This window comes from Bos indicus, chromosome 2, assembly GCF_029378745.1.
Source record: "Bos indicus isolate NIAB-ARS_2022 breed Sahiwal x Tharparkar chromosome 2, NIAB-ARS_B.indTharparkar_mat_pri_1.0, whole genome shotgun sequence".
In the NCBI taxonomy this organism is placed as follows: domain Eukaryota; kingdom Metazoa; phylum Chordata; class Mammalia; order Artiodactyla; family Bovidae; genus Bos; species Bos indicus.
The window spans coordinates 18,448,903-18,701,002 of NC_091761.1; the positions used below are offsets into that span (position 1 = coordinate 18,448,903).

Below are 252,100 nucleotides of genomic sequence, written 5' to 3' on the forward strand. Positions count from 1 at the left end.
CCAATAGCAAGGTAAATGTTTAATCTGTGGCTATGTATCATACAGAAACACTTGATGAAAATATGATATGTGATTTTGCATAGAACTCATTTAAACAATGCAAATAAGCTTCTAGTGTTCTCGAATCCTTTCCCAGTGGAATTCCAACAGTGCCGATGGGTCAGACACAGGATACACGTGGGCTGCCCTGTGCTTCACTCAAAAAACAGTTAGACTTAACAGTACTCCGAAGCCCACAGAGAAATTCGATACGCTTTCTGCTATTTCCTTCCAAAGTTTTAACACCAGTGACAAGTGTTCAAATCAAATACGGATGTTGCCAAATAACAGGGCACACTGGGAGCTGAGGTGGAGGAGGGATGGTTTATTAACTGTATGCAGGACAGGAGATGGACGAGCAACGTGAATACAGAGATCTACTTAGCACACCTTTTCCTTCTTGCCCTACAGACATACGATATAGTGACCAATATAGCAAAGTAAAGCACGTGTTGTTTACCTTTTTCAAGCTATTTGAGTTAGTCTCATAATTCTTTTGATCCCATAAAGTGAATCATGCCATGATTCAAAAGATCTGTCCTTCACATAAACCTAGGAACGCACATTTAAAAAAAGGATTTATTGTACATCTTTGCATTTCTTAAGGCATGAACAATGGCGTACAGATGGAACAGGTTCTGAGAAGCATCACATCTCTTTTAAAAAGGCCAGCACAGGTACACCACATCAAATGGACAAGCTCCAAGTCTGAGCTGACCAACTGCCATGGCCCTGGAGCTCCTGCAAGGAGGGGATGGCGCTTATGGTTCGTGTGTCATGTTGCTTTAAACTCTCTGGATCAGCTTTTTAAGCACCAGTTACAGTTTGTTTCTCTTTACAGACTCTTCAGACTTTGGATTTTATATTCTGCTCCTTTTATTCTGCTTTTTGAGGAGGGTGTGGATGTTTTTTAAGGAATATGGTTGCAGCAAAACAGAAAGGATCCGAAAGTGGTTAGAGGCCTTGTCTAATGCACTTCTGAAAGTTCATTATAAAGATGAATAGAAAAGCAAATGGTCGGTTTTCAATAGACCCAGAAACCACGCGGAGCTCTAAGAAACATAATTGTGCATAGTTATTTATTCATTCAGAGCGTGATATGTCGGCTAGCTCTACGTTTCCCGTTTACCAGAGAACAGGGCTATCTACTTTGCTAAAACCAGGGTCCTTTCGCAGCTCCCAGTAGGTGTCGTTAGAAACCCAGGCTTCTCTTTGATTGGCATCAATCACTTTTCTGTGAAAATATACAAATCAACATTAGACGTAAGTCTCATTCACGTGATCTGATAATTGGACCCCCTCCTGTAGATAAGGTGTGTATTAGAATCAGTACTTTGTAAGCCAGTGAACATTCTATCTGCTGGCTGATGATTTGACTATTTTTGACCAGAAATAAACTCATTTTTGTTGTGAAATGGAAGTGGGCAGGGTTCTAGGGAGAGGGGCTAAGAGCGGGGATAAGTCACCTCAAGGCAGGACTAGAAAGTGAAGGGGCCCAAAGCACGTACAAACACCGTAACTAGACCCCAGACCCACAAGAATTTTCTCTGCTTCACTGACGGGGAAGGTACACAGCCTCAGTAGCTGTAATAGCCTCTGCAGGATCCAGGCCCAGTGAAGACACTTTCAACATCTAAAGAGCAGGACTGCAGTTCCGGTCCAGGACAGCCAGGAGAGGGCAGCTAAAAGGGGTAAGAGGTTATTCTGAGCTGATGTGTCCTGATTCTAAAGGGTGGCAGATGGATCTGAAAACCACAGCTTAGTCTGTGTGATGTATTCATAATCCCTCAAATAATCCTGTAATAATCACCATGATCATACCACAGAAGGGTCAAATCTGAATGGACACAAAGCTCTATATGATAGAGGGTGTTAGTGTCAGCCACTCAGCCATGTCCGACTCTTTGCGACCCCATGGACTGTAGCCCGCCAGGCTCCTCTGTCCATGGGATTCTCCAGGCAAGAATACTGGAGTGGGTTGCCATTTCCTTCTCCAGGGGATCTTCCCAAGCCAGGGATCAAACCGGGTCTCTGACATTGCAGGCAGATTGTTTACTGTCTGAGCCACCAGGGAAGCCCCTCCATATGAAAGAAGTAAAATTAAATACTAATGAAGCCAGAATGACCCTGTGGGCAACAGGGTCCCAGCTTATCTCTGGGTGAGGGAGTGGGAACAAGTTTCTACCATTCAAAAGGATATAGCTGGAGGATAAGGAGCCTTTTGGGCAGGACCCTCACTCTTTACTGCTGCCCATGAAAAGAAAAGAGCTGTCCAGCAGAATTTATTTCTGTGGCTACAAACTTCACGAGACCAAAAAATCTGATTCAGTATTTTCACTGCCAAGTACCAGTGACCAAAATCAGTTTAATTTTCTACCTCAAAGTGCCCTGGACATGAAACTATCCCTCATTTTCTTCTTACCCTAAGTTTTTCATTGCTTGTGGCAACCATTTGCAAAACATGAACTTGTTGCGGGAATAAACTGACTTACTTAAAAAATTTTGGTATATGTTCAAGGTTGTTTTCTTCCATGTATCGTCTTCGAGATCTCTGGAGTTCCTCTACTCTTTGCTTCTCTGCTGCTGCAGCTTCTAAGTTTCCTTCTTCCAAAAATCTAAGCAGAAAGCAGTTTATCTTTTAATATATTATCTTATTTACTGAGGAAAAAATCATCCTATTTGCATAAACTTAAATTCTGGCTACTATGAATATAACACAATGAACAGTAACACTCTGATAACGTCCCCTTGCTTGTGCCACAGTTTCTGTCTGCCATCAGCTAAGATAGTTTCTGTGTGTGTGAAAGACACTCAGTTGTGTCAGACTCTTTGTGACCCCATGGACTGAAGCCTACCAGGCTCCTCAGTCCATGGAATTCTCCAGGCAAGAATACTGGATGGGCTGCCATTCCCTTCTCCCAGGGATCTTCCCAACCCAGGTATATTGAACCTGGGTCTTCTGCATTGCAGGCAGAAGTGAAAGGGAAGTGGTCAGCTTCTCTGTGCTGTCTAGGGTTCCAAAACTTGAGATTTTTCGGGATGACTGGAGAGTCTGAGGTTAGAACATCATCAAGTCCCGGGCTCTGCTCCTTTTCCATGTTATAATGAAGTACTTGTGAAGGGCTCCTGCGTGGAGGATGTGACCTGGCTGCTCTCCAGCTACGTTTAGAACAGATTGAGAGGGAGGAGCTCTCATCTTTTATTGGAAAGAGTAAAACTGATAAAAAAAGAAAAGGTAACAGTTGGGGGAAATTACAAAAGGCCACAGAAAGGAAATAAGTAGTAAATGAAATTCAGAAATGCAATATTGAAATAGAATCGAGAAAGCAGACCCAATGGTGGTTTGCAAATATTTAAATTTCAAAATGAGAGCAAAGAACAGGGATACAATATGATACACAGTGTACAGGAAGCTTATTGATAAGTTTGAATGTCAAACAGTGATACTGCATGTTCTAGAGGAAGAGGGGGGAACATAAGAAAACTGAATACTAGAAAACCCAATACTGGGGACACTTTGGCAGAAGACAGACAAAGCCACAAAGACAGTGGGAACAGAGAATCTTGGATGGAATTTGTATGACATAGAATTTCTGTAAAGAGTAAAATTAATTCTGTAGGAATAGACAACATGAGTATAGGAATATGTAAGAATAATTTTTTAAAAATCAGAAGGTATTAAAGATACTGTATATTGAGTATATCTCACACTCTAGGGGATCGAAAACATGCTGGGAAAACTCCAATTCTTGACTCAAAATATTTCTAGGTATGGGCTTCCCTGGTGGCTCAGTGATAAAGAATCCACTTGCCAATGCAAGAGACATGGGTTTGATCCTTGGGTCAGGAAGATCCCCTGGAGAAGGAAATGGCCACACACTCCAGTATTCTTGCCTAGGAAATCCCATGGACAGAGGAGCCTGGAGGGCTACAGCTCCTGGGGTTGCAAAAGAGTCAGATACAACTTAGCTACTAAACGACAACAATAATGATTTCTAGGTATCCCTGTATCTTCTCCTCTTATTCTTCACTGAAATGGATAAAGGAGATCAACTGTATGATGATGGATAGAAACTAAATTTTTGGTATACGTAAATACACAGATGTAGAAATATAATTTGTACCCATGAAGATTACATATTACTACTATATATGCATGCGTGCTAAGAGGTTTCAGTCATGTCCAACTCTTAGAGACACTATGGCTGGTAGCCCACCAGGCTCCTCTGTCCATGGGACTCTCCAGGCAAGAATGCTGCAGTGGGTTGCTATGCCCTCCTCCAGGGGATCTTCCCAACCCAGAGACTGAGCCCACATCTCTTATGACTCCTACACTGGCAGGCAGGTTCTTTACCACTAGCGCCATCTGGGAAGCCCATTAGTACATACATAATGTTATAATTATATAATGTAACACCAATGTTACTTGAATAAAAAAAGATGCTCCGTGTTAAAAAGTAATAGAAGTACAGAAGTACAAACACTGAGGTGAGGAGTGATTGTGTATTTAGTGGAGAGTTCAATAATTTGCAGACTTTTGGTAAATTGGGGGGCTGCACTTTTTGTTAAAAAACATATATGTTATCTTCTGTGGGGCACTTTTGTTGAGTTAATCTTCTATTATGATCATACTCTGAATACTCTTTTTCTAGGGTTAGAAGGCTCAACTGTTGCTGAGTGAATAAGGGAATGAATGATTCAGTGAATAAGCAAAGGATGGTGATCAAAGTACTGATGACTTCTGCAAGCACAATGCCATGACCTGGTGTTCATTTTAAACACCACCGCTCTGCTCACCTCTGATCTGGCCGGAACCGGGCATCTGTTGGAGGAAGGAGGTCTTTTAGTACAGGATCTAACTCGTTGAGCTCAATAGCAAACCTTGTGAAGCCATAGTAGAGCTCATAGTTGGTGGGCATGGAACCTGGAATGAAGCCAAGAAACCACTGTGAGAGGCAAAGAAGTGTAGAGAGCATGCAGAGGCTGACTTAACCCGGACGTTTAATTAACACTCACATTAGCATTAAATCTGTAGTCATAAACATTAGATTACAAATTTTAAACAATTTTATTTATGCATTTGGCTGTGCTGGGTCTTAGTTCCAGCATGTGACATCTTCAGTCTTCATTGCGGCATTAGAACACTTAATTGCAGCATGTGGGACTGAGTTCCCTGACTACGATTGAGCCTGGGCCCCCTGTATTGGAAGCACAGTCTTAGCTACTGGATCACAGGGAAGTCCCTAGATTACAAATTTTTAAAGAAATTAAATTGGTTTTATTTTGTAAGATGAAAAACTTTTATGTTGACTATTAGAACTGATAGATTCATATATTTAGTAAAATCTAGCCTTTAAAATACAACTTTGCACATAGAGTAGTCTTCACTGGCTAAACTACACCGTAATTTTTCTCTCAAATATCCAACTGGGTAATTAAATGTTTGAGTGATTAACTATGAGCAGCATTAAGTTATCACCAGAAATAATTTATTTCCATTTAGAAAAGAAAAAGATTCATATTTAATGTTTACTGGCACTTTTAAACTAAATTAGAAGGTAGAGCTGTTGCAGGCTCCGCACATTAATGCACTTCCAAGCTTCCAGAACAGAGCCTGAAGCTTAGTCACTACTCAGTACCTAACTGACAAATAAATGAACTAACCACTCTACTAGCAGGGAATTTATATATTCAATTGAGGTCTCTAAGGAAACTAACAACTAATTTTAAAGTTAGGAATTAACTGACAAAATTCCAATGAAAATAAATATCATGTGGATACTTGCTCCATTTGTACTTGATAGTTATATGCTAGTGTATTACCAGAGCTCTCTTGATGTCTTTTATTAAATGTCAACATATTGTAGCTCTTTGCTGCTCAAGTAAAAAGATCACTTATTCTGGTTAAATAATTAAATTTCTGGATTATGGGTGTTTGCAGGCTTTCCTTTGTTTTACTAAAACAGAGAATAAATAAAAAACATGACTAAGTTTGCATATTTCAATTATTTAAATGCTTTAATAAGTAAACCTAGCTTTGGAAATGTGGGCATTACATTTAGAGAGATTTTACATGAAGCCCAATCTGACTACACATCAGATTTGGTCTCAATTTGACAACTCCTTATTATCAAATATTGTACTTATTAATGGAGAAGGCAATGACAACCCACTCCAGTACTCTTGTCTGGAAAATCCCATGGACGGAGGAGCCTGGTAGGCCGCAGTCCATGGGGTCGCTAAGAGTCAGACACGACTGAGCGACTTTACTTTCACTTTTCACTTTCATGCATTGGAGAAGGAAATGGCGAAATCCCAGGGATGGGGGAGCCTGGTGGGCTGCCGTCTATGGGGTTACACAGAGTCGGACACGACTGAAGTGACTTAGTAGCAGTACTTATTAAGCTTATAGGTTAAGTATAAATGTAACTGTAATTGCCTTAAGCATTTACGTTTATAATCTCACTATTAAAGAAAACATAAGGTGTATCTCAGATGATGGGACCTTCCCAACCTTCAGCCACTCACGGCGCCCCCTAGAGGCAGGACACTCAAGCCAGTCTCACCTGGTCTCCAGATGCACTTAGCAGAAGGGGCCACACCACAGTACAGCCCTTCATGCCATTTCCCAAACAGCCGGTGCACCACCTTCCCCTCCTGATCCATCACAACCCCCTGGACTTCATTCACATTAGAATTCCAGTAATTCACCTGGAAAAACCAAACTCCTGTTAAAACACCACATCTGTTTAATAACACCAATCCCTATAATTTTCATATGGAATATTTCCTTAACCTTGATGTTTCTCAGGCAAGCCATTTCCAGACATCTATCTCAAAATGTTTTGCAAGGAAGGGTGGCTTTCTAAGCATTAGTTGGCTTAACTTTTAAGAAAGGGATGATCCTACTCCCTGCTAGAGTATGACAGCACAGCCCAGAGAAGGCCGAGTTTCTATCTTAACTGAGTATTAATCTATAGATGAGTAATTCTTCCCATCGTCCTATCTTGAATTTTCCTTGGCTCCTGGATTTTAATGATTTTCAATTGGCAACGCTGGAGAAAACTGTAAAATAATTTTCATAGTAGCTGTAAATAGCTGAATTTAACCAGGAAGACCTTGTTCTAGCTCTCTTCCAGCCATACTCCTTCTCAAGGGGTCAGAAGCCTGTGAGAAGTGACCCATTTGGATCCCATGGCCTCATTCTAGATGAGGTCCCAATTCCTATCCAAATGCCCCTAAGCTTATTCCATGGCCTGCACAGGCCTTTCCTTGATTCATCTACTCATAGGCAGATGAAAATGTGAATCATTAGGCCTGAGGGCTGGCCAAGAGTGGCGGTTTGAAGGCGTGTGAACAGAGTCTGGAAGTGTGGGCTGGACTGTCTATATAAATATGTGCGGCTTCTCGCAGTGCGGGGCAGAGATGGGGGTGGGGAGTAAGTGGTGAAGGCTGCGGGCCAGACTGGCTCTCCTGAGCTGCCGGGTTTCCAGCTCAGTGTTCCCAAGGGTCCAACCTAGACTTGCAGATTTTATTTTTACAAAAGTACTTTTGTCAGTATAAACATATTTTAGTTGACAGCTTGTGGGCTTGGTTTACATATTTTAAATATTTACACATACAGAATGTGGACGACCATTTGTACTCTCACCCTGAGCCCTGCAAATATTAGAGGCAGTTTAAACTGAAGTTTAAACTGAAGTTTCTCCTAGACTAGAAACCTAAATACACACAGTTACTGTCATGACCCAGTCAGAGCAAATACTGATTCAGGCTCTTCTGTTCTGAGCCACATAATCAATCTATAAGAAAAAAAGGAAAAAAGAAAAATATCTGACATCTTCTCTTGTTAGGAAAGGTACTGCTTTTTGTTGAACTTATGTAAGATTATATATAATAGTGGCAGAGTTGGATAAGTTTATAGGGACTAGAAGCGGTCATCTCTAAGTATCCTCAGAAAACACAACTGTGATATATTTAGCTCCCTAAAATAAGATCACTTGAATATGTTGTAATCAAGCAGGAATATAAATAGAATATAAACCAGGAGACTTGTTACAGGCAAGAAGTACTCTCTGGAATTTTACTTAATGAACTGACTTGGTGCTTAAAAAGAACATTCTTTAAAAAGAATTCTTTTTTCTGTTTCAAGATGGTGTCCTTTTTGACTTCTACATGGTCAGATGTCCACATGCCTGGGGCAACTCCACCATCTTGTTCTGCTTTCTTAACTAAATGTCCATAAGGATTAATGCTACAGGACTGATTCACTTGCTGTTGTTTAAGGTAATTGCTCTATTTCTTTCCTAGGAAGCACTTTATATACCCTTCCTTTGCTATTGTATGGAATTATTTACCTTGACAAATGTGAGTTTGCAAATGCAAACGCTGCTTTTGGTGTTTCTAACGGTCACTTCTCCGTAATGCTCTATCCATCTCCTCCCACTCAGGATGTTGTGTATGCACGTGGTGACCTTGTTCCACACGTAGCAATCTCCATACCTAGTGAGGAATACAACACTGAGTAAAAACAGTGAAGGTCACGAATATATATTAGTGTTTCTACCAATGAGAATATTTTTCACCAAAGCCTCCTTTTCGAACTTCACCTTCCTCTCCTTTCTTTGTTGGAAGTTTCTATGTGGTCAAGGACATTTACCACATGATTCATTCATTTAAGGAATATGTCCGTGCTTTCTATGGGCCAGGTGCTAAAGCTACCAAGTTGAGTAGGGCCTGTCTCCTGCTCTCCTGGGTCCAACAGTAAGGCAGGGGTAGATGGACGCTTCTGAGAGAAGGAGGGTCCTTAGATCTGCCTGGCATGTGGGGTGAGCATCAAGGAAGATTTGCTAGAGGAGGTTGGTTTGGTCTAAGCTAGGAGCAAGGACAGGAAGGTACTACAGGCTGGGAAAGCAGAGACAAAGCCACAGAAGCCAAAAGAGCACAATGCATCTGGGAACCTGTGTGTAGCATGCTATAGGTGAGGGGGTGCGGAGGGGGTAAGGCTGGAAGGTGGGAGGGGGCAGAGCATGGAAGGCCCTGAAAGACACACCAATGAGTCTGGATTTACCCTGCAGGCAATGTGCCATCAAGGGAGGGGTTCAGGGTGGGGAGGGCGAGAGGCACAGCATGGCATGCACTTAAGAAAGGCTACTCTGAGGATAGGGCTTTATACTCTGAGTTAAGCCAAAATATGTGAATAATTCCTTGGGAAAAGACAGATGAGGATAGATAACAAAAATCTAATGTAATTTCTGGGGAGTAAGGTTATAGAAAGACTGAAGAAGATGAGTCAAAGCAGAAACGATGCCCAATTGTGGTTGTATTTGGTGGTGAAAGTAAAGTCCGATGCTTTAAAGAACAATATTGCATAGGAACATGGAATACTAGGTCCACGAATCAAGGTAAATTGGATGTGCTCAAACAGAAGACGGCAAGAGTGAATAATGATATTTTAGGAATCAGTGAACTAAATGGATGGGAATGGGTGAATTTAATTCAACTCAGTTCAGTTCAGTCGCTCAGTCATGTCCGACTCTTTGTGACCCCATGGACTGCAGCACGCCAGGCCTCCCTGTCCATCACTAACTCCTGGAATTTACTCAAACTCATGTCCATTGAGTTGGTGATCCCATCCAGCCATCTCATCCTCTGTTGTCCCCTTCTCCTCCTGCCTTCAATCTTTCCCAGCATCAGGGTCTTTTCCAATGAGTCAGTTTTTTGCATCAGGTGGCCAAAGTATTGGAACTTCAGTTTCAGCATCAGTTCTTCCAATGAATATTCAGGACTGATTTCCTTTAGGATTGACTGGTTGGATATCCTTGCAGTCCAAGGGACTCTCAAAAGTCTTCTCCAACACCACAGTTCAAAAGCATCAATTCTTTGGTGCTCAGCTTTCTTTATAGTCCAACTCTCATATCCATCCATCAGATGACCATTATATCTACTGTTGTGAGGAAGAATCTCTTAGAAGGAATGGAATAGCCCTCATAGTCAACAAAAGAGTCCAAAATGCAGTACTTGGGTGCAATCTCAAAAATGACAGGATGAGCTCAGTTCATTTCCAAGCCAAACCATTCAACATCACAGTAATCCAAGTCTATGCCCCAGCCACTAATGTCAAAGATGAAGTTGAACAAATGATTCTGTGAAGATCTACAAGACCTTCTAGAACTAACACCAAAAAAAGATGTCCTTTTCATCATAAGGGACTGGAATGGAAAAGTAGGAAATCAAGAGATACCTGGAGTAACAGACAAGTTTGGTCTTGGAGTTCAACATGAAGCAGGGCAAAGGCTAACAGAGTTTTGCCAAGAGAATGCACTGGTCATAGCAAACACCCTCTTCCAACAACACAAGAGACGACTCTACACATGGACATCACCAGATGGTCAATACTGAAATCAGATTGATTATGTTCTTTGCAGCCACAGACGGAGAAGCTCTATGCAGTTAGAAAAAAACAAAACCTGGAGCTGACTGTGGCTCAGATCATCAGCTCTTTATTGCAAAATTGAGGCTGAAATTGAAGAAAGTAGGGAAAACAACTAGGCCATCCAGGTATGACCTAAATCAAATCCCTTATGATTATACAGTGGAGGTGATGAATAGATTCAAGGTACTAGATCTTGTAGACAGAATGCTTAATGAACTATGTGCAGGGGTTCATAACACTGTACAGGAGGTGGTGACCAAAACCGTCCCCAAGTAAAAGAAATGCAAGAAGGCAAAATGGTTGTTTGAATAGGCCTTACAAATAGCTGAGAAAAGAGAAGAAGCGAAAGGCAAAGGAGAAAGGGAAAGATATACCCAACTGAATGCAGAGTTCCAGAGAACAGCAAGGAAAGCCTTCTTAAGTGAACAATGCAAAGAAATAGAGGAAAACAATAGAATTGGAAAGACTAAAGATCTCTTTAAGAAAACCGAAGATACCAAGGGAACATTTCACGCAAAGACAGACACAGTAAGGAACAAAACGGCAACGGCCTAACAGAAGCAGAAGAACTTACATGCAGAGTACGTCATATGACACGCTGGGCCAGTTGACTCACAAGCTGGAATCAAGATGGCCAGGAGAAACATCAACAACTTCAGATATGCAGATGATATCACTTTAATGGCAGAAAGTGAAGAGGAACTAAAGAATCTCTTGATGAAAGTGAAAGAAGAGAGTGAAAATGCTGGCTTAAAACTCAACATTCAAAAAGCAAAGATCATGGCATCTGGTTCTATCACTTCATGGAAAACAGATAGGAAAAAGTGAAAACAATGTCAGATTTCATATTCTTGGGCTCCAAAATCAATGCAGACTGTGAGTGCAGTCACAAAATTAAAAGATGCTTGCTCCTTGGATGGAAAGCTATGATAAACCTAGACAGCATATTAAAAAGCAAAGATATCACTTGGCTGACAAAGGTCCATATAGTCAGTCAAAGGTGTGGTTTTTCCAGTGGTCATGTAGGAATGTGAAAGTTGGACCATAAAAGAAGGCTGAGAGCTGAAGAATTGATACTTTTGAACTGTGTTCCTGGCAAAGACTCTTGAGAGTCCCTTGGAGAGCAAGGAGATCAAACTAGTCAGTCGTAAAGGAAATCAGTCCTAAATATTCACTGGAAGGACTGATGCTGAAGCTGAAGTTCCAATACTTTGGCCACCTGATGCAAAAAACTGACTCATTGGAAAAGACCAGATGCTGGGAAAGATTGAAGGCAAGAGGAGAAGGGGACAACAGAGGATGAGATGGTTGGATGGTATCACCGACTCGATGGACATGAGTTTGAGCAAGCTTCGGGAGTTGGTGATGGACAGGGAAGCCTGAAGTGCTGCAGTCCATGGGGTCACAAAGAGTCAGACACGACTGAACAATTGAACTGAACTTGAAAATGCACATTATTATATATTCAAATAAAATGCTATTTCAATCTAAAATGCTTCTGGATTTCTAGAAAATTTATGAATTGGTATGATGTAGGCACTATGTATACCTGGGAAAACTCTCTTCCTCGTGAGTTTGTAAATACTGAACATTTATTTTGTGGTCCTGAGAACTGCTCCCTTTCCCAACCATCCTCCATATTCAATACACGAGAAAACTCTGTCATTCATATAGACAAAAACAAAACAAAAACAAAATCAATTGAATGAAGAAAGAAAGAAAAACAATCAAACCTTTGGCCTCAATGTAAACTCAATTAAACTTTAAGATGCATAGGCTATATTCAGGCGTTCCCTGGTGGTTCAATGGTAAAGAATTCGCCTGCCAATGCAGGAGATGCAGGTTTGATCCCTGGGGAAGGAAATGGCAACTCACTCCAGTAGTCCTGCCTAGGAAATCCCTAAAGGGCTACAGTCCATGGGGTCGCAAAAGAGTCATGACTTAGTGACTAAACAACAATTAACAACAAGGCTATATTCTCCAGAAAACAACTGTATAAGGATCCCTTCCTTAATAAAGGATCCTTAATAAATATTAAGGATCACTTCCTTAATAAAATAACTTAAACATTAAAAATAGTGCCTGGGGCTAAGATGAACTCAGAAGTGAAAGTATAAATTATATAGAAAATAAATGGCTAAAAAGAGAAACTTTCATATATAATGCAAACAGAGACACAGAGAATAGACCGGTGGTTGCCAAGGGGAGGGGGTGGAAAGGATATGAATAGGAGTTTGGGATTATCAGATGCAAACTAGTATATATAGACTAAATAAACAACAGGGTCATACTGTATAGCCTAGAGAACTATATTCAATATCCTGTGATAAATCATAATGGAAAAGAATATGAAAAAGAATGTATATATATATACATATATATATATATAAAATGAAGTTACTTTACTGTATAGTAGTAATTAACAAAATATTATAATTCAACTATATGTCAATACAAATAAAATAAAAATAAAATGCAAGTTAACATGGTGATTGGGACAGGGAGGTGCTGACGGTTGAATGGACGGTATGTAGAGATAAAAAGGAAGCTTTGACACATATGCCAAAATTCTCATTTGCTTTTGAGGGGGTCCAGTCTCAAAACTGGAGAAGGCAATGGCACCCCACCAAGTACTCTTGCCTGGAAAATCCCATGGGCGGAGGAGCCTGGTAGGCTGCAGTCCATGGGGTCGCTAAGAGTCCTACACGACTGAGCGACTTCACTTTCACTTTTCACTTTCCTGCATTGGAGAAGGAAATGGCAACCCACTCCAGTGTTCTTGCCTGGAGAATCCCAAGGACAGTGGAGCTTGGAGGGCTGCTGTCTATGGGGTTGCACAGAGTTGGACACGACTGAAGCAACTTAGCAGCAGCAGCAGCAGTATCAAAACTTTGGTGAAAACCAATGCAACGTTGTAAAGCAATTACACTCCAATTAAAAAAAAAAAACAACCTTTGATGAAGTTGACAGAAGCCTTGGCCATAAAGGGCAACAGCTCCTTGGCACCATCTAGAGTTTCAAAGAGCTGACTCATTTGAAGAGACCCTGATGCTGGGAAAGATAGAAGGCAGGAGGAGAAGGGGGTGACAGAAGATGAGATGGTTGGATGGCATCACCGACTCAATGGACATGAGTTTGAGCAAGCTGCGGAAGATGGTGAAAGGACAGGGAAGCCTGGTGTGCTGCAATCCATGGGGTCGCAAAGAGGCACGACTGAGCGACTGAACAGTAATAAACAACAAGAGTTTCAAATGCCCATTTATGATTTAGAAACACAGATAAGAGACCAAAAGGAAGATGAGAGCAACCTACTTTGGAAGCATGACATTCAGGGTTCCCACGGGCAGGATTTCCATTGATTTGCCCCAGAACTTGTTTTTCCATCTGATATCTAAATGACATAAGGCAGAGGACAAAAAGAATTACACTCTATATCTAATCATTTACTCTAGAGAAGTGAACTTTTATAATATACTTTACATTTTACAAAGGACTTTTGTAATCACAATCAATTCTATACTGTTAGTTCTAACACAAGTGCCTGAGGATGGCCCACGGTGAGAAGATTAACTGGGAACCCCCCAAAATATCTGTTTTTCCATAATATATTCTCTATATGTGCTTTCAACAAATAAAACTGAGAAAGACTTGGAATAACCTGTGTGTGCATGTGTGCATATTCATATACACATATACACAGACTCTACTCTGCTTCAATGTCTCCACAAATACGGTTAGAAGATTTAGCTAAATGGTGGAAATATTTTATACATGTGTGTGTATATATATGGTATATAGTAAAAGTAATTGTAGATTGTAGTATGGCAGTAACATTGATTTATATACACATATGAAAAGTTACATGACTTGGGAGAACCTGTATAAAAAAAATAAAGCCTCTAACAACAGATGGGTAAGATTTATGAGAAAGTGAGATTAACTTAATGAACGTGTTCCTGTGCTGGTTGTTAAGATACTACTCAGGGCCCAGAATTTTATCTCACATGATGGATTTTTGTTTCGCTTGTGGACACTCGGGTATATCTGTGCTTGTGTATTATTGACTGGTCTCGTTTTTGATGAGTTAAGGAAGCTTAGTGTTCTCTCCACAAAATTTCTGACTCTTTGTTATGAACAAGAAATGCCTTACTTTCTTAATCTGCACTAAAGTACAGTCACGGTGCTGCTCTATCATTTCATATCATTTTTAGGTTGAGGAAGTGCATGTGAGAAGAGTCATACAGTGATCATTGAAGTGCCTTTTCCAATGTGAGGGAATTATTCACACTTAATGGTAAACGCACACATTACACATATATGATGGCTCAGATGGTAAAGAACTCGCCTGCAATGCAGGAGACCTTGGTTCCATCCTGAGTCAGGAAGATCGCCTGGAGAAGGGAATGGCTACCCACTCCAGTATTCCTGCCTGGGAAATCCCATGGACAGAGGAGTCTGGCAGGCTACAATCCACAGGGTCACGAAGAATCGGCCACAGCTGAATGACTAACACTTCCACTTACATATATATATACTTTTCTTTCTAGAAGGGTTTTGAAACTTTTTATCCTAGGTGAGTTTGCAACATTCTAACTTAACAATGGATATTAATTTAATAGAGACTTCAATTCAAACCCCCAAGCCTCAATGAGTTAAAAAACAGAAATTACTGTTATGTATGTATCTCTCAATAGACTGTGAGCACAGATAATGTATAGCAGAGCTTTCTTTCAGGATTAAGATCTATTTGTACATCTTTAAGAAGCAAGAAGACAGCAGATACACTCCTCATGCTACCGATGCAGACCATGAGGCACAATGAGGTAAAGAGATTGCCCTGACCTGGCACTGTCAGCATAGAGCCCTGCTGTCTCCTAGGGCTGTGCTTCCTGAATAAATAATCCCATCTCCCAGGTGACACGGTTTCATATCTAAATCAAGAAACCACATCTCTCAAACTGAACTCCATGCCAATTACCAACATTTTCTGAGTTCTAAAAGAAATCTAAACTGAGTACTTTGGAAACTAGAAACTTTCTTATAGGCTTATCAACTGGATTTTGAAGTTATAACTGAAATACAAACCTTGCCAAAACACAAAATTCTTGGATTCACAGTGACAGGCAGAAATGGGTGGATGATGGCTAACCTGAAAGTTAAAAACAAAAAAAGGGCAATGACATCAGTGTTAAAACTTCCACAAATGATCATTTTTCGCAACACGTATTTGGCTAAATAAAAGTTACTCAACTTATCCATCTCTGTTATTGCATTATTCTCAAGATGTGTAAGTAAATTACCAAATCTTACAACTTCATGCTTAAAAACATTTAGAGGATATAATTACATAGATAAGCTAAGTGAATTTTCTGTTAACTAGTATTATAACCCATCTCAACCAGATGTTTACAAAAACAAGCTATTTTCATCATCAAACAGCCCTCCTACAGTTTCTACACAGACCTGAGTCCAGTGGCACTTACTTGTTCTGAGAAAAATCGGAATCCTTTGTCCTCTCTAATGCATTCATAAGTCTCCCCAAGGACAGGGTTGAATGGCTTACTTCCTGCTCTGAAATAGGTGGAGCAATATCCTGAAACTGCAAATGCAGCAATAAGAACCTGTTAAAACATTTAAGAAAGGAAAATAATATAGGAGAGACTACTTCCAGGCCTGTTTGTCCCTTATTCCTCTAGATTTTATACACCCACATCAGTGGGTGCCGATTTGATGACATCTGCATTTTCTATTACTTGCACAGACTCTTCATATACTCATGGGGAAAAAAAAAAAATGAAAATGCAGTTAAACTCTTTGCATGGGAACCAGCAGGCAACTGAGCCCAAATATTCTTCATTCATCTGTCCATCCAATTTCTTGAGTATTACAGAGTTCAAAGGTTCTGAAAGCCAGGTTATGCCATTTACACAATCTTAGCAGGAAAGTTGTGACTGCTGGTGCTTTTCAGAGGGCAGGTTAAGTTTTCCAGAGTCACGTGGAGTAAAAGCCAGGGCAGGGAACAAACAGGAAGTTACCTTCTCAGACCCAAGTTCCTAAACAAATGGGCTTCCCTGGCATTCAGAAAAAGCTGATAAAAGCAAGGCCAGGCATGTCTTAAACCTATAAAGAAGTGTGATGCCTTTAGATTCTGACTTCAGAACTACTCGGACCCAACTGTAAGTCACAAAGAGTGTATCTTTCAATAGAGCTATCTAGAGCTTTTTTGGCCCTGCCTGGTTTATGCAAATGGATTTCTCTTACCTATGCAGTTAGAGTATTAGGCAACAAGCAAATACACTACCCTAATGAATCTTCCCTAGCCCAGGTCTAAGGCTGGCAAATCCAAAGGGATTTGCTCTGCCGTTTATTACCATGCGCTCGTAGGGACTGTCAGTTTCCGAAGCTTTGTCCAGGAGCTCACTGTATTCCATTTCCTCGCAGAGATGCTGCAGAGTATTGAGTGGCTCGTTTAGCTCCACAGGCATGGAGACTTTAGACAGGTCTTTACCAATGTTGTTCCTCAATATATTCCACAGGTTAATGTTACTGGTGTCGGGACAGGGAGCTGGCAGGCATGTTCGACGTCCGTTTCGGAAGGCTCCTCCCGTAAGCTCCCCGTTCAAGACTAGAAGAAGGAGAAATATGAGAATCACAGTGAAAGATATTTTGCTTTTCTGATTTCCCAAAACCTGGGAGGGAAAGAACCCTTTCAAATAATTCTGACTGTGATACATTTCTTAAGCCTTCCTTACACTCTCCCAAGACTGAACAGAATTATTTCAATACAAGGTTGCTGATAAATGCACAAAACATCAACGTATAGTTCTTTCTGGTGTTGCTTCATGACTCATGGGATCTTAGTTCCCCAACCAGGGGTTGAACTCACACCCCCTGCCTTGGGAGCTCAAAGTCTTAACCACCAGACTGCCAAGGAAATCCTAAACAAGTAAAAATTTTAAAAACTAAATATAAATACATTTAATTACAAAGGACTCAAAATTTTGGTTTGGGCAAGAACTAAACTTTTTATCTTAATCCTCTCCCTAACAAATTTTTCAACCATTTTCACCAGATTATACAAATATAAAATTTATTGAACAATAAGCTACAAAAGGAACAATTAGCCAGGGGGCCAAAATGATTGTTCATTGAATCATTAGCGTTGTATTTGGCATGTAGACAGGACAACCTCGAAACTCAAAGGATGCATACTTTGCCGAGAGATGTTGTCTGCAACACTGGTGTTGTCTTCAGATATATTATCACTCACATCACTAATGTAAGACTCATCATCTGAAGCCTAAGGAAGAGAAGAACAGAGAAAGGATCGAATTTTCATGTAGTCTTGACATTTCAGAAAAATTAAAGAATTAAAAACAACAGGATATTGCTCAAATGGAAAGCAGAGGCCATCGTGGGAAATATATGTGGTACATGGGCAATGAACACCTTAGAGTGTCCCATGAGCCAGAACATAGGACTGCCGGGAAGCAGCTCTTATCTTTAAGTAGCTTTCTATCTTAAGTTGGGCTGAGAAGTTGGGAGAGGCTAGTACATAACCAGAAATGTTTCAGTACAACACAGTAAGAATGTGCAAAAAAGGAGACTCTACAAATCCCCATAGAGGAGTCAGGAAAGGTTGCTGGAAGAAATAATATTTTAACTGGGTGTTGGAGGATGCAGAGTTGCCCAGTTGTTAGAAGCGGGGAAAAAGCACAAGAAGGGATGGTGTACAAAAGCAAGGACCGTGAGAAAAACATTTCTTCTAGGAATGTTAAGAAGTCAAGTGGCTGTAACAGAAGATGGGCAAAGATGAAGAGGTCTGACTGCGAAGGGCTTTTCATGTCAAAATAAAGGTTTTCATATAATTGTGCATGTGTGTGTGCTAAGTCACTTCAGTTGTGTCTGACTCTCTGTGACCCAATGACTGCAGCCCACTAGGCTCCTCTGTCCATGGGATTTCTCCAAGCAAGAATGCTGGAGTGGGTTGCCATTTTCTTCTTCAGGGGATCTTCCCAAGGGACTGAACCAGTGTTGTCTCCTGCATTGGCAGGCAGGTTCTTTACCACTAGCGTCATCTGGGAAGCCCTCACATATAATCGAATGAATTATTAAATGCAAGGAAATGAGTCATATTTGGTTCTCAGGAAGACATTCTGCAACTTGTCCTAGGGAGCGCAGATAACAGGATCCTATGTAGATCTGGATAAGAAACACTGGCTGATTTCACTAAGATGCCCACAGTAAGGTTCATTTTGGGCAGTACAGCTGCATTTGGGAACCACATTTAAAGTGTAACAGACAAAATCTGGCAGATAATTTGGGGGCAGGGAAGAAAGATTTAGGGGTACAGAGAAATTGAGAATTAAGCCATTCTCTACATGAGAAAAATACGGAACTAAAATGAAATCAAGATTCACATAAGAATAAAATTAAGGGCAACATATGTATTAAGGGGATTTAGAGACAGAGCAGATAAGAAAACAGAGAAGTACTGTAGAGCCATTCAGAGGAATGGGAAAACCGATGTTTTTACTATAGGCAAGGAAGCTGTTGATACCTATTCACTGTCTTCAAAATGGAAATATGTTATATTTTTTCTGAACACAAAAACAGAACACTCTTATTGTAAAAAATCAGAAATTACATGAAGGTAAACAGATGATATGGAAATCACCCATCCTGTGACCTAAAAGAAGTCACTTTCAACATTTTGTAGGTTTTACTCCCAATTTCAAAATGCCTATATAAACACACAGATACATCTATCTTTAGATACTGAAAAAGCAGATGGGTTTACATGCTATTTTATAGTGTTCTGAATATACTCCCATTCTCACGAAAACAGCTCTCCATCTTTACTTAATGGCAGATACTTACATAACACAAAAAATTTAACCAACATTCATGTGGCATCCAATTTTTTACTATTTATAGACAATACTTGGATGAACAACCTTGGAAACATATTTCTGTGAATGTGCCTGGCAATTTCATTAAGATTTATTCCCAGAAGTGAAATTGCTGGGGCAAATGAGTCACTCTTAGGCTTCAGCCCTACGTTGCCAAATTGCTCTCCTGGAAGACTGTACTATATTAGTTTATTCTCAACATCAGCATATGAGAGCACCCATCTCTCCCCCACTTAAACACCACACATTATCAATCTACATTAGTATCTATCTACCTAACATACATAAAAGATCTCTTTCTATGAAGTCTGAACTTCATCTTTAGTGAAACTCTCTTTCACACATTTTTCAGCTCTTCATATAAACTGCATTTTTTTTCTAGTTTGCAATTTCTTTTCAAATGTTGCTTATGCCATTTTATGGTCAGGTAAAGGTTCTAAAATTTGTATATAATAAAAACAATCAGCCTTTGCCTTTACAATTTCTGAATTTACTGCTGATATTTTTAATAGAATTGGGAAGAGTTGATACACTTAAGAAGATAGAATTATAGGCAGAATGATTTTATGCATAAATGAATAACTGTAATTTTGCTTTTGTACTCTGAGAAAGGCCATAAAGATGGCAAACTGAGAATAAAGTCTTTTTCTGACTTGTATTTTCCCACTGCAGCAGGCTTCCATTTTCCCATGACTGCAACAAAATGGAAGGTTAAACCTTCAGGCCCATGAAAGCCACTCTCTGAACCCTGATAGAAATAAAAAGTAAATCAAACTCTTCTATGTGATTACTCTGAAAAAAGCTCATCACATCCAGTGATGTTAGCAGAAATAAATGCCTGCCCCAACCTAATTCATATTGCATGTATGTTTACTACATGAACATTTAGAAGCTATTAACAGTCTATCCTCTTCAATGTCTAATTTCACCCAAACTAATACATGACAGAAATGGTCCAATATCCATGTCCACATAGAAAGATCTGTGTAGAATATAAAATAATTCTACAATTACAGTGGGTCTTTAATAAGATCTATATTATCGCATGTGTGAGCAGCAGCTAAGGCTGGGCAGGCTGGCTGTCGTCCACTCATGTTATCCCGTATATAAGGATACAGGATAATACTCTGCAGTATTATAATAAAATGATTAATATAGATTTACTTTCTCTCCCATGGTCAAGAAGTCTTGGAGCCAAATATTTCTCTTTAAGGGGTTTGGGATTCAAAAGAATTTAGGAAATATTTTTTTCTAAATGTGACTAGAAAAATGCAACCATTCAGCATTGCAGAAACACATTTAACAGCAGAGACAAAGAAGGAGATCATTCTGGAAATAAGAAGGAGCATTTTTTAAAAAAGAGGTTGTACATTCATTAAATGAAACACATAAAGAATTTTCTCTCAGTCCCAGAAAATGTTAATGTAAGACAGCTAAGGCCCAGGTTTCTCAGATTAATCATGTGTGAGGTGTTACGCATTCCTTCCTTCATTCAGTTAGCAAATATTTTCTGAGTTCTGGGCTCACAAGAATGTTCTAGTGCTGAGGACAGAGTGCTGAAATCTCTTCCCTCACTTCAGTGGGAGAGACACAAAATAAACATGAAATATATATTCTGTTAGATAGTGATAAACACTATGGAAAAAAATCAGAAGGGACCAGGCAAGCGAAAGGTCAGGGGCAAGGAGGAAATGGCAGCTCTGCGGTGTAGCCAGGGCACCCAGGGCAGGCTTCTCGGAAGGGGACTTTTGAGTAGACTGAAGCAAGTGAGCAATCTGACTGCGTGGCCCTGGAAGTGTTCCAACCAAGGTGGGTTGCAACACAGAGGCCCAACAGCCTTTGCCAGCTGTCATGTAGAATGTGCAGTTGAGCCCATCCTGCAGCTGCTACTAGATTCTCACGCAAAAAGTGAACCAACCAGGTGGGCTGGCCAAGTCTGTGGTATGGAGACTTGAGGAGCCTTCCGGGGGCATCTCATCACAAGGTAACTCAGAAACCTGGACAGACGGAGTTGCCTCAGGAACAAGTCTCAGCCAAAGGGGAAGAACAACCTTCAGAACACTGAGGTGCCTGTCACTTGGGCTTATCTCCTGGTCCAGCCTCTTCAAATACTTAAGACTGAGTGCTGTGATAAAGGGAAGAGATCTGAGTAAAAAAAACAGGCATTTTATGAAAACCTGTAAGATACAGTTGCAAGGAACACACATATAGTTCAGTTCTTTCCCACGTGGGTTGTAGGAGAGATTTACTCCTCTTGTATCAGCCAGGGACAGGGGGTGTCTGCGGTAAACTGACAACTCCAAGAAGTGCTCCGTTGGCCTCTGGATGGCTCTGAAAGAACAGAGGTTCCAAGCGGCTGCAGCTGAGAACAGATTATGAGTCTCTGTATGGTAGCTAAGGAGTTTAGCGTCATCCTAGGAACACTGGGGAATAGAGACACCATCAGATTTGCATTTTGGAAAGGTTAACCAGGCTGCCCAGTGGAAATGGATTCAAGGCGGAAAGAAAGCGGGCAGCAAAGCTAGTTATGGAGATAGACAGGGTAATATAGGTGGGAGCCAATGCAGGATTGAATGGGAGGAGTGGCAGTGAAACTCTTCTTAGGAAAACATATGTATCTGAGATTATTTAGGTGACAGAATACAGAACCTGATGAGTAAATCAGTGTGGGTGGTGGGTGGTAGGAAGGCAGAGGAGTGAAGGGAAATCCTGAGGAAATTCAGGTATTTGATGTGAACACTTGGGTAGAAAAGTACTTAGAAAGGCAATATGAGAAGCAGAGGTAGGCTTGTGTTTTTTCCCTTGGGGTGTGTGTGTGTGTGTGTGCATGTGCACGCACGTGTAAAGGGGTTGTTAATTACTTCATTTGGACATGCTGAATTAGAGATTCTGCGGAGCACCCAGAGGGCAGTGTCTCACAGGTAGGTGGTTAGGTGGATCCCAAGCCAAAGCCTGCTTTCTCTTCAGACCTGCTTTCTTCCTGAGCTGTAGACTTGAATATCCAAAAGGCTGCCGGGTACCTCCGCTGAGAGGTCTGCTAAGTTCACAGTGCCTTAACACGAATGGATCATCTCCATGCGCCTCTGTCCTCTGCTACCTTGCCCCTCTGTTGGCCAATGGGCTCACTCTTTCCCTGTGGTGGCACCTCCCCCTTGCTTGGACCCATACAATAACCCACCTCACATCTTCATTTCTGTCTTGCCAGTGGCTGGTGCAAGTGACAACTGGGCACCCAGGCAGATGTGCCCCCAAAAACTTAGACATAGGGCAATTAGGTTGCTCTCAGAAAGGTATGAGGTCATCAGATGGTGGGTCAACGCCTAGATAATGTACAGTCAAGTTTGCTTGAATAAGGACAAGCAATGGGATCCCAGAAAAGGGAGAATCAGAGAAGAAAGAAATACTGGGAACACGTCTCCAGCACTGTGGTCCCTAGGGTGGAGACTGACCCACAGACACTAATTCCCCACCACATGGGACAGCATCCCCGAAATGGAGATGAGAGTTTGGAGCAATTACATCCTGGCCCTCACAGCCTTCAGCTCACTTCTCCTGCTCCCATTCCTTCCTTGCTCACCAACCTCCTAACCATAATTACGCTTCCTGGGCAGATTTGCCTCCAGGGAAAGAGACATGATTAGCAAACAGGATTATTTTGTCTATTTGATAACATCAATTGTCTATGAATAATTAAACTAGTTTCTGCCTTGTGAATGGGAATATCTGTGAATCTGTTAATCTATGACTTGGAATTGGAGAGGCAGGTGCTTAGTCTGATGTGGTAACAAATTTAGTACCTGATATAACAATTCTATTTTAACTTTTCTCCATATCAAAGTGATATGTGTTCATTATTTCTATTTTCTAAAATCACTCGTAATACCAAATGTCCAAAAGGAACTACTACTGTCAGGATGCTTCCTTCCAATCTATTTTTGATGCATATGGAAATAACATCTATCAGTGATTTCATCTGCTTTTGGACTTTCCTGGTGGCTCAGATGGTAAAGAATCTGCCTGCAATGCAGGGGACCCAGGTTCTATTCCTGGGTCGGGAAGACCCCTTGGAGAAAGGAATAGCTACCCACTCCAGTATTCTTGCCGGGAAAATTCCATGAACAGAGGAGCCTGGTGGGCTATAGTCCATGAGGTCACAAAGACTCAGACATGACTGAGCAACTAACACTTACTTAATTACTTCATTCCCTTTTTGTAAAAATGCATTACAGATTTCAATCTCAAATGACAAAATTAAAACAATTGCGTAGGAAAGAGTTTTGGCTGCTTCTCTCACATCAAAAAAGAAAAAATTCAAAGTGTACTTGACTAAATTTCAGTAAAAGAATTTCTGCAACCTGACCAAGACCATGCCAAGATTCATAAGCATGACAAGCAATCCAATAAATCTTTAATGGTAGCCAGTGGCGGTGGTTTAGTCGCTGGGTTGTGTCTGATTCTTGTGACCCCATGGGCTGGAAGCCCACCAGGCTCCTCTATCCATGGGATTTCCCAGGCAACAATACTAGAATGAGTTGCCATTTCTTTCTCCAGGGTATCTTTCCAACCTAGGGATTGAACCCGGGTCTTCTGCTTTGCAGGCAGATTCTTTACCAACTAAGCCACCAGGGAAGCCTCATGGTAGCCGTTGGTAACCTCTAGGAGCCATAAGTATTCAACTAGATATATGCTAGATGTTATGCTAGCTAAATTCAAATTCAGTCTCTAGCAAAGACGTGTTTTTGTATGTACAAATAAGAATGGTATTTTTCTTATGCTCTCATTCTTTTTACATTTATTAGCTAGTCTCCTTCTATAAAGAGCTGTTATCACCTATCTGTTTACCCTGAAAAATGAACTGTACAGGTATATCAGAATAAGTCTTGATTCTTTCTTTTTATTCATCAAATTTAAGAGTATTGAGTTGGTGTCCAGAAGGCTAAGGGCTCAGTAAATGGAATCCATACAGTTTGCATGCTTTGGCTTTGCTACTATTTGGACATCTTATTATGATGTTAAAACGAAGTTCTAAAGTCTGACTTTCTTTAACCTAACTCATGGTCAGAAGCAGTCGGGGTTGACGCATCCAGGAACCTTACCTCATTCTCTGATGAGCTTGCAGAGAGGAGCACTTCTTGGGCATCGAAGAACTCAGAGACAGATTCTGACATGGAGAGGCGGCTCTCATTGGCTACTTGCTGTGACAGGGGGAGACTGACGTGGATTTGCTCACCAGCCTACAGGAGAGAAAAGTAGATAGTCTGATCACTTTCTTCCTGCGTATGAATGGCTATTTGTTCAAATTAGGCAATGAAGTACTAGCCAGATCTCTAGAAAAATTCACAGCATATGCTAAAGGACTGGTGAGCACAAGCAATTTTCACTTGCAACTCAGTAATGACCACTGCATAAGTTTCCTTCCAATATGCCTGAAGAATCCAAAAGTGCAGACAAAAGGTGAGCAGATTTTAAATCTATGCTTAATTGACATTTACTGGATTGAATAACAGGTTGAGCCCCCAAAATACCCTGAATTGACTGTGGCGACAAGTTCTTTGCCATATGCTTTGGCCTGTCATTACTAGCCATATTCTAACCAGTATGCTACAACTCAAAAAGTATTTGTAGAAACCACTAGCGATATGCTAAGAAAACATTCTATGACTAATTTTTGAGACAGAATATATTGATATAAAAAGTCACTTTCCAATTTGATCATGAATTTTAGCCAATGAAACATATGACTAGAGTAGTGAACCTTATTTCAAACTGTATTTTTATTCATACAATGATAGCAAATGATATTGCTTTCAAGAAAGCAATTTAAGTTGCAATCAGAAAAATAGGTAAGAGAACTATACATTTTAAACATCTAGTACATTTAGTACACATTTTAAATTGAAAAGAAGATTCAAACTGAGACTGTCAACTAATTTTTAATTGATAAAATTTTAGAAATATTCTAGATTCTGGGCAGTTGAGGGGGCATAAGTGTTATCAGAGATCACAGGACCCGTGGAGGTGGATGGACACAGGTTCAGTAACTTACATCCAAGAGAAGCTGTCTGGGGATGGTATTTCTTTAGCAGTTAGATAGCAGAACCCTTACACTTATAGATTTCTAGAAAAATTTATGTTTGGTGCAAATATGGCCTTACCATTAGTTAAAACTCTCACCTGTTACATGTATTACTGTTCAAAGTACAAATTCTCCTGGCTAAAAATAATAATTTTATGAACGTGTTAGTTGCTCAGTCGTGTCTGACTCTTTGAGACTCTTGGACTCTAGCCCACCAGGTTCCTCTGTCCCTGGAATTCTCCAAGCAAGAATACGAGTGGGTGCCATTCCCTTCCCAGGAGATCTTCCTGATTCAGGTATTAAACCTGGGTCTCCTGCATTGCAGACAGATTCTTTACTGTCTGAGCCACTGGAACTACACACTCACAGTAAGTCCAAATACTGAATGTTCTCCTATCCTCTTACTGTTTTTTCAAAAATTCTTCTGAAAAATGGAATAATAACAGCACCTACATCAGAGAGTTGTTGGGGGTATCAAAAGAGATAACACATGTAAAGTGGGTTAGCAATACCAAGCACATGGTAAGCATTCACTTGACACGTGTTAACCATTCATTATTAGCATCATCACCAGGAGCTGTAGCAGCACGAATAATATTTTCTTAGCAAGGTCAGGTGACTTCTCTCCTTAGACAGAACTTTTAAAACAAACCTTTAGAAAACTTTAATTTAGCACCTTCTCTGCTAAAAGTGTTTGTTTCAACATTTCATGGACCATTAATGATAATGAATATTTCAAATGAAGAGTGACAGAAAAGTCACAAGCTGGAGTATACATAAATTAAATAATCAGTAGCATGAGATGAACACAGGAATAAATAAAAATAGACAACCGATCACCAACAATAAATGATGTCAAGCTCATGTATATCCTTCACTCCAAAGAACATTGAACTGTCAGCAACACAAGATTTATGCCGGGAATTGTATTAGTAGTGAAAGAACCTTATGAAAATAAATAAAAATATGCAGTAGGTGTAGATGCTACAAAGTAAGTATTCTATATCTTTTAAAAATGAATCTTACCTCATCAGGGCTAGGAATAATATTTACACTAACAACCTGATCACAAATAATAGATTCTGAATGTATTCTGTTCAACCGGCTCCTTAGTTCAGCATTCTGGTTGAGTGCCTTAAAATAACAAAAACCGCACATGTAATTGCAAGTTATTGAGCAAACATAAAGCAGAACCAGCACACAGGCACACTTTAGACAACAAAGTCTAGGATGCTTTTAGCTGTAACTTTTGGAGCCACCACAGGCCAGATCCCACCAGTAAGAAGGAAAGAAATGGCTCAGAGTTAAGGCATTCATTTTTTGCAATATAAGACTACTACTTAGTAGATTAGTGGGTTGAAAAGAGTTTAAGGATTTCATAAAATTGATTCATGGAATTTTCTCTCCTTTATAGTCAGGCCCACTATATCCAAGCCCAGTCTACCACCACATACATATAACATTTTATACCCTAGGATAAAAACTATTGATTCTTTTTTTTTCCTTTTTGGTTCCAGTTTCTAAAGTTTGGGCGTTGTTTCAAAGCCAGATGTCTTATAAATTATTTGTAAATGGAATGAACAATGAACTGGCTTTATATTTCATAGAGCTGTATTTTGACCTGGTGAAAGAAAACAGTTGTTGTGTTTCCATTTTCTAGGAGCACATAATTAATACTTGTGACAGTACAGCAGAACTAATTCAAGTGTAGACCAAAGCTGCCTTCCCTGGACAGTGTAGACACTGACAAGCATAATAAAGAGCATACCACAGAAAGGAAACTAAGCTGTCTGCATATCATGATTCTTAACACACCCTAAATCAGCAGTGAAACACCATCTGCTGTACCCCAGTTTAGCGTGTGTGGTGGAAAGGGAACATATTTACATGAACATGGGCTCCCTATAGGGGCCCTGGGGACAGAGGCTCGTGGATCACATCAGTGCATGGAAATCTGTTCCATATACAGAAGACACATGTAGCTGAATAGATTACACCAAGTAAGAGACCTTTGTGAGGACAAAGCCCAGTGAAAAGCTGGACTGCTCCTTTCCTTCCCATTAAATCTAGCAATGAGAAGATGGAAGTGAATATTTCAGAAAGGAAGATAAATGTCAGGACTTACTGAAGAGTGAAGCTGCCCCAGGGAGTGAGGATTCTGCTTTTCTTCATAAGGAGTCAATGAATACACTAAACTGATACACACACAGATACAACAGCCTAACTCTAAATTTGTACCTATTCAATCACCTGGGATAAATGACAAACTGGCTAAACTTCACACTCGTATTGAGCGGTGCAGAGTTCTTGAGCATGGAGCATAGAACAGTCTCCCCTCTTTCCTTTCTGCTCAGCTGTTTTTTTTTGGCTACTCTGTCCAGCTTATGGGATTTTAGTTCCCTGCTTAAGGATCAAACCCAGGGCCTTGGGAGTCAGAGTGCTGAGTCCTAACCACTAGACCACCAGGGAATTCCCTTGATTTTCTCTTTTCAAGGAGAAAATTCTTCACTCACAGCTTTCGGCTTTCATTTAAAGTCTTTAGAACCAGTCTGTAAAATACGTGTAAAACAGAATACATTTGGTCTTGTGAGCTGTCAGGTATTGATGGATTAAAGGTGGACACAGATCCTACCGTCATTACATTGCAGACAGGCAATATGTGTCCAGTTCGCTGAGCAAACAGGGATGTGTCAGTGAGAAAAAAGGTGATTACATTTTTAGTAAATAAATCATGTACTTCCCAGTACCTTTACATTCTGCAAAAGTGCTCAGGATCTTTTTCCTGGAACAAAATCTCAAACAGTTGAAATTTGAAAAAAAAGTACTGCCTCACTCCTATTCTTTGCAACTATATATGCTTATTTGTTCTTTCATTGTTTTTCTGTCCACAAGTGTACTGAAAGTCATCTTAGTTACTGATATAATTGGACCCAGATATATTTTGCTGTCTTGGAAGTAGGAGGCCTTGTACATTGTTTGATGGTTTTAATGGCAGAATCACATTCATGACTTCAGAGTTTCACACAAACCTCACCTAAGGGTTCCTCCAAAGTGACAACACCTTCTGCTGCCCTGGAATAAAGTTAACAAAACAACCCCACAAAAACTCATGGGCAAGGACGAGTAATTTTTTTAATTTTTTCCCCCCAGCAGGTGGGAGTTTAAAACACAAGTTTTCCATTTATAAGGACACTTGCAGAATTGCTTGCTCTGGATATTTAAGAAAGTTAAACTCCCATGTAATCTCTCATCTCATCTAATATTTATGAAATGTGATCCTGCCTACAGGTGTGTGTGAAGGCACCACAAGGTAGCCTCTAGCTGCTAATATCAATAGGACATGAATGTGTTCATCATATATATGCAGTGGTAGAAAAATGCTGTTACACAGCACAAAAAAGCCTGGAAATAAGTATTATTCCAACTCTGGCAACCCCGAGGGTGGAAAGTGTAAGCAGACGCAGAGCATGCAGCAGCCCGTTTGTGTGTGCCTTGCCAGGGCGGCTCCGCCTTTTGCCTCGGTCACACAGACTGCAGTGGGAGGTGGCTACAACCGGGCACCATGAGGACTCAGGACCACTTTGTGACTTCCCCCATTGAAGCTCACTACTGGTGATCGTTAACACAGAGGAGTCCAGGTGATGGCAGGAAGAATACACAGAAAGCAGCCAAGGAGCCTGTACGGTGGGAAGGCGAGGGAAAAGGAGGCAGGTCGCCAGCCACTGGTGCCAGCCCGTGAGCAAGAAAGCCATGGAAACCTGCGAGGAGTGACGCTGCTCTAGGAGGGGCAGATGCGGCCGAGGCCCAGCGGCGGGAAGCAGCCTCGGCTCAGGAACCATGCCTGGATTCCTTAGTAAGTCTCACACCTGCTTTCATGAGCGAGCTCAGGCCGCAGCACAAACTCTCCACAAGGCACGCTCACTTTCCCTAACCTCATACACACTCAAGTGCCATATACCCACGAAACACAGCATTCCTGACCAAGCTATGAAGGAAGTACCATCCTGAAGCTCTGAGGCAGAATGAATTGCCCAAATCCTCACTTCCTTGGCTGTTAACTACCATTTTCCCACCCCGGCAGACAATGGGTGAGAATTTACCTTAGAGTCGGGAGAGTCTGGTGTAGCAAATGCATTCTACTGAACGGAACTGCGGGTTCTGGGAAGATTTACTCTTCAGATAAAAGCAAAACTGGTTCAAAAGGAGTGAGGATGTGAGTATGCCAACTGTCAAAGCTAGAGCTATCAAGAATCAAATCATGGCTAGCTCTCAAAAATCACCTTGTTTTCTATTTTAAAATAAACAAATACTAAGATAGTGTATTTGGAAAATGCAAAAAAGGAGAAAAATATTTCTAAAAATTCATATCTTACTACTCAATCAACCGACTTTTGGTAGCTTGGTATATTTCTTTCTAGTTTTTTTCTTATGCATTTTTCACATTAAAAAAATGGGAACCCCAAAAAATGGGAACATACTGTACATCCTTCGCTATTTATTCTTGGTATACAGATATTTATTTTATGTTGCAAACTCTTCACAAATGTGACTTTAGTTAGCTGTGGAATAAGTGGTTATTTTCCTACTATCGGGCACTTATGATGTTGTTACTGATTTTTATTAGAACAAATAAAGCTGCCATGAATGTTTATGTGCATAGGTTTTCTACAGTCAGCGTTACTCCCTTAGATTACGCATATCAGCCATGAACCAAAGGACCAACGCATAAAACACTCTGAAGGTTTTAAATAAACATCATCAAATTATGCCCAAAATGACACTGATTTAAAGTTACTGGATAGCTAAAAAAAAATGTAAAGGATTCTATGAAGAATATCTTCATAAACAAATTTGGCCAACTCTCAGGAACTGTGAAATTCAGGAACAAATATATTTAAAACATTTACTCTAACATAGAATATTTATTTTGGATGTATAAAATGTTGTAGACAGGAAGGATGGTAAATACTATGCCTTGGATTTTAATTATGCTGCCATGTGCCGTAAGCCAATTTTTTGCTTACATTCCCATACATACCGCATTTCACTGATTCTAAGATGCACAGTTCTCAAAACTAACACCTCTGAAGCACTGGCCACTTTCACTGAAAGTGGTGTTTTCTTTCTTAGTAGTGCACAGAATGATGGCATATTGAATAATGAATGCCATACTGATTTAATGAAATATAACACTTGTAGATGGAGTACAAGAATCATTGTACTGTTCACACTTGTATGAACCCAACACCCAAAGCATTTAGCACAAGTTGTGCACAAACTCTGGGGTCAGAAATCAAACTAGTAACAGTGACAAGTGTAATGCACTGAAGACAGACTCAAGTCACGCTGAGTCTTTTACTACAGTAATCTAGGGTGCTGAGTTTACATAGTCCTATTACGTATTATTTGATTTTGGTGTTTAGTACACAAAATTATAGCTGACGTGAAATCAAGTCATTTACAAAAGGAGAGATGCCACATAAAATACCGTGTCCTACAGATGTAAATCCAACATCTGTGCTGCCTTTCAGGTGTAAAAGTTTGCTTTTAAAGCTTCATGGGAGTAAAATATCAGAATTATGCATGTCTCTGTATACCTATAGATCAGGGATGAAATATTACTATAGAAGAGAAATTCATTACACTGTTCAGCCTTGCAAATCATTACACACTCAAGGCAGGTAACAATTTATGCTGAGCATGTAGTGAAAAATGCTAATTTTATATATTTTATTATGCTATGTGCCTTCTAAAAGGATGATGGAATTTGCCAAGTTGTTATATTTAAAAGCTTTATTGAAAAGCAGCATTTTAACCATTAGACATATATCAAATAGGACTTACGTCAAATAAAAAATAAGTTCCAAAATGTTAGACTAATCTAAGAAGTTATTTAAACAGTCTCTCTCCTTCCCTTTCTAGGAGGAGATTTGGCTTGGAAATCATTCATTTAAAAAAACCTGGGTTCTAACTGATGACATTTGAAAAAGGATCAACGATGTGTCTTTAGGCTACCTGAAATCACACTGTAATGTGAAATTATATTAATATAAAAACACTCAAAACAGCTGTCTCAATATACTCAAGCTGTTTCAAATCTTGTTCAATCCTAAATCCTATATTTGAAGAGGCACAATGAGAATAATAGAGCTAGCCAACCAGGATGGCTACATCAGTTAATTGTTTCCTATCTTTAATGTCTCCCTATCTGTTAGTTCTTCCCCTTTATGATACAAACAAACTGAGGTGACTGTGAAATTTCAAGGCTGACTTTCAGTCCATATATCATTTACTGCTAAATCAGATCCTGTTAACCTTTTCGTTCTCAAAATTATCAAAACTCTTTCTTCTTGATCTCAGTGGTCATTGCTATGTAAATTCGTCAGTGGTTTCCCCTGGCTTTCCATCAAAGGATTCTCTTTTCTTTTTTCAGCTTGTCCTTTAAATACTAATGTTTACTATGGCAGCACCCCCAACCTCTTTTCTTCTGACTGAAAACACAATTTATCAACAGCTATAAATTCACCAAGATACTGGGATATCCACATCTTTCTCTCCAGCTTGGGCTTCTCTCCTGAGCCCTAGAGCTCAGGAGAAAATGACCCCACCCAATGGGAAGGTATATACAGACACAAGGATGTAAACACAGCCAAAATGCTGTGGAACACAGAACTGGAAAAATGGAATTCTCTAGTGGATAGGGTATAACTCTCTTTATGCTGCTACTGCTGCTCAGTCGCTTCAGTCATGTCCGACTCTTCATGACCCCATGGACTGTAGCCCACCAGGCTCCTCCATCCATGGGATTCTCCAGGCCAGAACACTGGAGTGGGTAGCCATTCCTTTCTCCAGGGGATCTTCCTGACCCAGGGATAGAACCCAGGTCTCCCGCACTGCAAGTGGATTCTTAACCAGCTGAGCCACCAGGGAAGCCCATTCTCTGCCTTACCAAGAAGCAAATAAAAAGCAAGCAAGCAAGAAACAAGCACATTTTCTTATTTTTCTTCGTACAAGCTTATTTCATACCACTAAGCCTTCAATCGTTAGTACATCTGAATAAAACACTGCAACATGTAGGGGAACAAAAGTGTATTTGACATGTTTGCAAGATGACATACAAGATGCTTACTAGCCACTATTTTGATCTTTCTGACTTATGATCCTTTTTAGGGTCATGATTCAGTAGATCCATTAAGATGGACAAGGTGTTCAACAGATATATGACAGGAGATCAGGCCAGGGCAGACCATTAAAGTGTGCTTGTGAAGGAAGCCCTCTGCAAACTGGCACCCAGCTGCCGCTTTGAATGCGCAGGCTCTTGAGTTTCCAAGCAGCATATGTGCCTCAACTGACAGTGTTTAATGGCAAACAGCAGAAAGTGTGGCCCAGACAACAGCATTCAGTAACATGAAACTCAACACCGAAAAGAGGCTGACAGTTCAGGTACATAAAACACGGTGAGACGGTTTAGGTCTAATTTGCAGGAACGGAGAGGGAAACTGTTCAAGCAGGAGCTGACCCACATGGAAAACCACTTACCCAGGATTTGCTCGCTCCTTCGCTCTGATCCAAGGCACCAGGAAGTGAACAACATTTTATGTAATCACTGAGTTCTCACACAAAATCAGTGACAACATTGAAGTCTTAAAGGAAATTCTAAAGGTGCATTTATAGACACAGTGAAGAAAATATTTCAGAGGAAGTGGTCAGTTTTAAGAAAGCAGAAGTGTAGTTTTAAAGGATTTTTAACAGAAATCACAACCTTGAAATAGATAGGGATTTGATTAGTATTAATAAGATCAATATAATATATATTAAGTAATACATATTATAGTGTAAAATATATACTGAAATTTTAGAGTCTAGAACATATTATAGTGTAAAATATATACTGAAATCTTAGAGTCTGGATTCAGGGAACATAGGAAGAAAATCCTAAGAGTGCAAATCAAAAAAGAAAAAAAAAATAGTAATCAGTAGTTTTCAACAGGTTAAAATGCATCATAAGTAGGAAAAATACTAAGTGTGGACGATCTGGTAGATTTTATCTGACGCTGGATTGGACATAATCTGGAACACAGTTTACACGTGTAGGTAAATCATGTATAAACGCATTAGTTTTTTAAACCAGGGATGGCCTTATAAGACCACAGAGGGGCATTAAAATCAGCCAAAAAAGAATTTATGTTTGCAAGCAAGTTTGGTTGATTGTCACGCTTACCTTGATATCTTTTGGAAGAAAAGTGATATAGTTTAATACTGACACTGCGATGGCTGGGGGGATTTCAGACAGATGTGCCATTCCCATGATGGACTGTCTCCACCCCCATCGCTGGCTTGCAGGGTTAGAAATACGTCCTGAGAATAATACAAACACTCTCATTTACCTGCGACAGTGACTGTCGGAGTCGCGCCATCTGCGTGCTGTGGCCTTTATTGTGATCCTGCTCAGAAACCATCTGCTTCAGCTTCTCCTTCTCTATAGCTATGCTATTAAATGCAGACTTCAAAAGAGAATGCACTGTGTGGGGAGAAAAGTAAGAGACAAGGATCAAATGGATCCAGAAAAATAACAGAATTATAAACTTCTCAGCACTTGTAACTCATTCGTGGATATTTTCTGGAAAGGTTATGTTACAGTCTAATTGAAAGTCAGCCTTAAAATGGAATCTACCAGAATATCTAAATACAAAACAAATATGGGAATGGTAATTAATCAGGATGAAAGTTTTAGCATTTCGTACCAGATAAGTCAACGAAGACTTGGAAGCAGCATATAAAATACCAATTTTAAAATTTTAATACTTAGAAAGTAACCTATAATTCTTAGAAGGAAAAGGGAACAAGTTTTACTCTGCCACAGTTGATGATAATATTTGAGCAGTTATGTGTACAATGACGTCTCATGCAAATAATTTAGAACTATCAAATTATCATCCCAAAGTGTGCATCCAAAAAAGGGCATTTTATGAGTCTTGCAAATATAAATCAAACAGCTGTTTTAGAAGTTGGAGCTAGTTCTCTTTGTGGTAGGAAATGATTTGGTCTTTTTTTTTTTTTAATATTTATCAGAGTATCATTGATTTAAAATGTTGTGTTAGTTTCTGCTGTATAGCGAAGTAAATCAGTTATATAAATAGACATATATCTGCTATTTTTTAGATTCTTTTCCCATATAGGTCAATACTGAGTACCGAGTGGCACCCCTTGTGCTATACAATGTGTCCTGACTAGTTACCTATTTTATATACAATAATGTGGATATGTCAATCTCAATCTCCCAATTTATCCCTTCCCTCTTCCCCCGCTGGTAACCATATCTTTGTTTTCTACATCTGTGACTCTATTTCTGTTTTGTTGAAATGATTTGGTCTTAAGAATAACACTTGCATTACCTTCTCAGCCAAAACCATCATGATGTCAAAAGTGCTTTCAAAGAGTACAAACTACCAGTTATAACATGAATACGTTCTGGGAATCTAATCTGCAGGATGGTTATAGTTAACCGTACCGTATTATTTACCTGAATTTGTTAAGAGAGTAGATCTCAAATGTTCTCACCACAAAAACGAAATGGTAATTATGTGACATGTTGGAGATATTAGCTATCCTATGGTAGTAATTATTTTGTAATATATAAGTATGTCAAATCAACATACATACCTTGAACTTATACAATGTTACATGTTCATTTTATCTCAATAAAGCTGGAAATAAAGTAAAACAAAATAAACGCAACTGAAAACAACCTCCACGCTCGTTTCTGCATACCTAACAACAGACATTTGTATGTCTGGCAGTCTTTAATTTTGAAACACAAAAATGTTGAATTTCCAACTCTTATCTTTATAGTAACAGCTTCTGCAAAATGTAAAGTCTTCTGAAATAGGGATTTCCTTGTAAGAGAAAGGTTATTTTCAAAAGAAGTGGAAAAATGTAGCAGAAAATAGTGACCAGAATTACACGGGAAAAATAATGGCATCATACAGAATGTACAATTAATTCACTGATTTATGTGCTATGTTCTAGTTGTCATCAATTTTAAGGTAATAACTTGATAGCTGAAATACATTAACCCAACTAGCAGCTCTAAAAGTGGATTCATTCATTTCAAAATCCATAACTTCTCCTAAAGAATTCACTCATAGTCATCTAAAAGCCACCTTTTCCCCCAAGCACAGCTGAAAAGAAAATACGCTGTTTCAACAAAAGCTTTACAAGTCTGTTGAAACTTGGATTACCTAAAAGCCTCAGGAGTGCAACCAAATACATAAAGCTTTCCTGGGGCTACCTTCAAACTTATCCATCTTCCTTTAGAAGCTGTGCTATATTTAATTCACACATTTGTTGCCTCATTTTACCTGTTCCTACAATCTCGCATTAAAAGCAAAAGTTACTGGCTTCCTGATCATAAATCTACGCTGTTACATAAATAATTTAGCATTGTTCTAGTCTAATGACATGATTAGCATCCGGCTAAGACAAGATAAAAATGCTCAAGGAGTAAAACAGGTGAAAGAGAGCTGGCCTTACAGAATCTCAGCTGAAAAATCAGTTGAAAAAAAAGGTGGGTGGGGGGAGAAGATTTACTTTAGCTGCTTTAGGATGGTGGAATTAAAGAACTCTCTGGTAGCACATCCTTGCTGATGGTTTGAGAGTATGCATTTTTGTTGACTTCAGCTTTCTCAGAAACACCCTCAGGGTGCACCTCTACCTTTCCCGAGTCACTGGGCTTTTGAATATTAAGGGGGGTGGTACTTGAGACATTCCACTTAACACACATTTTCAAGAATATTTTATAACCTATTGCCAGCAGCCCCAGAGGAATAAATGTGAAAAATTCATAATAAGGTGTTAGTGACTGAAAACAACACAATGTCTTTCTCCTAAAGATTACAATTTCAAAAGACAATGACTGGGGAGGCACTATTATAAGGTAGAAAATGAATTTCAGTGGCTGAAATTTAGATACTTTAGCATTAAGGGGAGGGAATTAATTTAGGAGCTGTGGCTCTTCCTAGCGAACACGGTCAAGACTGTCCAGTCCACTTGCTCTCCACTCTCCTGCTCTCTGTGCCTGATGACAGCATTTGAGCTTCTGTAACAGACTTACTGAACATTTAACATCAAAAAAGAGACTCCAAGGTGGGCTGGATGTCCACTCCCCTCTAATCTGGACTAGCAGTGAAGGGATAATGTTCCAGACCCAGAGCTGGCCACTTCCATTGCAATCCACTCCACTTGGAGCCCTGAGCTGCCCTGGAAGGGGAGGGGAGAGGGACAGAGTTGTGTGCAGCCTTCCAGCTGTCCAACCAAAGTGCCAGTGAAGCCCCCTTGAACCATTCAGCCAGGCTTCCAGCTGAATACCACAGATGGAGTCCAGCTGATGCCACGGAGGACAGAGGAACTGCTTAGCTGAGCCCTCTTGATTCCTTACCAACAAACTGTAAAGTAAAATCAGTGAGTGCCATTTAATTAAAAAAAAAAAAAAAGGTTTCAAACAGAATCTGCTAACTCACAAGTATGTATGACATGATAAAAAAAGATGCTGAATAGTATTGTGGGCTTGTCTGCCTACCATATCTTATTTTTCTCCCTAAGTGTTTGACTCTGCAAATTCAGAGAATAAGTAGACAATCCCGTTACCCTAATATTCTCTGAGTGAAGAAAAAGCAAATTTTATTTTATGATGACCTAAAACCCTAATGTCAGGCCTGAAGGCAATAGGAGGAACATCATCAAAGATAACACCTTTTTAGTCTTTCTGCCTTTACTCACCCTCAATAATGCTTTCTTTCCTCAGTCAAAACTGAAACCCTATGATGTGCATTTTCCCAGGAAGCAGTCATCATATCCCACTGTGTTTTATCTATAGAACTGCAATAAGTATATGAACCATTTGACCTTGCCACCATGACCACCTAGACAAGGGTAAGAGAATGAATGGCAACTTCCCATCAAGGAAGAGAGCCACTATAAAGGGCACATTACACTTATTGTTACCTTTCTGTGCAATTAGACAAAATTCTTCTTGAAGCTTTGTATAATCCGTTGAACTTTCCAGAGGGTCTGTGAGGTGGCTAGGGGGGGTCTGAAATTCAATATCTGCACAAAGGTTGGGGTTGGAGGAATGCAAGCGAACTGGGGACATGGTGGCACTGAAAGGAACCTGGAAAGGGAGGACACAAATAATTAAAGAGCAGCAGCACACTGTCCCACAATCTCTTACACAGAAAAGATGTATCCTGTTCTCCAAAACAACAGATTCCTCTCTGATGACACACTTGGAGACAGTACTCATCTATTCTGCAGGTGGTTCGGGTGGGAGGGAATCCCAGTTTCCCGTAGTTGATTTAGTACTGCTACTGACTCACTGGCTGTTCACCGTCACAGGGAGAGACGATGACAAAATGACAGGAAGAAGAGGCGTAATCCCAGACAGGCTTCAGCTCTGAACCCACTGAAACAATACTGGCAGAAAGCAATCTGAACTGTGACCTTCTCTCACAAAGGCTGGGTATTCAAGTCAGAGGGCTCTTTATGCTGACTTCTTTCTGAGCCTGGAGCAAGAATTCACTGAACAGGTAAAAATTCAAGAGGTGCATATACAGAAAGATTCACTTGCTCCACTGTCATTAGATAAAACATAAGTTTAATACTACATATAATAATGGCTTAAAGAGACCTGCAATTAAACTTGAAATTGATTTATCAAAATACATCTGTAAATGAAATATTATATAAATTACTATAGTTACTTTTGTATATGACACACAACTCTGTTACATACATGAACGTGGCTTATCAACTGGCCAAAACGCATTAAGTAAAATAAAGTCATACTACTATAGATTTTCCCAAATGGCTAGAGGCTCTCTTGCCCTCGGATTTGGGCTAGGCTTCTGATGGGTGGGGGCAAAATACTCCTTCTCTCTCCTTCTAGAAGCTTCTACCTGACCATTATAAAATGCTGTCAGCCAACCGTTCTTGGAGAATGAGAACGCCAATTCCTTTTGTAAATCAGATCACTAGTAACCTCCCCTAATTCTTACTACACAGATATGCATTCAATAACCTTCAAGAACCAGACTTAGATGCCTCCATAAGCTGAATTTTGTATAAATTAAAAGCTAATTCACATCCTCTATCTAACAGAAAATACGCTGTAGGAGGAAGGAACCAATATTTCATCTGATGTATAGATATGCTAGAACCTCTTCCTTTCCTCATTTTTTGACTTAGCTGTAAATCTCATGATAGAAAAAGGGAGGCGAAGGGGCAAGAGGGAGCAAGCAAGCATGTGCACAGAAGACATAGAGGATGGAGGGGAGGGAGAGACCCCCAAAAATCTAGCCTGAGCTGCAGTTTGTGGGTCTGGGTGATGGCAGTTGAGACTTAAGAGGGTCCTTAGGATGCAGCTTGGTCCTGGCAAGGAGTTATTTATCTCAAAAGATATTCAGGCTTCCCAGGAAAGAAAGAGGGAATGAAGCTTTTTCTCAGATTCAGCTAAGCTAAGCCTGGTAATCTAGGATATCTGAAGCACTTATTATCTGGAGACATCAGAGTAACTCTTTCTCATCCTCCATGGGGGTCTTGGCTACACTGGACTGGGAGGTGTCAACAGCTTGTTTATCTCATTAGGAACTGAATTTCTGACTCTTCCAGAGAATAGATACTAAAGTGCAGATAACCCATTTGAGAAAATGGAGTCCTTGGGTTCAATAATTTGCTGGAATCCTATCCCGGCAACTTTGTGACAATAATGATTGAGGTTTTCTAGGACATCTATAAAGGAATGGGATGATTTATGTAGAAGAATGTTTGAAGATAGATAAAGAAAATTGCTGACCATGACTGTGGTGATGTTAAATCTATTAATAGAAAGAGCAGACAGCCCAAGGCCCTCTACGAGGGACAGAGAGAGTCCATGGAAATACTGGTGATGAGGAGGTCACGGGTGGAGACTGTGACTTGAGGAAACAGACAAACCAAGGAGTTTGCAGATTTAAGGATGTGGTTTCAGGATACAAGGAACCAGGAGAGCATTTGAGAAAAAGGAATGTAGGTGTTTGATGGTGGAAAATGAAATGTGTTGAGGATCATGTAAAAGGGTTTTATCTGCACTCAGGAACCCTAACACTCCAGGGACTAACACTGTGTAGGAGAGTGCTCTCCTCCCTTGAGTGCGTAGGGAGAGGCCCGGGTGCAGCGGAGGCCTAGGGAGTCCAGTGAGGACACAGACTTGCTCCTAAGATAAAGGCCTCTCTATTAAAAGTTCAATCAGACGCTGAGAAGAAAAACATGGCAAACAAGGGCGAGAAAGAGAACAGCAGGTATAAGGAAGACACTGAGCATACACAACTCACAGGGCCCACGCAAACAGTCTTCTGCTGCGGTTACTCCGCATCACGTGCACAGGGGTGCCTGTGGGGAGCACCGAGTGCATGGGGAGGCGCTAGTGTTTCTCTTTTCCATCCCCCTATTCTGATGGGTCTGGCTGATGGCATAAGTGGGCCATCATGGACATGCGTGCTAAGAATCAACAAGAACAAATCTCAGAAACATCTTGGGTGTACTTATCTTTGGGAGCAATCTCAGCTGCCCTAACACATCTGAGTTGGGCAAGGAGAACAAGTGACTGGAGCCTCCTGGGAGAATTCCAGATAAAAAGCACCAGCAGGATAGGATAGACTCAAAACATGTGGGCTGACTTCCAGATGTTCAAGCTGGTTTTAGAAAAGGCAGAGGACCAGAGATCAAATTGCCAACATCCACTGGATCATGGAAAAAGCAAGAGAGTTCCAGAAAAACATCTATTTCTGTTTTACTGACTATGCCAAAGCCTTTGACTGTGTGGATCACAATAAACTGTGGAAAATTCTGAAAGAGATGGGAATACCAGATCACCTGACCTGCCTCTTGAGAAACCTACATGCAGGTCAGGAAGCAACAGTTAGAACTGGACATGGAACAACAGACTGGTTCCAAATAGGAAAAGGAGGACGTCAAGGCTGTATATTGTCACCCTGCTTATTTAACTTATATGCAGAGTACATCATGAGAAACGCTGGGCTGGAAGAAGCACAAGCTGGAATCAAGATTGCCAGGAGAAATATCAATAACCTCAGATATGCAGATGACACCACCCTTATGGCAGAAAGTGAAGAAGAACTTAAAAGTCTCTTGATGAAAGTGAAAGAGGAGAGTGAAAAGGTTGGCCTAAAGCTCAACATTCAGAAAACAAAGATCATGGCATCTGGTCCCATCACTTCATGGGAAACAGATGGGGAAACAGTGGCAACAGTGTCAGACTTTATTTTTTTGGGCTCCAAAATTACTGCAGATGGTGACTGCAGCCATGAAATTAAAAGACGCTTACTCCTTGGAAATAAAGTTATGACCAACCTAGATACCATATTAAAAAGCAGAGACATTACTTTGCCAACAAAGGTCTGTCTAGTCAAGGCTATGGTTTTTCCAGTGGTCATGTATGGATGTGAGAGTGGACTGTGAAGAAAGCAGAGTGCTGAAGAATTGATGCTTTTGAACTGTGGTGCTGGAGAAGACTCTTGAGAGTCCCTTGGACTGCAAGGAGATCCAACCAGTCCATTCTGAAGGAGATCAGCCCTGGGATTTCTTTGGAAGGAATGATGCTGATGCTGAAACTCCAATCTTTGGCCACCTCACGTGAAGAGCTGACTCACTGGAAAAGACCCTGATGCTGGGAGGGATTGGGGGCAGGAGGAGAAGGGGATGACAGAGGATGAGATGGCTGGATGGCATCACCAACTCGATGGACATGAGTTTGAGTGAACTCCGGGAGTTGGTGATGGACAGGGAGGCCTGGCGTGCTGCAATTCAGGGGGTCTCAAAGGGTCGGACACGATTGAGTGACTGAACTGAACTGAACTGAATTTTAGTTTTGGGAGGAGGAATGACAGGGAGTTAAGGGGAACCACTGCAGTCAAAGGAACAGGAGGGCTGAGTCGCCAATGACAAGTCGCTGAGATGTGGGTGAGGAGGCCGAGGGAGGCAGAAATGATTTTGTTAGATCCTGCTAGATGTTGTTCTGCTCCGGTATGGAATTAAAAGTACAGATCCTAGAGGGTTTAAGAGTCCCCATTTTCTCTAATTATTCCTGCATACATGACTAAACGTGGCAGCATTGCTCATTAGTTGCTTTAAGTTACTCTTCACCTCTGTCGTCACCATTTCCCTGGGGGGAAGGTGAGCATTAATTCTTCCATCTTTCAAAATCTTTTTCTCTTGCACTTCCAAATAAAAAAATATAAACCTATTCTAGTCAAATAGGTTCCAATTTCAGTTTTATTATATTCATTATATATTTATCTGCAATTAAAAAATGAACATAGTAGACATACAATCACTTCCCTCATGCCATCTTAGAAATATATTATTTAAGGAAACATTTGTATTTTCATAAAATGACTGACCTTTCCTTTCCATACTGAGATACTGTTCTCTAATAATCATTTGGATTTCTGAATTTTTAAATAAAAGGTTACATTTAAGAATTTTTAAATTGATTTTACATGTATTTATTGTCAGAATCTGCTACCGTGTCAGTATTAGATACTTTATTCATCTTATTTGAATACATGTGTAAGATAGCCACTAACTGTGAAATCAATTTAAAATATTTCTTTGTTCAAATGTTCACAGAACTGTTTCAGTCACTTCACTAATAAATTCCAAGTCACTAGTTCATTTCATAATCAAAATCATTTCTGTCTCTCAAACAATCCAGCTAAGTACCCAGATATAAATCAAGAGTCAGTCACTAGTTACGAAGCATAAAACCAACAATCCATACACCAATATCCATTCTTCTTGAATGCAACCAAAATCTTTTCATATTTTTCAGCAATTTTAGTCTTAAAATACACCAGCAGCAAGAGCAAGACTATAAATCAAGAAATATTATATAATAGCCAAAAAACTAATGTTTGCTATGAACTCAGAACTCTGTATTTACACAGTTGATAGGATATTATGATTATGATTAAGCACATATTAAGATGTATTTTTATCCAGCATATGGTTCTTGTGTTTACATATTCTATTTCATATTCCATGTGGATAGTTCACTACTCTAAGCAAGCTTTGATTATCTGCCTTATATATCTCAATACTTCATCTATCCGCCTAATATCCATACTATTCTCTCTTAAAAAAAAAAAAAAACCAAACCAACATCTAGATGTGAATTAAACACCATTTAACTTTGTGGTTTTCTCCTTTCCACACTATGTTTTCTGATTTTCAGCTCAATATTCTTTCCAGGAAACAATTTTCCTTTGCTAAGTGTAAGTTTGCATAGCCACTGAGAGACAGCATCAAAATTCACCTTTTTGTACCCTCTCATTTCTTTATCCTCACATCCTTTTCAAACAGTCACATTGCGACCAAAAAAGCACAACTTATGTCTGTAGTAACTGACTTTTCTTAGAAAAATCGAAATCAGTTAGCAAAGGTTCTAAGATCAGGATGGCAAACAACCACACCAAACAAAAACCAACCCCTCCCAAAACCCACACCATGTAAGAAAATCCCACATACATCCTTGAATTTAAACTGTTTCTAACACTGAGAGTAGGAGTAGAGATCTGGATTACATGATAGTTTTCCATTGCAAACCCAAACGCCTGTGTGCGTGAGAGGCCTGCCACGCAGACGGTCAGAGAACATGTGCGAGCTCCGCCAACCCAGGAGGGCTGTGCTGGATGCATCCCCGCGAGCGGCACCGTTAGCGCAGGGGATGGCACCAGTACAGTTTCTCATTCTCTTTAAGCACCCACTGGAGGTTGAAATCCACTCACTGTTGTAGCCACTGCTGCTGCTAGCCTCTGCCGGCGCCGAGTTGTGCTGAACTGGCCCTTCGCAGATGGCCCTTCCTGACAGTGAATGAGAGGAGAGGAGGGAGGAGAAAACACGGGACGGGGGAGGGGGGGATATGGGAGGATGAAAGATAATCAGACAAGGGAGAGGGAGAATTTTTAACTGCAGTTGACTTTTGCTAAATCTTAGCATTGAAAAGAGCTTGAAGGAACAGTCACGCCATGAGAAAAGTTTATCATGGCAGACCACCCAAACACTTATATCTATTTGCTGAACATAACCCCTACCCCAAAAGGAGATGGAAAGTTATGAAGAGATGAAGAGCTTATGATTTCAAGGTAAAATCAATGTACCTTTTGTTTTATTCATGCAATGCCATGTTATATGAAGCCAAAAGGCATTCAGTAAATGGAAGCAAAGGAAAAAATAAGTTCAGGGGAAGGTGACTAAATAAATAATATACAAAGGCTAAAACAAACAGGTTGTCACGAGAGCCTTCTGTTGGCCAGGAAGAATTGTTTGTTTCTTGCTGGGAGGAAAAAGTAAGGGGAAGGATACTAGGAATATTCAACTCCCCACTTTCTCTCCTCCTATAAAGGTCTCTGGGATTCAGTATTAAGAATGGTATTGGGATTTTCTGACTGAAGAATTTTCCAAGGAGGAAGCCAGTCCCCGTAGAATAGGAAGGTAAACCTCAATGTCCTCAGAGTGTTGGGACAACACCTATAAAAATCAGCTATGAAAACCTGAAGGCATATGTTTCATTTAGTGATGCGCCAGTAGAAGACTCTTAGAGCTTTTCTTTCTTTCTTCTCTTTTTGGTGGACAGGATTAAGGGATAATAATATTTCCTTCTAATCAACTCAACTGTGCCTGCATTTGACAGACCCTGACTCTTCAAGGTTGTGAGAATTAATTTCAGTTCCAATTAGCTGAAATGTTTTCAGAGTCACATAACAGTCAGACTGAGGGAAAAAAAAAAAAAAAAAAAAACCCAGCATGGCTGTGTTAGTCTTTTTGGACAACAGAAAAATATTTTAAATTCTTATATCTCCAATTCTCTTCAAATTTTCCAAATTACATTCACATTTCTCTTCCATCTTCACAAATCCTTTATGTACATATATGTATATGATTATTGAACACAAACACACATACATAATCTGTGTCAGACAAAACATTTCTATACAAAATTTCTTTATGCCTACTGTGGTTAAAAAAAAAATGAGAAAGAATGTAGTTTTACTCTTCAGTGTAATTTGAGCATCTGTGATATCCAGGATGAATGAATGACAACAGATATTTATCTGCTACCCCATACCTCATTCTCTCCAATATCTAGGGACCTAGTATTTAATTCATGCTATTAGCAACACGGGAATCTAGTAGTAATCTCTTCTCCAGCAACCCTTATAAAATAATTCTCTTCTTGCCATCCTCCACTCATTTAAAACACAACCAAACTGTTTTATTGCATAATGATGATACCGAGATTTTTATTAGAACCAGAAATTTGAACTTTGGGACACAGGGAATATTTTTCCTAATAGGTAATTCCACAGAGACTTCTAGGACACCTATTGCCTCCAATGAATTACTCAATGGATTCTTGAGCTAGCTTGCCAGTAGCTTCATGTAGAAATGTGGTCCAAATTTTAACATTCACATTCAAATCAATAGTTTACTTATGTAAGAATAAGCAGTCAGACATCTCGTTTAACATGTTCTTCAGTTTTTACTTTTTTGAGGTCAATTTTTTAAATGATCTATTTTATAATTATCTCTGTGTATTAAAAATTACAACTACAGAATGCTAAAGACCAAGTTCCATAAAACAAGATCCATAACAACAACAGAAATAACAATGACCACCGCCACCACCACCACAAGATAGTTTAAATTTCCTCCATAAATGGCTGGTGGACTAAACGTTCCAAATGATGGAGAAGATGAAAAATCAGCCATTTACAACAAATAGCCTCGCATTCAGAGAAAGTGATGCAAGTAGTGAGACAATTATGAACTAAAAACAAATACTTGGAACCATGAGATGCAGTTCTAACGGTCAAAAAACATTTAAAACAGGAGGAGGAAATATGCATATTTAATCCATCACAGCAAAAATAAATGCTATGCTGTTCTGTAGGTAAAAAACTGATGAGTAATGACATTCATATCAGTCATAGTCATCGCTGGCTGATTTTTATGGTTCCCCAGTAAGGTATGATGGTGAAGAAACTTCTGGTAACTTCGCAGTGATAGAGAATGAGCATTCTAAGGGGTCTTGGAAGGTCGCTGGTTTGAGTGAGCAGAAAAAGTCTAGGAGTTGTACTAAATTCTGTAGCATTCACCCTACGATCCTTTGTTTTACCAATTCAAGTGGAAGTGAGGTTTTTCTGGGAACAATTAACAGCTTACCACCACCCCTTCGTCTATTTATTTCCACTGGAGTTGGAACTAAATTTCCTACTTTTGAAAGTTTAACACTTTCTTTGAGTATGGGGATGAAATGATTTCAATTCTCCCCCAAATGACTGAACTAGAATCACAAGGGCCATTTTGCCACTCTCTGGCAAAATAGAAACAAGGCAACAGAACATAAATGAAACTTTAAGAACAAACAATCAACCCCAAAATGTGATATAAATATGAAAGAAGAATATTGTCCTGCTTTTTGAACAACTGCTTTTGATGATTAAAAAAAAAGAAAAACCTTCATCAAACTCTCCACACAGTGAAAAGCACAGCCTGTGAATGGGAGGGTTATTCAGAGTGGCATTCTGTTTCCTTCAGGAAAAAAGACTCAGTGACGGTGGTGGTCCTCGAAACTGTAAGAAGACAGCCAGTGATACTGTGCTCACTCACTGAGAACCAACCTACTCCAGACCGTACTTGTGAATGGCAAATGTTCAATGGGCTATCTTATAAAACACAGATTGAAATGGTATCTACCCACAACTGTGCATGTTCCTATGATGCTGGCCTTCTCCAGTTTTTCTATTTACAATTAAGGTTCTCTTTCCCTGCCTATGATAACCATAGATACTATGTTTTAAAAATACACACACAAAACTAGACAATCACTTGCTCAAAAATATGGTACTCTGGAAAGCAATTTTAGGCAATTTCCTTGTGAAATCATTTGGCACATTTGTCTCTACAGTATTAATTTTCTGAATAGAAGGGAAAAAACAGAAAAACATACTGAACAAAAGACCACAAAAAATTGTGTTCACACAATGTGGACATTCTAACTAAAAAAAAAAAAAAAATCTTTATTGCTTGCAAAAATCTATTTTCAAATTAATCAGATTAGTAAGCAAAGTAACAAAGAATTGGTTATTTACACATTTAGAATTAAAAGAATGTTATCAGTAAAGTCAGAATTAAGGAAGAATTATTGTTCTTATTTAAAAGACACTGAAATATTCTAAAAAGCAGTCCTTCTTTGTGTTACAGATTGATTTACAGCATAATAAAAAGAAAAGCAAGATAAGAAGTCTAATTCTGATTGTGCAGGGCAAGAGTCCTTTATAATATTAATATATAGTTAGGACTGGAGTGGTAAAATTTCAAGCTTAAAGATTTCAAAGTAACATGAATTTTGACATGAGACGTTGTAGGCTTTTACCATATTTTATATCATTGCAATGCAATGACATAAGAGGATTTTACTTTAAAATTTTTCAACTATTCATATAACTTATTTTAAATGAATTTCAAGGAAATTTATTATGAACCATGAAGACGTTAGTTCAATTTTAAAAGTGACTGTTGATGGCCAATAATATCTGTTTTTGTAGAATCACAGAATTTTAGAGTTGAAAGGTAATTCAGAGACGATTAATGCAACTCTACCACTTTACCCAGAAATTCATGGAAGCCCAGACAATTTAACAGAAATAAATGAGATTATACTGCCAGGAAGTCACAGTGATTAGACTAGAACCCAAGTTTGTTCATTTCTAACCTATTGCAGTCTTCATCTCATGTATTGATAGATAAAACATTGGACAAAGGTCATGTATTGATAGATATAACATTGGACAACACTAACACATACAAGGCTCCTTTAAGATTTAGTATATATAAATGTTCATTACAACCCATTTGATTTGTAGTCTAGATTTTTAAGGTGACTTTTTGTTAAAATATGTTTTAATGGTTCAAAGGCCATAATTGAGAATGAAAATGCCACTTGAAAGCCGTATTACATAATTTTAAGCTTTCTTTTAAATTCTTTTTACTTATGTCAAAATAAGAATAGATTTCTCACTATTTTAGATAATATAACTCAGTTTGAGAAGCACTAGCTTTAAAGCAGTTAACAGTTGCTTAAACTTTTAAAGTTCTAAGAACTGATATGTAAATACTAATATTTTAAAAAATATCTATAAATATGAATGAAGGAAAAGTAAGGTCTGTACCTGCAGTTGTATTTTTGTATCTTTGCTGACACTTTTTGTTCTCCATCGTCTTGTGACCCGCTTGTCTTTCTTTGAAATATCTACACAGTTAGCCTACATTGCATAAATAGTTAAAAGCAACAAAGCATTATTAAGTTAACACAGATAATACAGGCATAGACAAAGAGAGCACAGCAAGTTAGTAAAGAATCATTGTTAGATACCTAAAGCAAACCAGCCAGGAGATGAAGGTGCATCTGATGCATAAAGGGTATTAAAAGCAGAGACAAAAACAAAACATCTTTTTCTGCTATACAAAATGAAAATAGGATTAGAGATCTTTGGTGTTTTTCTGCTATATTTGGGTACTTACAGTACCCAAATTATACCTTCATAATTATCATTTCTAATGCAACATAAATGTGGAAGAATGATTCAGATATTCACTTCTAGTTAGTCTGTATTCAAATGTACAACATTTTAAAAAAGACATCTTAACACAATGACACCAAGATTCAAAAAGTTATTAAGAATAGCTCCAGAATATAAGCTAATCTGTATTACAGTTACGTCCCTTTAAATATTGCCTTATATATTCATATAACAATTCAGTAAAAATTCTGAGTGAATATTTTAAGTTCCTTTGACCAGCAGCTATAATATGTTTACCTGCATGTCAGTAAAGTTAGGTGCTGACTGAGTTCTCTGAAGTATTTCCAAATTTTGCAGGAGTTTGCTAAGTTCCACAAGGTTCGACTGGCAGTGTGCAAGGTCTAAAACAGATCAGAAATAAAAATATGTTACAACTGGGCAGGAAGTGGTGGTGATGATAATAACAGGCAGTCTATCCAAATTATGGCAAATATGATCAGGTAGATTTATGTTTAAGGACGACGATACTGGCAAATGAAAGAAAACAGACCCTTCTCTGGTTTAGAACCATAAAACCACTGATAATTTATTGGATGAGTTCAAAACCCACTCTTACAGATGAACAATTAGTGTAGAAAGCTATTAAAAATCTCAGTGAAATTGGGAGATTCTGCTGAGATGGCCTTTGTCACATTAGAAGCACACTCCAGGGAACTTAGTGGTGGTTCAGTTTTGCTGTTAGGAACGTGTCTACCTGCTGTGAAGGTCTTCGTGTGTAGGACTCAGAACCCCTGCACACCCTACAGAGAGCAGGGCAGCAGCAATACACTAGGGGCCAGGCCCCACCCAGGCGCCACCTCTCAGCAGCATCTGCCCTAGGCTGGAGTCTGGGTGAGCTGTTCAAGTGCTGCTGTGGCTCTTCCAGGGAACTCTTGGCCATCAGTGGCCTTTAAATTCCTCAAGAGAGGAAATGACCTAACAGAGGCGGCAGAAGAGAGTACCGAGGAGGCCAGGACCCTTCCATCACTCCCTCCTCATTTCAGGGGAGGCAGCACCATTATACTCCTCCCATTTCCCCCACGAAGAAAATAAAACAAGTGGCTTGGATGGGTAGGAAATACAAAAGATAAAAGGGAAGGGATGAGAGAGAAAAGCAGTACAAAGAAAGAAGGAAGGGGTTGGAGGGAAGAGGAGAAAGAAGATGGTGAAAAGAGACCTCATTTTAACTTGCCTTAAAACTGCATCCATGAGCATGCTGACAGGGACATAGCCTAACACTACCTGTACATTAAGCATTCTATTTGCTAAATTTTACATTCATTCTTCTTTAATAACTGTGATTATTCTATACAAATGGTGTATGTAGGTAGTATAGAGATCTAAAAATGGGGCTTAAAATCCTTTCTAACAGAATGGAAAGAGAATGGATTTGATTGAAGGCAAAAGGATTCAAAACTAAGGGTTGGGAAACATTGATTTATTTTAATTTCTCAGCTGTAGTTTTCTTACCTGTTGAGTGGTAACAGTTAATATTTACTCTCTTACCTTCTTAATGAAAGTAGCAACTGAGAAAATTCTATGAAAACCAGAAACTGTCTTTATGGAATATTAATTGCACTATGTCTAATCATTCTTCTAGAGCCTTAACTTGGAACAAGCCTCACCATTTCTTGACACTTCTATCAGGATGGGGAACACATGTATACCTGTGGTGGATTCATTTGATATTTGGCAAAACTAATACAATTTGTAAAGTTTAAAAATAAAATAAAATTTAAAAAAAATATGGAAGAAATGAAATCCCTGGCAGAATTTTACTCCTTGCCTAGGTGTCTGATTGTACATAAGGATTATAAAAATTTACCCAAGACAATAAAAATACCTTTTTAAAAAATCTCTGGAATTTCATTAAATCAAGATTAAATCTATTTTTAGAATCTGGGAAAAAGGCAAAATTATGCCAATAAAGGACTGTTGAGATAGTTTATAATAGTAAAAAATTGAAAATTTAAGTATATACCGGTTTACTTATTTTCTCATCATCCCTACTTTGTCCTAAAAAGAACTCTATCCAATATTCTGTAATAACCTATATGGGAAAAAAATCTGAAAGAGTGAATATATGTATATGTATAACTGAATTGCCTTGCTGAAATGAACATAACATTGTAAGTCAACTATACTCCAACATAAAATAAAAAGTTAAATTAAAAAAATAAAAGAAATATGTTATCCAATTGTGCAATAACTAAATTAAGGTTCCCCGATGGCTCAGTAGGTAAAGAATCTGCCTGCAATGCAGGAGAAACGGATTTGATTCCCGGGTCAGGAAGATCCCCTAAGAAGGAAATGGCAGCTCACTCCAATATTCTTGCTGGAAAATCCCACACAAAGAGGAGCCTTGTGGACCGCAATCCAAAGGGTGGCAAACTGTCGGACACAACTGATGACTACACACTCAGAGCACATCCAAAGTTATCCATTTACTATTTCATTTGGGTACCGCTGGTTAGGAAGACACTAGGCAACCAGCACAGGGCTAAGCATAGGGAATATAGCGATAAAGTAAGATTTATGGAATTTACATTCTGGTTTAAAGAAAATATATACAATAAATAATCTGTACCTTAAACTATTATGTACCCATTTTAGTGATGGATATACTGGTACACAGGGAAGGCATATAAAATACTAATTCAACATTTTACATCTGTGAGAAAAAATGCTCTCCAAGAGCTAAGAAACTCCCTTACATACTTGAGATATGGATTGACAGACATCCAGACCCATGAATAGCTAACCTCTTTAAGTACTGGAACTATAAATGTTATGGGTTCAAGAAGATGTTACATGATGAACTTCTGAACTGCAACCAACCTCAATGATGGGACTCTCTAAAATGATCAGAATAGACCAAAAACAAAGTGCTGTGGTAGTTCAAGAAAGGGATAGTTACTGTGGTTTGAGGTTGTCAGAGTAGATAAGACAGTAGAAACTTTTGTGGGTCTGGAGGACTGAGAGAGGATTCAGAAAAACAGGAAGATGGAGAAGGGCAGAGCAGTCACAGCAGGTTGAGAAGAACAGCCTGTGCAAAGGCATGGAGGCAGGAACGTGCAAGGACACTCTGGAGATAGCAAGTTCAATTCGGCCTCTGGAAGGCAAGCTTGAAAGGGTAGGCAGGGCAAGAAAGCTTAAAATTGGATGTGAAATGCTGGGCTAAGTAGTTTGGACTACAGCCCAAGTCCACAGAAAACCACTTGAAGACATTTTTGCAAAAAGTTATTTTAAGAAATAGAGGTCTTGAGGGACTATATATTTTATGTAGTGAACAAAGATTTGTCTTTGGGACCAGTAAATGTGGGTTGGCTGGAGTCTGTGGGTTGGCTGGAGCCCCAGCCTCTCCATCAGGGCAGTGCATAACTGGGAAGATTCCTTAACCTCCATGCATTTCACTTTCCTCATCTGCAAAGTGGGGGCAGCAGTAATACATATATCTCATAGCCAAGGGCAATGGAATGATGCCCGCTAAGTGCTGGCACCATCTGTGAACACATCCAAGAGCAGCAGCTCCCCAGGAGCCTCTGAGAGCCACAGAGTCACAGAGCAAGAGAGTGAGGTGCGGTACCAGTCAGAGGCCAGTGAGCAAAGACAGAGCATGAGTTAGCTTGGCAGAAATGGAATTCCAGAGGAAGGCAGATGAGGAGGAGAGGTGGGGGCGGGGTGGGATTCAAAGGAATAACGACCTCAGCCTCCGCGGGATGAACAGGCTGGGAGGGGCAGAGATGACAGAGGTTTCAGGAGTGGTTATGACGGCAGCACCGACAAACACAGGGGAATCCAGGAACTGGGGCGGTTTCCACAGAGGAGACAGAGTTGGTTTTTGACAGGCTGAGAAGAGAGTGTGACCAAGTGCATTAATAAAAGTGTCAACAGTGCAGGAAGTGGCTGGGAATGCAGCACATGCTGCGTACAGAGGTCTGAGATACAGACAGTGTTCGACCTTTTTGAGGGACATACGGTACAGTGATGAAGAGCATACGTTCCGGAGTCAGACCATGAGTCTGAATCCCAGCTCCACCGTCACTAGCTGTGTCAACTTGGTTAAAGTGACCTGACTTCTCTGAGCCTATGTTTTCTCACCTGTAAAGCAGCACTGAGAGGATTAAATGAGTCAATGCATATAAAACCCCTAGAACAGCATCTGCTGCACAAGACGTGACCCATCCTATCAACTGCCACCACGAACACTACCATCTTATCATCACTATCGTCATAATAATAGAGACTGCGGCTGGAAGCGTGCCTGTTGTTTCGGAAGCGCTGAGCATAGTCACTGGAATCAAGCTGATCTGGGTTAGCCCTGCACTCTGCCAAGTACTTGCTGTGTAACATGGACAAGTTACTCGACCTCTCTGAGCTGTGGTTTTCCTATTTAGAAAAATGTGGCTCGTAATTCCTGCTTGGTACTATTGTGAAAACGTATAAAAGACCACATATGTAAAGTACTTAACTCCGTGCCCAACCCACATGAGCACTCAATAAACTGTGCTTATTATTACTGAAGCTAAAAGCAGAATACTCAATCTTGACCATCCCTACAACCAAGGCTGACCAGAGTAGAATCCCAGTGAAACAGAGGAGGAACAACTGGAAAAAAAGGGAAAACTTCACAGGACCTAAAAGCGGAGGCCCATTAGACAAGGTCTTGCAGGGCAGGTCAGAGGACGAGGCTTGAAAACACAGCAGAAATCAGACGGCCTCTTGTTGCCAAGAACACTTTTGCCATAGAGTCATAAGGGCCAAGTCAACTTAGGGGAGAGAAGCTGGAGTCTACAAGCAGGAACAAGGGAAGTGGGAAAGACTTAGGTTGTTCCCAAGAGAAGAGATCATTCCTCCGCTAAATCCTGAAGAAGACAATGGCAGGACGAGGACACAGGTGGAGAGGTCAGGATGGGGAGAAAGGAGGGTCACCCCCAAGGCTGGCGAAAGGGCACAGGGATGGACCACAGAGTATTTAGAAGCACGCAGAGAGACAGAGACATCCCCCACCAGTCACGGGCTTCTTGGCATCAAGGCCAATATCTATTTTGGCCACATGAATGCACTTTTGTCCTGGTGGACAGTCTCCATCTTTTCAACAACGCTGGTGGCCAGGTTGAATGCCACAAGCATGTACAAGGAGGCAAAAAGTAGAGGAGAGGCTGACTGTCTGGCACAGCCGAAGAGGCGAGCGAGTCTTCAGTATGTAGGACAGTGAGTTCAGCTTCTTCCCCAACCTGAAGTTCATAAAGGCAAAGTCAAAGTCATATTTTTCACATAAATATTGAGCTTGGGATGTGGAGAGAACTAATAAAAATGCCGCAGACTTTGACTTCACGCATGTGTAGAGCAAAAAAAAAAATTTGTTTTGGTCAGGGCATGAACACAGATCACCAAATTTCAATTTTTCTAAGTGAGGTCATAAAATAATGTAACATTTCACCATAACTTTATAAAGGAAAAAATTTAATATTAAAAAAAGAGTTAGGCTGAATATCGCCTAAAAATAATTTAAATTAAATCAATTTAGATTTATTAAATACCTGTTATTCTTTTTTCTTTTCGTTTTTGAATGTCAAATGAAAGCCGTCTCACAGACTGGAAATGGTCTGTGGATCCAGTTTGAACCAACATGCTCAAGTTCATGACATGGAAGGAAAAAGCTTCTGCAGGTCAAGAGGCTGAGAGATGGTATAACGAAGGACTTGTGTACTAGTTCAGAGCATTCAGTAACTGATCCAGAGTGGGACACCACCACCAGGTAATGGTGGCTATAAGATGCGGTATAACATGGCTATTTATTGCCGGTAGTTGGGGAACACACACTGTTCTGCAGGCCAGATAGAGCAGCAGAGAAGCAGCCGTGTAAGTGACCTAGGGGACTGTCAGGAGAGAGGGCGGGGGGTGCTCCCAAGGCAGCACTCAGCTGGGTGATTGCCCCCAGGTGCAGGGTGTGGGAGGCTAAGGAAGCCAGAGGAAACTGCTAAGGAAAGGAGCTGAGAGGGCTGCAGTGGGTGGGAGTCAGCGTAAGGGCGAAACCAGATTCAGTAGTTCTGAGGGTGCAGGAGAATGGACAGGAGAGAAACCTGAAAGGTGAGGGACCCACGCAATTTGCCCCTTTTGTGTCCGTCTTGTTGGCTCACCCTGAGAGCCCACACCGGGCATGAACTGACCTTCTGCACACCTGTCCATCTCTTCCGAGTCCTGTAGCCAGGCTGCCACCTTGCTCTGGCCGGTTGTGCAGGTTGCAGGGAGGCTGCTGCTACAGGGCAGAGGGGACTGCCATGGAAAGCTGTTTGGCTGCACCTACAGCGAACAGCAAAATGTGTAGGGTTAGGCAGGAATAGTACATGTAAGTGACTAAAAAGAACACTAGCGTCCTCAAAGCGACATTAAACAAGGGGGGAAAAGGGCAAGCTCAAAATATGTAAGAAGCCTCTTGGCTAAATGTGGTACAAGCTCAGGGGAGTCAAAATTCATAGGTGATAACAACACTCGTTAAGCTGCCGTCTCAACCGTACAATGAAGCGGACAGTGCTTAAGAATGTTATACTTGCAAGGACCTGCCAACTCAAATTTTCAATGGTTTTTAATTACCCACTAAGTTATGGTTGATAGTGTCCTTCTTGTAGTCTTCAACTCACGACTGAAGGCCTTTACTTTTTGAAAGCTCTCTGTACCCTTATGACTAACTCATGGTGTTATCAGCCACTTGTGATTCTTAAATACATTATGCACCAGCAAGCATCCTTTCCATCAAAATATTGAAAACTGCATATTCAGCATGACATTGCATACTGAAAACTGTAACATATAAAATGGCAGTCTTGGGAATTCCCTGGCACTCCAGTGGCGAGGACTTGGCGCTTTCACTGACGGGAGCCTGGGTTCTATCCCTGGCCAGCAAAGTAAGATTCTATAAGCCACACAGCATGGTAAAAAAAAGAGGCAGCCTTGGCAAGTTATAGCTGACAGACTTTCTATTAAAGAGATTCTATGTGAAATAAAGTTGTATGAAGTATGTAGATATTAAAGTGAGTGTGAGAAATACTCCAAGAAAAAAGCAGAAACTTATTCCCCTAAACCTCAAAAAATTTTAAAACTCCATACTTGACTTTAATATTCAATTACAACTGATTGTGTCTCTTGTAAATCATTATGAAGTGAAGGATGCGCATGCTTAGCAAACCCAGATTTATTTATCACCCGCACAGGGCCACAAAGCAATTAACATTCTGGAATCTCATTATTTGATGCCTAGAAAGCAAGCAAAGTGATAAAAAGCTCTTTTCACTCTTTATTGCATTTTGATAAATGCAATGGAAATCTTTCACTGAGTTAGATCTTAGAGGTATGTCGTTTGTAATGAGAGCAATACATCTATGAAAACCAGAGCTGAAGCCCTTTCTTATTCCAAGGCAAACAATGGGGAGGATTTGGTTTCAGTTCTCCAGTCTCAGATGTCACCCAAGTTATTTAATACATAACACAAGAGATGAAAATAATGCATCTTTTGTCAACACTCTGTGCCAAAGACACAGGCAGAATCTGGAAGAACCAAATGATTAAATATGTATATATATTTAATATCCATCTAGAATACATTTCTTGTTTAACTTGGACTAACTCTGGGATTCATTCCACTTTGTGATGAGAACACAGGAAGCCCAGAGAATCTTGGGGACTATCTTGAACATCTTGTGTGTGTTACTCAGTAAGTGCCCTGTTCCCTAATAACCCCGATTTACTGATTCATTAGTCCTCTGGAGAAGGAAATGGCAACCCACTCCAGTATTCTTGCCTGAAAAATCCCACAGAGGAGCCTGGCAGGCTACATAGTCCATGGGGTCACAAAAGAGTTGGACATGACTTAGTGACTAACAACAATTGATTCATTTCCTTATATTTCAGAAGTAGTTAGTATTAGGGTTAATCCAACACCCTGTTTCTAGGAGAGAGATTTTCCAGAATGAAATATGTCTGAGAGCCTTGTGAAATACTGGGTTAGTCAAAAAGTTCTTTTGGGTGTTTCTGTAGGATGTTATGGAAAAACCTGAATGAATTGTTGGGTCAACCAAATATGATTAACAGGATTTAACAAAAATTACTTAAGTAATTTCCATCAAAACAGCAATAGCTAAATACAACTGTATTTAATTTAATCTGATTTGATGAGTCTTCCAGTTACCCCATGAGGTTTTTCAATGCTTTGTAAGGAAACTTGGATATATGTTAGTCCATACATCCCTATGTAGGAAAACAGAGAAAAGCAGAACCTTCACTGAAACGCACTTAAACTCAGTTCCCTGTGGCAGCCAGTTGTTCACAGATGTCTCTATTCTCAATATCAGGTGCCAAGTAAGAAACTGGAAGAATCCTGGGTAGTGCAATGTGGCTATGGTTCAGAAAACCTAATTATTGCAGCAAAGGCAAAAACAGCTCTCTCCCTGTTCCACTGACTTAACCTTGGTTTTTAACAGGCAACACCTCTAGTGTTTCAACACAGAAAAAAACAGCCCAAAGAATAGCTTCAGCCTCCCTTAATCTGGTACAATGGAAAAGACACTGATTTTGGAAACAAAGATGAAGAGTCAGATGGAGCTGAGATGAAGACTCAGCTGATAATATCTTCTGGAAAAATTCTTAACTGTCTCTGAGCTTTGGCTATATTAAAGACTAGAGATGAATGAATGTCCAACGCTTAACACAGTGCCTAGTCTCAAATAGGCCACTACTTATATTACTGTCGCAATCTCTAGCCCACTTGCCTTATCATGGGAAAATTCACTGGTCTCTTTCGTGGTCATGTATATATTACAGCTCAAGGCAAAAAAGCAAGTTTCATTCTGAAAACACTGTGGTCTTCTTATTACCACCCAGGAAGACATTGATTTCTAGGTGTTGATTAACCAAATGTTCACTCTACTCTCTAATATGCTTATAAAGCCATGTAAAATTAAGATGTAGTCCATTCATAGGAAAAGTAACTGTTAATTCTCTTGGTGATCCACATTTCCATCTAATCTATTCTATACTTGTAATTAACTTTGATGCTAAATGGCATCAAAGTTGTCTTCTGAGAGTTAGTTTACAAAGCCAACCTTCTCCTCCTGGTTTGTCAAATGAGACTCCGTAAATATGTCTGCATAATCTTCCAAGCAATTTCTGGGCTGACTTTTACATAACGAAGTCATACCTTTCCATCCACAACTGAAACATTAGCAGCTGGTGAGGATTCAGCTGTGGAGGTTGAAGGAAATATGTGAAAACTAGCATCTCGTGGTGATCTCACAATTTCATTCTGCCGATACAATCGATGATGGCGCAGTTTGGAGACCCATGCATCAAACCAGTCCTGGGATTTCACCTACAACAATTGAAAAAGAGGAACAGGTAATGGTGAAGCCAATCTCCTGTCTATCCACTAGTCTAGGCAAATGATTTCCCCAGATATTGGCAGAGAAACCTCGAAAGGCATCTTTACCTTCAAATGATAGATGTGTTCTTCTGTGTCAAGGTCTATTCTCCGAGCTTTCTTTTTAATTGACATGACAGAGAGTCCCACATCGATGCTTCCATGGACCTTCCCTTTTTGGATCTGAAATCAAAAGACTGGTTAAAAGGCTGGAAGGGTATGTGATCTGATGTGTTTCTGTACTGAAGTGAGCTTAATGTAAACTCTCATTTACCTACAGGAGATGGAAGATCACACCTCCTGAACAAAGAGGAAATGGATAAGGTTCTGAAGTTAAGGTCCTCAATTTGAGGACAGCTGAAGTTGCAGTGACTTCATGCCAATTTCAATAAGTAAGACTATTCATCTCATTCTTGTTTTGGTGTAACTATAATGTCAATTCTTTGTAATTCTAGATTACACAGTTTATATCCTAAGATACTTTTTCTGATTCCTAAAATAACTATGGTCCATCTTTGACCTACAACCCCAAACATACCCAAGTAATCAGCTAGCAGACAGCCGCAGGGTAGAAATGGGCAGTTGGGACTGAGTGCACAGAGCAGTCAGCTCATCTTCTGGTTGCCCTCATCTGATCAAGGACACACAGCTGACTCATGAAGGAGCTAGGGTCAGAACTGAAATCTAAGCCCTCTGTTATTTCTCCCACACACAATGATAAGAAGGAGAGCGTTTTCCAGTTTTGCATGCAAACAATAACTTTTGGTATTAAAGAAAAGTAATTTGGAATAATTTTAGAGCTGGGATGCTCAAGATAAAGGAATGTATGAAACAGAAATGCAGTCCATAGATAAGTCTTAAAAAAACATCAGTAAGAACACATGCTAAATCTCAGAAAAAGCACATAAAGCATAGTTTACTGAGAAATGCAGGGAAAAAAGTCTACTTGAGTTTTCTAAGACAGAAAGGGTGATTGTTGTTAGTTGGTGACTTTTAGGTTTAAGCTTCTGTTTTTAACAGCATACATTACAACAGTTAAATTTTCATGCGGCAGTTTGAGATTTTATGCTAGTTTGAACATAAGCATAAAACACACCTTCCATGCAACATGGAAGTTTGGTAGGTTGTTAAGTCTTACAGGCACAGAAACACATAGAAAACTATGGCACAATACTTGTACACTGCGGTGCTGACTCACTTCAAGCAGAATTCGAAACCAATCTTTTTGTCTACTTACATCAAGTGGTGCCTTTGAATACTTTAACATTCCATTATCCAGGACAAAAAAACGCTGCAACAACCAAACAGTCCCCAGTTACTATCAGTATTTTTAATTACATAAAACATTCACAAGTGTGGGTCTAATATTGCTTGGTACTTAGTAATCAATACGTTTGACCATTTCCATGTATTTGAATTTAGTGCACCTGGCCACAGCCAGTCACATGAAATGGTAAGGAAATCTGAGCTCATAGGGTTCTTTTACACATAATCCAATGGGGATGAACTCTTTCACCGCAGTTTTTCTTGTCTTTTCTTTTTGGCTGTACCGCACAGCTTGTGGGGTCTCAGTTCCCTGACCAGGGACTGAACCTGGGCCACAGCACTGAAAGTGCTGAATTCTAACCAGTGGACCACAGGGATCTCCCCCATCACCACGGTTTTTCTTAATGGGGGTGACTTCAGAGCCTATATCTAGGACTTTCTGAATAAACTACACTTGGGTGTTTTTCAAAGTAAGAAATGAGAATAAACTGAGTTAGGTCACAGTGATTCCGTGAGGAACTTGACTAACTGTTTACTTTTCCACCTTGGAGGTCAATTCTTGACTTTCCCTAGCTACCACCGATAATTCTGAAAATACCCAGGTCTGTAAATAGAAGCCAGTGGACTGGAGCTATGAATAATGAATTATCTGGAAAGTTTAAAAAGTAGCCTTATCAATATGCTTGCATCTCCACTTAGAAAAGTACTTCCATTTCACTATTAGTAAAGCAGATTAAAAATTATTTCTAAACTCTCTTAAGGGGGAATAAATATATATACGTGGAGTGGTTTCTGTCTCTTCCAAGATACTCCTGGTCCAGTCCAAATGAATCTAGCTATTTTTGATCCACAAACCTCAGGAGCTCTTTGTGGTTTATTTCCTTTCCATGGACAATTGACAGGAGCACAAACAGCTCCCATGACCTAGTCACACAACGGGTCCAGGGTCCGCTAGTCTCCACAGATGCAGGTAAATTACTGTGGCTGGTAAACTACTCGGCTGGGAAGTTTTTATGTGACTTAGGAACTGTAGGCTGCTGAGGTGACAGGCAGTCGGGCCTGCAGACACCCTATACACAACTCACAGAAGGCCAGTGTAACCCCTTTGTTACAGATCTAGGGGGCAACAAGTAAGCACCGCAAGAAAGGATCTCTACAGCTGAAAACTACTTGATTTTTTGATGGCCTATGACTTGGGCAATCAAATGGACTGATGCTTGAATAAATACAGGATCACAGACCAGGAGCAAAGGAGACGCAAGGGAGGACGTACTTCTGCTCATGTAGTAAAATTTTCTAAGGGAAGATCCAGAGACAGCTGCTGCTGAACCACAGCCTGCTGAAACATGCACTGAGAGTGCGAAATTAAAGTCAGCAATTCAGATAAATGTGTTTCTTTGACCCCTTTCTTCTATTTTTCCATTTCTATCTATCAAAGAATTCTAGCAGAGATAACCTATAGGATGGTCATGGGGAGGAGATAAGCAAGGCCATTGATTTGAGGAACTGCAAAGTGGGAAGGTCAGAATGAAAGGCAAAGGTACTTCCAGGAAGGTGTAAGGCCAGTTGGCCAAAATCCAAGAGAGATCAAGGGTGGAGAGAGATTCCTGGTACTGGTATAATATTATGGGTTCGAGGAGACTGCCAAGGTTTCTGACAAGTGAGAAAGAAGAAGACTCTTTGATTTGCTTTTATCCCAACCTCAGAGATGGGGAGTTGAGGCAACATTTCCCATCTGTTAATTTTTAAGTCCTTTCCTTAATTTGCAAAAAATACATTTCCTTAAGGACGTTATAATCCATAACCTCCATTTTTGAGCCAATGGGCAGCAACCACCACTCCATTTGCACCCCCAAATCCATCTGCCTTGAGATGAAATCCATCAGCACATGTAGCAAGTAATGAACCTGTTCTTCCAGTGATTCTAGATAGATCCTGGTGGTCTATCCAAAGGCTTGTCTTGAAAACAGAGTACAGCTTGCTTCTCCTAAGTGTCCAGAATTCTTGCTACTCAGGTCATTGCAACAATACAGTGCAAAATATTTTCTCCATAATTAAAACTGGAAGATGGAAAAATTATGTGGAGTTGGGGAGAGAGGAATACACCATATATATTAAAGGGCAGTAGACAAACTTCCAAGACAAGTGATTTTCCATCTTTAGTTTGCACTGGCAAACAATAATTCTAGGAATTTACTCCAAGAACTTAAATGGAAATTAATGTATAAGAATCTTCATCACAACATCATACAGTAAAAAATCAGACACATGTACACACATGAAAATAGAAATTGGCTCAGTAGTGGTGGGATATATAGCATAAATCCATCTGATGAAATACATGCATGAATTTGAAGCAGCTTAGAATTATAAGAATATTTAATAAGAACATATTTATCCTAATTTAAGTTTAAAAAGCAGAGTACACAACAGTATGTCTAAACTGGATTTTAAATATCATGTAAAATATTTTTTCTCTGCTTACAGACATTACAGAACTCTGACTTAAATAGATACGATAGGTTGCAGCTTTATGGTTAAAATAAGGCTGTGAAGTGAAGTCACTCAGTTGTGTCTGACTCTTTGCTACCCTATGGACACCAGGCTCCTCCGTCCATGGGATTTTCTAGGCAAGGATACTGGAATGGGTTGCCATTTCCTTCTCCAGGGAATCTTCCCGACCCAGGGATCGAACCCAGGTCTCCCTCATTGTAGACACACGCTTTACCATCTGAGCCACCAGGGAAGTAAATAAAGCTGTATAACCACTTAGTGACACCAAGTAAGAGCCTCTCTAATTATGAAGATGATATGAAGATGAAATGAAGATGAATGTGATGAAAATGTTACCTTGTGCCAGCCTTTTAAAGGCCATTTTCTCTTCTTTAGCATAAAACCTTCATGTTTGTCTGGTCTCTGGACATTGGTTTGGCCTATTTTCAGTCCTTCTATAATTTCCCAGCTGTCAGCTTCCTAAGAGAAAAGAAGAAAAACAAATCACATATTTCTCAGTGTTTGACGACACACTTAAAGCAAATTCCTAGGTAGAAGTTGCTTTTGAAACAGCACTCAACCCATCAGAAGTATGAACATCATTCTGGAGCGTTCTGTAACATCACACACAGCTATGCACTTATAACTGAAGTGAGAGCAAGTTCCTGGGTATACCTGGAGGAATGCAGGCCATCAGAAATGAGCTGGACAGAGGTGAAGTCTGGGGTAGAATGGTTTTGACTGCCTGCACTCACAAGATTTAAAATGCACTTTTCCAGGCAGTTCATCTCTGGGGACAGAGGCACATTAAAGTTTTAAAATAAGATCATTTTGATGAAACATGTTCAATTAGCGTGTGGGCCTGGCTTTCTGTAGAAATGAAAAGGCTGCAGCAGCCTAAGTGGCCCACAACCTGTTAGGCTGAAGAGCAGCGCTGTGGGCATCTGTTTCCTCTTGGTGAGGCTGCTGACATTTCCGAGTGAGCATAAAATGCCCCGCTTGCCAAATACCCACCCAGAAGTAAGTGCTTTTGAAGACACACGTTGTGAGAAACACACACCTTTGGGAGCCCGTGGAAAGAACGCCCGACTGCACAGCCAAAAATCTGAGCTTCTAGAGTCCATATTATCACCCTCCTCTGTTAAAAACAGACTCAATCATGGTTTCCTCTTCCATAAGATATGTTCTGTTCATCTATGTTGTTTTTTAAAAAAGCTTTTAAAATGAGTTGTCAGTATTTAAAAATCAGAGGATTTCAGACTTTAAAAATCCAGATTTCTAGTGTTTGTGGAAGCCTAAGATCTGGCAACATTGGTCCTGCCCTGGGGGATGGCAGCCTGCCTTCAGTCTGCCACAGTTCCCCTGGGTCTGCTTCCATGTTGGACAGCTGCTGTGTAGCAACATCTTGGGCTTTAAAATCCCCAGACCAGGTAATTTCCAAGGACCCAGGCAGCTCTATAGTAATTGCTGACCTGGCAAACACTCGTGTTCTAGATCTCAGGCTTGGGGCTCACTCAAGCAGAAGTAGAGGCAGGAACAATGAGGTCACATCGCATGCATGACTGCTGCAATCCTGCCCATGGAGCAGGGAAGCAAAATCTCTCAGCACAACCTGCTTGGCCACCTCAGCTCTGGAAAGCTGGATGCAGCTTCACGGATCAGGGCAGGCCTCTCTGCAAAACGAACTAACCAAAACTGACTCAGGAAGCTGCCTTCTGAGGGGTGTCCTATCAGCAATCTTCTTTAGACTACAGCACAGAGGCTTCAGCAGGAATGGCAAGGGGTTCTATCTTAGGGCAGATGGACTTGCCAGCCCAGGGTCTGGGTGGTGGCTGTCCAGAGTCTGCTGAAGGACTGTGAGGCTCTGACAGGACCCAGGGGCCAAGGGCCATAGTCAGTTCCTGACATCAGCCACGGAGATGGGAGGGGAGAGGGCTGCCTATTTACCATCCATGCCTCTTTCTTCTGTCTTCTCCTTTCATCTCAGAAGCTGCTTGCCCTCTGCTGTGTGCTTAGTAGCTCAGTTGTGTCCGACTCTTTGAGACCCTGTGGACTGTAGCCTGCCAGGCTCCTCTGTCTATGCGGATTCTCCAGGCAAGAAAACTGGAGTGGGTTGCCATGCTCTCCTCCAGGGGATCTTTCCACCCCAGGCATCAAATCTAGGTCTCTCATATTGCAGGCAGATTCTGTACCATCTGAGCCACCAGGGAAGCCCACTTGCTCTATGGCTGAGTCAAATCTATGTTTAAGTCCAAATACGTGTAAATGGAGTGGGATTTTCACAGAAAATTGTTTCCAGGAGATGTGGCTGAACATTGCTTCATGCTAACATCATTAAGCCTAGGAGATACTCCTGGCTTCTGAAGCCAGCACCATGCTTCAGCATCTGACTGAAGCCCAAGCCCACAACCACCACCACCCCTGAGAACTAATCCAAGATCACTGCCATTTCTCCATCTTCTTGGTCATCTCTGAGGGCGCCTAGTGAATGAACTATTAATACATCCCTCACAGAAATGCAGCTACCGGTCTTTATCTGGTGACATTAAGAACCTTTTAAAGGAGCTGTAAACTTCCCTGTACACAAGAAAACAACCTACAAAGTGATTCTCTACCTAAGTACTGTCAGAAACTGCGATTGATTTGGTCAGAACCGTTAATTAGATATGGTAATTAAAAAAAATATTTCTTTCTAAATAAATCCACTGCCTACCTAAAAAAAAAAACAAAAAACTTCTGATGAGACAATTTGGCTCTGTATCCTATTTTTAGGACAATAAAAGGCACTGTCATCAGGAGTGCAAAGCACAGTTCTTTGGTATATTCATTTTTAAATACTGAACTGCAATTCAATCCAGGTGAGCACTGCTTATAAATAATGAGAGAATAATAGAAGAAAATAGAAGGTTCTTGTACAAAGTCCAGTTATCTTTGCTTTTCACTCCCATCAGCGAAGCAGATAAAAATGATTGCTTTTTATTCCATAAAATTAATAGATTTCTATACATTTCTTTTAGAAAGCCTTAATGTAATCAAGAAATTAAAAGAATAACTCTCTACATATGTGTACCTATATTCATGAACACTATCTCTGGTCTTAGAGAGATATCAGCTGTATTTAATGATATTTCTATTTTTAGTAGCCCCATCCATGGATAGCATCTCCAGAAGAAGAGCATTTTCATTTTTGGCTAGATTTTATCTTATTTGAAGGCTAGTGTTCATCTTTGTTTATTCTCTCTCCATTTGTGACAAATACTCTGCATTACTTATGAAAATGGAAATCTTTAATAATAAGTACAAATGGTATTTGAATTTTTTCCTAATTAAATTCAGAATGTAGTAATAGCTTATCCCTATGGCACTATGACTACTGATCTCTATCACAGCAGTTTTTTTCTTCTTTGGGAATTTAACTACAGAGGGAAAAAAGGGGTGGGCCTATGTGGATAAGATAGAAAAAGCAAAAAGTTAAAAATGTATTTTGTAAACATACATGCAGCAGTTCTGAGCAGGTAACTGCACTCACTCTGATTCAGCATTACTAAACCCAGCAAAAGAAATTAGGAAGAATCCTAATATAGTTCTTATAGTTAATAAATAAACTGTCAAACAGACAAAAAAGCAAGGGATAATGCCACAGCAAACAACTCTATTTCAGTTATAAATACTGATGATAATGTTACAAATAAGGTGTGTAAGAAATGAAAATCCTCTCAGGACTTAGTACAATTCATCTCTATACTCAGTAGACCAGGTCTGTTTTGAGAAAGCTAAAATTGCTTTCTGAAAATTGAATAACTATTCCTAATTTCAATTAATATCAATTTTCTTCTTAAAGTCACCAACTTTCATAGGTTTATGTATATTAGAAACAGAGTCAAAAACCCTAACATAATCAGTACTTGAAACAGATATACAAACACTTTTGCTATTACAGAAGTTTTAAACATCTTTGATCTAATAACAATACCCCAAAACAGAAAGTAACCTGATAACAGGTTTCCTAGGCTGTTCATTTGGGAAAAAAAAAAAAAGACATTTCCTTTCTCAAGAGGCTATTCTATAGGCGCACATGTGTAGGTGGTGGATATGTGAAATGCTTTAGGAGGTGAAAGTATCAAACAAAGCATTTGAACAAATCCTGAGACAAGACTATGTGTACTTAAACAGTGCTCTTCCACCAGCAAGCAGTACCCAGACAGCCCATCTTCTCTCAAAGGGGCTGAGGGACGGTGAGGTGCTGTGGTGTCTGGATTGAACAGGACTCTCTGATTTCATGGGGTCCCAAGAGAGCTGTTACGTATTTGTACAAAAACACAACAAGAATATGAGTCACACAGCAAGATCTAAGCAGGCAGATGCATGGAGAAGGAATGAGAAGTGGATGTTGCCAGGGTCCTACCCAGATCCCAAAGTGGGTGCTCGATCAGGGTGGGCCACCTTCTCCATCACCCCGACACGGAGTTATTCTCTCTGTCCTTTAGCTGTCTTAAGACAACTGAGGTTTCAAAGAGATTTCTGGTCATATTGACCAAGTAGACACCCTCTGTTTGCCATTCAAATAGAAATAAGATTGTTTTCATTTCTAAGTTGTTTTTTTTTTTAAACAATTTAATAACTCCCTTATTTTAGTTTGGCAACCTGCTCTTATCTGACAGAATAAAGTCTATGGCTTGTAACACCTTCAAAGTATAAAGAGGTACTATATTCTATAATTCAATAGCGTAATAGAGCATTCTTTTCACAAAGGATTGTATTTAATGTAGGAAAAGCAACATGGATGAATCAGTTATACATACTTAGTTAACCTTTTGGGAAAATAAAGTGCTATTTTTGTATTTGGATTCAAATTCCCCATGCATTCTATTTTCTGAGTTTCTCAATAGGGGGGTCTGAAGATCTCAGGGAATTGAGCAGGGGATGAGAATAAGTAGGATGGTGTCTCCTCGACTTTTCTTTGTGATTTTTGCATTTTAGGCATAAATTAATTGAGATGTTCCCATAGTCTGAGGAAAACGAAGCCCAAGGAGAGGGAACACCGGCTTCCACGATTCAGAAAAGGTCTGCATCAGTAGTCTTTGTGTTGTCCTCTGAGCTCACTGCTAGGAAGACCAGCTGTAAGGGTGCTGAACTCTGAACATACAGCAGCCCCTCTGGGTAGGGACTCTTTTACCCTGCAGGTGGGGCAGAGTTTAAACCAGTCTAACTTTGAGTCCCTGCCCTGCTACTCAGCAGCTTTTCTGACTCTGGGCAAGTTACTAACTCTTGGTTCCTGTATTTGTAAAATGTTATAAATATCCACACTACATGGAACTGCTCATAAGGATTACAGTAAATGGAATCAAGTCTTAGTATAATACCTGGTACCCAGTGCATGGTACCTGCGGTTGCTGTTGTTGTTACACCTGGGCCCAGTGACTTTTTAAAATTACCTTGATATAGAAATATTAGTTCATCTCTCCAACAGAGAAGGACAATAATTTCTCTTGCCTTTCCCTTAGAACAAAGAGAAAGTGAAAAGAAATGAAAGTGTTAGTCACTCAGTTGTGTCCAACGCTTTGCAACCCCGTGGACTGTAGACCACCAGGCTCCTCTGCCTGTGGAATTCTCCAGGCAAGAATACTGGATTGGAGTATTTCAATTTCAATAGTGGACTGGCGTATTTCAATTTATTTCCTCCTCCAGGGGATCTTCCGCACCCAGCGATCCAACCTGAGTCTCCTGCATTGCAGGCAGATTCTTTACTTTCTCAGCCACCAGGGAAGCCCCAAACAAAGAGAATTCTGGCCATCTGTATGTAACCCTGCAAATCTCAGCAAATACACTTTCATCTCTTCCCTTCTCAGGGCAAGATACCCTACATACTGGGGGTGGAAAGAAGAGATAGAGCAGTTCTACAATGGGCATCATAACTAGTTTAGGGAAGTCAGGCGAAAGAGGTGTCGTTCCACTGGCCCCAGGCCAGGCATCCTGCCACCTGGAGAGCAGCACACTGTCACTGACCTTAGAGAGGGGCACCGGCTCTGGTTCCAGCAGTTGCCGACTTATAGAGGGTTCGGTGCTCGTGGAAGAAGTCCTCTCCAGTATGTGGATGCTCTGAAAATACACGGAAATACAGCTGAGGGTTAGAGAATCCATTCCTCATGTGGATGGACAGGAGGGTGAGATCACACACATCACAGGAGGAGCAGTGGGCTAGGTTAAAGACGACAAGTTCCAGAGGGGAGACCAACAGCAGCAACAATGCTAAGAAAAGTGTCAGGACAGTGTCTCCTTCTCTTATGGATTTGATGGTGAATTTCTGCTACAATACTGATTTTAGTCTTAGAGAAACAGTCAGGGAGCACACAAATTAAAAACAAACAAACAAACATGGAATAAGTCCCAACATTTTAATAACTTTATAAGAACGGTGGTACACCTACTACTTAGATTTGCTCATCTTTCAAATGGCAGGAAACAGAGAAAGATCTACATCAAAAATCCCAGAGCCATAATACTGTTTAGTCTCTAGAGTTTCTTATAATCCTTATAATTAGATATTGTAATAGTATAATTATTATATAGTTACAATACTATAATTCTTAAATGCAGAGAAGAAAACAATTCAACAAGCAGTAGATATCTTTTACAAAGATTATAAAGAGCATTCACAGGTCAGTAAGATGACATTCCAACAGGAAAATAGGCAAAGTTATATGGGCAGGCAACTTGTGCAGAATATTGGAAAAGATGTTCAACTTCAACCACAGAGGTATTTAAAGAAATGAAAACCAAAATAATAATGATTTTTTAAAACCCATTACATTCAAGAATAGATCATGGTTGGGGGAAAAGGAGTATACAATCGGTATACTTTTTAAAGAGGGATTTTGCAATTTTATTAAAAAGCCTTTGGAGAAAAAAGTACTGCCTCATTGGCCCAGCAATCTTATAGCTAAGTCTTTAAGGAAGTAATCAGACTAGTATGGAAAGATATAGGAACAGATACACTTACTAAAGCATTATCTTATTAGAGTAAAAAAATCTAATATATATGAGAATGATACAGATTATTAAGGAAGTATTAATACCATGCAATGATTAAAAATGATAACATGAACTTTGGTCTACTGATATGGAAAAGATTGTCATGGTGTTTGGTTAACTAAATAATCAGGCTATAAAGAATATGTAGAATATGATGCTGCTAAGCTTATAATCAAAATATATTCCAGAATGTTACAGTAGCTGTACAGAGGTGGTAGAATTACAGATGATTTTTAATTTTTTTCCTAACTTTTTTTAGTGCAAAAATATACATTACTTTATATTTGGAAGAAATTAAGCACTTTATACAAAGGGATAAATCTGAAAGACATTAAAGAAATAATCCAACGGAATTAATATTTAAATACAGGCTGAAAATGTAACATTTTTACTCTAGTTCTAACATTTCATTGTTTCAATACACAAAGTTGGATTTTATTTACCTATTAAGGTCTCTATTTTTCCTATCTCATTGGAAAACTGTCAGATTAATGCTTGCTTCTTCATAAAGCAAGTTACACTTTGACCTGAGCCAAATTATTCTAACTTCTATTCAGACTTTTGATTATTTCTGTTATCTTGAAAATTAGAAGCCTGACTGTAAATTTTTAAAATCGTATCTGATTGCTTTTTTAAGTCACTTATTAGAAAGAGAATAACTGAGGTGGAAGATTTATTTTTCCAATTTGTGAGGAAGTAGAAGAAATCAGAACAGATATTTGGTGACCAAACACCTCTGTGGGCAGTGGGCAGCAAGAACTTCTAATCTGGCAGCCAGTGTGCCCACAGGCAATTGAAGCAGTAAATGGGACTCTGCTCTTTCCATTCCTAGGTTCACTGCAATTAGCGGCGAAAAATGATAAACGGGACTGGTATCCACATCTGTGCCTGCGCCTTTTGTGGGCGTCAGAAACAAAGGCAGACCATGAAGAGAAAACAGGCGGTGTGTGTTCAGATCTTTATCAACAATGGGAATAAATGACCTGGGACTTGTATTACTGTCCATGTTAGTACTCTGGATGGGATCCTACTTAAAACATATCAGCTAAATATGAAATTGAAATTTATTCTGAGATCATGCATGTCACAGGAACTAAAATGAGAATTATTGCTGTGGTTGAAGCAAAAATCATATTACCTTCTAGGACGCCCTCACAGCCTTTCATTTTTTGCGTGTGTGTTTAAAAATAATAAAACTAATATGTGCTCATCATAAAAAATTCAAATACAGAATAGAAATATATAAAAGAAGTCAAAGTTCCCACCCCACTGTTACTCACCCTCCTCATACCTTTAGCTTATGCAGCAGTGGTTGTCAAAAAGTTGTCCATGAACCTTAGAGGTTCCCATGGCCCTTTCAGGGCATATGCAAGTTGAAAACTTCTTATAACCATACCAAAATGTTATTTATCTTTTTTACTCTCATTCTCTCTCTAATGTATAGGGAAGTTTGTCAGAGGTTATATAACATAAGGACGCCTCTCTATTTTCATACATGCAGGTGTCTGAGCAATAAAACACACATACATTGCCTTCGGGTCCCCGTTCCCTACCCCACATAACAAATACACACAGTGAGAAATGCAAAACTTGGAAAGGAACTTGACCTTAACAGCAACGTAGGCAAGAAATAAAGGACTAACTCAGGAACTTAGCCAGGTGAAAGAAACTAAATCACCTAATATTCAATTCAAGCTACAGACACGGAAATCAATTTAGGATATTCAAAGCGTGAAAAAAATGAATTTTGTCTCTATAGAGACCTGGGGATACTTAAAAGGGCAGCTGGGATTCTGTGGGTCAGAAAAGTTAGTGACGAAACAAACCAGAACGGAATCTGTAAAATACCTACTGCAGTACCTGTCACGGAGAACACATTAGTTGTTTTCTCCACTCAATTTTACAAAAGTTTGCATTAGGGAAGAAAAGTAAGAAGTTCATTCATTTCAAACTTGTTATAACAACGAGTCGGACATGACTTAGCGGCTGAACAACACATTCCAACTTAGTGGATAATCCAAACCCAAATTTTGTTGATTTTCCAAGGTACAGAAAATCATAAAAATGTTTACTAAGATAACTCTATCTTAGTAATAAGTGGATATTTTTATTACCACTGTGAGGAAATTGAGGCTTTAAGAGATTAAATTGTGCTATGCTGCTGCTAAGTCACTTCAGTCGTGTCCGACTCTGTGTGACCCCATAGACGGCAGCCCACTAGGCACCCCCGTCCCTGGGATTCTCCAGGCAAGAACACTGGAGTGGGTTGCCATTTCCTTCTCCAATGCATGAAAGTGAAAAGTGAAAGTGAAGATGCTCAGTTGTATCCGACTCAGCGACCCCATGGACTGTAGCCTTCCAGGCTCCTCCATTCATGGGATTTTCCAGGCAAGAGTACTGGAGTGGGGTGCCACTGCCTTCTCCGAGTATACTGTATACTTGTATATTATTCAAACCTATCATCTATCTGATAATAAAAAATTAATCAACTACCTTAAGAATTGGCTTCAAACTCGTGGTTTTTAAATAAAAGTCAAAAATATATCCCTGAAGTTACGTAAGGACACACAATCACTCATTATTTTAATGAGATACCTAAGTAGGTGAAGGTGAATGCTATGTTCTTAATATGGGCAGATATGATGAAGACAGTTTTCAAATCTGTCATACTCAGTCTTGGGCTCGAGTTCAACTGTGTGCTCCATGAAAGTAGGAACAAACTTATCTTCATCTTGGTTTCCCACTTCCTTGACCTCTAGCACAAGGCCCTGCATACTGTAGGCAGGTAATCTCTAGAATTTTTTAGATCTCTTTTATTAAGTTGTAGAGAATGGCCTCTCAGCAATCATTAACACAAGATCAGGTATAAACTCCCTTCTAGTTTCATCTTGGAATTATAAAAATCACAGCTCCAATAAGACAGAACTTTTGAAAACATTTTAAAATAAGGACTTAACTTTTAAAACGAAAACATCTGGTGAGTTAACATCTGGTGAATTAAGCTCTTGTTTATTAGATTTAAAGCTGTGACTGGTCAATGGAGAACACAAAAAAATGTATTAATAATGTGGCAACATCTTCAGTAACAAAAATTAAATCTTCACGTTTCCTTTAAGATCATAACTTGTGCTATACTTGGTTTTCTTCACAGCTGCCTATTTTCATATTCTTTCACGGTGACTTGGAAATACATGCCACCTACCCTCAAGGTGTTATACATATTATATAAGAAGGTTAAATAAAGGATTACATATATTTGTTCATTGTTCTTTTAAAATCAAGTTTCCTTTCAAATACTAAAATTACAACTTAATTTCCAGGTCACTGTATTTTTTTAAAGACTTTTTTTTTTTTTTTCCCTAGAACAGTTTTAGCTCCACAACAAAACTGAGAGGAAGGTACAGAGACTTCCATGTGCCCTTGCCCCCACACATGCATTGCTCTCCCCCATTATCAATCCCTCTGAACGGTGTGGTGACATTTGTGACAAAGGATGAACTTAGGTTCTTTCCAGGTCAGCATTTTAAGGAACTTGGAACACACAGAGAAGGTGAAAGTACTCACCCGTCCTTTGTTCGCCCAGCTCAGAGAAAACCAATGCACACTTAGCTTAAAACCTGGAGTTGAGTGCATATTTCACTGCCGCTCTTTCAATTGGTAAAACTTAGTCCCCTGGGTAATACCCACTAACCTTAATACCTCCTAGGCAGCAAGCAGAAATCTGTTGACGTGACTACAGTCTGGTTTATGTGGTATCAAAGATGTGGGTAAACAGACATACAAAGAGACATTCAATAACGGCCGAATGGTTTAGTCGCAACTCCTGCAGAGAGAAACACAACTCTCAAAATGAAAGTCCACAGAACTGCTGAATGGGTCTCTTGGCTTGTCTGGCCTGTTGTGTAATTTCATTTTAGAGATGTAAAAGAGCTGCTGGAAAAATGGTAGGTTGTGGCTACCAATTTCTGAATAGACTCACTTTCCATGCAAATTTAAAACAGTATTAAAGAGACCATTGCTCTCTGAATGTTAACTCCACTGAAATTGCTCATCTGATGAGTTTATCTAAGCTATAATATTTTTCTGTTCATGAACTGTATAAACTATTTTCAAAGAAAGATATCCAAAATGATTCATAAACTTCGAAAGTATTTTCTTGTTCAAGCTTCTGATGATTAGGCTTGTCTCTCTTCTAGTTTTTCTAATTTTGACAGAGCAACACTATTCCAGTGAGACCAGTAGCCTTTACAGTGCTGCTGCTGATGACAATCGTGATAGTTCACATTCAGTGCTTTCTATATCCCTGTCTCTTACACGGATTATTTCATCCCATCTTCATCAAAAGCCTTTAAATAATGGCTATTCAATTTATTTTATGGCTGATTGAGCAGACAGAGCCTCAGTGAGGTTAATGACACAGAGTAAGTATTAGAGTTGGAATGGAAATCAAGATTCTCCTCTGGACTCCAAGCTTTTAAATAGTGACCTCTACTAAAATCAAAGCTAGTATTAGATGTCAAGAGTGCTGGGAGAAAGTGGAAGCAATGACAGATTTTATTTTCTTGGGCTCCAAAATCACTGTGGATGGTGGCTGTAGCCATGAAATCAAGACACTTATTCCTTAGAAGGGAAGCTATGACAAACCTAGACAACATATTAAAAAGCTGAGACAACAGGGCTTCCCTGGTGGTCCAGGGGTTAAGAGTCCGCCGTGCAATGCAGGGGACACCAGTTCAATCCATGGTCCCGGAAGACCCCATATGCCGTGGGGCAGCTAAGCCCATGTGCCACAACTATTGAGCCCGAGCTCCGGAAGCCGTGAGCCCCAACTACTGAGCCCGCATGCCATAACAACCACAGCCTGCGCACCCTGGAGCTTGTACTGCTCAACAAGAGAAGCCATGACAGTGAGACGTCCTTGCACCTCAACTACAGGGTGGCCCCCACTCACGAGCAGAGAAGGCCAGCATGCAGCAACGAAGATCCAGCACAGCCAAAAATTTAAACAAACAAACATACAAAAATAGATAATTAAAAAGCAAAACAAAACAGAGACATCACTTGGCAGACAAAGGTTCTACAGTCCAAACTATGGTTTTTACAGTAGTCAGGTATGGATATGAGAGTTGGATCATAAAGAAGGCTCAGCACCGAATACTTGATGCCTTCGAACTGTGGTGCTGGAGAAGACTCTTGAGAGTCCCTTGAACTGCAAGGAGATCAAACCAGTCAATCCTAAAGGAAATTAACCTTGCCTATTCATTGGAAGGACTGAATGTGAAGCTGAAGCTCCAATACTTAGGCCACCTGATGTAAAGAACTGACTCATTGGAAAAGACCCCAATGCTGGGAAAGATGGAAGGCAAAAGGAGAAGCAGGTGATAGAGAATGACATGATTAGATAGCATCACCGACTCAATGGACATGAATTTGAGCAAACTCAGGGAGATGGTGGAGGACAGAGGCGTCTGGCATGCTGCAGTCCATGAGGTCGCAAAGAATCGGACATGACTTAGCAACTGAACAACAGCAACAATACAATATTAGCAACAATACAATGACAAAAAACTACAGCAATTTCAAGTAGTCTTTAACCTTAAGACTAACTGAACACATCTACCACAACCTTCCATGGAAACAGAGGGGCAGAAATGAATAAAACAAAAATAAGTTTACAGCATTCTTAAATAGGGTGCAACCATGAGGTTTGCTTCCAAGTTTCCAGAACTAAGCGCAAGTCAGCTAGCTCTACTTCAGGAATGCAGTGTCTGATGAAGAGAAAAGAATGTAGTTTTGCAGTCACATAGACAAGCATACAAACCCCCATGCTGCTATTTATTACGTAAATAAAGAGGGCAAGTCATGAACCTCTCTCAGCCTCAGTGTTTTCTATCTCCAAAATGGAGATGTTAAAGTCTACCTTAGAAGACACTGCAAGTCACTGAGTTGGCATCCAGTGTATGGACGATCCTACCATACACTGGCACACAGCAGGCACTCCATAAATGGCGGCTAACAGCTCAGTTACAAACGATGTAAGAAAAAATGTTTAGGAATCTTGCGCATTCTTATTTCCACAGAAAGATGTGTCCAAATACTCTACAGGTGTACGACATCTGGGTGCCCTTTGGAAGCTGAGAGGCCATATCTGACAAGGCCATCATGTTACCTGGTCAATCTAGCAACTGTATTCAGCACCATCTCATGACTAGAGCACCGGAGCTTACTGAGAAAGCTGACAGAGTGAGTGGAGACAGGTGCCCTTGGATACTTGCAAGTGGGAAAGCAACAGCAGTGGATAGCGATGCACACTGCACATCTTGTGAATGCCTACAGCAAAAGAGGCTCACGGTCTTGCCTGCTGTCTTCTTAATCATGTTCTTAAAGGGACTATTTTTATTATTTTGAAAATAGCATAAAGTACCAAAATCACCAAAGCCAGAAGGCCATGACTGAAGAAGTAGTTAATTCTACTACTTTCTCTATAGTAATGATTATCTTGCTCTCACTGAAAGATGGCAGAATTACATTAATAATAAATCTCCATATAAGCACCACTAAGATGAATGAAAGTAGAAAACTTTAGGCATAGTGGCTGGGAAAATTCCACACGGCACACCTGGGAAACCCTGAGGGAAGAACCAACAGTCATCACATTCTTGACTCTTACTGCATAGAAACACAAGCTTGTTAAGAGCCAACAGCTATGGCCCCACAATGCAGTCGTCTGTTGTTGGAAACCCTGCATTGTAAGAAATACAATCAGGGACCATGGAGTGGTCCATTTATAGCCAAGAGGAGTTCAGCAATCTTGACTATGAAGTGGTAAAAGGCATATGAATAAACAATTCTTTCATTCCCATGGTTGCCTTTCAGTAACACTAGAACCAGAACTTACCTGTGGGCTTGCTCCCTACCTGTACTCACAAACATGCAGCAAAACTACTGAAAACCCAGCAACTACGATCATACCTCATTACGGCACTTACAACCGAACGGCAAATAAAAGGACAAATACGAAGCCCATTTCAAGAGCAAAGGCTCTGGAATGTGCAGAGTTAATAAGAGGCAGGAGAACAGTTCTGGATGACTAGAAAAGGACACTGAGGTCAAGCTAATTTGTACTTTTCTATAAGGCTATTACAATGACCCAGAACAGACAAAGGTTTTCCGTATGATCATCACTCAAGATTTTGTAACAAGCAAAAAAAATCGTATAAACATTTTTATATGTATATTTAAGGCAGAGTTGGTTTGTTTTGATTAACCTTGTAAACTCAGAGCAGATATATCTATGCTTTGCCTATATGTACTCATAAATATTTGCTGAAAGAAGGAACAAATGTTTGCTATAATAATATACAGTGTCCAAGCTCCCACTTTCTGGAAAACATGCTTAAATTTCTATGAGATAAATATAGATAGTTAGAGGGCAAAGAGGGGCACAGGTTTTGTTCATAGCATCTCAAAAATGGTTTTAAAAACTTGCTTTAAGTGTCCCATCTGGTATATACTTCATATTCATTTAATTTTAAATCTTATGGAGTTAAGGCTTACAATTTGATAATTAAAATAGATGACATTTATATTGTATTTACTATATTCCATATACTGTTTTAAACATATATATGTTTTACATACATATGCACATTAACCCATAAAATATAACCTTTAAAAATAAACGTTTTTGACGATAGAAGCTATACACGTCCATTGCAGAAATTTGAGGGGAGGAGAAAAAAAGAAACCACCCACAACCAGCAATAAACTCTTCCAATATCCTGGTATATTTGCTTTCAGCTTTTTAAATGAACATATACTCCTGATTCTTAAAAAAAAATTGGAAATACACTATATTTTCAATGTAATACCTGGGTCTTTTTCATTTAACAATATATAATTTTCTCAGAGCTTTAAACATTTTAAAAACATTTTTAACAGCTGTGCAATATTCCACTGTATGGCTATGAGTCAGGTTATTAAATGAATTCCTTGTTGAATATTAGATTACTTCTAATTTTTTAATACCATAAACATACTTTGAGAAACATCTCTGCACAGAAATCTTTACATGTATCTTTGGTTGTTTCCCTAGAATGCATTGCTTAGAAGCTGAGCTACCAGGTCCTATGGTTTGATTTTTTAAAAGACTTTAGATACATACTGCAAAATTTCCCTCCAGAAAAGCAGAATTAATTAACATGCCCAGCAGTAGTACATGACAGCATCCATTTCCCTGAAACCTCATCAACCTGGCTATTCCCTTTACTACAAAATCTGCTCTTTAACTAGTATTTGAGGTCAAGAAGCCTGACACAACATGCATGGGGCTTTCCTTTACTTTTGTGAAGGTATTTTAATTATAATTGTTAGGTAGTTAGAATAGAAAAACGGAGTCCAGAATGGCAGTGGCTAAAAGACAAGGAAGGGAAAAGCCCACGAAAATAGAACAGAGGAAGGCCCAAGGACTGGAGTGAGGACCTCAGGTAGAACAAACAGGTCTCCTGGCTAGCCCAATTTACATAGGGCAGGCCCAGGGGGAGGAGAAAAAACATAAAAAGAGGAGCCAAAGGGCCGGGGGTCTCTCTCTCTCTCTCTCTCTCTCTTTCTCTCTCTCTCTCTCGGGTGCATGCTCTCTCTCTCTTCTCCCTCTCTCTCTCTCTTCTCTTCACGTCTTTTGGGACGGCATGCCCTCACACCTCGAGGATGTATTTTCCTTTATTTTCTAAATAAAACTGAGCTGTAACACAGAGCTGTAACACTGATCTGTCCGAGAGCTGTGTGACACACCGAGAGCTTTAACGTCCGTCACTTCAAATTTTTGTTGTGACGAGACAGAACCGAGGAAATTACACACTCCCCTGACACAACCTAGGAGAATTACTAAGACAGAAGGATGGTAATTTTTTCTATGTGTCCAAGTTGAAAGTCAAATAGAGCAGTTTTGTTGATGCTTTGGGATGATGTTTTTATAGTCCTAGTGAAATACCTGAAATGTGTTGTATAGAAGTGATTGTGTCCAGCCTCGGTGAACAACAACCTCCCGAGGAAGCTTCTGCAAACAACAGATTCCCAGACCTCATCAATGACCTACGAATGAGACTCTCCGGGGTTCGTAACTGATTATACTGTGCTTCTCTCCATTTAGTGTTATGCCTAAGAACCCAGCAGGCAGTATTCATCTTGGCTCTGAAGGATGGACAGACTTGCTTCTATAAACAGGCTACCCCAAACCAGACAGAAGGTAATAAAATAATTCCTTAAGTGAGAAACCAAGGCAGGCGGAGAGAACCAAAGTGCTTTGGCAAACACACCAGGGCAAGCAGCAAACAGATTCTTTCTGAGATAACATTGAGTTCTCAATCACTTGTGGGTAATGAGTATCTACGTGCCAGGTGGCAAATTTCCTTCCAGTGGTCTCAGTTTCAGCACATTTGACACGGACTGAACACACGCCGTAAACATCAAGCAGCACTGACAGCAATCTCCAAATGGTGGGGACAGCAAGAAATTTGTGGGGCTGCTCATTTTGTTTCATAGAAAAGGCTAACTGTAGTTTTCGGCAAACAAATAAATGATCGGAACTTCTCACTCCAAAAGCAATGCATGTAGTGTAAGTTCAGAAAATTTAACATTCAGGAAAGCACAAACTACAAAAATTCACCTTTAAAACCAGGACTTCACAATCATTATTAATATTTTCATCTGTGTACTTTCTGGTCTACTGTTTCCCAGGCCAACGAGGACGTGAAAAATTACTGCTATTGTTGAGGGAAAAAATGAGGAGGTGATATATAACTCAAGGGTAACTGACAAATGCCGTGTTACAAAGTTCACTTAGACAAGTACAGAAGGCCCTTTCCCCAGACATTCCTGCTCATCCAGCCCTACTACGGAGCATACAAGTGGAGTGGTCAAGAACAGGAACTCCAGAATCAGGCTTCCAGGGAGCAAATCTTGACTTAGCTGCTCATTAGTGTGGCCAGAATATTTCACCACTTTATACCAAAGTTTAGTTCTCTGAAATAGTGATATTTCAGCCTTCCATAGTGAGAACTCATGAGAAAGCAGCTGTTGCTGGTATTGTTCTATTATTCATGAACTGTGCCTAATATTTAGACTTCTCAAAATACTCGATTTTAAAAATGCACCTAAATCACAAAAGTTGGTCATAACATGACTTTCTGCAAGCAGATACTATTTTTCCCATCAACATTGGTCCTAAGTCTTAAAAGCTAGGTTCCTTGGGATGACTGGAATCACCAAAAGGCTAACTTGGAAGCAAGTCAGGAATTTAAACTAACCTGGCACCCAGGGCTTTATGTATCAGTCTCGCTATGATTAAGACACTGCTTCCCTGATAGCTCAGTTGGTAAAGAATCTGCCTGCCATGCAGGAGACCCAGGTTTGATCCCTGGGTCAGGAAGATCCTCCGAAGAAGGGAAAGGCTATGCACTCCAGCATTCTAGCCTGGAGAATTCCATGGACCATACAGTCCATGGGGTCACAGAGTCAGACACAACTGAGCGACTTTCACTTATCACTTTAGTATTTCTCTCTGAACTGAGAGCTGGGTTCCAGGGTTATCTGGCAAATCCCTGGATCCACTGAATTCTAAAATTTTTCTATTTAGATATTGGCAGATTTCAAATTATTCTCCTCCTCACTGATAAGACTGAAGACAATTTAAACTGGAAGTTAGATATAAATCAAGAATGCTTGAATTTTTCTCTCCAGAACTGAGAATATTTTTGTTTGGGGAACATTATATTTTTCACAATCCAAAGATGGAAATAGGTTTCATATTCAGAAAATAAAGATGCTATATTTCAAAGCAGTAACTTGGTTTAGCAAAGCTATTTGAAAAAGATACTTCAGAGATTCAACTGGAAGAAAAATATTCCAAGTCAGTTTGTGTATATGCTGGGGGATATTTTTATCAATCTGTTTGTCCAAGAATAAAACTTGTTATGAAAACCCTGTACACAAAGTATAGTTGTTAATGAAGAACATTTTTACTTTCTGGTTTTCTAGACATCTTCTTCACTAGTAATGAAAGTTGCAAATAGAGCAGACGCTGCTGATATCTGAACTGGGTGGTTATGTGGTGGTAAACCAGACCATGGTTACCTGAGTCCCACTGAATCACTGTTGGGGCAGCCTCCCATGCTACAAGAGGACATTAACTGCATGGGTCATGGTTTGTTAACTGTTATAAATAATGTATAGGAAACTTTTTTTTCTTAGTATTAATACTTTATTCTTTTCTTTTCTGGCTGTGCCGCATGGCATGTGGGATCTTAGTTCCCCAACCAGGGATTGAACCCATGCTCCTGCAATGGAAATGCAGCGTCTTTACCAATGGACCACCAGGGAAGTCCCAGGAAACATTTTTAGATATCCATGTAATTGGAATCTTCTATTAGTTGTAATCACTGACCATAATATTGAATATATATTTTATTAAACACTGGCAAGAAGATTAACTATCAGCCTCTTGTGATTAATATTAGGAATATAATTTTTTTCCTTAAAAAGTTCTTTATTTTATGATCTCTAAGCTTCTGTAAACTTTAAATCATTATAAGGATAGCTGTTTGTTTTTCTTTGATTTTTCATTAAACAAACAGATTGACTCATATGTGCCTTTCACATCTAACTTGGTAGAGCTATAACAATTCACTCTAGTAATAGACACTGTCACCTGGTAATTGGGCTTTCTTGGTGGCTCAGATGGCAAAGAATCTGCCTGCGATGTGGGATACCCGGGTTCTGTCCTTAGGTTAGGAAGATCCCCTAGAGAAGGGAATGGCTACCCACTCCAGCATTCTTGCCTGGAAAATCCCATGGAGAGAGGAGCCTGACAGACTACAGTCCATGGGATCGCAAAGATTTGGACACGCCTGAGCAACTAACACTATCTGATAATTATTCATTCCAAATTCCAAGTTCCTGGAGCAACAGTATCTGATCTTCTGAAATGGTTTGATAACAACACAAGTAAAAATAAGCATTGGCTCCAGAGGCTTCACTTTAAAAAATGTAGATGAGGGTTTCCCTGGTTGGCTCAGTGGTAAAGAATCTGCTTGCCAATGCAGGGGACATTCGGTCCCTGATCCTGGAGGATCCCACATACCTCAGAGAACTAAGCCCATGTGCCACGACTACTGAGCCTTGCTCTAGAGCCTGGGAGCCGTAAGTACTGAACCCATGCGCCACAACTACTGAAGTTCGTGGCCTTTAGTGCCTGTGCTCCATAACAAGAGAAGCCATGGCAATCAGAAGCCTGCACACCGCAGCTAGAGAGCAGCCTCCGCTCACCCCAACTAGAGAAAAGCCTCCACAGCAATGAAGACCCAGAACATCCAAAAATAAATACATAAAATTATTTTTTTAAATGGTCCACATTAAAAAAAAAACTTTTTTAAAATGTAGATCCTTGGCCTGATCCCAAACTACTGAAACTGTCTCAACAGGGTGGTCTCAGTTTTGTATACTGCAAAAAATTCTCTAAAAAATGTAATCATAAGGGTAATTATCAAAACAAACAAACAGAACCCAATCGGCTTGCTATAAGCCAATTACATAGTATTACTGAAAAATAAGTACGATGAGAGACTGGGAAACAACAACTCTTATTTTAGAGTTATCTCCCACCCCACCAATAGTTTTAACATCTGTGCAGAATGCTCCCATTGCTTTGCTTTTGTTTGATATCTCTGCCTACATAAGCCCCAAGTCATTTATTCTACTGTACAGTTGCCATGAGCAGCAAGCAGGAGGCTCTGTGCTCTCCTGGTATCTTCTGCCACTTCTGGACCATCCCTCCTCTACTTTCAAAGCCCACTGTTTTTGGGAGACTCAACTCCTGACTGTACTACTTTCTCTCCTTGCTGTCATCTCCTAATTGCATGATCATTCCCTCACAGCTACCAAGGCCTCTGGAGCCTGATTCACAATCTTCCTATCCATGCCAATATCTCATTCACTTGCTTATTCAAATATATTCTGAGCCAAATTATATGCCAGGACTGTAGAAGGTGCTGCTGCTGCTAAGTCGCTTCAGTTGTGTCCGACTCTGTGCGACCCCAGAGACGGGAGCCCACCAGGCTCCCCCATCCCTGGGATTCTCCAGGCAAGAATACTGGAATGGGTTGCCACTTCCTTCTCCAATGCATGAAAGTGAAAAGTGAAAGAGAAGTCACTCAGTCGAGTCCGACTCTTAGCAACCTCGTGGACTGCAGCCTACCAGGCTCCTCCGTCCATGGGATTTTCCAGGCAAGAGTACTGGAGTGGGGTGCTAATGGTACTAGGGAGACATTATTAGACAAAATAAAACTTCTGTTTCCAGGGTGCCTGCACTGCAGTGATAAGGAGCAGAGGAAGGGATACAAATGTAAACAGGTGAATATGTAACATGTCAGATAGTGGTTAATGCTCTGAAGACAAAAGCAGGTAAGTGGACAGTGAGTGATGAGGATACACAGGGGAGGGTGGGGGAAGGCTGCCCAAAGAGGGTACATTTAAGAGAATGAGTCAAGAGTGTGAGCATATCTGGGGATACTCGGAGGAAAAGCAAGCTGGTCAGAGGGGGCCCAGAATGCAAAGTCCCTGAGGTTGGGAGCATGCTTGGCACATCTAAGGAAGATGCTGGGGAGCACTATGTGGAATGTGGTAGGAGATGAGACCAGAAAGGTATATGCAGATCCAGGTTATGAATGACCTTGTAGACAATGGTCAGCAACTCAAATATTTGGAGAGCGATGGGAAACCATTGGAGGCCTGGGCACAGGTGAGAGGCTTGATCTGACTTAGCTTTAAAGGGACCACTTTGACTACTTTGTGAAAAATGACCTGAAGGTTAGTCAAAGGTAGAAGTAGGGAGACCAGTTAGAAGGATATGGCCATAGTCTGGGTGAGGAATGATGGTGGCTCAGACCAGGGCAGAGGGGGAGGAGGAGGGAAGTAGTGGTCAGATTCAGGACATCCTGAAGGCAGAACCAATGGGATTCACTGAGGGTCTGGATGCGTGGTGTGAAGAAAAGAGAGGAGTCGAGGATGGCTCCTGCAAGATTTTTGGCCTTACCAGTGGAAGGACAGAGTTGCTGTTTACTGAGATAAGGGGGACTGGGAAGGAGTAGATTTGAGAGAGAAATTAAGAGCTCAGTTTTGGACATGTTAAGTTTGAGATGCCTTCTGAGTATCCAAGTGGAACTCTCCCTTGGTCACTTAAATATTATTGTTGTCAACTAATTGACATCCCGAATCAGGGTTCATGAATTCAAATGCTCTCAGGGGCCAGGCAGGAAACACAAAATATTGCAATACAGTAAGGAGAGGAAGAGACTGTGGCTGATGAGAGAGCAAATGCCTCATCTAAAGGGGAAGCCAACCCTGAGCCCAGTCTAGTGCTGCCATTTGGGATCCGGGCCCAGTGTTCCTTTACCTTCCCATTTCGAAACAGAAAGAAGAATCTGGACTTTCAACAACCAAACATTAGGGAAATAAAAAAGCTCCACAATCTATCACATTCGAGAAGTGCTCAGTTAAATCAAGTTCTGGCTACAGGACTTATTGGTGTCTTTATTAATTGCAAAAAATGACTGGGTTTAGCATTTCTCTAATCTATCTGACAGCAGAACCCTCTTTTCATGCAACATTTCAAGGGATAAGCATTCCTTGGACCATACTTTGGGAAATGCTGGTTATGCAAAAGTCCTAGACATCTAATCAACCTATTTCCTCTCCTAAAAATTTAGGGAGTGTATTTCTTGCATTTTCAGAACCATAGTTGAACACACAAACACACATATACACAGATACAGCCAATTCTGTTAGCTGTTCTAACATCTGATATCAGTCTTGAACAAAGTGTAAATGGAGCAGTTACTAAAGTCTTCCAAATTGTTAAATACTAAGTGGGACCCTGACCTTTTCATTGGTGAAGAAACATTAGTGAAACCACAGGGGCACCAAATCACTTCATTTCCCATCTCCTCTCCCTCCTTCACTGGTTGGGCTACATAATTCAGTGACAGGAAGGGCAGCCAATTACTACTATGCAGTTGGCAGATGTTCTTTGTTTATACTCATCTATGAGGATAAATAAATCTGGATTGGAAAATCTGTAATAAAAAGACAAGACTAATATTGTTGCAGATCTTTAAAAATATCCTCTAGGATACATTAAAATACTTGAGGTGCAAGGCTTGTCTCTGAAGAATCAGACTGTGAAGTCTCCTTAAAAGAGCTTGCAATATAGTTGAGGAGATCAGTACATAAAAAGATAACAAGGAAGTGTCAAATGTTGTCAAAAAGTTCTATAAAGCTCAGAGAAAGGAAAGGTCAGCATGGGTTAGTGGCCAGTGAGAGTGTCACTTAACTAGTCCTTGAAGCACAGGAGGTATTGAGTTGAGAGGAGGGTGGTGGGAATCCATGCAGGAAAGTCAGGAGCAGGGATGGAGATAAGGAAGTTTTGGGAGCCATGAGCAGACAAGACTGTACAGGTTGGGAGGAAAATAAGAGACTGCGGCTGGATCCAATCATGGTGGTCTCTTGATATAAAGTAATCATATATCATGCAGGGAACTGAAAGTCTTTGAAATAATTTGAGCATGAATCTTCCAGATTCAGGAAATTTGAGCTCAGGAGGCCACAAGGAATCAGTGAAGCATGAGTACTCTGCAGGACCCCAGGGTGAGGTGATGAGAATCTAGGCTAGGAAATGAGCAGTGAGACTAGAAAGAAAGAATGATATTATGAAGGAGGAAATAATCAGTGGGACTTGTTAACCTACTGAATGTGGGAGAAACAAAGAAGAAAGAAATGACTTTGGCCTTGAGTCTACACGAGAATGATTATCCTGATAGTAAACTGGTTTATACACACTGATTTAGGGTGATAATGACACAATTAAGTAGAAATGCCCAATCAAGTAATTCACGACCTGGAACTAGAAGTTGGGAAGGGCAGGCAAATAATGTGCAGAAAGTCACCACTGTATGGCATGTACTATGTGCTAGAGCCTTTGTGTGTATGATCAGTTTAGGAGAGAAACAGGGATGGACTTTGCAATTTGACACCATCTACATAGACGTCGAAGAACTGATGCTTTTGAACTGTGGTGTTGGACAAGACTCTTGAGAATCCCTTGGACTGCAAGGAGATCCAACCAGTCCATCCTAAAGGAGACCAGTCCTGGGTGTTCATTGGAAGGACTGATGCTGAAGCTGAAACTCCAATACTTTGGCCACCTCATGAGAAGAGCTGACTCATTGGAAAAGACCCTGATGCTGGGAGGGATTGGGGGCAGGAGGAGAAGGGGATGACAGAGGATGAGATGGCTGGATGGCATCACTGACTTGATGGACGTGAGTTTGAGTGAACTCTGGGAGTTGGTGATGGACAGGGAGGCCTGGCGTGCTGCGATGGGGTCGCAAACAGTTGGACACGACTGAGCAACTGAACTGAACTGAACATAGATGTCAGTCAATCAGGAGAATGGTAACATTCAATGAAGACCAATTCATCATTTTCTCTACGTCCTTCACCATGAAAACAGCCATCACAAAAAAAATAGATGCATTAAAAACTACTACATCATAGTCTGTCACAAGATCACTCACATTTTCTGATTTCCTTAAGCTAATACAAGATTTTAACAAGTGATGAGACATGGAGGGAAAAGAACTGGAATGGTTCTTTATTCTCCTCTCCCTTGAGGCAGATAAACAGATACAAAACAGGAGGCAGGAAGGAACCAGGGGAGAAAGTACTTGGGAGAGTTTCCCCTGCTGAGATAAACAGGAATGAAAATAAACTCTTTCCTTGAAGAAGAATAACCATTTGAATGTTTCTTATTTTTCTAGAATGCATTATCAGGCATGCTATTTTATTCCCATCATAAAACCTTCTATCCACAAGCCAGCCAGGAGTCACACATTCCACCTCCAAACCTCCTCTGGTGGATCAGAGTCTCAGTTCCGCCCTGTTTTTTTTGCATGCTCACCCCTGAGCTCAGGTAAAACAGGCAGTTCAACTAAGCCTGACAGATGTTTCTGCAACAGTCAGCAGTCTCTTCCATTTGCTATAGTTCTCCAGGGTGAGCAGGGTTGATCCCTTCCTTCCCTCAGCAGCCAGGAGGCCACACTGCTTAAAATTCCTCTCAATTTAAATGCTCAGGGCAAGGGGAAAATAGAGAAGCCATGACAAGAGAGGCCAGAGGCAGGTGAAGGGTAGCATGAAATTGCAAACTTAGAAAGCATCGACCCATCCGCGGGAAAACTACCTCCACTAGCCGAGGAAGGCGGAGCCTCGGAGGGCACTCCCGCCACACAGCGCTGGCGGCGCCACTGGGCTTCTTGAGAGTTGTAGTTTAAAAAAAAAAAAAAAAGAAAGCATCTCCGTGTGCAGTAGTAATTTAATTTAAATGTGTTTTCATTCATAGTACTCTTACTTTTTTTAAACTCTAAAGATGTAATGAACATTATAACTTTGTGTAATCACAGATTCAGCTAATGACATAACTGCTTCTAATGAACAGAACATAGATGTCCTCTTTGAATTCCCCTGCAATTTCTTGCTAGAAATAGGAAAGGGAGTTCGGAGTGGGAATCTGTAGACTGAAGGCTCTCTAAGGAACATCTCCAGAAGTGCATTCCTACCATCTAGAAGAAGGAATTCTCATGTGGAACTGGCATCTCAAGGCCCAAGTCTGTATTACAGAATATCAGATAACTGAGGTGTGCACTTCTAGCAAACTAGAAAAATATCAAACTAAGCAAAATACTCTGAACATATAAAATAGGAGAGAAAAAACTGCACAATAATGTTCGCTAACTGGATGTCCCCCAAAAGGAAAGCTTTTAGAAAAAGTTAACATCTGCTTATTGTGAAAGTCTATCACAAGATAACATTATAATGGCAAATAATATTCAGTTAAGTGCTGGGCAAAAAAATTCACCTGTCTTGACAAAGAAGCGTATACATATGACTAACCTCCATACAACCTTGTCTGTATAATAGCCACTAAAGTAGTAATAAAGTAAAAACGGCTCAGTAGTGTCTGATTCTTTGCAACCCCATGGACTATGAATTCTCCAGGTCAGAATACTAGAGTGGGTAGCCGTTCCCTTCTCCAGGGGATCTGCCCAACCCAGGGATTGAATCCAGGTCCCCTGCATTGCAGGTGGATTCTTTACCAGCTGAGCCACCAGGGAAGTCCAAAGTAGTAATAAAGTATCCTGTAAACAAAAATAATTTACAGAATGAGCTACATGGAATAATTAAGCAATAATAATTTAATTTCTCTATTGACTTCAATTTCTTGATTCTATAATTATATTTGTAACCTCATTCCTGAATCTGTTACCAGATTCCATGAAACTCCAAACAGAAGTTCATGCACAGCAGACCAATGAGAGACCTGTCGGAAGATGCCAAGTCCCTTTCAACTTCTGCAAGTGAAGAAGAAATAGCAGAACATTCATGTTCCAGAAGCCACCTTCTGCCTCCAGGTACAGACATGGGGAGAACACTGAGGGCTTCACTTAGCCACTCTTCCTGTGGCTTGTACTCTGAAAAAGGATTCTCAATTATAGAAAATCAAGAGCAAGATCTTCATGACATCATCAGGCAGATCTACAGAACACAGTGAGTTTTCCTGGGGAATAAAAAATCTTCACAACAAAAGTTTCAGAGTTAATTAGCAATCCCATCATATCCTGATGTTACTACAGTTGCTCCAAAATAACAAAACATACTTTATACTCTTCTCTTACCTGCCTACTGTCCCTCTGGGAGGACGTCGAAGAGGAGGCACTTCTATGGGTGGGGGTGGATGTTTTGTGAGCAGGGGATATGCCCTTCTCGTCTGAACTCATAGCTGCAGTTACAGTCTAGTTGAACGCACTGAAGACCATGCCAATTGTGTTTCAAATTCGCAGACAAAGAAGCAGGTGATTTTTTTCAGCTTTAGTCCATTTCATGAATCAGGTTTCATTAGAAAAGAGGAGACAAATATTGAGGGTGTCCCAAACACCTAAAAATAAAATGAACAAACAAAAAAAACCTCATGTAAATGATTTTAAAAAACATTACATTAAAATCATTTTATTTAGGAAACAAACATGAGAGGAAGAACTCTGACATATTACTAAATATTATTTCTTCTAGATTTTAAGGTAGAGGATAAAAGTGTTAATATGTAACAAACATCTGTCAACATGGAAAACAGGAAGAGACCATATGTTAAAGTGATATTCTTCCACTGTATTCTCATTGTTTTAAAGCAAATTACAATGTTATGTTCTGGATCTTCATGCCAAAGTTCATCAGTTGGTTCCCCTGAAATGCAATTTCCCCTGCTCAAGGGATTATAATGGGAGCACCGTCCATATCTGTTACCAGTTTAGTTCAGTCATTTTATACATGTGACAGTTAAATCCAACACAAAGAAGTCTGTGACAAAAGTGAAAAGAGTTGATGCATTTCGTGCATCATATGATCCAATGTTTGGGAAGGATCAAGGGATACACCAGTCCATCCTAAAGGAAATCAGTCCTGAATGTTCACTGGAAGGACTGATGTTGAAGCTGAAACTCCAATACTTTGGCCACCTGATGCAAAGAGCTGACTCATTTGAAAAGACCCTGATGCTGGGAAAGATTGAAGGCAGGAGGAGAAGGGGATGACAGAGGATGAGATGGTTGGATGGCATCACCGACTCAATGGACATGAGTCTGAGTGAACTCCGGGAGTTGGTGATGGACAGGGAGGCCTGGCGTGCTGCAGTCCATGGGGTCACAAAGAGTCGGACACGACTGAGTGACTGCACTGAACTGAACGTAAGGGATACACATGTGCACCATTATCTGTACTTCAAGACCATAGCACACCTACGCGTGATTCTCAACACCAACAGGCTCACAAGCATCTGCAGGCTGACAGGCATGTCCTGGGACTGGGGAAATGATGGAGTTGCTCCAGTTATCCACAGCCGAGAACCACGTCATTTTTCATTTGTATTCATATAAGGAAAAGTCTGCACTGTAACTACTATGGCTAAACACTTGTCCCTGTTGTTCAACTGGCAACACGGGTTGCTGGGGAAAAAAGTTTTTTAAGGTAAGCATGATAGTGTAAGATGAAAAGCTTATACAACAATCTGTGTCCCCAAAGACTGACAACTAAAGTGAACTTTGTCCTCTTCTAATCAAGTGGAAGGCCAAGTTCCAGGCCCAATCTAAATACCTTGAAGGAAGCATAGACCCTTGGGTAAGTACTTTAGCACAAATCAGAAACAAACAAACAAAAAAACCTGCTAATGATGAAGAGATATCAATCTTTAGGCTGAAGAAAAGTGAGACCTGAACTTTTCAGTCCAGGGGCAGAGACGGTCAATGCGAAAAATCAAAAAAAAGGATGAAGATACATAGGGTATTAGGAGGACACACGGCAAGGGGAACTCACTGGGTCAGGAGGTCAGAGGTATCCCTGTGCAGGGGGGTTTGACCTGAGATCTGAAAGATGACAAGGAGTTAGCCAGGTGTCTGGGTGTCCAACTGGGTGTGATCTAGGAATTCATGCTGGTCAAATACAATCAGAACACATGGAGACAGTGACATGAGGGTCAAAGAAGAGCAGAGTTCAATTCCTGTAGGGCACATTCAGCACTCAGATTTTTATCCTAAGTCTGCTACTGCTACTGCTAAGTCACTGCAGTCGTGTCCGACTCTGTGTGACCTCATAGACGGCAGCCCACCAGGCTCCCCTATCCCTGGGATTCTCCAGGCAAGAACACTGGAGTGGGTTGCCATTTCCTTCTCCAATGCGTGAAACCGAAAAGTGAAAGTGAAGTCGCTCAGTCATGTCTGACTCTTAGTGACCCCATGGACTGCAGCCTACCAGGCTCCTCCATCCATGGGATTTTCCAGGCAAGAGTACTGGAGTGGGGTGCCATTGCCTTCTCCATATCCTAAGTCTAAGAGACCATAAAGAGGTGAGGTATAACCAGATTTGTATGCTAAAAAGATCACTTTGGCAGCCATGAGCAGAACCAGAATGGGGAAGTAAAGAAGATAAGGGAAGCCCAATTGGAAAATTTGTATGCAGGTCAGGAAGCAACAGTTAGAAGTGGACATGGAACAACAGACTGGCTCCAAATAGGAAAAGGAGTACGTCAAGGCTGTATATTGTCACCCTGTTTATTTAACTTATATGCAGAGTAAATCATGAGAAACGCTGGGCTGGAAGAAACACAAGCTGGAATCAAGATTGCCGGGAGAAACAGCAATAACCTCAGATATGCACATGACACCACCCTTATGGCAGAAAGTGAAGAGGAACTAAAGAGCCTCTTGATGAAAGTGAAAGAGGAGAGTGAAAAAGTTGGCTTAAAGCTCAACATTCAGAAAACGAAGATCATGGCATCTGGTCCCATCACTTCATGGGAAATAGATGAGGAAACAGTGGAAACAGTGTCAGACTTTATTTTTCTGGGCTCCAAAATCACTACAGATGGTGACTGCAGCCATGAAATTAAAAGACGCTTACTCTTTGGAAGGAAAGTTATGACCAACCTAGATAGCATATTCAAAAGCAGAAACATTACTTTGCCAACAAAGGTTCGTCCAGTCAAGGCTATGGTTTTTCCCGTGGTCATGTATGGATGTGAGAGTTGGACTGTGAAGAAGGCTGAGCACCAAAGAATTGATGCTTTTGAACTGTGGTATTGGAGAAGACTCTTGAGAGTCCCTTGGACTGCAAGGAGATCCAACCAGTCCATTCTGAAGGAGATCAGCCCTGGGATTTCTTTGGAAGGAATGATGCTAAAGCTGAAACTCCAGTACTTTGGCCACCTCATGCGAAGAGTTGACTCATTGGAAAAGACTCTGATGCTGGGAGGGATTGGGGCCAAGAGGAGAAGGGGACGACAGAGGATGAGATGGCTGGATGGCATCACTGACTCGATGGACGTGAGTGTGAGTGAACTCCGGGAGTTGGTGATGGACAGGGAGGCCTGGTGTGCTGCGATTCATGGGGTCGCAAAGAGTCAGACACAACTGAGCGACTGATCTGATCTAGATGATGAACCAGAGAGGTGGCAGGACCACTCTGCACCTGGTCCTGGCAGTTGTGTCTCGATAAGGGGCAGGAAGGGCTTCCCTGGGACCTCAAACAGTAAAGAATCTACCTGCAGCATGGGACACCTGGGTTCAATCCCTGGGTTGGGAAGATCCCCTGAAGGAGAAAGTGGCAAGCCACTCCAGTATTCTTGCCTGGAGAATTCCATGGACAAAGGAGCCTGGCGGGCTTAATTCATGGGGTCGCAAAAGAGTCAGACACTACTGAGTGACTAACACACACACACACAAGGAGGGGGAAACAGCAGGTCTCAGGATGATTCCCAGGTCTCTGGTATTCCAAGCGAGAGCTGGCCAAAGGCAATCAGGATCGACAGCAGGTCATGAGTATAGTTTCAGGTGCATTAGCAGAGAGGCCCAACAGAGGCATTCAAATGGAGGCAAACACATGCGTCTGGAGTTCAGAGAAATTCAGGCTGGAGAAGAATGTTTAATAGATTATGTTAACAATACAAATATATCAAGCAACTTACATATAGATCATGTAAACTCTGCAAGCGCAAATAAATTAAATTTCATAAAGCCTATCATTATATGGTTAAAACCTGCAACATTATGTTAACTGATCATGTGATCTCAAATGTAATCAGGATTTTAATGGTCAGCTGGCTATAGAGAATATTTGAAAGAACAATCCCAATAAGTAAAAGGCAAGTGACTATACACTCGGAAAATCGGACTTGACTTGTGGTCCTTTCACAAGATTTCAACGCCATTCTCACCACAGGAAAAACAAAATCTACTTATCCCCCAAATTGGAAGACTTTCTCTTGAAACAAAACTAGTGTTTGGACTAAGAGACATGTAAAGAGCTGTAGAGCTCGCTCTTTGGCTTGAGATCACGTTTTGTTTAGTACTGGCAAGAGGCAGTAATAAGTCAACACTTACAAGACGATCAGCTAATCCTTCTCTTTTATGAGGTAGTCTAATAAATGTTCTCAAGCCAAGCTCTGGTGCCAGCAAACAGAAAGCAAGAACACTGCTCAAATTCTTGATATGAAGTACTTTGCCTACTGGCCCAAGAAGCTTTAAAAGTAGATGCTGATACCCAAGCAAAAAGCATGGAGGCTCTGTGATGTTCTCAAGTGCCCCAAGGGATGATGCTGAGACAACCTAACTCGTTAAACTCTTATCCATTTGGAAGTAAATTTAACCCAACCTACATCAAGGGCCAACATTTCCTCTGATGTACTTTTCTTTTTCCCCTAATAGCATCCAACTACACTTTCCTCATTAACATCAATGCTAATACTTTGGTTTTTGTTTTAATTTAAAATGATATTTTCAGAGTAACTTGTCTTTGAAGAAAGGGCAGCATTTTTGGTTGAATTATAATTATGAATATATCAAATAATGTCAAGAATGAAGAAAAAGTAAGTAAGAGAATTTAATTCATTCCATGAATTGTTTTTGAGGTTACTGTTGTTTCTGGGCTTCCCTGAGAGTTCAGCCAGTAAAGAATTTGCCTGCAAGGCAGGAAACACAGGAGATGCCTGGTTGGATCCCTGGGTCGGGGAGATCCCCTGGAGGAGGAAAATGGCAACCCACCCCAGTACTCTTGCCTGAAAAATCCCATGGACAGAGGATTCTGGTGGACAACAGTTCAAAGGGTCGCAAAGAGTCAGACACAACTGACCAACTAAGCATGCATGCATTGCTGTTTCTATTATTTTTAAAAATCTTCTTTAAAAAATAGTTTCAAGTACCTAATATAAGGTTGAATGAGATGACCTTTAATGATCATTCCAATTTGATTATAAATCAAGTGTCTGATTAATGCTCAATTTCAAAATGCACTGACAAAAGTAAATGTAAACTCTTTGGTAGGTTGCATCTATTTATTCTTTATTCCTAGAATGTAAGAAATGTTGTGACATTAATACTTATTTCATCTCTGTCAAAGCACATATTTAGAAATCACCTAGACAAAATTCTAGCCCTATTTTAGATCACAGATTTTAAAGTCAACACCAACATAATTCCTATACTCAATGAGAAAAGTATTGTGGCTGAAAATAACAGCAATTCAAGAACCTAACATCTAATTTTCCTGTCTTATTCCTCCCTCACATATCAGTGGGATCACTACAATTGTTTCTAAGTGCTATAACACTTGCATTTACAGTGAGTGACATAAAAAGCAGATTTATGACCTATGGATCTAACGACAGCAAAAGGTGGCAGGGAAGACTTTTAGGACTTGCTGTTTACAGGTATCATACATCACGCGTGTTCAGAAAAACATTTGAAACTGGGGACAACTTACCCCAGGCTAAGTTGTGATGCGGTAACAGAGAACTCCAAAATCTCAAGGGCTTACAAGAAAGGTTTATTTCTCTCCCATTTACATGTCCATTAGAGGTTGGCTACTCTACATTCTCTTCATCCCAGGCCTAACAACCCCATATGAAGGAGGAAAAGAGCCATGGCAAAACCATTAGACCACAAGTTCTTAGAGCTTTTGCTTGTAGGCAGGACATGCTACTTAAACTCACAATTTTTTTTGGCCAAAGCAAGTCATATGGACAAACTGAAGTCTATGAGGCATGGAAGTATAATTCTCTCAGTGATTACTTGGACACAGTAATATGATGTATTGTATTTACCATAGGGCTTAAGAACTTGCTTGCCTATGCAGGAGATGTGGGTTCAATCCCTGGATCAGGAAGATCCCCTGGAGAAGAAAATGACAACCCACTCCAGTATTCTTGCCAGGAAAACCCCATGGACAGAGGAGCCTGGCAGGCTGCAGTCCATGAGGTGCAAAGAATCAGATATAACAACTGAGAATGAATGCATAAGGCCACCACACAGATATAACACAATACATTCCACCATCCTTATAGTGGGACATTTAGACTGTATTCAGTCTATTCTGAAACAATGAGATTTATTATAGAAGAGTTCATGGTAAGTATATATTTCCACCTTTGATTATTACAAAATCACCCTCTTTGTTTTACTTTATTTGATACCATTTGCTTTTTTTTTTTTTTTTTTCTGTTTGTAATTAATGAGATTTGTCCATGCTTTTAAACTTTCTACAGTTTTGTATTATGTGTTCCTGTTAGAAATAATCATGTTGGGTTGTTTAAAAAAAACGAATTTCAGCTTTCCCCATTTCTATTTACTGTTTCACTAATAGCTCACCTTACCCCTGCCATACCATTTTATGCTATATTTTTTGGTTTGTCTTTGTTTCCTTTAATGCTTGACAACTTTTCCTATGTAATCTGCCTTTCTTTATACTACTGACTTTTCCATGGTTTTAATTGACTTTTATATTTGTCCTTAATTTGGAAGATTCAATTCTCCCTTTAAAATTCTATTTGTTCTATTCTATTTAAAATTCTATATAAATAGAATTAACTCCTTTAAGTTTCTCTCTCTCTCCCTTTTTTTTTTTTTTTTGGCTGCACCATGCGGCTTCCAGGATCTTAGTTCCTTGACCAGGAATCAAACCTACGCCCCTTTCAGTGGAAGTACGGAATCCTAACCACTGGCCCACGAGGGAATCCCCCCTTTCTCCTTTGTACTGTGTACTTAGTCACTCAGTTGTGTCTGACTCCTTGTGACCCCATGGACTGTAGGCTGCCAGCCTCTGTCCATGGAATTTCTCGGGTAAGAATACTGGAGTGGGTAGCCATTCTCTTCTCCAGGGAATCTTCCCAAACCAGGGACTGAACTTGGGTCTCCTGCATTGCAGGTAGATTCTTTACCGTCCAAGCCACCAGGGAAGCCTCATCCCCCCTTAAGTCTAAATTATAGTGGAACCTGGGGTCTGTAAGTGACGGAGTCAAGAGTAAAACAGTACGAGGGAAGCCTCATCCCCCCTTAAGTCTAAATTATAGTGGAACCTGGGGTCTGCAAGTGACGGAGTCAAGAGTAAAACAGTACGAGGGAAGCCTGATCCCCCCTTTAAGTCTAAATCATAGTGGAACCTGGGGTCTGCAAGTGACGGAGTCAAGAGTAAAACAGTACGAGGGAAGCCTGATCCCCCCTTTAAGTCTAAATCATAGTGGAACCTGGGGTCTGCAAGTGACGGAGTCAAGAGTAAAACAGTATCTTTCAAGTCTTCCCTTGCAATATCAGCCTCTCCTCCTGCCGCTACCTTCCCCCCACCCCCCACCCAAAATAAAAAAATTCTCCTCTGAATCCTCATTTCAACTTGGTGATTTAATCTGGAGTGTTGCAGAACTGTACTTAGGATTCTAGAGCAATAGGGAAGAGCTGACAGGACTTTTTCTCTCTGGGGCCAACTGGGAGCTCTAAGTGCGAGGACAGACTGAGTAAAGCAAAGATTTTTCTTCCCTTTGCAAGTCGTCTCCTTCTCCTCAAGACCAGCTGAGGTTCGTCATAATCAGGCCCTGGCTAGACTTTCCTCAATGTCAGATCCCCTGGAACTGGGGTCTAGTCCTCAACATTTTGACATTAGACTCTGTTTTATGTTAGTGTTTGCGATACGGATAGCTTGTCTTTCTGGATTTGCATGACTGTTTATAGAGAATTAGGAGGAGCCTCATTAGGTAATTCTAGACACCAGCCACCTGGGGTAGGACATTCTTATCAACTGACCTTATCAAGGTAAATATCATTGTACTGCTGGGTGGAATAAATTATTTTCTATCAGGATCATCACCATTGCAATGAATGCCCATTGCCATTATATACTGTACTCATTACAATATCATTATATATTACAGCTTTTTTTTTCCTTAAAGAGAAAGGGTAGGAAAGCTTTATTTCTAAGGTCATTAATCTACAGATGAGGAAAAGAAAATCGAGGACTGATTTCAAGAGGGCAAGCTGCAGACTTCCAGGAAAGATGGCAGTGTGAGATCTGATAAGGGTTTTCCTAGAAAATGATTAAAAGGATTAAAAAAGAAAAAGACCATTATTACTCATTCTAGGGAATAGTGGCCACCACATGTGATAAAATCTAAGGAATCATTTAACTCAGGACAAAACCAGAATAGGTGAAAACCAACATGTGACTGCCCTTCTCAAGACAGTCAAGTGGTGTCACAGGAAGGAAGTCTGGGAAGCTCCACCAGTTTCCTCCAAGCTGGAGAGGAAGGGGGCGAGAGGCCTAGGGAAAAGGCTGGTCACAGATTACGAGCTTTCAGAGACCATGGAGGCACAGTTCTCCCAGCACAGCAAGGCCATAGGTACTTTGCCCTCTGCTGCCTCCCTTAACCTTGCCTTCTGATAAGCATCATGGACATGTCCCAGCGCACCCTCAAAATATAGCTTCCAATCCCCAAGCTGGCCTCTCGTGCAGTCATTTACAAAACTAAAAGGAATGAGTACAGAAACAAACTCTCTACTTGTGACCATACAAGACTCTCATCCCTCCCCACACTCTAAAGGCTCTTTACATAATAAATGAATAAGACAAATCTATGTTCTTCCCTGGTGGTTCAGCGGGGACCACCTGCCTGCAATGCAGGAGGTGCAAGAACCACAGGTTCAATCCCTGGGTTGGGAAGATCCCCACGAGAAGAAACTGACAACCCACTCCAGTATACTTGCCTGAGAAATCCCACGGACAGACGAGCCTGGTGGGCTACAGTCTGTGGGGTCACAAAAGAGCTGGACACGATTTAGCAACCCAACAACAACAGTGTTCTGTGTCACCCAGCCCTTCAAGATAAATATAGGGAAAGTAACTATAATTACTCTTGGATTTATCAGTTTAACCATTTTATTTATTTATATTTCACTTTTAAATAAAGAAAACAGGAACCATAAATATAGAAACAAGGCTATAAAAAGTATATAGCCAAGGGACAGAAGACACTAAATTATGAGATGATTGTTGCAATCTATAATAAACAACTAAAATAATAAGTCAAAGTTATAATATTCTACAATCATCTTGACTTAAAAGGTACGCCATCTACTTAATATATATTTCCAAATATTATGAACTCCTAACAAATACTGGAACACCTGCTTTTATATGTTTGTGTTCTTCTGTACATACACACACACACACACACAGACTCCAACCCAGTATCAAGCTTAATGGTAAAAGATGATTACCATTTCCATTGATGTCAGCAACAAAATAATGATGCTGGCTGTTGTCCTATTGACACTGTTTTCAGAGTACTAACTTGTGAAAAATAAAAACATCCAAGTAAAATGAATGAGAGAATCAAATGAAAATCAACCAGGAAAAAAAAAAGGTTACAAAATACACATACACACACACACACATATGCATCTTCATTTTTAAGTTAAATAAGCCAATCTGAAAAGAATACATACTGTATAATTTCATTTACATGACATTTTGGAAAAGGCAAAACTATGGAGACAGAAAAAAAGATCACTGGCTGCATGAAGTGGAGCACGGAGGATTTTTAGGGCAGTTAAACTCTTCTGTATGACGCTATAATGGTCAACATAAAGCACGTTTGTCAAAACTCATAGACTGCCAAGACCAAGAGCGAACCCTACAGTAAACTCTGGACTCGTCAGTATAGGTCCACTGATTAAACTACTCTGGGGTGGGACACTGATAATGGGCGAGGCTATGTGTTTGTGGGGGGTGGGGGAACTCTGTGCTTTCTGCTCAATTTTGCTGTGAACCTAACCGATATTAAAGACAGCTTTCAATTTTAAAATTTATTTTAAAAATTTAAAATATATTTTATTTTATATTTTTTATGCCTATAAAGTTGTGGCGCATGAGCTCAGTTGCTCTGAGGCAGGTGGGATCTTCCCAGATCAGGAATGGAACCCATGTCTCCTTCATTGGCAGACAGATTCTTTACCACTGAGCTACCAGGGAAGCCCATGATCTCTATTAAGCTCTAATATAATAATGTCTTTATTTGAGAAATGTAACTTGGGCTGAGGTATTCTCTACTTGGGATACATGTCCCTAGATTTAATAATTATATATTCTTTCTAATCTAGTTTTAATTTTGTACTTGGCACGAAATTTATATTCTAGGAACATGGAAAGTTCTTTCCTCCTATTTTAGGTTTTGTTGAGCTTGGGGCATGATGCACTGAATTGTTCTCAGAACTTCCAAAAATTGCTAATCATAAAGAGATCAGGGAATACTTCCTTATTCTGAAGAACCAAACTACCTTTTATACTCTTTCCCCAAGCAATCCTTCTCCTTTGAACATCTTCTAATTGATAAAACAAACAGCCTTTCAGAGAATTATCAATGAGTAAAAAAAAAAAATATATATATATATATATATATATATATATTATTTGAGGTTGGAGTCCTAAAAAAAAAGATCACCTACCTCTTTTCCAGCTTTCTCTATCATGTCAGAGGAAAACACCAATAAAAAATATCAGGCTCTTACCACATGCCAGGCCTGCGTGCCAAGCACTTTCCATACATTCTCAGGAACTCTCTTGTGATTCATAGTACACAGATGAAAAACAGCTGAGGAAGTTTATTAAACAGAGTCCTCATGGTGGTTTTCGAATCTATTTGACATCAAAGCCCATGCAACAAATTCTTTCACCACTGTTTACACGTAACCTGGGCTCCCCAGGTGGTGCCAGTGGTAAAGAACCTGCCTGCCAGGAGACATGAGAGATGGGGGTTTAATCCGCGGGTCGGGAAGATCCCCTGGAGAAGGGCATGGCCACCCACTCTGGTATTGCTGCCTGGAGAATCCCAAGGACAGAGGAGCCTGGTGGGCTATGGCCCATAGGGTCTCAAAGAGTTGGACACAGCTGAGCACACATGCACGAGCAACAAATCAGCCTGGCGGTACTACTGATGACACAATACACGTTTACAGAGGTTCCTAGCCTGGGTTCATTAAAGGTTTAGTGTATTCTTTAAACCCCAGGAATGATCTGAAAAGTGTGCATTTTATAATACTCAGGAGACAGTCAACAGTTTTCAGTAGATTATCAAACAGCTAAAATAGTACGCCCTTGGGGGTTCATATTTTTAAAAGCATTGTCATTAGTACAGGTTTAAAAAAAACATGGGGTACTTCCCTGGTGGTCCCGTGGTTAAGCATCTGACCTCCAGTACAGGGGACTTGGGTAGATCCCTGGTCATGGAGAATTCCACGTGTCCAGGAGCAAATACGTCCATGTGCCATAACTACTGAGCCTATACTCTAGAACCCTCGAACAGCGACTACTGAGCTGCGAGAAGTCCGAGTGCCTAGAGGGTGTGCTTGACAACAAGAGAAGATGCTGCAATGAGAAGTCATGCCCTACAACTAGAAAGGAGGCCCCACTCTCTGCAACTAGAGAAAAGTCGGTGCACTGCAGTGAGGACCCAGCACAGCCAAAAAAGATAAATAAATAAAGAACTTTAAAAAAATGGCACAGGGGCTTCCCTGGTGGCTCAGTGGTAAAGAATCCGCCTGCCAATGCAGGAGACACGGGTTTGATCCCCGGTCTGGGAAGATCCCACATGCTGCAGAGCCACTAAGTCCATGCACCACAGTTGTGCTCTAGAGCCGGAGGGCCACAACTGCTGAGCACACCCACAGCAACTGCCGAAGCTGGCACTCTAGGGCCCGTGCTCTGTAATAAGAGAAGCCACCACACTGAGAAGCCTGGGCACCACAACTAGAGGGTATTCCCCGCTCTCCTCAACTAGAGAAAAGCCCACGCAGCAGCCGAGACCTAGCACAGCCAAAAATGAAATGAATGATTAAAAAAAAAAAAAAAAGATTCAGAAGCACAAATGAATTGACTTAAAAAAAAAAAAATGGCACAAAAGGTGTACAACATATTTAATATAATGAGATCACAAGACATTTGATTCTGATGGGAGCATATGCCATGGACATTCCTGACAAGACCACTTTGATACCATCACTTGATAATTTTACCAGTGCTAAATTTTCAAGAATTTTGCCAGCCACTTTTTCCTTCATTATTTGGTTTCTGACCCTTGCTAATCTGTTTTGAAAGGAAGCTTGGTAATGTCATAATTTATATTTTAATGGAAAAAATAATATTATGAAATGTTTCCCATGACTGCTAATAGGTACTGAGTGAGGGCTTTTTGGTAATAACAGGAAACATCAAAGATGTTTGCCTCTGCTTTGTGACCTTGAATCATCATTCATAAATCCAAGTAAACTCTTGCTGAGGCACCAAATGACATGAGTACTGGGCTCACGTCCCGTTCCCTAGAGCAAATTCCTGTCAAAGCAAGTTTCTGTACTGAGTTGAGGTATGCTAAAGAACTGGCTAAAGCAAACAAAATGGCTTAGGTTAAAAATGTTCCTGAATTAACTCTGGTGCATTGCTACTGGGAAGGCAGAACTGGGGTAACTGCCACTGAATGTGGTAGGGTGGCTCCCCAGAAAATTAAAAACAGAATTACCGTATGATTCAATAATTCCAATTCAGGGTATCTGCCCAAAAGAACTGAGAGCAGCAATTGGAATTGAGATATGTATTCTCATATTCGTAACATCATTATTCATAATAGCCAGAAGCTAGAAGCAAGAGTTCATCAATAAATGGATAAACAATAAATGGATAAAATGTGGTATATTCATACAGGCATAACTCAGAGATACTACAGGATCATGACATGCATGACATCATCTAGACCATGGCCATACAGTGAGTCACATGAATTTTTGGTTTCACAGTGTATATAAAAATTATGTTTACATTATACTGCAGTCTATTAAGTGTGCAATAGCACTGTGTCTTGGGCTTCCCTATTGGCTCAGCTGGTAAAGAATCTGCCTGCAATGCAGGAGACCCTGGTTTGATTCCTGGGTCAGGAAGAACCCCTGGAAGAAGGCATAGGCTACCCACTCCAGTATTCATGGGCTTCCCTGGTGGCTCAGATGGTGAAGAACCTGACTGCAATGTGGGAGACCTGGGTTCAATCCCTGGGTTGGGAAGATCCCCTGGAGGAGAGCATGGCAACTCACTCCAGTATTCTTCCCTGGATAATCCCCATGGACAGAGGACCCTGGCGGGCTATAGTCCATGGGGCCACAAAGAATTGGACACAACTGAGCGACTAAGCACAGCACGGCACTATGTCTAAAAGAAAGCGTATCCCTTAATTTAAAAATACAAAATAAAAACCAATTACAATAGTAACATTAAAGATTGTTGATCACAGACCACCATAACAAATCTAATAGTTATGGAAAACTTTGAAACACTGTGAGAATTACCAAGAGGCGACACAGAAACATGAAGTGAGCAAATGCTATTGGAAAAATGGCACCAATAGCCTTGCTCCATGCAGGATTGTCACAAACCTTCAATTTGTAAAAGACACAGTATCTGCAAAGCACAATAAAGTCAAGTGATATAAAGTATTGTGTGTCTGCAGAATGAAATATTATTCAACCTTCAAAAGGAAGGAAATTCTGACACATGCTACAACATGGATGAAACTTGAAGAGGTTATGCTAAGTGATACAAACTGGACACAAAAGGAGCCATATGATATGATTCTATCTAGTAAAGTACTACATGAAATGCTTAGAGTAGTCAAGTGAATAGAGAGAGAAAGCAGAAGGGTGGTTGCCATGGTCTATGAGGCAAGGGAAATGGAGTTAGTGTTTAATAGGTACAGGGTCCCTGTTCGGAAGATCAAAGAGTTCTTGCAATAGAAAATGGTTTGCCTAAGTCCCTTTGGGCTGCTATAACCAAATACTGGGTGACTTATAACCAAAAGCACTGATTTCTCCCAGTTCTGAAGGCTGGGAAGTCTATGATCGCAGCACTGGAAGATACTCTTCTAGCGCACAGGTGGCTCTCTTCTCACTGTGTCCTCAGATGGCAGGAGGAGGCAAGGGATCTCTCTGGGTTTCTTATAAGGGAACTAATTCCATTCATGACTCAATCATCTCTCAAAGGCCCCACCTTCTAATACCATCACCTTAGGGTTTCAACATGGATTTTAGGGAGCACACAAACATCCAGACCTGACATAAGTGTGGTTATCTTCAGACACACTGTGTGCATAATTGATCATACAAGAACATTTTTTATTTTTGTAAAATATACATAAAATAACTTACAGGAGTTTTCTTACAAGGGTTTTTTTTGTTATGTTTGATTCTTTGAGAATCAACAATATATACATAAAATGAATATTTTACATAGTGGGGGTGATGGTTACAGAACAATGTGAATGCATTTAATGCCACTGAAATGCAAGCTTAAAAATGATTAAAATGGTAAATTTTATGTATATTTTGCAACAATAAAAATGTCCTTGTATGATCACTGTGGGGCTTCCCAGATGGTGCTAGTGGTAAAGAACCTGCCTGTTACTACAGGACACATACGAGACACGAGTTCAATCCCTGGGTTGGGAAGATCCTCGGAGAAGGGCAGGGCAACTCACTCCAGTATTCTTGCCTGGAGAATCCCATGGACAGCGGAGTCTGACAGGCTATTGTCCGTAAGGTCACACAGAGTTGGACACAACTGAAGCAACTTAGTATACAAGCACATAATAATAAATATAATCAACTATAATTACTTATATAGTATGCAGGCAATAATTTTACATTATTTTGTGCTCAGGTTTCATTTTCTTTATAAAATTTTTCCTAATCTACTAGAGAAAATTGTCACTTCAATCTAATAGAAATCAATCTAATAGAAATATTATAATATTTCTATACATATGCATATATATTGAACACACACTGCACTATGTGTATTTGTATTGATCCTGCACAATCTTCGAGGGTGGGGACTATGTCACTTTCAACGTTATAGTCTGATATCACGGGCCACAAAATCCATTCAGATTGTTTACTGGGCTTATCATTATAAAGACTTAAAGCCTCCATTCTACACATTAAGTACAGTCGACTATGCACACAGTCTGCCTGAAGATAATCACCCTCACACCAGTTATTTGATTTTATTATATTTGCCCAAAGATAATTCAAAATAACCCAAGTGATTTGCAGACTGGAGTTCCCTATCTGTTCATCAGTCAGCTAGAGAGAAAGACTGTACAAAGTTCAACATTCCCAAGAGAAAACCTCCTGGTTGTCCTAAAAAAAGACCCACCAGGCTGCTAATGGTGCTCTAGAGGCCTGGAGCATTATTAAGCTCTGTTCTCCCAGGTGAAGAGTTGTACATTAGAAGTAGGAATGGAGGCAACAGTGTCATTCTTTCAAAGCACTGCCTGATAGGTTAGGTTGCATACACAGTTACTCTACCTGCCACCTACCTAATGTACTACCCATTATCTTCCCAATAACAGATATTTCAGAAGGCTTCAGCAGCATTTTTAAAAACTGGTACCCCTCCAGAATACCATTGTTTATGCAGACCTTTACCCGTATCTCAGATTGCCTATAATTAAATTTTCCTTGCGCTGGGCATTCAGCATGAATGTTGGTTTCAATTACTGCTCATTCATTGTTACAAGAGGGAAGAAACAGCTGGCAGTAACCAAAGATCTACTGCCAGGCCTAGCTTCTTCCGCCTTGTGAATGCAATTCCCTGGTGTCGCAATCTCTGCACACATCTAGTGGTTACTGGAGCAGGCTTACCCAGGCTCAGGAGCCAACAGCACACACCTCTCCCCAGCTCGGCCTCCAGAGACATAACCCCTGGAAACCAGGTTCAGCCACGGTGGGAGTATGGACGCCATGCAAATCAGTGCCTTTTTTTTTTTTGAGAGCTGAGTCTTAAACATTTATCTGTACCCTGTGGCCCATATCGAGTGGCACTTTTTCCTCTTATGTTTACATTAAAAAATCTCATTGATTGCCTGGGTTAGAGATGAATCCCAACTCTGCTAGTTCCACGCTATGAAACCTCTGACAATTTACTTAGTTTCTCTGTGCCTCAGTTTCTCCATCTATAAAACACAAGATAATAACATCCTACGTCACGGAATTGTGAGAAGTAAATGCAATAGTCTATGCAAAATGCTTAGGATTATTACACATGCTCTTCTGACCCCCCCTCAGCAGACTCTGTGAGGGGAAAGAGACTGGACGGCACACTGTATCCAAGACCTTTGCCCTCCTCCCAGAGCAGCTTGTTCAGGACGCTTCAGTCTCAAGACTTTCCATTTTGAGACTGATTTGATCCATGACGCTATTTTATCAAAAGTCTCTATGTAAAAGCTTTGCCAATTTTCCATCAAAGGATAAAAAGTATTTGGAAGAAAAATGCTAAATTAATGTAAAAATCCAAAAAATAGAAAACAACATACCGCTATATGCCTTTAAATGGATTTTCTAGCCTATTCTTATTAAAAATAAGCTTACAAATAAATACAAGAGAACAATCAAATAATGTACTTATTAAGATTATTTTGGTGTCAAAAATACTTGAGATACTGATATGAAGTAAAGGAATGGGGTCCTGATGGTTTGAGGTCCAGAGAGTGTCAAATTCATGCTATATTATAAATAACAAAGAAATGGATGAAAAAAATACCTGACTTTGAACTTTCCTTTTTTATCAGATCACGTGATCCTACATCTCAGTGTCTTTGCTTCCTCTGCACCGGGAAGATACTTCTGTGCCCAACTTACACTGTGAGATTTTATGAGCATCAAGAAAGAAAGAATTACTTTAAAATACACATACACATCTTAGAGTAAAGCTGGCAGGTTGAACACAGGATCTATTTCACTTCCAAACACCACTGAAAAGAACAGTAAAGGGACTTTTTAAAGTAGAACTTCGTAACAGTGATGAGGACAGAATGTGGGGACTGGAAAACAGATAAAAGTGGAAAAATTGTATCTGAGTCATTAGTGAATCCAGTTGATAAGACAGTGAGTGGAAGTTTAAGGAATTCAAAAAGAGGCCTAAAATGTCACTTGATATTGAATTGTGATGAAGAAAGGCTACTGTTTCACCAGATTTTAAGTTGGGAAATGCCAGTGCTATCTACAATAGAGGGTTTGAAAGGTGATGTCAGGAACCTGCCACCTGGGAACTTATTCCAAATTCAGTCTTTTTTTTTTTAATTGACGTACAATTAGTTTACAATATTGCATCAGTTTCAGGTGTACAGCATAGCAATTCAGTACTTTTACAGATGATATTCCATTATGGGCTTCCCTGGTGGTGCTAGTGGTAAAGAACCTGCCTGCCAATGCAGGAGACATAAGAAAGGCAGTTTTGATCCCTGGGTTGGGAAGATCCCCTGGAGGAGGGCATGGCAATCCACTCCAGTATTCTTGTCTGGAGAATCCCAAGGACAGAGGAGCCTGGTGGGCTACAGTCCATACAGTCGCATAGAGTCGAACACGACTGAAGTGACTTAGCACAGCACACATAGGTTATTATAAGATAATGGATATAATTCTCTATTCTATGTAGTAAATCCTTGTTGCTTATCTATTCTATATATAGTAATTTGTATCTGTTAATCCTATAGCATTGGTTTGTCCCTCCCCCTCTTCCCTCTCCCTTTTGGTAACCCAAGTTTGTTTTCCATATCTGTGAGTCTGCTTCTGTTTCATATATGCATGCATTTGTATTATTTCTTAGATTCCACATAGAAGTGATATCATACAGTATTTGTCTTTCTGTATGACTTAACTTCACCAAGCATAATATTCTCTAGGTCCATCTGCTACTGCTGCTAAGTTGCTTCAGTCATGTCTGACTCTGTGCGACCCCATAGATGGCAGCCCACCAGGCTCCCCCGTCCCTAGGATTTTCCAGGCAAGAACACTGGAGTGGGTTGCCATTTCCTTCTCCAATGCATGAAACTGAAAAGTGAAAGTGAAGTCGCTCAGTCGTGTCCGACTCCTAGCGACCCCTTGGACTGAAGCCTACCAGGCTCCTCCATCCATGGGATTTTCTAGGCAAGAGTACTGGAGTAGGGTGCCACTGCCTTCTCCGTAGGTCCATCTAGATTGCTACAAATGGCAATATTCCATTATTTATGGCTGAGTAATATTCTAGGCGTGCTGCAATTCATGGGGTCGCAAAGAGTCGGACACAACTGAGCAACTGAACTGAATATTCCAGTAGATGCATGCACATGTGCATGCATGCACACACACACACACACACACACTCTTCTTAATCCAACTGTCTGTTGATGGGCACTTGGGTTGTTTCTATGTCTTGGTTAATTATATGTGTTGGAGTGCATGTCTCAATTTAGTGTTTTTGTTTTTTTCTAGATACCCAGGAATAGAATTTCCAAATGAAATTCTAATGAAATTTTCAATGAAATTCATCCATACCAATGAACCAAATACTCTGAGGCTCAAGACTGTTTTAACAAACCTGTAACTATGCAGCAGGTGTAGATGATTATCAATGGGGCCCTGCTCTTCACAGGGCATAATTATACAGCATTAGACACAGATTCACTCCCAAGGTAAAGACCGAAACCTCAAAAATGAAGGGATTTTAAAGATGTTTCCTGCAAAGTTTAAAAAAATAATAATAATTTTAAATGATAACTAAAGTATATATATTTTAATATTTCTAGAAATGGACTTTATGTTACAAAACTATTTCTGAAAACTTCAGCAAGCTCATGGAAAAATTTTACTACAAAACAGTACCTCCATTTATGAATAAAAAAGAAAATAAAGCAAAAAGCTCTATCATGAACCAACAAGACTTTGTTGTCTACTAATCCTTGGGATTGCAAAATTTCTTGGATTCCAGATTCAGAAACAGAAAGACACAATCCAGTCACTGCCATTGACTAGAACGGAGGTCAGTAAACTTTTTATGTAAGGGTCTGGCATATATACAACCTCGCTGCAGCTATTCAACACTACCATTGTTCAGTAGTTCCCCCTTATGAGTGGTTTTGATTTCTGATATTTCAGTTATCCACGGTCAACCATGATCTGAAAAATATTAAATGGAATATTTCAGAAATAATTCATTTGCCTTAAACTGCATGCCGTTCTGAGCAGTGTGATAACATCTCCTGTCATCCGACTCTTTCCTTCCCAGATCATGCATCATGTCTGTGTCGAGCATATCCCACCTATGAATCACTTAGTAGTTGTCTGGGTTATCAGATCATTGGCTGTAGTATCACAGTCTTTGTGTTCAACCAACCCTTACTTGACTTAATAATGGCCCCAAAATGCAAGAGTAGTGATGCTGGCAATTCAGATCTGCCAAAGAGAAGCCATAACGTCTTGCCTTTAAGTGAAAAGGTGAAAGTCCTTGACTCAATAAGTAAAGGAAAAAACTGTATGTGGAGGTTGATAAGATCTACAGTAAGAATGAATCTTCTATCTGTGAAATTGTAAAGAACAAAAAAGAAATTTGTGCTAGTTTTGCTATCATACCTCAAACTGCAAAAGTTAGGGCCACAGTGCGTAGTGCTTAGTTAGGATGGAAAAGGCATTACATTTGTATAATATTTTGAAAGAGACCACATTCACATAACTTTTATTATAGTCTATTGTTATAATTGTTGTATTTTATTATTATTAATATCTTACTGTGCCTAATTATAAGTAAAACTTTATCACAGGGGATTACGGGAGTGGGAAAGGAGCCATAGACAATATGTACCTGAATAAGCATAGCTTGTTCCAATAAAACTTTATTTACAAAGCAAGACTGCAAGCTTGTGGGCTATAATTTGCTGACTCCTGAACCAGATTTTGAACGATCAGGAAGCATTCTAGGGACCAGATACTACAGAGTACTTTCAAAGATTATAGATTACCAAGGAGTTTCCCATGGCAGGTCTGTTAATCTGTACTAAAGAATTCACCTGCCAATGCAGGATATGCAACAGACACAGATTCAATCCATGGACTGGAAAGATTCCCTGGAGTAGGAAATGGTACCCAAGTCCAGTATTCTTGCCTAGAGAATCTCAAGGACAGAGGAGCCAGGTGTGCTACAGTCCATGGGGCACAAAGAGTTGGACATGACTGAGCGACTGAATACACACAGTTGGCAAAGTTATTTATAAAGAAGATATTGAATTTACTAGCTTCTTGCCAACTTCAGATTTTTCTATTTCCTCTAACATGTGAAAGTGTGAGTACCTCAGTCACGTCCGACTCTTTGTGACCCTATGGACTGTACCCGCCAGGCTCCTCTGTCCATGGAATTCTCCAGGTGAGAACAGTGGAGTGGGTAGCCGTTCCCTTCTCCAGGGGATCCTCCCGACCTGTTCACTGAACTTGGGTCTCCTGCATTGCTGGCAGATTCTTTACCATCTGAGTTACCAAGAATGCCACCAACATGTGAAAAAAAAGGTACTTTATGCTTAGAAATACATGAATTGAAAAACACTAATAAAACAAAGTCTAGAGAAGACTGTTTTGATCAGAGGAAACTTTTACTTCTGATGCCAGTTTTATTAAAAGCCACATGTGAAAAAGATTTGCTAATCTCTACCTGAAGGATAACATCCTAAGTAGTCGACAAATATTTTAAGAAAATGAATAAATTTTTTAACAAAAGGAAAAATGTAAACTAACTCTTTGCAAGGTTTGTTAAGTTTATAAAATTTAAGAAGGTAAAAAGAAACATGAAAAGGGGCAAAATTTGTTTAGTTCAAAAATGAGTGATGAGACAAAAGTCTATACAAGGGCATTCAAGTAACAAATTCTCAGCACCCATCATTCTCCTGCAGACCCCTCCTATATAGGCTGGATTCCTCATCTTTGCCACACTATACTTGATTTAGTATAAATTTTGGTATAAATTTTCACCAGTTTTTCCTTTTAAATGTTTTATTCTAGAATAATTTTAGATTTTTAGAAAAGTTACAAATACAGTACAGAGTTCCCCCAAACCCAGGACTTCCTCCAGTTTTTAAAAGCTGACAAAACAAGAGACCTTCATTTGAAAGTTCAGTTCAACAATTTACAATGTCAGTTGAAAAAAAAAATTAGACATCTGAAAATAAATTCAAATGCCAAATGTGTAGTTATTGTCTAAATAAATTGTAAAGTACTTTCAAATTTAGTTTTCTTAATATGAAAGTTTAGTCGGCAAATCACCCTCGGTTCTCAGCTTCTGTCACCTCAAATGGGCATACGCCCTGTCACTTTCTGCGTGATACTCTTTTCATTTCCTTCACAGCACTTATCTCACTCAGTAGTTCCAGTATTTGTTTATTGGCTTTTTGTCTATCCCCAGAGACTTCCCCTGTTGTGTTTCCCACTTCTTATTGTAATCTCTGCACTTAGAACAGTGCCCGTGTACACTGAGTAGAGACACTCAGTAGACTTTGCTGGATGAATGAATGAATACATGAGCAAACACTAGATATGGCAGGGGTGATAAGAGGCATGTGATAAAAGACACATCTATTTAAATTGCCATTGTTTCTGAAACTTCTGTCCTTTACCACCAGCCATATACAGCTGAAGTTTTGGAGAGACTGTCAGTCTACCATCTGTGTAACCACTGCTTCCCGAGACAAAATCTAGAAATGTTACTTCCAATAAATCCTTGTAGTCTGAAAGCCAAAGCTTTCAAAGCAGGTCTGTATTGTTGGTTCACTGCACTCAGGACTTCCTGGCATTATTCATTAGATGTGAAAAGTCAATTTAAAAAAACATTTAAATCACCCTTAGAGTTAGACTAACTAAAGTCTAATTAATCATCTTTCTGTACCTAAAAATATGTTTGGAAAAAAACTCAAAAATACTGGATTCCAACCTTATGGAGGGTTGGAAATGAGATATTTTGAGAAGACAGGTGAAAAAAGACTAATGGTGAGTGGAAAAAAAAAAAACTCTCCTTTTTCCCTCCTACTGTCTATCCCTCAGCTTCAAGTTCAAGGAATCACCTGCTTGTAGGAAAAAGAAAGGAAGGATAGACAGGTGGCAGGAAGGAAGGACAGATGGCAGGACGGAAGGGAGAGGCAACTATCTAGTCCTGTATTCTCTATGAAAACTTACATTTCTCCCAAGATCAAATATTACAAAATGTGTCCCAAAATCAAAGCACTTGATCCCTTTACTGAGCAAGGAAAAAGAAAGTCATTCTAATATAAGCATCCGAAAAATATCCATTTATCAGATAAAAAGAAGCAAGAAGAACAAAACTGCAGAGGCACTTTCAGACTATTTAGAGTATTTATTTTTCTTCTCCTTCTGGACCTGCACTATAATGAAGGGTAGACACTAGTAAGTGCATCAATGCAGCACAAATTGATCCACCGTCCAAAGAGTACAATAATCCTACTGTCACTTCCGGAACCTCTCCTGCTGAAGATGTAATGAGTTGCAAATAACTCAAATTATTCGTGGACTGAAGATTTAATAGACTACATCTCACTGCCAAGAAACATATCAACATCAATACCAAAAATGGAGGTGAAAGAAATTCAGTTTTTGACCACATACATAAATTTTGGAAGCTCAAATATAATGATAATGATAAAAGATATATAAAATTCTACATTTTTTCTCTCTACAAAAATAGAACAATTATTAGTAGCCATGCTGAGATTACTCATCTGAGAAGAGATACAAATATAAAATCACATAATATTAAACTCCATAAGGTTAACTTGAAAAATTCAGTGTCAACTTATAATTTTTTATTTTAAAAAATATATATTTCTGCCTCTGTTCCCTAAAAAGGCCTGGAAACACTGACAACTGATAAGAATGAATACCCTTAATGTCCAGACTGTAGTTTCTAAATTCCATTTTCTACTAAAAGGAACCAGAGCTCCTTGTAATAACTGATTCTTAGATTGGGCTACAAAGTAAACAAGAGGAGCTTAAAGTATCCCTTTGAACCAAAAAGCAGGGGTCAAAAAACCTAATAGGGCATGGCTGCCTTTCGGATGTTCTTTATCTTGATCTGGGTGCCAATTATATGGGAATACTGAGTTTGTGAAAACTCACTGTGATTCACTTATGATGGATTCTCTTTTCCATATGTATTTACAGGAACCAATCTGAAGGGGTTCCCAAAGAGCAAAGTTTTTATTTGAGCATACTGAAAAAAAGAAAAAGTCACTGCAACTAATCAAAATATACTCTTAAAATCCATGAATTTACAATGATCCTCAAGAAAAAAAAGGAATTCTCTGCCTAAAAGAACAAAGAAATATCTTTGATCACCTTTTAAAGAGAGAAGCCAAGTGGAATGGTATCAATACTGCCAGTTCTCGTTGGATATTCTCTCCATTTCTCCTACCTGAGGGAGAAGTCTTGTGATCTTCATAACAGGTAAAAGGGAGCAAACATCAACTGTCTTGCTGTACCAGAACTGAGTACTCTTTCTCTTCTTCCAGTTTCTACCTACGTCATATTTGTTGACTGGTTAGCTGATTTACGGGCTTCCCTTGTGGCTCACCTGGTAAAGAATCCACCTGCAATGAGGGAGACCTGGGTTCGATCCCTGAGTTGGCAAGATCCCCTGGAGAAGGGAAAGGCTACCCATGCCAGTATTCTGGCCTGGAGAATTCCATGGACTGTATAGTGCTGAGCGACGGAACTGAGAACTGAGAGACTGCATGTAGTGTGTGGGGTCACAGAGTTGGACATGACCGAGCGACTTTCACTCACTAGCTGATTTACTGGGTTTACCATTTTCACATTCCAACAGATTTTATATGTCAGTAATGACTCTCAAGTACTTTGGTTCCATTCTTCTGGTCCTACTTGTCCTTTCCTCAGGGAGTTAAGGAAAGTGGAATGTGGAACTAATAACAGGAATGCCAAGGAAAAAGAGATAAAGGGGCTTTCTGAAAGCATTTATGACCATACATGTTGTTATTGTTCAGTCGCTATGTCCTGTCTGACTCTTTGTGACCCCACAAACTGCAGCACCCCAGGCTTCCCTGTCCTTCACCATCTCCTGGAGTTTGCTCAAACTCATGTCCATTGAGTCGGTGATGCCATCCAACCATCTCATCCTCTGTTGTCCCCTTCTTCTCCTGCCCTCAATCTTCCCCAGCACAAGGGTCTTTCCCAATGAGTTGGCTCTTTGCATCAGGTGGCCAAAGTTTTGGAGCTTCAGTTTCAGCATCAGTCCTTCCAATGAATATCCAGGACTGATTTCCTTTAGGATAGACTGGTTTGATCTTCTTGCTGTAATAGGCACTCTCAAGAGTCTTCTCCAGCACCATAGTTAGTTCGAAAGCATCAACTCTTTGGCACTCAGCCTTCTTTATGGTTTATGGTTTATCCAACTCTTACATCCACACATGACTACTGGAAAGACCATAGCTTTGACTATATGGACCTTTGTTGGCAAAGGGATGTCTCTGGCTTTTTAATATGCTGTATAGGTTTGTCATAGCTTTCCTTCCAAAGAGCAAGCTTCTTTTAATTTCATGGCTGTAGCACTGTCTGCAGTGATTTTCAGTTCAGTTCAGTTCAGTCGCTCAGTCGTGTCCGACTCTTTGCGACCCCATGAATCGCAGCACGCCAGGCCTCCCTGTCCATCACCAATACCTGGAATTCACTCAAACTCATGTCCATCGAGTTGGTGATGCCATTCAGCCATCTCATCCTCTGTCGTGCCCTTCTCCTCCTGCCTCCAATCCCTTCCAGCATCAGAGTCTTTTCCAATGAGTCAACTCTTCGCATGAGGTGGCCAAAGTACTGGAGTTTCAGCTTTAGCATCATTCCTTCCAAAGAAATCCCAGGACTGATCTCCTTCAGAATGGACTGGTTGGATCTCCTTGCAGTCCAAGGGACTCTCAAGAGTCTTCTCCAACACCACAGTTCAAAAGCATCAATTCTCTGGCGCTCAGCTTTCTTCACAGTCCAACTCTCACATCCATACATGACCACTGGAAAAACCATAGCCTTGACTAGATGGACCTTTGTTGGCAGAGTAATGTCTCTGCTTTTCAATATGCTATCTAGGTTGGTCATAACTTTCCTTCCAAGGAGTAAGCATCTTTTAATTTCATGGCTGCAGTCACCATCTGCCGTGATTTTGGAGCCCAAAAAAATAAAGTCTGCCACTGTTTCCACTGTTTCCCCCATCTACTTGCCATGAAGTGATGGGATGGAATGCCATGATCTTAGTTTTTTGAATGTTAAGTTTTAAGCTGCAGAGTTTTTCACTCTCCTTTTTCACCTTCATCAAAAGGCTCTTTAATTCCTCTTCGCTTTCTATTAGGGTGGTGAGTGTGAAAGTCATTCGGTCATATCTGACTCTTTGTGACCCCATGGACTACACAGTCTATAGAATTCTCCAGGCCAGAATACTGGAATGGGTAGCCTTTCCCTTCTCCCGGGGATCTTCCCAACCCAGGGATTGACCCCAGTCATCTGCATATCTGAGGCTGTTGACTATACATGGATACACACTAACTCCAGAAGAGGAATGGAAACAAACCCCTTTACCTAAGGAAATGAGATGCCACTTACCTGCTTTTTCTTTTTAAGAAGAGTTTAATTTCTTTCTTATGTAGTCAAGTCACAAGTCAAAAATGTGTGGAAACAAATTTCCAGTTACTTTAGTCCCATAAACTTAACCCAACAGTCAAAGGGACTCATGTACATTTCATTTTCATGTATGGTCAAATATCAAGACATACTGGGCAAGACCTAAGACATCCCATGAGATAAAGCAAAAGCAGTGTAGCCAGAGGACAGTAAACTACCAGAAATCAACATCCAGTCCCAGTGGGCTTCTTTCTTGTTTGCTTCAACATTAAAAATGAGTATTTTGAGACCTAAAATCTGCTCTAGTAAGAGGCACTTTGAAAAATGAGGTGCTGGGATAAGAACCACTGTTTTGGGATCAAGTCAGTTTCCCCCATCTGTAAACTATGATCAAATAAGTAATGTTTGCATTTAGCCAATGCAGAAAAAAAAGTACTATGCCCATAAGGGCCCTATAATTTAAAATGTGTTCATGGTTAAGGCTCTTTGCTAAGTCACTTCAGTCGTGTCCGACTCTGTGCGACCCCATAGACGGCAGCCCACCAGGCTCCCCCGTCCCTGGGGTTCTCAAGGCAAGAACACTGGAGTGGGTTGCCATTTCCTTCTCCAATGCATGAAAGTGAAAAGCGAAAGTGAAGTCGCTCAGTCATGCCCGACTCTTCGTGACCCCATGGACTGCAGCCTACTGCCGGGAGCCGGCATATTGCATATTGAGTGCATATTGCATATTGCATATTGAGTGCAGCACTTTCCACAGCATCATCTTTCAGGATCCGGAATAGCTCAGCTGGAATTCTATCACTGCTGGGAGCCAGCGTGAGGAATTCCGCCCATGACAAAGGTCATGAGGAAGGAGGCTCGGCATACGCAAAGGCGGAATCGAGCCTCAGGAGTCCCCCTGGAAATTCTTGAGCATCTACCCCCAAAACCAGAGTCTGCCTACTTTCTGCTTTGTGCTTTCACCTACACCTCTGACTTTACGGGGGGCTGTCCCCCACTACCTCTCTCTGAAAAAAGTTAGCTTACAGCTCCAGTTAATAATTCCTGGGTGTGACAGTGTTTAACCTACAAACTCCTTTGGAAATCCTCTAGCCTGCCTAAATAGGTTTTTCCGGCCACATGTGATTGTTCAGAGCCTCCCAACTGTGAGAGGCAGGAGATGTTCTAAACTGTCTAAACACAGATTCCTTTGAGTAGTTCAAAGACTGATTAGAAATTGTATTGGTGAAGGGTTTTTCACTTATTGGGCCAATGTTTGCTGCTAAGTCTCCATACTCCTTACCTACTGTGTCCTTGGCAGTGTATTGATTGATATAATGGGTGTATAGAATGTAAGTAGTAGCCTCCATGTTTGTAACCTTGGACCCTTGAGTTAAGTCTTTTCTTGATTGAGCCCGCCTCACCTTTGCCCTATAGGAATGCAGCTTTGTCCAATGCTTTTTTGGAGGCTGGTGCCTGACTTTGGAATAATCACCTTTAGAGAAAGATAAGTTTCTTAAAATGTTAACAGGCCTCCTGGCCAGAAGATGATGTAGATCACCTGAACTTTTGCATATGATAAGTTTGAAAGCCTGGCTTAGATTACAACCAGGAACTGCTGTCCTTGCATGACTCCACCCCTTCCCCTATTATCCTTTATGCATAACTTAAAGTATAAAAACTACTTTGGAAAATAAAGTGCGGGCCTTGTTCACTGAAACTTGGTCTCCCCATGTCGTTCTTTCTCTTACCTTCTGGCTGAATCGTTCAGCCTCTTTTCTTTACTGAATTTTCCTACTGAGCTATCCTTATTTCAGCCTCTTTTCTCCACTGAATTTCCTCACTGAGCTATCCTTATTCTATTACTCTTTATATCCTTAATTAACGTTTAATTAAGCAGTTGTTTCCTGATCCTCGCCTACGCCGTGTCTCCTTCGAATACCCTGGATCAGCTGGGGCTGGACCCCGGCAGCCTACCAAAAGTTTGATTCAATATCAAATTAAGAGGAACATTACAGCAAGTAATTTAGCCCCCAACAATATACAGTGATCAAAGATGGGGACAGAGAAATTTGTGATTAACTACAACCCACTGTGCTTGAAGATGTATCTGACTTTGATGGTGAGATTTCTCAGTAGATTTCTCATGTAGATGGCAGAGTATACAGCTCAGTGATTCACTCTGGTGTCCAGAATGAGTAATGGCCTAGATGATGGACTCAAAATCCTATAAGTTAAAGTGTTAGTCACTCAGTCATGTCCAGCTCTTTATAACCCATGGACTGTAGCCTGCAGGGCTCCTCTGTCCATGGAATTCTGCAGGCAAGAATACTGGAGTGGTAGCCATCCTCTTCTCCAGGGGAACTTTCCAACCCAGGGATCAAACCCGGGTCTCCTGCATTGCATGCAGATTCTTTACCATCTGAGCCACCAGGGAAGCCCAAATGCCTATAGACGTCATTCAAAAAAAAGCCAACCCAATGAATCACTTTACCTCCCTGGACCAAAACAGTCAGATCAGGCAATGGAGCCGTTAGGCTGTGACACATCAGACTCTGAAATGACAACCTCGGGGCTGGCAAAAAAGATTCAGACCTTATCACCATGGAAATTAGATTTCCCAGCTAAGAACCATGGGCCATCTGGTTTTGTAAGTTTTCCTCCTTCATAGGCAAGTCTGGCAGGTGTTAGCTTAATCTCAGAAAATCATCATTCTCACAGTGCACAAATTTTATATAAATAATAAAATGCCAAAAGAGAAAGTGAATAAAGACTAAGAGACTGTTATGTGTAAACTACAGGGGAGATGCTTCATGTAAGGAGAGAAGAAAGTGATCTTAAAGCAGAAATCTTACCTCAAAAGCCTTTAGACCAGGCAGGTAACATATAAGGCTGGTTATTTAAGACTTAGGGGAAGGTAAAGACTACCACATTTCAGTCCTTGAAATAGTAAAAAGACCATATTTTTTAATCATCCAAGAGAAGCCAGGTGTGTGTGTGTGTGTGTGTGTGTGTGTATCTTATGTCAGGTATCCAGATTGCCCAATGTTGGCAATTAACTCAATTTTTAAAAATAAACTTCTATAGATTAAAAAAAATTAAGCCTAAAATTTGGCCAGTAGGCCACCAGTTTGCAAGCTAAGCTTTAGAATTTAACTTTAAATAATATAATAAATAATAAGCAGAAAGCTCCCATCGTACCACCCCCACCACTGCTGCTGCTCTTGTGCCTCCAAGAAAATAAGGGTGTGAGTAGAGGATAAATACTGCAAAAGATCCCCAAGAGCAATGATGGTACATCCTCCCATTCTGGGGGTCTCTGACCTCAGAAAGTAGAAAGCTTTCTATAACTGGGAGGGATGGGTCCAAATGGTGAAGACCCTGGGCCTAAAATGTCAAATAGCATATTTCAGGTGGCTCTGAAAACAATAACTGCAAATATCAAAGATGACAAGGGGCCCATAGTGAGCACTGCTGGTGTATTATTTATTTCAGCCTCATGTGCAAAAATAATACAATCAATTGTCTATTTATTCACTATGAAAGATTATAAAAACTGGATGCATTTTAAGAATGTGTACAGCATGCATATATAATGAAAGCAAGGATAACATTTCAGTCATTTTCAGGATTAGGTCTGCAGGCTCATTACTCAAGAAGGGAAAGGGACCATCTTATTCTCACATGATGCCAGACATCAGACAACAAGAGGTTCAATATTTTGGCATGTTTTTTACTTCCTATCTTTAAGAATATTACTGCAGAACTTTTTATTAAGATGGCTAAACATGACTAGAATGACCATGCCTTATTTTTGGATCTGACAGACACATAAGAAATAGAAAAAAAACATGTTCCTGAGATTTGGTAATATTTTGCTAATCTTTTGCTGTTATTGAGCATTGACTAATCTAATCCTGCTTTTGATTTTTTTTTAAGTTTTTTTTTTTTGGATGTGGACCATTTTTAAGATCTTTATTAAATTTGTTACAATATTGTTCCTGTTTTATGTTTTGGTTTTTGGCTGTGAAGCATGTAGGATCTTATTTTCCTGACTAGGGATTAAACTTGCACCCCCTGCATTGGAAGGCAAAGTCTTAACCACTGGACAGCCAGGTCCTGCTTCTAATTTTAAACTTGCATTATCCTAACTCACCTTGTAACTGGGGGTCAAAGCCTTCTAGGTTGGCTTTAAGGTAAAAGCTGTTTGAAGCAGTTTATCCTCAGGTGCCCGTAGCTTTGACTGGAGAATTTGGTCTGTCAACTGAGGCTTCTGGGGTTATCTGGTAAATTAGGAGTGGTTTCTCGATTTCTTTTTTCAGGAAGGGGCAGAAGCTGAAAAAGAGAGATACTACAGTTGTATAGCACGTCTCCATAGACCTTTCATGAGCCTCTGTGGCCAACAGAAAATTCTTTCCAATTTATCTTTAGAGGAGAAAGTTCATAAGGGATGGCATTTGAGATTTTACCTCCTTTGTTCAATCTTATGTAATCTCAAAGACGTAACCACTGGGCTCCTCGGCATAATTTATATCTTACCCAGAGCGGGGAATAAGAAAACTCTCAACTTACAGAGCAAGTATTTTCTAAAAGGAAATGAAGCATATTTTCTAGAAACATGTTTACACCTCCAATTAAATGTAAACATCGAAGAGTTTTTTTCATCTTTTAAATCTGTATTGGGTTATAGCTGATTTACAATGCTGTGTTAGTTTCAGGTGTGCAGCAAAGTGAATCTGTTATATATACATACGCCCAGTCATTTTTAGATTCTTTCAGTTTTTTAAAACAGTCACTATGAAGTGGTTCCACTGCACAAAAATGTATGATCCCAATATCCTGATGAAGACCTATTAATGGTCTCTTATTTGCCCTGGGTAGAATTATTGCCAAATCCCTAGAACAATCCTCTAGCAAAAAGAGCTAACTATACTAGCAAAGCATAGTGTTCAACTTGGTATCATATCTCAGAAGGCAAAGAAACAATATTGAGAAGACAAAAGCATGTTCACTTTAAGTTTTTTTAAAAAAGGAAAATAAATATCTGACCCTGAAATGTGACAACAGTTTTTTCCTTCAAGTCTCAGACCTCTCTCTAGCAGCCTTGTTTATTCACAAGGGAGCTGTAAAAATGACTCCTCAGGTCTGATTATCTCTCAAGCCTATTCTTTCATTCTGCTGTAGTTTTTTCTCATTTTACCTATGGAGAAGAAAAAAAAAAAAAAAAGCAATACACATATACTAAAAAACTAGGACTTAAAAGTGCAAAAGATTTCTACTTAGTATCTTGTGTATGGTTGCTCTTTAAGTATCATTTTTATACAAAAAGTGTTTGTTCATTTAGAGCTCCTTTAACTCTACCAAAAAAGCTTTTGAAGTCTCTACTGTGTTGTAAGACAATTCTGCGCATCTTACAATTACTAAATAAAATTTAATTAAATTTAAATTTGATTATGATGATGACACAGAAGAACTAGGGTTAGCATCCATCAAGCTTATTTTTGTATGCTCAGCATTATATGTTTATTTTCTGCAAACACTACTCAATCTATGCTTTTTAATCCCATATAATTATAGGCAGACTGAATATGAATGGTCAGCTATAGAAACTCCCCTATACTGCAGTTCTCTGCATGCACTGCCCTAGTCTTACTCTGCATAACTTCTTACTATCCTGTAATAGCAAACAGGAAGGTAAGGGAGAACAGAGGACCACAGGGTAACAGCAAAGTTTCCTCTCTTTCTCTGTTTCCTCCAATCCAGTGGCAGAGAAGGAGAAGGGTGGTTGAATCTTGCTAACTGTGCCTAAAGAACGCCCTCCCTCCCACATCACACACACTGCGTGCACGTCCTGTGTCTAGCCTGTGTGAACCGCATCTTGGCCTGGGTTCCATTTTTTACTTCACTCATCTCTTTCTGCATAGTCTTGGCTTCAAAATCCAGCTCAAAACCACAACTTCCACCTCTTTCATCGATATTCCCAGCTAGAAAGGAGTTCCTCATCATCATACCTGGTACTTTGGTCAATTCTGACTAATGTGAGTCTGACCTGGTCTTTCATGCTGCTTACACCTCTCATCTTACCAGGCTGTGCTGACTCTGGAAGTAGGGACCAGACCGCAGTTTCTTGTACACTGTAAGTGTGGGAGTTAAAAAGTGAATTTAGAAGTTCTCTATTTATATGTACTTTGCAAAAGGTATTTCTGAGACTATAATTAATGTTTATACAGACGTTCTGCATCACTTTCAAAAGGGCAACAAATCACTATATAGTGTAGTGCCTTCTATAACCTTCGGGGGGACTGACTGTTCTACATTAAAAAATTACCAATCTATCAATACATATTTCACATAAAATCAAATGTCCCTGATACCAGAAATATTAGGAATAATCATTTTAATTCATCTTCAAAAACTTCATTAGTACAGAAAGAGTTATATTGCCACATTCAATTTCCAAATTTCTGGGTGACCAATTTATTAAGTTTTACTCAAAAACCAGAAAGTTAACCAAGTGGCAACTAAACTTTAATTAGAAACTATAAAGGATCTTGCTTTACGTCGCACATAAACTGCGTACGGGGCAGAAGTTCAAAGGCTCTAAGCTTACAAAGTTCAAGTCTGATTACTCCTTGTGACAGTACACACTGAAGTTTAATTCCTAAAACCCTCAGTAAAAAATAAACTCAGAGAAGGGAAGATGTAGTTTCTTTTTAAAACTATAGGCAAAATCGATTCTTTAAAAGAAAACATTATATCTGCTTTTTATCAAAATACACTAAAGGAATCATGTTCTAGCTTAATGATAGCCTCTGCAGTTTGACACCCACCTGCTCAGCTCTTAATAAATTAATAGTTGGAAAGGTTGGAAAGGCTGATTTGAACAAAGTCTTTTATGCTAGACAGTACTTGAGTAGGTGTCTCTGCAAAATCTCATCAGGGGAGTTGAGTGGTGTGGCAAAGGTTCCTTCTGAATGGCTCATTCAGGAACCAAATGATCCATTATCTTTGCAACAGAATTTTTCCTGTAAATTATGTGACTAATCCTCCTACAGCCTGAATTTTGCCCACCAGACACCATGTTCTTGTCTGGCACAGTCCCCACACAGTCTACTCACGTCTTATTCAAGCCCCTCTACTAAGCACATGATGTATTCTACCAAGGACTAGACTGTCCCTTTAGCACTAAGTCAGTGCAGAGAAAGGAGAGGCAACTCCATCACTCTGTAAAATACTAAAGAAAAGATTCTTAAAACAGTAAAGGCAGTAAAGATGACCAGAATAACCAGAAGAGTATATTTACACAAAGCTAGCAGTCTCCATAGCAAAGTCTATTTTACAACTATTTTCTGTACAACATGTGGCCCATGGTTTTGATTCAATGTGCACATCACTTCCACGAAGGAAGTTTGTTCGTGATATAGGGTTAAAAATCTTAAATTGCTTTCCCAGAAAACCGTAGCCCAAGACACCATGTAAGACCCTTCTTCATTATCTTGCTTACCTTGCCTACTGTCTCCATTAAATACCTTAGTTGGTAAAAGGAATTATTTTGCTTTTCTCTCTGGCAGCAATGTTTAGACAAAAAATTGATGGTTCTCTTTTTACCTGTGATAAAATCTCAATACATTGAGACTTTATACACTGTGTCTAATTGCAGATGGTGATTGCAGCCATGAAATTAAAAGACACTTACCTCTTGGAAGGAAAGTTATGACCAACCTAGATAGCATATTTCAAAAGCAGAGACATTACTTTGCCAACAAAGGTCCGTCTAGTCAAGGCTATGGTTTTTCCTGTGGTCATGTATGGATGTGAGAGTTGGACTGTGAAGAAAGCTGAGTGCCAGAGAATTGATGCTTTTGATCTATGGTGTTGGAGAAGACTCTTGAGAGTCCCTTGGACTGCAAGGAGGTCCAACCAGTCCATTCTAAAGGAGATTAGTCCTGGGTGTTCTTTGGAAGGAATGATGCTAAAGCTGAAGCTCCAGTACTTTGGCAACCTCATGCGAAGAGCTGACTCACTGGAAAAGACTCTGATGCTGGGAGGGATTGGGGGCAGGAGGAGAAGGGGATGACAGAGGATGAGATGGCTGGATGGCATCACTGACTCGATGGATGTGAGTTTAGTGAACTCCGGGAAGTTGGTGATGGACAGGGAGGCCTGGCGTGCTGATTCATGGGGTTGCAAAGAGTCGGACACGACTGAGCGACTGAACTGAATGGAAATCCCAGAGAGTACAGCTTTAGTGCTACAACCCAGCGGAATTTATGGAAACATGTGCTGAGGTAAGTTTCCGAAGAAAACCAAGACTCCAAGCACTTTCACCTAGCAACTATGGTGGCTTTCTTGTCAATAACTGAAGAGCAGACTTTTAAACTGAAAATTTATTTAATCTCATTAATCTTACCATATATCACAGAAATTAAAGGGCATTTCAAACAGTAAGGAAAGCATATGAAAATCAAGCAAAAGGAAAGTACAGACACAGTACTGAGTTTAGAGTACAAAGAAGGACGACGGGGGAAGAAAAGGCAGAGAGTGGGTTTCAAAGGTCTTCTTCAATGCTGATGAAAGACCAGATTTCACTGGGTGGGCTGTAGAGGACTGAAGTGGAGTTTAGAGTAGAGGAGTTATGTGATTATGCTTCAGGGAGGCAGAACCAGGAGGACAAACTGGAGGAGAGAAAACCCAGATGCAAAAGAGAATCTCGGAAGATAAAGCAGCCAAAGAGGGAGGGCAGAGCTGCTGAGGACAACGGGCAGTCAGGAGGGACAAACGAAAAGCTCATATTTGAGAGGGCAGAATGGGTCCCATTTGTCCTCACTTATTTTTTGTTTTTTAACAAAATAATGGAAAATAAAGCATATCTGGAAATACAGCCAATATTTTATAGTAACTATATGCAGAAAATAACCATTAAAAACTGTGAAGTGCTACACTGTACACATGAAACTTATGTAATACTGAATACCAAATATATCTCAATTAAAAAAAGAAAAGAAAGCATTGCCTATTTTTTTCAGAAATGTGATTGCAGTATAAGATATGGTCAATATGCTAACAAACTAAAATAATGTACTCAACACAAAACATATTTTTCTCATTCTGTTACATATCTATGATCTAGGCCAATTTCCCCAAATTTTTTTGGTTTGTATTTAACTTGGCTGAAATTGAGACATATTTCTCTGAGGGTAGGGAAATGTAACATTTCTGCAACTCCCAGAAGCTGAGCACAAGGAAAGGCCTGGCAACTATTGAGAACTCAAAGAACAAAAAATTCTTCCACATTAAACAGCTCTGTTAATACGAACAAAAACTCAGATGACTGATTATACAGGTAAGAATTCTGATTATCGATTACTTAAAGGAGTCTTCAATCTTATTATTCCCTTGACAATTTCTGTTATATATCCAAACAACACATATTACAGAAACCATTCGATGGTTCTATTACATGATTCAAAAATTTTCTTTAATATTTTATTTAAAAGAGAATGTCCTTAACTGTAAAGCTTTGGACAATTCCTAATCTTTGGACAATCCTAATTTTCCAAAAGTCGTATGGTACACGGCAAGACTCAGCATTTTCTCTGTGAAGGCCCAAATTAGTAAATTAAACATTTTAGGTTATGTGGGCCATGCATTGTACCAATTAATGCAACTATTCAACTCTGCCCTTGTAGCACCGGAAAGCAGTCACAGGTAATATGTAAATGAATGATCATGATGTGTTCCAATAAAACTTTATTTACAAAAATGTAATAGCTCATATTTGGCCCATGGACTTTAGCTTGCTGACCCCAGTCTAGCTAATTATTCCACTGTGGCAACCTGGTATGGTTTCATTGTTCTTATCTAACTAGTGTGCAAAATTCTGATGAAGTAATAATAAAAAAAAAATTACTGGGAAAACAGGCTCCAAGAAAAATCTCCACTGCTGGTGTAGTGATAAAAGGAAAAACAAAACAAAAAGGTTCTAAGGAAGGGATGGATTCAAGGAGATGAGAAGTTTGGGTAAATTAAGAACATAGAGTTGATGATGTCTCAGATCACTGCTAAGAGAGTCCAGCATATATTCTAGGTGGAAAAGGAAAATATGACTCATGAAACCATTTTAGGAAGTACTCCAATTAATGCCAAACATGCTTATTAATTAGGAGAAAACTTCAGGGAAAATTTGCCCTATTAATTAAAAATATGTTTAAGAAATGCATGAATCTTGATGGAATACTCATGTGAGAAAAAGCCAGGGAATTTGGAAATTTATACAAGTCTCCTATCATACTTTCTTCATGACTTCTGATGATTATACTATATTAATGATAGAACAGAGGCTAAAATAAGATGATAGTATCATCAAAGCTTACCAATCTCTGTTTAAATCTGTAAAAAAGTTATAACAAAAACTATCTTAAATCAATTACATCAACTTAACGAGGCTACCACTAATTTATCATCGAAAGTGACTTACTAGTTCTATGCAAATTCCTTCTCTGGGCCTCCGGTTCCTCACATGCAAAATGCAGCCGGTTCCTGGAGGTGTTTGAGGATTAGGCAAGCTAATGCCCACAGTGTTCAGAACAGACCCAGCACACAGGAAGTGCTCAAATGCCTCAAGGCTGCTGCTGCTCCCCTGATTCGTTCGCCTCCCCAGCCAGCTTTACCAGATACTCCTCCTCTGCCCTTGTCTTCTCATTCTGGGCTCCCCTGGGTGGCCCTGACTCACCCAGAGGGCTTCAATCTACCATTTTCTAGAGCAGCTAAATCTCTCTCTCCAGTGCTGAGTTCTTTTCCAGACTGCATTTCCAGCTGTACAGTAGACATTCCCATTGGTATATATTATGGCACCTGAAACTCAGCAGGCCCAAAAATCAAGCCCCAAATCTTTCTACTCTTGCCCTTTCCTCTCCTTTAGTTTTTGTTAATGACATCACTGTATATCCTTAAGCCAAGCTAGAAATGACAGTTACTTTTAACTATTTTATGTGAGACTTTCCCATTTAACTCACCCTGGGTCCTCTCTCTCACTTCTGTCTCCTAAACATCTTTCAGAGACATGGTTCTTCTTGCCATCTCAGATAGATCTTTTTGTATCTGCCTCCTGATTTCTCTGCTTCTAATCCTTCTCTCTTCCAAGCCATCTTTCATTGTCATCAGAGTCATCTTTCTTAAAACATATATTGGATCGTGTTATTCTCAATTGCTTGGGGGAAGGGGCCCACAGACCTACACGTGAGCTTCTGGGTACCCAGAAAGCTTCTGAAACTGAATACAAAAATTTGTGAGCCCTTGATTTTTTTTTTAAGGTCTCTGTCAGAGAAAATAATTTTTAAACTATTTAGCAGGGTACAGTCTGTAATCTTAAATTGCACCTTAGTCATTCTCTCCATGTTTTAGATACAGTGAACACCACACGTTCCTACAAACATGCACATCAAATGCCCTTTCGCCTCCCCAAGCCTTTGCATGTTTGTTTGCCCAACCTGTGATGCTCTTCTCTGCCGGAGCGTGAGCACATGAGCATCCTTTAAGTCCTGGCTCAGGCCTCAAATGTTACCTCTGTGAAGCCTTGCCCCACCCGCCCCACCCCCTTGCACAGACAACAAAAGAGATAGTTGCTAAATAGATTCTGGGGGTCGGTATAAAATACCTTGACCTGAAACTTCTTCAACTCAAAGCTTCATACTATACAAAATAAATTGCCTTAAATATTTAGACGCATATTGTGTTTCCTTAAGTGTAGGGACATACTGAGATTTTAACGAGATCAAGAGTGAAGACCCAGGAACCTAAGTGCTAGGTTCAAATCCTGGTTCAGTCAATGACCAGTAATGGCAAGTTACAGAGCTTCTCAATGCCTCAGTTTCAAGATCTGTAAAGATGGAGAGAGTAACAGTACCTATCCTTCAGGATTATTCTGAAGATTAAATGAGGTTATGTGCATAGTACTGTGTAAGTGCTTGTTGTTATTGTAATTATTTTTGAAATCAATGGCCAGGACTAGAGGCTCCAAGAGATAATCAGAGAGCAAAACTAACTGACCTTGCCATATAAGCCTCAAGCTTTAGTCTACTGAATTAATTCACCAGAGAACACTACCAATAAATGGCCCTTTTCACTAACATTTTTATCAGTTGAAAAGCCTTCCAAGTCTGATAAAATTCAGATGCTTTTCTTTGCCTCCAACAGCTAAAAAATATCAGCTCAGAATATTTCCAAGGCACACACAGGTAGACTAAAATAATCTGAATAGGACAGAAAAAAAAAAAAAAAACACAGGGCTACTCTTTCCTGGGTAGTAGCCACTCATTGCTTACAAAGTGCCCACTATGAAGGTTAAATGCTAAGTAGGAAATTGAGAAGAAAGATGAAGGACCTTAATGACTCAGCTTTCAAACTAGCTCGTCTGCCAGGCACATGGAGTATTAGGCATTACAGAACAACCCACTGGGTCAAACAAACAAACAAACAGCTGGGAAATAGAAATCCTAACATCACTGAACCTAGGGAGGAATCAAAATAAGTGCATGTAGTGATGTAGATGACTGATATCTGAGTGATAGGAAATAAGTGCATGTAGTGATGTAGATGACTGATATCTGAGTGATAGCATTATGTGATATCTTTGGCACCCCCTCTGCAGAAAATTTTCAGCCAAAAAGAGCCATTTGACCCAGACCACACATATTGCAGTTGTGTAAGAGTATTTTTTTGTTCCCAAGCAAACTGCCAAAAGGATCATGGTACTCATGCATAATCATACCTAATAATCACATCTAAGGTAAACCATTTGAGTTAATATTTGAAACTAAGGAAAGAAAATAAAGCTCAAATTCCTTATTCCAGTATTAAAGGTCTTCCATGATCTAACTCCAACCAACTGTCCAACTTTATCTTCCACGATAGGCTCCTTGAAATCTAACAGACACAACTCCTTGCAATTCCCCCAAATATACCCACTCTTTGCCTATTTTATGTGTTTCCTCTAAAGAAAACAGTCTTCCCCTTACACTTCCAAAGTCTAAAACCCTTTCTTCCCTTTAAACCCTGTGCAGGTGACATGGAATTACTTCCTATGGTCAGCTAGAAGTAATTCTTCAGGTTTTTAAGTTTTATAATCCTTGCTCAGTACCTCCTGGACTTTCCTCAGTCCATTTTGATCAGTTTTTGACACATGTGTCTTTCATTTCCCAGAATGGATGCATTCTGAGAGCAACATCCACACCTTCTCCATTTCTGTAAGCCCAACTGCACCATGGTACATCTACTATTTTGCTAAAGCATACAAGAAGTATGCTAGAATGTGCTAAAGTTCAATGTGACTGATCACAGAAACCAAATGGACAAACATGAACTCAGACAAACTTTGCTGAAAAAAAGGCTACGGTTAAAAAGATACGCAGTAAGATTTGTTTTCTTGTGAAGCAAGTTGAGAGATGAGAATTTCAATGCTACTCCCAGGGCACAGACACTCCCTTTACATTTTCCAACTGGTGATTTGTCAACAACTATTAACAGTGATGCATGAAAAGCTTCCCTCCCAGTCATGTAACTGGTAATACACCTCCCAAGTTAGAGAAGGCAGAAGACAGCTGGTCTTGTACTTCCCCTACTACAGACTCGAAACACTACCTGCCTCTGGGCTTTGGATAAAGAGCCCTCGAGACCTGTGCACAGAGTGATAATTGCAATCATCATATCTAATGCACTTTAAACTCTAAATATCCAAGGACCAAAATGCAAAAATTGGAGAATCTGATAAATAACAGAACCCACGAGTGCCAAGAGAGGGAAAGACGAATAAAAGAACCCCTGCTGCTGCTGCTGCTGCTAAGTCACTTGTCGTGTCCGACTCTGTACGACCCCATAGACGGCAGCCCACCAGGCTCCTCCGTCCATGGGATTTCCCAGGCAAGAGTACTGGAGTGGGGTGCCATTGCCTTCTCCAAAAGAACCCTTAAACCCTGGCAATCTGCTATAGCTTGGGCAGAAGTTCACTTGTCAGGTCACTTGGATGGTACTAACTGAAACACCTATTCGGATCACCAAGGAGAGGCTCACTTCACTCTGGGGTGACACTCTAGGACTGTGCTGATCGCCGTGCTCTTGCCAGGCCACTGAACAGCTGCCCAGCCCAAATTCGGACTGTGGATCTATATTCACAGATGATACTTCTCTCCTATTCAGTTCACAAACTGTCACATTAATGAGTTTTAATACGCACTCCTAAACATAAGTAACTTTCCTAAACTCCAAATCCTGAAAGGATAGATGACTTAATGTCCTAAACCCAGAGGAAAGAACATTTTTACAGGGATGTCTGGACTCAGAGTTATGCTCATGGAAAGTTTTGTTGAGTGCTCTACCTGGGATGGTTTTCCTATCAATGACATTTGGAACATCCAGTCTCCAATATCACATTGCTGGTGTCTCTCAGATTACTGGAATCTTAGAGCAACTGAATCCTTTGAGCAGGTAGCTGGAGAGCCTATTTTAACTTACTTTTAAAATAACTATATGTTCTTTTATAGTACACACATGCCTACCACATGAAAACTGAAGTCAATACAATGCTAAAATCTGTTAACAAATCAGGTATAATAAACTATCAGTGGCATCATTATAAATCATGCAGTGGTCTGAAATGATAAAATAGACCCTATGTGTATGGCTGAGTCCCTTCCCTGTTCACAATATTGTTAACCAGCTATACCCCAATACAAAATGTTTTTGGTGTTAAATAATAATAATAATGTAAAAGAAAGATCCTAAACAAGTATTAGTTTTGTATATGTAATCTGTATTTTTTACCCACACAAGGCTTAACTGAATAACCCTGGCCTCATTTCTCTTTGAGTCAGTCTCTTTTACTTCCTATGCTACTTTGATCGAATTATTTCAAGCTGCCCTATTTCTTAGTCCTCTGGCTGTATCAATGCATCTAGATTTCTGTTTGGTTTCCACAGTGACTTACTTGTTTGTTCATTAGACCACAAAAAAATCCGACAACTGAATCAGGCCTATTAACATTCTTATGACTAAAGCTTCCTGTGTTCAGATACATGATACTGGCAGTAAAAGCAGGATAAATTTTAAAATGCTGAGACAATGAACAATGCCATCTATTACAATTCAAAATTGTTCTTCTGGAAATTTAATTTGATGTCACAGATGGATTTAAAAAAACAGATGAAGAAAGCCGGGTAGACTATGATATCATTCAACAGTAGTTTTCCTTGAAATTGAGGGCTTCCTTTGGCCACAAGTAGAAGTCTGTGATATCCTGGAAAGAGCATGGGTCTTGAAGTAAAAGACTTACTTCAAATCCTAGCAAAGTTCTCCAGCTATGAAACTGAGCAGGTTACTTAACCTATCTGATCCTCAATTTCCTCATCTGAAAAATGGGGATTGAGGCTCTAATAAAACCTAGTTTAAGTTGTTCTGGGGATTTCAGATGATATATATTCAGGATCTAGTACTTCACATACCCCATGACAGGTGTTCAAATGTTAATTATGGACAGGTTTTTTAACTTATGCATTTTCAGACCTCAGAATTATTGTTTACTTCTCAATTACATACAACACATAATTTATTTAAAAATACACAGACATTATTGAGTAGTATGTATGGCTGCCAATTTACATATCTTCTGACACAGATGAACTAATATTAAAATTTTTTCTTTTTAAAAATTGAGAACTATGGATCATTCTAATATCTCTATAGGCCATAGAGTCATCCCTCCTTATCTTTGGGGCATTGATTCCAGGATTCCCACCTACTTACAGTGAACATCAAAATCCAAGGATGCTCAAGTCCTTTATATAAAATGATACATAGTATTTGCATATAACCTATGGAGAAGGCAATGGCACCCCACTCCCATACTCTTGCCTGGAAAATTCCATGGACGGAGGAGCCTGGTGGGCTGCAGTCCATGGGGTCGCTAAGAGTCGGACACGACTGAGCGACTTCACTTTCACTTTTCAGTTTCATGCATTGGAGAAGGAAATGGCAACCCACTCCAGTGTTCTTGCCTGGAGAATCCCAGGGACAGGGGAGCCTGGTCGGCTGCCGTCTATGGGGTCGCACAGAGTTGGACACGACTGAATCGACTTAGCAGCATGGACATATTCCTGTACACTTTAAATCATCTCTAGGGTACTTATAAAACCTAGTACAACGTAAGTGAAAAGTGCAAGTGAAAGTGTGACCGACTCTTTGCAACCGCATGAACCACAGCCCGCCAGGGTCCTTTGTCCACAGAATTCTCCAGGCAAGAATACTGGAGTGGGTAGCCATTCCCTTCTCTAGGGGACCTTCCCAACCCAGGGATCAAACCTAGATCTCCTGCAATGCAGGCAGATTCTTTACCATCTGAGCCACTAGGAAAGACCCAATACAATGTGAATGCTATTTAAACACAAGCATACTTCCCTCCTTTTACTGCTCTTCACTTTACTGCACTTAAAAGATACTGCATTTTTTTGGAAATTGAAGGCTGGTGGCAACTCTGTGTCAAGTCAGTCTTAGACGCCATTTTTCCAACAGCATTTGCTCACTTTGTAACATTTTGATAACTTTTGCAATATTTCAAACATTTTCATTATTATTATAATTTTTGTCATGGTGATCTGTGATTAGTGATCTTTGATGTTACTATTACAAAAATAATTAGGACTCACTGAAGGCTCTGCAAGGAGATCCAACCAGTCCATTCTAAAGGAGATCAGTCCTGGGTGTTCTCTGGAAGGACTGATGCTAAAGCTGAAACTCCAGTACTTTGGCCACCTCATGAAGAGTTGACTCATTGGAAAAGACTCTGATGCTGGGAGGGATTGGGGGCAGGAGGAGAAGGGGATGACAGAGGAGATGGCTGGATGGTATTACTAACTCAATGGACGTGAGTTTGAGTGAACTCCGGGAGTTGGTGATGGACAGGGAGGCCTGGCGTGCTGCAACCCATGGGGTCGCAAAGAGCCAGACATGACTGAGCGACTGAACTGAATTGAAGGCTCAGATGAAGGTTATTAATTTTTAGTAATAAAATATTTTTCTTTAAGATTTTTTTTATGTGGACTATTTTTAAAGTCTGGAATTTGTTACAGTATTAGTTCTGTTTTATGTTTTGGTTTTTGGCCACGAGGCATGTGGGATCTTAGCTCCCCAACCAGGGACTGAACCCACACCCCCTGCAGTGGAAGCTGAAGCGTTAACCACTGGACCACCAGAGAAGACCCAATACAGTATTTTTACTTTAAGGCACATACATTGCTTTTTAAGACATAATGCTATTGGACACTGAATAGACTACAGTATAGTATAAATATAATTTTTATATGCACTGGGAAGACGAAAAATTCGTATGACTCACTTTGTTGCAATATTCACTTTACACGGTGGTCTGAAGCCAAATCCTCAATACCGCCAGGGTACGCCGGTAGTTGCCGGTACGCCACAAATTCAAGTTTTGCTTCTGAAATTTTCTGAAAATTTTTTTCCCTGAATAGTTTTAATCTGTAGTTGGTCGAATCTGCAGATACAGAACCTACAGATTTGGAGGGCTGACTATATACTTTCTTCAGACTACAAATCTGCCATCCCAGGGGGAAGTTACACATAAAAATCATTGAAATATTAGTTGTCTAATAGTCAGCTTCTATGAGGCTCATAGAAATAAAGACTATGAACTGAAAGGCTGAAAGTCACAAGTAATAGGTAACTGTAAGTTAGTGGTAAGTTAACTGTAAGTGAACTGCAGTAAGCGGCCAAGAGCCCTGTCTCCAGAACTATCCACATTCAAATTCCTCTCTGCCCCTCTCTAGCCGCGGACCTTGGGAGAGTTCTGTCTTTCCTCTGTTCTTTGGTTTCCTAATCAATGAAATGGAGTGACTGAGAGTATCTATTTCATAGGGTAGTAATGAGGACTGAACAGGAATAGCTGGTACACAGGAGGTGCCCGATGTCAGCTTTTATTATTATTAAAGCAACTGTGACCAACAGTCACACTGCATATATATCCCGACTCACATAACTCACAGCCATGCTTTGTGCTTTTCCTTGTTCATCCCCACAAAAAGAAAACAAGAGATTTTTCTTGATAAGAAAGCCAAACCGAGGAAATTACTGGAAAGCATTCATGGCCTAATTCCTATCCTACCTGGTGCAGACCTCACCTGAGCCCAGCCCAACCCCACCGCGGGGCCCCGTCAGAGGTTCCTCTTATAGTGCAGCCCACAACCTATCCTGAGGAAGGAGCAGAGGGAAACTTTGGTCACGAACACAGTCCTGCACCAGCCACTGTGTTAGTATGGGCCTTGCTCGACACCCTTAATCTTATTCAGTAGCAATAGTAGGGCAGAGTTTTTGGCACAGCACAGACTCTCAATTAGCACAGACTCTGATTGTGCAATCAATGGCATCATGAAACTGATGATGGGAATCAATAAGTAAAAGACAGAATTAAATAACTGGTTGGCATAATGCTCTGCTCTCGTATTTGCCTTCTTTCCTGAACTATGGGCGTATCTCAGAATCCACTCAAATATCGACTGAATGTCTACATTGTGTCTGGCCATGAGAGTTCAGAATCTGGAAATATAAGCAATATTAATAATATTAGGAAAAACTCATTCCCTCCCTCAAGTTATAATGACCAGAGTCTTTATACATTTTGAATAAAGTTTACTGAAACATACAAAACAATTTAGAATCTGTATTTAAATTCTCTTACACTGCTGGTGGGAATATAAATTGATATAATCACTTCAAAAAAAATGTCGGCTAAAGGTAATAATATTCTATGACACAGAAATTCCACTAATGGATATATGTTCAGGAGAAGTGAGTGTTTATATCCATCAAAAGGCAAATGTGAGAATGTTCACAGCAGCTTTTTTCATAATAGCCTCAAACTTGAAACCCAAATGTCCCATTAAGAACAACAGACAGAAATGGAAAAAAAAAAATCAACTATGAATGCAAGCTACTGAAACTACAAAAGCAACAACAGGGGTGAATCTTAAGCCAAAGAGAACCACTGTTCAATTCCATTTACATGAAGTTCAAAGACAGGGTGAATTAAAGTACAGTGACAGCAGTAAGTGTGGTGTTGTGTGGCACAGATTGGGAGAGGCAGGAAAGAACCTTCCAGTGTGCTAGAAATGTTCTGTATCTTCATCTGGAGGTAGTTTTGTGCATAGACATAGATACAGAAACTTGAGTCTACATTAAGAATTTGTGTACTCTGCTATATAAGTTATGCCTTTTTAACAAACAAGCAGAAGCACCATTCATTCATTCATTCCAATGAATGCCTACCACTATGCTGAACACTGCAAGTATAGCCCTTGTTGTTACAGAGTTTAGATGCTAGTACAGAAAATCTCATGACTGGTAGTACTAGTCATCTGGCAATAAATCACATACCACCTTCTGATAGCTCATCTGTATTACTTTCCTTCAATTACTTGACGTTTAGATTTACAGCTAATCTAACTTAAAATGCAAATTCCTTGAATTCCTTGGTTGTTTTTTAATCTTTCTATGTCCTTAATGGATCACAATAAACTGTGGAAAATTCTGAGAAAGAGATGGGAATACCAGACCACCTGACCTGCCTCTTGAGAAACCTATATGCAGGTCAGGAAGCAACAGTTAGAACTAGACATGGAACAACAGACTGGTTCCAAATAGGAAAAGGAGTACATCAAGGCTGTATATTGTCACCCTGCTTATTTAACTTATATGCAGAGTACATCATGAGAAACACTGGGCTGGAAGAAGCACAAGCTGGAATCAAGATTGCCAGGAGAAATATCAATAACCTCAGATATGCAGATGACACCACTCTTACAGCAGAAAGTGAAGAGGGAACTAAAGAGCCTCTTGAAAGTGAAAGAGGAGAGTGAAAAAGTTGGCTTGAAGCTCAACATTCAGAAAACTAAGATCATGGCATCCAGTCCCATAACTTCATGGCAAATAGATGGGGAAACAGTGGCTGACTTTATTTTTCTGGGCTCCAAAATCACTGCAGATGGTGACTGCAGCCATGAAATTAAAAGACGCTTACTCCTTGGAAGGAAAGTTATGACCAACTTAGAAAGCATATTCAAAAGCAGAGACATTACTTTGCCAATAAAGGTCCGTCTAGTCAAGGCTATGGTTTTTCCAGTGGTCATGTATGGATGTGAGAGTTGGACTATAAAGAAAGCTGAGTGCAGAAGAATTGATGCGTTTGAACTGTGGTGTTAGAAAAGACTCTTGACAGTCCCTTGGACTGCAAGGACATCCAACCAGTCCATCCTAAAGGAGATTAGTCCTGGGTGTTCACTGGAGGGACTGATGTTGAAGCTGAAACTCCAATACTTTGGCCACTGATGCAGAGAGCTGACTCATTTGAAAAGACCCTGATGCTGGGAAAGATTGAGGACAGGAGAAGGGGACGACAGAGGATGAGATGGTTGGATGGCATCACCAACACAATGCACATGGGTTTGGGTGGACCCTGGGAGTTGGTGATGAACAGGGAGGCCTGGCGTGCTGTGGTTCATGGGGTCGCAAAGAGTCGGACAGGACTGAGTGACCAAACTGACTGACTGATGTCCTTAAATGCCTAATACAGCATCTTATTCCGAGCATGTGTTTGATAATTTATTAGCCTATCACATCATAGTCCCTCTCTTTGCCTCAGGTTTCCTGGCAAATGTCCTTTTTCTCCAGGTTTTCTCATTTTATGCCACATATGAAGCATGAAAACCCATAAGACACTTAAGATAGTATATAGCTTATACTTATATATACTATATCTACCAGTAGAGTTAGGATGAGGATTCTGTTATTCCAAGTTTTCCTTCACTGATCCTTTTCCAACCTGTAAGAGATTGAAATTCATCCTATATAATTTCATCTCATTATAGAATCTTATAATAAAAATAAATAAAAGGTAAAGTGGGGAAAATACAGACGTAATCAATAAACTCATGTCATCGGGGAGAAAATGATAAACCTTCCTTTGACAGCTTGCGCACCGGCAAAAACAAAAACAGACATGTTTCTCTGGCTTCCCCATCCTAGACCGCTCACGGCCCTGCTGATGCCATATGTATCAACATGTCCAGAAAATACCCTTGAGAATGACATGCTTATTCATTTCCTTAGGATCTTTTCTTATAGGTGACTTTTTGAAGGATCACTAATTTAAAAGACCCAGGAAAAAGCACAAGCCCCACAGCTAAAGGTAGTTAACATAATAACCACTGTTCTCACAAAAAGGGCAAGAACAGCGCATTACCTAAGTTTCATAGTTCTCTTCTCTGTGGCCTTGTTAAATATAGCAGGTCTCACATGATTCTTGAAGCTGACTCTTATCCCCTGATGTCACGAGACTCTGAGGGTTGCATCTGGAAGTCTCGGCATCTCTCTGTTAAGGCTTTCTGTTAACTTTCCCACTGAGCTGCAGCATCCCAGCAACCAAGCACCATCTGTCCATGGTGGTGACCTAGGCCCACCTTAGAGTTGCAGCGAGTTGATCAATCCCAAGTCCTGGGGCTTCCATGATGGAGCATGCTGACCTAACAGAATCAGGTTCTGTTTGGCTCTTTCACTGGTATTCAAAGGGAGAAGCCCCAATGCTGCAGGGCTTCAAGGTCTGTCCTCTTCTAAGATACCTGCCCACTGTAAATCACGAGGTATTGTCCTGGACAATCATTAGATGTCACACTCTAGATTGTGACAGGTCAGTGTTATGTGCTGAATTGTGTCTCCCCGTCCCCCACCTCACCACCACCAATTGATACATTGAAGCTCTAACCCCCAAATGTGACTCTGTTTGGAGATAGGACCTTTAGGACAGTAATTAGAGTTAAATGAGGTCAAAGGGTGAGCTCCAACTTGATAGGACTGGTGTCCTTATAAGAAGAGACACTAGATTTTTTTTAAATTAGTTTATTTTTTATTGAAGGATAATTGCTTTACAGAATTTTGCTATTTTCTGTCAAGCCTCAACACGAATCAGCCATGAAAAGTGAAGTCACTCAGTTGTGTCCGACTCTTTGAGACCCCATGGACTGTAGCCTACCAAGTTCCTCTGTCCATGAGATTTTCCAGGCAATAGTATTGGAGTGGACTGCCATTTCCTTCTCCATGAATCAGCCATAGGTATACATATATCCCCTCCCTTTTGAACCTCCCTCCCATCTCCCTCCCCATCCCACCCTTCTAGGTTGATACAGAGCCCCTGTTTGAGTTTCTTGAGCCATACAGCAAATTCCCATTGGCTATATGTTTTATATTTAGTAATGTAAGTTTCCATGTCACTCTTTCCATACATCTCACCCTCTCCTCCCTCTCCCCATGTCCATAAGTCTACTCTCTATGTCTGTTTCTCCACTGTTGCCCTGTAAATAAATTCTTCAATACGGTTTTTCTAGATTCTGTATATATGTGTTAGAATATGGTATTTATCTTTCTTTTTCTGACTCACTTCACTCTGTATAATAGGTTCTAGGTTCATCCACCTCATTAGAACTGACTCAAATGTGTTCCTTTTTATAGCTGAGTAATATTCCATTGTGTATATATACCACAACTTTATCCATTCATCTGTTGATGGACATCTAGGTTGCTTCCATGTTCTAGCTATTGTAAATAGTGCTGCAATGAGCAATGGGATACATGTGTCTAAGAAGAGACACTAGATATTGATCTCCCTCGCCCCCACCCCCAGCACATACAGAAGTCATGAAAGGATGCAGTAAGAAGGTAGCCATCTACAAGCCAGGAAGAGTCCTCACAAGAAGGCAACCCCGACGGCATCTTGATGTTGAACTTGAACCTCTAGAACTTTGAGAACATAAGTTTCTGTTTTAAGCCATCTAGTCTGTGGCATTCTGTGATGGCAGCCCCAGTGGGCACATACAGTCAGTAAGGAGCTATGGGGTTAGCACTGTCGCATGAAAATCAGAGAACATACAGTGTATGAATATATATGAACAGTAGCTCATTGGGCTCAATGTGGTCCTTGAATCAATTGGGCACACAAAAGTATTTCATGTTAAGACCCACTCTTAGGATTGAAGCCAGAATTCTGAACGGGCAGACCCTACAAACCTTGGTATGATTTGCCCTTGCCTCACCTCTCAGCTTCCCAGTTGGCGCTAGCGGTAAAGAACCCGCCTGCCAATGCAGGAGACGTAAAAGACTCGGGTTTGATCCCTGGGTCGGGAAGATCCCCTGGAGGACGGCATGGCAACCCACTCCAGTATTCTTGCCTGGAGAATCCCAGTGGACAGAGGAGCCTGCCGGGCTACAGTCCATAGGATCGCAAAGAGTCGGATACGACCGAGAGAGTCACACACACACACACACACACACACACACACACACCCCTTCAGCAAAACTATCGCTCTTCAACTTAATTCTTTAAGCACATTCTGTTTTCTCTGTCTGGAAAACGCATCTTTCTTTATCATCTAGTTAATCCCAAATCAGCCCAACTGTCAGCTCCCCAAGGAAGTGTTCTCTGATCCCGCAGGCAGGGCTGTATCTGTCATATTCTCACAGCACCCACATTTTTGCTTCAGCACTTATCACAGTTTGTGGTCAGAGATTTCTGTGATTTCTTTTGAAGCACATGTTTCAACCACTAATCTGTAAGCTTCCCAAGGCTACATGCTTAATATCTGTAGAACACAGTGGGGAAGGGAGGAAGGAAAAAAAAAAAAGAGTCATGAAAAGAGAGGAAAAGAGTAATGGAGGGGAGAAGAGCAAGAAAAGGGAAGAGAAAGGTTTAAAACTATAGAACACTGACCTTGTCCATGGGGCTGGCGTAACAAAATACCAGACAGGGGGACTTAGACAACAAACATTTCTTTATTCCTCAGGTTCTGAAGGCTGCAAAGGTCAAGATCAAGGTGCAGGCAGATTCTGTGCCTTGTGGGGAAAAAACCATCCTGGTTCATGGGCTACCATCTTCTCCCTGTGTCCTCAAAAGGCTGAAGGGTGAGGGGCCCTTTGGGATTCCTTTTAGAAGGACACTTCACCCTTTTCATATGGGCTCTACCCTCATGAGCTAATCATCTCCCAAAGACCCCACCTGAGGTTAGGGTTTCAACATATGGGTTTCAGGAGGACACATTCAATCTACTGCATACATGCTTCAGTCATGTCAGATTCAGGTCAACGGTAGAGGAGAGCATGCTGATCTCGCTCATACTTGCCACTAAAATGGTGCTATGCTTACAAGAGCCGGCCTACATTTTTTAAGTCAAAATCACCAGAAAAGAGTCAGTGACCTCTAATACAGCTGTGGGACAATTATTCAATCCTGGATGTGGAAAATGGCATGAACTAAAGTACACTGTGTAAAATTTGGGAGCTGTATTTAGTTGTTTAACATATGTACACACACTTTTTAAAAAGAATCAAATAATCAGCACAAAACCCTAAAAAAGTAAAAAAAAAAAAAAAAAAATACTGGGCTTCCCTGGTGACTTGCTGGTAAAGAACCCGCCTGCCAATGCAGGAAACATGGGTTCAATCTCTGATCTGGGAAGATCCCACATGTCACAGAGCAACTAAGCCCATGCACCACAGCTACTGAGCCTGTGCTCTAGAACCCAGGAGCCACAACTCCTGAGCCCACATGCCGCGACTACGGAAGCCCAAGCACCCTAGAGCCTGTGCTCTGCAACAAGAGAAGCCACTGCAATGAGAAGCCCATGCACCCCAACTGGAGACTGGCCCCCGCTCGCTGCAACTAGAGAAAAAGCCTGGGCTGCAAAGAAGATCCAGCACAGCCAAAAACAAACAAACAAACAAAAAAACCCCCACTGTGCCCCACTGTTAACACTCTTCTTTGAGTTCCACACTCCCTGGAAGTCTACATCAGTGGTTTCCAACCTAAGGCCCAGGAACCCCTTGGAGATTATGCTATTATAAAGATGGGGGGTGGGGAGGTGGAGCTTGCAAATGCACCTATGAGCAAGTACTGCCTGCAGATCGAATACGTTAAAACACAATTATTACCATGTAGAAAGGCATGAGATTCTGTGTGTTTAAAGAATCCTCATATTCCATATAGTTCAAAGTCACGCAGTTTGACAATTACATATAATTAGTCCTGTTTCCCATGGAATCGATGGAAGAAGTTTACCTGTGAAATGTGCCCTTATTACTCTGAGCCAAAACTGTTGCCAATATCCTTACAGAATTCACAAGACATGCAAGGAGGAGTATGGTCAGTACTCATTCATCAAAATTTGTGAATTGCTACAAGGTCTTAAAAGGAGATGATGTCTTATAAATCCACAGAGTTGATGTGATGATCAGTTTAGACATTTATATGACAGAAAGATGCTTTCGATCATGTAATTTCAAGGACTTAATTTACTTTCTTTCATGTTTATAGATTTTACTTTCCCTAGTTAATTTCAAAAACTCAATAATACTGGAAGATATTACTGAAGAAAGCAACTGGCATCCATGAGTTAGGTAAATGCAAGAACCATGTCCCACGCGCAGCCGCACTGTGAGTCATAATGAAAGGAGGCGCCACAGCTGCACTGGAGAGCTCCCTGAACACCACGTTACCACATCACAGGCCCCCCTTTTTAGTTCTGAACGTGACTTAGTGTGACTCTGGCCAGCAAAAGAGGTAAAAGCTACAACGTCAGAGGCTTCCTAATATCCTGAAGCCAAGTTTACATTCATCATCATCATTTAAGAAGATACTGAGAATTTTCTGTCTCTTCTGAATGATGAATACATACACATATCTATCTCAGTATCTCTGCAAGGCCCTTAAGCTTTCTAACCGAGATGTGGGAGTCCCTCAGTCAGGAAGAGAAAGCATCCCAATACAGCTGAAAACACAGTGATGAGGAGCTGGATGTCTGGGTTCCTAGTCACAGTTCTGCTACTTCAAAGTGCTCCACCTTTTGCAAGTCACTGAGCAGTATCACTGAGCTTGGTTTCTTTATTTATAAACCGAAGACGTGAGGCAACCGGATAACAGCAAAGCTCCTTCCGACTCTGACAGACTACTCTCTGTGTCCTTTCGTCCAGGATCACAGTAACACCTGGGTATTTGGAGAAACCCATTATAGAACTAGCTCTCATTTCAGAACAGATACGGTCCAGCTTTTAAAAAAGAAAAGGTTAGGAAACAAATCTGGGTAAAAAAATGTATCCACTTCCAGTATAAATCTGCAACTATATCTATAAAACACTGAGTCTTGAACCACTAATGAAACAAGGCATAATTAAGTTCCAGGTGTTGGTTATGCTGAGTGTTATATGGGATGTGGAGGTCCTTTCTCCAACTCCGAATCTCAGTGGTATTTGACTATCTAACTTCTATTTTATATTTTTCCAATTTATTAATCCCAAGAAACAGTGAGAGATGCAGAAACCCAAGAATTCTAATTTCTTTGTACCACTTTTTCTAAGACCTTTAAAAAATCAAGACAGTTTTTTTTGAGCAATTTTAGGTTCACAACAAAACTGAGGGAAAAATACAGAGATTTTCTGTATTAGCCCCTACAGCCACAAAGGCACAGCCTCCCTCATTATCCATACCCCCTCCAAACTGGTACCATTGCTACAACTGATGAACTGACACTCCAAAATCACCCGAAGTCCATAGTTTAAATTACGATTCATTCTTATTGCTGTTCATTCCACAGGTTTGGGCAAACATTTGACATTCATCCACCATTATAGTATCTTTTTGCAAAATTAATTTTTATTTGAGTATAGTCACTTTAAAACGTTGTGTTAGTTTTTAATGTACAGCAAAGTGAACCAGCTATATTGTTGGTTGCTAAGTCACGTCCAACTCTTGCAACCCCATGGACTGTAGCCCACAGGCTCCTCTGTCCACGGGATGTCCCAGACAAGAATACTGGAGTGGGATGCCATTTCCTTCTCCAGGGGATCTTCCAGACGCAGGGATCAAACCCTAGTCTCCTGCATTATAGGCAGATTCTTTACTGCTGAGCTACCAAGGAAGCCCCTTGAATCAGCTATAAGTACACATATATCTCCTTTTTTTTTTTTTTGGGATTTCCTTCCCCTTTAGGTAGGTCTGGAATAGGAAATAGCAACCCACTCCAGTATTCTTGCCTGGAAAATTCCATGGACAAAGGAGCCTGGCAGGCTCCAGTCCATGGGGCCACAAAGAATAGGACACAGCTGTGCACACACACCCATTTAGGTCACCACAGGGCACTTAATAGAGTCCCCTGAGCTATACTAACATAGCTATACTATATATCTAATGACTGCTGCTGCTGCTGCTGCTGCTGTCACTTCAGTCATGTCCGACTCTGTGCGACCCCATAGACGGCAGCCCACCAGGCTCCCCTGTCCCTGGGATTCTCCAGGCAAGAACACTGGAGTGGGTTGCCATTTCCTTCTCCAATGCATGAAAGTGAAAGTGAAAGTGAACTTGCTCAGTCATGTCTGACTCTTCGTGATCCCATGGACTGCAGCCTACCAGGGTCCTCCATCCATGGGATTCTCCAGGCAAGAGTACTGGAGTGGGGTGCCATTGCCTTCTCCGAACTAATGACTAGAAGTTATCTATTTTCATTATAGTATCTTACAGAGTATTTTCATCACTCTAAAAATCCTTTGTGTCTACCTGTTCAACCCTCTTCATTTTCCAAACCTTGACAACTATTGATCTTTTTACTGTCTTCATAATTTTGCTTTTTCCAGAATGTCATATAGTTAGAATCATACGCTATGTAGCCTTTTCAAATTGGCTTCTTTTGCTTAACAATATGCATCTAAGATTCTTCTGTGTCTTTTCATGACTTGATAGCTCATTTCTTTTTTAGTGCTGAGTGATACTGCATGGTCTGGATAGACCAGTTTATTTATCCATTCACCTACTGAAGGACAGCTTGGTTGCTTCCAAGTGTTGGCAATTATGAACAAAGCTGCAATAAGCATACCAATGCAGGCTTTTGTGTAAACATATGTTTTCAAGTCCTTTGGGTAAATACTAAGGAGTGTGATTGCTGGATTGTATGTTAAGAGTATGTTTACTTTTATAAGAAATTGCCAATCTGTCCTCCAAAGTGGCAGATAACCATTTTTGCATTTCCACCATCAATGAATTAGAGTTTCTGTTGTTCTACATTCTCAGCAATGTTTGGTGTTATCAATGTTTTGGATTTTGGCCCTTCTAGTAGGTGTAAACAGGTATCTCATTGTTTTAATTTGCATTCCCCTGAGGACATACCCATGTGAAGTATATTTATCTTCTTTGATGGAGGTATCTGTTAAGGTCTTTGGCTCCTTTGTTCATCAAGTTGCTCGCTTTCTTACTATTGAGTTTTTAAAGAATTCTTTGCATATTTTGGGTAACAATAATTTATCTTGCACATATTTTCTCCTAATCTGTGATTTGTCTGCTCATCCTCTTGGCATTGTCTTCCACAGAGCTGTGGCTATTGTCTACTCCCTAAGTCGTGTCCCAATTCTTTTGTGACCCCATGCTCCTCTTTTGTAGCCCACCAGGCTCCTCTGTCCATGGGATTTCCCAGACAAGAATATTGGAGTGGGTTGCCATTTCCTTCTCCAGGGGATCTTCCTGACCCAGGGACTGAACCAACATCTCCTGCATTGGCAGGCGGATTCTTTACCACTGTGCCACCCTTAGCTTTTTCCCTTCTAAGGGAAGCCCTTAGAAGTTCTAATTTTAATGAAGGCCAACCTCTTCCGTCTTTAATCCATTGGATCCCATAGCCCTAGAGAGGAGGCTATTAAGCTATTTTTTGTTGAAACATTAAAAAGAAACCCATCCTTAAAACACTGCATTTCACTGCTGTCTACTTCAAAATGTTAACGTTTCCCCTTTGAAAATGAATATTAAGTTTAACGAAACACAATGACACTTCATTTATGTACCTTGATTCATGAAATGCTCCCCTTGGAGACAGATTCTGAATACTAATACTGAAATGGAGTTTTGCTAACATTTTGATACTAACCTTAAAAGCTGATAACATTTGCATTTTTTTCCCATCAAAAACAATTCTCTTTTGCAACATGCATTAAAGAAAATTTAATGCTCAAACAGCTGGGGATATTTATTTCATTTACTGCAGATATTCAATTTGAAAACAGACATACTTTCAAGACTGGCATTCTAAACTTTCAAGACTGGCATTTTAAACACGTATGTGCAGTTTTTGAATCCTCCTATGGAGTAAATAAACTGACTCAAGTTTGCATCTCTATTATGATACCTTGCATACAGGCAATGTTTTGTTTTAGATACTGATTGTGTACATGAATACATATGCCTTCCAGACTGAACTGGGGACGCTAGAGCCCAGGCTTCTTGCCTCCACCCAGTATAATATTAAATATTATACTAAATATTAAATACAAAACACTAATCAAAACGTCCTACACATTGTCTCTCATTAAATAATAACGGCAGCAACAATATTAAACAATATTAAAGTTAAGATCAGTAGGAGAAATCTGATAAAAATGATAAACTAGCACGCTTTTGTCCAAAAAGGAAAATCCAGAACCACCATGTGTGTGAGGGGCTTGTTGGCAACTAACTTTGCCCTGCTTTCCCATACCAAATTTCTCATTGCTAGAGATAAAAGCCTTTCTCCAAGAAAAAGTTCAAACTGAGAAAACAGTTGCAGGAGGGTCAACTAAAGTTGAAATTTGCTCAATACAAAATTTTCTGTTTGAACTGCTGCCATCTGTTTTCTGATCTCTTTAGTTCACACGAATCACTTCACATTGAGGCCTCCAGTCATTTCTGTCCTGCCAAAGCCAGTGACTAATATTTGAGTTTCACCTTCCTGAACCTCTTCTCTACTCAGACAGCTTGAAACTTAGCTTTTATGAACAGGCAAAGGAGTAGGTAGAGAAACAGACCATGCCTATTTTAAGTTCCCTTTGCAGTTCTATTTTCCATAATTTCATTAATCATTTCCTTAGTGCCTTTTACATGATCTTACAGTCATTGTTTATTCACCCCATTATTTTCCACCAATCATCATTTTTTCATAATCTTCAATGTGAATTAGAAGTATTGGTACAAACTCATGAAGCAGTTTACGTAAAGATAAAAATTTCTAAGTTTATCCTCTGAAAAGATCTGTAAATAATGACAAACCAAGTAGCAATCACCACCATGACTGTTTATATTGTGTCCTGAAATACAATTTCTATTAAAAGGAACCAGAGCTCCTTGGAGAAATGGCTAATTTCAGGTCTGGGAACAAAAAATACAATGAGATAGGAACATCTTGCTATCAAAGACTAGTAGAACCATATCATAAGTAAACAGAAAGATAGAAAAATAGATGACATATTGATGCATACACGCATGGATACTTACGTATATCATATACATACAGCTCAGAAGCCAACTGGAGGAGGCTCCCCTAGACAAAAATCAGACAGTTTGATCATCAAATGAAATAATTACTGCAAATGGATTGAAATACATCAAATGCATTTAAATTCCAAAGTTCATTATGATCTTTAAAAAAAAGCATTGGTCACCTTTAGAGGAGGATACCTAACTAATTCATTTTGAAACTGGTAAATAAAGGGGAAGGGTCAGCATTTATCCTGCTTTTCTATTACAAGCTGTACCTTGACACAGAACAGTTTCTCTTTACAGGAACTAGTAATTTATTCCAGCTAGTAACCGAAGAAAAATGTTAGATTACCATTGTACATCTCCTAATGAATGAATGGGATCTCAGCAATGACCATCAATGGCTGCTAAGATTACTTCAAAAGTTTAATATGGGGAAACAAGTCATCCAGTATTGACTCAAACTTAAACAGCAGAGGGAATAAAGCCAAAGTTATTTTTACTTTTCAGGCTCTCTTCTTTCCAATCATTTTAAGAAACTACAAGTCATTCAGCAACATCAGTGTATAAGCTTTCTTTGAGAAAGAAACCACTGCCAGTCAAAGGAGCCAGAGGCACCTATAAATTAGTTCTTCCTTGAGTTCACTGTTCTACTTATGAAATTTCTTTATATAAATTCTTACACATTTCCTCCTTAAAAGCTAAACGAATCATTCTGCCTTTTTTTTTTTTTTTTTTGGTCTGTGTTGTTCTTTTCTAACCTAAAATAGAGATAATCGAATTAAAGAATTCAAAGAAAATTCCCTACAGAAGAAAAACACATTTGGATCTAATTCTACTTTTGAATCTTCACTGAATTCTTTTAAATGAAATGAAAAGCAAGATCTGCATATAGTAATGGAACCACTATTTTGATCATTTCTCTTCTACTTAATTAGCAAAACTGAACCATTAAGTAATCTAATTAAAAATGATGAGACAAGTAAATGACTTTCTGGATCTTACAATTATCAGTACTTGACCTTAAAAAATCAGCACAACCTCAAATGGAGTTTGAGCAAGAGGGTGCCAAGAACATGTAAGCAAATACATTAGGAGAAATTGGTTGAGGGCCTAAGGGGTGAGGATGCATGCCTTAATAGCAAATGACTAAGTTGGTAAACTGGAGAAGGCAATGGCACCCCAGTCCAGTACTCTTGCCTGGAAAATCCCATGGATGGAGGAGCCTGGTGGGCTGCAGTCCATGGGGTCGCGAAGAGTCAGACACAACTGAGCGACCTCACTTTCACTTCTTACTTTCATGCATTGGAGAAGGAAATGGCAACCCACTCCAGAATTCTTGCCTGGAGAATCCCAGGGACGGGGGAGCCTGGTGGGCTGCCGTCTATGGGTTGCACAGAGTCGGACACGACTGAAGCGACTTAGCAGAGCAGTGTATGTAGACCTTACTTTAAAAACTATGAAAACCACTAGCATGTGGGGGTAAGAGCTGGTAAAGGTATAGATGATATAAGATGGCAGTATATTGATCATTGTTGAGGTTGGGTGATGGGTACATGGGGATCCACCATACTATTCTGTTTATTTTGTACATGTTTGAAACATTCCAAGAGAAAAGTCTTTAAAAAAAAAAAAAAAAGCTAGAACTTTCATCTCCTCCCACTACTTCGTAGCTATGGGTCTCTGGATTTTTTCTGAACCTCATTTTATTAATCTATAAGCTGGAGATAAGGAGTGGTGCCCACCTCACTCAAAACAACCCTGGAATGTTGCTAAGTATCATGGAAGGCAATGGATATAAAACTTCTAAACTGCAAGTGATATACAAATATATAAAATCAATAATAATGAAGATTTGTAATTACTAATAGAGTACATTCCATCCTGGAATGTCTGAAGAGATCATTAATATATTTCTTTCAGTAGTAACACGAGGTATATCCACTCATTTTTCATTAATTCTTACCTGAAAAAAACCATAATAAAGCTGGTTAAGTATAAAATATGGATAACATAAATATTATTTATGTTATATATGGATAACACAAATGTTATCATATTTGGTCACAGAATATACTATATGACTTATTTTGCATAATAATGCAAAAATTTAGGCCTTTAGGAAAAGTCTGAGTGTCTTGTGTACATATCAACTTGATGGCTGAAAGAAGATGCCTAAAACCAGACGACAGAAGGAAGATGGTTTAGGATTTTAAATGATGGTGATAATTCACATGATCAAAATTGAGAATCTGTTCTTACAAAATCCACTGAAGCTTGGCCATCCAAAACAATGTTCATATAAAAGTCACAACATTAGAGATAAGAAACATTAAATTCTTAAGGCAAATTGATTATACTTTGTAAGCTAAACATCTGGCTCTCCAATCTTAAGGCTCAACTCAAGGAAGCTCAGTGGACATCTGGGCTCCGTTTATTTTATTTATTTATTTAAACCTATTAGGCTAACCTTACAACTATCACAAAATACAACTCAAAGAAAGAGGACAGGGGAGAGAGAGACTGTGTGTGCTTTCCAGGCGTGGTTCTATTCTAACATCCCAGCCTAATCTCCAAAAGTCAGATGTACCCTGAAAGAACAACAGGCTAGCGTGGTGTGCTGTCATGGGGCCAAGTTTCAAATTAAATAAGCATGTCAAAGCAATGTTTTAAATAAGCACATTCTTGTTCAAAATATACTTTAATAAATCACTTGGATAAATTCTTTTGCATTAATCTTATCTTCAAATGATAGCTGTGCATACCAAGTGCCCACTTGTAGTGTGCCCATGTCTTTTAAGATCTGGGTTAGGGGAACATGTTCCTTTTGGTTCAGCTCTTCCTGTGGCCTTTGGTTCTGCATGAATGACCCAGTGCACTCCTCAGATGGCCTCAAATGCCATGGCCATTTTGTCCCTGACATCCCTAAAAAGTGCCAGTCAACCCTGCCAACCTCTGAGTTTTAGGATGGCCCAAGGAAGACCATCTGAACTGCTGCTTATGAACTTACTTAACAAAAGCATGACTGAAACTGTCCGTTTCTTATTCCTTTGTTAAGGTAAAGAACATTACACAATATCTCAGTTAAAGAACTGGTCAATTCAAGAAAAAGCAAAGCTTGAGGCTAAAACCCTCACTCAGGCTATCACCCTGTTAGCAAAACCTTCACATCCTAGTTAGAGTTAGGTTCTAAGTTCATATTTCCTCTTACAGTTTGACACCTCCTATCCGTGAGAGGGATCTTTCCCCTAAGAGGCTATGCTGCTTTCTCTAAACACCGGCATTTTACTTTTTTTTTTTCCTCTAAAACATCACAGGGCTGTACAGCTTTTCTGCCAAAGAGAAAAGGTTTCCAAGGTCCACAGAACTATGTAACTGGCCGTGTGGCCCACTGAATCAAGGAGCTTCACTTCTCAACTGTTTATCCCAGATCCTGATTGCCGCCTCCTGTAGCAGAGGAATCACAGACATCAAGGTCAAACCACAGGATGATGTGAACTCCAAAACTTGAATGGATTCATTCCAAGGATTTTAGGCCAGATGACTTCCACAGATGTCATTTTTAACTGAAGTTCTATCATTTAGAAGGAAACACTGACAAGTGGGAAAACAGAGGAATTTAGTGAGAACAGGGTGTTTGAAAGGAAGCTCTACAGGATTTTAGGCCGACCCTTTCCTCTGTTATCTCCCTTCTCCAAATGAGTTCGTTTTATCAAATCTGTCCCCACTTTTCCCCTAAACCCAGGCCCTGATATCACACTGTGAATGAAGGAAATGAAGGTGAGGGCCTGAGTAATTTGGTAAGTAAGCCTCAAGACAACCTCCACAGTAGCAACCACCCAGTAAATGGAGCAAAGCCCTTACAGAGTTTCAGCCAGTGGAGGGTAACGGTGTCAAGACCATAGACAGAGCTACCTCCCTGAAGACTTACGTTCCAGAGAACACCAGTGAGTGAACAGTACAAAATGGCAGCCCCCAAAGCTCTGCAAAATCACCTGGGGACACTGTTAGCAGTATTAATACTTGAACCACATCCCAGTCCTACTTATTCAGACTCTGGTATGGGCCTGGAAACTAGAATCTTTTAATAAGCTCCCGAGGTCGGTGCTGTGCTGCTGCTGCTAAGTCACTTCAGTAGTGTCCAACTCTGTGCGACCCCATAGACGGCCTCCCACCAGGCTCCCCTGTCCCTGGGATTCTCCAGGCAAGAACACTGGAGTGGGTTGCCATTTCCTTCTCCAATGCATGAAAGTGAAAAATGAAAGTGAAGTCGCTCAGTCGTGTCTGACTCTAAGCGACCCCATGGACTGCAGCCTACCAGGCTCCTCCATCCATGGGATTTTCCAGGCAAGAGTACTGGAGTGGGGTGCCATTGCCTTCTCCGGAGGTCGGTGCTAGGATTCGCAAACTGGCCAATTCTGGTAGCTATCACAGCTAGCCTTTCTCAATTTTCATCTTGTGTGCTCTCAGAGTTGCCAAATAAAATATAGGACATCTAGTTAAATTTGAAACAATTAATCATTTAGTGTATCTCAAATACTGCATTTAATATTACACTTTAAAAGAAAAAAGACTGTGTTCTTTTTTTTTTTTTTTTGGCTTCACTGGGTCTTCGTTGTTTGGAAGGGCTTTCTCTAGTTGCGGCGAGTGGGGGCTACTCTTCACTGCGGTGTGCGGGCTTCTCATTATAGAGGCTTATCTTGTTGTGGAGCATGAACTCTAGGCACTCGGGCTTCAGTAGTTGTGGCACACAGGCTCAGCAGATGTGGCTGGAGGGCCCTAGAGTGTGGGGGCCTTGGTTTTGGTCCACAGGCTTAGCTGCTCTGCAGCATATGGAATCTTCTTTGACTAGGGATTGAACCCATGTCCCCTGCGTTGGCAGGCAGATTCTTATACACTGTGCCACCATGGATATCCTAATATTACACCTTTTTAAAATTAATTTTCACTGGCTTATGGTCACTTTACATTGTTAAGTCAGTTTCTATTGTACAGCACAGTGAATAAAAAAAAATACATGTGTGTGTGTGTGTGTGTGTGTGAAGTCGCTCAGTCGTGTCCGACTCTTTGTGACCCCATGGTCTGTAGCCTACCAGGCTCCTCCGTCCACGGGATTTTCCAGACAAGAGTACTGAAGTGGGTTGCTATTTCCTTCTCCAGGGGATCTTCCCAAGCCAGGGATCGAACCCAGGTCTCCCGCATTGCAGGCAGACACTTTACCACCTGAGCCATCAGGGAAGCCCTATATATATGTATATATATATGGATATATATATATATCCTCTCTTTTTTGGATTTATATATATATATAGGGATATATATATATATGCCCTCTTTTTTGGATTTCCTTCCTGTTTAGGTCACCACAGAGCACTGAGTAATAATACTCTACTTTTATATTAAAAAATGATCCCTTGCTTGTCTGAAGTTCAAATTTAACTCAGAGTCCTATATTTCTATTTGCTAAATAATGGCAACTGTCAGGCCCACCTCCACTACAATGATGGATGAAATAAAAATGCACATAAAAAACATAACACTGCTATATCCACTTTTGATTTGCTAACTCAGAATTTATCTCTTCAGAATATATAGCATGTAGACAATACAGAAAATAAGAAAATGAGTATGGTGATATTACTCAGATAGCCTCAATTTCCCCAACTGTGAAATGGAAAGGTTTGGACCAGATTTAAAATTCCTGTAAACCACTGAATTATTAACAAACCTTTACCCTTATCAAATTTAGTTATCAATGTCTGAGATTCTCATGTCTTCTGGAAGAAGTTTCTTTACAAAAGCAAATCACTAACCAACTCAATTTGTCATCCATTTCTACTTTTTCAAAAGAATTTCTGAAATCTATTTTTGCACAGCTCACCAGTGGTAATGTCTCCTCTTATACAGTGATTTCATTGTTCTCTAATATTTGCTACCTTCTACAGATTCTGTCCACAGTCCACATCAGAAATGCTCAGGGGTTACAGAGAAAATAGTGCTCCCTCATACTGATCACATCAGGGGCCATGATCACACATGGTAATCACACAGGATGTACTGCTTACCAAAAACTCATATTATTTTAGTAAAGATCCCAAATTATTCTAAGATAGAGATATGCCATGAACTCTTCAAGTCAGGAAGGAACAAATAGCAGGCATCTAATTCATGCTGACTAAAGGCAGAGGATGAGATGGCTGGATGGCATCACTGACTCGACGGACGTGAGTCTCAGTGAACTCTGGGAGTTGGTGATGGACAGGGAGGCCTGGCGTGCTGCAATTCATGGGGTCGCAAAGAGTCGGACACAACTGAGCGACTGATCTGATCTGATCTGATCTGAAAGGCAGTCTATAGTATTAGCATTAATCATAAGGAGTAAGTAGGAATTAAGGATCTCTGTACATACAAATTTAGTTTTACTCAAATGGCCTTGATCAAGTAACCAATGTTGGTATCTATGATACTGATGGCATCTAACTTGGTCATAGTTGTTTAACAAAGACCCTTGAGCTCCTCCCGAAAGTCTGAGTTTAGGCACTGATCATATGAGAGCAAAAAAGCTCTTATTTTTTGTTTCACTCAAATTATTTCTCCTGCTTTAACTGTTTTGATTTGGGCTGCTGCTGCTGCTAAGTCGTTTCAGTCGTGTCCGACTCTGTGCGACCCCATAGACAGCAGCCCACCAGGCTCCTCTGTCTCTGGGATTCTCCAGGCAAGAATACTGGAGTGGGTTGCCATTTCCCTCTCCAATGCATGCATGCATGCTAAGTCGCTTCAGTCGTGTCCAACTCCATGCAACCCCATGGACAGCAGCCCACCAGGATCCTCTGTCCACAAGATTCTCCAGGCAAGAATACTGGAGTGGGTTGCCATTTCCTTCTCTTTGATTTGGGCAATTATGCTAATTATAGCAGCAGACTATGGTCCATGGGTCAAATCTTGCCCTCTGCTTATTTTGCAATGAAAGTTTTATTGACCTACGGCCATGCCCATGTGTCTGTGTAGTACCTATGGCTGCTTTCACACGACGACAGCAGAGTGGTTGGCAACAGACTGCATGGCTCACGAAATCCTTAATATATACTATCTGCCTCTTCCGTAAACTTTGCCAATCCAGTTGTAAATGACTAACATTAATCCCACATTTAAAAAAGAGAAATGAAGTGACAGTATTCCAGGCTCTACATCTTTTGGGCAACAATTTTCTAAAAATGGATGGTAGCTTTCCAATGCAGGAGTTATTTCCAGCATAATCAAGAACTCAGCCTTTGCAACCTCTCAAGTGCCCAGGGAACGTTTTTGGTGTAGTAGCTCATACAGTTAACTGTAGTTTCAATGGAACACCACTCCTCAGTCTCAGATATTCTTAAGGATCCAAAGGATAAACACACAGGCACAGAAGTATGAGAAAACACATTTCTTCCTGCTCAGAGTCCAGCATTTCAGGAGACGAAATTACACAGTGATAAGCACACGTGTAGGACGGCTGCTGCCACCAGTATCTGTAGTCTGATGAGGGAAATGCAGTCAAATAGGAATACAGAAATTGTCTCCATTTGGCGCTGGCGCCTCTGAGGGTACTGTCACTGTTACAGAGATTTAGAATCTAAATCAACATAGTTCTGTGGTTTCACTGCTTTAGGCAGGAAGAGTGTGTGATCAGAAAGAACAACTATCTTCAAAACCGAGACTACTGGGAGCCTTAAAAGATCTCCACACAGATGCTCTGAAGGACAGACTTGATGGCCAGAGGACATACTATGGTTTTTGAGAGGGCTTCACTGAATGCCACCTCCTCCGCAGTTATCAACCATGAAGGGCCCCTTGCAATCTTCTTTCTGCTCCCACAGAAAGCCCTTGTAAGCAGACATGACACACTCACGGTTACTGAAATTTTATGCCACAGAAAATTAAACACAGATATTCCTCTAGTTGAGAGAAGCAGGAAGAAGAAGAAGAAGAAAAAAAAACCATAGTAACTGTTGCTAAGTTTGGCTTTACGGTATTGACAGAGTAGATGACTTACCAAATAAAAACTTTAAAAACTGGGTCTAATTCAATCCTTCAACCCCTGTGGGGATCAAAAGGGGCTCTCCCACTGGGATGGAAGCAGAGCTGAGGCTCTTTCGCCCTCCTTCAGTTCCGCCTCCTCCATTATGGACCGTCTTTCACTCCCTGAGGCCACCCCTCCCTTCCCCTTGTTGGTCTAAATGTATGTCCTGGGCCTTAAGTCCCTGGGCTCCCCCTGGACAAACAAGAGGAACAAATACACACCCACACCCCTGGAGGGAGAGACACCCAGCTCATCTCACTTCAGGGGTGGCCAGAGCTCAATATGCTTGAAGTGAAGTGTTAGTCGCTCAGTCATGGCCAACCCTTTGAGACCCCATGGACTATAGCCCACCAGGCTCCTCTGTCCATGGAATTCTCCAGGGGACCTTCCCGACCCAGGGGTCAAACCCTGGGTCTCCTGCACTGCAGGCAGACTCGTTACCACCTGAGCCACCAGGGAAGCTCCAATATGCTTCTTTTTTTATTCAAATATTTGAAGAATGTCTCCTATTTGCCAGGATTTGTACTCAGGTTCAAAAGGGAACAAAAACAGCCCAGTCTTCTCAGGGCATTGATAGGTGGAGTGGCACCAGGAGGAAGATAGCAGATAGATAATCCCTCAGAGTCTAAAATTATATTATAAGCGAGTCTAAGACTATGAGGGTATAAACTGTGTTCAGCATTGTGAGGGTGAGGAGCGGGAGTGTGAGAATATAAGGGGGACTCATCATTTTTATCAAGGGATCTGAGAAGGCTTTGGCTCCACTGAAGAACATTTAAACGAAACTAGGAGGAGGAGCAGGAGTTGCTCAGGTGAAGAAGAGAGCTGAGGAGTATTTCCGGCAGAAGGACGAGCAGGTGCAGAAGCCCTAAGGACGAGAAGGTCTGGCTCAGTCAAGAGAGGTGAGAGTGAGGCTGGGAAGAGGAGCAACCCCTTCTAAATCAGAGCAGTGACTTCTACTCATTCTAAGTACAATGGGAGGCCATGAACAGGGGAGGAAGAGACCATCCATGTGTGAGGACTGGTCCTGAGGGGTAGGAGCAGAGGCCCAGGAGACGATGGAGGTCTGCTTTGGGAAGGGGTGGCGGGGAGGCGTGCAATAGTGTGCAGAACAGAGGCATTAATCAAGGTATATCTGGAAGGCATGATCAACAGGGGATATACTGACAAATGAGGGACAAAGAGGTACAAAGGATGTCTCTTGATTTGCTAGCATGAGCTCCTTGGTAGGTAGCGCACCATTTACCAAGATAAGAAATACTTTTGGAAGATACTGTAGGGTGAAGCGTCAAGAATTCCACTTTGTAAACCACACAGCATATCTGTAAAGAGCACAGTAAGATTTACTGGCTTCTCTGTAAGCTTCTGTGCTTCTTTGTTCATCATCTGTAAAACGGGAATTATGTACCAACTTCATGACGGTTGCGATAAAAAAACTGATGCATATAAAGTGAAACACTTAGCATGGCAAACAATAATCTCAGTAAAAGATTAGCAGCTATGGTTATTATTCTGCGCTTGAAATGTCTTATCGGCAACCTTAGTAAAATGTCCAATAGGCAGGTAGATAGCGGGGCTCTACAGCTCACAACTCTCCTGGTGGGAGATAGTGGAAAGGATCCTGCATGTTCAGGGCTTGGGTATGCTGCTGTGAGATTATGAATCAGGCATCTAGTTCGAGACTTCATAATAGCATTTGAAGATTTACTTATAAATTTGCTAACAGGTCAGCATCTGGGTATCAACAGCATAAAGATGGCACCTGAAGTTGTAGAAAACAGAAGTATTTGATGCAAAAGTGAGTCCAGAGGAAGAAAAACAGAGTCAAGGAATGAGCCTGTAGGGAGTTCCCTAAACTCAAACACAAAACAAAGGTTGAAAAGTTGAAGGAAAGGCAATAGACATAAAAAGGTTCTGTACATTTACCTATTTCTTCAAACCGAAAAACGACAGTCAATCTTACAGGAGAATCAGTAACTCCTTATATATCAGAAATATATACAAAGATATATTTGCCAAAACATTCACTATAATGCTATAAAGATCAAAAAAGACCTAAAACAACCTAAATCAACAATAGCACACCGATTAGGTAAAGTGTGGCACATCTATGTAAGAAAATACATGTACAGCTAGTAAACATCAGGTCATAGATGATTTATTGGGAAAATGTTCACATTTTATTGGTACCTCAAAAAAGTAGGCTACAAACTAGCATGCACAATGTTGTGTTTTTAAAAAAATACATAATAGAAAAAAAAAAAAAAAACCAGCAGGGCAAACAATACCAGAAAAGTAAAGTTAATTCTGGATAGTAAGATTTTAGGTGATTTTTTTCTTTCTTTGTACTTTTTTATTTTTCAGATATAGCATGAGTAGATGCTACTTGTATAGGAAGAACATGAAACAAGCCAGATAATTTTTACTCTTCCTTAAAAATACCTGACACTCTTTGTCTTCAAATCCCCAAACCAAAGCTCAGGAGAAACACTGGGACTGAAGACACAAACATCTCCATTCTCCTCCTTGCAGGAAAAGGAACCAGACACTGTTGCAGGGACAGACAGCAGTACTTCCTGAGCCTTCTTTCATGAAATAGAACCATGCTGTTCTTTTCTAACCATAAAACAACTGACATCAGGGTCATGAATCGGACGATATTCTTTGTTGATCTTTAACAACACACACTGAGAGAAAATCATAGAAAAAGATTCGTTTCATTGTAAAAAGAGAAAGTCACACAAACTTCCAGTTTGTACATATTTACATACCATCACACCCACAACCAAACCTGAAATTTATTTTAAAGAAACGTTAAACATTTTTAGAGGACTTTCACTTCCCTATAGCACTCAAAATGTATCAAGAAAAATTACATAAATAGGCTTCGCAACAGGGGATTAAATGCTTTCTGATAGAAGCAAAAGAGCCAGGTCTCCTTTTCTTCCAGTACATGGTATCCATGCAACCTCGGCTAAGTAATTTCGCTTTTCTTAGTTTTCTTACCTAAATTAAAGGTGAGGAGAATAAAACTTTCCTAGCAGGAACCTTCAGGTTTGGAGGACAATAACAGCTGCATGGACTCAGATCACGCTAACATCCTTCTCGAAAGACCACAGAATCAATAAGAGGGCAAATATCATCATAAGATCCAAACCATTCAGCATTATTAGGAACAGGGAATACCACAAGCTTCAAACTACCTGTGAGTGGAGAAATAAACACCAACTTCCAACTCAGCTCCTGCTGCTGCTACAATCCAGGGCGTGTGAAGAGCAGGGAAGCCCTGTGAACAGGAGAAAAGGGACACGGAGATGAAGTTCAAGCAGAATCACCCCCCAGAAAGGGAAGGACAGTCCTGCACTAACAGCCCACACACCACACTCAGGCCTGAAAGCTGGTAGTTCTCAGCACTTGCTACATGTCAAGAAAGGGCTTAAAGGTGAGAAAGACCCAGGACCCAGAAAATTAGTGCTTCTAGAAGAGAAAGAAGTAAAGCAAGGAGTGGTGCCAGGATGGTGAAGGATCTTAGAAGGAGAAATTGAGGATACTGCACACCCCAGATCCTCTCCATCCACCAGCACCACCATCAACCCTTAAAGAAACTGCACCTCTGACAGAAACGAGCGCTCCTGAACCAGGAAACATTCATGAAATGCCCAGGAACAGAAAAATATCAGCACAAAATCAAACAGCTGCTGAAAATTCTCCCCACCAAAACTCATGAAACAGAAGAAAACCATAACACAACATTCCAAACTGAATTAAATATTCTCACACAAGCACTTGGAGAATTAAAAACACTTAGAATCAAAAATACAAAAATTAACAACAGAAGTAGACAAAGAACAGAAAAGGAAGAGATGCAATGAGAGTTGATTGAAATCAACAAAGACAATAAAAGAAAAAGACAAAGGATGCTTTCTTCAGAACAGAAAAATAACTTACAAGATGCCCAAGAGAAAACAGGTTTGATTGAGTTGAAATGTAATAAGTGGGACAGAAGAATAAAGCCAACAAAAGCAGGAAATAGTCAAGAAGTGGAGACGTTTGGGAAATGGTGAGAAGTTGGATACACAACAGCACAGGGACAAGTTACAGAGAGAGAAAACCGACAGACGAGATTGGAACCAAATTATTCACTCAACAAATATTTTTGAGTGTCTACTGCATTCAAGGCCCAGTTGCTAGACACTTGAAAGGAACTGGCTCCTGCCCTGTAGGGAAGACAAATAGGAGTCAGGGACCTTTCATCAGGAGAGTGATATAATCAGACTAAATTGAGAGGAAAGTAACTCTAGAAGCAGAATGGAAGACTGTCTGGAGTGGGGCGAGACTGAAAGGGGAGGCTAATTACGAGGCCATAATAAATAATTCTAAGAAAAGAGTATCAGGGTTTCCCGATAAACCCATATAAAGATGCCACCAAGGCTTCTATTTTGGGGAAACGAGGGAAGGATTCCATAATAGATGGAAAGAATTTCTGCTCCATTCTGGGCATCGTGTGGTATGATATGTGGAGATCGGAACCCCAGGAGAGCACAGGAACTGGAGACGCTAGAGATGGTCATCTTTTGGTTGATAGGGGCAGCCGCTGGACGTGAAGAGATGGCCGTGGATAACTCGGTTCTTATGCCTCAGAGGACAACTTGATACCCAGACCTTCAGTGTCAATACTTAAGGGGTAGAGGAGAGGAAGAGCACTGGAAGACAGAGCTGCAGCAGGTGCCCTGAGTTCAAACCGCAAGAGGAGACCCTCAGAAAACGGCGGCTGGCCCACTGAGGCAGTCTCCATGCAGACCAAAGAGAGGAAGGGCCAGGACGAGAACACAGACACCGCTGGAGATCTTACTGATAAGGAACTTTCAGGCTGAAGGGTGAATGGCATTCACACAGGAGATTTAGGACATGCTCTCGCAGTTGGGGGAAGAAGGGAGGCAGAGGATGGTGACAGGAAGGGGAAGCTGGATCAAGAGAAAAACTTGGAGAAGACAGACAGGAGAGAACCAGTGGAAAGGGCAGAACCATTACTGTTGTTCAGTCGCTCGGTCGTGTCTGACTCTTTGCGACCCCATGGACTGCAGCACGCCAGGTTTCCCTATCCTTCACCATCTCCCGGAGCTTGCCTAAACTCACGTCCATTGAGTCAGTGATGCCACGCAACCATCTCATCCTGTCACCCCCTTCTGGTCAGAACTATAGAAACACCAAAAGAGGACAGAACTGGTAGAGCAAGAGAGGAAGGGGTCAGGGTCTAGACGGAGGCTTTGAGGTCTCTTCCAAACCTGTGAGAGCAAGGAGGACGGGGTCTGTGCAGGGTGCCCGGGCATATGAACATGTTCCCCTTCTTTGAACTCCTATAGGCCTGTTCTATGGAATTTTAGGCTGGGAGCTTAGAGCCTAAGACACGGCTTTGTGTGCTGGTCCTGCCACTTACCACCTATATACCCACGAACATGTCGTAAATCATCTGAAGCTCAGTTTTGCCATCAGTAAACTAGGCAGAACCCTATGAGTCACACACACTCCCCACCTACTTCATAGGATCGCTTCAAGGCCCCAAAACGCGGCATGTATGCAGATGTACCTTAAAAGACAGAACAGCCCCAGGGATAAATCGTTGGCTTTTATTATTCCATGTATACTTGTTTCTCACTAAAGGAGGATTAGTTCAACCTCTGTGCATTCCACACAGGGTTTAACAGAGTATTTTGTACCCAGGTCACCACGCACTGACTTGGACTAACACTAGCCTGCTCCTCACGACAGTGTGAGACTGCGTTGTTTTCCACGTCCCGCAGGGCTACACAGGGACACCACCATCCCTAAACTCAGTTCCCAGCCTGAGTTTTTAGTAAGACTCCTAGCAAACAACAGAAAGTGCTTTGTAACAGCATTTTCAAATTAGCAGAAGTGCAATTATGAAAAGCCTTCCATATGTTACAACGATTTTTTTTTAATTAAGAAGAAAACAGTAAGCAATCATATTCCAAGCATACTCAGCCAATAGATCTAGAAAAGACATCTAGAGAAAATTCAACCACTACCTCCCAGCTGATCAAGGAGACAGGCACTCCTCCACACAGCCCCTCAAGTGGCAGAAACCCACAGGGAGTGGAAGACACGCTCTAGTTCTGCCAAATCACCAAGTAAGAAGTTGCTGCAGTCAAATCCATCATGTCACTTCCCATTTGCATCCCCTTTAGCCCTGAAACGAAGCATACTCTGGAAAAGTACGTTTTAATATGGCTTAGGCTAGAGCCTTACCTACCATTCAATCAAAATCTTATTATGGAGATAATACTGGATCTGTTACTTACACTAGGTAGGGGGAAGAAATACACATGCAGAGAAATAAATTTTTATTTCACAACCAAAGCAGCAAATTATTTTTGCTGTTCTACGCAGTACAGTAAGGCTCATACATTTTAAACAACCTGGATAAAATTATTTTTTCCATTCGAGGCAAATCTCAGTAGTGATTTAAAATTAAATTGTTAACCAAGTGTCAGGAACCATGAAATAAGCATAAGTGGTAGTCTCTCTTTGAATAGAAATAGCAGGATATTCATAATCACATGAAACTCTAAGAGCATACAGAAGCAGTAGCACCAGCTACTGAATGCCTTTAATTCAAGAGAGCCATCAACTTTCTACCTCTAACTCTAAGGGGGAAATGTTAGCAATGTGAGGTTATTATTATCCTCTTTTTATTGAAGACATTCACTTGGCCACTTATGCAATATATTAAGCCTCTATTACATGCCAGACAATGTTAGGGATCAGGGATATGGTGATACACCAAATAGACCTTTTTCTCATGGACTTATGGTCTGATGGGGGAGAGAGATTAAAAAATTAAACAGCTAAGCATATGATTATAAACATTAAATACTAGAAGGAAAAGATATGGTACTATGAGAAATAAGTAACAGGGACTGAATTCAACTCGAGAGGAGAAGATGGCTTCTTGGAGGAATTAGCAATTTAAGCTAAAAACTGAAGGTCAAAGTGGGAGGGGAAACTCTAGCTAAAAGAACAGCATGTGCAAAGGTTCTGAGGCAAGAAAGAGCTGGGCATACTACAGACCCGAAAAGAGACCAGTGGAGCTTGAGCAGAGTATGCCAGGACAGGAGGGAGTGAAATGAAGTGACGCTCCTAGGTAGGAACCAAATATTCAGAGCCAAACAAAGGATCTGCATTTTGCTTTGTCGTTTTCACTTCCTAGTGCAACAGAAGGCAGTGAAAGGCTTCAAACAGGGTACAGACAGAATGGGACTTGTATTTTTAAAAGAATGGATGGAGAAGGATAAGAAATGGGGAAGCTATGGTAATGGAAATGGGAGAAGAAGATGAGCTTGGGATATATTTCGGAGATGAATGGATAGGATTGCTCAATAAGGGTGCAGGAGAGCAGTGAGCGATTGAAGCAGCAAACAAGATCCCTGGTTTCTGACTGGAGCAACTAACTGAATGGGGAGCTATCTCACACGAGGACAGAGGCACAGGCTTAGCCAAAGAGTAAGGCTGGTTTTGACCAAACTGTTAAAAAGTTAAAGATATCTGTGGTATCTCCAGGCAGAAATGTTAAGTAAATGCTGGGATAATATGAAACAGAAGTGTAACACATGTGGCATTTCATTCTTAAGATCTAGGTTAGTAGCTACATCAGGTAAAGGTTGTCCAGTCTCCTTTGAAGGAGTCATTCCCACCCTTTCACTCACTTCCTGGAGAAGGAAATGGCAACCCATTCCAATATTCTTGCCTGGAGAATCCCATGGACAAAGGAGCCTGGTGGGTTACAGTCCATGGGGTCATGAAGAGCTGGATACAACTGAGCGACTAATACACACACATGCACACGTACACACACTCACTTCCAGACACAGTCCATTCCCTGCCAAGGAGCAAACCAAGGAGATGGATACATAGGTCCTCTCTAAGAACTGTGAACAATGCTCATTTTCCAGTAGAGCAATTTATATCCTGAGAAATCGAAGAAGTCTTTGAAATGTACCAGCTACACGGGGTAGTAGATTTTATAAATTTTTATGTTATCAATTTTATATAGCTTATAAATTATATACTTATATAGCATTACAAGGGTGCTAAGTCACTTCAGTCATGTTCTACTCCTTGTGACCCCATGGACCAAAGCCCACCAGGCTCCTCTGTCCATGGGATTCTCTAGGCAAGAATACTGGAGTGGGCTGCCATGTCCTTCTGCAAGGGATCTTCCCGACCCAGGGAGTGAACCAGGGTCTCTTATGTCTACCTGCCCTGGGAGGCAGGTTCTTTACTACTAGTACTACCTGGGAAGCCCCATATGTATATTTATATAGTTCTAAAATATATAATATTATTTATTATTTATTTATAAATAAATTTTATATCTGAAAATGCAAGTACATTTTTGAAGGCTTTATGTGTCTATATATTGTATATATTGTTTCTCAGCTGTAAGTATAGAAAAACCTTAAAATGATAGGTTTTTTTTTTTTTAATGTTTAAGACAGGGCTTAGATGATTAAGTGAGCTCATGTAACATCTCTTTGATAAAAACTTATGGCATTAACATCCTACTTCCATTGTGGCCAACTAGTAGCATTTTGAAAAACCTCACAAGATGGTACCAATCACTGTTTCCATGAGCCACTGGTTTATGGTCTCAGGTTACAGGAACTTCTAATTCATTCAACTCTGACCCCTGGGTTGATCTTTGTTTGCTTTTAACTAAATTTCCATGATTCAAATTTTTTGTTCATTCAAAACTTCCACCGATTGAAATAGGAGCAAAAACCGCTAAAGAAGCAGGCTCGTCACTCTTGACTTCGGGCAGGGCGACATTTAACACCAGCCAGACGGACGAAGGAAAAAATGACGTCATCCACATCCGCTGATTCCCGGCGAAAGGGAGGAGAGAGGAGAGCAGACAGTGAAGCCAGGAGTGATGTGGGAAGTGAGATTACATTTTACTGGAACGCGGCTGCTGAGCTAGACAGCTGCTCAGGAAAGAAAGAACAGGCAGGTACTTTGTCAAATGAGATTAGAAGAGTCAAATGCTGTTACGCAGGCAAGTAAAACGGGGAGTCTTAGCTGCGGAAGATTAAGACTTAAGCGTTCCCTTTTCTTATAGGGAACGCACATTTTCCATATCTAACCTACTTTAAAAGATAGCTTCTCAATCACTCTTTCATAAGATATATTTTAAAATCATCTGAAAGCTACTCTTATCCAAGGCAATCATGTTAATTTGGCACAATTTTATCAGACATGTTTTTTAAAGGCACAAAATAAAACTTAAAATGACCAATAAACAGTATGAAGTAACAATTTCTGGAGTAAAAAGCCTATCTGTGCTTTATGCGCTTAATTGCCTTAAATATAAACTTCTGCCATGAGTATGTATCCATGCAGAATGTCACTAGTACATTTAAAGTATCAAATCAAAATGGATTAAATATTTAATCACAAGCCATGCCCATGGTCATAGAATTAGGTCCCTAAAGTAAAAAGAAAAAAGTAAGAAGCAACTGTAATCCATTGCTGTCACATCATTTATTCAATAATTGTTTTCTAAGTGCCTAGTATGTATAAGGAACTATGTGATCAATTATTGAACCAATGGGTAGGGTGATCAATTACTGAATCAAAATTAGGACACTGTTTGAGAAGTATGAATGGGCCTGTGGAAATGATTACCAAGGACAGTGGTACAGAAATAACAATAACTTTTATTATGTGCTTATTATATGATTGGTTCTCAGTTAAGTATTTTCTTTAAGAAATTTATTTATTTTTTATTGAAGGATAATTGCTTTACAGAATTTTGCTGTTTTCTGTCAAACCTCAGTGTGAATCAGCCATAAGTATATATACATCTCCTCCCTTTGAAACTCCCTCCCATCTCCCTCCCCACCCCACCCCTTGAGGTTGATACAGAGCCCCTGTGTGAGTTTCCTGAGCCATACAGCAAGTTACATTACATTTGGTAATGTAAGTTTCCATGTTACTCTTTTCATACATCTCACCCTCTCCTCCCCTCTCCCCATGTCCATAAGTCTGTTCTCTATGTCTGTTTCTCCACTGTTGCCCTGTAAGTAAATTCTTCAGTTCCATTTTTCTAGATTCCGTATATATGTGTTAGAACACAGTACTGATCATTCTCTTTCTGACTCACTTCACTCTGTATAATAGGTTCTAGGTTCATCCACCTCATTAGAACTGACTCAAACGTGTTCCTTTTTACGGCAAATTATTGTTTTTAGTTGTAAAAACATAAAAACATAAAATTTACCTTTTTAAGTGTACACAGCAGGGGCATTCAGGACATTGACACTGTTGTGCAATCATCCACCTCCAGGCTCTTTTTATGCTGCAAAACTGAAACTCTGTACTCTTTTAAATAATAATTCCTGTGCCTTCCTCCCCAGTCCCTGACAACCATCATTCTATTCAAGAATTATGAGTTCATAAATATAGAAGGAAATGGCAACCCACTCTAGCGTTCTTGCCTGGAGAATCCCAGGCAAGATGGGCTACTGTTCGTGGGGCCACAAAGAGTTGGACATGACTGAGTGACTAAGCACAAGAATAGCTAAAATATACTTCTTCTATTTGAATTCACATGTATTTGTAGGATATCTTTTTCAACTAAAACACTAAAATCAACAATCAAAATAAACGGTACTCAAATTTCTATATAACAAGGTATTAAATCTGGATTTTAAAAAATGAAGCATATTAAATTATTAGTAATTTTTAGAGAGAACAAAAATTTTACTATTAAAATTTTAAATATTAATTTCATCTTCCATAATCTTTGTAAAATTTCTATTTCCTAAGTTTTATACGAATATTATCATACACATATAATATTTATTAACAAGTATCATATTTTGGAAATAACATGCACAAAACTATATACTGTTGCAGTGTGCAAACAAAAACATTTGGGAACCACTGAAATAAAGGACTATGGGCCCATTAACAGGAATCAGTGAAAGAAGGAAGGGGAAGAAGTTTTACTTACATATTTTCTTCCTATGTTTTGGTCACACCATGTGGCATGCAGGATTTTAGTTCCTCAACCAGGAATCAAACCCATGCCCCCTGCAGCTGAAGTGCAGTGTCCTAACCACTGGACTGCCAGGGAAGTCCCAGGAGTTTGTTGTCAAATACACATATAGTATGTTTTAAAACATACTGTGTTTCATGCGTCATGTAGAAGATCAAGCAGAGATCGCCAAAAGGCAAAAGGACACATAAGCCTAGAGTTCAGCTGAGATGGAATCTATATTTAGAAGTCATCCATGCAGCAGTGACCCGAAGAGACATGAGAAGGGATAAGAACTGTGAAAAAGAACACAGCTGAGGATTACATGGTCAACAGTCCCCGAATTTAGAAAGTATCGGAGAAAGGAGATTGAAAGGAAACAGGGAGACAGGAGTAGACCCAAAAGAATACACAGTTCAGTTCAGTTCAGTTGCTTAGTCGTGTCCGACTCTTTGCGACCCCATGAACCTCAGCACCCCAGGCATCACCAACTCCCAGAGTTCACCCAAACCCATGTCCATTGAGTCAGTGATGCCACCCAACCATCTCATCCTCTGTCGTCCCCTTCTCCTCCCGCCCCCAATCCGTCCCAACATCAGGGTCTTTTCAAATGCTGCTGCTGCTGCTAAGTCGCTTCAGTCGTGTCCGACTCTGTGCGACCCCATAGACGGCAGCCCCACCAGGCTCCCCCGTCCCTGAGATTCTCCAGGCACGAACACTGGAGTGGGTTGCCGTTTCCTTCTCCAGTGCATGAAAGTGAAAAGTGAAAGTGAAGTTGCTCAGTCGTGTCCGACCCTCAGCGACCCCATGGACTGCAGCCCTCCAGGCTCCTCTGTCCATGGATACAATTAAAGATGAGGCTACAGTGTCAAAGCTGCAAAAAACTAAGTAACTGAGCAAAGGCCATTCACTGGATTTGGCTGCCAGAAGAGCAGTGTGGTCCTCTAAGAGTATTTTCAGTAACGGGTGGTGTCAGAAGCCTGATTCATGACCGACTGAATAGTGATAAAATGGAGATAAGGAGTGGTGAGCAGGCTACAAGGGAAACTTGATGACAATGGAAATGAAAAGCAAAGCAGAATGACAGAGCTTTCTCAAGGTCAGGACTGGCCAGATGGATCACTGAAGGACAAGAGGTAAGAAAACTAGGCAGCCGTGCTGAGTTGGCTTACATGATATCCAAGCTATGGTAATGATGCCAAAAGAAGATGAGCTGAGAAGACAGAAAGGAGGCTGGGTGCCATGGGACGGACAGACATCCAGTTGGGTAGGAGGAAGAATGAAGGGAGAAAGAGTGGTAGGAAGCCAAGATCAAAGATAGTAACTCTTTGGGGTCTCATATGTTGGAGGATAAATTGTTTCAAATTATGATGAGGTCCAAGACAAAGCCATGGCTGTAGACGAATTCTGACATCCAGTGGGGGCAGGAAGGACTGCATCTTACATTGCACCATCCTTAATATATTCCCCCTAGCATCAGTCTTCAGAGATCACTTACTGATCAGTATTATCTCTGTTAAGGTTCACTGATCACAGTGTCACTTGATCTCCTTGTGTATCCCACAGCACACATCAGTGACACGGCCATCTGAAGTTAGTGGAGATTGTGTCGCCAGGGTTAGCTGGCCCACGTGGAACTCAAACCTCTCTGACATCAAACTCCCCTGAGAGCTGCACATGCAAGAAGATGGTATCATGATAGAACAGCACTTAATATTCCTTATGACAGGAGGTACATCACCACCACAGTTATCGCTACTCTCTAACATGGTGATGACTGGATCCAGCTCCACAATCAAGGCAACATTAGCTTTAACTTCTTGCCTTCTAGACTCTACCTGTCTGTAGATACAAACATCATTAAGCACTGTTCCCTAAATTTATCATTTTCTTCCAAGATGAAGATACAAGAAACAGTTTCATTTCATGATTTTGGCTGCTGTCTTTTAGCATGAGGCCTGTTCCAGCATGTACTAGCATCTTAAAAGAACAATTTAATTTTTAAGGGACTGCAACAGCTAGAAAGGTGAGCAATTCATTTAGAAGAAAACACCAAATGAGAATTTCATTAAAAAAATAAAGTAGTCTCTTGAGAAACCTATATGCAGGTCAGGAAGCAACAGTTAGAAGTGGACATGGAACAACAGACTGGTTCCAAATAGGAAACGGAGTATGTCAAGGCTGTACATTGTCACCCTGCTTATTTAACTTCTATGCAGAGTACATCATGAGAAACGCTGGGCTGGAAGAAGCACAAGCTGGAATCAAGATTGCCGGGAGAAATAGCAATTACCTCAGATATGCAGATGACACCACCCTTATGGCAGAAAGTGAAGAAGGACAAAAGAGCCTCTTGATGAAAGTGAAAGAGAAGAGTGAAAAAGTTGGCTTAAATCTCAACATTCAGAAAACTAAGATCATGGCATCTGGTCCCATCACTTCATGGGAAATAGATGGGGAAACAGTGGAAACAGTGGCTAACTTTATTTTTCTGGGCTCCAAAATCACTGCAGATGGTGACTGCAGCCATGAAATTATAAGACGCTTACTCCTTGGAAGGAAAGTTATGACCAACCTAGATAGCACATATTCAAAAGCAGAGACACTACTTTGCCAACAAAGGTCCGTCTAGTCAAGGCTGTGGTTTTTCCAGTGGTCATGTATGGATGTGAGAGTTGGACTGTGAAGAAAGCTGAGCGCCGAAGAATTGATGCTTTTGTACTGTGGTGTTGGAGAAGACTCTTGAGAGTCCTTTGGACTGCAAGGAGATCCAATCAATCCATCCTGAAGGAGATCAGTCCTGGGTGTTCTTTGGAAGGACTGATGCTAAAGCTGAAACTCCAATACTTTGGCCACCTCATGTGAAGAGTTGACTCATTGGAAAAGACTCTGATGCTGGGAGGGATTGGGGGCAGGAGGAGAAGGGGACAACACAGGATGAGATGGCTGGATGGCATCACCAACTCAATGGACAAGAGTTTGGGTGAACTCCGGGAGTTGGTGATGGACAGGGAGGCCTGGCGTGCTGCGATTCATGGGGTCGCAAAGAGTCGGACACGACTGAGCAACTGAACTGAACCAGTTTAAATTTTTAAAAACAGCAACCAGACATCTAAATATTACACTGTTAAGCCTCAGGAATACAGATATTCAAGTGATATAAATTTTTCTCCAAATAAAAAGTGCATCAAATTATCTGCTCCAATGAATTGAAGAGAAGGTACAAATCAGTTCAGTTCAGTGGCTCAGTTGTGTTCAACTCTTTGAGACCCCACAGACGGCAGCACGCCGGATTCCCTGTCCATCACCAACTCCCGGAGCTTGCTCAAACTCATGTTTATCAACTCAGTGATGCTATCCAATCATCTCATCTCCTGGCATCCCCTTCTCCTCCCACTTCAATCCTTCCCAGCATCAGGGTCTTTTCTAATGAGTTGGCTCTTTGCATTAGGTGGCCAAAGTATTGGAGCTTCAGTTTTAGCATTAGTCCTTCCAATAAATAGTCAGGACTGATTTCCTTTATGATTGACTGGTTGGATCTCCTTTAAGTCCAAAGGACTCTCAAGAGTCTTCTCCAACACCACAGTTCGAAAGCATCAAACTCTTCAGAGCTCCGCTTTCTTTATATTCCAACTCTCACGTCCATACATGACTACTAACTAGAAAAACCATAGCTTGACTATACAGACCTTTGTTGGCAAAGTAATGTCTCTGCTTTTTAATATGCTCTCTAGGTTGGTCATAGCTTTTCTTCCAAGGAGCGAGCGTCTTTTAATATCATGGCTGCAGTCACCATCAGCAGTGATTCTGAAGCCTAAGAAAATAAAATCTGTCACTGTTTCCACTGTTTCCCCATCTATTTGCGATAAAGTGATGGGACTGAATGCCATGATCTTCGTTTTTTGAATGTTGAGTTTCAAGCCAGCTTTTTCACTCTCCTCTTTCACTTTCATCTAGAGGCTCTTTAGTTCTTCTTTGCTTTTTACCATAATGGTAGTATCATTTGCATATCTCAATAACCTCAGGTTATTGCTATTTTTCCTGGCTATCTTTATTACAGCTTGTGCTTTATCCAGCCTGGCTTTTCGCATGATGTATTCTGCATATAAGTTAAATAAGCAGGGTGAAAATATACAGCCTTGACGTACTCCTTTCCCAATTTGGAACCAGTCTGTTGTTCCATGTCTGGTTCTATCTATTGCTTCTTGACCTGCATACAGATTTCTCAGGAGGCAGGTCAGGTGGTCTGGTATTCCCATCTCTTTCAGAATTTTCCAGTTTGATGTGATCCACACAGTCAAAGGCTTTGGCGTAATCAATAAAGCAGAAATAGATGTTTTTCTGGAACTCTCTTGCTTTTTTTGATGATTCAACGGATGTTGGCAATTTGACCTCTGGTTCCTCTGACTTTTCTAAAACCAGCTTAAACATCTGGAAGTTCATGGTTCACGTACTGTTGAAGCCTGGCTTGCAGAATTTTAAGCATTACTTTGCTAGCGTGTGAGATGAATACATTGTGCAGTAGTTTGAGCATTCTTTGGCATTGCCTTTCTTTGGGATTGGAATGAAAACTGATCTTTTCCAGTCCTGTGGCCATTGCTGAGTTTTCCAAATTTGCTGGCATACTGAGTGCAGCACTTTCGCAGCATCATCTTTTAGGATTTGAAATAGCTCAATTGCAGTTCATCACCTCCACTAGCGCTCAACTGGAATTCCATCACCTCCACTAGCTTTGTTCATAATGATGCTTCCTAAGGCCCACTTGACCTCACGTTCCAGGATGTCTGGCTCTAGGTGAATGATCACACCATCGTGGTTATCTGGGTCATTAAGATATTTTTTGTTTAGTTCTTCCATGTACTCTTGCCACCTCTTCTTAATATCTTTTGCTTCTGTTAGGCAGATATCCCCAAGACTATATACATATGTGTATGTGTGTGTGTGTGTGTGTGTATGTATAAAAAAATATCCATTTATAGATTTCTATAACTAAACTTCCCCCCCCAAATATTATATAATTAAGTAATTTTAAACACCAAGACCAGTGCCTAGGCTTTTTGACAGACAATCTATAAATAATAATTATAACATTATAATGTGCTCAGTCATGTCTGACTCTTTGTGACGTCATGAACTGTAGCCTACCAGGCTCCTCTGTCCCTGGAATTTTCCAGGCAAGAATACTGGAGTAGACTGCCATTTCCTAGGATGGTTTTTATTCTACTACATCTTACTCACAGCAGCCCACCTATCCAATAATATATCTATTAAAGACTTTCTGTGTACAGTAGCAGAGAGTATCCAGCAAGGCAGCAATTCTGGAGCTCATTAGAGAGGTTGTGCAGAAGTTATCCACACGTATCTGACAATATAAGAGGTAATGGACAACCTATAGACAAGGTAGAGCAAAAAGGAAAAAACCCAAGGCCAAACTCTGAATCAGTGGTTCTCAGGTTTTAAGGAGCTTCTTAAATTAAACAGACTACCAGACTCCATTCCTGAGAATCTGATTCAGAGTATTTGGGGTGGGGCCCAAGCAAATGGGCTTTGTGACAAGTCCTTAAGATGATCCCAAAGCAGGTGACGTGCAGATCACCTTTTGAGAAAGGAGCTTCTTAAATTAAACAGACTACCAGACTGCATTCCTGAGAATCTGATTCAGAGTATTTGGGGTGAGGCCCAAGCAGATGGGCTTTGTGACAAGTACTTCAGATGATTCCAAGGCAGGTGACGTGCAGATCACCTTTTGAGAAACCTGACCCTATATTATAAAAAGGAAAAACTGATAAATTGAACATTACCAAAATGAAAAATGTTTGCTCTATAAAAGACCCCTTGAAGAGGATGAAAAGACAAGTTATAGACTGGAAAATTATTAATATTTGCATATATGAATAAACTCTGTGGATTGCCATCAATGTCATTTCCTGGTTTTGCTTTATACTGTAGTCATGTAAGATGGTCCCTAAGGAAACCTGAGAGACAGATACACAGGGCCTCCCTGTACATTTTTAGGCAACTTCCTGTAAATCTATAATTATCTCAAAACAAAAAAATTTTTTAAATGACTACCTGTCTGTCTAGCTATCACACTGATAACATGCTGGTGAGTTATACTTCAACCTGAAATAGTATTTATTTTAAAGAGTTATCATCCAGCAAAGCTTGACAACTCACAACTTATGAAATCTTCAACAATGTTAACCTGAATGGCATAGGGATTCTCTTCATATTAATTCAGATGTTTATTGCTGTGGTCATTATTATTACCATTTCACTTTCTGAAGTTATATTATGACATACATCATAGAAACTGAGTAAATTATATGACTTCAAACATATGCAGTAGTTAACGTTAAGAACTGTTATGAAAATATTTCCATTTTCTCCTATTAATGTAATACTGAACAAATATTAGTTTTTAAGGCTTTATGACTAGTATTATTCAAAAGCTTAATAGAGTTATAGGGGAAAGAAGACTGGCACTAAGGAATTGCCTCAATATATAAAATAGTATGCCAGCATGAGTATTTTCAGTGGCTCAATTATTGTGAATAATAATACTACTTAATTAATAGCAATCATAAGGGAATTACTATGGTGCCAGATACTGTGCTAATAATCTCATCATAAGTGGATCATCTTTCTTAATATATACAACCCATGAGGTAGGTACTGTTATGAAAGATGGGTAAAGAGAGAGATTTACTAGCTAGTCCATGGCCAGAGCTCCTGTGATGTTAGAACTCATGCTATAACTACTGAATATCCAGCTGCCACTGCCCCCACCACATCATCACCACCTTACATTCCCAGATCAGGGATACCCCAGGTCTGCTCTGAAAATGTCAGAGAAATTAGGAGCTCGGGCTTCTGATAAAGTTTTTAATTTGACACCAAACATTCTAACAACCAACTAGAGTATACAATAATGTCCACAGTAATTCCAGTTACTATAGATGGATTAACACTGAAACTCACACCACACTGAGAAGCCTTGACCAATTCAGAGGAAGCAGCCATGATAAAATAAGGCCAAACAAAACAGATGGGAATGGCTACAAACTTTCAGAGAGCAAGGCCATTTTACAGGAATCCTTGAAGCCAAATCCAGGATTCCTTCTGAGTATTTTCTCTTTATTTTTCTTAAAGGGGAAGCCCTAATTTCAAAAGAAGTATGTCTTGTTATTTTCATGTGTGTGTGCGGAGTCACTTCAGTTGTATCCGACTCTTTGTGACACTATGGACCATAGTCCCTCAGGCTCCTCTGTCCATGGGAATTCTGCAGGCAAGAATACTGGAGGGGTTGCCATGTCCTCCTCCAGAGGATCTTCCCAACCTAGGGATCGAACCCAGGTCTCTTCATGTCTTGCATTGCTAGGCACGTTCTTTACCACTAGTGCCATGTGGAAATGGCTATAAACTTTCAGAGAGCAAGGCCATTTTACAAGAATTAGAAATTCAATGGAAGTGGTTGTTATCTGATTTCTAAATTTCACTTCTATGGTGTATTTCACTTCTAAAGCTAATTCAAGGATTTTTTTTTTTTGAGTATTTTCTCAATTATTTTTCTTAAAGGGAAGACCCTGATTCCAAACTTAAAGATTGAAGAAGTAAGTCTTGTTATTTTTACACTCGGACTATTAAACTGGTTTCTTGAATCAGCTATTTTAGGTTGCTTGAAAAATTATAAAATGTGAAAAATAATCATTTACAATTCCTAATGTTATGAAAATGAACACATCCCAGGCAGTATACCATGACAGTTTCTAGTCAAGTCATTAGGAAATCTTTCTTATATAATGATTTGTTATCCCATGTTAGTTGCAATTAAAAATTATCTGATAGTTAAAAAAAAATCAGGAGTGCTGAGTCACTGTGAACCTTCTCACAGCAGCTGAACAAGAAGACCTGCGGCATAGAGGCATGCCCTGCTTCCACTACACTGAACGGAAAGGTTCTAAATAGGGGTGTTGCTGGGCGATTTTTGAAAGACCAGTCTGAAGCTGTTAATCCAGAAAAAAGTATTGGGCTGAGCAGAAACTCAGCGTTCTGGAAATAAAGAACAATGTCCCCATGTGATTTAAGACAATAGAAACAAAAAGCAAATGTAATATGTTATTTAAACTCTGAGAGTAATGAGCTAGGTAACTCAGTTTCCTTCTCTATGAGAAAATAAAATTAGTAGCTAGTAATTGCTTACTGAGCTGTGACAAGGGTACTATTAATCTTCATATTTAACCATCACAACCACCTTATAACATAAATACTATACTCCATTTTACATCTGAGGAAACTGAGGCTCTGATAGATTCAACGACTTTTCCAAGATCATACAGCTGGGAGGGGAAAGCTAGGACTCAAATACAAGTGCTCGGAATCTGGAGCCTTCCCCTGCCCTTAGCCACAGTGCCCTATGCCTCTTGGATTAGAGGTTTCCCAGCTTATCTCTTTGAAGTGAAGATACTCGTGAGAAAGCACCATAAAGTAACGATAAAATAAATCTAAAGGCAATATACATCTTTATGTGATACCAAGTTATCTTAGGGTAGACTCGAGAACAGGCAAACAGTACAACATGGTAAACATTTAAGGAAAACATACAGGAAAAACTTCAAATACAGGAAAGCTGTGCTGTGATTTATTCTGTCTGTGAAGTGAGAACAGTTAACTATTGTTTTACCCAGTTTAAGGCTCTGAACCCCAGAACACCAGTGTCCAGTTCACAGGCGATGGGAGCACAGTTTGAGAAACTCTAAAATGAATGTCAAAGATGTGTAAATTTGAACAAAGAATAACCTCTTATTTGTTTAAATTTATTAAATATGCTTATTCAATTTACAGAGATTTAACAGGATGTTATAGATGGTGAGGAGGTGGGGAAAGGACCACGGATGGATGAACTGTTGTAGGTGGAAATGCACACAAATATTCACTGTGGTGCTAATTATAAAACAGAAAGTACAAGCAATGGAAATATCCCCACAATAGGAAATGATTAACTTACAGGATGCTATGTAGTCTTCAACAATGCACATCTATATTATCGGTACAAAATGTACTCGTGGTATGAGTTAGATGGGAAAGGCAGATTACAAAAGAGCAAGAAAGTATAATTCCATTAAAAATCTTTATAGTCTAGCTAGTGGACACTCCAAAGTGTTAATGGCAATTATCTCTACAGGATGCAATTGGGACAGTTATATATTCATTCTTTGAACAATCATACCTAAGGGTAAGTTTTTCCTTCCACCAGTGTGCCACATCAAGCCTTTTCCGCTTCAAAGGAGGATGGTCAAGGATAATCTTAGTGACTCATATGCTCTCTGGCATCTTTCAAGTTTACACATATTTCATAGCCACTTTATTTTTTAAAAAATTTTTTAATTTGTATTGGGGTATAGCTGATTAGGGGCTTCCCTGATAGCTCCTGCATTGCAGGAGACCCCGGTTCAATTCCTGGGTCAGGAAGATCCCCTGGAGGAGGGATAGGCTACCCATTCCAGTCTTCTTGGGCTTCCCTGGTGGTGCAGATGTTAAAGAATCTGACTGCAATGTGGAAGACCTGGGTTCGAGCCCTAGATCAGGAAGATCCTCTGGAGGAGGGCATGGCAACTCACTCCAGTATTCTTGCCTGGAGAATCCCCATGGAGAGAGGAGCCTGGTGGGCTTACAGTCCATGGGGTCATGAAGAGTAGGACGTGACTGAGCGACTGAGCACAGCACAGCGCATAGTCGATTAACAAACGATGTTGTGACAGTTTCAAGTGAACTGCAAAGAGACTCAGCCATAGATATACATGTATACATTCTCCTTCAAATTCTCCTCCCATCCAGGCTGCCACATAACATTGAGCAGAGTTCCATGTGCTACGTATAGTAGGTCCTTGTTGGTTATCCATTTTTAAAAAAATATATATTTATTTTAATTGGAGGCTAATTACAATATTGTATTGGTTTTGCCATATATCAACATGAATCCACCATGGGTGTACACGTGTTCCCCATCCTGAACCCTCCTCCCACCTCCCTCCCCGTACCATCCCTCTGGGTCATCTCAGTGCACCAGCCCCAAGCATCCAGTATCATGCATCGAACCTGGACTGGTGATTCGTTTCTTATATATTATACATGTTTCAATGCCATTCTCCCAAATCATCCCCTCCCTCCCTCTCCCACAGAGTCCAAAAGACTGTTCTACACATCTGTGTCTCTTTTGCTGTCTCACATGTAGGGTTATTGTTACCATCTTTCTAAATTCCATATATATGCGTTAGTATACTGTATTGGTGTTTTTCTTTCTGGCTTACTTCATTCTGTATAATAGGCTCCAGTTTCATCCACCTCATTAGAACTGATTCAAATGTATTCTTTTTAATGGCTGAGTAATACTCCATTGTGTATATGTACCACAGCTTTCTTATCCATTCATCTGCTGATGAACATCTAGGTTGCTTCTATGTCCTGGCTATTATGAACAGTGCTGTGATGAACATTGGGGTACACATGTCTCTTTCAATTCTGGTTTCCTTGGTGTGTATGCCCAGCAGTGGGATTGCTGGGTCATATATGGCAATATGTCCAGGCCACCATAAGTTCATACTCTAAGTCTCTGACTCTCCTTGCATTTTGTAAGTAAGTTTGTTTGTATCATTTCTTTTTGTGCATGAGTGCCTGGTCGCTTCAGTCATGTCTAACTCTCTGCAACCCTATGGACCATGGCCTGCCAGGCTCATCTGTCCATGGGGTTCTCCAGGCAAGAACACTGGAGTGGGTTGCCATTTCCTTTTCCAATCATTTCTTTTTAGATTCCATTTATAAGGGATATCATACACTACTTCTCCTTCTCTGTCTGACCTACATCACTCAGTTCCATAGCACCTTTAATACTTCCCAAGGCACTGTATGCTTCCATATTTCATCTATTTGACTTTTCCAAGGAATCCACCCAATATGCCAATGAAGTAATAAAACCAAGACTAAGTCCTAGGATGCAAAATCAAACTGTACCCATCTGCTATGAGATTTCAAACCTCCTTCAGTGTCCATTCTCCCCTTCTTTCTTACAGAAACAGAACTCCCTCTACCGCTCCACCTCCACAAATCTCCTCACAGTAGCAGCCAGCCTGTCTACAATTCCCAGCCTCCCTTTCAGCTAGACATGGCATCTCAGCTCTCTCTACTCAATGGAATCTGAGCAGAAGGATGTGTGCAATTAGGCCTTTAAAAAAAGAAATTGCTTGCCCACTCTATTTTCTCTCCCCAGCTCCCAACCTTGCTACAGGTAGGGTGCAAAAGAGGCCCTAATCAGCTAGTTTCTACTCTGTAGATGAAGTTAATACTAAGTGATTTGGAGAACAAGAAGGTATAAAGCGTTGGTCTCTAAATGGCTTGTATACCAGTGGTTTTCAAATTTCAGTGTACATCACAATTACCTGCATGACTTGTTAAGCCCAGAGTGTTGGAAGTGTTAGATATTCAGTCCTGTCCCACACTTTGTGACTATAGCACGCCAGGCTCCTCTGTTCATGGAATTCTCCAGGCAAGAATACCAGAGTGGGTAGCAATTCCCTTTTCCAGGGGATCTTCCCAACCCAGGGATTGAACCCAGGTCTCCTGCACTGCAGGCAGATTCTTTACAGTCTGAGTGTTGGGCCCATCTCCAAGTTCAGATTCACAATTTGCATTTCTAAAAAGTCCTGAGGTGATATTAAGGCTGCTGGTCTATCTAGGGGAGGACATCGTGCTAACGAACGAACTAGAACTGCTCTTTTGTTAGGGTGGCCACTAGCCACATGTGGTTACTGAGCACTTGAAAGGTGGTTAGTGAGACTGAGGAACTGAATCTTTAATAGTATTTAATTTTAATTACCTAAGTACCAATATTTGGTTCAGTTAATGGAAAACTTTTAACTATGTTTAGAATATCTTGGGTATGTGAAACTACTTTTTTCAACTATATATTTTATGAACTCTAAACACTGATCAAGTACTTCTAATGAAAATTTAGTGTCTGAGTTGATATGTGTTACAAGGATAAAATATATATAAGATTTTGAACACTTATTAAGATGAAAATTTAAACTATTTCATTAATAAATTTTATACTGATTATATACTGGAATAATATTTTTATTACATTAAGTAAAATATATTTATGAAACCAATTTCACTTATTTCTTTTTCAACATAGCTACTAGGAACTTTAATATTGTTACATACATGGCTCACACTGCATTTTTACTGAATGGCAATGATCTAGATTAGTATGTGAATGAGAAAGAGAAAGTGGGAGACAGATCTTCTGTCTTGTATGAGCAGTTAGTTTTGTTTGCAGTAGCTATTTAGCCTGAACCCTGTTATCCTCCTATGCAAAATATACAATTTCCAAAGTCCTGGTGACAAATGTACTATGCTGCTATCCCCTTTCCACTCATTTAATCCTTTTTTCCTTTTTTAATTCAACCTCAATTGCACAGAATAGGATTAATCACGATCTTTGATATGGAACACTTTCATATCTCTGGACCACACAGGCTTCCCTCTCACTCATCCTTCATATCTAATGTTGTAATATGGAACCATGAACCCACCACCCGAATCAAAAATTAGACTGTAACAATAACTTACTAATACCTACTCAATAGCCCTCCCAGTCTCAGCCTCCTGAGATTAACAACCAGCCTGAATCCTATACTCAAGATTCTACTGCTTTCCTTTCTATGTATTATCATCTCATCTACATGTATTCCGAAAAACTATGGTTATGATTTTAGTTGCTTTTAAATTTATAGGAAAGGCAATATATGTAATATTTTTAGAATTTTTCATCTTATATTATTAAAACATCTATGCTGCAACCCTTTCATTATACTTTATTTTGATTATGGCATGTCTCCCACGGGGAGAATATAATACAGTTTACTCATCTACTCTCTTGTCCAGAGACTGGGGTTTTCCCAGGTTTTAATATTGTGTACTGTGCAACCATAAATATTTCTGTATATATGTGCAAGAATTTCTTTTACATATATACGTCTACAAATGCCAAGCACCTGGCTAGATGCTGCGGAGACAAAGACAAATAAAAGGAAGTTCATAATCTGTAGGATTTGAAGTCTAGAGGGGGAAAGACACACCTAAAGAAATAGCAGCAACTGCAGAATATGCACTAGACTCCACGTAGCACCAACAAGGGAGGAGTTAACTGGGGAAAATCTAAGACTGACTGGTGTTCCTTTCCCACTGTCCAGCTCCTATAATTGGCATCCTTTATAAATAACTTCTCTTCCAAATGCTTATGCTCTCAAAGGGTAAAGGCTAGCCTTAGAGAACAGAGATTTGTACACTGTGCTAGTTATTCTCCACTCCCCCACTCTTCCATTATCCAGTCTTTTCTTGCTCTTCTCTGTATTCCAGGAAGCTAACCTCTACAGACTGCATCATAGCTTTCCTGGTGGCTCAGTGGTAAGGAATCCATCTGCAGTGCAGGAGCTGCAGGAGACATGGGTTCAATCCCTGGATTGGGAAGATCCTCTGGAACAGGGCATGGCAGTCCACTCTAGTATTCTTGCCTGGAAAATGCCATGGACAGAGGAGCTTGGTGGGCTACAGTCCATAGGAACGCAAAAGAATTGGACATGACTGAAGTGACTTGGCACACACACACACACACACAAAGACTGTGTCACCCAAGATCCCTTACCACTACCTTCCAGATGAATTTGGCTACAAAAATACCAGTAGATCAGAGCAGATGAGAGAGGAGAGGAAAGGGGAGTCAAGGTATTTACCTTCACCCCCGTCTCCCTGCCTGTTTCTGTCCTGGCTGTGCTGTTGCACACCTACAGTTTCATGGCCAGAGCTTTCACTCACTGGGTCCCAGAGACACTGCTTTCTCCCTTGTTCCTTCTGACCTAGAGATGGGCATGGTTTCCACTGTTACTGGCTCCAGGGAACCTGGGGGTTCTCTGGACCCTGTCCTCATCTGGAACTACAAAATTCAATCTTGAAAATATCTGAGTAAAACTTCTGTTTACCAAGGGCCTGAAATACTGTCCCTGTTCAACACTGACTGAAGGTATGCCTCGGACAGCACATTTTATCAAGTGCTGGATATGCTAGCTTCAGCTGGAGTAAAATTTGCATCTCTCCTGCACCTGGTTTGACATCTGCAAAAAGGGGGCTCTTAAGAGCAGTTCTGGATATTTCAAGAATGAGTCATGGACTTTTTTAATAGGATGAATTAAGCACCTGACTGAGAATTCTGAGAGTAGAGAACGGTCAACTCACTGGTATCCCCGTCTAGGCTTTCTCCCCAGGACCACACAATGCCTGTTTGCCTGAGCCTGCATTCCGCTTATCCAAGCAGCTAAAACACCACCACCCATCATAATAACCATCCAGGTATACTGTGCATGTGTTTTGTTTTTTTAAAACCTGCTTTAACTAAACTAGTTTCAAGTCTGTGATGGTTCTGATTCATGAAAGCAGTGAGTAAAACTGTGCCCTATCATTTTGAGCAGCATCATTTTGATTCCAGAAAAATCACTCATGATTTATTCAAGGTACAATGGAGAGTACTGGAAAGAAAACAATATTAGTTCCTAAAGCAGAGTTGACCAATTACATCATATAGGCAAGTCTGTTTCAGTGAAAAAACATTTTTATTATATACTTCCCAGAAGTCTCCACTATTCTTTTTTCTCCCCAGATATTCATTTATGGACCATGTATTTTTTCCCCTAAGAGTAACTTTCTGGTCTTCATTCTCAATTCCTTTCTGCTCAATCTGGGCTATACTGTTTTCTTATGCATGAACCATTTGCTGATATTTATTATCTTGATTTCTGTCACTGACTTCTATGCATGCTTCTTCTTCCAGCCTCTCTTTCTGTCCCTGCTCTCTCAATTCTCTTTTCTTTTCTTCCTTCTCTCCCTCCCCTGAGTTCATGTGAGATCATGGCATAAGCTCACTTCCCCCAACATTAGTGGAATGTCCTAAAACAGACAAATGTATTAATACTTCCGCTCGGTTCCTCCCTTCAGTGGTAGCATTCCCACTGGGACTTGGGGCATTCGATTAGAAGCAAGTGAGGTTGCCCAGGCAACGGCTCCAAATTGTCCTAGGATGCCTGGCAAGAGTGTTTTACACAGCCTGATGTGAAGGTCATACTAGCCAACCCCGTGACAGTTAAAGGCGCAGTCTCTGTGCAGTCAGCCAAGGGCTCAGGGAGCATCCATCAAGATGATCTCAATAACATTTGCATAATCATAAAACTGTCAGACTCCCAAAGCCATGAGGACCCATACAAACAGACTATTTCAGAGAGCCAAAGATACTACCTTAGAGAAGGAACAATAGGTGAGTGTGCTAAAATCATCAAAATGAACACTTAAAAAACCAACCAGATGGAATTCGATCACTTAGCTGGTGAAAACACTTTAGCTACTTGGGTTTTCTCAAATGATTTAGGAACAGTTCTACCCCGAGGCAAGGCAATAAATGGAAGGGTCTGAAAAAAGTAACTCTGTACCTTTTACTTTTTATAATTTCCTGAGATCAGAAGTATTTAAAACATTATTCTCAAATACCAAGACACAACATTGAAAAACATGCTCATATCCACCAAATTAATGTTACATTTGACTAAATCACAATCAAAATTCCAATCAAGTAGAGCGAATGCAGAGAAGAAATCCATATCCCTAATATGTGAAGTGCTCTCAAAATAATAAGCCAAAAACAGGAATACTCCTATAGAAAATGGATAAAGCAAACTAGTCAATTGACCACAAAATTCAAATGGCCAATACAATACTGAGAAACACTCAGCTTGAAAAACAAAGATGAAATTTAAAACAATAAGAAACCACTTTTCACATGACAGATTACTAATGAAGCAGAATAAACTTTTAGGAAAGTAATCTAGTAACAAGTCTCCTAAGCCTTCAATGTAGGCTCTGCTTTGATCTAATAAATTCTGTATTTAAGAGTTTATCTTAAGTATATAATCAAGCAAGCGCCCAATCATGTATACAAAGATGTTCATCATGGGATTGCTTATAACAGCAAAAAATCAGGACACAACCTACATCCAGCAAATCTTCACAGCCATTCTAAGTGATGATGTAAATATAGTCACCAATATGGAACAGTAGTTCAAATATTTTCTCTGGTTGGAGCAAGGGGTAAGGAAAGGGTTTACAAAGTACCATGTGTCTATTTTTTTAAATAAATAAATAATATAGGAATATAAATCTTAGGGAAGAAAATATGGGTATTTAAACATCAAATGTTATCTGAGTATTTAACGCCAAGTTTGGACAGTGGGATTATGAGTGATTTTTATTTCTTGGGGGAGAGTCTATCTTAAATTATTTTTCTGGCATGAAAAATACTACCTCCCATAACATTTAGTTTTAAAATGTCAAAATGAATTGTAATTACCTTACAAGCATATCAAGATTTTTTTTTTTCAGCAAACTTGCTTTAGGCCAAGATTATTAAATCTCTTTGTAATGTGTGAGTCTCTACAAATTAGAATATAGAAGATCCTTAGACATCTATGGATTTTAGGTAGATGGATGGACAAGAGATTAAAATGACATCACCAGCATCAATTCCTAGAAGTCAAGATAGTATCTGATAAAGCTGCAGCTTAGGGTTGCTCCCTGACATAATCACAGAATCAGAACTTCGTGGGGAACATGCTACAAACCATCACTCATTATAGGCTCCAAGAGGGTGATTTCCTCAGTAGATATCTTGCCTCTTTCCCCTCCGATTCAATGTACACCATAGAAAAAAAAAAAACAGAAAAAAAAGCCAACACCTACAGAGAACATGGGATCTGAGAGTGGGATCTAATAAGAGGATTTTTCACACACAGGGCCCCATGGTGGTTTACTCTAATGCGGACAGTCTAAATGCTGTGCCCGTGAGAGGTCACTGGACAAGACAGGTCTGAGCCCAGGAAAGCAAAATCATTCATTTTTACCTGTTCTGCCAAGTAAAAGTATCTCAAGCTTGGTACTTCATATATCCCCAGTTGTGAAACCAGCTCTCTTCTACCCCACAAAACATGACTGGTTGACTGCATCAATTATCCTGTGAGCATCATTCACTAATCAAACCCACATCTTTGAAAATTCAACCCACATCTCTGTAAGAATACATTGCACTTGACTGATGAACAGCATTCACTTTTATCCTTAAACTAAAGATCAGCTATTGTCATTGTGGGACTGTTTAGAAGTTTATTACCTGGTGAAAATTTCATAACACAAACACACACTTCTGTGCATAACCAACAAATAGGTTTAGGACTACATAATCTTAGAACTTACTTTTCCAAAACAGCATGCTCACAGCCTCATCTACCCACACAGGGTGCCTTCCATCAGGTTCATTCAATAATGACAGACTCACTTATTAAGAGGTTATGTATTCACTTTACAATGCAGTTCCTTCAAGTAGCACCTAATATGCTTATAATAAGCTTATTAGGTGTGCTTATTAGGTATTTCCGAGTGATGCTTCTACCCAACACTAAAATAGCTGGCAATACCCCAGGCCCACCTAAATTTCACCAATGCTGCTCAAGTTCTTTATTTTTATTTTTGTTCAGGTTTATATTTCCTCTTCTTTTCTTTTTTCTCTTGATTTTTAGGCATTTGATAAGTGGCAATCTCTTGGCTGTGCACAAGTGGGCCTTCCAGAGGCTTGTTTTATGGTGGTTAGAATTTACAGTCGATGTGAATAGTCTAGTAGAAACAACCAAGCCCCAGAATGCAGGGGAGACAAAGAGGTTCTTTACCACAGGGAGTCCTTGACTTGCCTCAGGGGGCTCAAGAGTCAATTACCTCTGAGCTAAGCCCATAACAGAACCAGCATTCTGGGGGCAAGAACTTGGCTTAATGGACACAATCCAGTGATCCCACAAGAGCAATCTTTTCAGATGCTTTCACTGCTCAGCCGCACACTAGCAACTTCCTGTAACTGCATTTTCCCATGGAGTGTCTAGGCAACATGCAAAAAATCCAAAATCGACAGGAAAATCCCATTTCAGGAGACAATCCTGATGTCAGCAACAGAAGCCGAACTACAAGAGACAGTCCGGCTGTGTATGCAACTCAACTGATGATGCTTCTGCGACATCACATTTTACTTCTAAAAATACGGTTTCATTTCTTTTCTCTATAAAATAAGAATATGAAATATATTTTAGAAACAGATATCAAATTCCAGTTAGAAGTTGACTCATTTTCCAACTTACATACTTCCCATTAATCTGAGATAGTCAATTAGCACAACAGAACTTAGTTCTTAAGTCCTGGCCAAGCCTGTTGTCACATTCTGGCTTCTGATTCTGTGTATTCCCAGATTTCCTCAGCACACAGTGGGCATTCCATTGAAGGTGCATAGGAGTAGTGCCCCCGTGATCTGCTTGCAGACCATACTGCACGACTTCATCCTCTGTCCAAGATCTCTGTCCCCTTTTCTAAGCATTCAAAATCTGAAAACTTTCAGAATTAACTATATTCTCACATTTTTGGAATCTTCATGACACTAGTTAGGAGAATGTCCTGCATTTGTGGCCTTGAAAAGGCACTGCTCTGATGCACTAGGGTGATGGTGGAGGTAGTTATTTAATTCCATCCATCCTGCTAGGATTTATTGACCACAGTTCAGCATATTGAAAAGGACATGTCACAAGGTCACTAATTGCTCCTGACATATGAGGTTTACCACTGGAACCTCTGAATATGAAATGGGTCTCAGATTTAATACTGCATAATCAGTTCCTGTTTCAGGAGACTCTTGCTGGAAAGGGGTCTGACAGGATGGCTTTCAGCAGCAACACGCGCTGATCATAAATAATTACTCGCTAAGAACCAGCCGTTCAGATGCTGACATAAAATTCAGTTTCCCTCCCCTCACCACTAGTGTTATAAGCAACGTAAGATTCGCTGTCTGTGGCTCCTTAGTGATACTCCTCTAAACGTCACCCTTGGACTGTAAGGTACTATCTGCAGAACCCAACTGTCATGGAACTAACAACCCCCATGGGCTTTACAGCAGGACTGAGGCACCGCAAGTTTATAAATTTACCTTGGATTTTGAAACTGGGCTTTGCCACTTACCATTTTCGGTTTTGGGTAAACTGTTCAACATCTGCACTTCAATTTTCTATTCTATAATACGAGGATAAAAACATCTGCTCCAAAATATTGTGAAGATTCAAGGTGAACATGGATTCGGGCTTTGTATTCCTGGCAAAAAAAAACCTTAAAATGATGCCATGCTGTTCTCAGCGCATCACATCAGGAGGCAAAGGATGTCAGATCATCCCATCATCGATGGTGTTAACCTTGATCACCTGCACAAGTTGGTGTCTGCCAGACCTTGCATCTAGTCTCCATTTCCCTCTTTGTAATTAATGAGTATTTTGTGGAAAATACTGAGACTATGCCAGTATCCACTGTTCATCAAATCTCTACCCACACACAGACAACTCCTGGCTTTATCAATCATCATTGTGTTGTCTGCCAAATGATGACTTTCCTATTTTTTACCCTACATTTTTTGGTGGGCATTCTCCTGTTAGAACTTATTCTCCCCCATTCCCATTCATTTATTGATCAACATAGATTCATTAAATCTTATTTCAGTTCATGCTTTATAATACATTACTACATTATTTATTTAATAAATAAGTAAATTTTCCAGTTTTTCCAGATCTGATCTGTGAGAGACCCTTGCGCTTATGTTTTTGGAAAGCAGATTCAGTGAATACAATTTTGTGTACCCAGAGGTATGTTCAGTGCCAAAAAAACCTCTCCTTTTTCAGTGTGCTTTGCGAGTGGTAAGACAACACAGAAATCATTCACAAATCCTAGTTGTTTTTTTTTTCTTTTCCAGTAATCTCCTAGTTGACATTCATCTTTAATTATAAACAGATCTCCTCTTAGAATCAACTGTCAGATAGCTTTCAAAAGGGAGTGCCTATATTAGCCTTTAAAAAAAACAGGCCGTAAAAAAATTTTTCAGCACCAAGCATCTTCCTCAAGTATATCCCTTGGTTCAGGACACTCCTTAGTGATCTCACACTGGCTACAGGTCACACTGGCATCTCAAACAACATGAGATAATGGGTATAACTCACCAGACTGAGTACAGATGCTCAGTTAGTGGCAACTAACTTGGAGAAGGAAATGGCAACCCACTCCAGTATTCTTGCCTGGAGAATCCCATGGACGGAGGAGCCTGGTGAGCTACAGTCCACAGAGTCGCAAAGAGTTGGACACGACAGAGCGACTTCACTTCACTTCACTTAGTGGCAACTCTTAACGTTTGTCTTTTTACCCACCCCAGAAATAAACATCCATTCCTCCTCTGGTACCATCTACCTCCATCTACCTAATTTTATCAGATACCCCATCTTTTGACCGATAAACCACAAAGTCATCTTCAAATCTTCTCTCTCCCTCCCTCGGCTGATAAAACTCTGCTAGTGCTACAATCTAGCTTCTAGTTCAGGCTCCTGCCCTTAACATTCTCTCCTTCCCTCACCTTATCCTCCACACCACGCTCCTCTTCCTAACTAATATGAACATGCCCCTCCTCAACTGGGAGGATCCAGTCGAATAAGGCAGGATCCCCATGATTGGCGCGTGGCACCAAACCACGTCTCCCTAGCCTTCCATGCTGCAACCTCACTGAACTCCAGGCCTGCAATTATTTGATTACCTATTTGTCTCAAGAAGGCCTCCAAATACAGGGTGGTATTCTGCCTCTTCTTGTATCTCCACTGCCCAGCTCTGTACTCAGTAATATTGTCTGTGTTAATAAATAAAAAGGTACCAGAGACTGAGACACAGTCATCCACTTGTTAGAAGCACTGCACACAAACAGCCAATTTTCCTAGAATTTTATTATTGATTCACACAAAGTAAAACAAATGTGTTTTGGATAGCAGAGTAATGAGGTCATTTGGAGTAAGCAGAACAGGTAAAAATCTCTTTAAAACAGGCATTAATTACATAGTAAGAAGCCCAGTGAATAAATATTTAATTACCATTCTCTATCCCGGAAGTGCCAAGTTTGGTTTGTTTGGGTTTTTTTCAGTTAGTTATGTTTTTAAACTGGTGCTTTGTATTGAAGTTTTCTTTGAGAGTCAGCTTGATGTATCAAGTTGGCTTCAGGCTACAGTTTCCAGTTATTCAATCCAATCTAGGTATTACTATGAAGGTATTTTGTAAGTGCAATTGAAGTCCATAATCAGCTGACTTTTAAGTATGGGGGATAATCCTAAATAATCTAGGTGGCCCTGCTCCAGTCACTTGGAAGACCTGAAGGCTGGAGCTGGGGCTTCCCTGAAGAAGAAATTCTGCCTGTGAACAGCAGCGTTCATATGCCCTAAACCCAAGAATTCCAGCCTGCCTTTCCTGATCTCCTGCCTTACAGATGTACTTGCCTAGGTGGCCCCTTCAATCACGAGAGAAGGCTGATTCCTGCAATAAATCTTTTCTCTCCTACTGGTTCTGTTTCTCTGATAGAACCCTGACAGATATACAGACAGACTACTTCGAGAATAGAGGGAGAAAGCGTACGTAATAGCTGAACAGTTAACAAGATCTAAATCAGCTTTCACAGTATTGCTTCATGATGGAGTGGGAAGTGTTTGAGTCCTAGAACATCAGATACCCCATATTCCAACAAATACACATAACATATGCCATGGCTTCTGTCCAGCCATATTCATTATACATTCATTTGACAAATATTTGTAATGAGAGGCACTGCGGAGTGAATGGTGAGCCAGACAGGCATGGTCCCTGCTCTCAGGGAGTTTACAGGCTAGTAAGAGAATCAGGCATCAAAACAGTAATTATACAAATGCTCATTTAATTATAATTATGATGAATGCTAGGAAATAAGATGCTGTTGGCATATTTAGTAGGGGAATCTAACCAACTGGGGAGGACTTTTGGGACTGTCACTGAGAAATGACACTGCAGCTAGGATTAGAAGGTCAATAGGCTGTAGCCACTGGCTTCCTAGGTGGCTCAGTGGTAAAGAATCCGCCTGCCAACACAGGAGATGAGGGTTCAATCTCTGGATAGGGAAGATCCCCTGGAGGAGGGCAAGGCATCCCACTCCAGTATTCTTGCCTGGGAAATCACATGGACAGAGGAGCTTGGTGGCTACAGTCCATGGGGTCGCAAAAGAGTTGGACATGACTCAACAACTAAAACAGCAATCAACAACAATCGCTGCACACTTTGAAGCAGATCCTGACCTGATCAGATCTGCGCTTTAATATTTTTCTAGCAGCTGTGTATAAATTGAAAGGAGGAAAACCGGATTTGGGAAGAGTGGTTACACGATTTTCGCTACTGCAAAGAAAAAGACAATGAGGGCATGGACAAGGGCAAGGCGATGGGGATGGAGAGAGATGGCTGAAAGAAATCCACAGGATGTGGGGTGGCAATGGATCATTTCCCAGCTTGAGCAGCCAGGGCAAGAGGAGTGCGGAGAGGGAAGATTTGGGAGAGAAGATCTGTTCTGGGCACACACAAGTCTGCAATTCTTGTAAGATATCCACGTGGATATATGCATCCCGAATCCAGAAGATACCTGGCCCAGATAAATGCATGTGGAACTTGCTAGCATGGAATCAGAATTTGATGAGGTCAAACAGGGAAAGAGTATAGGGAGGGAATAAGACCTAAGACAGGATGCTGGGAGCACAGATATTTTAAGTGGATGGAAGAGCCTGAAGAGGAGCAATGGAGAAGATTTACATTCCAAAGGGTGCACATTTTTCACTGAAAAGGACCTAGTAACCAAGTATAAAGGTAACAACTTAGGGAAAACCCAATTTAAACTGACATGAATAATTTCCAGCTAAGGTGTTTTCTACAATGAATACCACCTCACTGATTACTATTTGCAATAGTTATTCAGTCTTTGGGTCAAACTGTACTTTCCGAAGTCACTTCTTATTAACACTAATGACTCGGTCCTTTATGTATAATTAGTTGAGGCAATTAGTTACAGGGCTCACATTAGAACACATTGCTTTAATCTTTTGAAAATCACTATGTGCCACATAATTCTAAGAGTGCTTCACTTGAAAGAAAATACTGAACCAATAGGAAGTACTAATTTTAAAAAGCTGTAAGAAGAGTGCCCCGGCCCCGAGAGAATCACACAAATTAGTGCAGGCTCAGTGACTAAAAGAACTTAGGCTCCAGGAAAAAACACATTTAAATTGAAATTGCACTTTCTCAGACTAGGAACACTTCTTGCCTGAATCCTCCCCATTAATACAATACAAGATATGTCAGAGAAAGCTGTACAGTGCGTTGAAGTTCAGAGGGCAATTTGTAAGGCAGCCTTATTATGGCTTATAAAAACAGGCCCAGCAGAGGCCCACAGATCCAGCAGTCACGACAGCATGGTGCTCAAGTGGGAACTTAATGAATATTTGACGATGACATTTTTCCTCCTTTGCATGCTGTTACAAGGCAGCCCCCATCTTATCAATGGGACTGGGGCCAAGTCTATGACATGAACCTGAAACACATTTTTCCTTAAAAGTTCTGTTATAAATGGTGGAGCCCAGGCCATACGTTAAACCCAAGAGTTTAACTAGAGCTTCTGACCACCATTTATAACAATGCTTTTGTGAAGAAAATACATCAGGCATAACTTAGTATTCCAAGGATGTATCTTTCCTTAGCAGCAGTCCCAGAATGGACAAAGATACCACTTTTCCGAAGCAGTGGGAAAAGGACTCATCTGGCTCCAGGCCAGGAATGTGGGCAGAAGAGTAAAGATAGGACAGGAGTTGGGAGTAGGGGCCAGTGGCTGCCATTGACAGACCAAAGCCCAAAGGTGAGGATGCGGAGGGTAAGTGAGGGTGGGGCAGGACAAAGACACAAGCCCTAGCAGGGCTGTAGGGATACAGGAGGGTTAGGGATTCCTTACCCAAATGACTGAGGCTGTGGTCAGTAGTATGCCCAAGTGCTGGGAACGACTATGTGCTAACAGGAGCCCTAAGGGGAAAAGCGGGCCAGGGACAACCTGAGAGGTGAGTCCTAGACAAGGTTAGATATTAATCTTAAGACTGAAAGCCCCTGTCCCTTCAGGACAGACTTATCCGAAGTCTCTGAAACCATATCAAAAGTCATGCAGCTACTCCTCTATTTGTACACAGAAAGGTTCTCTGCCTGGCCTTCCCAGGATTTTCTAGGTGATTCAAGACTTCCCTGACATTATATCCATGTAGTCACGCCCCATTTAGACCTGGTGGCTTGGTTCTATCTTCACCCCAGTCCTTGTCTGAGCCTCTGTTCCATCCCAGGAGAGAGTGGTTATTTACATATCCAATGTACAAAAGGCATATTGTGTCTATATTGGTCTTCCAAAATTGATATCTAAACCCAAAAAACCATCAAGTATTTAAAAGTGAAAGTTGCTCAGTTGTGTCCGACTCTTTGTGACCCCATGGACTATACAGTCCATGGAATTCTCCAGGCCAGAATACTGGAGTGGATAGCCTTTCCCTTCTCCAGGGGATCTTCCCAACCCAGGGATTGAACCCAGGTCTCCCACATTGCAGGCAGATTCTTTACCAGCTGAGCCACAAGGGAAGCCCAAAAATACTAGAGTGGGTAGCCTATCCCTTCCCCAGCAGATCTTTCCAATCCAGGAATTGAACTGGGGTCTCCTGCATTGCAGGTGGATTTTTTACCAACTGAGCTATCAGGGAAGCCAAATATTCAAAAGGTAGCCATAAAATTGGTTAAATCATCTAATAGTAAAGTACTAGTCTGTCCTAATTGCAGAGGAAGATGAATTTTAAAGTCTTTGCTGACTTAAAAAACTTTTAATGTACCTACAACTTTTATTTTTAATATAGTCTTATTTTTTTCAGAATATACAGCAATAATATGGACAAAAGAGATAAAAGGCATTGTCTTTAAAAGCCTTTTAAGTCACTTAGTAGGTAAGAAAAACAGCAGCCAGGTCTGTAGCCTTCAAGAGGAAGCTTGCTCTTTGTGAAATCTTCCCTGACTGACTGAAAAAAACCTAAAGATATTACTGTGGCAGTGAGGGTGGGCTTCCCCTCATGAAACTAGCTCTGTCCGAAAAACCCTCAGCTCAGAAGCCCCCTTGAGTGCTGGGAGCTTGCCAGTCAGGTCCCTGGTGACTCACTCTTAAAGAAAAGTAAACAATCAAGGATCACAGACTTCTAAGGAATAGCTCTAACACAAAAGACAGACTAAAATAAGCAAACAGAAGAGAAGTGTCATGGAGGAAACAGAGACTGTACAGGGAATAGAAAACATTAATATCCTTAAAGGAGTAAGAAAAGACACTGCATCCATAAAACAAGAAATCCTTAAAAAAAAAAAAAAAAAGGAAATTCAGACATGAAAAAATCAAAAGAAGGGCTGTGAAATAAGGCTAAGGATACTTCTCAAAAAGTCAGGCAAAAAAGATTAAAAATGAAGAAATATGAGAAAAGATAAGAAAAATCAGTGAATTCTAGAAGTCTATTACTCAAATAAAAAGATCCCAGAAAAAAGAATAAAGAGGAGAAAATCATCAATAAAACTAAAGAAGATGTTTCAGATCTTAAGAACCTGAATTTTCCAGTCTGAACTGGCTCACCATATACCCAGAAAAAAACTGGATTTAAAAATAGAAAATATTAACTACTAGACTGAATGCAAATTTGAAATCATATTCAAAAGGTGAGGTTTTAGAATAACTTTGCTCTTTTTAACAGACACTGGAAGCTAGGGGATAACAACTTAAATATCCCGAAGGAAAATTATTTCCAACCTAGAATTTTATGCCCAGTCAAGCTATCAATGAAGAATGAGAATAACGTAAAAATATTTACAGATATGTAAGGTCTTAAAGCTCAACATTCAGAAAACAAAGATCACGGTATCCGATCCCATCACTTCATGGGAAATAGATGGGGAAACAGTGGAAACAGTGTCAGACTTTATTTTTTGGGGCTCCAAAATCACTGCAGATGGTGACTGCAGCCATGAAATTAAAAGACGCTTACTCCTTGGTAGGAAAGTTATGACCAACCTAGATAGCATATTGAAAAGCAGAGACATTACTTTGCCAACAAAGGTTCGTCTAGTCAAGGCTATGGTTTTTCCTGTGGTCATGTATGGATGTGAGAGTTGGACTGTGAAGAAGGCTGAGCGCCGAAGAATTGATGCTTTTGAACTGTAGTGTTGGAGAAGACTCTTGAGAGTCCCTTGGACTGCAAGGAGATCCAACCAGTCCATTCTGAAGATCAGCCCTGGGATTTCTTTGGAAGGAATGATGCTAAAGCTGAAACTCCAGTACTTTGGCCACCTCATGTGAAGAGTTGACTCATTGGAAAAGACTCTGATGCTGGGAGGGATTGGGGGCAGGAGGAGAAGGGGACGACAGAGGATGAGATGGCTGGATGGCATCACTGACTCGATGGACATGAGTGAGTGAACTCCTGGAGTTGGTGATGGACAGGGAGGCCTGGTGTGCTGCGATTCATGGGGTCGCACAGAGTCGGACACGACTGAGCGACTGAACTGAACTGAACTCACGGTCTTAAAATGAAAAAAGACATAGAAATTGATTTAATCCTAGATATACCACTAATCACCTTAAATGTAAATGGGATTAAACATTCAAACAAATACATAAAGGCTTCCAAACTAACACTATGCCTTTTACAAGAGACAATTTAAATAAAGAAAGGCTGAAAGTGAAAGCCTGGGTTAAGGAAGATGGCTTAGCTAGAGTAATATCACATAATACAGACTTTAAGACAAAATCATTAAAAGATATTTTTAAAGCATTTACTACTGATAAAGGGGTCATCCACCAGAAAGACAGCACAATCAGACATAGTGTACACCTAACAGGGCTTCCCAGGTGGCTCTAGTGGTAAAGAACCCACCTTACAATGCAGCAGTTGTGGGTTTGATTCCTGGGTGGGGAAGATCCCCTGGAGAAAAGAATGGCAACCTACTCCAGCATTCTTGCCTGGAGAATTCCATGGACAGAGAAGCCTGGTGGGTTACAGTCCATGGGGTTGCAAAGAGTCAGACATGACTGAAGCGACTTGGCACAAGCACACATACACCTAACAAAGTCATTTTTAAATTAATAAAGAAAAAATTGATAGAACTAGGAGGAGAAACTGACAAATCCAGAAGCACAGTGGGAGACTTTAATACAGCTGTCAGTGACAAAAAGCAGACTGATTTACTAAAAATATATATCTGCACAATACAATTAAGAAATTTGTATCCTTTTAGCACCAGATTTGACTATCCTATCATTTAAAGTTTTAACAGTTTTTCATACTGTACATCTTAAATCTTTTGGAAGGGAAAAACATGGTGGGAGGAAGGAGAGGGAAAGAGATCTAGAGTCTGGTTAACAGTATTATACCAAGGTTATTTTCATAGACATGCTATAGTTATATAAGAGGATGACATCAGAGAAACAGATGGAGGAGGACCAGGAATTCTTTGTTGTACATTTAACTTTTCTGTAAGTCTAAAGCTATTTGAAAATACAAAATTAAAACCATAAACAAACAAACAAAAAAACAACACTTTGTACAGCACAGTGCAAACACTGAAAACTGGGGCACATGGGCCAAATCTGACCACTGCCTAGTTTTGTGAATCAAATTTTACTGGAACACCACCACATCCATTCATTTACCTGTTATTAATACCTATGGCTGTTTTACTACTGCAACAGCAAAGCTGAGTGGCTACAACAGACTTCATGGCCTGCAAAGCCTAAAGTCATTACCATTCTACTCTAAATAAAAAGCCTGCCAAACCCTGACAAACAAGAGTATAAACTCTGAGTTCAAATCCTGGTAATACACTATTAACTGCATGACCACGAGCAAGTTACTTAACTTCTCAATGTCTTAGTTTCTTTACAGATGAGTCTGTAAGGAGATCATATTCATCTCCTACAGTTATTATGAATTTAAAATGTAGATAAACAAACAGGAATAAAGTGTAATAAATATAAAGCTAATTAATCATGTTAATAGTGCTTAGAACAATTTTTAAAGTGCTTGAAGATTTTTTAAAGAGTGTGATAAAAACAAAAAGGGATAAGGCCAAATAATGAGCAATAATACTGAAAGCATTCCACTGGACAATGTTTCATCTCTAATAAAATTGTGCTAATCATCACTTTGATATATACAAAGTCTCCAAACTCAATCTCCATAATTCTATTACTTGTTAATCATCAAATAGATGAAAGAAAAAAATATCCTCAATATTAGCTGAAAGCCATGACTATCTCAAACTATTTACTACTTGGCTTTAGAAAGGTCTCTGAACATTTGGTATCTTTCCTCAACATCCTTTCAAAATACTCACTCCACCTCCATCTCTCTCCCTCCTCACACACCCAGAGGCTGTAACTCCAGCCCACCATACCTGGGTTTCTTACAAGTGACTTCCCCTGCATGCTCATGGCATCCAGATGTTCACTAATGTGCCTCTACAGGCATCTCCTGATGGCAGGTGTACTCACAGCTGGAAAAACCAACTGTGGTAAGCTGAAAAATGCCCACCCGAAGACACATTCACTTCCTAATCCCCAGAACTTGTGTGAATGTTGCCTTATATGGCCAAAGAAAAACTCCTGTCTTATATATAAGGCAAAAATAAATAAATAAAACATATGACTAAGTTAAAGATCTTAAGAAGAAATGCTTATCCTGGATTATCTGTGTGGGTGGTCACTCAGTCATGTCCGACTCTTTGCAACCCCATGGACTAGGCTTCTCTGTCCATGGAACTTTCCAGGCAAGAATACTGGAGTGAGCTTCCTTTTCCTTCTCCAAGGGATCTTCTTGACCCAATGATCAAACTCGAGTCTCTTGTGTCTCCTGCATTGGCAGGTGGATTCTTCACCACTGTGCCAAGAGGGCCCTAAATGCAATTAAATGTAACCTTACAAGAGAGAGGCAGAGAGAGTTCTGACACAAACAGAAAAGACAGACACAGAAGAAAGAGCAGTGTAGAGATAAAACAGATTTGGAGAGATGAGGCCACAACCCAAGGAACATCAGAGAATGCTGGCAGACTGGAAGCTGGAAGAGATAAGCAATGGATTCTCCCCTGGGGCTTCCAGAGGAGCAGTGGTAGTACCGACCCCATGATTTCAGCCCTAACTGCTGGTCTACAGAACTATGAGAGAATAAATTCGTGTTGTTTCAAGCTGCGAAGTTGGTGGCGATTTGTTATAGCACCCATAGGCAACTAATACACCACCTCAGTATAACTCCCACACACAGAGGCACCTACTCAGCACCACCTTTATAAGTAGGAGCCTACCAGTCAGACCAGTGGTCCTCCAACCTTTTCGGCACCAGGGATCAATTTTTTGGAAGACAATTTTTCCATGGACCGAGGGTAGGGGGATGAGGATGGTTTCAGGATGATTCAAGTACATGACATTTATTGTACACTTTATTTTTATTATTATGACATCAGCTCCACCTCAGATCATCAGGTATTAGATCCCAGAGGTAGGTTGGGGACCCCTGAGTTACAGCATATTCTCATTTAAAAACCCAACTCCTAAAAGAGAGGGTTGGTAAAGAGGTACTAAAGCCTTTGATGACTAAATTAAATCCTTTTGAGAGTGACTCAACATGAATCAAATTTTCTAACTCTTTCCTCACCTTGAAAACAGAGGAGAAACAACAGCATCACTAAGTATACAGGCTGTACTACTGTGGTCTCATGGTTTTATGCTCTTTGTGTCCCTTTGGTCTACCATAAAACTGTCAAGCCGTGACACTGATTTTCACAGGCAGCTTTGGACCCGGTCTCTTTGCAACATCTTACTTGGTAATTTCTGACCACTGAATATCACACAGTCCGTGAGTTCTTACATTCCTTTGTGTTGACAAAATGTGCAATAGCTTTTTAACCTACATAAGAATACAAGAATCCTCAATCCTCTTTTGTCTCATTCTACCTATTGGAAAACACTATGGGCTTCCCTGGTGGCTCAAAGGGTAAAGAATCTGCCTGCAATGCAGGAGACCTGTGTTCAATCTTCCTGGTCAGGAAGATCCCCTGGAGAAGGAAATGGCAACCCACTCTAGTACTCTTGCCTGGAGAATTCCATGGCTAGAAGAGCATGGTGGGCTACCGTTCACGGGATCGCAAAGAGTAGGACATGACTGAGCTACTAACTTTAATTCTTACATAGAACAAAAAATAGATGCTGATTTCCTTAAAAAGGTCAATAAAAGAAAGCCTAATCGCCTGACTTTCATATATTATATTGTGGAAAAATTAGATGCATAACCTAATTAACCAGCATATTGAATAGACTTGTACAGTTGAACATTATAGACTGACTCAATTGTGACCAACTTTAACAGTTTGAAATGTAACCTTAAAAGATGGCAGAATTAATACTTCTTTGACCAGCCTTGATACTTCTATAGCCAAGAGCCAAATGCTTCTAAAGTGTGACAAATGATTGTTCTAATTAAAACTAATCAAACACTTAGCTGGACTGCTTAGTGGTATAATGCCCTTAAGAGGATTAGACAAACAATTCTGGAAATATACAAAGCCATGGTGTTTGTTAATGAATTTCTGATAGAAAGAATAAAACATTTAGTGTTTCAGTAAACGACGACACGTAACTTCTCGTTCGTCCAAGTAACACTGACCAAAAAAGGATTTGGATATATGTACTGAAAATATTCTCTACTCTGTTGTCTGCTATTTTGCTCTCTGCCAGAGTTTTCAATGAAAACAACTTTAATACATTACCCCTTGATGATGAACACTCTTTATGTTTTATTTTAAAAAATCTTCGCTCACTTTTTCTAGGACATTTTTGTTTCACCTTTCTCAGGTCTATGATCTACCTGGAACTGTTACCAGAGAGCCAGGATTCACTAGAAGATCAGGTAAAATTCTGGGGACCTTCCTTCGCCAACATTACTTTCATTGTCATCATCCAAGACTAAGTACATGCTCCCTTATTTCTTTAAGGCCATCACAGCCATTGTCAAACCATAGAAACCTTAAGGCTTCTGCAACATTTTTTTCTCCCCATCCCATCAACCTTCATCTCTGACTCCCTCCTTACTTGATCTAGTTAATCACAGGCTATCCCTTCAACTTCTCTCTTTCTAACACTCTCATCTCCCCAGTCACTGATTCAACAGAACTCGCAATCTCAGTAAGAAGAAAGTATTTTGGACCAATTGGTTCTTAAGCACTTTTCAATGCAATATTACCATCTGAGTTACATATTTAAACTAAAACCTGGGAGCAGACATATGAGTTAATTTGTCAGGGGTAACTTTCTACCACCATCCTCAAAAAGAAATGACTAATTTCCTGTTTTAGTACAGTCATCACACCCATGCCTGAGAAGAAGAAATGAAGAAAGTTATCTCATGATTTGTGGGTAGTTGTTAAAGCGTCTGAAGAAAAGAACCTTGCTTGTATTTAACTTATAAGCTATTGCTCTGAAGAGAAATGTCAAATGGCGTGTTTAAAACCAAAAAGAATCAACTAAAAAGCACTAGGATCTCCAACTTAAGGAAATGCATTTTAGCTTTTGTTTACTTTATTCCTGGCTTTGAAAAATGTAATCTCTAAACTGTTATTTCACATTATGTTATTTCACATTATCCTGCTCATAAAGAATAATTGGGCATTCTTCTCAAGGTATTTTAAAAAAATACTTCTTAAATAGTGAAACAAATAATTGCCAGTTACCTAACCCATAATAGACACTTAAGAATAGAAGTACAGCAGTGCTCTATCCAAATATGTGTTTGCTCTTAAAGTTTAAAGGAAAAACTACAGATCTTTTCTTCAGTGCTTTGAAATAATTGAGTATAAATACAAACTAAATAAACTTACAATGAGCATGTATAATAGCAAACAATGTACAGTGTCATTTTATATGAATCAATTAGCAAAAAATTACATATTCAACAACTTACTGAATGCCCACTATGTACAAGACAATGTGATGTGAGAGTTAAAAGGAATACTAGATTGAGCTTTTAGTTCTATGAAAGGCCCTTTAGTAGCATTAATTTGGGAGATTTAACAAGTGAAAATAAAAAACTACCCTAAGAGTTATCAGTCCCATCAAGGCTCACCACAACATCTGACAAGTCACTCAAAGACTAAAGGTTGAAGACACAATATCTCTGCAAGCCAGGGAACCATAGGATGGAGCCCCAAATTTTGGCAGTAAAATTAGTTTGGCCTCTACCCAGAGAAACTTAGCAGCAAATATATAAGCATCCTCAGGAGCAAATTAACAGTGAGATTAAGTGTGTGGATAGGGTAATGGTTGGGGCTTGGGGGAAACAGCAGAGAGGAGGGAAAAGAATGTTGATTTGTCTAGTGAAGGCTATGGTTTTTCCAGTGGTCACGTATGGATGTGAGAGTTGGACTGTGAAGAAAGCTGAGTGCTGAAGAATTGATGCTTTTGAACTGTGGTGTTGGAGAAGACTCTTGAGAGTCCCTTGGACTGCAAGGAGATCCAACCAGTCCATCCTAAAGGAGATCAGTCCTGGGTGTTCATTGGAAGGACTGATGTTGAAGCTGAAACTCCAATACTTTGGCCACCTCATGCGAAGAGTTGACTCATTGGAAAAGACCCTGATGGTGGGAGGGATTATGGGCAGGAGGAGAAGGAGACGACAGAGGATCAGATGGTTGGATGGCATCACCGACTTGATGGACATGAGTTTGGGTAAACTCCGGGAGTTGGTGATGGATAGGGAGGCCTGGCGTGCTGCAGTCCGTGGGGTCGCAAAGAGTCGGACACGACTGAGCCACTGAACTGAACTGAACTGAAAGCAGAATTTCCCTTGCTGTTTAGTTGCTCAGTTGTGTCCAACTCTTTGTGACCCCATGGACTGCAGCATACCACACTTCCCTGTCCTTCACAAACTTCCAGGAGTTTGCTCAAACTCATGTTCATTGAGTTAATGATGCCATCCAACCATCTCATCCTCTCTTGTCCCCTTCTCCTATGTCCTCAATCTTTCTCAGCATCAGGGTCTTCTCCAATGAGTCGGCTCTTCTCCAAAGAGTTGGCTCTTCACATCAGGGGGCCAAAGTATTGGAGCTTCAGCTTCAGCATCAGTCCTTACAATGAATATTCAAGGACTGATTTCCTTTAGGATTGACTGGTTTGATCTCCTTGCTGTCCAAGAGACTCTAAGAGTCTTTTCCAGCACCACAGTTCGAAAGCATCAATTTTTCCATCTCAGCCTTCTTTATGGTCCATCTCTCACATCCATACATGACTACTGGAAAAACCATAGCTTTGACCACACAGACCTTTGTTGGCAAAGTGATGTCTCTACTTTTTAGTATGCTGTCTAGGTTTGCCATAGCTTAAAAGGGCAAGCCTCTTTTAATTTCATAGTCACTGTCCACAGTGATTTTGGAGCCCAAGAAAATAAAGTCTGTCACTATTTCCATTTTTTCCCCCATTTATGTGCCATGAAGTGATAGGACTGGATTCCATGATCTTAGTTTTTGAATGCTGAGTTTTAAGTCAGTTTTTTTCACTTTCCTCTTTCAAAAGCCTCTTCATCAAAAGGCTTTTTAGTTCCTCTTCACTTAGGGTGGTGTCAGCTACATATCAGGTTATTGATATTTCTCCTAGCAATCTTGATTCCAGCTTGTGATTCTTCCAGCCTAGCATTTCCACAGTAAAGTCAAAAACTGAAATGCTGCCTTTACATCCTGACACATGGAGGCTTCCCTTTGAGTTTAGGAAACTGGGTTTTATGCTAATGCTTCTTTTAATCATCAATCAGGATTACTAATTTTAGTCATATTTTTCTATGTGCTAGATAGTATTTATACACTGAAGACAACCAAACCAGTATTAAGAATCCAAAGCATCCAATATACATATGCAACAGCCAATTTCCTCTCAGAAAATAAAAAAAAATTCATAAGCTATCACTCAATAGTAGTTACACACAACACAAACACCAATGATACAGTAAATGTTGAGTTATTTAGACAAAGCTGAATTTGAAAGAAACTTTCTGTTTGAATATTTATTGAAATACTAAGAGCTAATATATTCTCTATGATCATTTTAGTTGTCATGTCTTTGATCATCACTTCTATAACAGGGATGATTCCGTAACACTACTGGTGACAATCAGTTAGTTTTCCTATGGGCCAGAAGAGCACAGAACACTCAACACAACTTAAAACTTAGCTCTCAATCAGTTCAGTTCAGTTCAGTTGCTCAGTCATGTCTGACTCTCTGCGACCCCATGAACCGCAGCACACCAGGCCTCCCTGTCCATCACCAGCTCCTGGAGTCCACCCAAACCCATGTCCATTGAGTCAGTGATGCCATCCAACCATCTCATCCTCTGTCGTCCCCTTCTCCTCCTGCCCTCAATCTTTCCCAGCATGAGGGTCTTTTCCAATGAGTCAACTCTTCCCGTCAGGTGGCCAAAGTATTGGAGTTTCAGCTTCAGCATCAGTCCTTCCAATGAACACCCAGGACTGATCTCCTTTAGGATGGACTGGTTGGATCTCCTTGCAGTCCAAGGGACTCTCAAGAGTCTTATCCAACACCACAGTTCAAAAGCATCAATTCTTCAGCACTCAGCTTTCTTCACAGTCAAACTCTCACATCCATACATGACCACTGAAAAAAACCATAGCTTCAATAGTATCCCTATATTATAATTAAGGAAATCACTTGGGCAAATTTCTTAACCTTTTGCACCTCATTTTTCTCAGCTCTAAAATGGAGCTAATATTAGTACTCATAATAGCACTTACTGTGAATACTAAATGAGTTAATTCAAATAAAGTGCTTAAAACAACACCTGTCACACATAAACTGCATATATATCAGCCATTATTATTGTGTCTACATTTTCACCATGCTTAGACAATTTTTTTGCTAAGCCTTCCCATACATTCTTAGCAAAAAATGGTTTTTAAAAACAATCTGAAGGGCTAGACTGTCAGGGGATATGTAACAAATGCCTTAAAAGGTTTATTTCCCTTAATCTAGCCACTCTAGGAAATAACTGGAGTTGTACACAAAGATCTCTACACAAGGCCATTCATCAAGTTATTTATAATACCTCACTGCCTAGCTAGTATTAAGTATGGCATGTGCATAAAATGGAATATTCTGCATGTATTAAAAATTAAATTTAGCTAGGGAGGCTGTAAAAAGATTAGTGGTTGCCAGGGGTTGGGGGGAGGGAGGGATGAATAGGCAGAGCACAGATGACTTTTAAGGCAGAAAAAGTACTCTGTACAATACTACAATGGTGCGTACACGTTATTATCTATTTATCAAAACCTGCGGAATGTACAACACCAAGGGCGAACCATAATGTAAATTATGGACTTTGGGTGATGATGATGTGTCAATCAATACAGGCATGTCGACTGTAACAAATGCACCATTCTGGTGGCAGGAGGTGGGTGTTGATGGTGGGGGCTTGGCTTGCTTGGAGAAAGGGGGAACACAGGAAATCTGTGTGCTTTCTGGTCAATTTTGCCCTGAACCTAAAACTGCTCTAAAAATGAAATTCTATTTTAAAAATGAAGTTTAGGAGAATACTGAATGACACAAGAAATAAGAAAGCAATTTGTAAAGAATTAAAGGAATATACCTGAATATTAAAATTTACCTTCAGGTAAAATATACTGAGTTTACAATATACTTTTCTGAGTTTGCAAGTTGTCCTACAATGAGGTTGTATCACTTTCAACATATAAAATCTTTTTAGGACTTTTCTTTAAAATATCACCCAGTTTTCAATTCAAAGTTATTGAAAGAATGATAACCCTGTATGCGAGACAGCAAAAGAGACACAGATGTATAGAACAGTCTTTTGGACTCTGTGGGAGAGGGAGGAGGGATGATTTGGGAGAATGGCATTGAAACATGTATAATATCATATAAGAAACGAACTGCCAGTCCAGGTTTGATGCAGGATACAGGATGCTTGGGGCTGGTGCACTGGGATGACCCAGAGGGATGATACGGGGAGGGAGGTGGGAGGGGGATTCAGGATGGGGAACACGTGTACACCCGTGGCGGATTCATGTTGATGTGTGGCAAAACCAATACAATATTGTAAAGTAATTAGCCTCTAATTAAAATAAATTAAAAAAAAAGAAAGAAGGCATGTAGTTAAACAGAAAAGAAATAATCATTGACATTAACTGATACTTCTAACATCTCCATAAACCAAAAACATCTCACCAATTACTTAAAATCCTGTAGCTTTGAGATATTATGCATTTATTCATTCCACAAATATTTATTGAAATATGAACTGGGGCCTGGAAATAGAGCAGCACCTAAGCTAGACACTGAATATTAGGAGGCAAACAATAGCAAGTAAACACCCAAGGAGGGAGCTGTTCTCAGACTAGGATGCACCACAGGTGATGGGCGTCTTTCACCAGAGTGCTGGGGAAGGCGCCTCTGCCATTAGAGCTGAAAGGTGAGGAGGAGCTGTCAGGCAAAGAGGTGGAGAGTTCTAAACAAAGAAAAGAATGAGTGCACAGGCCCACAATTGGGAATAACCCAGCTTTATTTAAAGAACAGCAAGGAGGCCAATGTGGCTGGTCACCAGTAAATGTTGGTCTTAACTCTCCATCAAAATGCCTTGAGATTACTAAACAATTATTAGCTAAAACTGGTGAAGTGTTCAGGCTTTAGGGCCAGGCAGGCTGGGTTTGATTTCAGGTCACTTATCACAGATGAAAGGACTGTGAGCTGGTCACCTCCTCTTTAGACCATGGCTTGCATATCTGTAAAATGGGAGTAATAATACCTGCTGCAAAAGCAGCTGAAAGGCTTTAAACGAGAGGATGACTATCTTGAATATTTCAGACAATGTACGGCAGACCCCCCCCAAAAAAATGCTAAATGAATGGTAGGTAGTCTTAAAAGTGTTCTTTAAGGAGTTAGAAATTAGAACCTCCCAGAAATTTCACAATGTTTGAATCACATCAAACAAACTGTACCTTAACTGATGTGATGTTTTTTCAGTTATATGTCATGTCCTAGAAATTCTGCTATTTCATGCTATTTTGTCAAGAAAAGCCAATGAATCCCCAACAAAGTCTCTCTGGCCCCAAGGAAGATGAGGAGGGAATGTTTTTCATGATTTTTCTTCAATTTTCATTCTCCTTAAATACATTTTCTATAGTATTTGTGACAGCCCATTTCTCTTCCTAGAAATTCTTTCCTCTCTTGACTTAGGGACATGAGTCTTGGTCTTCTGCCTACTTATCAAACTATTCCTTCTCTACCTCAGATTTCTCCTGTTCTTCCCATCCCTTAATGATGTCATCATTCCCACATTTTTGTCCATGCTCCTCTTATCCATAATACCTCCTCAGATGCTTCCCAGCCTCCAGAGATACTCATAGTACGAAATCACATTCTCAGCATGACACTTAACTCATTACATTTCATGTTACACTAAATTATGTCTTATCTCCCCCATTGGATAGGCAGGTTCTTGAAAGTAGGATCAACAGCTTAATCATCTTTCCTTCTCCCTTAAGACCTAACAAAGTCTCTTGAACATAGTCATTGCTATAAGTAACTAAATGAGTAAGCATATAAAATACTTTTAACATTATTAACATTTTAACAGAGCCTTGAAAATTCTGTTGACAATTTTCTTCTCTCTCTCAAATTAACTTTTGATGTCTAAGAAGGCATAAGAGACACTGATTGTATTTACATTTTATACAATGAGTTTTCTAATTAATGAATATTAATATATCTAATTTTCAATTAACATGCTAAAAATAATAACAGCTACCACTTACACAGCACTTATATGTGCCCTTTTTAGGAAATGTATATGCATTAATTGTACCCTCTCAATAATGCTTTGAGTTAGGTATTATTTTTAAATTTCTCCTTCTACAAGTGAGTTAACTAGGGCAGAGAAGGGTTAAATGACTTATTCAAAATTGCATGATTTATTCAAAGTTACACAGCTGCACAAAACAAAGTCGGGATTTAAACCCAGGTTGTCTTCACTCCAGTCTAGACTTGTAATCCTGAACTTTATCTAAATAGTCATTCACCATAAAAATCTAATTTTACATAAGCATTTTAAAACTCATTTAGAACTTTTTATAGAAACTTGTTATCCATAAGTAATATATTTTTCCTGTAATATAAACAAATACATCTGTATTAACTACACCAAGTGAAGAGTCTTTAGTTGCTCAGTCATGTCTGACTCTTTGCAACCCCATGGATTGCATCCCACCAGGCTCCTCTGTTCCAGGGATTTTCCAGGCAAGAATACTGGAGGGGGTTGCCATTCCCTTCTCCAGGGGATCTTCCTGACCTAGGGATTGAACCCAGGTCTCCTGCTTTGCAGGCGGATTCTTTACTATCTGAGCCACCAAGGAAGCCCCAGTTTTGGCTAAAAGTACACATATACAATGTACTGATACACACTTCATAATGTCAACTCTGCATTAAATATTACAATATTTTAAGTTACTTTATCCTACTTTTGAATGCTTAACGGTATTATCAACCCATGTGGAATTTTCTTGAGTGTCTTGGGAAATTTACATTTCCATATAGATTTTTCTAGATTCTGTATCTATTTTTAAGTTCAACAAAAACTAAGAATTTTCATAAATATGTACCAAAAATCACACTAATGCTACTTAGCATAGGTGGCACATAGGACAACCACAATAATGTTACAATCTTGCTGAAAATGACAATTTAATTTATGATGTCAGGTTTTTAGAGAATCTTTAGCCTTAATTAATTTCCTACCACTAGAAAATAATCTCCACTATCACAAAGTCTGCTTAATTCTCAGATGTTGCAATACTTAAAGCTTTTAGGTTAATAAACTCAAATATTGTAATGGAGAATTATACTATTAAAATGCAAAGTGAACTTCTAATCAACAAAATTCTTAATATGTGATTAGCTACTGCTGGAAGGCCTGATTTCTCAGCAGTTAATTTTTTTTTAAGAAAAACTGTTTCAGTCTTTGCCTGACCAAAAGTAAAAATATCCAAAAGTGCTCAAAAGCAAAATTCCTTTGTCTTAAAAGTAACCGCCCCAAACCAGACGTTTTTTTGCTCCTTTAGGAGTATAAAACCTAATGTACATACCTTCCACTCCAACAGGCTCACTCTCCAGGTCCTTGCACTCGCCGTTCCCTCTACTAGGAAAGGATCTGCCCTAGCCTTTCCCACAGTCTGACCCTTCCCATCATTCAGGCTTAGCTCAAATGTTACCACCTAGCAAGGCTTTGCTTGGTCAGTCCACCCAAGGATGCCACTCTTTAGGGCTGAATCGTCTCCCCAAAAGAATTACACTGAAGTCCTAACCCCCCAACACCTAAGAACATGACCTTAATTGTTAAAAGGGTTGTAGAAAAGTAGTTAATTGAGATGAGGTCTTACCAGTGTAGGGGTGACTCCTAATCAATTATGACTGGTGTCCTTATATAAAGGAGAGACAGACAGAGACACAAAGAAAGCCATGTAATGAAGGACGCAGAGACTGGTTATACTTAGTAAGCAAGGAATGCTTACTAACACAAACCAAGGAGTGCCTGGGGCTGCCAGAAGGTGGAAGAGGCAAGGAAGGAGCCATCTTGATTCTGGACTTTAAGCCTCCAGCACTGAGAAAAAGTACCTCTATTGTTTTAAAGCAGCCAATTAATGGTACTTTGTTATGGCAGTCCTAGGAAACTAATACACCCACCACCACCACCATCACCACCAAATGCTCTTGCCCCATTCAGTTCAGTTCAGTCGCTCAGTCATGTCCGACTCTTTGCAACCCCATGAATCGCAGCACGCCAGGACCCCTGTCCATCACCAACTCCCGGAGTTCACCCAGACTCATGTCCATCGAGTCAGTGATGCCATCCAGCCATCTCATCCTCTGTCATCCCCTTCTCCTCCTGCCCCTAATCCCTCCCAGCATTAGAGTCTTTTCCAATGAGTCAACTCTTCACATGAGGTGGCCAAAGTACTGGAGTTTCAGCTTTAGCATCATTCCTTCCAAAGAAACCCCAGGGCTAATCTCCTTCACAATGGACTGGTTGGATCTCCTTGCAGTCCAAGGGACTCTCAAAAGTCTTCTCCAACACCACAGTTCAAAAGCATCAATTCTTTGGTGCTCAGCCTTCTTCACAGTCCAACTCTCACATCCATACACGACCACAGGAAAAACCATAGCCTTGACTAGACGGACCTTTGTTGGCCAAGTAATGTCTCTGCTTTTGAATATGCTATATAGGTTGGTCATAACTTTCCTTCCAAGGAGTAAGCGTCTTTTAATTTCACGGCTGCAGTCACCATCTGCAGTGATTTTGGAGCCGCAAAAAATAAAGTCTGACACTGTTTCCCCATCTATTTCCCATGAAGTGATGAGACTGGATGCCATGATCTTCGTTTTCTGAATGTTGAGATTTAAGCCAACGTTTTCACTCTCCTCTTTCACTTTCATCAAGAGGCTTTTTAGTTCCTCTTCAATTTCTGCCATAAGGGTGGTGTCATCTCCATATCTGAGGTTATTAATATTTCTCCCGGCAATCTTGATTCCAGCTTTTGCTTCTTCCAGTCCAGCATTTCTCATGATATACTCTGCATGTAAGTTAAATAAGCAGGGTGACAACATACAGCCTTGACGTACTCCTTTTCCTATTTGGAACCAGTCTGTTGCTCCATGTCCAGTTCTAACTTTTTTCCTGACCTGCATACAAATTTCTCAAGAGGCAGATCAGGTGGTCTGGTATTCCCATCTCTTTCAGAATTTTCCACAGTTTATTGTGATTCCTGTCCTTATAGTTCTTAATGCCATTTAAAACAGCAATGTACTTTTACTGACTGTGTGTATTATCATGTCAGTTCTAGGATGGCAGGGACCTTTTCTGATTTCTAAGCACAAATATTTTGTCAAATAAATTAACCATCCTGTTAAGATTAGAGAAGGTGAGAATGATAACTCATTGCCAATATTCACAGCAACTGTAAACAAAGTCTAATATCCAGATCTAACCAACACTAACTAGACTTCATGCCATCTTAACTATTTTGCTCTATCTGTAAAATGAACCCCTGAGCTAAAGAAAAACAACTTCGGAAAAATAAGGGGTAAAAAACATTCCCTACTTACTACTTCAAAGATGTGGCTGGAAAAAAAACAATTACTTCAGTATTTCCCATATGTCAGAAGATAGACTCACCTCCTGGAAGGGCAGCACACACAGGTATCAGAAAGCTGACTCTTAATGGAAGGAGAAAACAAAGATCTGGGGAGGAGTAGAGGCAGTCAGTTAAAAGTCAAAGAAGAAGAAGATTTCTAGGGTTATTTGGTAAAGGAGCAATTCATGCAGCCCCACAGCCAAAGTCTTCTGTATTAAAGAGGAGAACAAGAACGTACACGTGTAGGGAGGACTTCCCTGGTGGGCCAGTGGTTAAGAATCTGCCTGCCAGTGCAGGACATGCAGGTTCAATCTCTGGTCCAGGAAGACTCCACACGTCCCTGAGCCAACTAAGCCCATGCACACAACTACTTGAGCCCTCTTTCCTAGAGCCCTGTTATTCAACAAGAGAAGCCACTGCAACGTGAAGCCTGCACCCCACAGCTACAGAAAAGCCTTCGCAGCATCGAAGACCCAGCACAGCCAAAACAAAAACAAAAAAATTTTTAAACATACACTCAGTCCAGAGTTACTACTGTCATTTTATTGGACTCTGTTGTTGGTTGTTGGGGGGGGGGGGGGGGGTCTCCATGTGCAATTTTTTTAATGTGAAGTATAGAAAACATTCTAGAGAGATTTCTATTCTTAAAAAAGAAATGAGGCTTCAAATTAGAAGAGTTCATAATTAACAGGGGTGTCACTTTTTGGAAACGCTTCTTTCCTTGATAATGTTAGAAAAACACAGAGTTGCGAAGCAGGGAAGTGCGAAGCAACCACAGAGTGGACACCTAAGGGGCTCTGAAGACAGAAAGGAATGAGAAAGAGCTCTGGCCCTAAAAAAGGGGTGCCCTTCTAACTTGGGAAAGCAAATCTTACAAGAAGGCAACCAAATGCAGTCGCACAGTGAACCTGGGAGAGAAGGATAAGCCGCTGGGCTGCAAGGAACTCTGACTGCCATGCGGGGTTCAAAAAGGGAAGAGAGCATCCCAGGCAAAATGGCTGCACGACGGAGGCTGCGAGGGAACAAAAGGCCTCTGTTGGGAAGGGGCAGAGCTGCACCCTGGCAAGGAGCCAGAGGTGGGCTTACCTTGTGACTGATGACTGCTTTACCTCGGACTGGTCAGAAATTGGGATTTTTCTACTTTGACTTTCCACATATAATCAACTAATTTTCAAAGAATCAGTTAAAAAAAAAAAAAACCTGCTGAATATAACTGCAGCTGGTATTTGATCTCCAAGTCACCTCTGAATTTACAGGGACACAGGGAAGGTTGGCATTAAATCAGTTATCACTGGACAAGTCTAGGGAAAAACTGTAGTTATTTTGGTCTTCTGGCTATTTGGATTTTAGGCAAATGGGAAATTAAGGCATGATTAATACCTGTACTTTCTGTCTTCATAAGACTTAATAGTTCTCCAAGTGTTTTCATGTACTAATTGGAAATACGGTCACTCCAATAACCACTGTTTTGCTGTCATTTATCAGATGAAGCTCCCAGGTGTTACTGGCCCAGGGTCAGATGCTTAACAAGCAGAGAAGCTGGGAACAGAACTTGGGTATCCATGATATTAATACCTCCTCCAGGGCTCTTCCTGTCAAACGATACTGCTTCTCCAAAGTGGGTACTCTGATAAAAATCACCAGAAGATAGCAGGCCATTTTCAAAGAGCGATACAGTAAAGGGGGGAAGAAAAAGTTGAACGTCTGGCAAGAAGAAGCACAATACCATGTTTACGTGTGTTTTATTTAACATATGCTACTGAGTCTCTTATAGAAATGTAAACGTTCATTCATGTCAAACTAAACCTGCTCCTAAACTCCCACTGGGAACCAGACACATTAGATACACAGGTTAAGGATCAAATGCATCCTGAAATTTCAAAAGCCAAGGAAAGTTATGTAAGGAATCTTCTAGATACTGACACACATGCCCCAAAGAGCTGGCCAGTGCCTCCTCTTCTGGGATAAAGAGTTTCTCTGACCTCTCTCCACTTACCTCTATCATTCTCTGCTCTTCAAATCACCCCACTCTGACACCCAACTCTTCTCATGGTACACCACTACAAGGCTGCTGCCTATTCCTCCTAGTTTCTAAACAAACTTGAAAAAGACCATAGATACTAAACTATCAGAACTTCCAAAGAGAAAAGTAATGCATGTATTTAGTTGATTCATTTATCAGGATACATATTTAATTCTCGGAGAAAGGGATGGCAACCCACTCCAGTACTCTTGCCTGGAAAATCCCATGGACGGAGGTGCCTGGTGGGCTGCAGTCCATGGGGTCACTAAGAATCAGACATGACTGAGTGACTTCACTTTCACTTATTTAATTCTAACTTCTAAAGGTTAAAAGAAAGAGACTGATGTAACATTTCCCCACTGTATATTTGGTGAGTGTCATTCCTGATTTAAAATGACCAATTCCAAATGAAGGCTATGTCTATTAACTTCGCATAAATATGTATTAATGATGATAATTAAAACTATTTTTATTTCTTTTAAGGAAAATTATTTTGCAGTACAATACCTCTGGTAGTTACCAAGTTTTTCCTTTTCTTTAGTATAACTCATAGTTATTCACATTACTGCTTTTAAAAGCCATATCAGCACATAATTACTCTTCCCAAAGTTATGACCCACTAACCATTCAACTGTTTCCTTAGCTTTCTCCTTCTTACTATTCTATAACTTAGTATTAGATACCCTTTGTGGGCATTAGGGGGGTAAAGACAAGATGAAACCATCACCCTATGAATGCATGAGTTTAAGAGTAGAATATCATAAATGGTTTCAGAAGTCATTAGAAAAATATTCCATGAAATGGTTTTTTCAAGGGATGAAGGGAATCATCTTAGCTATAAAACAAGGAAGGTGGAAGAGACAGTGATTCCCAGAATGGGCACTTTTAAAAAATGCACATTCCTGGACACCATACCAAACCTCAAGGGTAGCAGAGGACCTCAAGCCTGTGGCCTATAAAATGACTTTCTCTCCACTTTATCATGTCAGCTGCATCTTATGAAGTTAGGCTGCCATGACTACCATCTCTCTTTCTGTGTTCTACCAGCCTCAGGCTTCTGCCACCACCTTCTTTGATGTCTGTTCCCCCTGAACTCTCATCTGCACCCTGATCCTAACCAACTCCCTTGAGTCTCCTTTCCAGGAAGACCTGTTAGCTGGGGCACAGTGGCAAGGGCAGGGCAACTGCAGAGAACCAAGGTCGTGCCAACTCTGTCCCCAAGGGCAACCGCTGCCAGTTTCTCTCCTCTTTGAACTTTAGCCTGTCAGGGTGGCAGTGAGGGTGAGTCTTTATGACAACTATATCATGTTCCTCTATCAACACAGAACAGGACCCAACGTTGCAAAGGAACGCTATTGGTTACAACTACTCAACATTCTCGATCAACACAAGGGATCCTCAAGAAATTTAAAAACTATCTCGGCTTGAATACATAATATGTTCAGATATTTAAGAGTTCAAATAGTAGTGGAGGTATACTTAAACAGTATGCTAAATAAGTGTCCTTCTCATTCCCACCCCAAAAACCCAGTTCTCTTCCTCGGAGCTAATCACTGTTACTAGTTCATTGTGTCACCTTCAAGAGATAGTCTCCAGAGTCACAAACATAAGCACATATTTAACATCAATGACCACAAACTGCTCTGCACCTAGATTTGTTCCCTTCTTACATCTTAGAGATCATTCCACGTCAGCAAATACAGAACCACTCCACAAATATAGATCATTCCACATCAGCTTTATCACAGCTACCTAGTCTTCTTTCTGCTCCCTATTTAACCAATCTCATATTGATGGATCTCCTGCTCTCTAAATCTTTGTTGTTATAGACAATGCCACAGTGGATGTCTTGGTGAAATTCATTTTGCAATGTACAAATACATCTGTAGCAAAACTTCTTAGATTTCCTGGGATGAGAAGACAGGTGGCTTCTTAATTTTGGCAATATTGCCAAATTGCTATCCACAGATGCTGTGCCATTTTGTACCCCTACTAACCTGGGATTTCTTTGGAAGGAATGATGCTAAAGCTGAAACTCCAGAACTTTGGCTACCTCATGTGAAGAGTTGACTCATTGGAAAAGACCCTGATCTGGGAGGGATTGGGGGCAGGAGGAGAAGGGGACACCAGAGGATGAGATGGCTGGATGGCATCACTGACTCGATGGACGTGAGTCTGAGTGAACTCCGGGAGTTGGTGATGGACAGGGAGGCCTGGCGTGCTGCGATTCATGGGGTCGCAAAGAGTTGGACACGACTGAGGGACTGAACTGAACTGAACTGAACAATGTATGTGCCCATCAGTTTCTGTGAAGCCCTGCCACCCCAAGGAATTAACAAACATTAAGATCTTTGCCAATTTAACAGGTTAAATAGTTTCAAATTGCATTTCTTTATGAGTTGAGCATAATTATATATTTTTAAGTGCCACTAGTAATTCCTTTTCTGTGAACTGTTTCTTCATTTCCTTTGCGCCTTTTCTAGTAGATTAACAGTCATTTTTCTCATTGATACATAGGAGCTCTTTGGATATTAAGAAGTAAACCCTAGTCTATGACACATCAAAAATAGTTTATTCCTGGTGTGATGATGTTTTCTCTTTCCTCTTACACATACATACTGCTGCTGCTGCTGCTAAGTCACTTCAGTCCTGTCTGACTCTGTGCAACCCCATAGACAGCCTCCTACCAGGCTCCTCTGTCCCATTCTCCAGGCAAGGACACTGGAGTGGGTTGCCATTTCCTTCTCTGATGCATGGAAGGGAAAAGTGAAAGTCAAGTCGCTCAGTCGTGTCCAACTCTTAGCGATCCCATGGACTGCAGCCTACCAGGCTCCTCCGTCCATGGGATTTTCCAGGCAAGAGTACTAGAGTGGGGTGCCATTGCCTTCTCCCTTATACATACTACCTTTTCTTAAATGAAATTAATTTATCAATTTCCATCTTATGCCTTCTTTTTTTTCTTTAAGGTGTTAAAAAACTTTTTTTTAAGTGTAGAAATAGACATCTTCTACAATGAAGTGAAGTGAAGTGAAAGTTGCTCAGTTGTATCTGACTCTTTGCGACCCCATAGACTATATAGTCCATGGAATTCTCCGGGCCAGAATACTGGAGTGGGTACCTTTCCCTTCTCCAGGAGATCTTCCCAACCAGAATACTGGAGTGGGTAGCCTTTCCCTTCTTCAGGGGATCTTCCCAACCCAGGGATTGAACCGAGGTCTCCCGCATTGCAGGCAGATTCTCTACCAACTGAGCCATCAGGGAAGCCCATCATCTACAGACCATCTCTTTAGATTTACATGTTTATTTCTTCTGTTGGCATTTTTTGAAATAAAACTGGAAGACAAGCTGGGATATAATATATCCATCTACTTCCTTCCATGACCTTCCTGTTCCATTTTACTGAGTTTCTATAGAATTTGAACTCTTCTTTTCCCCGCTTTCTTCCTAAAGTTTCCTACATTTGCTTGACCTACCTTGGAGATCACACTCTTTTTATAGTTCTTGCTCAATTTGAAGTTTATTGAGATCAAAAAGAATTTCATTAATGGCTTTCATAATCAACATGCCATTCAAACTGCACTACTTTTTCTATTTTAGGGAAATTATACCACAAAAACTGTTCAGATTGTTGCCTGATGGGGTGTGAATATGCAAAAGCTTGTCTAGCTGCTAGAGACAAACAAAAAGCAAAAATGTTACCTTAATTTCAAATAAATCAGACTTTCCTCTTTATCTCCAGAGATGACATGTAACAAAAATGTTTTAATTGCAATGTTCCTTTAGATACTTTATTCTTTAAACTTTAGTAGTATGTTACTGGTAGCAACACTGTATTATGTATAAAAATATACCAAGGTAACTTTAAACTTATGATAAAACTCAAGCACTGGTTTAGGAGCTGTGAAATAAAGCTATTGCTGGAAATTGAGGCCACGTTTATTTTAGATTTGACTTTTGAAAAAAAAAGATTCTAAAAATATACTGCTGTTGTTCTCCCTTCTACTTCCACGCTTTTCAAAAGGTGGACAGGTCTGTCTCAAGAGTTATAGTAAGAATTGCCTCAATAAGATACAAGGTAAAAAAGTAACAGCTGATGTCCTGTTCCTGACGACTCCCTCTACACTTCAATTTTGTCTCATATTAGCTTATGGAAAGAATGACAGTTTCTTTTACTGATTTCAAAACAAAACAAAAGAAAAAATAATAAAAAAGTTGTGCCTGAAATGAATCTTGTTTTTTTTATAAGTAGCCGCCTGGTTCCTGTGTCCTGTAAAAACAGGCACTTGACCCTTGGTGTAGCTTCTGTTCGACTTTTTATCACGGGAACGGATTGGTCTGATTTCTTGGCCCTCGTCTTGAATTGGCCATATACAAGGTCCCTGGCCAGTGGACTGAAGGCTTTGTCTAAGATGACATGGGTCAGCTCAGAGGATGTGGGGGAGGGTGTTTTATCTTCCCCGTTGTCGTTTGAGGTTTTGATCTTCTCTGGGTAAAGAGGCCATTTATCTTTGTAAACACATAACATTTTGCTTTCTCCAGTTTTCTGTTAATGGCGAAAGAATGGAATCGAATAAAGTTTTACTGATTTTTGAGACACTAAAAAAAAAAAAAAAGAATGACAAAGAAAAAGAGAGAAGCACAAGGTAATTTAATTTCCCCTATCCTTTCCCATCCATTGAGTTAAAAGGCAAAGCTACGGGTATCAAAATAGCAAACATCAAAAAATTTTAAATAATGATATTTATTTAATCCCTCATCACACCCTCAAAAATGAAGACTTTTCTCTAAAAATCTAAGAAAAACTTCAGAATAAATGTTCAATTTCACTTCCTATACCAACCACTCAAAGAAAATGACAGAAAGCAAGCTTAAAACCCACTGAAGATGTTGCTATTGATTCATCTTGTTATTCACCTACCCATAATTTAGGGTTCCTGTTACCACCAACAGAAGTAAATTATTTGGCACACTATCTTCTAAAGGAGCTGGCACCTCACTGGGCAAGTCTCAGGGCCTCAGTTTTTCCACTTGTAAAATGGGAGAGGTTGGAATTGGAATAAAAGATTTTTTTTAAGCCCTTCTCTCTTCATGGCAAATAAATGGGGAAACAGCGGCAGACTTTATTTTGGAGGGCTCCAAAATCACTGCAGACGGTGACTGCAGCCATGAAATTAAAAGACGCTTACTCCTCAGAGGGAAAGTTATGACCAATCTAGACAGCATATTCAAAAGCAGAGACATTACTTTGCCAACAAAGGTCCATCTAGTCAAGGCTATGGTTTTTCCAGTGGTCATGTATGGATGTGAGAGTTGGACTATAAAGAAAGCTAAGCACTGAAGAATTGATGCTTTTGAACTGTGGTGTTGGTGAAGACTCTTGAGAGTCCCTTGAACTGCAAGGAGATCCAACCAGTCCATCCTAAAGAAATCAGTCCTGAATATTCATTGGAAGAACTGATGTTGAAGCTGAAACTCTAATACTTTGGCCACCTGATGCGAAGAGCTGACTCATTTGAGAAGACCCTGACGCTGGGAAAGATTGAGGGTGGGAGAAGGGGACGACAGAGGATGAGATGGTTGGATGGCATTACCGACTCAATGGACATGAGTTTGAGTAAACTCCGGGAGTTGGTGAAGGACCGAGAAGGCAATGGCACCCCACTCCAATACTCTTGCCTGGAAAATCCCATGGATGGAGGAGTCTGGTAGGCTGCAGTCCATGGGGTCGCTAAGAGTCGGGCACGACTGAGCGACTTCACTTTTACTTTTCACTTTCATGCATTGGAGAAGGAAATGGCAGCCCACTCCAGTGTTCTTGCCTGGAGAATCCCAGGGACGGCAGAGCCTGGTGGGTTGCCGTCTATGGGGTCGCACAGAGTCGGACACAACTGAAGCGACTTAGCAGCAGCAGCAGCAGCAGGGAGGCTTGGCGTGTTGCAGTCCATGCGGTCGCAAAGAGTCGGACACGACTGAGCAACTGGACTGAACTGAACACCTCTAACACGGTGTGTGTGTGTGTGTGTGTGTTGCTCAATCGTGTCTGACTCTTTGCAACCCTATGGACCGTAGCCCGTGAGGCTCCTCTGTCCATGGGATTTCCCAGGCAAGAATACTGGAGTGGGTTGCCATTTCCTTCTCCAGGGAATCTTCCTGACCCAGGGATCGAACCCAGGTCTCCGGCATTGCAGGCAAATTTTTACCATCTGAGTCAACAGGGAAGCCTTCTAACACCTTATCTAATATAAACGTCATTCAAGAATCAGCACATCAAGGAAATATAAGTATTTTCAGTGTCTGGGTACCTTCTTCATATATTTTATGAATTGACCTCTAGGTTTTATTGAATAGAAAAATATACAATCCATCATCTCTAAAGGAGAAGATAACTTTTGTATATTAATCATGAATTCTTTGTACTCAGTCTCATAATCCTGGTGATATTAAATATTATATTAAATAATAATCTGCCAATATTTTACTTAATTATTTTTACCTATTTAAAATTATTTTTATGTACTTAAGCTTATTTTTTAATTTACTTAAGCTTATTTTACAGGTTAAATAACATACTTAATGTTCTCTCTAGCCTAGTTATCCCTTAGATAGTCTTGGATATCAAACTATCCAAGACTATAGTGGCCTTGGAGTGGCCTCCTTGGAGTAGCTCTGTTTGTCAACTTACTATATAGATTTTCTGAGACATTGGCCCTATCCATTGGAATTCTCTCACCTGGAGTAGTTTTTATTTTCAAGTAATCTGCAAAACCACTGCAAGAAAGAGTCTTCAGACATTTCTGCTTCTCGTAATTCATCACTCTATTAACATTATCCTTTTACAGATATTTAGCATTTGTTTTATACTATATTTTAAGAAAAACTACATTTATACAAACACAATGTAAGTGAATACCCACTTATAAGAAAACATTTCACATAATCCACCAGGAACTTCGTCTTGAAACCATCAAGATTTAATATGCTCTTGAGATTCCTGTAATAACCAAGTTGGACCTCTTAATAACCATTCATCTTTGTCTATTTTCTATTTTTCTCTTTAAAAATCAATTCAACACTGTCATGTTCCATTCCCAGCAAATCTGAACTCAACCATCCAACTATCCCTTCCCTGATCTCTGTCTTTCTCCTACTTGACAACATGTGTCTTCATGACAATAGGACTTAACCATGAATAAGTCCTTTTACAGCTTCTGTTACATAAATCTGGAAAAAGTTTAGGGAACAAAAGAAAAAATAGACACTTCATGCAAATTCTAAAACCAAAGCCAGATCCACCCCACACACATGCATACATATTCAACAGTGATTTGTTTTTGGTAGATGCTGTTTTGAGTAGATTCTTAAGGGCAGGCATGTTTTTGACCCAGCATCTAACAAGGCATCTGGCACATACTAGGTGTTCAGTAAACGCAGGCTGAACAAAGAAGAACATGCAATATCACTGCCACATGAGACCCACAGGAGTGACCAGCCAAGGGTTTGGTAATCAAATGGATGGACATAGTGTGCGTGTGTGCTAAGTAGCTTCAGTCATATCCAGCTCTTTGTGAACCTATGAACCACAGTCTGCCAGGCTCCTCTGTCCAAGGGATTCTCCAGGCAAGAATACTGGAGTAGGTTGCCATGCCCTCCTCCTGGAGATCTTCCCTACCCAGGAACTGAACCCGCATCTCTTGGGTTCCCTACACTGGCAGACAGGTTCTTTACCACTAGTACCAGCTGGGAAGCCCAGGAATGGATACAGAACTACTTCCAAAGTTCATGGAGACTCAGAACAACACTAGAAGGGCAGACCACCAAGTTCAGTAACTGACATGTCAGTATCAGAAAACATATGTCAGTTATCCCTAAAATTAACTTTAGTTCATATTCTTTATCAAAGCTACTAAGTTCACTCTGAATTTCAAATCATTGAATATATCTATTCAGGGGATGTAAGGAATGTATAGCTGAAGCAGGGGATGTGGATAATCATCCCTGAATAATAAAGGTTTATAGTCCTTTATTCTCTTATGAGCTTCTTTTTTGATAACTTCTGACTTTAGTGGTAAACAACAAGGTTTTTTTCTTGGGAGGTCTTTCTTTCTTCTCTCTTTCTGTCTTAAAGATGTTGCCACATTGTCATTCAACTGCTTTTGGAACTACCAGCAAGATGTTCTCCAAATCACTATGCCAAGGGAAAGCAATTTAACACACACATACACGTATGCTTGTTTGTATTTGATTATTTGTGTTTGCTTGTTTCCCTGGCTTCTGTAAGTTAGTACAATTTTGGAAAATAATTTGGCAATTTCTATAAGTTGAATATTCACATATCCTACACAATCAACAATTCTATACCTTGGTATTCACCCAAGGGAACACCTGCCCGTGTACCCCAGGAAATATGAATGAGAAAAGCAGCATTCTGCAATCTTCTTAAAAATGAAAAAAGAAAAGGGTTATTGGTAGGAGAGCAGGGAAACATTTTGTTACAGATACATGATGGAATATTGTACCGCAGTGTAAGTCAATGAACTTACAACATAGACGAATCATAGTGACATAATGTTGAGTGGGGAAAAAAAGTTTCACACATCAGCAGATAGTATATGAGACCTTTTCTCAAAATCAAAAACAAACTAAAAAAAGGTATTATAATTATTACTTAAGCTCTGCAGTTAAACAACAACAACAACAACAAAAATCCTCTTTTGAGAATTCGTGCTTTATCCTTCCATAGAGGACCACAAACTTCTATCTACCTATGCATTAACCTAATTCTACAATTATAGAATTACGTATAATTCTATACAATTCTTCAACAATGCTACAGATATTCAACAACAAATATTTCATCTTGGAAGGACTTTACCTTTCTTCTTGGAATAAAGTTAACTAACACAAGGTTAAAGCAATCTAAGGACAAGAAAACTTATTTTAAGCAATTCAGTAAAAGTCTAATAGAATCACATTTTACTATAGCCAAGGGACAACTGATAAATCATCATAATCTGAAACTAAGATATCCCAAAAGGAATTCATCCACTGATTGTATAATTGAGCTATCAACATCAAAACTGAAAATATGGGCAAACCCTGGATTTTTTAGGCTTTCTAAAAGCAAAGATTTTAATTTCAAAATGCTGTGTTTCTACTTGGAGAAAAAAAAAAACATTATTTTTAGGGGGAAACACATGACATTCCGCGTAAAAGAATGATAGGAATAATAGTCCACCTATCAGGGCCTTCCTTATAACCCAAGGAGGGCTATGCATACATATTCTCTATAGGTGATTATAGCCCAGTTACACTGCAGCTTCCCTTCGACCTTGGGAACTCTGCTCATTCTGAGTTACTGCGAGGTCTTCTGTTTCATTTATTATTAGTCTTTGTATCTGCAATGCTGTAGCACTGGATAGGAATATCAACATTGTGAGGTCGCAGTACCTAAAACTGTAGAAATGCTTCCAAAAAACCAAAAAAGGAAGGAGGGAGGGGGGAAAAATACTACCAAGAGGAAAATAAAGTTAATGATATTAAGATGGCCTATTAAATTTTTTACTTTTGGAGAGAGACCATATTTGCTAATCATCTCTGTGAAATACAACTATCCGTTAGCATACAATTTTTAAATTTAAGAAAAGACAGTCAAGAAAAAAAATTGGTATGGGGAGGGGGGAAATCACAATTTACTAAAACTAGTCCAGCGATTTAAAAATGGAAATTCGTATAGAGAAAAATCCTCTAGGACTTTACATCTGGGAGAAAGAAATAATCTGGCACCCCTGTGGGTTCACTTAGTTTCGTGTCAATTGCTTCACGTCCATTATGTAATGCTTTCCCCAGCTTTAAGTCTCTATGTTTAAGCTACCTTCAGGTATATAACAGAACTGCTACAAAATCAGTATCTGGCCATAACTTTCAAAAACAGCTCGAAAGATGTCATGCAGATATATCTGTATTCAGCAGAGGTTTTTTTTTTTAAAAAATGTGCTGGTGTCATTACTTCTCCCCGGCTTCCTCCCCAGGTCTCCCATCCCTTCCTCCCCAGTATCTCCGGCCACACGTTTTGCGGGCAGCTCCCGGCTGGATGCAGGGGAAGCACGTCTTGACTGCAATGCAAACCCTGTCCCGGTCTGAACCAGGGAAGGCAGGCTCGGGCCCGGCCGGGGGTGTGAACGAAGGCTGCAGAGAAGGCTGCAGGGGAGCCAGCAGCGGGTGGGCAGGGGTGCCCCGAGAGGGCAGTCCGCAGTGCACGCGCACAATAAAACCCAATGCACAACTTCCCAGCCGCTCCTCTCGGCTCCCCAGCTTCCCAGAAAGGTGCGGCGTAGGCGTTAGCTGGAGCAGGCGCGGGCGCGCGGGTTCGGTTCTCCGCCGACAATTACATCAGTCCCTGTCCCTGCCCCAGCTTCCAACCCAGCAGCCGGGGCGCGGGGAGCGCGGGGGGGATGCGGGCGGGAGAGCCGGGCGCCCGGAATTCCCTACCACGAGGGGGAGGGGAGGGCGGGGAGCGGGCACCATGACCCAGACGCCCCCTCCCACCACGGCCGCGGGGCGGGATTGTCACCGCCACCTCCCGCTCTCCAGCCAGGGGAACCCCTGGAAGGCTACGACGCCTCGGGGGCCCAAAGCGGGACTGCCCTGCCGCGCGTCCCTGAGGGTCCTCGGCCCTCCGGCCGCGCACAATGCCCCCGGGCCGCGGTGCGGGCACCGTAGTGTGGTTCCGGGTGTCCCCTCCGCAGCTAGGACACCTACCGGGAAGACGAGCAACGGTGCAGCCGATGGTGTGGTGGCAGCGACAGGAGGCGGGAGACGGCCCCGGCGGACGGGCGCGCGGGCCGGCCGGGGAGCCGAGGCGCGGGCGCCGCCTGCGTGGAGCCGCGGTCTCCGGCACCCACAGCGGCGGCGGCGGCGGCGGCAGCGCTGCGCCTCCAGTGGTCCGCGGCGCCGCAGCCCCTCCTCTCCCACGGGCGGGGCGCGCTGGCGGGGCGGCGCTCCCGGCTCCCCGCCCCCGGCTCCCGCTGGCTGGCTGGCGGAGCCGGAGTGGAACCGCTGGCTCGCCGGACCTGCTGGACACCTTCTCTGAGCCTCCGGGAGAGCCGCGGGCTGGGCGCGCCGAGCCTCGGGACGCGCGGGGGTCTCACTGCCTGGGCTCACCCCCAGCCGGCCCCGGTGGGAACACCCCTGCTGTCCAGAGACCACAGCCGTGGAGCCCCTTACCCGGCAAACCCGGGCCTGAGCGCCGTAGAAACGACCCGGTTCGCCCTAGCTCCAGCCAGCGGAGGTGGACCAGCCCTGGCTCGCACGGGTTAGCCCAGATGGTCCCAGCGCTTGGGGCCCGGAGAGCAGCCGCTCGAACACCGTGGGAGAGCGGATTCGGAAGAGAACAGCAGCCCGGTCACCTCCCCGGGGACGATGCCCAGCCCCCGTCTCGGGCCTTCATTCAGGTGATCAGTAAACAGACAGGACTGCGTTTGCCTGCTCCCAGCCGTCCCTGACACTCGCGAGCAAAAAGTTCTCAGGCCCGGAAAAAACACCTCACTAGGACCCTTCCCACCCTTTTACATTCTTCTGCTCTTAAACCGTTCCCAGCCTGTGCCAGGGCTGGTTAACCTAAAGGCAAATATGCTAGGAAGGACGGGGTGATTTCTTCTGTAGATGGATGACTGAGGAAATACCGTAAGTATCTCAAGACATTTCTGTCATCACCATCTTCAGGAGAAAAAAATCCCGAGAACACGGATTGTCACAGGAGCTACTACAGATGCAGCGCTGGAGTGCTTTGTGGGCTCTCTGGGGTTCCAGACAGGATGAAGGAGGGTAGCGATGCCTTTAAAAATTTAAGATATTGCTACTCTCAGAGGCAATTCTGATGGCAATTCACCGTTCTCTGTACTGATAAAAAAAAAAAAAAACAACCTTGTTTTGCTATGAAACATAATCATATATACTCATTCTCGCACAATTTCTCTTGACTCTCCAATCTCACTTTTTGGTTTAGCAACTTCCAGCCTAACATCATTCTTATATCCTCCTATCAAAAAATAATAGATGCTGGACCCTGTGACGTGTCGGTTTCACCTTAACTCCTTCCCTATGAAGAAATTCTCCTCAAGGGGACAACTGGGGTGCTGACCTTCACTTGACCATCACCACATTTTCACCCCTTTCATCTGGATTTTATTGATAGAAACTCTACTGAAACGGCTCTCTCTCTCTCTTGAGAAAAAAAAGGTAAATCCCACATATAAGAAAATACAAGTGTGAAGGAGATGAGAGGGCACACACAGAGTAGTTAACCTAAAGAAATGCTCAAATATTTTAAGGGAACCTCTAGTAGCAGAGAACTATTAGGGAGGGTAAAGGGACTATCACACCCTAAATCTCATGTTTTACCTTAAGCACACTTGTATGCTTTCAATTTATTCCATAGTATCTGTGTTGTATTATTTATTTAGTTAGTTATTGGCAGGTGCGCAGCTTGTGGGATCTTAGTTCCTGGACCCTCGGCAGTGAAAATGCAGAGTCCTAACCACTGAACTGTCAGGGAATTTCTTGTTTTATTATTTAAAAATAGGGAGCAAGTCTCCTATGCGTCTTATTGATTAATGATCAAATAAGCTGTGAGGGCACTATACCCATCCATTTGGGGATGTGGGTGAAATGAAGAGAGCTGACATGGAATAATATAAAGGCAGGTTTTCCAGTCTGTGTATCCCAATATTTTGAAAACTTAGACTGGCATATATATGTGAACATGAATAATAGGCTTTTCACTGCTTTCTGAGCTATGACAGGGTTACTGCTCAGAAGTTGCCAGAAAGCAATGTTTTCATTAAGTGTGCTCTTGTTGAGAGATTAGGTCACAAGTCATATGTTGGCAAAAAGGATCTCTGCCTCCTGATTCAGTCCTTCAGTTTGTCTCAGAAATACTTGTTCATTTTCAATGAAAGAAGATAAAGATATTCTTAAATACTACTATTAATGCCATAATTTCAGGATATGGAAATAAACTGGAATCATAGCCCCCACCATCAATTCTTTTCATATCACTCTCACACTTTATTTTCATTGCAATTTTTCTACGTGTATAATTTTAGCTGGGATTTCTTAGGCATACTGAAAAGCTAGGGCTTCAGTGAAAGATGCAATCCCAGGGCATCAAGAGTAAGGAAAAAAACATGTGCAGCAAGGAAGAAGGGAGCAAATGCATGGAGGTGTATTGCCAACCTGGTCTGTGCTTCATGACCCTGAGGAGATGCAGCCAGTTCCTTGGCCACGTGATGTGTCTATGAACACTTCAGTTCAGTTCAGGTGCTCAGTCATGTCCGACTCTTTGCAACTCCATGGACTGCAGCATACCAGGACTCCCTGTCTGTCACCAGCTCCAGGAGCTTCCTCAAACTCATGTCCATCGAGTCGATAATGCCACCCAACCATCTCATCTTCTGTTGTCCCCTTCTCTTCCTGCCTTCAATCTTTCCCAGCATCAGGGTGTTTCCCAGGGGGTCAGTTCTTCCCATCAGGTGGCCAAAGCAGGCTCTATAGAAAACGTGTGGAAGCTGTCTGTTAAAGCAAGGACCAAAAAAGAAATTTACCTGCAAGCTCCCTCCCAATTCCTTTCCCCCACTGGTCAAAAGTTATCCGGCTGGTGGTTAATCCTCTCAGCTTCCAAGTTGAGTCATCTGATCCATTTGGTAAAAAGAAACAAACCCCATCCCCTGCAGCCATGGTATGGTATTTCTGCAGGAGTGTTCTATAGGTAAATTGGTTATTCTGGAAACTGTTTTCCAGAATCCCCTTGTAGGTTTGTGTTTGTCTGGGTGGAGAAAGCTGAAGTTGCCTGAGGTTTGAGTTTCATTTAAACAGAAGTGAAGCAGCAGCCATTCAACTCTGAAGGTTGTAATTGGTTAGATGTGGCAAAAGACAAACGTCTGGATGTAAGAAAGTTCTTGTTCTCACTCTTTTCTGTCCTCTGTTCTCCTTGGCCAAACAACTGTGACCACAGTCAGGCTAATGGACTCTTCGCAGAGACTCAGAGGTGGGAATCACAAAGACCCCACCACTTTTCCATAGACATCTGTACTGGTCGTCCATGTGGTCCTGCCACAGCAGCTGAACGTGCCTAGCTTCCAGATTTCCCTACAAGCTCAGATTTCCCTTTGCTTATGTCAGGGCTGGTCTCTGATCTTTCAACAACCACTTTTCAGTCTCTTAATTACCCACCTCCTCCCACAAGTGTGGAAGTCTAATTCTTCAACATTCTCAGAGGGCTTCTGCTTCCCTGATCGAACCATATTGTTGAGGGCTTAAACCCGTGGCTGCTCTGCTCCATGAGCCACTGTGGAGGGGTGGGCAGTTGAAGAAGTTGAGGCATATCTCGGAGACCCGGAGAAATGTGAGGCCAAGAGAAGCTGGGGAGGTACTCTAGCCGTGTCCAATATAAGCGACACTAATATTTATAATTTGCTTAGTGTTTGTTCCTGCAGTCCATGGGGTCGCTGAGGGTCGGAAGCGACTGAGCAACTTTACTTTCACTTTTCACTTTCATGCATTGGAGAAGGAAATGGCAACCCACTCCAGTGTTCTTGCCTGGAGAATCCCAGGGACAGGGGAGCCTATTGGGCTACTGTCTATGGGGTCACACAGAGTCAGACACGACTGAAGTGACTTACCATAGCATAGCATAGTGTTTGTTCATTAAGAGTGTTCTGCCTTGAAAATATTTTTAGTATTGCTAAATTATTCACTACTTTTATAATAAATTAACCTAATTTAGTGAATCACTCCCCCATTATCAAAATGAACAATGGCTCATTTTACCTTTGTTAAAACATCATTTTGGTTCCTTGAATGGAAAACAATAAATCAAATCTCAGTTAGAAAATTGTGACTAGTATCTTTCCCCAGCTACGGAAGCATCCTCTCCATGTATAAAGTTGAGCATAAAGATGAGCAATCCCTTTGTAATTTACTCTTTGTAGAGTAAGGGTTTTTTTGTTTGTTTTGTTTTTTTTACAAATTTACCATTTTACAATACAAAAAGAACATAGTGAGAAAATCAAAAGGCAAACTCTTTGAAATAATGAATTCTTGCAGAAAGGGTCCAATGTTACCTAGTGCTTCTAGGGTGAGGGGCTTTGATCTATCCTTACCTGAAGTTTGTTGTCTGTCAGACTTGGTGCTGCTTTTGAATATGTGCATACACTTGCCCACACCTTCAGTTTCTACAATGCTTCATAAAAATCAATGCATTGTTGAAACTTTATTAGTAAGAATATTGCTATCAAGAACTCCTTTGTGGAATATAGTGAATATTTTATAATAATTACAAATGCAGTATAACCTTTAAAAATTGTGAATCATTATATTGTCCATCTGTAACATATATTATTGTATATCAACTATACTTCAGTTAACAAAAAGAACTGCTGTGTAAACATCTGACAAATTCAGAAGCTTAACCCCCATGTCCCAAACTCCATTTAGTTCCATACCCTCCTTCCCTACATTGTTGTGATCTGCTCAGATGACTTGCTGATCCAGACCACAGAATACTATCTCCATTTCAGAGTGAACCATTCATTCGGAGTGCTTATTAGATGCCTAAAAAGGATTGAGAATTGGATTTTGTTGAGATTATAAGTTGTAGGGGTTGAGGTGGTTTTGGTACCGGCTTCATTCATTTAATTTAATAAGTATTTATTGAGTGTCTGCTGTTTGTTAGCCATTATTTTCGGTGCTTGAGATATGAGTGAGCAAAACGTAGAGCCTGCCCTCATACAGCTTACATTCCAGAGGAGCCTACCAGAGTCCTCCCTCCATGGGATTTTCCAGGCAAGAGTACTGGAGTGCGTTGCCATTTCCTTCTCCAGGGGATCTTCCCGACCCAGGGATTGAACCCAGGTCTCCCGCATTGTAGGCAGGCACTTTACCGTCTGAGCCACCAGGGAAGTCTAGAGGAGGGAGACAGACAATCAACTATAGAGCAAATAGATTAGTAAATTGCATGATGTGTTAGGAAGCCATCAAGTGATATGAGCACATTAAGACAGATGGAGGTGGGCAGCCAAGTTGCTGTACAGTAAGCTCCCCACATAGGAACCCTCACGTTGAGAATTTTCAAACATGCAAACGTGCTACTACCAAGACATCACTGAATCATTTTTTTTCCCCCAAGAGGGTACGTAGAATTGAATCCAGCAAGTACCAGAACCATGCCATCTGCGTCAGGCATGAGTGAAACTGCAGCTTGCCCTGCCTCCTGCTGCTGAAGTCCTTTAGCTCTATCATCTCCTACTTCCTCTCCCTCCTCCAGGCTGTAACCTCTTTCATGTTTCCTTGATGCCAGCCCTTGTATGCCAGCTGTTGCACTGTACTACTGTACTTTTCAAAGTACAGTACTGTAGGATAAAAAATGTTTTCCTTATTTTTTGTTTTTTTTTTATGTATTATTTGTGTGGAAAGTATTATAAGCCTATTACACTACAGTACTATGTAGCTGACTGTGTTAATTGGGTACCTAGGCTAACTTTATTGGACTTATGAACACACTCCTGGAAGGAGATTCATTCATATGTAAGTGACTTATTAAAGAAAGTGGTCAATCTAGGTCTCATCGAGTAGATGGCATTTGAGGAAAGACTTGAAGGGGATGAGGAAGTTAATCTCGCAGATGTATGGGCATGGGAGGTTCCCATCCCATTCAGAGAGACCAGCCACTACAAAACCTTGGGAGTGGGTATGCCTGCTATGTTCCAGAAAGGACAAGGAGGCCAGAGTGCCTGGAACAGAATGAGCATGGGAATATGAGGAGAGAGAGGTAATGGGGCCCAAATCATAGAGGGTCTGTAGGCCACTGTGAGCACTTTGGTTTTATTCTGAGTGAGATGGTTGCCAATCACAGGTGTATGCAGTGGAGTGAAATGATTTGACTTGTTTTAAGAGCTGCTCTGACTGCTGTGTCAAGAATAGGTGGTAGGGGGCAAGGTTGTAAGCAGGGGGGAAGCTGTGCCATCATCCAAGTGAACGATAAAGTGGATCAGGCCAGAAGGTAAGAAGGGGTTGAATTTAATCTGCATTTTAAAGGTAGAGCTGACTGGATATTTTGATGGATTGGATTGTACTTACTGATAAGTGTTTGCATGAGTTATGATTGACTTATTTCCATTGTACTCTTTACTTGTTGGTGAGGCTGTGGGAGGAAACATGGGGTCCTGCTGTCTCCGGATATTTGGACCTGCTGATCACTGGCTAAGATCTTAATGCTTGAGAGTGACCGTTACCAGTGCTCATACCACTTCCTGCCCAGCAGCACAGCAGTGCTCCATTCGCTGGGCTTTCATAAAACACACACACAAACACAGACGCTCAAAACAGACTGTCGGGCATAAACACGACAGACCCGTTAGGAGCACAAAAATTTAAAATGAAGTCTCCCTCCAAAATTGTTGAATAAAATCAGCAAAAGGGAATCCACTTTGCTTCATAGCCGAGGGCCTAATTCGAAAAATAAGACTTTCCTGTAATTGAACTCAGACCCAGAACATACTTTCTCAGCCCACAGGCCCTTTGGGAAGACTCGATCCTAATAAAAGTGTCCCTGTTATTATTTGAGGGCTCCTTCCTCTCCAGAGGGGCAAAGGGAACTAACTCGACTTTCCTGATGGATACAGAAGGAAGTTCTGCTAGGAAGTTGAAAGTTCCCTGAGGATAATTAGCATAGTGATGGATGCTGTTAAATGGAGGCACTAGGTATCCTTCCAGTTCTCTGAGAGGGTCATTTCTCAGTGTTTATCTCTAGATTTTCTTCTATTACAAAGAATAGGGCATGTGCCAAAAGTGTGGTGAGATAATTTAGGCAGTGCCCAGACATGTATTTTAAAGCAATTGAATTACAGAGTTAGTATTGCTTTTTTCTCTCTTTCTTTTTTTTGGAGGATTTGCCTCAAGAAGCAAGACTCAGTTTGGTGCTATTATGTTTTTAATATCTCCCTGTAACACTTTAAAAATGTCCGATTTTAACAAAGAGCAAGCAGACCCCAGGCTCAGAGCCTTTGATCCTAGTAGGATGGTTCCAGAATTTAATGACATTTTATGTTTGTTGATTTGCACTACACTTAATTTTAGAGTTATATTCTGTTTGTAGCTTGTGATATAAAGTTTGTTCATAAAATGCATTCATTTAAGAATATTTTTAAAAGAAAGTCTATTTAAAACATACTGGATAACAAATACTGTAGATGGTACATCAGTATGCCTCTCCCAAGAGTCAGAAAAGTAGTAAGATAACAACTGAAAATTGAGCAAAAAAAACAAAAACAAACAGTAAATTGGAAAGAGAAAAGTCAGAAAGGCTGAGATTCTAAGCCCAATCTTTCCTAGCTTTCTGACTTTGAACATGTTTCTGAACCTCTAAGTCTCAGGTTCGTTTTTTTATAAAAACATTTCCCAAACCTAGTAAGGTTGTTGTAAGGATTATTACAGTAACATTTTACAAGAGCTTCCTATATAGAAGGCTCTAGGCAAATATTAGTTGGGTTATCTCTGTTTTCCAAAAATCTTCCTTGGAGATGAATCACAATGTCATGATTTTCATGAAACTTTTGCTGATCCCCGCTAGATTTGAAAGTGATCGTAATCTCCACCCAGTGCTTCCTGTGTTCCTCCTACATTCAGCTGGGCTTGCCTTGTTCCCTGTATCTTCAACCACTCGGAGGCCTTGGACTTACGGGTGCACAGCCTGAGAATCTGTATGCACAGAAGGTATTGTCCCTAAACAGAATCACAACCTCACACATAATACGTATGTATGTGGATGCTCTTGTGGTTAATAAAACAGAATTCATTTAAAAGTACGACTAAGACCATATAGGTTTTAGTTATGATGGTTTTCTTCTCAATGAATAGTATACTAATTAGCCCACGACTTTTTGTTCGCTTGCTTTTACAACAATACTGAGTCTTTGCACTGAAAGTAGTAGGAAACACTAGATTAAATGGTCATCAAAAGCATTATCTGCCCTTGGCTTATGCTGTCAAAGCTGGTGTCAAGATAGGTTTACATTGGTAAGATTCTTAAGATTGTACCATAATATCAAACCAGCTCATGAGATGTAAGTATGTCTTATCTGATATACAATACAGAAAAAAGAGCTATGTAGTAGTGTTAGGTATAAGGGCAATACCAAAAGCAGTAGTGGTATGTATTGCTACACAGATTACGTGGCATTATTCAGATATAATATTTCATTTTCTCATTACATGGCCACTTTGTGAAATACACAGGTAAGATTTTGATTTGACATAACAGGAAACTGAGGCACTGAGAGACTGTGGCTTGCCCACTGTCACATTGATTAATGGAAGCTCTAGAACTCTGTTCTTGGCCTTGAGCATCTTTCCATTCCCTGGGCGAGGTACACTGTCCTAGAGACCTGGGAAGGTATACAAATGGAGGCCTGACGCCGTATGTATTAATAGAAATAATCAAAGGTTGTAAATCAAACAAACAGTTTAGTGAAATATTTTCTGGTCTACCTTGACAACTGTTTTGTTGTGACTACCTGGAAGGTATTCAGAATTTTCAAATTCCTTGTAGTTCTAACCAGATGACTTGGCAGTGCATGAAGGTACACCCAGGCTGGCACCCGTGTCCTGCTCCTCTTCTCTCCATGCTTCCAGCTCTCACCCATTCTGAGAGGGTCTTCATGCTCCTGCAGGAGGACAGTCCAGCCCCCACATCTAAGCTCTGTCCTTACTTTTCTCAAGCAGCTGCTCCTTGGCACCAGGGTCCTGATAATTCAGAGTGTAGTGTAGAAGAGGGGCAAAGGCTCTGGTGGGCCTGCCAGCTGGGTCCTGCACATCCCGTGCCTCAAGGGGAGCATGTGGCTGAAGGAGGATCACAAAGGACCTCTAAAGTACGAGGTCCAGAGCTACGGCTCCCTCAGCTAACACAAGGACACTTCTGAAGTGTACATATATTTACTGTTTAACCGTTAAGCATTTCCTGGCAAGAAAAACCCGTCCAGTCAGTTCCTCATAGATATGAAACCTCACAATCTTCTTAGTTGATTCTTAAGCTCTATTCCATAATCATAAGATTGTAAAAATAATCAAGTCAGTATATATGTCTTATCTTCCAAAACAAAAACTATTGTTTTATATTGGTTTGGAGATATTAATAAGCAGTGGTAGTCAAATTCATCAACATAGAGGAAATCAACATTTACAGAGAGGAAATTAGAAGTAATTCATAAGATTTAGATTTCTTTTTTCAAAACCTAAGTCACAAACTAAACAGATGGAGACCAATTTCCCTTTAGGGACAGGAGCCTTGACATCTGAAGACTAAGTATGTAGATGAGTGAAACAATATACCCTACTGCCCAGGCTTTTATTGAAGAGGCTGAGAACTAGGAGTCAAGATTGGGGGGAGAACCTGGGTCTGTCTCACAGAGATACTTCTCTAGTTCAGTTCAGTCACTCCGTCATGTCCAACTCTTTGCGACCCCATGGACTGCAGCACGCCAGGTCTCCCTGTCCATCACCAGCTCCTGGGGTGTTTTCATTTGAATTCCCTTGACTTATCCACACCTGACTCCCAGGAATTCTGGCCCAAATACAACATTCTCTTCTTTGGTTCCATTCAGCAGAGCTGTCACCTACTGACATTTCCAAAATATCTTCACTAGACAGTAAGGGCAAAGTAAATGGAAATAACTAGACAAAATTATGAATAACTTAAATATGGCCTTACTTCTAGGATAAGGTTTCTGGTTCTGAATTAATGAACTATATTTTAACACCATAGCTTATCATTTTCCAGGTAGCTTTCTGCAAGGACTTCCTGTCTCCCTCTTGACTATGGTAGAGGGTAGGGGTGGGAGTTCTGCCACCATTTGACCTTCCCAGCTCACCAGGAACAATTTAATCATCCATTTGTTTCTGTCCTGTGGATGAGCATCACATACACAGAGCATATTCATAGATTCCTCTGGATTCCCTCACAGAGGCCCTGATTTCAGCTGGAAAGAAGTTTCTTGAAAAATTGACGCTTTTGTTGATTTATTAATAGATAAACTTTAGTGCTCAGCTCTCTATGCAGAGAAAGAACTCAGAAGAGACCCTTTTCCCTTCCCCAATAGCAGGGCAATGAACTCATCCATTATCAGCTCTCAGGAGGATACACTGACCACAGAACAATGTGTGAGCATTGGCAGAAACATAGTGTAGCCCAAATGAGTGTTGCCTTAAAATAGAAGAAAAGGGAATTCTCTCAATCACTGCAGCCGGGGAAGACATTTAATATTATTATGAAGAAAGTGTTATCAGTTGAGTTCAGAACAGTCGCTCAGTCATGTCCGATTCTTTGTGACCCCATGAATCACAGCACGCCAGGCCTCCCTGTCCATCACCAACTCCCGGAATTCACTCAAACTCATGTCCATTGAGTTGGTGATGCCATCCAGCCATCTCATCCTCTGTCATCGCCTTCTCCTCCTGGCCCCAATCCTTCCCAGCATCAGGGTCTTTTCCAATGAGTCAACTCTTCGCATGAGGTGGCCAAAGTACTGGAGTTTCAGCTTTAGCATCATTTCTTCCAAAGAACACCCAGGACTGATCTCCTTTAGAATGGACTGGTTGGATCTCCTTGCAGTCCAAGGGACTCTCAAGAGTCTTCTCCAACACCACAGTTCAAAAGCATCAATTCTTTGGTGCTCAGCTTTCTTCACAGTCCAACTCTCACATCCATACATGACCACTGGAAAAACCATAGCCTTGACTAGACGGACCTTTGTTGGCAAAGTAATGTCTCTTCTTTTGAATATGCTATCTAGGTTGGTCATAACTTTGCTTCCAAGGAGTAAGCACCTTTTAATTTCATGGCTGCAATCACCATCTGCAGTGATTTTGGAGCCCAAAAAAATAAAGTCTGACACTGTTTCCACTGTTTCCCCATCTATTTGCCATGAAGTGATGGGACCAGATGCCATGATCTTCATTTTCTGAATGTTGAGCTTTAAGCCAACTTTTTCACTCTCCTCTTTCACTTTCATCAAGAGGCTTTTGAGTTCCTCTTGACTTTCTGCCATAAGGGTGGTGTCATCTGCATATCTGAGGTTATTGCTATTTCTCCTGGCAATCTTGATTCCAGCTTGTGCTTCTTCCAGCCCAGCGTTTCTCATGATGTATTCTGCATATAAGTTAAATAAGCAGGGTGACAATATACAGCCTTGATGTACTCCTTTTCCTATTTGGAACCAGTCTGTTGTTCCACGTCCAGTTCTAACTGTTGCTTCTTGATCTGCATATAAGTTTCTCAAGAGGCAGGTCAGGTGATCTGGTATTCCCATCTCTTTCAGAATTTTCTACAGTTTATTGTGATCCACACAGTCAAAGGCTTTGACATAGCCAATAAAGCAGAAATAGATGTTTTTCTGGAACTCTCTTGCTTTTTCCATGATCCAGCAGATGTTGGCAATTTGATCTCTGGTTCCTCTGCCTGTTCTAAAACCAACTTGAACATCTGGAAGTTCACGGTTCACATATTGCTGAACCCTGGCTTGGAGAATTTTGAGTATTATTTTACTAGCGTGTGAGATGAGTGCAATTGTGCGATAGTTTGAGCATTCTTTGGCATTGCCTTTCTTTGGGATTGGAATGAAAACTGACCTTTTCCAGTCCTGTGGCCACTGCTGAGTTTTCCAAATTTGCTGGCATATTGAGTGCAGCACTTTCACAGCATCATCTTTCAGGATTTGAGATAGCTCAACTGGAATTCCATCACCTCCACTAGCTTTGTTCGTAGTGATGCTTTCTAAGGCCCACTTGACTTCACATTCCAGGATGTCTGGCTCTAGGTCAGTGATCACACCATCGTGATTATCTTGGTTGTGAAGATCTTTTTTGTACAGTTCTTCTGTGTATTCTTGCCACCTCTTCTTAATATCTTCTGCTTCTGTTAAGTCCATACCATTTCTGTCCTTTATTGAGCCCATCTTTGCATGAAATGTTCCTTTGGTATATCTCATTTTCTTGAAGAGATCTCTAGTCTTTCCCATTCTGTTGTTTTCCTCTATTTCTTTGCATTGGTCGCTGAGGAAGGCTTTTTTATCTCTTCTTGCTATTCTTTGGAACTCTGCATTCAGATGCTTATATCTTTCCTTTTCTCCTTTGCTTTTCACTTCTCTTCTTTTCACAGCTATTTGTAAGGCCTCCTCAGACAGCCATTTTGCTTTTTTGCATTTCTTTTCCATGGGGATGGTCTTGATCCCTGTCTCCTGTACAATGTCACGAACCTCCATCCATAGTTCATCAGGCACTCTGTCTATCAGATCTAGTCCCTTAAATCTATTTCTCACTTCCACTGTATAATCATAAGGGATTTGACTTAGGTCATACCTGAATGGTCTAGTGGTTTTCCCTACTTTCTTCAATTTAAGTCTGAATTTGGCAATAAGGAGTTCATGATCTGAGCCACAGTCTGCTCCTGGTCTTGTTTTTGCTGACTGTATAGAGCTTCTCCATCTTTGACTGCAAAGAATATAATCAGTCTGATTTCAGGTTAGGTCCATGAATCAAGGCAAATTGGAAGTGGTCAAACAGGAGATGGCAAGAGTGAACGTCGACATTCTAGGAATCAGCAAACTAAAATGGACTGGAATGGGTGAATTTAACCTAGATGACCATTATATCTACTACTGCGGACAGGAATCCCTCAGAAGAAATGGAGTAGCCATCATGGTCAATAAAAGAGTCTGAAAGGCAGTACTTGGATGCAATCTCAAAAATGACAGTATGATCTCTTTTCGTTTCCAAGGCAAACCATTCAATATCACGGTAATCCAAGTCTATGCCCCAACCAGTAACGTTGAAGAAGCTGAAGTTGAACCATTCTATGAAGACCTACAAGACCTTTTAGAACTAACACCCCCCCAAAAAAATGTCCTTTTCATTATAGGGGACTGGAATGCAAAAGTAGGAAGTCAAGAAACACCTGGAGTAACAGGCAAATTTGGCCTTGGAATACAGAATGAATCAGGGCAAAGGCTAATAGAGTTTTGCCAAGAGAACGCACTGGTCATAGCAAACAGCCTCTTCCAACAACACAAGAGAAGACTCTACACATGGACATCACCAGATGGTCAACACCTAAATCAGATTAATTATATTCTTTGCTTTTGATGCTACCTGCCTCTAATTATTTTCTTTTAATTCACATTACCTTTAAATATATATTATCTATGTTGTATGGTTCAGGTATATAAGATTTCATTAATTCATTCATCTTTCTCAAGGTTTCTGTCTTAGAAATTGATTCTTTTGAGGACCAGCTATCACTAGGCATATTTTGGTTGCTCTTAAACCATTTATTTGGGCTTCCCTGCTGGCTCAGTAGTAAAGAATATGCATGTAATGCAGGAGACCCAGGTTTGATCCCTGGGTCAGGAAGATCTCCTGGAGAAGGAAATGGCAACCCATTCCAATATTCTTTCTTGGGAAATCCCCTGGACAGAAGTCTAGCAGACTACAGTCCATGGGGTTCCCAAGAGTCAGACAAGACTTGGTGACTAAACAACTACAAACCATTCATTTCCTACGTATTTGATAAGCCTGTTGCTATGGGATGATCAGGCACAAGTCTGCTCCAGAACTAGACCGCTCTTGATGAAGGACCCAGAATTTGATTACGTGTGAGAAGCAGAAGAGTGTATATTTTCTTTTCTTAAATAATGAAATAAAAAATTATACATAGATATGTATGTGTGTGCTTAATCACTTTAGTTGTGTCCAACTCTTTGTGACCCCATGGACTATAACCAGCCAGGCTCCTCTCATGGGATTCGCCAGGCAAGAATACTGGAGTGGGTTGCTGTGCCCTCCTCCAGGAGATCTTCCAGACCCAGGGATCGAACTGCATCTCCTGCGTCTCCTGCATTGCAGGAGCATTCTTTACTGCTGAGCCACCAGGGAAGCCCATATACATAGACACATGCTGTGCTGTGCTTAGTCGCTCAGTTGTGTCCCACTCTTTGCGACCCCATAGACTGTAGCCCACCAGGCTACTCTGTCCATGGGGATTTTCCAGGCAAGAATACTGGACATACATGTACACAATTAATTTTGAAGCCACCCCCACTCCATGATGTAGCAAGGTTTATAATGAATTTTGAATGTTCATGTGACTTCCTTCCTTAGTTATAGATAGAATTCAACAGAACTATTTTAGGCCACTTCCTTCTCCAGGGAATCTTCCCAACCCAGGAATTGAACCCAGGTCTCCTGCATTGCAGGCAGATTCTTTACCGACTAAGCTACAAGGGAAGCCCATTCTCGGCCTACAGTGAAGTGAAAATATTGTACAAAGTTTAGTTTATAGCAGCCTAGCTGTCAAAGGGAGATAAGCAGAGTTTAAGAGAAGAAAACAACAAATGTGTGCCTAATTGCTGGTGGAGGACAGCCAACACAAGCTACCATTTCCATCCACCCCACCACTTTCTCACTATTCATTAGTGCCCTCCTGCTCTTCATGTCTCTTTTTGTCCAGTCTGATTCCAGGGAACACAATGATAATTCCCCAGTAAAATACTGGTAACTTCCATTTCTGCACTGCTTTTTCTGATGGGCTAAATTCCAACCTTGTAAGAACCAAACTACTGTATTTTCTCTTGTCCTGCATCTGAGCAGCTAAACACTGATGAAGAAAATGACACATTGGCCTCACTTTATCTTTGGAATCTTAGTCCTCAAAAGTGCTCTTTATACAACACAGCCATCACACTACTTTCCTGATAGCTTTCTTTCTGTGGCTGTTTAAAATACTATTTCATGCTTTCTTCTCCCTGCTGAAATCTGCTACCTCATGCCACTTCCAAACTTTCCGCTGACAATCTTACAACAGTCTTTGTTGAGAATATAGACATCATTGAACAGAAGCTTTGTGCTTTCCATCTTCAGCTTTCAACAAATGTGGATTACTACCCCCCCCCCAACCCCCATCAATGCCAAAACATGCTCTCTGGATCCCAGCTGCTCTAGAAACCTCAAGGACTTTGCTCCTTGACTTACCCACTCTATCTTCCAAGTTATCAACCACTCCTTCTCCCTGGGATCATTTCCAACAATATAAAAACATGCCCTAATGTCCATTCTAAAAAGCTTCCCTTGATCTTATCATCATCTCTCCAGCTACTGTACATTTCTCTATTAACTTTCATAGCAAAATGTCTCCACCTCTTCACTTCCTCTTCCCTCCACAGGACTCTTCAGTCTGGCTTCAGCCCAGCAGTCCACCCAAACTGCTCTTCCTAAATAACATAGGTTGTTCTTAGTGACTTCCATGTGGTGAAATCCAATGCACACCTTTCTATCAACCCCTTACTGGACCTTTTAACTGCACTTTTCTCAACTTTCTCATGGTTTCCTTGTCTACCAACTTCTAAATGTTGGGGTTCTCTGAGCTTTCATCCAGGGCCCCAGGTGCTTCTCTTCTCTAGGTAATTCCTCCAGTCTAAATCTGTTCTCTAAGTTCTTACTAAAACCTTTCCATTTAATGTTTCACAGGCATTTCAAGCTTAACATGTGTAAGACTAAACTCAATCATTTTTGTCCTATCAAACCTCTAGGGTTTTCCTTGTTGGTGAATGATACCACATTCCACTTAATTGCTCAAGTTAGAAACCTCACTTCTCATATCTAATTAATCATCAAATCCTGTTTCTACCTTCAAAATACACATAAGAAGTTAATGTGAGGTTGCCATTTCTCTCTTCTCTCACTGGAAATCATGCAAAAGCAACAAGAAGAAATAAAGGAGAAAAGAAAAAAGGAAGGAAGGAAGAAGGGAAGAAAGGAGAGAGGAAGAAAAGAAAAGAGAAAGAGGAAAAGGAAGGAGAAAAAAGGAAAGCTAGAAAAAACTCACCAGCCGTATTTCCCATTATACTAAGGAAATAGCTGAAATCCAAAACCACACACACACAAAAGGAGGAATAGTTCTCCCAAAGCAACAGAGATCAGGCAGGGGTGCACTTAGAGAAAGCAGAGAGGAGGTCTATGAATTTAAGTCTTAGAGGCGGCAAGGCACATCTCTTAAAGGTGACAGGTACATCTTCATTTCCCAAATTGGAAATCCTTGTTTATAATAGGAAAGACAAAGTACACATGTTGGTCATGGAAGTTCAAGGATCTGTTTGGTTATGAGTAGCAGTGCAAGAGCATCTAAACAAGGAAATATTGTGACAAGCTATATTTACAGGAAGCAGTCTGTCTCTATGGCACAGCAGAAAAATGCATGGTGAAAATCCGCTGCCTGAGTCCCCTGGCTGAGCAAAAGCAAAAGTTAAACAAAATTACACAAAATTAAGGTTATAAAGACATTTAAGCTAGCCTATGACTGGCCCCACTGTTTCTACTACATGAACCTCTTGCAAATAGTGGCATAGGAAAAATTCAGCTGTTGCAGAGATAAGTAGTCAAGAAGGAATATTCATAGTATCCATACATAGATACTACACAAAGAAAAAAAAGAGGGTTAATAAAGCACACTTACCAGAAAAATTTTCCACAGAGCTGCTGAAAATTATGATCAAGCATTTTACTGTGAATCTTAAGACAAGAATAAATGAATCTCCTCTATAAGTAAAAACCATAAAGCAGAGATAGAAGAGCTCATGAAACAGATATTAACACAACAGGGAGAAATGAGATGTGAACTGATAGGGTACATAGAAGAGTGGGGGGAAAAAAAGTATCCATTGTGAAAGCAAAAGGTGAAGACTGCCTGGGCCAATAGATCCTGGTGAAAATACAGAGAAGGACAAATTGGACAGAAATGAGGATGTAAGCAACATGAAATGGAAATGAAAAAAAAATTTTTTTAAAGGATTAGAAAGTAATGGTAGATCAACTGTATAGCACAAGGAACTCTATTCAATACTCTGTAATGACCTATCTGGAAAAGCAATCTAAAAAAAGTGTGGCTATATGTATGTGTCTAACTGACTCACTTTGCTGTGCAGCAGAAACTAACACAACATTGTAAATCAACTATACTTCAATAAAAACTTTTAAAAAGAGTGTAATGGCAGATATAAAAGGCAAGCAAAGGAGAGCCAGATGTGTCACTGATGTGGGAGGAAAACAAACAAAAGTAATGAAATAGTAATTAAAGATATAATAATGGAAAATTTTCCTAAAATAAAATAATACTTGAAACTATATCTTGAAAGGATCCAATATGTTCAAGGAGAAATTCACCCAAACATAGCCTACTAAAGTTGCTGAATTTCAAAAATCAGTAAAAAATAAAATGAGCTAGCTACAGACTTCCCCATAGCAATATAAATGCTAGAAAATCTTTAAGGAAAAAAAGATGTAAGCCAAAGATGCTACCCTATTGTTGCTCAAGTGTAAAAATATAAAGCCAAGTTTCGAGCATGCATATTGTTCCCTTGAGCCCTACTTAATGATTCAATCTGATGACAGGTTAAACAAGAGATGACCTGAGAAACTGTTACAGAGGGTTGGCGGGGAGCAATGGATGTATTTATCTAAGAATAAAACAGTGCAGGGATCAGGGTGACAGAACAAAATGTAAAGCTTATATGCCTGACAATGCAAAAGTGAAAAACTAATAAGGGTTACAAAAGGCAAGGGGGAAGAAAGTAAATTGCACATAAATATGTTAATTTCCTTATTTTTAATAGCTGAAAGTCAATTATAAATAAAATTTTTAAAATATGCAGTAGAAAAGGAGTAGGAGGTGGAAGAGAAAATATTAATTTAATCAGTGCTTACAGTAGGAAAATAGTAGATATGTCTGATAAGTAGAGGATTGGGGCATCCTATAAAGTTGTAGCTGAGAAGAGAACAGCTAGAGCAATATCGACTTTCTATTCAGCATAAGAAATACACGAGGAAAAAAGTCAAAGAACACTGACTACTAGTTATATCATCTTAAAAATATAAAACAATTACAAAACAACATGAAAAAACTGAAACCAAATGTCTATCCAGTCAGTGAATATACGTGGGTTAAACTCACCTGTTTTAAAAACATATATTTTGTTTGTATCACAAAGTGAATTCAGTGCTGAATTCAAGAGATACACCTAAAACAAAGTAATTCAGTAAGGGTTAAAAAAAAAAGATGAGCCAAAGTAAATTGGGCAAATACAAAGAAAAAGAAAGCAGAGATTGTGATCTTATACCAGACGAGGTTGGATTCAGGGGAAAATCTAGTAAAAGAAAAAAGTAGGGCTCTTTATAGCATTCAAGAGTACAATTCACTAGAAAATATGAATAATTTATATCTATTATTAAATAAAATAGCATTAACATTCATAAAGCAAAAATCCAAGGTGATGCAATAATAGAAATGCATTAATGAAGGGAAATTAATCACTTCAGCCCACAATAGATCATGAAGACAAAAAATACGTAAAATTTAATAAATAATATAGTGAATAAGACAGTCCTTATTGTTAAAGCAGAGAATATATCTTCAAGTTTCCAAAGGAAATTTATAAAAACTGACCATGGATTAAGCCATAAAGAACATTTCTACAAATTGTGGAAAGGAAAAATGTGAACAATATTCTCCAATCACAATACAGTAAGAGTAGAAATTAATAGCAAAACCAGATTACATCAAGTTTCTACCATTATTACCTAGAAACTTGAAAAGCACTCTCAACTCTTGGGTGATACATGAAATTCAAACTAAAATTGGAGAATATATAGGAAATAAGGACAATGAAAACTAGAACCAACGAGTTACAGGTAAAGTACTGCACAGAGGATCTTATAGGACTTCTAGTAAAAAGGAAAGAATAAGTATATATGAGTTCATAAGTTATAAAGTAAATCACAAATTAGTCTTAAGGAAAGAGAAAAAATTAATGGAGGTAAAACAGAAATCAATAACTTAGAAAATTTAAAAGTAGTGAAACTAATGCTGCTAAGTCACTTCAGTCGTGTCCGACTCTGTGCGACCCCATAGACGGCAGCCCACCAGGCTCCCCCATCCCTGGGATTCCCAGGCAAGAACACTGGAGTGGGTTGCCATTTCCTTCTCCAAGGCATAAAAGTGAAAAATGAAAGTGAAAAGTGAAAGTGAAGTCGCTCAGTCGTGTCTGACCCTCAGCGACCCCATGGACTGCAGCCTTCCAGGCTCCTCCGTCCATGGGATTTTCCAGGCAAGAGTACTGGAGTGGGATGCCATTGCCTTCTCCGAGTGAAACTAATAAATACATACAAAACTACCTTTTAAGAAAAACACACTAACAATATAGCATAAACTTAAATAATCACAACAACAAAGAAATGTAGAAAGCACAAGTACACAGAATAAGAAACAAAAAGGGAGAAATAATCACTTAGGCAAAGGAAATAAAAAGAATCATGAGACTGTGCTTAATCCTGTCATAGATAATTGTTACTGAATATAAAGTTGGACACAGGGATGCAGAAATGAACAGACACTTGAAAATAGCTATAGGCTTCGTTTTAATAATACCTTATTTATGGCATTATTTAGGTGTACTATAATGAGGTATATATAATTGCCCCAAATTGACTCCAGAAGAGATACAAAATCTGAATAGATCTATCACAGAAGGAAAATGTTGTGTAAAACCTAATCTGTTTTCCTTTCTCTTGATGAAAAACATCAGGCCCAGAAGTTTCACATGAAACGCATAGGGGAACAGATAATTCTAATGTTATTTAAAGTGCTTCAGAGCATATTAAAAGAAGAAAACCCCTTAAATTATTTTAATGAACCCTAATAACAGTGTTTAAAAAAAAGTGCAAACCAAATTCACTTATGACTATGACTGTAAAATTCCCTTAAAAAATTGTAAGAAGAATTCAGTATCACACTGAGACTACAATATACCAAAGTAAAATTTAATCTAAAAAGTATAAGGATAATGTGATATTAGGAAATTTAATGTACAATAATTTATTATATCAATAGATCTAATGAGAAAATAAATTTTATATATGCTATTAAGATATTTGATAATGTTCAGTATTTATTATTGGTTTAAGAAAATAAACCTCCCAACCACATAGGATTAGGAGAAAACTTGCTTGACATGATAAGATACTCATACCTAAATTCTAAAAACTAGCACTATGCTGAATGCATAAACATTGGAAACATCCTAGTTAAAGTCAGGAACAAGTCAAGGATGTTCTAGAAGTTAAAACTAAACATTTAACACTTTTTTGAGGTACTAGCTAATACAGTTAGAAAAAAGGGGATAAAATGGGTATAATTATTATAATTTACACATGATATGATTGTATCTTTGAAAACCCCCCAAAAATTGGAAAAATGATGTGATTACATATTTGGAAAATCCAAGGAAATCTTACAAAAACTGTAAGAGAATACAGTAAAGTTGTTAGTTACAAAGTTAGTATACAGCAATGAATACATAAACCACTCTTCCTAAACCAATCAAAGTGGCCAAAGGATGGAGTTATGGGCCAGTCAGGTCCAAAGACCTGGGGTTAGGGTTGAGGTAAATCCCATTCAAACAGAAGGGGTAATTTTCCCAAAAGAAAATAAATGCAGTTGGAAAGGAGAAGGAGGAATGAATGCTGGGTAAGCAATAAATAAATGTCTACCTAACCAAAGTAACCAAAGGAGGATTACATATATTAGTTCTTAACATTAGTAGCTGTTGCTAATCTCCTCTCACAAACTGGGACAATAACAAATAGTATTGTGGTTACTAAACAATGCTTAATAAGAAGTTAGCAAAAATGCTAATAGTGCTAGGTATATTATTTTCTTCAGCAGCATTTAAAATGAAATAATGGTGTCTCAAATCTTGATAAATCATAAAATGCAGTGTTACCCCTTACATCTTCCTGCCTCCCCCTCCTGTAAATTCTTTTCTTTTTTGGCGCATAAAATTATCCAGATGAGCTGTCTAAGAAGGGGACATTAATTTATCTGGGCATATGTGTATTAAGGGCTTCTGGTACATGCTGTTATATGAAGAATGCTGGATATTTGTATGCTAGAATCCATGTATGAGGTCAACAATTTTAAAATATACATCACATGGTTTATTGTAGATTCAGTTCAGTTCAGTTCAGTTGCTTAGTTGTGTCCAACTCTGAGACCCCATGAACCCCAGCACACCAGGCCTCCCTGTCCATCAGGAGTTCACCCAGACTCACATCCATCAAGTCAGTGATGCCATCCAGCCATTTCATCCTCTGTCATCCCCTTCTCCTCCTGCCCTCCATCTTTCCCAGCATCAGGGTCTTTTCAAATGAGTCAGCTCTTTGCATCAGGTGGCCAAAGGATTGGAATTTCAGCTTCAACATCAGTCCCTCAAATGAACACCCAGGACTGATCTCCTTTAGGATGGACTGGTTGGATCTCCTTGCAGTCCAAGGGACTCTCAAGAGTCTTCTCCAACACCACAGTTCAAAAGCATCAATTCTTGGGTGTTCAGCTTTCTTTATAGTCCAACTCTCACGTCCGTACATGACCACTGGAAAAACCATAGCCTTGACTAGACGGACCTTTGTTGACAAAGTAATGTCTCTGCTTTTTAATATGCTAAGTTGGTCATAACTTTCCCTCCAAGGAGTAAGCGTCTTTTAATTTCTTGGCTGCAATCACCATCTGCAGTGATTTTGGAGCCCAGAAAAATAAAGTCAGCCACTGTTTCCACTGTTTCCCCATCTATTTGCCATGAAGTGATGGGACCAGATGCCATGATCTTAGTATTCTGAATGTCGAGCTCTAAGCCAACTTTTTCACTCTCCTCTTTCACTTTCATACTGGGTACCAAATGCCTTACTCACTAACAGAATACTCAGATATTTCAATTACTCTCATTTTCTTTGGATAGTTTAAAAGAATTTTTGTGCCTAACTAAGCTATCTCTTGTCTTTTTACCCCAAACAGAAGGCTTTTACAATAATAGTAATTATGTTGAATTGACCATATATTCATGATTTTAAATATAAAAATGTCATCTTTGCCTTTAGAAGTATACATTGGAGAAGACTTTAAAAAAGTTACTTTGGGTGTGTGAGAGATGATTGGGAATGCCTTTTTCAGAATGAATTATTTTTCACTAGATTAAATTTCATTAACTGTTCAAATTAGACTAAAAAATAGAACATTCATGATTCACAACCAATTTGACTGAATTACAGTAACACAGCTATGGAATGATGACAGGTATCATTTGTGTGCGTGAAGAACATGGCAGCATGTTTTGATGGATTTCACTGTGACATTTGTCTCTAGCAAGTATTACTGGAGCTGGGATGAAAATCTTAAAAGTTCTCCCCCGCCTACCCCTCAGTTCGCTTTATTGAGATATATTAGACATATAACAGTGTGTAAATTTAAGGTGTATGATGTGACAATTTCATATATATATATATATATATATGTAAATGATTGCCACAATAAGGTTAGTTAACACATCTATCATCTCACACAGTTACAATTTTTGTGTGAATGAGAACTTTTAAGATCCATTCTCTTGGCACCTTTCAAATACATGATACAGCATTGTTGACTATAGTTACCATTCAGAAGTCTATTAAGCATTTTTCAAACATAAAAGGGCTAAAAGTAATCTTGCATTAACAATAATTAGAGAAGTGAAATAAACACATTAAGAATTTGTGAAAGCATATAATGTAAATGTTGTTTGCATTTTAATGACTCAAACTTTAAATTACAAATATGTAAGTTTCATAGAAAATGCATTTGTATCATATATTTATAATGCAGCTAATGTATATACCAATTGAAAAATTAAAATGATTATAATAGTTTCAAATGCAGAATATAAAAAATATTGCATACCATAACACATACTGATACGATTGAAACTCAGATTAAATAGTTGGAGACCCAGGTAAGAGTTGATGCTGTAGATCACTTGCAAAGGCCATCAGGCTGGCGATCAGGGCTGCTATGCAGCTGAATTTCAAGTCCAAAAGCCATCTACTGATAAAATTCCTTCCCATATGAGGTAGTCTTTTGTTACATTCATGTCTTTAGTGATTGGATGAGGCTTACCCACATTATGAAGGACAATCTGCTTTTTCAAAGTCCACTGATTTAATGTTAATCTTATCAAAAAACATGATCAAAGAAACATCCAGAATAATGTTTAACTAAATACCTGGGCACTATGGCCCAGGCAAACTGACATATAAAATGAACTGTATCACAGTTCCTTGCTGCTGCTGCTGCTGCTGCTGCTAAGTTGCTTCAGTCGTGTCTGACTCTGTGCGACCCCAGAGACGGCAGCCCACCAGGCTCCCCCATCCCTGGGATTCTCCAGGCAAGAACACTGGAGGGGGTTGCCATTTCCTTCTCCAAAGCATGAAAGTGAAAAGTGAAAGTGAAGTCTCTCAGTCAAGTCTGACTCTTAGTGATCCCATGGACTGCAGCCTTCCAGGTTCCTCCATCCATGGGATTTTCCAGGCAAGAGTACTGGAGTGGGGTGCCATTGCCTTCCCCTATCACAGTTCCTTAATGATGACTATTTAGTTTGTTTTTTTTTGGCTAGCATGTGTTCTAGTATATAAATTATTTCACAGACATGCAAATATATCTATAAAATAAATTCCCATAGTGGAATTGCTGTCTATAAGTATATATGTTTTTAAATTTTTGATAAAATTGCCTAATTGTCTTCCAAAGTGTTTGTACGAATTTGTATTCACAAAGGATGAGAGTGTTTGTTTCCCAAGCTCTTTACAACACAATTTGTTAGGGAACTTTTTGATTTTTGCTTTTTGGATAGATCTGATATGAATCAGATAACTAATGAGAAACCATTGCATGCATCTTAGTGAGGATGGCATTCCCCATCACGTACACAGATTCAGGATGGACTTGGTAGTAGTGTTATCACAATAATGATAAAATGGAAATGTAGAATACACTTTATTTTGGTACTTGAATTAATGCTAAGAGCTTGGAAATGGACCTTAATCCTGCATTTATTATTAAGACTCTGATGAAAGTGGAAGTGAAAGTCATTTAGTCCTGCCTGACCCTTTGCGACCCCATGGACTTTACAGTCCATGGAATTCTCCAGGCCAGAATACTGGAGTGGGTAGACTTTCCCTTCTCCAGCGGATCTTCCCAACCCAGGGATTGAACCCAGATCTCCCACATTGCAGGCGGATTCTTTACCAGCTGAGCCACAAGACTCCGATAGGGGCACTTAAAAATTTCAGTTATATGTTATGGGAGAATCTATTAATACCTACTTGAGAAGTACTTATAAATTTGGAGATTCAGTAAAGTTTTCAGGATATTATGTCCTGTTTTAACATCAGAGACCCGAGATTAGAATTGAAAGAGGTGTGATAGGCACTCGGAAACAAAATTCAACAGTGAATGATGATATTTGGAGGTGATGGTTGGTGTCCGGGGGAGGAATTGAGAATGGCACCCTCCTTTCTCTCTTTTCTGGCTTTGAAAACCCTTGAGAATTCAATGTACAAAGCAGTCATTTCAAAGAAAGACCAAGAGGTGGACAGGTTGAGACTCCTCAGCTTGTCCTGTCTGTAGTTATTTACAAAGCTCTCTTCAGTGGAGATGTAGGAGGTCCCAGCAGGAGGATCGTGGTGCCTTCTGGTATCTGGTCCTCTAGAATTCCCCTTTCCCCTGCTTCCAGGTCTTAGGGACTCTGATGCACTTTCTCTAATCAAGTGACATTAGACCCACAATGAAACTGAAAACAAAAAGTTTAAAATCTTCCTCCCCTCTCTCACCTCCCTCCCCACTTTTCTGTTCTCTCTTCCCGTATTTTTCACTCCTTTTAATTTTTTTCCGGTTGTTATTTTCATTCTTCGTTTCATTCAACACACATTTCCTGAGAGCCTTCATAAGCCAAGTACTGTGCTAGTCCTGATCATACTGAGATGAGTAAAATGTGAAAGTCACAGTTCTTTGAGGAAGCGACAGTTTCAAAAAGAAAAGTGTAAACTGATAATTTCTCAAGTCCTTTCATTTTCATTACTTGCTTTGTGATAGTTGATGATGTATTTTATTTTAGTAGTCTAAGTTTGTTTTTGAAATATAGAGGTATAAATCATGAACACAGTGAACATATTTGCAATAACAACAAATGCTCAAAGCTGGCCTTATCCCTAATCAACTGTTTTATTACATATTATTTTAGACATTTAAACCCAATTTCACCAGAGGTCTGATTTGTGATTAACATAGTATCTTAAGTAAGAATATGCCAGTTATGATATTATTTCAAGAATCAATTATAATGTATTCATAAATAATAAACATTGACTACTATACTCATTATCATCATAAATTAGTTATCTTTCCTTTATCTGGGAAAGCATTATTATCTTTTTATGCCAATGTGTAGTTTAATATATTGCTCACTTAAAATCTCATGTTAATTTTTTTTAATTTAAATTTATTTATTTTAATTGGAGGCTAATTAATTTACAATATTGAATTGGTTTTGCCATACATCAACCTGAATCCACCACGGGTGTACATGTGGTCCTCATCCTGAACCTCCTTCCCACCTCCCTCCCCGTACCACCCTCTGGGTCATCCCAGTGCACCAGCCCCAAGCATCCTGTATCGAACCTGGACTGGCAATTCACTTCTTATATGATATTATACATTTTTCAATGTCATTCTCCCAAATCATCCCACCCTCTCCCTCTCCAACAGAGTCCAAAAGACTCTTCTATACATCTGTGTCTCTTTTGCTGTCTCGCATACAGGGTTATTGTTACCATCTTTCTAAATTCCATATATATGCATTAGTATACTGTATTGGTGTTTTTCTTTCTGGCTTACTTCACTCTGTATAATAGGCTCCAGTTTCATCCACCTCATTAGAACTGATTCAAATGTATTCTTTTTAATGGCTGAGTAATACTCCACTGTGTATATGTACCATAGCTTTCTTATCCATTCATCTGCTGATGAATGGATTCATTCATCTAGGTTGCTTCCATGCCCTGGCTATTATAAACAGTGCTGCGATGAACATTGGGGTACACGTGTCTCTTTCAATTCTGGTTTCCTCAGTGTGTACGCCCAGCAGTGGGATTGCTGGGTCATAAGCCAGTTCTATTTCTAGTTTTTAAAGGAATCTCCACACTGTTCTCCATAGTGGCTATACTAGTTTACATTCCCACCAAGAGTGTAAGAGGGTTCCCCTTTCTCCACACCCTTTTCAGCATTTATTGCTTGTAGAATTTTGGATAGCAGCCGTTCTAACTGGTGTGAAATGGTATCTCATTGTGGTTTTGAATTGCATTTCTCTGATAATGAGTGATGTTGAGCATCTTTTCGTGTGTTTGTTAGTCATCTGTATGTCTTTTTCGGAGAAATGTCTGTTTAGTTCTTTGGCCCATTTTTTGATTGGGTCATTTATTTTTCTGGAATTGAGCTGCAGGTGTTGCTTGTATATTTTTTAGATTAGTTGTCAGTTGCTTCATTTGCTATTATTTTCTCCCATTCTGAAGGCTGTCTTTTCACCTTGCTTATACTTTCCTTTGTTGTGCAGAAGCTTTTAATTTTGATTAGGTCCCATTTGTTTATTTTTGCTTTTATTTCCAATATTCTGGGAGGTGGGTCATAGAGGATCCTGCTATGATTTATGTCAGAGAGTGTTTTGCCTATGTTCTCCTCTAAGAGTTTTATAGTTTCTGGTCTTGCATTTAGATCTTTAATCCATTTTGAGTTTACTTTTGTGTATGGTGTTACAAAGTGTTCTAGTTTCATTCTTTTACAAGTGGTTGACCAGTTTTCCCAGCACCACTTGTTAAAGAGATTGTCTTTACTCCATTGTATATTCTTGCCTCCTTTGTCAAAGATAGGATGTCCATAGGTGTGTGGATTTATCTCTGGGCTTTCTATTTTGTTCCATTGATCTATATTTCTATCTTTGTGCCAGTACCATACTGTCCTGATGACTGTGGCTTTGTAGTAGAGCCTGAAGTCAGGCAGGTTGATTCCTCCAGTTCCATTCTTCTTTCTCAAGATTGCTTTGGCTATTTGAGGTTTTTTTGTATTTCCATACAAACTGTGAAATTATTTGTTCTAGCTCTGTGAAAAATACCATTGGTAGCTTGATTGGGATTGCACTGAATCTATAGATTGCTTTGAATAGTACACTCATTTTCACTATATGATTCTTCTGATCCATGAACATGGTATATTTCTCCATCTATTAGTGTCCTCTTTGATTTCTTTCACCAGTGTTTTATAGTTTTCTATATATAGGTCTTCAGTTTCTTTAGGTAGATATATTCCTAAGTATTTTATTCTTTTTGTTGCAATGGTGAATGCAATTGCTTCCTTAATTTCTCTATTTTCTCATTATTAGTGTATGGGAATGCAAAGGATTTCTGTGTGTTGATTTTATATTCTGCAACTTTACTATATTCATTGATTAGCTCTAGTAATTTTTTGGTGGAGTCTTTAGGGTTTTCTACGTAAAGGATCATGTCATCTGCAAACAGTGAGTTTTACTTATTCTTTTCCAATTTGGATTCTTTTTATTTCTTTTTCTGCTCTGATTGCTGTGGCCAAAACTTCCAAAACTATGTTGAATAGTAATGGTGAAAGTGGGCACCCTTGTCTTGTTCCTGACTTTAGGGGAAATGCTTTCAATTTTTCACCATTGAGGCTAATGTTTGCTGTGGGTTTATCTTATATAGCTTTTATTATGTTGAGGTATGTTCCTTCTATTCCTGCTTTATGCAGAGTTTTTATCATAAATGGATGTTGAATTTTGTCAAAGGCTTTCTCTGCATCTATTGAGATGATCATGTGGCTTTTATTTTTCAATTTGTTAATGTGGTGTATTACATTGATTGATTTGCGGATATTGAAGAATCCTTGCATCCCTGGGATAAAGCCCACTTGGTCATGGTGTATGATCTTTTTAATGTGTTGTTGGATTCTGATTGCTAGAATTTTATTAAGGATTTTTGCATCTATGTTCATCAGTGATATTGTCCTGTAGTTTTCTTTTTTTGTGGCATCTTTGTCAGGTTTTGGTATTAGGGTGATGGTGGCCTCATAGAATGAGTTTGGAAGTTTACCTTCCTCTGCAATTTTCTGGAAGAGTTTGAGTAGGATAGGTGTTAGCTCTTCTCTAAATTTTTGGTAGAATTCAGCTGTGAAGCCGTCTGGACCTGGGCTTTTGTTTGCTGGAGGATTTCTGATTACATTTTCAATTTCCATGCTTGTGATGGGTCTGTTAAGATTTTCTGTTTCTTCCTGGTTCAGTTTTGGAAAGTTGTACCTTTCTAAGAATTTGTCAATTTCTTCCACGTTGTCCATTTTATTGGCATATAATTGTTGATAGTAGTCTCTTATGATCCTTTGTATTACTGTGTTGTATGTTGTGATCTCTCCATTTTCATTTCTAATTTTGTTGATTTGACTTTTCTCCCTTTGTTTCTTGATGAGTCTGGCTAGTGGTTTGTCAATTTTATTTATCCTTTCAAAGAACCAGCTTTTGGCTTTGTTGATTTTTGCTATGGTCTCTTTTGTTTCTTTTGTATTTATTTCTGCCCTAATTTTTAAGATTTCTTTCCTTCTATTAACCTTGGAGTTCTTCATTTCTTCCTTTTCTAGTTGCTTTAGGTGTAGAGTTAGGTTATTTATTTGACTTTTTTCTTGTTTCTTGAGGCATGCCTGTATTGCTATGAACTTTCCCCTTAGCACTGCTTTTACAGTGTCCCACAGGTTTGAGGTTGTTGTGTTTTCATTTTCATTCTTTTCTATGCATATTTTGATTTCTTTTTTTATTTCTTCTGTGATTTGTTGGTGTTTCAGCAGCGTGTTGTTGAGCCTCCATACGTTTCAATTTTTAATAGTTTTTCTCCTATAATTGAGATCTAATCTTACTGTATTGTGGTCAGAAAAGATGCTTGGAATGATTTCAGTTTTTTAAAATTTACCAAGCTAGATTTATGGCCCAGGATGTGATCTATCCTGGAGAAGCTTCCATGTGAGCTTGAGAAAAAGGTGAAATTCATTGTTATGGGGTGAAATGTCCTATAGATATCAATTAGGTCTAACTGGTCTATTGTATCATTTAAAGTTTGTGTTTCCTTGTTAATTTTCTGTTTAGTTGATCTATCCATAGGTGTGACTGGGGTATTAAAGTCTCCCACTATTATTGTGTTATTGTTAATTTCCCCTTTCATACTTGTTAGCATTTGTCTTACATATTGTGGTGCTATGTTGGGTGCATATATATTTATAATTGTTATATCTTCTTCTTGGATTGATCCTTTGATCATTGTGTAGTGTTCTTCTTTGTCTCTTTTCACAGCCTTTGTTTTAAAGTCTATTTTATCTGATATGAGTATTGCTACTCCTGCTTTCTTTTGGTCTCCATTTGCATGGAATATCTTTTGCCAGCCCTTCACTTTCAGTCTGTATGTGTCCCCTCTTTTGAGATGCATCTCTTGTAGACAACATATATAGGGGTCTTGTTTTTGTACCCATTCAGCCAGTCTTTTTCTTTTGGTTGGGGCATTAAACCCATTTACATTTAAGGTAATTATTGATAAGTATGATCCTGTTGCCATTTACTTTATTGTTTTGAGTTCGAGTTTATACACCCTTTTTGTGTTTCCTGTCTAGAGAAGATCCTTTAGCATTTGTTGGAGAGCTGGTTTGGTGGTGCTGAATTCTCTCAGCTTTTGCTTGTCTGTAAAGCTTTTGATTTCTCCTTTATATTTGAATGAGATCCTTGCTGGGTACAGTAATCTGGGCTGTAGGTTATTTTCTTTCATCACTTTAAGTATGTCCTACCATTTCCTCCTGGCCTGAAGAGTTTCTATCGAAAGATCAGCTGTTATCCTTATGGGAATTCTCTTGTGTGTTATTTGTTGTTTTTCCTTTGCTGTTTTTAATATTTGTTCTTTGTGTTTGATCTTTGTTAATTTGATTAATATGTGTCTTGGGGTGTTTTGCCTTGGGTTTATCCTGTTTGGGACTCTCTGGGTTTCTTGGACTTGGGTGATTATTTCCTTCCCCATTTTAGGGAAGTTTTCAACTATTATCTCCTCAAGTATTTTCTCATGGTCTTTCTTTTTGTCTTCTTCTTCTGGGACTCCTATGATTCGAATGTTGGGGAGTTTAACATTGTCCCAGAGATCTCTAAAATTGTCCTCATTTCTTTTAATTCATTTTTCTTTTTTCCTTTCTGATTCACTTATTTCTACCATTCTATCTTCTACTTCACTAATCCTATCTTCTGCCTCCGTTATTCTACTATTTGTTGCCTCCAGAGTGTTTTTGATCTCATTTATTGTATTATTCATTATATATTGACTCTTTTTTATTTCTTCTAATAAGAAGAAATAAACCTTGCTTTACCCTTGTTAAACCCTTCTTGCAGCTTCTCAATCCTTGTCTCCAGGCTATTTATTTGTGATTCCATTTTGATTTCAAGATTTTGGATCATTTTCACTATCATTATTCGGAATTCTTTATCAGGTAGATTCCCTATCTCTTCCTCTTTTGTTTGGTTTGGTGGGCATTTATCCTGTTCCTTTACCTGCTGGGTATTCCTCTGTCTCTTCATCTTGTTTATATTGCTATGTTTGGCGTGGCCTTTCTGTATTCTGGCAGTTTGTGGAGTTCTCTTTATTGTGGAGTTTCCTCGCTGTGGGTAGGGTTGTACGGGTGGCTTGTCAAGGTTTCCTGGTTAGGGAAGCTTGTATCGGTGTTCTGGTGGGTGGAGCTGGATTTCTTCTCTTTGGAGTGCAATGAAGTGTCCAGTAATGAGTTATGAGATATCAGTGGTTTTGGAGTAACTTTGGGCAGCCAGTATATTAAAGTTCAGGGCTGTGTTCCTGTGTTGCTGGAGAATTTGCATGGTATGTCTTTCTCTGGAACTTACTGGCCCTTGGGTGGTGCTTGGTTTCAATGTAGGTATGGAGGCGTTTGATGAGCTCCTGTCAATTAATGTTCCCTGGAGTCAGGAGTTCTCTGGTGTTCTCAGGATTTGGACTTAAGCCTCTGGCTTCTGGTTTTCAGTCTTATTTTTACAGTGGTATCAAGACTTCTCCATCTATACAGCACCATTGATAAAACATCTAGGTTAAAGATGAAAAGTTTCTCCACAGTGAGGGACACCCAGAGAGGTTCACAGAGTTACATGGAGAAGAGAAGAGGGAGGAGGGAGTTAGAGGTGATCTGAATGAGATGAGGTGGAATCAAAAGAGGAGAGAGCAAGCTAGCCAGTAATCACTTCTTTATGTGTGTGCCACAGTCTGGACCGCTCAGAGATGTTCACGGAGTTATACAGAGAAGAGGGAGGAAGAAGACAGAGGTGGCCAGGAGGATAAGGGGGGAATCAAAAGGAGAGAGACAGATCCAGCCAGTAATCAGTTCCCTAAGTGTTCTCCACCATCTGGAACACACAAAGAGATTCACAGAGTTGGGTAGAGAAGAGAAGGGGGAGGGAGGAGATAGAGGCGACCTGGTGGAGAAAAAGGAGAGTCAAAAGGGGGAGAGAGCAGTCAAGCCAGTAATCTCGCTCCCAAGTAAAAATGGGTACTGAAGATTGGGTTCTTAAAGGTACAAAATTGATAACAAATACCAAAAAGCAAAGATTAAAAATCTAGTGTAGAGGTTGGATTTTCAAAAATACAATATTAAAGAAAAGAAAAAAAAGTCACAAAAATTATAATATATATATATATATAAAGTTTGCTTTAAAAAATAGGGCCTCTTTTTTTTTTCAAAGTCATAGTAGGTTATAAAAATGAAAATTAAAGGAGTAATAGAGGACTTAAATTTTTTTTTAAATTATAAAAATAGTAAATATATATCTAGGACTTTCTCTGGTGGTGTTGTGGGCAGTGTGGGGTCAGTTCATTTTTGGATAGTTCCTTGGTCCGGCTTATATTTATCAAAATCTATAGGTCCCTTCCCATATAGTTGGTACTAACTACAGGGTTTTAATCTATTGTACCTGTCACTTCCAAGGCGGTTCCCTCTGTTTGCTTTTTCTGTTTGTTGGTCTCTTCAGTGTCTAATTTCCACCCTGACACAAGAGGGCGGTGGTGGACACTTTTTTAGGCTCACTTGTTCAGTCGCGCTGTGGGGAGGGAGGGACGCTGCAAACAAATAACACTGGCGTGTGCTCGCAGAGTCTCAGCCACACTGGGCCTGCCCCCGCTCACAGCGCGTGTGCCCTCCCTGCCCACACTGCTCAGGCTCTAGGTTGCTCTGCCGGGAACCGTCCGAGGCCGGCCCTGGGCTGCATGCACCTACCAGGTCTAAGCCACTCGGGTTCAGGTACTCCGGTAGTCCTCAGAGACACAGACTCGGTTGGGCCTGCGTTTTGTGCCCTTCCCAAATCCGAGCAGCTCAGGTGATGAGCTGTTTGGTGAGCATGGTCTCTGTGACTTATCCCCTCCCCCATCCCTGCTGCTTGGTTTTCTGGGTGTACAACTGGCGCACTTTCTCAGGCAGATGTTGACTGTCCAGAACCCCAAGAAGTCTTGGTTAGCAAAGAAGCCTGCTTGCAGTTTGGTAGATAATGCCTCTCTGGGGCCGCAACTGCCCCCTTCTGGCTCTGGCTGCCTGTCACCAGAGGGGGATGGTCTGCAGCCAGCTAGCTCTGTTCAGTCCTTTGTTCTGTGAGTGGTCCTGGTGGTGTCTTAGGTTAGGGCTTTTTGCATGGTATCCCACAGTCTGGTTTGCTGCTGCTGCTAAGTCGCTTTAGTCATGTCCGACTCTGTGCAATCCCATAGATGGCAGCCCACCAGGCTCCCCTGTCCCTGGGATTCTCCAGGCAAGAACACTGGAGTGGCTTGCCATTTCCTTCTCCACTTCATGAAAGTGAAGTCGCTCAGTCGTGTCTGACTCTCAGCGACCCCATGGACTGCAGCCTACCAGGCTCCTCCATCCATGGGATTTTCCAGGCAAGAGTACTGCAGTGGGTTGCCATTGCCTAAGGTTGGCTGCTACTGCTACTGCTAAGTCACTTCAGTCGTGTCCGACTCTGTGCGACCCCATAGACGGCAGCCCACCAGGCTCTCCCGTCCCTAGGCTTCTCCAGACCAGAACACCAGAGTGGGTTGCTAGCCCAAGTTAGTTCCCTCCGATTGTCCTCGGGGCATTCAGGCCCGGTCCTTACTCTAAGCAATGTAGCCCATGCCTCTCTGCCTAGCCCCGCCTTGCTAGTGGCAGGTGCAGGCGTCTGCGCGCATCTGTGCTGCTTCTCTGCTGGGGGAGTTACCATTGGGCACATAATCTGTGGGGTTTAATTATTTATTTATTTTTCCTCCCAGTTATGTTGCCCTCTGTGGTTCCAAGGCTCACCACAGACTCGGCAGTGAGAGTGTTTTCTGGTGTTTGGAAACTTCTCTCTTTTTAAGACTCCCTTCCTGGGACAGAGCTCCGTCCCTACCTCTTTTATCTCTTTTTGTGTCTTTTACATTTTTTCCTAGCTACTTTCGAAGACACTGGGCTTCTTTTCTGTGTGCCTGATGTCCTCTGCCAGCATTCAGAAGTTGTTTTGTGGAATTTACTCAGCGTTTAAATGTTCTTTTGATGAATTGGTGGGGGAGAAAGTGGTCTCCCCGTCCTATTCCTCTGCCATCTTAGGACTGCCCTCTCTCATGTTAATTCTGTCTTATATTTAGAGGAAGTACAATTTCTAATAATACTCTAATGAAACTGATCCAGAGCAGAATGGCGACATCAAGAAAACCTGATTTTATTCTCCTGTTCCATTATAGGCACTCTGAGACACTGGAGATTTTTTCCTGTATCTCTTTTTCCACAAGTTAATTTACATTAACCATTATCACTGTTTCATGGCTTTGAAGGTTTACAGCCTCGGAATCAGTAGTTAAATAATTTGATGTATTTAAAAAAAGAAGAATTTTAAGCAAGTTTATTTCTGATATATAGAAGAGTATTAATATCAAATTATTTTAAAAATTATAAGCACTTGTTAAGTGCTTAACAAGATAACAGAAATTTCCTTGACATAAATAAAATTTGGTTTCATTTTTAAGGAAGTAAATTAATGCATTAAATTTAAATATAACATTTATTTAGCAATACCAGTATATGAACCTCTATTTCATTTAACACTGATGAAATTATATAATTTGGTTAACTACCACAGGGGTTTAAAATCATGTTACTTAAAAAAAAAAAAAGTCTGATTTTCTTAGTGACAAAAAGCTCTGTTCATCAGAAAGCATACTTTTCATTCATAGAAACAGAAGGTATGTAATATTTGACCTTCTCAGAGAAGATAGAATTGAAAAGTACATGAACAAGAGTATAAACATAAGTTTTGAAATGCTGCAGGTGAATATACAATTCCTAGTTAAAAACTCTCTTCAAATAGAGTACACCTCTCACCAAATACCAGGCTTTGTCTTTAGACAATGAACCTGAAAGAAGATAGGCAGCTTGGAATGAAGAAAATCATTTATCAGAGTCATCTGCTTCTCTTTTGTATCTATTTTGCAAAAGAGGAGAAAAATAAGACATCAGGGAATGAAGAATTTAAAATCTAGTAATCAAGGTTTCAGTGTGTCTGCCCTCTGATGCCCTCTTGCAACACCTACCGTCTTACTTGGGTTTCTCTTACCTTGGGCGTGGGGTATCTCTTCACGGCTGCTCCAGCAGAGCACAGCCATTGCTCCTTACCTTGGACAAGAAAATTAGTCAATCTAATGACACTAGGACCACAGCCTTGTCTAACTCAATGAAACTAAGCCATGCCCGTGGGGCAACCCAAGATGGGCGGGTCATGGTGGAGAGATCTGACAGAAGGTGGTCCACTGGAGAAGGGAATGGCAAACCACTTCAGTATTCTTGCCTTGAGAACCCCATGAACAGTATGAAAAGGCAAAATGATAGGATACCGAAAGAGAAACTCCCCAGGTCAGTAGGTGCCCAATATGCTACTGGAGATCAGTGGAGAAATAACTCCAGAAAGAATGAAGGGTTGGAGCCAAAGCAAAAACAATACCAGCTGTGGATGTGACTGGTGATAGAAGCAAGGTCCAATGCTGTAAAGAGCACTACTGCATAGGAAACTGGACTGTCAGGTCCATGAATCAAGGCAAATTGGAAGTGGTCAAACAAGAGATGGCAAGAGTGAATGTCGACATTCTAGGAATCAGCAAACTGAAATGGACTGGAATGGGTGAATTTAACTCAGATGACCATTATATCTACTACTGCGGGCAGGAATCCCTCAGAAGAAATAGAGTAGCCATCATGGTCAACAAGAGTCCGAAATGCAGTACCTGGATGCAATCTCAAAAACGACAGAAAGATCTCTGTTCGTTTCCAAGGCAAACCATTCAATATCACAGTAATCCAGGTCTATGCCCCAACCAGTAATGCTGAAGAAGCTGAAGTTGAATGGTTCTATGAAGACCTACAAGACCTTTTAGAACTAACACCCAAAAAAAGATGTCCTTTTCATTACAGGGGACTGGAATGCAAAAGTAGGAAGTCAAGAAACACCT

General features: G+C 40.3%; 1 protein-coding gene and 2 non-coding genes across 19 annotated transcripts; 1 reads left to right on the forward strand and 2 right to left on the reverse strand.

Annotated features, from left to right (window-relative positions):
- Window positions 1-344: 344 nt before the first annotated feature.
- On the reverse strand, window positions 345-216,469 carry OSBPL6 (oxysterol binding protein like 6). 17 transcript variants are annotated; one of them, XM_070798861.1, is made up of 29 exons: window positions 216,323-216,468; window positions 154,391-154,473; window positions 143,147-143,192; window positions 116,915-117,093; window positions 87,124-87,383; window positions 67,319-67,411; window positions 61,670-61,792; window positions 58,791-58,844; window positions 57,623-57,736; window positions 57,335-57,505; window positions 54,312-54,444; window positions 48,397-48,500; window positions 47,749-47,841; window positions 43,303-43,377; window positions 37,466-37,631; window positions 33,850-33,983; window positions 33,002-33,025; window positions 26,489-26,596; window positions 24,483-24,620; window positions 17,687-17,774; window positions 16,846-17,099; window positions 15,958-16,095; window positions 15,560-15,623; window positions 13,787-13,865; window positions 8,397-8,541; window positions 6,606-6,750; window positions 4,837-4,963; window positions 2,532-2,654; window positions 345-1,273 (listed from the first exon to the last, which is right to left on the reverse strand). In XM_070798861.1, exons 5-29 carry the CDS (start codon window positions 87,223-87,225, stop codon window positions 1,165-1,167), a joined length of 2,904 nt encoding a protein of 967 aa, XP_070654962.1. In that variant the 5' UTR covers window positions 87,226-87,383; window positions 116,915-117,093; window positions 143,147-143,192; window positions 154,391-154,473; window positions 216,323-216,468; the 3' UTR covers window positions 345-1,164. The 17 variants fall into 17 exon arrangements, with proteins under 17 accessions (XP_070654962.1, XP_070654974.1, XP_070654969.1 ...); XM_070798873.1 differs by lacking the exon at window positions 216,323-216,468 and adding an exon at window positions 162,220-162,688; XM_070798868.1 differs by lacking the exon at window positions 143,147-143,192.
- LOC139179242 (small nucleolar RNA SNORA79) lies at window positions 37,061-37,203 on the reverse strand. Its single transcript, XR_011563646.1, has one exon. It is a non-coding gene; the product is annotated as a small nucleolar RNA SNORA79 (small nucleolar RNA).
- On the forward strand, window positions 78,699-78,771 carry TRNAG-GCC (transfer RNA glycine (anticodon GCC)). Its single transcript has one exon. It is a non-coding gene; the product is annotated as a tRNA-Gly (tRNA).
- Window positions 216,470-252,100: the final 35,631 nt, after the last annotated feature.

What these genes read in the sequence shown, in the direction of transcription:
- OSBPL6 (XM_070798890.1), bottom strand. Translation starts at nt 87,225, where the DNA reads ATGAGTTCAGACGAGAAGGGCATATCCCCTGCTCACAAAACATCCACC. An exon ending in AGCCGGTGCCCCTCTCTAAG is followed by an intron (nt 61,793 to 67,318) that starts GTCAGTGACAGT and finishes CTTTTCTCTTAG; the next exon opens with GAAGCTGACAGCTGGGAAAT. An exon ending in TTATTCCTAGCCCTGATGAG is followed by an intron (nt 24,621 to 26,488) that starts GTAAGATTCATT and finishes TCTCTCCTGTAG; the next exon opens with GCTGGTGAGCAAATCCACGT.